This window comes from Molothrus ater, chromosome 32, assembly GCF_012460135.2.
Source record: "Molothrus ater isolate BHLD 08-10-18 breed brown headed cowbird chromosome 32, BPBGC_Mater_1.1, whole genome shotgun sequence".
NCBI classification, from domain to species: Eukaryota; Metazoa; Chordata; class Aves; order Passeriformes; family Icteridae; genus Molothrus; species Molothrus ater.
In genome coordinates, this window is record NC_071659.1 from 1,097,439 (window position 1) to 1,365,066 (window position 267,628).

The 267,628-nt window shown below is 53.0% G+C and overlaps 5 protein-coding genes across 11 annotated transcripts; 3 read left to right on the forward strand and 2 right to left on the reverse strand.

The window, feature by feature from the left end:
- Positions 1–5,760: 5,760 nt before the first annotated feature.
- On the reverse strand, positions 5,761–15,545 carry LOC118700647 (interferon-induced very large GTPase 1-like). Its single transcript, XM_036405235.2, has 2 exons — positions 15,462–15,545; positions 5,761–13,154 (listed from the first exon to the last, which is right to left on the reverse strand). Exon 2 carries the CDS (start codon positions 13,150–13,152, stop codon positions 5,761–5,763), a length of 7,392 nt encoding a protein of 2,463 aa, XP_036261128.1. The 5' UTR covers positions 13,153–13,154; positions 15,462–15,545.
- A 14,689-nt stretch (positions 15,546–30,234) lies between these two features.
- On the reverse strand, positions 30,235–146,999 carry LOC118700605 (otoferlin-like). 2 transcript variants are annotated; one of them, XM_036405157.2, is made up of 52 exons: positions 146,543–146,999; positions 140,071–140,129; positions 135,508–135,596; positions 127,595–127,694; positions 120,750–120,961; positions 115,983–116,069; positions 112,552–112,587; positions 110,679–110,714; positions 110,079–110,099; positions 109,106–109,153; positions 103,818–103,847; positions 96,875–96,948; positions 95,138–95,264; positions 94,551–94,605; positions 92,889–93,020; positions 91,547–91,609; positions 90,627–90,711; positions 88,952–89,111; positions 87,574–87,760; positions 84,717–84,903; positions 82,898–83,121; positions 80,919–81,027; positions 80,252–80,435; positions 75,624–75,744; positions 74,561–74,661; positions 73,381–73,471; positions 72,057–72,173; positions 69,534–69,686; positions 68,152–68,341; positions 65,576–65,700; positions 64,921–65,055; positions 63,526–63,687; positions 62,455–62,574; positions 60,335–60,496; positions 58,985–59,147; positions 56,494–56,624; positions 55,783–55,812; positions 54,885–55,037; positions 53,866–53,932; positions 50,965–51,113; positions 49,407–49,541; positions 49,153–49,290; positions 46,751–46,878; positions 45,406–45,576; positions 44,592–44,752; positions 42,946–43,088; positions 42,097–42,185; positions 39,069–39,167; positions 35,585–35,826; positions 34,311–34,489; positions 34,073–34,173; positions 30,235–33,513 (listed from the first exon to the last, which is right to left on the reverse strand). In XM_036405157.2, exons 1-52 carry the CDS (start codon positions 146,619–146,621, stop codon positions 33,333–33,335), a joined length of 6,321 nt encoding a protein of 2,106 aa, XP_036261050.1. In that variant the 5' UTR covers positions 146,622–146,999; the 3' UTR covers positions 30,235–33,332. The 2 variants fall into 2 exon arrangements, with proteins under 2 accessions (XP_036261050.1, XP_054374063.1); XM_054518088.1 differs by lacking the exons at positions 103,818–103,847; positions 109,106–109,153; positions 110,079–110,099; ... (1 more) ...; positions 112,552–112,587; positions 115,983–116,069.
- A 6,640-nt stretch (positions 147,000–153,639) lies between these two features.
- On the forward strand, positions 153,640–183,555 carry SCARA5 (scavenger receptor class A member 5). Its single transcript, XM_036405267.2, has 9 exons — positions 153,640–153,684; positions 155,557–155,669; positions 159,749–159,877; positions 163,803–164,480; positions 170,010–170,090; positions 174,591–174,689; positions 179,977–180,039; positions 181,019–181,210; positions 182,859–183,555. The coding sequence occupies exons 2-9, from the start codon at positions 155,558–155,560 to the stop codon at positions 182,993–182,995; spliced, it is 1,491 nt and encodes a 496-aa protein (XP_036261160.1). The 5' UTR covers positions 153,640–153,684; position 155,557; the 3' UTR covers positions 182,996–183,555.
- A 2,517-nt stretch (positions 183,556–186,072) lies between these two features.
- On the forward strand, positions 186,073–198,103 carry PBK (PDZ binding kinase). The gene is made up of 8 exons (XM_036405154.1): positions 186,073–186,258; positions 186,992–187,068; positions 189,313–189,403; positions 190,525–190,667; positions 192,906–193,075; positions 193,837–193,966; positions 196,696–196,869; positions 197,859–198,103. The coding sequence occupies exons 2-8, from the start codon at positions 187,020–187,022 to the stop codon at positions 198,101–198,103; spliced, it is 1,002 nt and encodes a 333-aa protein (XP_036261047.1). The 5' UTR covers positions 186,073–186,258; positions 186,992–187,019.
- Positions 198,104–218,613: 20,510 nt separating this feature from the next.
- On the forward strand, positions 218,614–237,693 carry CCDC25 (coiled-coil domain containing 25). 6 transcript variants are annotated; one of them, XM_036405260.2, is made up of 9 exons: positions 218,614–218,825; positions 222,127–222,174; positions 223,215–223,254; positions 226,026–226,077; positions 228,049–228,124; positions 229,915–230,018; positions 233,787–233,989; positions 235,577–235,622; positions 237,502–237,693. In XM_036405260.2, the coding sequence occupies exons 1-9, from the start codon at positions 218,801–218,803 to the stop codon at positions 237,529–237,531; spliced, it is 624 nt and encodes a 207-aa protein (XP_036261153.1). In that variant the 5' UTR covers positions 218,614–218,800; the 3' UTR covers positions 237,532–237,693. The 6 variants fall into 6 exon arrangements, with proteins under 6 accessions (XP_036261153.1, XP_036261156.1, XP_036261159.1 ...); XM_036405263.1 differs by lacking the exons at positions 233,787–233,989; positions 235,577–235,622; positions 237,502–237,693 and adding an exon at positions 233,635–233,712; XM_036405266.1 differs by lacking the exons at positions 233,787–233,989; positions 235,577–235,622; positions 237,502–237,693 and adding an exon at positions 233,139–233,216.
- The last annotated feature ends 29,935 nt before the right edge of the window (positions 237,694–267,628 follow it).

A 267,628-nucleotide genomic window follows, 5' to 3' on the forward strand; every position in this document is an offset into this window, starting at 1 on the left:
AAAATAAGCCCCAAAAAGGACACACATTAACAGAGGATTAACCCTTAAAAGCAATAGCTTGTTGCATACTTATACATCTTATACACGATGAATAAATTCTATTCAAACAAAGGATTCTGTCTGGTCAGTGTCAGCTTCTTCCTCTTAATCTTGATGGCATCTTCAGAACTGAGCGAGGCAGGAAGAAGTTCGTTTCTTCTGATAAGGGAGCAATAAATTCTTTTTCTCTGAAAGATTTGGGTGTCCTGTGGCTGCTATCTCAGTGAGAGTACCTCATTTCTCTCTTTTAAAAAATTATCTTACATAGCATAGTTTCTAGTCTAACATTATAACTTAAAACTAGATTTAACACACTACTTAAGAAAATTGATACAGCATAACTTTCTACCATAACACATATAATATTCACTTTAATATTTGCGAAAAGCCAATCATAAAATACGCATTTTTCACACTGGGCACGGTGACCACGAATTGACTGAAATTTTCAATTCTCCGTGAAATAAGGAGAGGCTTCAACAAAACCTTGAACTTCAACAAAACCTTCAACTTCCAGGGGATGGGCTTTGTCTTGTGTAGGATACTGATTCAGAGAGTCCCTTGAGGAAATAATCTTTAATTGAGGAGTGTGGAGGCTCAAAAGTCCGGCACTGAGGCTACAGGACCTCAATCGTTCAGGGGCAGAAAAGAGCTCGGAAAAACCTCCCTCTAAGGTTGGGGTGAGAGCAGCCTCCCTCCGAGGGGCCTCTGCAGGGACGTGTTAATATTTCAAGTTTCGTTGGTTCTCCGAGTTGTTCCAGCCCAGCCCAGCCCCCTGTTCACCATATATGTAGATCCCCTAGAATGTTCTCCCCTTTCTCGGTCCCTATTGGCTCCAGCTTGCTGCAGTGCTCAGCCCCATCATCCCATTGGTTCTTCTGGTTTGCTGCCCCTCCCCTGCACCACTTTTCCCTGTTCCCATTGGCCCTTCTCCCTCAGATCCACCCCCTTTCCCCCATGTTTAAGAGCACCCTCCACTCTTCTGAGTCTTTTCTGGGCCCTCTTTGAAGTGGTCGACAGCCCTTGGATCTCCAAACAAAGACTCGTCCTTCACGTTTCTTTCTTAGCTGCTTTTAACAAGTGTGCTCCGGACCCCGAAAACACAGGTCACTCTCAGGGACTTGTTGAAGTGTGACACTTCAGAGGGGTTCAGGAGGGCTGCACGTGCTTTAAGAAGGAAAACTTCAAGGCACAGGAGCTGCCCATCAAAAGAGGAGCCAGAGGGGGAGGAGGAGACCAGCCTGGCTGAACATGGAGCTTGGAACTCAGGAGAACTCTTTCAGAAGAAGCGACGGGGAGCTTGGGAAGAGTGCAAGGATCTCGTTAGGTCATGCAGAGAGAAAATTGAAAAGGTGAAAGCTCAGCCTGGGCACTGCCAAGAAAGGTAATGTGAAAAGTGCATATTAAATAGTTTGCTCTTTGCAGTTGTTATGTTGTATTAATTAGTGTTACTGTATTGACCTTTTTTAAGTAGTGTGGTAAATATCGTTTTAGGTTATAACATAATGTTAAAACAGAAATTAGACATTGTGAGGTTTTTTTTAACTAGCTATGAGATAATAAAGGAATTCTTTGCACAGAGATAACAGCAACAAAACACCTAAATCCCCAAGAAAAGAATTATTGGCTTTTTATTGGAAAAGACAAACTCTCTTCCACCTCCTTCTCATTTTTGAGGCACCAACAGGATTAAGGAGGAGAAGTTGACAATAACCAGGGAACACCCTTTGTTTGAAAATAATTTATGCATCATGTATGAGATGTATGAATATGCAACAGGTTATTGCTTTTAAGGGTTAATCCTTTGTTAACGTGTGTGCTTTTGGGGCTTAATTGCCCAGGAAGCATCCAGATGTCTGTATTTGCTTTTTATTGTCCTTTATTGTCCTGACTCTGATTGTCCAAATTCTTATTGCTCTAATTTTTATTACTATTTTTGTACCCATTTTATTTCTGTCAAACTTTTACAATTTTAAAGCAAGTGATTAGCGTTTTTCACAGTAACAAAAAGCATTTTTATAAATATATCAACAACTAAATGAGAGCCAAGGAAAATTTCCATCCTTTTTTAGGCTGCAGAGGGGATCATTGTCACCAAAGAGGAGAAAAAGGGTGAAGTACTTAATGCCTTTTTTTGCCTCAGTCTTTATTATGAAGACCGAAAATCGTGGGGGCAAACAGGTCCCTGAGCAGGCAGCCAGGGATGGGGAGCAGATCAGATCCCTGTAATCCAGGAGGAGGCAATTGGTGACCTGCTGAGACGCTTAAAAATCTACAGGGCTGGATCAAATTCATCCCAGGGAGCTGAGGGAGCTGATGGAAAGGCTCCCCAAGCCTCGCTCCATCATTTATTTTCCATCCTGGCTCACCAGTGAGGTCCCAGAAAACCGGAGGTGGGGCAGTGCAACACCCGTCTACAAGAAGGGCTGAAAGGAGGATCCAGGGAAGTACAGACTCATCACCCTGATGCTGGTGCCCAGGAAGGCCATGGAATAGATTAACTTGAGTGAAATCACACTGCATATACAGCAAATTACAGAATTATTTAGGTTGGAAAAGATCTCTGAGACCAAGTCCTACCCATGACCAATGCACACCTTGTCACCAGCCCAGAGCACTGGTCCTTCCTAGGACACCTCCAGGGATGGACACTCACTCCAAACCTCCCTGGGCAACCCCTTCCAAGGCCTGACCACCCTTTCCAGGAAGAATTTCCTCCTGATGTCCAGCCTTATTGTGTATCACTTATGCAGAAGTCAGGGCCAATGGAAAGTTATGTAACAGTGGTGGAATGCTGAGAGCTCTGGAACAAGTGAAATCACCCCAACCCATTTGGATCATAAACACCTTTGGCAGCTTTACATAACCTGGGCAAAAAAACCACCATATATGGAACATCACCAAGGAACCCCAAGGACCCCCCAAGAAGGCACCAAGGCAAAATAAAAAAAAAAAAACCCAAACGTATAAGGAAGATCCTGGAATCTTCTGTAACCACCTGTGTAATGAGTATGGATATTTCAGGTTAATGAGCCCCTGAAACCCCTTGAGCCAGGCAGGCGCTTTAGGTGGGGTTATCCCCCTGCACCCATTGCTGCAATAAAGTGATGCTGCTTCTTAATGCACACTGGGGTTTAGAGGGTTTATTTTGGTGACAGTTCCTGGTGAATCAGATGGGACAGTGCTTCTGACACTCTGTGGTCTCACAGGATTGAAAGGACTCCAGCCCTCACTGAAGACTTTTTTGGGGAGATCCTCCATTCTCTGGATCTGGTGAGATCAGGGCAAGGCCCCTGGGATTTTACAGAGTTACTGAATGGGATTAAGGGTGCACTTGTCCAAAATCATGGTGGAAAATCCTCACAGGATTGGATTGAAAGGAAAGGTAAAGGGAAGGCACATTATGAGTTGTCGTCGTCTCCCTCCCAAGGTGCTGAAAGCTGTGCTGGCTGTTGGGTAGGGAGCTTACACAGGTGCCTTGTTTCAAGCTCTGGAGTGTGTGAGTGGTAAATTTTATATTGTTGTAGTTTTGTATCATGGGATTGGGTCAATCCGCTGAAGGGGGAATTCTGAAGAACTTCCCTTTGGGCTGTATATTGAAACACTGGGGAAATGGGTGGGTGGAGATTCCTTGGCAGGAAAACAATTGGTTGAATACTGTAAGCATTGGTAGCCAATTTATGCATTAGACAATGAAGAAAAAAACCCAAAGAATGGTACTTTCATATATAACACCTTGTTATAATTAATGTTTTTTTGTTACTGGGAAGGAAAATGGGATGAAGTATTGTGGGTTGATTTATTTCTCACAGCACCATCATCCAGTACAGCAGGAGGATGGTGGTGTAATGCCTAAAGATGTCATGGGGTTATCAGGGAAAAAAAAGCCTGAAAGATTTTATTCAGCCTGAGCTACAGGAGAGTGTTGTCTTGAAGGTGGAAAGATAGAGTGTCCTGGTTTAGCAGAGAGATATGTGCCAAGGAAGGTGAGAACATTCCTGGAATGGAAAGATGAACCCCTCCCTCCAAATTATTATAATTTTGAAATTACTAGGCTTCTAGGCAAAGATATGGGGAAAGGAATACATGTTCTTTACTAGGAAAGATATAGATAGCCATAGATATAGCCATAGATATAGCCATAGATATAGATATAACAAGACAAGCAACAACAGCTGTAGGAAATGGAAAGATAGAAACTGCCACAGACACTGAAGGGTTTGATTTGCAGCCTTGGAAGAAGCTTGGATTGATGTAAAAATAAAAGTACACAGGCATTAAGCAGAAAAATTATAAACGTATGTTTCTGTAGTTGTAAGTAAGAATATGCCTTAAGTAAGTGAGAAACTGCATTGGGTAAGATGGTGAAGGGTTTTATAGTGTAGTAATGTCATTGTATATATATATATATATGATGCAAAAATTATTTTCAAACAAAGGGTCTTTTCTGGTGAATGTCAACTCCCCCCCCACATCTTGTAAATCAATTGTCTTGATCCCTCAAAGTCTGGTTCTTCCCGATAAGGGGGCAATAATTCTTCTCTTGTGATTTTTGGTGTCTTGTTGCTGTTATCTCTATGGGAAGAATTTATTGATTCTCTTATCCATTCCTTGAGCTACTTAGAAAAGTATCTTTCATCACATAGTTTCTATTTTATATTGTGCTGTAGCCTAAAATTTATACTTACCACACTACTTCAAAGAGATTAATACAGCATAACTTTCCAACCTAACACATGTAACGTTGATTTTAATATCTGCAAAGAGCCAAGCGTACAATATGCATTTTTCACAGAGAGCCTGCAGGGGATGAGGCTGAAGCAGCCCTTCAGCAGCTCTCCAGAAGGGCCTGGCCCTCGCTTGGCCCAGCGGGGTTGCAGCACCTGCACAGCAAAAGCCCCCACGGCTCCCTGGGGCAGAGGCAGCGGGTGCCACCTTCTGCAGAGCACAGCTCTGGTGCCACCAGCCTGCCTGGGCAGCACAGCCCTGCCCCGAGGGCTGCTGCGGAAGGTGCTGGCTGACAGGATTCTCCACATGGGGCACTCCAAAGGCTTTTGCTCAGCAGAGAGGCCAAGGGCAGGAGCAGCTCCTGCTGGGGCTGAGGGCTGGAGGAAAGGGCAGCAGCCCCAGGCAGCTGAGCAGGAGCGGCTGCCCCGGACAGAGACACAGCACCCCTGAGACAGGGAGTGAAAGCACTGCCTGAGCCCCAGGGCAGTGGTGTCGCTGCTTTCCTGAGCCCGCAGGCACAACGGCTCCTGCTGGGAGAACGGCCTCAGCTGATCCAGGAGGCTGCAATGAGGGAGGGAAGGATGACACCCAGAAGCCAAGCAGCCCAGCTTGCAGCCAGCATGGAGCTGGCCTCAGGCCCTGCAGCCCTTTCTCCCAGCAGGGCAGCTCCTTGCTGCAGGAAAACTGCCCCTGGGGCACTGTCCCTTCTTGTCTCACAGCAGCTGATCCAAGGGGTGCTTTGAGTGCTGCCTTTGCCTGTCCCTGCCCTCGGGCTCAGGATGGCCACAAGGCTGATGGCCCCAAGGATGGGTTTGGTTTGGCTCTAGGACAAAGCTGAGGGGAATGCTTATGGCAAACAGGCAAGAGGATTCTGGCTTTACCACAAAGGAATGAGTTAATGAGCAAAGGCTGCAGTAATGTACCTTATTTAATGAAATTTGGGAAGGATTGGGAACTATAGTTTCTACGTGGCATGAGAGGTATGAGAGGGTCCTAATGTGATTTTACTTTGTGAAGAATGTCATAAAAAGCTGTTTGAATTGTCAAATACCTCTTGCTCCTTCTTTTCTGTGGACATGGGCTATACTTGTCAAGATCAGACAGTACATCCTGCTTGGTAAAACTCCCCCATGCCTCAGGGATTTCTCCTTTGCCCTGAAATTTCCCATTATACAAAGCTTCCAGCTGTGTCCTGAAATGAGACACAAACCACTTCCAGTACACCTGCATGGATAGATTAGGGAGAATGTTCCAATTGGAAAAAGGAGGTCCTGCATCCCGGTATTTCTTGTAGGGGATCAATTTGGTGCTATCAAACGTGAATTTGAGTTTAGTTGTAACAAGGCTGGAACAAATATCAATGACGAGCTGGTCTGTCCCAGGCCACGTCGCTCCCATCAAAGCTCGTGGGCGATGGAAGACCAGATGATGGTCTCCATCATGATTCTGCATTGTGTTTGTGCAGACAGCGCCACAAAAGGGACACTGCTCCCAGCACCCTGCAAAATGCTCCACCAGGATGCTGTGAGGCTGCCTTGGAAATGAGCTCAGGTCAGCAGCAGCCAATTCTGTCTTGAGCCTTTCCCTCAGGTCATACAGAGCTTCTGCCATGGCACTGCTCAGGAACTCAATGTCTGTGACCTCCTGGTGCTCGATGCCCTTCAGGTCACTTCTGGGCAAGCTGAGCACCTCTGACAGTTCCCTGCAAAACTCATCCAGCCAGAGAGAGGCTTTGTCTTCTCTGTCTTCTCTGTCTTTGACAATTTGGGTTGATAAAGAAACAGCTGACAAGATGTTTCGATAGAGAATATCAAGGGAGGAATCTAAAAACATCCCCAACATCCTGCTCCCATCTAAACAGTGACTCCTAACCTGTGTCTCAATGTAACTCTGAAAAAACTTTTTTGGAGACGAAAGGTACTCCTTGAAATACTCAAAATTTTCCTGTTCTGCCAGGTATCTCAGGATGCAAACTTCCAGATTGGCTCTGCTGCCCTGGAAATCTGGGAATTTACCCTGCATGTCCTCAGCGATGGCTTTAGCTGACCACTCATAGACTGCACGGCAAAGAGCTGGTGCAATCTTGTCACAAAGGAAAACAGCAAATGTTGTGATCGAAGTGGCTCCTTGGCAGGAAATCTGGAAACATTGGAAGAAATCTTCTCTCTTGCTGCTCAGGTACACAGCTGGGTCATTTGCCTTTTGGAATGCTTCGTGCATGGCTTTAAACCTTTCTGCTGCTATTTTGCACAGATAGATCGACAAATCTATGCTGTAATCTCTGTTAAAACTACATTTCCCATTGCTGGGGACAGAGTTGACACCTTTCTGTACTTCATTGAGTATTTCATGAATAAAATTTCGACTGTAATCGCGTTTCTCCTCCTCCTTCTTAGCAATGTTTGCCATCACACATGCTATAATCTTGTCTGTGATGTGTTGAAAGTTGATCACATCAGCATTGGAAAGGCTCCTGGGATCTGTGAAAAAGACGAAATACTTTTTCTTCATGATATATTTCTCTGGATCAAAAGAAAATCCTCCGCCTTTGGAAACAGACGTGATCTGTCCAAGGACATCTGGCTCCTTAAAGTGCTCTACAAGGACACCTTCGATTTCTTCATCGATATCCACCTGTTCTGGAGGACGAGCAGCACGGGAGACTTTGGCAATCCACTCATTCCAGACAAGAGTAAAGTTGTCCTTCAGTTCTCTCTCACTGAGGCTCTTCCCCTTCAGAGTCACAGCCAGCTCCCGACTCCTTTTCAGGAGCTCATCTTCATATTCCAACTTCCTTGCATCCAGTTTCTTCTGCTCCTTCTGTAGCTCAATGAGATTCTCACATTTCTTTTTTGTTTCATGAAGAAGAGTCTCTTTGAGTTCTTTCAGCTTCAGCTCTGTGCTTGATTTCCACTGGACCAGTATCTCCCGGTCTTTGTCTTCCCTGAAATACTCTTCCACTTTTTTCTCAATGGCATCACTTGTCTCTTTCACCAGCCCTTCAAGGTATTCTCTGGTGACATTCTGCAAGTCCCCATTCCGAATTTTGTTGTCCAGTCTCATTTGTACATCTAAGATGTGACTCCTCAGCATCCAGGTCCACTGACTAAAGGCATTTTCCAGTTTCCTGTACACAGCAATCTCCAGGGAATTCTTGAAGCTGAAAACAAAGTTTTCATTCAGCAAAGCATTCCAGAGGTCACTAACACGATCTTTCAGGCCTGAGAGCCTCAAAATGCTGCGCTGTGACTGCTTCTTGGCAGCCTGGAGGATTTTGCTCTTGAGTTGCTGGACGTTCTGGCTGTAGTTGGGGTTGGGTGGTGCCATTGGGGGGTTTCCTTCCCACAGGTGAGCAAAGTAGTGAATGTGGGTGTTCACATCAAAGCCAATGACATCGCTGAAGGAGGAGATGTCACAGAATTCCTGCTGAGCAGCTACCATGGTCATTTCATCCAGCTTTTCCTGCAAGCGCCTTTGTCCTTCCATGTTCTGCTCCTTGGCAGTTGCTTCTCCCACGTTTTGGTGGACAAAGAGGCAGCTTGGGGAAAGATTGACTTTCTTCATCCTCAGGAAAGCCTGCACAGCGATCTGGAGAACATCTTGCATTTCTGATGGATTTTCTCCAAAGATATTGATCACAGTCAAGTTGCCGACACCAATGACAAAGGTGGCCAGCTCGTTGTCATGGTTCAGGGACTGTTTATTGGCCATCTCGATGGCACAGAGTCCCTCTGTGTCAACCACCAGCACAAAATCAAAGCCCAAGTCTTGCTGCAGCTCCTCGCCCACTGGGATGAGCTGCATGAAGGCTCCGCGAGTGCATCTCCCTGCGCTGACGTTGAACTGCAGACCAAACATGGCATTCAGCAGGGTGGACTTGCCTGTGCTCTGGATGCCGAGCACGGAGAGCACAAACACTCGTTTGTCCCCCAGCCTCTCAATTAAGCTGTCAAAGATTGCTCCCACCCAGCGCAAGGGCAGGTAAGAAGCGTCCCCATCCATCAGCTCCACGGGGTACCCTGAAACCATCAGCTCTACTGCAATTTCCGGAAATTTGACAAAATCGTCATTCTTGGAGTTCAATAATTCCAGAGCTTCGTAAATCTGCCCTACCTCCCTCAGAAGGTGCTCCAGGCCGATGGATGAATCGTTGATTTCATCAGAGAGGGCATCCAAGCAACTCTGCATCTCATCATTGCCACTGGTTTTCTTCTTGTCTTTCTTTCTTGACAGGATTTTAGACCATAACTCGTGATAGTCCCTCCTCAGTTCTCCAAGGCGACCACAAGACAGCTCGTCCATAAAGACCTTCATCCACTGCAGGAAGTAGTTCTTGGTATCTGCCGGCTGGGCCTGGAGAAAGCCAAGGAATGATTTCATCAGTGGTTTGAGAGGGAAAGCATGCTCAAGTTGCTTTCTTCTTATTGCTTTCTTCTCATTTTCAATTTGGCTCCGATGATGCTCAACGCTCTTGTTCCTCTTCTCCTGCAAGCGAGTGAGTTCTTTGTCCTTTTGGCACCACTGGTACCACAGTTTTCCTTGAAGTGGAAGCAGCTTGGATTTGATCTCAGACAGCTTCTCTTTCTTCAGAAGCTCCACCAGCTCCTTTGCCTTTGCTTTGGCTGTCACACATGCGGGTTGATCTGCATCCACTACAAATCCGTGCTGGCGAGCTTTGTCCACGCAGGCCTCCAGGCTGAAACATGGATTAGAACCTTCCAGGAGATCCCCAATTGTCTTGGTGAGCTCATCCATCAGTTCTGCTTCGTTTCTGTTCTTGATCGCTATTGTTATGGTTTTGCTGTCTTTTCCAGCTGCAGTGTTCTCTTTTTCTGTGAGAAGACAAACCAAAGGCCTTTGTGACTGCCACAGGCCCTGCAGAAGCTTTTTCCCCCTGTTGTCCATGTGCTCCCAATCGGACACAAGAGCCACGTTGACAGCAGATATCTCCTGCAGGAACTGCAGCTGTGCTCCGTGATCCCTGGCGTCTCCACGCAGGTTACAGAAAGCCACGCAGCGCTCAAAGGTGTCATTGGGGCTTCCACCGGGGCAGTACCAGGCGATCTCCACCAGCCCTTCCATCAGCAAACACTCTCTGGTGCTGCCTCTGCAGTGGCGGTGGAAGAAAGTGTCGTGTTTGCGTTTGCTGAGCAGAGCGTTCAGGAGCTGGGACTTGGAAGAGGAGGCCGAGCTGCCAATGCGGATGAAGGACACGATGGGTGTCTGTGCCTGAAAGATGAGTTTGTTGCTGAAACTCTTTGCTTGGGCCTGCTTTCCTGACTTGTCCACCTCTTTCCAGCTCCTTTGGATTTGGCTGAGGGTGTAGAGCGGGAACTCGATGCATGAAGTGCTCGGGTTGGGCACCAGGAGAGGCAGCGCCAGTTGGCAGAACGCCAGCTTGGTTGCCAGGGACTGTCTCAGGAAGTCATCAGCACAATGGAAAACGGCCATCTGCAGGTCCATGGGGTGCACATGGCTGTCCCTGCTTGCACATTTAGGAGCTGCTTCCATCAGCTTATCAAGAAAGTTTTCAAAGGAATCTGATTGTTGGTTCTCTTGCTCGCTGCTTTGTGGCATGGGTGCAAGGCCTGGATTGCTCCTTTCCCAGCAAGTCAGGTATCTCACCTGGTAATCCACAGTTAACAGCTTTTGCAAGAAGTACAATGGCAGTTCCTTGTCCTGGCTGGGCTGGCCGTCCTGCAGCGATGTCTTGCAGATGGTGCGGAAATCTCCCATCCCCATTTTCCTTGGATAGTGACTTTCCAGTCCAAGGCGCTTGAGCAACTGGAGGAACTCCTGGTTTGCAATGGCTTCACTTTCTTTGGATTCACTGCTGTCTGACTTGGACTGGGACTGACTGGGGGGCTCTGGTTTTGGAAAAGTGTCTTCCAGATCTCTGAGTATGTTCTGCATCCTCTGTTCATCCCATTTGTCATCCAAGCACCCACTGATCAAGGAGTCCAAGTCACGTTCCAGCCTCTCCCAGTCTTCGTCTCCACTGTGCTTTTGGAGGAGATTCTTTATCCGTGGGGACGACAAGCCTTTCATGTGATCTTCCATGAAAACTAAACGCTCCCTTTTCTGCTCAGGGGACAGCTTTTGACATTCTGGTGTCACAGTCAGACTCGTCAGCAGGAGGGATGCCTCAGCTCTGTCCGCATCTTGCTCCTTCAGGTTCATGTACTCCTCATGTGCTGCTTCCATTTCCTTGGCCATGTACTGAATTTCTGGGTGTCCAAGGAGGTGCTGAAAATTGCTGCTTTCCACCTGGTAGCCTGTGCTGGTCACAATCAAGAGCACCAACAGTTCCATGTCCTTCTGAGCCTGTTCCTGGAGAGACTGGAGTAAGGAATAAATGGCCAGGCTGCTGGTCAGGGTGGCTTCTATCTTTGCTTCATGAACGTCAGAAGCAGAGCTTCCTGGTGCGTAGGTGACAGCATGGATGTGCTCCTTCATTTGCTGCAGTGTTTTGATGAGCTCTTGAAGCTCAGAGACTTTGGGAGATCTGGGAAGCGGGTGCTCAGTCTGGAAGACCCATTGCATAATGAAGGAAGCCTCAGGGAAGTCCTTGACAGAGTAGATATGAGGATTCAGGAGGCTCCTCAACATTACCTTGATAGTGGTGGTGTTTTCTGGAGCTGACTCCTGGCAGCTCCGCACGGTGTTCACCAGGAAGTCCTGCAGGGCTTTGTCTGACAGGCACACGTTGATCCACACACTGGGGTTCCTGGTTTTTGCACTCAAATAATCTTTTAGCTCCATCAGCATGAACAGCTTCTCTTCATCCACTGTCACCTCCCAGGCCTTCACAGTCCCCATGAAATCTCTGGCCTCTTGCACTGCACTGCCCAGTTCCTCTCCAAAAGTCATGCCAAGGCTCTGATTCGTCAGCACTTTGTACCCAGCCCTGAGGGCTCTGCTCATCTGACCAACAGACTTAAAATCCCCACAGTGATTGCACAGGATAATGTCCCACACTGGGATCAGCTCAAAGCCACGGTCGATAACGCACCACGTTGTGTTATCAGACATGAGCCCTGTTTTCCACTGAGGAAGGGAAGCTGTGTCTGCTGGGCCGCCTGTGTTGACCACGTAGAGCTGAATTGCTGTATGAGAACTCTCTCCGGCTCTCCCCAGGACAGAAGCCTGTGAGCTGGATTTGGAAACATCCAGGGTCCCTTCTACACTGGCCCCGAAGCCACCCCAGCTGGCCCCAACAAAGCTGTTCAGTGCTTCAGACGTTTGTCGCTTCACCTCTTCGCGCTGCTCAGCCCGGAATCCTTCTGTAGACGCCTTCCACCAGAATATCCCCCCAAAGTGGAGGGGACCCTGGTTTATGTGGGACCCAAACCTGCTGAAGAAGCTCTCACATATCTTCACCAAGGTGGGGCTGTCTTCTTCCTGACTGAAGCTCAAAAGCTGCTCCATGTCTTGCAGCTCCCGCAGAGCGGCATCCGAGAGGCGAAGCTGATGCCTTTGGAAGTAGCAGGAGGCCAGAGGGATGTACTGGTACTTGGTGGTGCAAAAGTAGCTCTGCTCAGAGCGGGACTGGTGGGTGTCCTGTGACTGCAAGGAGCCGCTGTGATCTACACTCCCTCCCAGATTAATCCCCCAGAATGAGGATTTGGCAGAAACGCTCATGCTGAACCCCAGCTGCTCCATGGACTTGGTGAAAGTGGATTCTGCTGCAGAGGAGGAGAACTCCTTCCTCTCAAGCAGCGATCCTTGCTCGGGACCGGCGAGCTGGAATCCCTCAGGAACCCTGAGGAGCTGCTCTCGCTTTGCCAGCACATCTTCAGGTCTGCTGGTTCTGTAGATGCCCTGCAGGGCCAGTCCCGCTGACGCCCGCCTCAGCACCTCCGTGTCAGGGATGTTCTCCCTCCTGCCTGCTGACAGCTCCTGCCGCTCCAGCTGCTTCTGGATGCTCTCCAGCATATCTGCCAAGGGTTTCTTTGGCGGTGGCCAGAACTCTTTGGGAATCTCCATGGCTTGCCACAGAGTCTCTGCTTTCTCCCTCAGAGCATCCTGGCTGTGGCTGCGGCTGTTGAGCATTTCTGTCAGATCCTTCAGAGCTTGTTTGGCCTCTTCCTGTCTTTGCTTTGCCTTCTCCAAGTGCTCCTTCTGCACCTCTTTAATGGTCGTTTTGTCATCTTTTATTTTCAGGAGTTTCTGGAGTGCCTTTTTCTCCCAGGGGTGCTGTACCTCACACTCCAGCCTGAGGTAGTCTTTATATTCCAGATGTTGCAGGGCTTCTCTGCACTCGATTCCCAGGATCTGTGAAGCTTTGGGCAGCCAGTATCCAGCATCCAGCCCTTCCTTCTGGAATGCCTCTGCCAGGAGCTGTGTCTTTGCATCCCCCCCCTGTGTGTCCTCCTGTGAAGCCATGGCTGTGGAGGAAGAAGAGACTTTCCCTTGAAATGGAGGTCTTGGGAGTTCACTTATGTGAGCAATATGAATTAAGCCTTTAAGTTTTAGCTTGTAGAATTTTAACCTTTCACTTAAGTAACCTCTACCATGGTACAATGGGCAGAGGAAAACGCAAATTTTTGAAGCTTCTTGTGATAAAGAACAATACTGGGAGAAGACCAAGGAATGGAAGAAAACTAGCTAAAAGAGCTCCTCTGTCTCCAAGCTGATCAAAATCTACAGACATACTCAGATGAGCAGCAGGGGACCACAGTGGGCACGCAGAGGGGAAAAGTTCAACAGGTCAGTCATGAGGAAGACCACGGCCTTCAGACTCAGAGACCACAAACAGAACCCCGTGCGACCACCACCATGAACAACGCATGCCCAGAAGGGAGTGGATCTAATTACCATGCGTGGCGAGGACAGGCAGGGCCAGGGGTGAACATGCATGGAAAGGTTGTGTCGTGTATTGCATATGGAACACCTTTGTGAATGACAAGGTAGCTCAGAGCTCAGGGCACTGGTTTTCATGAGAGCTATCTCGCTTGTGCCAGGCACTGACAATACCCACTTCACAACTACATCAGGCTGTGGAATCTATTTATTCTGTGTATTGCTTCACCCTAAGGTGAAGGTGTTGTCAGGGGCCCCAGGCACCTGGCAGAGGCTCTGCAGCAGCTGTGGCCCTGGGGAGTGCTCCCACCCGGCTGCTGGAGTCAGGGATGGCACCAGAGCCATGGTCTCCTTCCCAGCACCCTGGATGTGCCTGTTGCTTTCCTGTTAGCAGGATCAACCCTGAAGCTGACTGTGTATCCCAGATACTGCAGAGACACAAAGAGACCCAAACACAGACACATAGACACACAGACACACAAAAACAGACACAGAAATGTCGCAGACATCTTTCATGAAAAATCCTTTCTTAGGATTTTTCCTTGTGACAAGCTGCAGTTCAGCAACCAAAGTAAACAATGGTTATCTGCTGCTGTGGAATGCAACAGGTGATTGGTCTCCTGTGGGTGTTTGGATTTCTTGACCACTCATGGCAGAGCTGGCTCTTGCTCTCTGTCTGAGACACAGATCTTTGTTATTCATTCTTTTCTATCCTTAGATTACCTAGCTGCTGAAGAAACTTTTCCTTTCTATTGCTTTTTAGTATAGTCTTAATGTAACATATATCATAAAATAATAAATCAAGCCTTCTGATCATGGAGTCAATATTCTCATCTCTTCTTCATCCTGAAAACCCTTGTGACCACGGTCACACAGAAACACACAAACACAGACACACAAACACAGACACACAAACACAAACACAGACACACAGACACACAGTGACTCAGCCACACAACCTGTCCTGGACAAGGTGCTGCCTTCAGCATCGCCCACATCCTCCCAGCAGAACTCCTCCATCCACAAGTGCAGACAGCCAGGGGCAATCCTGGCTCCCTGGCCCAGCCCCTCTGCCCATCCAACAGCCCTGCCTGCATCCTGCACCCTCTGCCCAGCCCGGGGCTGCCCTGCTGGCTGCCTGGCCCAGCCTGCTGCTCCCAGCACCCGGAGGCAGCGCTCACACACTCCCCCCATGGGCACCCCACACTCCCCAGACACGCTCCCCCCACGCCCCCCAGGGGCTCTGAGCTGTGCTCCTGCTCCAGCTGCCAGCACAGCCCCTCCCTCGCCCCTCTCTGGCCCCTTCCCAGGAGCTGCTGCTTCCTGGCACCCTCAGGGGCCCACCCCAGTGCAGGGGAAAAATCCACCTTGTCCCTGCCCTCAGCTGTGCCTGGGACATCCTGGTGACCCATCAGAAGTGACTGGAAATGCTGGGACTCAACTCAGAGAGGTGCCCTCTGTGATCTGCTGCTCGTTAGCACAGATGGTCTCATCAGGCAGGTGCCCTTTGGTGGCAGTCTTGGCTTCAGCCACCACAGAGCCCCTGAGTTCAAAATCTCTGGTGACAGGTGGAAAAGTGCCTGCAAACCTTTAACTGGGCACCTGCCTTTAAACCTCTGGGTGTTTGACTCTTTCACACAACTCCGAGAATTGTCCCAGTCTCAGTTCACTTGGATACTGGAGAGATTTATTCCTTACAAAAATCCCATCTGAGCAATCAGCTTCTGTCCCACCAAGGCTACAGCCCTGTCACCAGCTCAGGAACTGATCCCAGGGGCTTGGGCTGGGCTCCGGCACCCTTCCAGAGCCTTCAGGGGCAGCTTTCCCTCTGGAATCCCTGCAGATCTGGGCAATGTGTGCAAGGGCTGTGGGCTCTGATTCTCCTCACCCACCTCACAGCAGATGCTCCCGTTGCTCCCAGCCTTGGCTTCCCAGCAGACACGGGCAGCCGAGGGCCCCAGCTCAGGGGACACAGCACAGGGGCAGTGGCAGGCCTGGGGTACACGGTGGGTGTGGAGAAGAAGGTGGGAACCCCTTGGGGACTCAGGAGGAAGAGCAGCAGGAAGGAAAGGCCCCAAAACCTAAAGGAGAAGAGCAGAGAGTCAGCAGAAGGCAACCCATGAGCACGGCAGATTCATTCCAGGGAGCACTGGAGGCCAACCCTTCTCCTCCACTGAGAAATGCCCAGGCAGCAAAGACTCCTCAGGGCTCTTCTGGGGAGGTGAGCAGAGCAGGGTTTCCCCTGGCACCTCCATCCACGTTCCCCCACCAGAAGGAAGCTGGACATGCTGGAGAGGTGGGACAGAGCAAAGCCCCTGAGGGTCACCAGGGCCAAGTGCAGGCGCTGCCCCTGGGCTGGGGCAATTCCAGGCACAGACACTGCTGGGAAGGGAATGGACCGAGAGCAGCCCTGGGGAGAAGGACCTGGGGCCGCCGATGGGTGGGAGGCTGTGCAGGGAGCATCTGTGCTCTGGGGGCAGCAGAGAAGGCGAGCAGGGGGCAGAGCCGGGGGGGCAGCGCTGCCAGGGGGGCAGCAGGGCCCTGTCCCAGCACTGCCCCATCGCGCAGCTGCTGCTGGGGGGAAGCTCAGGGCCCCGCAGAGCGGGGAGAGGCAGCGCTGGGCTCGGATCCCAGCAGGCACCGAGCCCCCCCAGCAGCTCGTGGGCCGTAGCTTTGCAGTTAAAATGTAAGTTTTGTAGTTAAAATAGAAACTGTGTATGTGGGATGTTTTTTTCAAGAAAGGAATGAGATATTCGCACCAGATAGCAGCCACAGGACACCTGAATCTTTCAGAGAAAATTAATTTATTGCTCCCTTATCAGAAGAAACGAACTTCTTCCTGCCTCGCTCAGGCATGAAGACGCTATCAGGATTCAGAGGAAGAAGCTGACACTGCCCAGCCAGAATCCTGTGTTTGAATGGAATTTATGCATCATGAACCAGGTCTATGAATATGCAACGTGCTATTACTTTTAAGGGTTAATCCTCTGTTAATGTGTGTCCTTTTCTGGGCTTATTTTGCCCAGAAAAAGGTACCCGGACCATCTGTAACTCTTTGGTTTTATTGTCTCCTATTGTCCTAATCCCAATTGTTCAAATTTTTATTACTCTAATTCTATTACTATTTTTATAACCATTTTATCACGATTAAATGTTTAAAATGCTAGAAACAAGTGATTGACATTTTTCACAGGCACATGTCCAGCTGCTCCCTGGGCAGCAGAGCCTCAGTGCAGGGCGGCTGCTCAGGATGGGAACTGCTGGCTCAGGGTCACTGCTGGAGCTCGTGCACTTGAGCCACTTGTCCCAGCCCTGTTCCCTCCCAAATTCTGTCCCCCTGGAGCACTGTGAGGACTGGTTCAGTCTCAGGAGCCAGAGGCTGCCCTGAATAACATTAACTCCAGCCCAGCCACACCCTGAACCTGCCCCCAGGCACCCTTGGCACTCCCTGCGCGGCTTCCCAGTGCTGCAGGAATAGGGAAAAAGCCCCATGTGAGGGTGTCAGTGCCCGCAGAGAGGCACTGAGCACATTCAGGGCATAACTGGGATCCAGTTCCTCCTTGGAAGCAAGGGAGGGAAGCAGCAAGGCTGGCAGCAGGACCTGCCATGGGAATGCCCGCAGCCCGTTTCACAGGAACAGCCCCCCGAGAGTGTTTTGCGCAGCCCTGCCCCAGGGAAAGGGGCTCTGGGAACACCTGGCTGCCTCTGTGGGGCTGTCCCAGGGACCAGAGCGCTCTGGGGGGCGATGCTTAGACTGTAAGGGAGCAGAACGCCACCCTCCCTGCATGGGCAGGAGCAGGAACGATGCCCCGGCTCCTGCCCTCAGGGGAGCGCAGCCATCGGCCCCACCGCGGGGCTGGAGGTGCCCGGGCCGGGCAGGGTCGGCGCCGCCTGCGGGCAGCGTTTCCCGGCCGGGCACGGGCTGGCGGCGGGGCAGGGGCTCCGCTCGGCTCCTGTGCCCGGCCGGCCCCGCTGCCGGCTCTCGGGACAGCCTTTGCGGCTCTGCAGCCTTCCCTGTGCCCCCGCATGCCCCGCATCCCTCCCCGCCTTCCCCCGCCGCTCCTTGCCCGGCCCCGTCCCGGCTCAGCCCCCGCAGCGCACACGGCTCCCCCGAGCTCCCCAAAGCGGTGCCAGCAAAGGCGGCTTCCTGCAGCCCACGCGGGGAGCGCACAGCGCCCGCCCGCTGCCCTCAGCCCCCTCTTCCCCTGCCCTGGCACCTCCCCTGCCCTGGCAAAGCACAGGGAAGAACAGGAGGCAGGAGAGCAACAAGATCCCGGTCCCGGCTGCTCCCGGCTCCCAGCCCCGCAGCCCATCCCCATCCCCAATCCCGTCCTCATCCCCATCCCCAATCCCGTCCTCATCCTCATCCCCATCCCCATCCCCATCCCCATCCCCATCCCCATCCCCATCCCCATCCTCATCCCCATCCCCATCCCCATCCCCATCCCCATCCCCATCCCTGTTCCCTACCTTCCCCCTCCGGGCCCCACAGCTCCCGTGCTTGGAGAAGTCCAGCACAGCCCAAACAGCTCTGGTTCTTTTGGGGGAAGCTGTACCCCCTTTTATGGGGGCTGTGGGAGAGCTGCTACTGCTTTCCTGTAAATCATGTGGTTTTCTGCAGTAGTGTGAAACTGAAACAGCTGCTGCCTGGTTTCGGGTGAAAATGTTTCTTGTGAGAGGTGGACTTGAGGATGTTGGAGGTCTTTTCCAACCATGATGATTCTATGATTCCATGGAAGGCAGCAGGAGCCGGGCAGAGCTCGGGGCTCCTGGCTGGAAACCACCCACCCTGCTCCACATGGCCTGGATCATGGCATCCCAGAACTGGACATCCTGTGCCGAGGCCTGTCCACCTTTACAGGGAGGAATTCCTAATTCCCACTATCCCATCCTGGAAGCCCATGAGGCCCTGGAAGTGGTTCTAAGCTCTCCCTGAAGCCTTCTCCTCTCCAGGTGAACACCCCAAGCTCTGAGGAGAGGAGGGATGGGGGGAGATGTTTGTATGTGCCATCACATCAGCTCTGTGCTCTGAACAACTGAGGGACACCAGAGGCAACCTCCAAAGCCATCAGTCCCTGAGCTTGTGTGGGAATTCTTCCCTGGGAGACTTGTGAGGGGCTGGGATGTTATTCCCAGAGAAGCGGCGGCTGCCCCATTCCAAGACAGGCACACCTTCCACTGTCCCAGCTTGCTCCAGGCACCGTCCAACCTGGCCTTCCTTGGACACCTCTCCAGCAGAGGAAGCAAAGCAGGAACAGGGCCTGGCTGCAGCTGTCCTGGCAGGGGACACCCCACACCTGACAGTAACAGAGGGTTGGGGTTTGGCAGAGGACATTCAACACCCAACCAGAGCAGAGTGCCTGGATTGCTTCTCCCTTGGCATGTGGACACACAAATCCAGCTCCATGGCCTCAAAACAAGCACTGGAGATTGGATATTGAGACCTCCAGCCTGCCAGGACCAGCCATCACCTGGGCCAGGCTGACAAGTCCCAAGAGCTGGAGCAGACACAGCTGGCATCTGTGCGGCCTCAGGGGAAGCCTCAGCAGCTGCCAGCCAGGGCTGGGACACATCACCCACAGAGCAGGATTTGGTCCCTCTGTTCCCAGTTTAGGGATATTTCCTCCAGCCAAAGAATTCCCTGCTGCAGGAGTGTTACAGGCACAGAATCCCAGGATCACTGAGGCTGGAAAAGAGCTCCCAGACCCTCGAGTGCAGCCTGGGCCTGATCCCCACCTTGTCCCCAGCCCAGGGCACTCAGTGCCACATCCAGGCCTTCCTTAGACACCTGCAGGGATGGGCACCCCAAACCTCCCTGGGCAGCCCCTGCCAAGGCCTGAGCCCCCTTTCCATGCAGAAATTCCTGCTGGTGTCCACCCTGAGCCTGCCCTGGCCCAGCCTGAGGCCATTTCCCCTTGTCCTGTCCCTGTTCCCTGGGAGCAGAGCCCGACCCCCACCCCTGGCTGTGCCCTCCTGGCAGGGACTTGTGCAGAGCCACAAGGGCCCCCTGAGCCTCCTTTGCTCCAGGCTGAGCCCCTGCCCAGCTCCCTCAGCCCCTCCTGGGGCTCCATTCCCTGCCCAGCTCCCTCAGCCCCTCCTGGGGCTCCATTCCCTGCCCAGCTCCCTCAGCCCCTGCTGGGGCTCCATTCCCTGCCCAGCTCCCTCAGCCCCTGCTGGGGCTCCATTCCCTGCCCAGCTCCCTCAGCCCCTGCTGGGGCTCCATTCCCTGCCCAGCTCCAGCCCCTGCAGGTCTCTCGTGTCAGGAGGGGCCCAGAGCTGCCCCAGCCCTGGAGGTGCCCCAGCAGTGCCAGCACAGGGGACAGGCACTGCCCTGGCCCTGCTGCCACCCCAGAGCTGGCACAGCCCAGGGGCCAGTGGCCTCTGGCACATCTGGGCACACCTGGGCTCGTGTCCAGCTCCTGGCACAGCACCCCCAGGAAATCCTCTCTGGCACCATTAAACTGTGACCCCCTCTCTGCCAGCGCTGCGCCTTGTGCTGCACGGCTTCCTCGGGCTCAGGAGCTCCTCAGTGTCCCTCCAGCAGCAGCCAGAGAACCCTTCCCTCTCTGCCCCTGCCAGCCTGGCACAGCACCAGCACACTCCTGCCTCGCCCCCAGCCAGCAGGAACGTGCACACTGCAAACTGAAACCATCTGCACTCCTGACTCCACGGCAGGAGAGACCCAGCCAGGGCTGGAGAGGGCTGGGGATCATCCTGCACGAAGCTCCTGTGCTCCTGCTCTGTCAGCTCCAGGGACACCAGCTCCTCTCCAAGGACAGGCTCCTTCCCTGTTGGGGACATGCTGCCCCCTCCACATTCCCTCAAATCCACTGGCTCTTCTCCAAACCGATGGTGTGTGGCCAGAGAGCTTCTGCCAGGCACAGCTCAGAGGCTGAGGCACAGCCAGGCCCTGGCACAGGGTGCCCAGAGGTGCTGGGGCTGCCCCTGGATCCCTGGAAGTGTTCCAGACCAGGCTGGTCCGGGCTTGGAGCAGCCTGGGACAGTGGAAGGTGTCCCTGCTGTAAGGGAGGGAGCTTTAAGGTCCCTTCCAGCCCCATTTGTGAGCCTGACAAGGTAACCCAGCTTTGGAAGCTGCAAAGGGCACAGAGCATGCCAAGCCTCAATGCCTAAGTCAAAGCTGGAATAGGTGACCCAGTACTGAGATTTCTGCTGGATCAGCCACTTTCCCAAGGCTAAAGTAGCCAAAAACAAGACACAGCTTGGCATGAGGAGAATGACATTGGTTCCACGGGTGTGACTGCAGGGAGCATCCACGGGGCAGGAGCTCCCTGGGGGCACTTCCTGGGCTGGCCCTGCTCCAGGGAAACCCACAGCCCCCTCTGCAGTCCCTTCACTGGGGGGCACAGCCCCAGAGCTCGCTGTGTGCAGGGACAGGTCACCACTGCCTCCCTGGACCCCAGCCCAGGAGGAGGAGAAGCTCCCAGTCACAGCCTGATCATTCCAGCAAAGAGGGGGTCCCATGTCACACACGGTCCCACCTTTACCACACTGGTCCTCACTGCACCCACAGCCCCCCCAAATCCCGGCTCTCACTCACTGCAATTCCTCTGCCACACAGCCCCGGGTCTCTCTGCAGCCTCCCAGCCCACAAACCTCAGGTTTCACTGCAGCCATCCCCCCAAGCCCTGTGTTTCTCTGCAGCCACCCCCAAACTGGGGTTCCACTGCAGAGCTCTCCAAACCCTGAAACATCTCACTGAAGCCTCACCCCAAAACCCAGGTTTCCTGCAATGCCCCGTCCCCAAACTCCAGGTTCCCCTGCAGCCCCCTGCCACCACCCCAGGTCTCACTGCAGCACAAACTCTCTGTCCCCAAGCCCCTGGGTGTCACTGCAAAGCCACCAAACCCTGGGGCTCACTGCACCTCCTACACGGGTTTTGGTTCTCACTGCAGTCCCCCAAAACCCCAGACAGTGCATTGTCAGAAAAATCCACAAATGCCAGAGGTGAGAAGTGGACAGAAGCAGCCCCAAGGGTGGTAGGCCAGAGCTAGGGGTGAAATCCGCAGCGCAGCAGAAGTGCACGTACACAAATGCACACAGCACAGGTAACAGGAAGAGTGGAAACCATTGTGCAACATCAAGGCTGTGATGTGGTCACCATCACAGAAACATGGTGTGGGAAATTATTCTGTAGAGAATTCCCAAACCTGACAGAAGGTTCACATAGTGTGCATCTGCATGCAAACCTTGAGACAAAAAATGATGACTTGGAAATGTTGTGCAATAGAACAGACATTGCTGAGAGAGAAATGGAACTAAAAACAAGATTCAAAAGATGGCCTTGCAAATAAGACTGGATACTTTGGAGAAATAGAGCTATGAGAGATGCATTGTAGTAGGACCCACGAGGGGTAATTTTAGATTTTTGGATTTAAGGCATCTACAGCATGGTGTGACAAAAGATGATAGGCCAAGAAACACTTACAGTGTATTGTAATTAGGGAATAGCTGGCTTCTGATTGTAACAGCGTGAATTATAACATCTGTATTGCCTCACCCTTCACATGAGACTGAAAATGGAATAAAAGTTTTGAAAACGCCTCTCAGTTGTCCCATCTCTGGGTCAGAAAAGGGCACAATCCGACACTGTGGAATGGCTCCCATAGCTGGAGAGCTGCGCTGGACGGCTACAAGCTCTTCAGAAGAGACAGGAGACGGAGAAGAGGTGAGTCTCTGTGGGTAAGAATTAAGGGGAAGGCCAGCAAGGCTGTCATCCCACTGGGATTCTGTTATCATCCACCCAACCAGGAAGAAGAGGTGGACAACTTGTTCTACAAGCAGCTGGAGGATGTTTTGGGATCACCAGCCTTTGATCTGGTAGGTGACTTCAACCTTCCAAACATCTGCTGGGATATATACAGCAGAAAAGAGGCAGTCCAGGAAGTTCTTAGAGGGTGTGGAGGACAACTTTTTGTTAGGATTATGGGTTTATGGAATTATGAGATAATGGGATTATGAGATAATGGGATAATGGGTTTATGGGGTTATGGGATTATGAGATAATGGGATTATGGAATTATGGGTTAATGAGTTTATTGGATTACATCATTATGGGATTAAAAGATTATGGGATTATGGGATTATGGGATTATTGGATTATGGCATTATGGGATTAAAATATTATGGGATTATGGGATTATTGGATTATGGCATTATGGGATTACAGGGTGGGATAAAGGGATAATGGGTTCATGGGATTATGGGATAATGGGATTATGGGATTATGGGATGGGATAACTGGATTATGGGATTATGGGATAATGGGATTATGTTATAACGGAATTTGGTGTGAGAACATCTGAAAGGTGGGAACAGGGACGGAAGCATCTATAAAACATTCACAGTAGACATCCGGAGGGCAGACTTTGGCTTATTTAGACTTTTTCAGAGAGTTCGTTGGGAAGCAGCCCTTAAAAACAAAGGAGTCCAGGAAAGGTGGGCGTGCTTCAAAATAGAGATCTTGGGGGCACAGGAACAGACTGTCCCTGTGTGCCCAAAGAGGAGCTGACAAGGCAAACGTCCTGCCTGGATGGGCAATGAGGTTTTGGAGGAATTTAGGCATTAAAAAGAGGATCTTTAGGAAGAGGATCTATCATCTTTGGAAGGAGGGATGATGGATGATGGGATGATGGGATTATGGGATCATAGTATTATGGGATGATGGGATGATGTGTTGATGGCATTCTGGGTTTATGGGATAATGAGATAATTGGATTATTGTTTATGGGATTGTGGAATTATGGGATGGGATAATGAGATAATCAGATTATGAGATAATGGGATTAAGGGGTTATGTGATGATGGGTTGGAGTAATGGGATAATCAGATTATGGGATAATGGGATTAAGAGATTATGGTATAATGGAAGTATGGTATTATAATGGAATCATGGTAATATCATAATGGAATTATGGTATTAATTAATAATTATGGGACTATGGGACTATGGGATTAAAGAATTATGGTATTATGGGATTGGTGCATTATGACATTGTGGGATGGGATTATTGGATTATGGGATTACGGCATTGTGGGATTATGGGATTATGGGATTACGGCATTATGGGATTACGGCATTATGGGATTATGGGATTAAGGGATTATGGGATTACAGAATTATGGGGTGGTTTTCCAGGCAGAAAGGGACCTCGGGGTTAGCAGAGTCAGCAGAGACATGAGGACCCATTTCAAAGACATTAACACCCATACCTTCACCCACCAAATTATTTGTAAAGACATTAGCACACATCTTTCCTTTCAATCCTCCTTTTGCTTATTTCTCAATTTGTCTTTACAAACTGTGGTAGTGCACTCCCCCATAATTGTACCACAGTTTGTTCAGGACACAAACCCTAGTTCTTATTAACCCTTTTCAACAACCTAGAACGTTTGTAATACCCCCTCCGCACTTTTCTACACCAGGTGTGGCAAATTCTGTTCATTTTGCACGGCCCGGTTTTTGGTAGCTGGAGGCCACATGGGTGTCTTCTGTGAGAAGCTGCTGGAAGCTTCCACCATGTCCAGCAGAGCAAATCCTGGATGGCTCTGAAGATGGACATGCTGCTGGCCAAAGCTGGGCCCATTAGAGAGGCTGGTAACGCCTCTGTGATAACAGATTTAAGAAGAAAACCAAAACAGAGTGGGGTACTTGCAGTTTTCTCTAGCCAGAGAGGAGGAGAGAGTATGTGAGGGAAACAACAACAAGGTCAGTAACAACAAGGTCAGTGGAGAAGGAGGGGAGAAGGTGCTCCAGGCACCAGAGCCAGGATTCCTCTGCAGGCTGTGGTGATGACCATGGTCAAGCAGATTGTCCCCCTGCAGCCCATGGATCCATGGGAGATGCAGAGATCCACCCACAGCACATGGAGGAGGTGCCCAAGCCAGAGCAGGTGGATGCCTGGAGGCTGTGGTCCAGTGGAAGATCTGGTGGAGAGAGGAGGCCCCTGCTTCTGAATCCTAAGTGGTTTTGTCCTCGTTTAGGGCAAATTTGGGAGAAAACTTCCAAAATGGGGCCCCTCCAGTAAGCAAACCTGCACGGCTCCTCTCCCCAACCAGTTCAGGAAGGACTCCTCAGAGAGAAGTGGAAAGAACCTGTTTATTTACCAGGCACAGCACCCCCAGCACACAGAATGAACAATACCAGATGGCAACACTCTGTCACCACTCTGAAAATAATGACAAATTCAGAAAGTCTCTCTTGGGGGTGCTTGCTCTGTTCTCAGTCCCTCCTGTGCTGGGGCAGCTGCTGCAGCCACAAGGTGCAAACTCTCGGTGTTTCCCACGTCCCAGTCCGGAGCAGGTTTGAGTAGGTCCAAAAAAAGGCAAAGGAGAAACAGTCCAGGGAAAATTTGGGCTGCTTAGCTAAACTAACTAATGAGCAGGAGCAAAAAGCAGGAGCAAAGTAGGAGCAAAGCAGAAGCAAGAGCAAGAGCAAAGGGAAAAGCAAAGCAAAAAGCAGAAGCAGCACCATGCACTGCCCTGTCTGTGTGTCCTGCCAGCCGTGGGGGAGTGGCTGATAGCAAAACCAAAACAAAACTTTCACTCTTCAGAGCCAGTCTTGAAGGCACAGAACACGATATCCAGCATGAACAGAACACATGGGTGGGGATACAAGCACCATAACGTCACCCTAGGACAGGTATGTTGTAGGAAAGGCATTCTGTGCTGTTCTTGTGAGCCAGCCAAGGCCTCCTGAAGATAAAGGGAAGCCCCGGATCTCTCCTGAGGAAGACACCAAGGTTGTCTCCATGGATGAAGGAGAGAAAGTTAAGATATACTGACTCTAGATGGCTCACAGAATGACGTGGCTCCTTGGTCACCCACTGAGAACTTTGTTTCTTTCCTATAACCAATGGGCACTGAGTGTGTATGTTGAGTGAATGTAAATATCTTGAAAAAGTATAAAAGCAACATGTTGCTATAAGAAATCTCTCTTGCACCCTTCTGATGGAGTTGTGGTGCTTTGTGCTGTGTTGTGCTCTGTAACGACAGTATGTGTAGGGGTTCTGGATGCTGAGAGTTTCAGACTTTCTGTGCTGACACACTCTGAGCCCCAGGAGAGCACTGCATTTGCCCTGAGGCCGTGGAGAAGCTTCCAGAATTGATTGAGAGCACTGGGATTGTGGGTGTGGAGTTGGGTAGAAGTGTGTGATAGCACAGGGTGGAAAACTTCGAGTTTGGGGTTTTAGAGTATAGTAATATATATAGAGCTAAGATGGAAGGTTTAGGGCAGTGGCTGGTCCTTCTTCTTCATCACCTTCTTCATGGGTTTTGGGTGGTGTTTTGTAATTGGACAGAAAAGTCCACGTGGTGGACTTCGAGTGATTGGTCATTGGGTTAAAAGTGAAAATAATTTAGGTGTCATTTCTTAATTGGATAGTTTAGTCTTAAAAGACCTTGTAGGGAAAGATAATTATCCATTTTGTAGCTTGTTAGTAAAATGCTGTAGAACTCATGATCTGTAATAGAGATAAAAAATAATAAACACTTGAGTCCGAACGCGAATGATCGTCTCAAGTGCCTTCAATCCTAATCTCGACAAAGAATAAAGGAAGCTGAAAACCAGCAGTATGTAACAAAAGGTTAACCACAAGTAACATTTGTAACAAAAAGTGCAGGTAAAGCAAACAACATAGCAGAGCAAACGAGATAGCAGAGCAAACGAGATAGCAAAGGAAGCAAGATAGCTGGGCATGGGAGATTATAAATGCCATCAAGAGCAAGATAGAAAGTTTTAATGGGACTTGAAAACTGCAAAATTAGCTAAAAACAAGTTAGACTGAGAAAAAAGAAGCACCAGGCAGGCACTGAAGATAGTGGTAAAAAGATCAAACGTGAGGAAAACTACAGAAGCCTACATCAAAAGACCACGAGAAGACTCAAAACCACCACAGAAGGAACTGATGCATGTGCGAAAGCAACAAACTTGTAAAACCATGACACAGCTTTATGCAATGATGAGTATGCTAATGGTAAAATTGTGACATTGAGTGGAAGGACTTTTAAAATGTAACTGTAGGCTAAAGAAGATTGAGTGAGTTTTTGGCGGAGAGATCCCCCTCAGGGCTAAATAAACCAATACCTGCTCTGAAGCTGTCTGACTACAGAGTTTTATTTTCTTGCCCAGTTTCGTGCTTCATGAGCAATGATAGAAAATCCAGGTACCTGTTTTCTCCAGGATGGACGCTCCTAAAGTGTTCATTAATTGTTGTAATTCTTTCCAAGCTAATCACGATTCCACGTGCATGGTTCCACCATTCAGCCCAGACTGAAGACGCTGGTGTGGAGGAGCACTGGGGCCAGACTGGGAGGGCTGTGGGGAGCAGGGAACTGAGGTGCCATAGTGGGGGAGCAGCTGCTGCTTTCCCAGCTGTGCCGTGATGGGGACACGCTCCTCCACACCCTGGAAGAGCTCTGGGAGCTCTGAGAATTCTCTGAGAATCCCTGAGAATTCTCCTCATCTCCTCCCTCTCTGTGACAGACACCGGAGAGCCCTGACTCAGGAGTCCCTGCCCAGCTGCCCCCCCTGGCCTAGGGCAAAGGGAGAGGCAGCAGGAATTCCAAAAGGACATGCCCAGGAAGCAGTGGGACAGAGCAGAGAAAGACAAAAGGCCTGGAAAATTGGCCATTGCCAAGGGGGTTCCCCAGCATATTGGGTTTTACATGGCCTATTTTTGGTAGCGAGAGGGCCACAGGGGTAGTTTCTGTGAAAAGCTGCTGGAAACTTGTGATAATCACATATCCTCTAAACAGAGAGACATAGCTCTGTCCCAGGATTTTCCTGGGAAGCTGTGAGAAGCTGTGAGAAAGCACAGAGAAAAGAATGAGAAACAATTCTTACCTCCGCTTGCTGCACCTGTTGCTGTGCACATGCAGAGTGTGTTATGGAGATTATTTACCAAAGGGTGGTTTCTTAATTGGGCACTGGCTGGTGTTTGGATGCATTGACCAGTTAGGTCAAAGCTGTATCGGACTGTCTGTAAGCGTTACGAGCTTCTTAATAAGTATATAAGATATAGTATGATAGAATGAAGCAATGGATCAGCCTTCTGCAGCCAATGTTAATTATTACCTGTCCGGGGGCCTGCAGTGACAGAAGCTCCCACCATGTCCAGCAGAGCCAATCTCTTCTGGCTCTGAAGATGCAGCTGGGCCAGTTAGACAGGTTGCTAATGCCTCTGTGATGCCATGTTCAAGGAGAAAATCAAACAGCGCTCACACAGTTTTTCCCAGGGGCGGAAGCTGTAATCCAGTGGGAGACCTAAAGAAAGAGAGAGAGGGCCCTCGATTCCAAACTAGAACAGCCTCTCCTTAAAAGACTACACCCTTGGACTAGGGAGCAGCAGGCACAACTTTCCCAGGTGATTTTCTGGGGAAGGCTGTGAGAAGATCAGAGAAAAAAAATGAGAAAGAATTCTTATCTCCACTTGCTGCACCTGTTATTGTGCACATGTGGAATGCGTTATGGAGATTTGTTTACCAAAGGGTGATTTCTTCATTGGGCACTGGCTGGTGTTTGGATTGATTGATCAGTTAGGTCAAAGCTGTATCGGGCTGTCGGTAAGGGTTACGAGCTTCTTAATAGGTATAATATGATATAGTATATATCATATATAGTATGATATAGTATAATAAAGCAATTGATCAGCTTTCTGCAATCATGGAATCAATGCTGATTATTACCCGGCTGGGGGCCTGCATCGACAGTGACCCACGCCATAGCAGTTCTGGGAAAACTGCTTTGCCCGTGGGAAGGACCCCATGGCATAGCAGAGAAAAGCCTCCTCTCCCTAAGCAAACGGAGTAAGATCTCGAGTAACAGACTGATCAAAACCCCCCACGCCCTGCCTCCCTGTGCTGTTGGTGGGAAAATGTAGAGAGAGAGGATGGAACTGAGCTAAGGGCAGTGGGACGCCGTAAGAGAGGTTTTCTTCGGTCTGAAGTTTTCCTCATTTGCCTCCCGATCATTGCAAAGACAGAGACTAAGACCCTGAAGACCCTGACGACCCTGACTGGAGTTCGGGGTCTGGTTGAGGTGGATGCTCACCAAGTGCTTGTTTGGTACACTGCTTGGGGCAGGGCCTGCAAGGGGTGGCTTGCTCTGTACGGTTACACCTGCTTCATGACCCACACTCATCACAACAGCCCGTGAATTTTCCCACCTCTTGGCCAAATGAACTTTCTGGGGTAACTTTGGTGATCCCCCATGGAAAATCCCTCATCTGGCTCACGACCACTGTGACGGACAGAGGTTGAAGCCCCCTCCCAAGGACTGAGACGCCTGTAATTTTGGCACTGGGGCGCTGGCTGGACTGAAGCAGGATGTTTGCCAAGTGTTGCCTGCGGGTGTGTTCGCTGGACCAAAACTGGTTTCCCACAGAAACCAATCCTGAAAACAATGGTTCCTGCTCACTGCTGAGATTGACTTGTCCTATTTTTGGAACGTGGACTGTCGTACTTGTTTTTAATAGAGGCTCATTCTCCATTGTCTTTTATCTGTTCCCCTTTGGTGGATGACTATAATAGACCCCTGAGTTAATCAAGACTTCGATATTCTCCTCAACGTGACAAGACAGATCTATTGGCCAGACCACAAGGATTTCGTCTCTCCGTTGGTAGCTATATTCCCCACCCCGTCTTTTTCTCTCTCTCTCTATCACTTTATCTCCTTTCTAATCATTCTATCGCATTTGCTGTGGGCACTCAATAAAAGGTGCATTCGTTTTGATTAATACTGAAATCCCCTTCTGTGCTGTTTTTTGCACTCTGAGGTCAGTTAATGAACAATCACGACCCCTGCTTGTAGCAGTGCCTGCAGAACGCCGTGGCAGCACAGAGAATCTTGTCTCCACCCTGTCTTGGGGGGAAGAAATGCGATGTGGCAGGCGCCCTGTGGATGGTGCCTTGAGTATAAAAAAGTACAAACAACAGTGAGTTGAGGAGAGAAATCTGGGAGAATGGGACTGCATAACCTGGAGCTGTAATTGGACAATTAATCCCAATATGGAAATGGACCAAAAACTTATAAAAGGGAGAAAACTCGTGACCCGGCATTCATCTTGGGTATAGCCACAGCCAGGCTCTTGTACTGCCCAAGGTGTGTCCTTTAAAGGCCTTTTAATAAATACCTACTTTTTTATTCCTTTAACTCTGTGTAGCCTCTGTTCTAGGTGGCCTCTCAAGACGTCACGGAGAGGAGCCTGCTGGATGAGTGAACAGCACGTGTAAGGACATTAAATTGTGTTGCTGATGTGGCAATGTGTGATAGGTTGCTTAGTGAAGAAATACCTTATAAGGAAATACTGTGTCCTGAAGAAGTGTGTAAAACCAGCTTTTTTCTTGCAATAAACATCTCAGTATCCCCACTGATCTGAGCCCGTGCATTAGTGGTTCACAGGAAAGAGGGAGAGGCTGAGGGGGAAAAAGAGTGTTTTAAAACCTTTTTTTATTTCTCATTATCCTCTTATGACTCTGTTAATAATAAATTTAGTTTATACCTTTAAATTGGAACCTGGTTTGCCCTTAGACTGTTTTTCTCTGAATCCTCATCTCAGCTCATGAACCCTTTGTCAATTTTTTTTTTTTCTGAAGGAACAGCTTTCATAGGTGCCTGGCATTTGGTCAAAATCAAACCACAAGAGCCTGGACGTGAAACTGGTTTTTATTGACTGATTGGAACAGTAACATCCTCATTAAAACATGTCTGAGGTGTCCTCAGTTCTTCAGTGGGGGTCTTGCGCACCGGGAGCTGGGAAAGGCGGCTCTGCAGCAGCTGGATATCGCGGAGAGCCGAGGACAGAGCCCTTCCCGAGGACACACGGCCGGAAGGACTCCAGCCACAAAATTACCCAGCCAAACAAAATACACGGAGAATCCAGAAGGACGCCGGGAGCTCACACTGTGCCCGAGGAGCTGTGAGCCCTGGGGATGTCCAGCCACAGCCAACTCTGGGTGGGCGATGTTGGGAAGATGTTTGAGCTGTGGGACATGTCCCAGTCTCTGCTGGAGCTGAGGGGGCACAGGGCAGGGTCTGCCCCCCTGGCCCACTCCAGGGCTCTCTGCAGGACCTGCTGGGCACCATATCCAGCATTCCTGAGGTGGGAAAGACCCCTGTGCCAGGGAATGTGACCTCCAGAGCTCCAAGAGGAGCAGGGATGGTGCCGGCAGTGGGGACAGGCCCTGGGGATTCTCTGTGCCCTCTCACTCTGCTGAGCACCATGTCCAGCATTTCTGAGGTGGGACAGATCCCTGTGCCAGGGAATGTGACCTCCAGAGCCCTGACAGGAGCAGGGATGGTGCTGGGGATTCTCTGTGCCCTCTCACTCTGCTGGGCACCATGTCCAGCATTCCCAAGGTGGGACAGATCCCTGTGCCAGGGAATGTGACCTCCAGAGCCCCAAGAGGAGCAGGGATGGTGCTGGGGATTCTCTGTGCCCTCTCACTCTGCTGGGCACCATGTCCAGCATTTCTGAGGTGGGACAGATCCCTGTGCCAGGGTATGTGACCTCCAGAGCTCCAAGAGGAGCAGGGATGGTGCTGGCAGTGGGGACAGGCCCTGGGGATGCTCTGTGCCCTCACTGCTGGGCACCATGTCCAGCATTTCTGAGGTGGGACAGATCCCTGTGCCAGGGAATGTGACCTCCAGAGCTCCAAGAGGAGCAGGGATGGTGCTGGCAGTGGGGACAGGCCCTGGGGATGCTCTGTGCCCTCACTGCTGGGCACCATGTCCAGCATTTCTGAGGTGGGACAGATCCCTCTGCCAGGGTATGTGACCTCCAGGGCTCTGAAAGAAGCAGGGATGGTGCTGGGGATGCTCTGTGCCCTCTCACTCTGCTGGGCACCATGTCCAGCATTCCCAAGGTGGGACAGATCCCTGTGCCAGGGAATGTGACCTCCAGAGCCCTGACAGGAGCAGGGATGGTGCTGGGGATTCTCTGTGCCCTCTCACTCTGCTGGGCGCCATGTCCAGCATTTCTGAGGTGGGACAGATCCCTGTGCCAGGGAATGTGACCTCCAGGGCTCTGAAAGAAGCAGGGATGGTGCTGGCAGTGGGGACAGGCACTGGGGATGCTCTGTGCCCTCTCACTCTGCTGGGCACCATGTCCAGCATTCCCGAGGTGGGACAGATCCCTGTGCCAGGGAATGTGACATCCAGAGCTCTGAGTGGAGCAGGGACAGGCACTGGCAGCGAGGACAGATGTGGATGTGACAGCCTGGTCAGAGAGCAAGAAAACCAGGTCAGTTTTCTCAGGGCAGACTTGCGGGACCTTTGGAAGCTGTAGAGAAACTATGATAGCTTGTTCTTATAAAGAACCTGCAGGTAGTGTTTTCCTACTCTCTGCCTTCTGGTTTTTCTCAAAGATTGCTTATAAGAAAGGTGTTTTTGTTAATTAGCCAATCAGGAGAAATGTATTGATTGATTGACCAACCTGGTCTGAATGTATTGGAACAGTCCATAAAAAGAGGGAATATTCGTATTAAAGCAGCTGCTGTGCAAACCAACCTCCAGAGCTCTGACAGGAGCAGGGACATAGTTCTACCCCAGGATTTTCCTGGGAAGCTGTGAGACAGCTCAGAAAAAGGAATGGGAAACAATTCTTGTCTCCATTTGCTGCACCTGTTGTTGTTACACATGCAGAATGTGTTATGGAGATTGTTTACCAAGGAGTAGTTTGTTAATTAAACACTGGTGATGGTGTTTAGATTGATTGACCAATTAGGTCAAAACTGTATCAGACTGTCTGTAAGGGTTATGAGTTTCATAGAATAGTATAGTATAATATAGCATAGAAGAATAAAGCAATTAATCAAACTTCTACAATCACGAAGTCAATGCTCATTATTACCCGGCTGGGGGTCTGCAACGTCAGGGACGGGAACTGGGGATGCTCTGTGCCCTCTCACTCTGCTGGGCACCATGTCCAGCATTCCCGAGGTGGGACAGATCCCTGTGCCAGGGAATGGTGACCTCCAGAGCTCCGAGTGGAGCAGGGGCAGGCACTGGGGATGCTCTGTGCCCTCACTGCTGGGCGCCATGTCCAGCATTCCCGAGGTGGGACAGATCCCTGTGCCAGGGAATGGTGACCTACAGAGCCCCAAGAGGAGCAGGGATGGTGCTGGCAGTGGGGACAGGCCCTGGGGATGCTCTGTGCCCTCTCACTCTGCTGAGCACCATGTCCACCATTCCCAAGGTGGGACAGATCCCTGTGCCGGTGAATGGAGACCTCCAGAGCTCTGAGTGGAGCAGGGATGGTGCTGGCAGTGGGGACAGGCCCTGGGGATGCTCTGTGCACTCACTCTGCTGGGGCTGGCACATCCCCAGCTGCTCCATCCCAGCTCCCTGCTCCATCCTGGATCCTGAACATCCCTCCAAGGAGCCTGTCCAGAGCACTCCCACAGCTCCGGTGACACAGCCCCAGCTCCCCTCTCCTTCTCCTGATTCCCAGGAAGGCACCAGCCACAACCCCAATGGCCAGAGGCCTCGGGGACTCCCACAGGAGCCAGCTGGGCACCTCTCCCAGCCCTGGTGCGGGATGTAGGGGGATCTTTGCCATGCTCCCGCGGCATTTCCCTGGCCCTAAAACCTGAGTGGGACCCACAGAGAAGGAATGCACAGAGGAGACCCAGCAGCAGCAGCAGGGAGGAGACGCCCCCAGGGCTGCCCAGAGGTCACGGGGAGGAGAAGGACATGGAGCTGGGAAGGTTATGCAGCGGGCTGGGGACACAGGAGAGGCTCCAGCCCTTCATGCTCCCAGCAGCTTCTTGACCATGTATCCGGGCATGCTGTAGAGGAACAGGGCCACCATGATGAGGAGCAGCAGGGCCAGCACGATCTTGATGATGAGCCACTTGTAGCGGGTGCAGATGAGGTATTTGATGGACTTGAGCGGGTTCAGGAACCAGATGAACGACGTGTCCGGGCGGCTGCAGGGGAACCAAACACCCATCGTTAATCCATCGCCGTGGGAAAGGGATTCATGGACCTTAAAGCTCATCTTTTTTTTTTTTGTTTCACTCCCTGCCATGGGTAGGGACTCCTTCCACTATCCCAGGTTCCTCCAAGCCCTGTCCAGCCTGGCCTTGGGCACTGCCAGGGATCCAGGCTGGGCACCCTGTGCCAGGGCCTGCCCACCCTGCCAGGGCACAATTCCCCGTTCCCAAGATCCCACCCATCCCTGCCCTCTGGCACTGGGAGCCATTCCCTGGCTCCTGTCCCTCCAGACCTTGTCCCCAGTCCCTCTGCAGCTCTCCTGGAGCCCCTTCAGGCCCTGCCAGGGGCTCTGAGCTCTCCCTGGATCCTTCTCCTCTCCAGCTCTCCCAGCCTGGCTCCATGGCAGAGGAGCTCCATACTCAGAACACCTCCGTGGCCTTCTCTAGCCCCTTTCCAGCAGGTTTTGGGGCTTGGAGCTGGATGAAGCACTCCAGGAGGGAGCAGAATCCCATAATCCCAGGTCCCTGCTGCAGAGAGGCTTCTCCCACTCACTTGGGTTTCTCCAGGGGATCAGGCTCATTCCGAGCCAGCCCAGCAGGGGATTTCTCGGCCTCCTCCGCTGTCAGAAGGTGCAGCTCAGCCTCAACCTTGCCCTGCAGGGAGCAGAGAGCTGTGCTGAGGCCTGGGACGTGATCCCAGGCCAGAAGGATCAAAGCCACGAGGGGGATGCAGGGTGTCCACCAAGAGTGCAGCGCCCAGGAGGCAAATCCTCCCTTTTCCCCTTCCTTACAGTGATCTCCAGCTCGTCGTTCTCATCTCTGGCCACAAATGGCCACCAGCCCTTGACCCGCTTCTGCTTGAAGATGGAGATCATGGGCAGCTCAGCCTCGTTGGTCACCATCTCCAGGCTGCACTGCTTGGATGTCTTGGCTCCTCGGGGGAAGCGGTTCAGGTCCAGCTCGATGGCCCCTGGCAGGACAGAGGGGAGGACAGAGGTTGGCATGCCAAAAAGGCCAAGTCCTTGGCTGGAGATGGGCTGGGCCAGCATCTCCTGCCCTGGGAGCAGCTCTAAACCAGGTCTGGGGAGGAGAAACGGGGTGTCTGGGCTACAGGAGCAGTGGAGAAAAGGGATCTCAGAATCATGGAGACATGAATGTTGGAAAAGAGCTCCCAGACCCTCGAGTCCAGCCTGTGCCTGATCCCCACCTTGTCCCCAGCCCAGGGCACTCAGTGCCACATCCAGGTGACACCTGCAGGGATGGGCACCCTAAACCTCCCTGGGCAGCCCCTGCCAAGGCCTGAGCCCCCTTTCCATGCAGAAATTCCTCCTGGTGTCCACCCTGAGCCTGCCCTGGCCCAGCCTGAGGCCATTTCCCCTTGTCCTGTCCCTGTTCCCTGGGAGCAGAGCCCGACCCCCCCTGGCTGTGCCCTCCTGGCAGGGACTTGTGCAGAGCCACAAGGGCCCCCTGAGCCTCCTTTGCTCCAGGCTGAGCCCCTGCCCAGCTCCCTCAGCCCCTGCTGGGGCTCCATTCCCTGCCCAGCTCCCTCAGCCCCTGCTGGGGCTCCATTCCCTGCCCAGCTCCCTCAGCCCCTCCTGGGGCTCCATTCCCTGCCCAGCTCCCTCAGCCCCTCCTGGGGCTCCATTCCCTGCCCAGCTCCAGCCCCTCCAGGTCCCTCGTGTCAGGAGGGGCCCAGAGCTGCCCCAGCACTGGAGGTGCCCCAGCAGTGCCAGCACAGGGGACGGGCACTGCCCTGGCCCTGCTGCCACCCCAGAGCTGGCACAGCCCAGGGGCCAGTGGCATCCTGCCCACCTTGGCACACCTGTACTCATATCCAGCCACCAGCACAGCACCCCCAGAGTCTTTCCCACCACTCTTTCCCAGCCTGGAGTGCTCAGTGGTGTTGGTGAGACCCCAGTTCAGGACCTGGCCCTTGTCCTTAGCCCATGGATCCAACCTGTCCAGAACCAGAACCCTCTGCAGACCCCTCCTGCCCTCTCACCCCACCTGCTCCATCCTGCAGCATCTCAGGGGGCGCGCGGGGTGCTCTGGACCCTGCACGTACCCAGGAAATCATCGGCCGAGAAGTGGTCGGCGTCCCAGACCTGCAGGGTGAGGCGGGCCGGGATCTTGTACTCGGTCTCATCCCAGGAGAACATGGACTCCTTCTTGGAGATGACAATCTTCTCCTCGGCCATCAGGTAGTCGAAGGGGAAGATGTAGCGCCAGTTGAAGTTGCCTTCACCAGTGAGGGAGTGGTAATGGACATCCGTGTCCTGCTTGTCCTCCTGCTGCCCCTTCAGCCACCTGCAGGGCCCGGGGGGGGTGAGAGGGGGCACGGGTTTACATGGGGCAGGAGAGGGGACAGGACCACCCCGTCCAGGCAGCCAGGGTGTCTCCAGGACTAAAAAAACCTGAAAGTTATGAACAAGGGGATGGGGCTGTGTGGATGCCACGGGACAGAGAGGGAAACGGCAGGCGTTTCTCACAGAGGCTCGTGAGAAATTTTAGGGAGCTGCAAAGATGTGATAAGTTGTTGACTATAAACAATTTTCGGGTGGTGTTTTTCTACCTTGTTTTTCTGTTCCTCTCAAGGACGGCGCGTGAGAAAGATGTTTCTGTTAGTTAGCCAGTAGAACAGAATCTGTTGCACCACTCTATAAAAACCGCGCGGTTCTTTTGGATAAAACCTTCTTTGCCTTTGCTGCGATCCTGCCTCTCGCCTCTTCCTGCCCTGACCTCGGCGCAAGAGTGACAGGGCTGCTCCAGACACTGCAGCAGCAAATCCAAGGGGCAGGAGGATGCCAGAGAACTTCAGGAGAAGGAGATTCAAGGGGGCTGTCTGAGGGTTTACCCTGGGCGAGGAGATGTGAAGGAGTTGTACAGGAGCTGGGAGCTGCCACGGACATATTTTATGAAAAATCATTTTTTCTCCTCAGAAACTGAAATGTAAACAGTAATTATCTGCTCCTGTGGAATGCAACAGGTGCATCTTTGATTGGTCTCGTGTGGTTGTTTTTAATTAATGGCCAATCACAGTCTGGCTGTCTCGGACTCTCTGGTCAGTCACAAGATTCCCTTTCCTTTCCTTTCCTTTCCTTTCCTTTCCTTTCCTTTCCTTTCCTTTCCTTTCCTTTCCTTTCCTTTCCTTTCCTTTCCTTTCCTTTCCTTTCCTTTCCTTTCCTTTCCTTTCCTTTCCTTTCCTTTCCTTTCCTTTCCTTTCCTTTCCTTTCCTTTCCTTTCCTTTCCTTTCCTTTCCTTCTGATGAAATCCTTTCTTCTATTCTTTTAGCATAGTTTTAATATATCATTTTCTTTTAATATAATATATATCATAAAATAATAAATCAGCCTTCTGAAACATGGAGTCAAGATTCTCATCTCTTCCCTCATCCTGAGATCCCTGCGAACACAACCACATTTGGCGACCCCGAGTGAAGAAAAACTCCACATTTGTCGAGCCCCGAGTGAGGAACACAACCACAGATCACTCTGACTGCTCTGATGAGAGGAGATGTAACAAGGACATTGCTGGTGCAAGAGGATGTAACAGGGGCTGCATAACCAAAAAGATTTTGTTGCTGAGGGAACAGGGGCAAGGGGGTCAGAGTGGGAAAGTTTGTGTGGAAGTTAAGGAACTGTAAATATTGGTAATTAGTGTAATAAACTGGCTTTGTTTGCGTACAGCATGGTCTGCGTCTCTCGGCCTCTGCAATGCCAGGCATCTCCTCTCCCGCCAGGAAATTGTCACCATCCAAAGCCACCCCAGTGGAGCTCCAGACAAGCACCCACAGCTCCAAGCAGGGCCCGCTGGATGGGCGGCCAAGGAGAGGGGGGAGAGGCAGGAAACAGCGCAGGAGATGCCAGCAGAATCTTTGGAATCTCATCAGAGGCAAGAAAAGAGACTCTCAGGAAACACCCCCAGCAAAAACCTGGCCAAAATGCCGAGACATCCATCCCCTTCCCCTCGTGTCCTCTCCATGCTGGATTCTCCCCAGAGAGGGGTGAGGACCCCCAGACTCTCCAGTCCCAGCTCCAAGCATGGCAGAGCAGCAGACAGGAACACATCCACCCAGTCCTGGCTGGTTTGAGTCTCTCAGCACCGCCCGTGTCCCACCCCAGTGGGAACTGGGGCCCACCCCAGGAGAGGCAGAGGGGGAACCGGTGGAATTCCAGGTTGTACCCACCCCACGACAAAAATGTCACTGGATTTCTCCCTGATGAAATTCCAGGTTGTACCCACCCCATGACAAAAATGTCACTGGATTTCTTGCCATTAGAATTCCAGGTTGTACCCACCCCACGACAAAAATGTCACTGGATTTCTCCTGGGTGAAATTCCAGGTTGTACCCACCCCACGACAAAAATGTCACTGGATTTCTTCTGGGTGAAATTCCAGGTTGTACCCACCCCACGACAAAAATGTCACTGGATTTCTCCCGGGTGAAATTCCAGGTTGTACCCACCCCACGACAAAAATGTCACTGGATTTCTTCTGGGTGAAATTCCAGGTTGTACCCACCCCACGACAAAAATGTCACTGGATTTCTCCCGGGTGAAATTCCAGGTTGTACCCACCCCACGACAAAAATGTCACTGGATTTCTCCCGGGTGAAATTCCAGGTTGTACCCACCCCACGACAAAAATGTCACTGGATTTCTCCCGGGTGAAATTCCAGGTTGTACCCACCCCACGACAAAAATGTCACTGGATTTCTCCCGGGTGAAATTCCAGGTTGTACCCACCCCACGACAAAAACGTCACTGGATTTCTCCCTGGTGAAGGAGGTGCTGGTGGAATTCCAGGCTGTACCTACCCCCTAACAAAATGTCACTGGATTTCTCCCCAGTGGAATTCTTTACCTACCCCCTGACAAAAATGTCACTGGATTTCTCCCTGGTGGAATTCCAGGCTCTACCTACCCCATGACAAAAATGTCACTGGATTTCTCCCTGGTGGAATTCTGCACATATTCCCTGACAAAAATGTCACTGGATTTCTCCCTGGTGAAGGAGGTGCCGGTGGAATTCCAGGCTGTACCTACCCCCTAACAAAATGTCACTGGATTTCTCCCCAGTGGAATTCCAGGTTGTACCCACCCCATGACAAAAATGTCACTGGATTTCTCCCGGGTGAAATTCTGCACATATTCCCTGACAAAAATGTCACTGGATTTCTCACCAGTGGAATTCCAGGCTGTACCTAACCCCTGACTGAAATGTCACTGGATTTCTCCCTAGTGGAATTCCAGGCTGTACCTACCCCCTGACAAAATGTCACTGGATTTCTCACCAGTGGAATTCCAGGCTGTACCTACCCCCTAACAAAATGTCACTGGATTTCTCCCTGGTGGAATTCCAGGCTGTACATACCTCCTGACAAAAATGTCACTGGATTTCTCCCCAGTAGAATTCCAAGCTGTACCTACCCCCTGACAAAATATCTCTGGATTTCTCCCCGGTGAAGGACATCCCAGTGGAATTCCAAGCTGTACCTACCCCCTAACAAAATGTCACTGGATTTCTCCCCAATTGAACTCTTTACCTACCCCCTGACAAAAATGTCACTGGATTTCTCCCCGGTGAAGTAGTCGTCGTCCTCCAGGATGACCTCGTCCGTGTTCCACACGATCACCCTGAGCTCGTACCTGCCCGAGGGAGGGAAAGGGAGGTGAGGCACGGGAGCAGGGAATGGGAGCGGGGAATGGGATAGGAGGGGACGGGGTGGTGCTGCCAGAAAGCAGAGCCAGCTGCCAGGAACAGGGAATTGCTCACAGGGATCTCTCCCAGGGATCTGGAGGGCAGGATCAGGGATCAGGGACAGGAGGGATCTCAACCATGGAGATGATTACAGGGATGGGACTCTTCCTATGGGGACAGGCTGGCAGAGCTGGGAATGTTCACCTGGAGAAAGGTGCAGGGAGACCCCAGAGCCCCTTGCAGGGCCTGAAGGGGCTCCAGGAGAGCTGGAGTGGGACTGGGGACAAGGCCTGGAGGGACAGGAGCCAGGGAATGGCTCCCAGTGCCAGAGGGCAGGGCTGGATGGGATCTTGGGAATTAGGGATTGTTCCCTGGCAGGGTGAGGAGGGGCTGGGCTGGAATTCCCAGCACAGCTGTGGCTGCCCCTGGATCCCTGGGAACGTCCAAGTCTTGGATGGGGCTGGGAGCACCCTGGGATAGTGGAAGGAGTCCCTTCCATGGCAGGGAGTTGAACAAGTTGAGTTTTAAAGTCTTTTCCGACCCAAACCATTCCATGATTCCATGATCTCCACATGATCTTGGATCGGCCTCACCAGGGTGAGCCAAGCTCCAAGGGGAGCTTTCCCTCCTCTGCTCCCACCCTCTGCAAAGAACCCGCCAAAGACTCAACGGGGCAGCCCAGGATTGGATTTTGGGGGATTTCTGACCAAAATTGTCTGTCTGCAAAACAACCAGAGCCCAACTCTGTTCCTGCTCTCCCCCCCTTGACTCAACAGGGCTGTGATTCCCCCCAAAACAGGCTATGAGTCCTCCTGAGGGCTCCAGGAGTTTCAGGGCCTCCAGGAATTCCCAGCAGCCTGGGGAGGTTCCCATCACCTCTGCTTGGCCGGGAATTTCTTGATGGTGAAACATAAACCATAAAAATAACCCATAAATGAGCTGTGGGAGGGCTTGTGGAAAATAAGGAGAACTTCATGATAGCAGATTTCCCCCGGGCAGCTGCAATTTGTGACCAAATTAAGAACCAAATTAAGAAGGAGAAAACTGCTTTTCCTCTTCTAAAGAAGTCTCCATAACATTAACTAGAAGGACTTCTCTTCCTGAGTAAACTTAAAAAAGGGACTATTTTAGAGGCAGTAAACTGACTATAAATTTAAAGTTTTGTTTCTTTACATTATCAGTAGGAAAAAAAAAAAGTTTTAGGGAGAGTAAAAGTGTTTAAAAAAAGCTTGTCTTAATTCTTACTGCTTTTTTTTTCTTTTAATCACCATGAATAAAATTTTCTTTATACCCTTTGAAAGTTTTAAGCCCGCTTTACCTTTCTCCTAATCCTACCTCACAACAAGAAATAAATACACCAGCAATTAACCAATACCAAAACCTACCACACTCTTCAGTACTTTGAAATCTTAAAAGAAGAAACTTTGAAACCTTGGAATCTTAAAATTAAGAAACTCTCAAATTAACAAAAAAAATCTTAAAATTAAGAAACTCTCAAATTAGCAAAAAAATCTTAAAACTCTCAAATTAGCAAAATGGGCAGACTACACAAAATCAGTGTTTCTACCCAGTTTCAAATTAAAACTTCCACACAGAGGAAGTGGGAGTGGGTGGAGGAAGAGCAGGATCCCGGCTCCTGCAGCGAGGGGAGGCTCAGGACACGTGGCCACAGCACCTCATGGACGTGCCAGGAGGTCTCCAGGTGAGAAAAGTGGATTTACATCTTCCCGAACCCCCTTCCTTTGGGATCTCCCTCTGGCAGTGCCCTGGCCGAGCCCATCTGTGGGATTCCTTCACCTTTTCCTTTTCTCCCGCCTTGTCCCGTGCTGTGCCTCTCCCAGCTGGGATCCAGGGATGTTCTCTCCACCCAAGGCGTCGGCTGCCTGGGATGCACAAGAGATTGTGCACAATCCCATCGGGATTCCCAGTGCCATCCCTGTATCCCAGCCCTGGGGGCAGGAAAAAGAGCCCAAAGACCCAGGCCAGGAGAGTGAGAAAGGTCTAGAAGGGATATTGAGGGAAGAAATGTCCTTCTTCCCCCACCGTGCGCCGTCTGTCCCTGCTCTTTCCTGCTTGGAATGCTGCCCCAGGGGCCTCCACCACCCATCCTTCTGTCCACCATGTCCTGGAAAAGCCCAATCCAAACTGCCCTGGGAATCACCCTGCCCTGCCCAGGAGAGGCTCAGGGCTGGGCACTCTGCTCTGCCCAGGGAACGATGGAATTTCCTGTCGCAGACATCTTTCATGAAAAATCCTTTCTTAGGGTTTTTCCTTTTTGAGAAGCTGCAGTTTCAGCAACCAAAAGGAAACAATGGTTATCTGCTGCTGTGGAATGCAACAGGTAAACCCGTGATTGGTCTCCTGTGGATGTTTGGATTTCCTGACCACTCATGGCAGAGCTGGCTCTTGCTCTCTGTCTGAGACACAGATCTTTGTTATTCATTCTTGTCTATTCTTAGCTTAGCTAGCTTCTGAAGAAACCTTTTCCTTTCTATTTCTTTTTAGTATAGTCTTAATGTAACATATATCATAAAATAATAAATCAAGCCTTCTGATCATGGAGTCAACTTTCTCGTCTCTTCTTCATCCTGAAAACCCTTGTGACCACGGTCACAATTTCCCAGTTCAAGAAGATCGGGATCCGCAGGGAATGGGAGATGTGAGATCCCACCCTCAGGAGCAGCTCTGGACCTGCCTCCAGTGTTGGGATCTCTGGGAATGGCAGCATGGATGAGGAATGCAAGCAGAGGGCTGGGCTGGCCATGGAGCAGCAGCAGGAGATGGGGGAAGCCGGGCTCCATCCCCGACCTCTCCATTCCCCACTTTTTGGCTGGGCTGCCAACTGATCCCAGTAATTCCCTTAATTAAGTTCCTTACTTCTTTGGTTTCCTGGGAGAAATATCGATGGCAGGGCCGGGCGCTGGCATGTCCATGGGGAACATGTCCACCCACATCTCCAGGCGGCCCTGTGGGGTGGGAGAGGCACAGTCAGCTCCCCTTGTCCCTCCTGTCCCCTCCCCGCCAGTGTCCCCCTCTTCCCACAGCCATCACCCCGGCCAGGCCAGATGTGGAGTGGGATGAGCTTCTCCCATGCCACGAATCCTTCTCCACCCCTGCAGAAACGTCTCATGGAGAGGGTGAAACTGGGTGGGTTTTAAGGCACTTCCAGCCCAAACCATTCCATGATCTCCATGTGAGCTTGGATCAGCCTCACCAGGGTGAGCCAAGCTCCAGGGGGAGCTTTCCCTCCTCTGCTCCCACCCTCTGCAAGGAACTTGCCAAAGGCTCAACGGGGCAGCCCAAGAGTGGATTTTGGGTGATTTCTGACCAAAATTTGGTCTGCAAAACGACCAGAACCTAACTCTGCTCCCACTCTCCCCCCTTGACTCAACAGGGATGTGATTCTCCCCCCAACACAGGCTATGAGTCCTCCTGGGGGCTCCAGGAGTTTCAGGGTCTCCAGGGAATTCCCAGCACTGCCTTTTGTGCACGGCAGCCTGCGGGTTTCCAGTCCCTTCTGCCTGGGAATCCATTGGGAATTTTGCTCCCAGGTGCCCAGATGTGGGGAATCAGGAGGCACCGTGGAATGCGAAATGGATGAGGATGGATCGGGAGGCGCTGGAGATTTTCTCTGCTGGCACCCCAGGGTGACCTGCCCGCCCTGAGCTGGGTTAGGGCCGTGCTGGCCCCCGTGGGCTGCCCCCCGTTCCCGCTGGAATGCCAGACCTGCTCGATGCCCGGCTTGTCGGGGTTGAGCAGCGGCCGCGTCTCCACGTGCTCGGGGACGAGGCGGCAGCCGGCCCGCGGGATGTCCTCCCAGTGCCGCAGCACCGCCAGCGCCAGGTGCTCGTCCGTCGGCTTCTTCTGGCCTGGAGGACAAAGGAGAGCGTGGACAGCTGGGACAGGGACACAGGGACAGCAAAGCACCCTGTGCTCCAAGGTGCAGAGCTGCCTCATCTTCTCCACCCCTTGGGAACGCTTTGTCCCAAGGGTCTCAGAACTGTCCCAAGGTGCAGAACTGCCTCATCCTCTCCATCCCTTGGGAACACTTTGTCCCAAAGATTGCAGAACTGTCCCAAGGTGCAGAACTGCCTCATCCTCTCCATCCCTTGGGAACACTTTGTCCCAAAGATTGCTGAACTGTCCCAAGGTGCAGAACTGCCTCATCCTCTCCATCCTTTGGGACAAGGTGTTCCCAAGGGTGCAGAACTGTTCCAAGGTGCAGAACTGCTTCATCCTCTCCATCCTTTGGGAACACTTTGTCCCAAGGGTGCAGAACTGTTCCAAGGTGCAGAACTGCCTCATCCTCTCCATCCTTTGGGAACACCTTGTCCCAAGGATTGCAAAACTGTCCCAAAGTGCAGAACTGCTTCTTCCTCTCCATCCCTTGGAAACATTTTGTCCCAAGGGTGCAGAGCTGTCCCAAGGTGCAGAACTGCTTCTTCCTCTCCATCCCTTGGGAACGCTTTGTCCCAAAGTGCAGAACTGCCTCATCCTCTCATTCCCTTGGGACAAAGTGTTCCCAAGGGTGCAGAACTGTCCCAAGGTGCAGAACTGCCTCATCCTCTCCATCCCTTGGGAACACTTTGTCCCAGGGGTCTCAGAACTGTCCCAAGGGTGCAGAACTGCCTCATCCTCCCCATCCCTTGTGACAAAGTGTTCCCGAGGGTGCAGAACTGTTCCCCAAGAAGTAGAACTGCCTTATCCTCTCCATCCTTTGGGAACACTTTCTCCCAAGGGTGCAGAACTGCCTCATGCTCTCCATCCCTTGGGAACACTTTGTCCCTCAGCCAGCACTTCCTAACTCCTCTTGCCTCTCTCCAATCCCTGTAGAAGGTTCAGATCCCCATTCATTTTTCCCTGTCTGAACCAATCCTATGTCCACTGACCGCATTTTCCTTCTTTCCTTCACCCCTCCTGGACTATTTCCCTCTTTCTTGGGCACACTGAGTGTGCTGGGACACAACCCCCATCTCCCATTTTTTGGGAATGCATTCCCATGGATAACAATTCCCTAAATGCTGGAGGTGTCTCCATGGCTCTTGGGACATGACTGCTTGGAGGGCATTTCCAGAGGCAGCTTTGGGTGTCCGTGGACGTCCTTGAGTGATTCCAAGAGGAGCCCTCTGGTCTGGAGGGTCTGTAGGACTCCGTGACTGGTCTGTACTGGGATGGTGCCTGCAGGGCTGGGTGATGTGCCCATCTCACCTGTCTGGGGGGGAGTTGGACTGGGCGACCTTCAAAGGTCCTCTTCAAACCACTCCATGATTCAAACTACTCTGAGATTCCAACCCTGGGTGATGAGGAGACCCCCCAGACCCCTGCTCTGCTCCAGAACCTCCATCCCACGGGATGATCCCACAGGGCCATACCATTTTCATCCTCGATCTCCGTGGGGCCGGTGAAGACCCTGTTGGCAACTTTCACTCTTCCCCCCGGCCCGAAGTGCGGCCCATCCACTTTTCCCTCTTTGCACAGCTTGGACAGGATTTGGGAGGGCTTCATGGGGTCACGCCAGGTGTTGTACCCATGACTGGGAACAGGAGGGCAAGATCAGACAAAAAAAAGTTGTGAGGACAAAGAAATTTTTTTTCCCTTTTGCCAGGAAAAAAACCCCCACTGCACCACGAAGCACCCAGAATTCCCAGGGAAAGAATTTGAGGCAGCAAAGGAGAAACTTCAGAGCGGACTTGATCCCCTCTGTGCCCCTTTTGCAAACACCTTCCACCCAACTTTGGCTCAGGCCTGGAATTCCCAGTGCATCCCGCTGGATTCCTGATGCTCGGCATCGCCCTGTTTGCTCTGCTCCCATTTCAGCCCTGACCTCACCCCTCTCCCACCAGCCCCTCCAGTCCCTCCCTCCTGCCCTGGGCTCCTGACGACACATTCCACCACTCCCCAACCCTGGTGACAAAACCAGGCATAGCACAGGCTCCTCCATTCATCCCTGCCCCCCTTGCAGAACTGGGCAGCCTGAGGTTTTTCCCAAAACAAATCCTTCCAGGATCAGCAGGCAGCCAAGGGGGGAGATTCCTGTGGGATCCCTGGGTGGGAGGTGACACAGAGGAGGGTCCCGGTGTGAGGTGGGGCAGGAAAGGCTTTTTCCTCTTGCCTCTCTCCAATCCCTGTAGAAGGTTCACATCCCTGAACCTTCCCTAAAAAAAGCAGGAAAGGCTTTTTCCATACATGGAGTAGGTCTGGGACACGCCGCAGGTCGCCCGGTGCTTGCTGTAGAAGCGATTCTCCAGGTCGATCTTGGTCTCCCCAATGAGGTCATCAGTGCCCACCAAGTCCCAGTCGTACACAGCCACGGTCAGCATGGACTCCATGGGGAAGGTGGCCTCGATGTCGAAGGATCTGGGATTGGGGGAAGCAGAGAAAAGCTGCTGCGGGCTCTGGCTGCCACTCAGGACAGAGGTGTGTCTGCTCCAGTCCATGGACGGCGTTCCGTCCGCATCCATCACTGCAGGACGTCTGAGGTGGGGTTAAACTCAACCACCAGCCCTCGACAGGAGGGAAAATCCTTGACCTGGATGCCCCAACACCCCTGAGACTGAGTTTGCAAGGCAAGATGTGTTCTATCACCATCTGTCTGCAGCTGTCTTTTGTCAAGTGAGCAGTTTGCCTTATCTCTCTCTCTGAGTGACCACAATCACTCCTCCCTCGGGAGGGGACACCTGCTGATAACAGCCATTGAACGTCACTGCATGGCTGATAAGAACTGCAGCATCCCACTGGGAGATGTGAGCCCAGGGGGAGGAGCCAAGCATTCCTACCTGGATATAATCTGAGATTCTGGAACACCAGCACGGCTTCTGCACTGGATTCCCCAGAGGAACAGCAGCTGCCTCTTCTTCCACTGGATTTTCGAAAGAAGACTATACCCTTTTTTACAGGATTCCTGGTCCAGCAGAGCCACCCCTGGCACTGCAGGAGGGCTGAGCCTCATTTCCAATGGTTCTGCTGCCAGCACCCTGACCCACAGAGTGTCAGGTTGGGTTTTGACTCTGGCAGTGTTGTTTTGGTTCACTGCATTGTTTATTTTATCCTTTTATTTTCTTCCCTATTAAAGAACTGTTATTTCCTGCTCCCAAATTTTTTTGCCTGAGAGCCCCTTAATTTAAAATTTATAGCAATTTGGAAAGGTGGGGAGGGTTCACATTTTCCATTTCAGGGGAGGCTCCTGCCTTCCTTAGCAGACTCCTGTCTTTCCACACCAAGACACTGAGTTTGTGTCTTATTCTCACTCAAATTTAGGTCTAAAGATTCCTAAGCAGGTGTTTCACCTTGATAAGATCAATTTCAGGTTCATCTCCTAAACACCTGGTGCTGTGCTGACCACACACTGGCAAAGGAGGACATCCTGGAAGGACACCCGCACTGTGGGATAAATCCCATAAACGAAGCTAAATAATAAAGCTAAATAAATAAAGATAAACCCGGCTCGAGGAGCAGCCATGGGACACCTCAGCTGCAGGTCTGAGGGCTGGCAAGCTCGGGCTCAGCTTGGCAGCTCCAGGCGCAGACTTACTTCCCAAAAACAGGGTTCAGCTGCTTGGAGATGTAGTTCTCCTTGTCCTTGATGTCCGTCTTCCCCAGCTTGATGGCGATGTAGGGATCGGCCTTCCCGTTGATGTCAGCCGGGTGGAGGTCCGTGGCCTGCAGGGAACAGATGGGACGGGTCAGCGCTGTCCACAGCAGCCAAGGATTCAGGGATGGACCCGTTCTCCACCCCTGAGGATGGGTTTCTCTTTGAGCCAGGTCTTATGAGCTCTCAGAGAAGCCATCGCACCCGAGATAGCTCAGCTACCTAGAACGGCATAAAATCGGCGGGATGGCTTCCGAGGCAGTGTTGGAACAGAAAAAGTGTTAATAAAAGGCAAAATAACAACGTTCTTTCAGAGAAAAGCCCAAGCCAGGGGCAAGAGGTTCTTGCTCCTGCTAAAATACCCCACAAAAGCGATTATTTCCTTTGTTCTCTTCTTTTCCTAGTGAATTACCTAGGTGGGACCTCTTGGCCTCTGTGCAATTGGCAACCCAAGGTTTGAGGTGAAGTCCCAAAGGTCCTATGAGGTGTCTTTTGTACCAAAGTGGGAGAGAAATTTCTGGGCTTTTTTCCTTTTTCAGCAGACAAAGGATAATTCGGTCGCTCCATCACATTCCTACACCGTGAGAGCACCCGGCTGCTTCAGTCCCTAAACAGAGAGTCTTGGACTGAAATGGGGACGAAACGGTGTCTTGGATTAAAATGGGAATATTCCCGACTCATGTAAATCTCTGTCCTAGTTCAGGGAGAGTTTGGAACTGGCTTTGTCCTGAGATGTCACCACAGTGACCTTTGGAATCTCACCCGAGGCAAGAAAGATGACGAGGAGGAGACTCTAAGGAAACACCCCCAGCAAAAACCTGGCCAAAATGCCGAGACATCCACTGCCTTCCTCTCGTGTCCTCTCCATGGTGGATTCTGCCAGAGAGGGGTGAGGACCCCCAGACTCTCCAGTCCCAGCTCCAAGCATGGCACAGCAGCAGATGGGAACACATCCACCCAGTCCTGGCTGGTTTTGGGCTTGGTTGACCAAGCTGGTGTCTGCTGTTCCAGCCTGGTGATGGGTGGGAGACTCCACATCCCAGCGGGAAGCAGCTCTGGATGGAGAACCAGGCTGGTGGGAAACGGAGCCCAAAGTAGGTTCTGCTTGTAACACACTGGGACAAGGTGGTGGCAAAGGGCAGCCCAGGTGCTTCCAGCAGGACAGAGATCCCTCCCAAGTGCCTGGCTGCAGAATTCCATGCTTAGGGACAGCGGGATGGCCAGTTCAGGGGTCAGGAAGTGATTCTTCCCAGAGCACATTCCACATATAGAGGGAAAATGTGCGTTGGCTGGATCGCGTCACCGATCATGGAATGGGTGTTCAAGGAGGTGTCATGTCCTTCACAAGGATCTCCTCCATCCTACCAGATCCCATTCCACCTTTTTTCTCCCATTCTCTCCCATCCTGAACCATCGCCAGGGTGGTGACGTGGCTGTGGAACGGACCAACACCTCACACTGCAGGCTGATCCAAACCATCCGTGGGAACTGAGCACCAGGACACGCCGGTCCATCCCACCCGCTGGAGAGAGGTCTCTGGATCTGGCAGGAGCTTGGATCTGTCCTGCTCCCAGAGCTGGGAGCACACAGCCCCGGAGACAGCGTTGGGTCTGGATATCCTGGGATGTCCCTGAACAGCTTGGGACAGTGGGAGATGTCCCTGACCACAGCAGTGGGTGGAGCAGGACGGACTTTTAGGTCCCTTCCCACCCAAACCATTCCATTCTCAACCCTTCCTTCCCACCCAAACCAAGGAGCTGCTTCAGTCCTCAAGCTGCATCCAGGGTCCTGAAGCACTGGTGATGCCTTAGGTTTTGGCTTTTCTATTTTTCAGATTCTGTGCTGCTTTGGTGTGTGGTTCTGGGCTTCATATCAGGGCATGGTGAGCTCTGTGCACAGAGCAGGGAGACAAAACAATTCCTGCTCCAACTGGGCACCAAGGACAAATGATCCAAATCTCAGCCCAGGAGCACAAAGAATGTGGAATGAAGAGAGAAAAACAAGCAGGGTGGGACTGCAGGGGCTAAAGCTGGAATGGGACAATGAACTGCAAGATGCAAATGGAGCAGAACTGATCCCAGTGACAGACCCCGTGAGCAGTTCTGCATTCTGGGACCATTTTGGTTCATCTTGTGCTGCCCAAGGTGGATCCATGGAGGAGATCCTTTCAATAAATCCTTGTTTTATTCCTTAGCTCTTGTCCAGCCTCTGTTCCAGGTCAGCCTTCCCAAGGCATCAGTCCTGGAGTGCTGGAACTGAATCCCACCATCCCTACGGCACCAGGACCAGCTCCGGGTGGAAGGGAGTGCCAGATCCCGCCTGCCACACCCCAAATTCCCACTCACCCGCACGATGTAGACTCGGACCAGCACGTTGATGGGGTCGTTGCTGGGGATCCCCTGGAACATCCCGAAAGTGGGGTCATACCCTGCCTCCTTGCTGATGTCGTCGGGGAGCGGCACTTTGTAGACACACATGGAGCCCTGGTGCGAGGGAGGGTATGGACCAACTGAGTCCTGCTGCCCAGGGCCTCCGTGGAGGCGAACCCATCCCAAAACGCCCTCCCCAAAAATCCTGGCCAGAATTCCTAACCACTCACCTTGAACCTCCCCACTATCCGCTCCTCCTCCGTGGCGTTGTCGTCGTTGTCCCCAATCTTCCCCCGGAGCAGGTTGAAGGTGTGCAGCCAATCCTCAAAGTTGTCAAACTCTGATTCCAGCTCTTTGTTGAAGACCTGAGATGAAAAAAAAAATGTTTAAAGGAGGGAATTTGGGATAAAAACAAAAGTGAGCAAAAGATGTGGGGAGTACTCGATCAGCTCAGAACGAGGGGTGGGACAAGAGGAAACGGCCTCAAGCTGTGCCAGGGAGGTTCAGATGGGATATTGGGAATAATTTCTTCATGGAAAGGGGGCTCAGGCCTTGGCAGGGGCTGCCCAGGGAGGTTTGGGGTGCCCATCCCTGCAGGTGTCCAAGGAAGGCCTGGATGTGGCACTGAGTGCTCTGGGCTGGGGACAAGGTGGGGAATCAGACACAGGCTGGACTGGATGGCCTGGGAGGGCTTTTCCAGCCTCAGTGATCCTGGGAATCTGTGAACACCTCAGCTCCCAGTGGTAAATTTTTCAAGGAAGGAGAAAGATCTCCAGCATTACTGGGTTGGAAAAAGGGAATCTTGGAGCAATGGGTGGGGCCATTGCTCCCTGTCCTAGGGTGACGTTATGATGCTTGTACCCCCATTCATGTGTTCTGTTAATGTTGGATATTCTGTTCTGTGCCTTTAAAACTGGCTCTGAAGAGGGAAAGTTTTGTTTGGGTTTTCTTATCAGCCTGGCGGGACACAGAGACTGCAGCTTTTGCTTTTTCTGCTTTTGCTTTTCGCTTTGCTCTCTCTCGCTCTTGCTTGCTTCGCTTCTGCTTGCTTTTGCTCATTAGCTAGTTTAGCTAAACTGTCCAAATTTCTTCCTGGACCGTTTCTCCTTTCCTTTTTGTGACCATTTCGAACCTGCTCCGCACTGGAACCTGGGAAACACCAAGATCCTGCACCTTGTGGCCTGCAGCAGCTGCCCCAGCGCCGGAGGGACTGAGAACAGAGCGACCACCCCCCAAGAGAGACTTTCTGAATTTGTCATCTCTTTTCAGAGTGGTGTCATCTGGAATTGTTCACTTTGTGTGCTGGGGGGTGCTGTGCCTGTTAAATAAACAGGTTCTTTCCACTTCTCTCTGAGGAATCCTTCCCGAACCAGTTGTGGGGAGGGGCCGTGGGGGTTTGCTTACTGGAGGGGCCCTAATTTGGAAATTCTCCTCCAAATTTGCCCTAAACCAGGACACTCCCCCTCTGTGCAAGATCCAGGTCTAAACCCCATCTGAACCCCAGAAGCACAGGTGACATGAATCCTGAGAAATCCTTGGGATCACTGAACCAGAGCCCACGGCTATCCCGAATCCTGGCTGGGCCAGCAGGAAAACACTCCCTTGGAGCTGGGACACCTCCAGGCTGCCCCAGGGATGAGCCTATCCCAGGACAACCCCTTTGCTCATGACCTCCAGCTATGGAGAGAGGCTGGGAAGCCTCATCCCAAGATAAATCCCTAGGGAGAGGTGTCCCAAGGCACATAATCCCCACAATTAGGTACTTCCTCAGAAGCACCCCCCCAGTACCTTGAGTTCATCAATCTTCTGCTTGTTCTTCTTCTCGGGGAGCTCAGGGACTGGCTGCTGCTTCTTTTTCTTGTCATCTTTGGGTGCCTTGGACTTGTCTTTGTCCTTGTCCTTGTCCTTGTCCTTGTTCTTCACCTGGGCCTTAGAGCCTTTCATGGGAGAGTCACCAAGTTTGTCATCACTCTGAGTCCGGGGGGGAACAGTGCAGAGGGAGGAGATGGAAAGGAGGGAGGGAAGGGAAGGATGGAAATGAGGGTCAGGAGAGGTGGGGGAGATGTGGTAGGGCTTGGATAAGGCACTTCAAAGAAGAGGAGCGTGAAAGCTGCCAGCAAATCCCATCCCAGCCCTGCCCTGTCTTTCCTTGGTTCTGGATCGCAGCGTCTCCAGCAGCCCGGAGATCTCTGTGCAGGGAATTCCAGGGCTGACCTGAGCAGGAATCACTTGGAGGACTACAAAACATCACTTGGAGAACTACAGAACATGGACAGAGCCCTCTGACAGCAGTGAGAAAACCCGGTCCTGCCCGCAGCAGGAATGGTGTGGCCAGCAGGAGCAGGGTGGGGAATCCTTCCCCTGTACCTGGCACTGGTGAGGGCAGACCTCGAGTGCTGCATCCAGCTCTGGCCCCTCAGTTTGGGAAGGACGTTCCCAAGAGATCCTTGAGATCCTTGAATGTGTCCAGAGGGGGAAACGAGGCTGGAGAGGGGCTGGGAACACAAACCCTGAGAGGAAGCCCTGAGGGAGCTGGGGGTGCCATGGAGAGAAGGAGACTCAGGGGTGCCCCCATCGCCCCCACACCCCCTGAAAGGTGCCTGTGCTCAGCTGGGGCTGGGCTCTTTCTCCAGCAGCACTGACACAACCAGAGCACACAGCCTCGAGCTGCACCAAGGGCAATTTAGGCTGGATATCAGGAAAAAGTTCTGTACAGAAAGGGTGATAAAGTTCTGGAATGTTCTGCCCGGGGAGGTGGTGGAGTCCCCATGCCTGGGTGTGTTTAACAAAGCCTGGATGTGGCACTGGGGGCCAGGGCTGAGTTGAGGAATTAGGACATGGGTTGGACTCGATCATCTTGAAGGTCTCTTCCAACCCAGTGATTCCGTGAATTCTCTGAATTGTGGGGATTTTGGGAATTCCCAGGGACCAGGGACGTGGTGGGGCCACCATCCCTGGATGTGTTTAGAAGCCTGGATGTGGCACTGGGTGCCAGGGTTTAGCTGAGGTGTTTGGGCTGGATTGGACTCGATCTTTAAGGTCTCTTCCAACCTGATCATTCTGTGAATTTTGGGAATTTTCTTCCTCCTACCAGAGACTTCTCCTGCTTTATGGAGCCTGGGGAGCCTTTGTAACCCCAGCCTGGGAATGCTGAGGGGGCAATGCTTGATGCTGCTGCCCTCAGATTGTCCAGGACCCCACAGGTCACCAGAGTCTCATTTGGAGCAACCACCAGCCACAGAGAGCTCTAAAGAGGCTGCTGGAAAAGGTGGATTCAAAGGAAACTGCTTCCCACCTCTGCAATCCCTGTCCTTTGGTGCCTCTGCCGGCTTTCATGAGGGCTGGACATTATCCAGTGGTGGGGACAGACAGACAGACGGAAAAACACGGATGAGGAAAGGGGGAAGGAGTGGGAGAGCCAAGGGAAATGGATCATTCTAAAAAGAAATAAAACCCCAGAGGACACCAGTGCCAGCCCAGAAGGACCTGCTCAGAGCTGTCTCCAAGCTCAGCAAGACCAGACCTCGGGATACAAAATTCTGGGCTCTTTCTCCAGGCAGCACTGGCAGAACCCAGAGGACACAGCCTTGAGCTGCACCAAGGGAAATTTAGGCTGGATATTAGGCTGGATTTTTCCTGGGATACAAAAATTGATCATCCAAAAGAAACCACGCTCAGAATTTTACTCAGCCAAAGGGTTTTGCATCACCTGGGCACAACAACAACAACCTCCTGTGACGGGGACATGGAGCACATGGAGAGCAAGGGTGGAATTCCTCAGGGATATCCCTCCCAGCCCTGCTGGTGGCATGGCCAGATGGACAAAGTCGCCCTTGACCAGCCACTCCCAGGATTCTTGGCTGGCAAAATTTTTGGGACAAAATGAGTATCCCCCAAATTTAGGCAAGGTCAGAAGCCCACCTGACCTAGAGACCCGACTTCCTTCAAAGAAAAACACATTTAGGGCATCATTAATCTTGTGCTTTGATAAAATAATAATAAGTGAAAAATAATATATAATGTATAAAATTATATAAATTGATAAGTTAGGTGAGAGAACTTGCCCTAAATCGTGTATTTGTCTTCACTGCCCACATTAGGACAGCAGACAAAGTGTTCAACATGCAGGGAAAAACCCTGCAAAAACCCACAAAAATCGACCAGTTTTGGGGAAACATGACACGCTGGGAGTGTCTGGTTTGCCTGGAGAGCTGAGGCAGGTTCCCAAAGGGATGTGCAAGCACCAAGAGGAATTCTGGTCCCACCTTTCCCTGCCGTGTTCCTGTGATTTTATAAAACGATAATAGGTGAAAAATAATATATAATGTATAAAATTATATAAATTGATAAATTAGGTGAGAGAACTTGCCCTAAATTGTGTATTTGTCTTCACTGCCCGCATTAGGATTCAGGCAAAGAGCTCAACATGGAGGGAAAAACCCTGCAAAAACCCACAAAAATCGACCATTTTTGGGAAAACACGACACGCTGGGAGTGTCTGGTTTGTCTGGAGAGCTGAGGCAGGTTCCCAAAGGGATGTGCAAGCACCAAGAGGAATTCTGGTCCCACCTTTCCCTGCCGTGTTCCTGTGATTTTATAAAACGATAATAAGTAAAATATAATATATAATGTATAAAATTCTGGTCCCACCTTTCCCTGCCGTGTTCCCTCTCTCCCTCCCAGCCTTACCCTCTCCAACCTCCATCTCCTCCTTCTCCTCTGCTTCTGCCGCGGCCGCTTCCTGCTGCCGGAGTTGCTGGGGGAGACAGGAAACCACTGGATATTAGGAACAATCTTTTCCTGGAAAAGCTGCCCGGGGCAGTGGTGGGGTTCCCATCCCTAGGGGGGGATTTGAAGCCACGTGGATGTGGCACTTGGGGACAGAGTGGTGGCCTCGGCAGCGCCGGGGAATGGTTGGACTCGATGGTCTCCAAGGGCTTTTCCAGCATGAACAATTTTGGGATTCTGTAATTGCTGGAACCCAGGGCACAGGGGATGTTTCCCTGCCTGTCCTGAGAAGTCCTGATCCCCAGGAGACCACTGGTTTTAACCTTCGTCCGTGGAAAAAGCTTCCGGGACTGTGGGGTGGATCGGAATCTACGAGTGTGTGAAATAGATAATAGCGCAGTTTATCACAGGGCGAAAAATTTCAGAGTTTTGGGTTTTTACTGTGGAGGTGGGTAGGAGACAAGATGGAGGATTTTGGGCATTGTCTGATCTCCTTCTTGCTCTTCATCTACTCCTTTTTCTGCAGTGCTGGTGGCACAGAGCGATTGGTTAGAAAGAGCCGCAATGCAGGTGTTGCATGAACAAATAACTAATTATTGGTAGAAAGGTAGGAATAAAATACGTCCTGAGAGTTAATTGGACAAAATAGCCTTAAAAGACCTTGAACCTGTGTGTCTTGTGACTTTTGGTGCCTTTCTCTTTGTATGCTAAGTCTGAGATGTAGATGACGTGCTGAACTTTTGACAAGAGAAAAATAAACAACGACCTGAAGACCGAAAAAAACCAAAAGTCCTGTTCATCTCTCCATCCTGGCACTGAAATTTTTGGGGTATCCCCATCAGGAGGATCCCCAGGAAGGGGGGGTTTCCACACGCAATGAAGCGCAGCCCCAAGGATTTGGAAGGAGCTGGAATTAGGGGAGACCTCTCAGGAAGGGAACCATCTCCCCTGGGTGCCCCTCCCCGCTGGTCCTCACGCACCTCCTTCATCGTCTCGATGGAAGCGAAGTACTTGGACCACCAGTCCAACATGCTCTCGTCCGGCTCCTCCTCCTCCACTTCCTCCCCGCCTCCTCCTCCTCCTCCTCCTCCTCCTTTCTTCTTCTTCTTCTTTTTCTCCTTCTCTTCCTCGGTCTGAAGGGACAAGGGAAGCACAGACAGGGAAGGGGAGGGATCCGGTGAGAGGGAATTGTTTCTGGAAGGACAAAAGCGAAGCACCTGAGGAGGGAGAACCCCCCCAGGCTTTGGGGGCCTCGTGAACTTTCTCCCTTTTACAGCCACAGAACACCCAAGGGTGACCAAGGTTTTGGAGAAAGTGCCAGAATCACAGAATGGTTTGGGTGGGAAGGGACCTTAAAGCTCGTCCAGTTCCAATCCTGACACCTTCCACCATTCCAGGTCGTTCCAAGCCCCATCTAACCTGGCCTTGGACGCTTCCAGAGATGGGTCAGTCCCACAACACCTCCCCATTCCCATCATCCTATTTATCCGTGCATTTCCCGGGCTACATCTCCGGAATCTTCCATGGCAAGAGTCAAACTGTGCCCAGCAGAGCGCCTTGGGTGCCCTTGGTGGAGCAAAGGAACCTTCCCCAGCTGGTACCTGGTTGTGGTGGGAATATCCAGCATCCCTCCCGCTGTCCTGGGACAGCTGGGATGAGAAGCCCTGGCCCAAAAGAGCTCCCCAAACTGCAGGAATGAGGCCACTGCCGCATCCCTCGAGGGGACAGCGCTGCTGTGTCTCTGTTGTGGGACAGAGGGGCGATGTCCCTGCCTGGCTCGGGCTGGGGAGGGTGCCTGGTCCGTCAGAGGTGGCATGGAAGGGCTGGAGAGGGAGCAGGGAGTTGGGAGCAGGGATGCAGAGGAGATCCATCACTTACCACATCCACCTTCACCACTGCGTCGGAATTCTGCGGCCCCGGGATGGAAGGGAACAGGGAGAGGGAGAGCAGGTTAGGGACGCACCCTCAGCTGAATGCAAATCATCGTTCCCAGGGTGGTTTGGGTGGGAAGGGACCTCAAAGCTCATCTCATCCCACCCCCTGCCGTGGGCAGGGACACCTCCCACTGTCCCAGCTTGCTCCAAGCCCCACCCAATCTGGCTTTGGACACTTTCAGGGATCCAGGGGAAGCCCCAGCTGCTCTGGGAATTCCATCCCAGCCCCTCTACACCCTGCCAGGGAACAATTCCCCATTCCCAATATCCCATCCATCCCTGCCCTCTGGCACTGGGAGCCATTCCCTGGCTCCTGTCCCTCCAGGCCTTGTCCCCAGTCCCTCTGCAGCTCTCCTGGAGCCCCTTCAGGCCCTGCCAGGGGCTCTGAGCTCTCCCTGGATCCTTCTCCTCTCCAGCTCTGCCAGCCTGGCTCCAGAGCAGAGGGGCTCCAGCCCACCTGGTCAAGAATCTGTTTTTGTGGAAGAACCTCTGGAGCAGCAGGGTGGGAAAAGGAGTTGAAATTCCCATTCTGGGCACAAAAACGGGCCCATTGAGTGTGACACCCCTGGGACACGCTGCCCCCCCAGTTCTGGCTGAAATCCCTCAGAAATCGGCAATTCCATGAGGAAAGAGGTGCTGCCACACGGATACTCACAGCCTCCAGCTTCACCATCGTGTCCATCTTCTTGATGGGGACCTCGGGTTCCATGTTGACCACGATCTCCCCTGTGGGGCGAGAGCGGTGGGCCCTGCTGGTCATGGCCAGGTAGCCGTTGAGGTGTTTGGCTGGACAGAGGACAGAAAAGGAGAAAGAACAAGGGAGAGGGGACAGTGGAGAGGGGAAACCGACAGTTCAGGTGAGAGCCTACAGGATTCAGGCCAGAAATTTAGAGCTGAGTTGGGATCCTACAGAATTCGGGCTAGGAACTGAGTGTTTAGTTGAGATTCTGCAGGATTCGGGCCAGAAAGTGAGAATTCAGGTGAGATCCTACAGGATTGAGGCTGGGAACCTGATTTCAGGTGAGATCCCACAGGATTCAGGCTAGGAACCAAGAGTTTAGTTGAGATCCTATAGGATTCAGGCCAGAAATTGAGAGCTCAGAAGAGATCCTACAGGATTCAGGCTGGGAACTGAGAGTTCACTTGAGATCCTATAGGATTCAGTCTGGAAACCAAGATTTCAAGTGAGATCCTACAGGATTCAGGCCAGAAACTGAGATTTCAAGTGAGATCCTACAGGATTCAGGCCAGAAACTGAGTTCAAGTGAGATCCTACAGGATTCAGGCCAGAAACTGAGTTCAGGTGAGATCCCATAGGATTTAGGCCAGAGCACAGTGGGACCACCTTGTTTAGAGCAGTGGAAATGAGCACGGAGCCTTCAGCAGGACTGAAATCCCACCAAAGAGCAAAGGAAGGGGGAGGATAAGCAGGAAATGTCCCGAGGAGAAGAGGCAGAGGAGATTGTCCTGAAAGCCTCTGCTGGCTCGGACACAACCCCTGGTCCGGGTTTAGGAATTAGGAATGGGATCGTGCTGGGAAGGGCAGTAGGGATTAGGAACGGGATAAAACTGAAAAGGCAGGTAGGGATTAGGAATGGGATCGTGCTGGGAAGGGCAGTAGGGATTAGGAATGGGATTTTACTGGGAAGGGCAGTAAGGATTAGGAATGGGATCCTGGTGGGAAGGGCAGTAGGGATTGGGAATGGGATTGTGCTGGGAAGGGCAGTAGGGATTAGGAAAGGGACCATAGTAGGAAGGGTCAGTATGGATTAGGAATGGGATCCTGCTGGGCAGTAGGGATTAGGAATGGGATCATGCTGGGAAGGGCAGTAAGGATTAGGAATGGGATCATGCTGGGAAGGGCAGTAGGGATTAGGAATGGGATTTTACTGGGAAGGGCAGTAAGGATTAGGAATGGGATCCTGCTGGGAAGGGCAGTAAGGATTAGGAATGGGATCATACTGGGGAGTAGGGATTAGGAATGGGATCCTGCTGGGAAGGGCAGTATGAACCAGACATCTCTATGGGGATCTCGCCCAGCCTCCAACCCCAAAACTGGGAGGAGAGGACTAATTCCCAAGGTTCCCAAGCCCTCAGCTGCTGGGATGGGTGGGAGGTGGGTCTGGGATGGGTTTTCCTGCAAGTGCTGATGGATTGGGGTGGTTGGGGTCGGGAGGGGCCTGGACCTCTGCTCTTTACAGCCACCACGGGGACTGAGTGTGGCCAAATCCTGCCCCAGTCCTGAGGAACATCCGGGGACTCGAAGCTACAGAGATGTTGGAGGTGAACCTTGTTGGAGCTTAGGATATAGGGAATATTTTTTGTTTGTTTTGATTTTATGAGAACGCTGGTTTTAATCTTTGTTTATGGAGAAAGTTTCTAAGACTTTGGGATTAATTGGAATTTATGAGAGAGTAAAATAGATAGTAGGAATTTATAGGTGTGTAAAAATAGATAGTTTATTATAGGGTGAAAAACTTAGAGTTTTGGGGTTTTAGTATGGACGTGGGCAGGAGAAAAGATGAAGGATTTGGGGTGTTGTTTGATCTCTTTTTTGTTTTTAATTTATTCTATTTTTTATAGTATTGGAAGTATGAGGTGATTGGTTAGAAAGAATCACAATGTAGATGTTGTGTAGGTAAACAAATAATTAGTTATTTGTAGAAATAAAGTACGCTTTAAGAATTAATTAAATAAAATAGTCCTAAAAGACTTTAAATTTGTGTGTTTTGTAACTTTTAGTGGTTTTTTTAATATACTAAGTTGTAAATAGTGCATATAAATATATAGTGTATAGATAAATAGATATATGCAGTATATATATATATATATAAGTAGATATATAATATATAGTGTACATATAAACAGTGTATAGAATTTTTAGTAAGAGAAAAATAAAAAATAATTTGAAGATCAAAAGACTAAAAGTCGTATTTGCTTTTCACTTTTACAAAAATTTTTTAGGGCCATCCGCACACCACTTGGAACCACCAAAGTGCTGAACTTGGGGTTTTCCTTGGAGTTCTGCACCCCAAACCGTAATTTCTGTGTGCTAGCCAACCATCTCACGGTCCCACAGCCCATCCCACCTCCCTCTTCTCCCCGCGGCTGTCCCAGACCGGATCCCCGTGTCCCAGTCCTGGTACCTGCCATGTTCCACTGCTGGGCTTTCTTGTCGGGCGGGCGGTAGATGAACTTGCGGAGGGAGCTGACGGTGTGGGAGCCCACCAGGGTGTAGCGGCCGAAGGCGCGGCAGTCGACCACGCGGATGTTCAGGGGCGGGTGCAGCAGCTCGTTCTCGGGGAGGTCCTGGGGAGCAGGGCACGGGGTGCTCACCGGGGAGTGGGAGTGGCTGGGTTTGGGTTTGGGAAGGGCAGGGGGGATTGGGAATGGGATTGTGCTGGGAAAAACAGTAAGGGTTAGGGATGGGATCATGCTGGGAAGGGCAGGGGGGATTAGGAATGGGATTGTGCTGGGAAGGGCAGTAGGGATTAGGAATAGAATCATGATGGGGAGAAGGGATTAGGAATGGGATTGTGCTCGGAAGGACAGTAGGGATTAGGAATGGGATCATGCTGGGAAGGGAAGTAGGGATTAGGAATGGGATCATGATGGGGAGAAGGGATTAGGAATGGGATCGTGCTGGGAAGGACAGTAGGGATTAGGAATAGGATCCGACTGAGAAAACTGGAAGGGATTAGGAATAGAATCAGACTGAGAAAACTGGAAGGGATTAGGAATGGGATCGTGCTGGGGAGTAGGGATTAGGAATGGGATCATACTGGGAAAACCAGAAGGGACCAGAACTGGAATCATACTGGGAAGGGCAGTAGGGATTAGGAATGGGATCATGCTGGGAAAACCCGTAAGGATTAGGAATAGGATCAGACTGTGAAGGGCAGTAGGGATTAGGAATGGGATCATGCTGGGAAAGAAAATAGGGATTCGGAATGGGATCAGACTGAGAAGGCTGGTAGGGATTAGGAATGGGATCACACCGGGAAGAGCAGTAGGGATTAGGAATGGGATCATGCTGGGCAGGGCAGTAGGGATTAGGAATGGGATCGTGTTGGGAAGGAAAGTAGGGATTAGGAATGGGATCATACTGGGAAGGATGGTCGGGATTAGGAAGGAGATCATGCTGGGAAAAACAGTAGAGATTAGGAATGGGATTGTACTGGGGAGTAGGGATTAGGAATGGGATCATGCTGGGAAGGGCGGTAGGGATTAGGAATGGGATTGTGCTGGGAATAACAGTAGGGATTAGGAATGGGATCATGCTAGGGAAGGCCAGTAGGGACTAGAACTGGAATCATGCTGGAGAAAGAAGTCCAAAGCTGCTCCAGCAAAATGTGGCTTGGGAGCCCTGAGGTGAAGGAATGGTGTCCGTGTGCTCCATTGTTTTGGGAAAAGTGGAGAAAAGGGCTTGGAGCCATGGGGGGCTCCAGAAATTCCAGATTCCAGCTGAGGGATCAGAGGGAAGGGGCCACACTCACCACCTCGAACCACTTGACCAAAGTGCTGAAGTTGGGGTTTTTCTTGTAGTTCTGGATCAGGGCAGACTGGACGCCCTTCCCAGCGCACTCGATGTCCACACGGGGTCTGTCCACCTGGGCCAGGTTCACTCTCTTCAGGTCCCTGAGCCCCCAGAACAAGATCTAGGGCAGGAGGAGGAGGAGGGAGCTCCATGAGAGGGATGATCCCTCTCACATGGAGCTGGTTCTCTGTGGAGAGGGATCTCACTGCCGATGTCATCACAGGGCAGTGGTGGGTCCCTGAGGTATCTCCTCCCGACACCCTGCAGCCCAAGGTCTCCAGCCCTCTGCCCTCGGCATTTTCCTGCCTTTCTCCTTTCCTGGCCTTTTCCTGCCCTGGGAGTCCAGCTCTGTCCGTCTGTGGTGGCTCTGGATCCACCCCAATGGGATCAGTGTCACTGGGGAAACTTCCCTGTTCCTACCTGGGATAACAGACTGCCACCATCCAAAATTCCCCAAAACGGAGATTTTTCCCACGGCTGTGTTAAAATTGTGAGGAATGTTTATTGTGATGCAAATGTGTGGAAAGCCAGGAGCCGAAGTCCCTGTGGAGACCTGGTCAGTCTCACCTGAGCAAAGACACTTTCACCCAGGGCTGAGATGTGCCCTGAACATCCCTGTGGGCATTGCCTGGGCCACGACTGACCCCCAGGACCTCCAGGGGACACATCACAAAACCATGGAATCATTTGGAAAAGCCCTCCAGGATCACTGAGTCCCACCTGTGACCAGTCCCCACCTTGTCCCCAGACCAGAGCACTCAGTGCCACATCCAGGTGACACCTGCAGGGATGGGCACCCCAAACCTCCCTGGGCAGCCCCTGCCAAGGCCTGAGCCCCCTTTCCATGCAGAAATTCCTGCTGGTGTCCACCCTGAGCCTGCCCTGGCCCAGCCTGAGGCCATTTCCCCTTGTCCTGTCCCTGTTCCCTGGCTGTCCCCTCCTGGCAGGGACTTGTGCAGAGCCACAAGGGCCCCCCTGTGTCACAGACACATTTTATGAAAAATCCTTTCCTTAGGATTTTTCCTCCTGAGAAGCTGAGAGGCCTCAGGAACAAAATGTAACCAATGGTTCTCTGCTGCTGTGGAATGCAACAGGTGCATCTGGGATTGGTCTCATGTGATTGTTTCTAATTAATGGCCAGTCACAGTCAGCTGGCTCAGAGTCTCTGTCCGAGACAGAAGCCTTTCTTATCATTCTATTCCTTTTCTATTCTTAGCCAGCCTTCTGATGAAATCCTTTCTTCTATTCTTTAAGTATTATTTTAATGTAGTATATATCATAAAATAATAAATCAAGCCTTCCTGAAACATGGAGTCAGATCCTCATCTCTTCCCTCATCCTGGGACCCCTGTGAACACGGTCACACCCCTGAGCCTCCTTTGCTCCAGGCTGAGCCCCTGCCCAGCTCCCTCAGCCCCTGCTGGGGCTCCATTCCCTGCCCAGCTCCCTCAGCCCCTGCTGGGGCTCCATTCCCTGCCCAGCTCCCTCAGCCCCTGCTGGGGCTCCATTCCCTGCCCAGCTCCCTCAGCCCCTGCTGGGGCTCCATTCCCTGCCCAGCTCCCTCAGCCCCTCCTGGGGCTCCATTCCCTGCCCAGCTCCAGCCCCTGCAGGTCTCTCGTGTCAGGAGGGGCCCAGAGCTGCCCCCAGCCCCGGAGGTGCCCCAGCAGTGCCAGCACAGGGGACGGGCACTGCCCTGGGTTGTCCCCACACTGTTTTGGATGCAAAATTCCCCTTTAGATATCCATGGATACTTGAGAGGCATCCCATCCTCATTGCCTGAGGTTGATGGGATACCGAACACCTGAGCTATGGGATTGCTTTGGGAGCAGATGATCCAGCTCCGTGTCCATCTCTAACATTCCCTGAGCTGCATCTCAGCCCAGGTGCTGCTCACTTGCTGTCCTGCCCGGGTTTGACAGCAAGGAATGATCCAATTCCCTCGTTTTTTTAGGGATATTGCAGTCTGGTTCCCAGTCTGGTCACCACGGACAGATCCTTGGCTCCCGACTCGCTCCTGCCCTTCCAACACCCTTGGAGATGTTCTCCTGCCCCACAACGCTCCACGTGGACACTGGTTACCTCCACTCTGTATCTGCTCAGCACCGGCCGAATTCCCAGAGGCACCGGCAGGATGGGACCTCGGTCCATGTCCGTGGGGCCGTCGATGGGGGGCAGGTCTGATTTACCCCCAGGGCCGATCTGGAAGAGGTGGAGCACGGGTTAGGATCTGCTCCTCTGAGCTGCTGGGAAGCAGTTTTTGGTCCTTCTCACAGAACTGTGGAACCGCAGATTGGCTTGGGTTGGAAGGGACCTCAAAGATCGGCTCATTCCCACCCCTGCCATGGGCAGGGACAAATTCCAGAGGGAGCTGGGCTGTGTCTCAGCTGGATCTGGTCCCAGTTGTTGGAGCTGGGGTGTCTCAGAGGGCTGAGAGCCCAGGGCAGGTTCTTTGGGAAGAGGAAAATGCAGGAGCAGAAGGGGCTGGGAATTCCACACGGAACAGTCCCCAGAGCAATCCAAACTTCTCAGCCCACCAATGCAGCCCATCCCAGGGCTGTTCCACCCTGGAATTGCATCTGCTGGCCTGTCTGTGAGGAAATGGAGATGTGGTCCCAGAGCTCAGCCCAGGAGCAGGTTTAAGGTCCTGTTTCCAGCCCAGGGGTCAGTAAAGATCAAATATCCCATGTGAGCCATTCCCCCAGTCCAAGGAAAATTGGGAGAAAAGGGGCTTGGATGAGCACCTGCCCTGGCAGATAAATGAGGTGGGAGAAGCATTTCAGTGGGTGGAGCACGAGGCACAAAAGTGGAAGAATTTAACTCTGGTACTGCCCCAGACTATGAATCATGGTTTGTGCTGGGAGGGACTTTAAAGATCATTGAATCTCAACCCCTGCCATGGCCAGGGACACCTTCCACCTTTCCAGGCTGCTCCAAGCCCCATCCCACCTGGCCTTGGACCCTTCCGGGTGTCTTTGATGAACAGCTAGTGGTTGATCCATCCAAGAGAAACTACAAGGGTTCAGCAGACCAACGACCAGGTGAGGAAGCCACTATTCCCGGTTATTCCCAGCTCCCCAGTTCTCCATAAATTAGTCCCCTCTCCCTTCCAACCTCGCATCCATTCTTTCCCTCCCTTTGTCCAGCTGGCACCTGGAGCAGCTCGAAGGCGGCCAGCAGGTCCCCGGCCGTGGCGTTGCCGCGGTAGATCTGGTAATATTCCAGCTGCGGCGGGAAGCGGGGCGGGCAGTACTCCTCGTCCGACATCTTCACCACCGGCTTGGCGAACGTCCGGCCCATGAAGTCGGCTTTTCCCTAGGGAAAGAGCCCTTGGGGTTGGGGATCCAACATGAGAATTCCAAGACTAACCCTGTGATTTTCCTCAGGAGCACTTGGGGTTGGGGATCCAACACGGGAATTCCAAATTTAGCCCTGTGGTTCTCCCCAGGAGCACTTGGAAGTAGGGGGTCCAACGTGGGAATTCCCAATTTAGCCCTGTGGTTCTCCTCAATAGCACTTGGAGTTGGGGATCTGACATGGGAATTCCAAATTCAGCCCCATGGTTCTCTCCAGGAGCACTTAGGGTTGGGGATCCAACATGGGAATGCCAAATTTAGTCCCGTGGTTCTCCTCAAGAACACTTGGAGGTGGGGATATGACGTGGGAATTCCAAAATTAGCCCCATGGTTCTCCTCAAGAACACTTGGGGTTGGGGATCCAACATAAGAATTCCAAATTCAGCCCCGTGGTTCTCTCCAGGAGCACTTGGTGTTGGGGATCCAACATGGGAATTCCAAATTTAGCCCCATGGTTCTCCCCGAGAGCACTTAGGGCTGGGGATCCAACATGAGAATTCCAAATTTAACTCCATGGTTCTCTCCAGGAGCACTTGGGGTTGGGGATCCAATATCAGAATCCCGAGAATAATCCTGTGATTTTCCCCAGGAGCACTTGGTATTAGGGGTTTCCAACGTGGGAATTCCAAATTTAGCCCTGTGATTTTCCACAAGAGCACTTGGGGCTGGGGATCCAACGTGAGAATTCCGAATTTAACCCTGTGGTTTTCCACAAGAGCACTTGGGGCTGGGGATCCAACGTGAGAATTCCGAATTTAACCCTGTGGTTTCCCACAAGAGCACTTGGGGCTGGGGATCCAACACGGAAATTCCAAAATTAGCCCTGCAATTCTCCCCGTCGTGGTCGGAACAGGAACGGGATCAATGCTCTGGCCTTGGGATGCCAAAGCTCAGGGAAAACTCAGTCATGACTTCCTGAAGGAGGTTTGGGACAGCTGAAGGCTGGGACAGCAAGGAGGCCAGGGATGAGAATTTTTCCCAAATGGAAACTCTCCTTGGCTACAGCCTCTTTCTTCCCTCTCCAAAAACAAGATACATCTGAGATTTATGAGCGGCAGAGGCCCCGCTCTGGGAGATTTGGAAGGACCATTCTCCAAGGATCAGGGAAAAAAAAGCTCCCCAAATCCTCTGCCTCCATATCTGGAGAGATCCCGGCATCCAAACCACGCACAATCCCCTGGGATTTTCTCACCACGGTGTCCTGGTCGTAGATCTCGATGACGATGATGGGGGGGTCATCCCGCATCTCATGAGCTTCCCCGTACAGCTCCACGTTGTCGAACACCAGGAGCTGGTCCCAGGTTGGACACAGGGTCTCGTTGAGAACCTGGGGGAATGGGAGAGATTCCTACTGCTCCAGGAATGGACCAGGGTCCGGGGAAAGGGTGGCAGGTGGGGCTGCTGTGCGTTTTTTGGATCGGGGAGGCGTTGGGAATCGCCCAGGGATTCCTCTGAGGAAAACAATCCAATAGCAGATGAGCAGAGCTGGGTTATTCCCAGTGTCCAGGCTTCCCAAAGCTTGGCAACCCTCAGACTGGGAGGGGAAGGCTGAAAAATCACTTTAACATGACCCAATTCTGCCAAAACCAGCAGGAAATCACCAGGAATCACAAGGAATCATGGAGAATTGTGGGGAATTGCAGCCACTGGGACGTGGGACACATACTGGGAATGGGCTCCTGGGAGAGATCTCCTGGAAACAGTCAATGCCCAGCTCCAGAGCTGCTCTCCCACCGCAGGAGCCCAGGACCAGCCTGATCCTCATTTATGGGATCTGTGCCACGGGAACTTGCAGAGCCAGCCATCCCAGCCATCCCCACACCCCCAGGAATCCCAGGAGTGTTCACCTCGGTGCACTGGCTCTGGGAGATGAAGAAGACCCGAGCAAAGGGGTCCGAGAGGCCGCTGCTGTCGGCTGCAAACAAACTCCTGGCTTGGTACATGTGGGCTCGCAGCTGGAACACCTGTTTCTCTGGAAGAGAGAGGGAGTGGGATGGGATGGGATGGCTTGGGATGGCCTCTGGGATCCTGTCCATACGATGCTTGTGTTGAATCATGATTTTAAAGGGTTAAGATTTTAGCTGAGGGTTAGAACCAGTTCATGTTGAAATTAGATGCACCAACGATAGGTTAATGATTATTGGATGCTTTAGCTAAAGGTAATTGTTATATTATGAGCTTATTTGTAGAAGGAAGTGGAGCAGGTGAACCATTTTAGGAACATACTGTGTTGGGAAGGGTGAAAGTTTGACAAGAAAGTTTCACAGATATGGGTGCTTGGCAGAAAGATTTTTGAATGCATAATCTGAAGAAGGAATAGAAATTAAAGCAAGTTTTGATATAGAAGAAAAGAATTGCTGAGCCAGTCTGACTGGATAACCAAGGAGGCAAAGGGTCTGTGAGTTAGAAGGGGTTTTTATGGCTTAGAGCAAAGGATAAACCCACCCCAGACAAGAAGATGCTTTTACCAAGCAGAAAGAGACCACAGGCAAACAAGGCAGCAAATGTGGCAGGTAGAAAAAAGGTCTCAGAATTTTCCACTGCATGAAAACTGAGAAACAACTTCTAGCTTAAACTGTAATGTGCTAACTTGGAGTGATTGGAGAATAGTGACATGAATATGGTAATTATAGCAGTTATGATAGGCTATAGGTAATAGTTAAGGTGCAGATTGGTTCTACTGTGTGAAGATGCTCTGCAAAGAAAAATATATAATAATGCATTTGTAGCCAAAATTAAAGGGTCTCCAGGCCTGCCTGGAGCTGGAGCTGACAGCTGTGGGCACAGCTCTGTCACCCACAGCCCTGGACTGCTGGGACATCCTGGATGCAATAAACTGCATTTTGGAGAGCTGCCTGCAGTCCCACATCCCTCATTTAAGCTTTAACAGTGGCACCCAACATGTGGCACCATTAGTAAGAGCCTGAACGAGGGATGCGGGACTCCAGGTTTGTCTGCAGCTGGAGCTGACAGCTGTAGGCACAGCTCTGCCACCCATGACCCTGGACTGCTGGGACATCTTGGATACAATAAACTGCATTTGGAAGGGCTGCCTGCAGTCCCTCATTTCTCATTTTGGCTCTTACTATATTGAAACTTGTAGAAAATGCCCAGCACCTGGACTCTGTGTCAAGCCGTCATGAAGCAGGGGGCCTTGGATCGTGCCAGAGGGTCACAGAGACCTGAAAAAGACCTTCCTGACTTCATCCCTGGGACCACTGACCCAATTCGAGACCACTGACCGAATTCAAGAGAAGAATTGCGCACGCATGAAGGACTAAAAACCTCATTTTAGTAGAAAGCGGGGATGGGAGGTGCTGGGGTTGTGCATATGCATTAATTTGGGAAATAAATAGAAGGCAAAAATCTTTGTGGGGTGTGGTCACACATTTCAGGGACGACCCCCTTGCTGCCTGCTGTTGTAATAAACACACCACTTTCTAACTTCGACTAGTTAGAGAGTCTTTGTCCACGATTTTTGGTTTCAACGATTCAGTATCCCCATTCATCTGCTTGGCCCAGAAATAATTTTTGCACCTTTAAGATTGGTTCTGAGAGTGAAGCAGGGGGAGAAGAAGCTCATAGTTTGTTTTCAGACACCGCACTCACTCCTCCACATTCCTGCTCCTGGACTGTGTTGTCTGCGGATGGACAGACAGCGGGACAGAGCTCTCCTTCGCTTTCAGTTAGTTTTAGCTGGCTGAGGCAAAGAAGTTCTCTGGACCATGTTTTTTTTCTCCTTTTCTTTGGACCTGTTTAAACCTGGACTGAACACCAGAAGAGCACCAGCGGCTCCACCTGTGGCCCACCGGGCCGGGTCTAGGCCGCGGCATTTCCAGCGCTGGAGGGACTGATAAGGGACTGATAAGAGACTGATAAGAGACTGAGTGAGCCAAGCTACAGCCCACGGAGGGACTTTCTGAGTCTGTCATCTCTTCAGAGCAGTGAGAGGTTTTATTGTTTGATATTGTTCATTTTTGGTGTGCTGGTGCATGCTTTGCCTGTTAAATAAAGGGGTTTTTTTCCCACTTTTCTCCAAGGAAATATTTTCCTGAACTGACAGGGGGAGGGCCTGCTTAAAGCTGCTTTCTAGAGAAAACCACTTTGGAGGTTCCCAAATTTGCCCTAAACCAGGACAGAGCCCATCCAAGGCACATCTCAGGAGCCTGGATTTGCTCGTGGCTGAAGGATTTCAACTCAAAGCACGAATCCCAAATGGATATGGAATTTCCTTGGCATCCCGCTTGTGTTGTGCGCACCACAAAAAACTCCGAACAGGATCGGGATGAAGGGACACAATTCCCACCCCCATCTCTCATGGGACAACTGGAACAACGTTCCCCTTAGCTCCTGGAAGCCCTTGGAGCAGGAGGTGTCCAGCCAGGCTCCCTCCCACCCCCTCCACCCCATGGGAACTCCTTACTGGTGTACAGGAGGCTGATGGGTGGGAAGGAGGGCAGGTTTTGTCCTCGGGGCGTTTTCTTCTCCTCGAACCCACAGGGGAGGCCGCTGAGGAAGTCCTTGCGCTGCTTGTTGAGGCCCAGCCACAGGTAGATCTCCATCTTGGCCTGGACTGTCCAGCCAGCAGGGCCAAAGCCCCTCTTCCCGGGAAGCTGAGCACAAGGGAAGGAAGAGTTCACACGGATATCAGGAACATGGACAGACAGACAGAGCTGTCTGGGAGCGCCCAGCCTCTTTGGGGCATTGTGCTGCTGTTCCTTAAACCCAAGGATCCTTCGGGATCGTGACACTGCTCTGGCTCAGGCATTGTCCTCTTCTCACTGTGGTTTCCATTTTCAAAGTGTCTTAGGTTGGAAATGCAAGGTGTGGCTGGGGGTGTGTATTCTATTTTCCATCCGCCTGAGGTGGGGCAGTTATCCTCTGTTCGTCGGGCAGTTTTCTTTATCTCTTCCACAACCAACCCTCCCTCCGGGAGATATCTTCTGTTCATGGGCCATTAATTATTAATTATCTTCTGTTAATGAGCCAGTGGGTGTCACTGCATGGCTGATAAAATTCCACCATCCCAATGAGGGGTGTTCTGCCCAGGGGAGGAGCCAAGCATTCCTACCTGGATACAATCTGAGATTTTGGGATACCACGGCAGCCTTTGCCCGCTGCATTCCCAGAGGAGCAGCTTCTGCTGCCCTGCATGGCCAGAGGGAGCCCAGGCCCATCTGCAGCAGCCCTGGAGCTGCAGAGGAAAACTCCCCCCTTGTGCAGGATCCCTGCTCCAGCAGAGCCACAGCTGGCACTGCAGGAGGGCTGAGCCCCCATGGGATGGGGCTGTGCCACCCCCTGACACACAGGGGGACAGAGCATGGTCTGACCCTGGCAGTGTTGTTTTGTATTATTGTGATTTTATTTTATTTTATTTTGTTTTATTTTAATTTCTTCCTTAATAAAGAATTGTTACTCCTGCTCCCATATCTTTGCCTGAGAGCCCTTTAATTTCAAAATTACAGTAATTCAGAGGGAGGGGGTTTGCATTCTCTATTTTCAAGGGAGGCTCCTGCCTTCCTTAGCAGACACCCGTCTTTTCACACCACGACACTAAGCCAGAAATTCTCTGGATTTCCTGCTGGATCAAACACCTCTGTCTTCCCAAACATTTCCCACTTACCAGGACCGGGTAAGTTCAGTGCCTCACCCTCCCTAGGAGCCGATTTCCACCCCTACCAGCAGAGCATGGATCACATTTCTCCAATATTCAAACCCCAGAAAAAATGGATGCAAAACCCTCATCCTCATCTCCCAGATTCCCTCCTCTTGGCCGCAGCTCCCCTGGGCCGGAGGGATCCTCACCTTGAGGAAAACTGTCTTCACTTTGGCACAGTCCTTGCCCATCTCCTCGTCCACGATGGAGTACAGGATGTCCTTGGAAGGGATGCGGGCGTAGGCGATGCGCTTGTTGTTGCTCATCATCCAGATGAAAACGTCGGGAATCGTGTGCTGGGGCTGGGAATGCCACAGGAGAGCACCGTCAGCGCCCCAGCTCCGACCACTGAGGCAGTGGTGGGGCTGGAGAGCTGCTGGAGGCAAATCCAACAGAATTCCATGGAAGGTGGATGCGTCTGCGGCCACAATGGGGGCACTGGAATTGTCTGGAGATTCCCACTCCCCAAAAAGCTGCTCAGAGCTGAGGCCCTCAGGAAAGAAACTGGGATTTATTGTTGCTGTAAGGTAGAAAAATAATTAAAGGAAGGCCTCATAAAATCAGGGCCTGCTCTGTTAAATAGACGGCACGTGAAAACAATCCTGGTGTGAGCAGTTCATTAACACAACAATCTATTCCTGCGTGAAAAACAACTGGCAGCTGCATAAACATTAAATCTATCCCGTGAGAATCAGTGAGGAAAATATGTAAATAATTTAAGAATAATAATTTAAGAATAATAATTTAAGAATAATAATTTAAATAAATTAAGAGATTTGATGGACAAGTAAAATGCCTTTTGCTAACCAATAAAATAATTGGCAAAAAAAAGCTCCTAAACAACTGGAGTCACACATGAGGTCTGTAAAACTGTAGGAAAACGAGTTATGTGAATAAAGAATTGGATTTTTCTGATTTTTTTGGCATGAAGAAAATGGAGTCTTGTGGCGGGGATTGAAGGTATTTGAGATGACAGTTTGTGTTTAGATTTAGGTGTTTATTTTTTTAAATTAATGTTATAGTTTCACAGCTGTGAGTTCTGTAGTTTTTTATTAGAAAGGTATAAAATGGTTAACTATTTTTTGTTATAAGGTCTTTTAAGGTTAAACTATTTAATTAAGAAATGATACCTAAATTATTTTCTCTTTTAATCTAATAACTGATCACTCAAAGTCTGTAATGTGGACTTTTCTGTTTAATTACAAAATACCATTTAAACTCATGAAGAAGGAAGAAAAAGGTAAAGAGCAATTTGTTTTTGTCTCAAAACCTCCATTTTGCTTTACAATTATTACTATATTCTAAAACCCCAAACTCTAAGTTTTCCACCTTGTGACATCACAGACTTCTAACCAACTCCACACCCACAATCCCACTGCTATAATTTTATTTTGGAAGCCTTCTTTACAGCCTCAGGTGAAATGCAGTGTTCTCTTGTGGGTCTGTGCCTTCCAGCACAGAAAGTTTAAAATTCTATTTAGGGTTTCAACAGTGTCTTGTGTGATTTAGGCCAATAATTTATGTCGGTTACAAGTTTAAAAATCTGGGCATAGAAGACTGAAGGTTTTTGTTCTCTCCTCCTTCAGGGGACCTGGGGAGGGGAGGGCAGCAGCCGTTCCTCATCCCTGTGTAGAGAAGAGGTTCCCAGTCTGGACTGGGCCCGTCGCTCTTCACATCTGGGCTGGGTCAGGACCAAGGAAAGCCTGGCTGAAACCAGAGATGGAGCTGGGAGCCTTCCATGGGAAAGGGAAGCGGGAGGTGGAACAGCTTCAGCTTCAGGGAGGGACAAGAACCGCCTGTGAGCCAGTCCTAAATTGGAAAAATGTCATGGAAACATTCCGTAGCCTGAAGGGGCTCCAGGAGAGCTGCAGAGGGACTGAGGACAAGGCCTGGAGGGACAGGAGCCAGGGAATGGCTCCCAGTGCCAGAGGACAGGGATGGATGGGATCTTGGGAATGAGGAATTGTGCCCTGGCAGGGTGGGCAGAGGCTGGGCTGGAATTCCCAGAGCAGCTGGGGCTGCCCCTGGATCCCTGGGAGTGTCCAAGGCCAGGCTGGACATTGGGGCTTGGAGGAACTTGGGACAGTGGAAGGTGCTGGGGTTGGAACTGGATGGGATTTCAAATCCCTTCCTACCCAAACCAGTCTGGGATTTATTTAATGTGTCACCTTACAATTCCTGATTTCCCAGGGATTCAGAGGGTCCCTTCACAGCTGGGACTGGCTGAAACATCTCCAGCTCTGCTGAGGGAGGACCCAGCTCTGTCCCTGCCTGAGAAACTCTTAAATTTTTTTTATGTCTGCTCATTCCCACCCAGGAGTGCCCTGGGATCATGGGGCGACTCATGGACTTGGAACGGCTCCTTGCAGAGGGACCTCTCCTGCCCTTGGAGGTCTCCATCCATCCATCCATCCATCCATCCATCCATCCATCCATCCATCCATCCATCCATCCATCCATCCCATCCCATCCCATCCCATCCATCCCATCCCGTCCATCCCATCCCGTCCATCCCATCCCGTCCATCCATCCATCCATCCATCCATCCATCCATCCATCCATCCATCCATCCATCCATCCCATCCATCCATCCATCCCATCCCATCCCATCCCACCTTTCTGTCCCCACAAGCTGCCCCAGCCAGAGCCGCCTCTACCCGTGAGGGACCCACCTCGTCCGCCAGGAACCGCAGCTTCTGCAGGAAGTTCTGCACCAGCTTCAGCTTGTCCTTCATGGTGTTCCTCTTGATCTGGGAGCGCAGGGCCGTGGCCTGCTGGGCCATGTTCTCCTGTGGACACAGCCGGGACATGAGGACACAGCTCGGACCGAGGAAAGGCACCTCAATCCCACCACGTCAGGATGGACACCTTCAGAAACCCACAGAGGTGTCACCTGAGCTGGGAGAATTTTGGGGTGGCTTAAGGAAGGTGTCGCCCTGTTCTTCTAAAGTTCTTCTAAGCCTTGTGATGTTTACATTTTTGTAATGGAGTTTCTCACGCACTGTTCATGTAAATAATGATTGTTTTGCATTCCTTTCTGGAGGAGGAGAGAACTGATGGACCGTTGGTTTGACCAGTGTGGTTGGAGAGGTGGCAATTTCATCCTCCAATCCACGATCACTTTTGAAATTCTATAAATATTGGAGTTCAGAAATAAAAACTGCCCCTTTTTTGCCTTGGACATCTCAGGGTGTGAGTGTCGTTCATTTTGTGTCGTATTGTGTGACACAAGGTGTCACACAAGGTGACACAATTGTGATGAGGAAGGTGCCTCACCCGCTGTCACCCAGCCCCTGACCCTTGGAGCTTCCACGTGAACGTGAAGAATTTAACATTCCTGTCTCTTGACTGGAGTTGGTGGCCACTGGAGTTGGTGACCTTGGCCATGCCAGCTGGAGAAGCCACCAGCTCCTTGTCAAGCTCTCCTGAACATCCTTGGCAAGGAGCAGGGCCACCAACCCCAGCCCTCTGTCCCTGGAGCAGCTCTGCCTTGTGTGGTTCCCAAAATCACCCCAAATCTCAGTCCCTGGGGCAGCTCTGCTCTGAAAGTGTTCCCAAAATCACCCCAACTCTCGGTACCTGGGGCAGCTCTGCTCTGTGGGGTTCCCAAATTTCCCTTTCGAGCTCTGTGATCCCAAATTTCTTTCCAGAGTCTGTTGGAGGAGAGCCAGCAGAGGCAGAAGTGACACCTGGGACTTTGCTAGACCCAAGTGGGCCTTGGGGTCAGAATTGAACCCCAAATCCCCAACACGCAGGCACTGGAAACCAACATGTCTACGGACCAAATTCCTGCCCCTTCTCCGGAATCGTCCTCCACTCTTCCCAAAACTTCTCTGAACAACCCATACCAGGGCCTGACACTCTCCCAGGGAACAATTCCTAATTCCCAATATCCTTCTGGCACTGGGAGCCATTCCCTGTGTCCTGTCCCTCCATGCCGTGTCCCCAGTCCCTCCCAGCTCTCCTGGAGCCCTTTAGGGGTCGGATCCCACTCACCAGCTCCCTCATGCAGGATTTGAGCCTCTCCCGGTCCAGCCTGGTGCGGGACGAGTGGTGCTGGTCCTTGTCAGCCAGGGTCAGGAAGCGCCTGCAGGAAAAGGGAATTCCCATGGGAATCCTTCACGGGGTTCCTTTCCTACCCCACCAGCCTGACCATGTCCCTGGAAAATGCTCGAATTCCCACCAATCTCCAACAAAATTGTGGATGAGAGGCCGGTTCGCACCTTGGATCAGGAAGGGACAGTCGGTGTCATCAGGTGTCACCAGGTGCGACCCAGAATTCCCAAAATTCACAGAATCGCAAGGTTGGAAGAGACCTCTGAGATCATCGAGTCCAACCCAGCCCCAAGACCTCAACCAAACCCTGGCGTCCAGGCTTCTCCTAAACACATCGAGGGATGGTGACTCCACCACCTTCCCGATGAATCCCAAAATTCACAGAATTCACAGAATCACTGGGTTCGAAGAGACCTTAAAGGTCATCGAGTCCAACCCCGCCCCAACACCTCAACTCAGGCCTGGCACCCAGCGCCACATCCAGGGTTCTCCTGAACACATCCAGGGATGGTGACTCCACCACTTCCCAGGTCTCGGGGAATTCCCAAAATTCCCAGAATTCACAGAACTCACAGAATTCACAAGGTTGGAAGAGACCTCCAAGACCATCGAGTCCAAGCTGTGGGAACTCAGCACATCGCTCACAACCGAACCAGACACAACCCATCCCCAACACCTCAACTCAGCCCTGGCCCCCAGTGCCACATCCAGGCTTTGTTAAACACACCCAGGCATGGGGACTCCACCACCTCCCCGGGCAGAACATTCCAGAACTTTATCACCCTTTCTGTACAGAACTTTTTCCTGATATCCAGCCTAAATTGCCCTTGGTGCAGCTCGAGGCTGTGTGCTCTGGTTGTGTCAGTGCTGCTGGAGAAAGAGCCCAGCCCCAGCTGAGCACAGGCACCTTCCAGGCCACCAGCCTGTGGGGGCCGCAGGACTGAGGTGTCCCCCCCCGGCTTTGGGGTGTTTGGGGTGCAAGATGGAAGCACCAAAAGATCCAGCACGGTGCCAGTGTCGTGGAACGTTGTCCCGCCATCCCCAGGACAGGGCACGGTGAGGTGACATTCCCCTGGGAGCAGGGACCTGGACAGGGCCACCTTTCCCACGTGTCACTCACAGGCAGCCGCTGCTGAGCTCCTCCAGGACCCCTCGGAGCCGGCGCTCCGGGTGCGGCTTCTCCGTCTTGATCATCTCCTGCACGTCGTTGAGGCCCTCCTCCTGCGGCACCAACGGGGACGGCGTGAGGGACGGGGCGCTGGGAACGGCCTGGGATCACCTGGGTGGGCTGGGAATCACCTGGGGTCATCTGGGATCACCTGGGATCATCTGGGTGGGCTGGGAACTGCCTGGGATCATCTGGGCTGGACTGGGAACCGCCTGGGATCACCTGGGATCACCTGCGTGGGCTGGGAATCACCTGGGATCACCTGGGATCATCTGGGCTGGAAATCACCTGGGATCACCTAGTCTGGGAACTACCTGGGATCACCTGGGATCACCTGGGTGGGCTGGCATCACCTGGGATCACCTGGAATGAGCATCACCTGGGCATCACCTGGGATCACCTGGGAATCATCAGATCTAGGCTGGGAATCACCTGGGGATTATCTGGGGTCACCTAGGTGGGCTGGGAACAACCTGGGAATCACCTGGGAATCACCTGGGCTGGGAATCACCAGGGATTACCTGGGACCATCTGGGCTGGGAGCCGCCTGGCCTCCCCACCCTCACAGGGAAGAATTCCATCCCAATATCCTTCCCAAATCTCCCCTTTCCCAATTTTTTTTCCCATTCCCCTTTCTCCTGCCCCTCCAGGTTTGTCCCCACTCCTTCTCCAGCTCTCCTGGAGCTCCTTCAGGCTCTGGAAGGGGCTCTGAGCTCTCTGTGGAGCTTTCCCTTCTCTGGCCCTGCCACATGAGGGCTTCACCCCTCCAGCCCAGGTGACACAGCCTCCCCACCCCTGTCCCCTTTCGTGGGGACACCTGGATCTGACCCTCTGAATTCTCAAGGAGCTGCTGGAATTTTGGCGATTCCTCGCTGGAAATGTTCCCCTTTTCAGGCACTCTCCATCCCTGCTTTGCTTTTCCCCCGGCTGTGGCTGTGCCCGGTGCCAGCCCCATGTCCCAGCAGTGTCCCCCTGTCCCTCCACCCCTCCCTGTCCACCCTTGTCCACCCCTGACCAGCTTGTCCGCGATCTTGTCCATGATGTTGGCGTTGTAGAGCCGGCGCCGCTGGTCCTGCCACCAGCTCCGGATGTAGATGCAGGGCTTCTTCTCCAGGTAGGGCAGGTGGAAGTAATTCCTGCAAAAAGAGGCAGGAGAGACACTCCATGAGGGTGACAATCCTGGCCTGGAGCAGCCCCCATCCCACCCCTCTCCCGGGAGGCAATGCCGTGGTGGGAGGAGGGATATGGGGGAGCAAGAGTGGGAAGGAGGCGGCCTCAGCTGCATCCTGGAGAGCAGAGGCTCCGTTTTTCCCGAGGCCATTCCCAATTCCAGGCCCAGGGTGGATGGGTGCAGTGCCCAGGGGCTGCCCCATCCATCCCGGGAGTGTCCAAGGCTGGGCTGGATGGGGTTTGGAGCAGTCTGGGATGTGGCAGCAGCTCTCTGGCCACAGAGAGGAACAAACGGCTTTCCCAGGCATGGTTCTGTGAGGAAACATGAGGAAAGGCTGTGAGAAGATCAGAGAAAAGAATGAGAAACAATCCTTATCTTAACTGCACCTGCTGCACCTGGTGTTTGTGAGCATGTGGAATGTGGTATGGAGATTTGTTTACCAAAGGATGGTTTCTTAATTAGCCAGTGGTGATGGTGTTTTAATTAAAGGACCAATCAGGTCCCGGTTTGGACTAGGAATCACCTGGGATCACCTGAGTGTATCATCACTGTCTATAAAAACAATGAATTTCTTAATAAAGATTAATGGAACGGAGGCTCCGTTTTTCCCGAGGCCATTCCCAATTCCAGGCCCAGGGTGGATGGGTGCAGTGCCCAGGGGCTGCCCCATCCATCCTGGGAGTGTCCAAGGCTGGGCTGGATGGGGTTTGGAGCAATCTGGGATGTGGCAGCAGCTCTCTGGCCACAGAGAGCAACAGATGCCTTTCCCAGGCATTGTTCTGGAAAAAGTCTGTGAGAAGATCAGAGAAAAGAATGAGAAACAATCCTTATCTTAACCTGCTGCACGTGGTGTTTGTGAACACATGGAATGTGTTATGGAGATTCATTTACCAAAGGACGGTTTCTTAATTAGCCAATGGTGATGGTGTTTTGATTGAATGACCAATCAAGTCCTGGTTTGGACTAGGAATGACCTGGGATCACCTGGGTGCATCATCATTGTCTATAAAAGCAATGAGTTTCGTAATAAAGATTAATGGAACAGAGGCTCCGTTTTTCCCGAGGCCATTCCCAATTCCAGGCCCAGGATGGATGGGGGCAGAGCCCAGGGAATTGCACCCATCCATCCTGGGAGTGTCCAAGGCTGGGCTGGACGGGGTTTGGAGCAATCTGGGATGTGGCAGCAGCTCTCTGGCCACAGAGAGGAACAAACGGCTTTCCCAGGCATGGTTCTGTGAGGAAACATGAGGAAAGGCTGTGAGAAGATCAGAGAAAAGAATGAGAAACAATCCTTATCTTAACCTGCTGCACCTGGTGTTTGTGAACATGTGGAATGTGGTATGGAGATTTGTTTACCAAAGGATGGTTTCTTAATTAGCCAGTGGTGATGGTGTTTAGATTGAAGGACCAATCAAGTCCAGCTGTATCACAGCTGTCCATAAAAGCAGTGAGTTTCTTAATAAAGATTAATCTGCAATCATGGAGTCTATGCTAATTATTACCCAGCCGGGTAATACTGGGACAGTGGGATGTGTCAGGAACTGCGATGATCTTTAAGATCCCTTCCCACCCAAGCCATCCTGGGATTCTGGAACCTCCCAGTTGCTCCAAGCCCTGCCCAACCCGTCCTTGGAACAGCCAAAGGAAGGGTGATCCACACTTTGGGAACACTGGCTGTGAGCCAGGATCCAGCACCTGGAAAGGGGAATCCCACTGCACCTGGAAAGGGGAATCCTGCTGTGCTGCACCTGGGAAAGGGGAACCCTGCTGCACCTGGAAAGGGGAATCCTTCTGTGCTGCACCTGGAAAGGGGAATCCAGTTCTGCTGCACCTGGAAAGGGGAATCCTTCTGTGCTGCACCTGGAAAGGGGAATCCCATTTCACCTGGAAAGGGGAATCCTGCTGTGCTGCACCTGGGAAAGGGGAATCCAGTTCTGCTGCACCTGGAAAGGGGAATCCTGCTCCTCCTGGAAAGGGAACCCTGCTGCACCTGGAAAGGGGAATCCTGGTGCTCCTGGAAAGGGGAATCCTGCTGCACCTGGAAAGGGGAATCCTCCTGGTGCTCCTGGAAAGGGAATCCTGGTGCTCCTGGAAAGGGGAATCCTGCTGTGCTGCACCTGGGAAAGGGGAATCCTGCTCGGTGCACCTGGAAAGGGGAATCCTGCTGTGCTGCACCTGGGAAAGGGGAATCCTGCCCTGCTGTGCCTGGAAAGGGGAATCCTGCTCTGGTGCACCTAGAAAGGGGAATCCTGCTGCAACTGGAAAAGGAATCCTGCTGCTCCTGGAAAGGGGAATCCTGCCCTGCTGCACCTGGAAAGGGGAATCCTGCCCTGCTGCACCTGGAAAGGGGAATCCTGGTGCTCATGGAAAGGGGAATCCTGCCCTGCTGCACCTGGAAAGGGGAGCCCTGCCCTGCTGCACCTGGAAAGGGGAATCCTGCTCTGCTGCTCCTGGAAAGGGGAATCCTGCTGCTCCTGGAAAGGGGAATCCTGGTGCACCTGGAAAGGGGAATCCTGGTGCTCATGGAAAGGGGAATCCTGCTCTGCTGCTCCTGGAAAGGGGAATCCTACTCGATGCACCTGGAAAGGGGAGCCCTGCCCTGCTGCACCTGGAAAAGGAATCCTGCTCCTCCTGGAAAGGGAACCCTGCTGCACCTGGAAAGGCAAATCCTGCTCTGCTGCTCCTGGAAAGGGGAACCCGGCTGCTCCTGGTATCACCAGGAGTCAAATCCAGCTCCAGCCCTTCCCGGGAGTTCCCACCAGGAGATGTCAGCAGAGCCCCATCGTTGAGTTTCCCAGCTGCCAGAGGATGGAGATGTTTTGGATAAACAGGGTGGGAGAGGCCCCAGAATATCAGAACTCCTCATCTCCCCTTGGGATTCAGCTGGAGAAGGAGGTGAGGAACAGAGGAGGGAATTCCAAGGGAATTTATCTGTGCTGGATATTGATAAAAGCAAGGGAAGGAATTCCAGTGGATTTATCTGTGCTGGATATTGATGGAAACAGGGAGGGAATTCCAGGGGATTTATCTGTGCTGGATATTGATAAAAGCAAGGGAAGGAATTCCAGGGGGATTTGTCTGTGTTGGATATTGATGGAAACAAAGGAGGGAATTCCAGGGGGATTTGTCTTTGCTGGATATTCATGGAAACAAGGGAGGGAACCCCACGGAGACTTTTCTGTGATGGATATTCAGGGAAACGTGAAAGGGAGGGAATTCCAGGGGATTTAACTGTGCTGGACATTGATTGAAACAGGGAGGGAATTCCAGGGGGATTTGTCTGTGCTGGATATTCATGGAAACAGCGAGGGAATTCTAGGGGGATTTATCTGTGCTGGATATTGATTGAAGCGAAGGAGGGAATTCCAGGGGGATTTTTCCATGCTGGATATTCATGGAAACAAGAGAAGGAATTCCAGGGAGATCTGTGCTGGATTTTGATGGAAACAAGGGAAGGAATTCCAGGGAGACACCTATCTTCACTGGATATTTTTTTTTTCCAATTGATTAAATCAGACAGTGAATTCAATTAGCACCAATCTGCTGCTAAAAGTTGATTAAAATCCACTTTAAGTGAATCTCATAATCTTAAATCCAATTATGTTTCTTGGTATGCAAATCCAGACCTCCCCGGGCACATCTCACCAGGCAGAGGATTTGAGCCTTTTCATCCCAATTTCCTGCATTTGTAGGATGCATTTGCAGATTTTTTTCCTGCAGTTTTTCCATCTGGGATCTCAACACTGCTGAGGCCACCACTGACCCATGTCCCTAAACCAGGACAGTCCCAAGGTGCCACACAAGGTGGACACACTGACCTCTCTGTGCCCAGGGGGACACACTGACCACGCAAATCCACAGGGACACACTGACCAGTGCCCAGGTGGACACACTGACCACACAAATCCACAGGGACACACTGACCAGTGCCCAGGTGGACACACTGACCACACAAATCCACAGGGACACACTGACCAGTGCCCAGGTGGACACACTGACCAGTCTGTGACCAGGTGGACACACTGACCACACAAATCCACAGGGACAAACTGACCTAGTGCCCAGGTGGACACACTGACCACACAAATCCACAGGGACAAACTGACCAGTGCCCAGGTGGACACACTGACCACACAAATCCACAGGGACAAACTGACCAGTGCCCAGGTGGACACACTGACCACATAAATCCAGGTGGACACACTGACTTGTCAATGCCCAGGTGGACAAACTGACCTGTCCGTGCTCAGGTGGACAGACTGACCAGTGCCCAGGTGGACACACTGACCTGCCTGTGAACAGGTGGACACACTGACCACACAAATCCAGCTGGACACGCTGAATCAGTGCCCAGGTGGACACACTGACCTGTCCATGCCCAGGTGGACACACTGACCAGTGCCCAGGTGGACACACTGACCTGTCCATGCCCAGGTGGACACACTGACCAGTGACCAGGTGGACACACTGACCTGTCCGTGACCAGGGGCTTCATGGGCTGGGATGAAGAAACAGAAACCAGCTCTCCATCCTCGCCAACTTCATCATCGCTGGAATTCTGGAGCAGCTCTGACTCCTCCTCGTCCCCATCCCCTCCCTCTTTCTTCCTCCTCAGGAGGGGTTTGCTGGAGCCATCCACCTGGTTGCCATAGTTACCTCAAAAAGGAAAACAACAAAAAAATATGGAATCGATTCCCAGGGTTATAACTCCCAACTCTGGGATTGAATCCGGGCTGGCAAAAGTTTTCTCTGCTGGAATCACAGAGAATGCTGGAGATTGACTTCCTGGAATCACATCCAGGAGCTGGAAATTAAGGAGAGGTGTCCATGCCCTGCTCCTGCCCCCTCTCGATCCCCTGGGAATTCCCTGGCATCTGCAGAGCATGAAACCAGGATGGGAGAGAGGGATCAGCCCCACTGGGTGGAGCCCAGCAGGCACAAAATGGGATCCCACATCCCTCATGCCCATGGAGGAGCCATTCCCTGCTCCCCAAACCTGCTCTAGCAGGGGCTGGAATGGGAAATCAGGAATAAACCCCACCCCAAAGTTTGGATTCTGATTTCCACCACCATCACAACTCCCCAAAAAACCAACCAACCAACCAACCAACCAACCAACCAACCAACCAACCAACCAACCTATGGTGACCTCGAAGTTAATGGGTTTGTCCCCAATCTTCCTGTCGATCATGGTGGCCTCCAGGAAGGCTCCGAAGAGGAAGAATTCCTCCATCTTCCCGCTGCAGTTCTGCCGGAGAAAAGAGATCCCAGGGCTGAGGGCCGGGGCCAGAGGGAGACACAGGTCCATCCCTCGGGATGCCATTTCCAAAGGCACCGGGAGGGTTTTGTCTCCCATGTCTTGGCTTGTTGTAGAGAGTGTTTAATTAAAGATTTAATTTTAATATTTTTTAATTAAAGATAACTTTGAGCTGTGTTGGGATCCATCGCCCCTTGCCCCAGGAGGGGCTCTCAGGGATATTCAGGAGTAAAGGCCTGGGTTCGCTAAACTGGTCAAACCACCCGAATCCAGGTGCCTGGGTGCCCCGGTGGAATTGGAATGGTTCTGTTTCCAGGTGGTTTCATTGCCTATGTATGGCTGGGAAATAAAGGAGACTGGTTTCTTGGTTTCTGATTGAAACCTTGTTTTCCAATTGAAACCCATCAGAATAAGAGTGGGATAACTGGAATTAGGGGATGAGTCACTGTCCATGAGTAATTCCCACTTGGAGAAACATCCCTGCGTTGAGGAGATGATGGAAACTGCGGAATGGTTTGGGTGGGAAGGGACCTTAAAGATCATCCAGATTAATAGGCTGGGACACCTTCCTCTATGCCAGGGTACTCCAAGCCCTGTCCACCCCGGCCTGGGACACTTCCAGGGATGGATCAGCCACAGCTCCTCTGGGAAAGCTGTGCCAGTGGCAAGCAACGTCCCAATGCTCCTAAGGGAAGTGAGCACTGGAATGATCCTAAAACCTGGAATCCTGCAAGGTTTACTTCCACTGCTCTGTGAGATCCAGAACAGCTGGGACAACACTTGAAATCACAAAATTCGCAGAATTCACAGAATCACCGGGTTGGAAGAGACCTTCAAGATTATTGAGTCCAACCCATCCCAAAGACCTCAGCTCAAGCCTGGCACCCAGTGACACATCCAGGCTTCTCCTAAAAACATCCAGGGATGGGGACTCCACCACCTCCCCAGTCCCCGGGGAATTTGGGAACTCTGGGGTTCTGGAAATCCCAAAATTCACAGAATTCACAGAATCACCAGGTTGGAAGAGACCTCCAAGACCATCGAGTCCAACCCATCCCAAACACCTCAACTCAACCCTGGCAGCCAGTGCCACATCCAGGCTTTGTTAAACACACCCAGGGATGGGGACTCCACCACCTCACCGGTCCCCAGGGATTCCCAAAATTCCCAAAATTCCCAGAATTCCCAGAATTCCCAGAATCACTGGGTTGGAAGACACCTCCAAGGCCATCAAGTCCAACCCAGCCCCAACACCTCAACTCAACCCTGGCCCCCAGTGCCACATCCAGGCTTTGTTAAACACACCCAGGCACGGGGACTCCACCACCTCCCCGGGCAGAACATTCCAGAACTTTATCACCCTTTCTGTACAGAACTTTTTCCTGATATCCAGCCTAAATTGCCCTTGGTGCAGCTCGAGGCTGTGTGCTCTGGCTGTGTCAGTGCTGCTGGAGAAAGAGCCCAGCCCCAGCTGAGCACAGGCACCTTTCAGGGGGTGATGGGGGCACCCCTGAGTCTCCTTCTCTCCATGGCACCCCCAGCTCCCTCAGGGCTTCCTCTCAGGGTTTGTGTTCCCAGCCCCTCTCCAGCCTCGTTTCCCCCTCTGGACACATTCAAGGATCTCAAGGATCTCTTGGGAACGTCCTTCCCAAACTGAGGGGCCAGAGCTGGACGCAGCACTCGAGGTGTGCCCTCAGCAGTGCTGAGCACAGGGGCACAGTGACCTCCCTCCTCCTGCTGGCCACCCCATTCCTGATCCAGGAAAATCCTCGATTTATGAGACCAAAGGTAACAATCCAATATTCCCAAGACCCCAAACTGCCCCCTGGATGCTGTGGGGTCACGGGAGGGGGGGACTTACAGCAGCCACCGCCGTGGCCTGCTCCACTTGCACCTCAGTGGAGCTGTTGATCTCAGGGTTGGTGGTGTCCAGGATCTCCACGGCCAGGCCCAGCAGGAGCCGGGCGCGGAAGGAGACGCCCTCGCCCAGGCCCTCGTTGAGCTCCTGGTGCTCGTCCATGAGGGTGTAGTTCCGCGTGGAGCCGTACATGTTCACCCAGGCGGGGCCGAAGGTGGGCAGGAAACCTGCGGGGGAGGAAGGGGCAGGTGGGAAGGGGATGGAGAGGGAAAAGGGAACGTCTTGGTGCCCGTGGGTGGCGTCACTTTCCTGCTCGCTCTGTGGTGACACAGACGTGTTCTTGTGCGTCCGTGGAAGCGTGGCTGCCGCCATCCATGGGGACAGTTTTCAGGGAATCCCAGGATGATTTGGGTTGGGAAAGAGCTCCTGGACCATCGAGTCCAGCCTGATCCCCACCTTGTCCCCAGCCCAGAGCACTCAGTGCCACATCCAGGAATTCCGTGGACGCCTCCAGGGATGGGCACCCCAAACCTCCCTGGGCAGCCCCTGCCGAGGCCTGAGCCCCCTTTCCATGCGGAAATTCCTCCTGGTGTCCAACCAGAGTGAGTGGAAGGATTTAAGTCTTTCACCTCAATCTCCTGCCAAATGCATTTGCAGGAGATTTTTCTGGCAGTTTTTCCACCCGATCCCAGCACTGCCAAGGCCTCCACTAACCCATGTCCCCCAAATGGATGTTGCCGCATCCAAATGGCTTTTAAATCCCTCCAGGGATGGAAACTCCACCCGTTCCAGGGATCAACAGCCATTTCCAGGAAGGAATTTTCCAGATATCCACCCTGAGCCTGCCCTGGCCCAGCCTGAGGCCATTTCCCCTTGTCCTGTCCCTGTTCCCTGGGAGCAGAGCCCAACCCCACCGTGTCTTTGCAAGTTGCTCTTCAAAATATCAGCCGTGATATTTTCTGAAAAATCTTTTTGCTGGGATTTTTCTCCTGTGAAGCTGAGAGGCCTCAAGAACAAAATGTAACCAATGGTTATCTGTTGCTGTGGAATGCAACAGGTGGATCTGTGATTGGCCTCATGTGATTGTTTCTAATTAATGGCCAATCACAGCACAGCTGTCTCGGACTCTCAGTCAGACACAAGCTTTTGTTATTCGTTCTATTCCTTCTTTTCTTAGCTGGCCTTCTGATGGAATCTTTTCTTCTATTCTTTGAGTATAGTTTTAACGTAGTTTTAATATAATACATATCATAAAATAATAAATCAAGCCTTCTGAAACATGGAGTCAGATCCTCGTCTCTTCCCTCATCCTGGGACCCCTGTGAACACCGTCACACCCCCTGGCTGTCCCCTCCTGTCAGGGACTTGTGCAGAGCCACAGGGTCCCCCCTGAGCCTCCTGAAGTTTTTTGCGGGGAAATTTGCAGGCAAAGCAGTGGCGGGAACTGGGCAGGTCTTTGGCAACTCCCCATTTTGAGGTTTGAGGAAGGAGGAATGTGCCAGGTGACACCACGCTCCGTTAGTCCCTTTCCAGTCCCGCGGCTTGTTTCCCATCTTTGCCCGCAAACGCTCATCCATCCACGGAAATTTTTGGAAGAGCAAATTGTTCTGGGGTGTCTTTGCTTCCAGGCATTGGCTGAAGGTTTGTGGCGAATCCTGGTTTTCAGGGCGTTGGCCCAGGAACCTCTCACATTTCAGGACATCAAGGTCCCTCCTGATGAGCACCCAGGAATTCCAGGGGCGTGAACGAACCCGGACAACTTCGGGAGCTCTGCCAAGGGAATGCCCCTGTAGTTTTTATGCCGCCCCCACCTCAACGTTACCTTTGTCCCCCTCGTTGGAGACCTTCCTCAGGTCGATGAAATGGGTCCCGATGGCCACGTCGTTGACCTTGTCCGAGTCCCGGATCTGGATCTTGATCCGCTTGCACAGCGGGGGAAACATCTCCGTGAAGATGATTTGCTCGTTCCAGAGGGGCTCGTAGCTGCTCTTCTGTATGGATGTCTTTCCCTGGGAACCCGGAGGAGACGGGTATCAGACAAGGGTTGAGTAAGAGATGAGAGATGTGGGACTCCAGGCGCAGTCAAAATGCAGTTTATTGTACCCAGGGTGTTACAGCAGTCCAGGGTTGTGGGATGTTGGAGCCCGGGATGCTGAGAATTTTAAACTTTCTGTGCTGACAGACTCTGACCCAGAGGAGAGCACTGCATTTGACCTGGGGCCGTGGAGAAGGCTTCCAAAACTGATTAATAGCACTGGGATTACGGGTGCGGAGTTGGTCAGAAGTCTGATATCACAGGGTGAAAAAACTTAGATTTGGGGTTTTAGTGTGTGGTGATATATGGGAGTCAAGATGGAGAATTTTGGGCCTGGGTTAGATGTCTTTTTTGCACCTTCTTCTTCATGGATCTGGGTGGTTTTCTCTAATTGGGTGAAAAATGTCCTGATACATTGATGGAGAATTTTGGGTGTGGGTTAGAGCCAATATGAAGAATTTTGGGCATGGGTTAGATGTCTTTTTTACACCTTCTTCTTCATGGATCTGAGTGGTTTTCTCTAATTGCGTGAAAGATGTCCGCATTGTGGGTTTTGGGTGGTCATAATTGGGTCAGAAGCATAAATAATATAGATGTCAAATGTTTATTGGGTAACTGGGGCTTAAATAGCCTTGAATAAACACCATTTTAGCTCATTTTTTTTAGGGAGAGCTCACATCTGGTGAGTTTGTAATAGATAAGGATAATAAGCTTCAGAGTGAGACCTTCAAAAACAGCATCTCCCGAGTTTTATTCGCCCTGACCTTGGAGCAAGAAAGAACCTGAATTTCCAATATGGGTGACAGAGCCACGCCTACAGCTGTCAGTTCCAGCTGCAGGCAAGCCTGAAGACCTTTTAGCTTTGGTTACATTGCATTATATATTTTAAATTAAATAAATTTAATTTATTTTAATTATATATTAAATCTTAATATATAATCAGCCAATCAATGCCTTTGCTATTACCTATAGCCTATCACAACTAATCTCATTACCATAGCATGGTCAGTACTATCCAACCACACGATTTGGAATGTTACAGCTTGAGCTTAAAGTTGTTTTTCTTGCAGTGGAAAATTCTTAGATCTTTTTTACGCTTGCCACACCAGTATGTCTTGTTTGCCTGTGGAATCTTTCTGCTTGGTAAAAACATCTTTTCATTTGCAGTCAGCTTATCCTTTGCTCTAAGTCAAAAAATCTCTTTCCAACTCGACACAACCTTTGCTTTCTTAGTTGTCCAGCAAGACTGGCTCAGCAATCCTCAATTTACACATCTATTATTATTCTTCTATATCAAAACTTGCTTCCATCTCTATTTCGTTCTCGGGTTCTACATTCAGAGATCTTTCTGCCAAGCATACGTATCTGTGAAAGTTTCTTGTCAAACTTCCATCTTTCCCAGCAGGTTGGATCTCCCAAACCATCCCTCACCACCTGAGCTGCTCCCTTCCACCCGCCCCGCCCTCTCCTGAGCAAGGAATTCTCCTCCTCGACTGGAAAGGCCTCAAACTCACCCCAGAGAGTGAAAATAAAGTGACACCATGCCCATCTCAATGTGCCAGGTGACATCACGCCCATTTAGATGTGCCAGGTGACACCACGCCCATCTCGATGTGCCAGGTGACACCACGCCCATCTTGACCAAGGTGACACCACGCCCATCTCAATGTGCCAGGTGACATCACGCCCATTTAGATGTGCCAGGTGACACCACGCCCACCTTGATGTGCCAGGTGACACCACGCCCATCTCAATGTGCCAGGTGACACCACGCCCATCTCGACATGCCAGGTGACACCACGCCCATCTCGATGTGCCAGGTGACACCACACCCATCTTGACCAAGGTGACACCACGCCCATCTTGACATGCCAGGTGACACCACGCCCATCTCAATGTGCCAGGTGACACCACGCCCATCTCGACATGCCAGGTGACACCACGCCCATCTCGATGTGCCAGGTGACACCATGCCCATCTTGACATGCCAGGTGACACCACGCCCATCTCGATGTGCCAGGTGACATCACGCCCATTTAGATGTGCCAGGTGACATCACGCCCATTTAGATGTGCCAGGTGACACCACACCCATCTCAATGTACCAGGTGACATCACGCCCATTTAGATGTGCCAGGTGACATCATGCCCACCTCGATGTGCCAGGTGACACCACACCCATCTCAATGTACCAGGTGACATCACGCCCATTTAGATGTGCCAGGTGACACCACGCCCATCTCGATGTGCCAGGTGACACCATGCCCATTTAGATGTGCCAGATGACACCATGCCCATCTTGACCAAGGTGACACCACGCCCATCTCAATGTGCCAGGTGACATCACGCCCATTTAGATGTGCCAGGTGGCATCACGCCCACCTCGATGTGCCAGGTGACACCACGCCCCTCTTGATGTGCCAGGTGACACCACGCCCATCTTGACCAAGGTGACACCACGCCCATCTCGATGTGCCAGGTGACACCACGCCCATCTCAATGTGCCAGGTGACACCACACCCATCTCAGCATGCCAGGCGAGACCACGCCCATCTCAATGCACCAGGTATCACCACGCCCATCCTGACCTGCAAGGACCACCGAGACCGTCTATGGCCACCTGCTGGCGTCACCTCCGCGCTCACCTTCTGCCCCGCGAAGGCCACCTGCACGTAGGGGTCCACCAGGTCCTTGTTCTCGCCGATGAGCGCCTTCTTGACGTTGGCCATGATGCTGGTGTTCATGCGCGGCAGCCCCTCGGCGCGGTAGATCTTGACGTAGAACCGAGCCCACTGCCGCTCCGGGGGGACCCCGTCGGGGAGCAGGAGGTTCCTGGAATGTCAGGGTGGAGTTGGGAACAGCTGCTGGGGTGGGGTGGGGGTGGCCAGTGAATCCCATCTCTGTTGGATGGGACGACCTCCATCCAACCTTTGTGGTCCCACAAACGACCAGAGAGGAGCTGCTCCATTTTCCGAGCACCTGATTCCTTCCACTTCCACTCCATTCCGTGGAAATGGAACGAATGGGATTTTGGAAGAGTTGCTTTCTCCTTATCAAGGGGACCTTGGAGGATTATTTTGAGGATGAAATTAACTCCATCTGTTTGGGTTTTTTTTTTTGGCTTTCCTCCTCTGCAGGAATAAACGGGAATGCTGTGAACAAAATATTTCTAGGGAAATTCTAGGAATTGCTGGAGCCGTCCATGATTGGTGGAAGGTGTCCCTGCCCATGGCAGGAGGGTTGGAACAAGGTGATCTTGAAGACCCCTTCCAAAACAAACCTTTCCAGGATTTTAGGAATAAGTAGGAGAACATCACCACTGCAGCATGGGATGAAGCCCAAAGTTCTGGAGGTGGTTCCTCAAAGCCCAGCAAGTCAGGAGAGCTGTGCTGCTGGTTTCTGGCTGTTAATGGGCTGGACTCAATCCCAGAGGCCTTTCCCAACCTAAACCATCCCATGATTCCACATGGGGAGAACCTCAGAGGCAGATTTGAAATGGAGATATTAATTTAAAATATTCATTCAGGTTTGAAATGGAGATACAACGGGAAAAGTTTTGGGGCCGGAATCAAGCCTGAAAGCTCCTGATTTTTGTTCCACGACCCTTGAGATGTTCTGGACAGTCCAAGATCCCTGTCCACACACACAGCCTGGGAAATCTCATGCAGACTTCCCTGCTTTGCCTTGGGGTGTGAAATCCCATCCCATTATCCCATCATCCCATTTTCCCGCCCAGGGCCCATCAGGAGCATCAGGGGGCATCAGGCTGGGTGACACCAGCCTGGCGTTGCTGTTGAGTTCAACCACCAGCAGATGGTCTGACCCTACAGGAAGGACAACTCTGTGCTGGACACCACCTGGAATTGCACCAGAAAACCCAGAAAACCACCAGATTGGTCCCTGTGCCTTTCACAGCTCAGGGTTTGCCGCCAGGTTTGGATCCTGTGATCCCACCCAAGGGAAAGAAAGGCGGAAAGGATTCCCAGGGGAGCCGGGAAGAAGCGGATCCCAGCAGATCCCTACCCTTCGATGTCGTCCTCCTCCGTCTCGTTGGCCTTGTGCGGGGTCTTGATGTTGTCCCCTTTGCCCACCACGGCGATGTCACACTTGAGGTAGCCCTTGAGGCCGGCTGTGAGGTCCTCGGGGTCGGACAGGATGGCCCATTTGTGGTAGAACTGGTGCTCTGCAACCCGGGGGACAAGAGAGACCTTCCAGACAGAGCCAATGCCACCCGGACACGGCGTTCCATGGGGTAGGACCTGCCCTGTGCGCGAGGAATCCCAAAAAACCCCTGGAAAATCCACTGGGAAGGGGTGTCTGGTGTTGGAGATGGAGAAACAATGGGATAAGCTGGAGGGGGCTGGAGTCTCAAGTCCCCACCCTGGAGGGGTTTAAAGCCGTGTGGATGCGGCCCTTGGGGACATGGGGCAGTGGTGGTGGCCCTGGTGGCGCTGGGGAGGGCTGGACCCGATGGTCAGCAGCTCTGATCAGCCTCTCCCTCTTTTCCAGGCTTGGGTGAAACGCGGGGCAGGGTCCAGCCCTGGACATTCCTGCCTGGAATGTTCACGGCCTGCCTGGGAATGTCACCTGGGGCTCCTTCCTGGGCAGGGCAGGGATGGACACCAGCACAGCCAGGAGGGATCTCAGGGACACCTGGGACAGCTGGAGAAGGGAAGGATCCAGGGAGAGCTCAGAGTCCCTTCCAGGGCCTCAAGGGGCTCCAGGAGAGCTGGGATTGGGGCAAGGGCTGGAGGAGCAGGAGCCAGGGAATGGCTTCCAGTGGGAAAGGGGAGCTTGGGATGGTGGGATCCTGGGAAGGGATTCCTGTCTGGGCTGGAATTCCCAGAGAATCCCTGGCATTGTCCAAGGAAAGCTTGGATGACTTGGACGACTTGGGGCTTGGAGCAGCCTGGGATAGTGGGAGGTGTTGGAGATCAAGGGACACTCAGGATCCATCCCGAGGGATTTTTATGGGATTCGGGGATTGAAAAAGGAAGGGAGACCCTCCCTGGAGTCCCAAATTCCCAGTGAAGGCCCTGGATCCCGAAATTCCTTCCCAGAGAGGAGTCGGGATGGGGCTGGATCCAATGGCAGGCTGGGAGAGCAGCTGGGAATGTGCAGCTGGATCAGGGGAGGATCCAGGGAATCCTTGGAGCCGCTTCCCCATCCCAAAGGGGCTCCGGGAGAGCTGGGATTGGGGCAAGGGCTGGAGGGGCAGGAGCCAGGGAATGGCTTCCAGTGGGAAAGGGGAGCTTGGGATGGTGGGATCTTGGGAAGGGATTCCTGGCTGGGCTGCAATTCCCAGAGAATCCCTGGATCCCTGGCAGTGCCCAAGGCCAGGCTGGACATTGGGGCTTGGAGCCACCTGGGACAGTGGAAGGTGTCCCTGCCCATGGCAGGGGTGGAATTAAATTATCTTTAAAGTCCCATCACACCCAAACCATCCTGTGATTCCACGATTCCAGGATGGGATACAGACCCTTCTCCAGAGGTGCCAAGTGCTCTTCCCTGACCTACAAGTGACTCCAGGTGACTCTTTTATATCTTGGATATTTACACTTAATAATTTCCAATCATTTAATGCTCGGAAAGCATTTTCCAAGGAATCCAGCCCCTGCCTGACTCTTTTGCCAAGAATTTTTCCTCCTCTGGGCAGGTGCAGGTGCCGGGGAATTTTTAACAAACGACATTCACGTACCAGGCTGGGTATAAACGGTCCCAACATCCATCTTGAAGGACCCCACCAATGTCCCGCTCCTCAGGAGGTTTTTGGAGTGGATCACCTGGAAATCAAGAGGGGAAAACCACTCAGGAATTCCCCCAGGACCTGGGAGCCACAGAGTCGTTGCAGAGGTCTCCAGGATGGGATGGGAAAGGAGCTGAGGAGTTTTCCCCTGGTCCGGGGAGGATTCAAGGACACCAAAAGGCCCAGTGGGGTTGGCAGGTCCTGATTAATGGGATTGCCGGGAAGTTTGTGTTTGGAATGAACAAAAAAATGCAAAGAAATTAACCTTTGGAGCAAGATCCCTTTTCCAGCCACTACAGCAGGAAACACTGGGATATTTGACTGAGAGAAGAGCCTTTAAAATGCTCAGAATTTGAGGAAAATTGGGAGAAATTGCGCACCCAGTCTGTGCACCGGGATGGATATGAATGATCCTAATTAGTGTGCCCTAATTGGACAGGGAATCTGGAAGTCTTGTCCATCGCCTTCCTGGGTTTGGGCGGGCTGAAAACTCAGTTTTGCTCTCAGCATTCCCAATCCTGGATTTCCACAACAGCTCTGATGCCCCAGGAATCTCCCCGGCAGACTCTGGAAGGTCTTTCTTCTCCACAAGAATGAATAAATAAATAAATTCCAAGGTTTGGTTCTAATAAATAAATTCCAAGGTTTGGACCTCTGGAATGCCAGAGATCTGCCCATGAAGGGACACAGGGGATGCAGGAGCTGTGTGGAGCCAGGAACGAGGGTCAGAACAGAAAAACGGACTGGGGGTCTGCAGAAAGAATTCCTGCTGGGAATCTCACATCAAGGACCTTAACTCCATCCCAAAAATGGGTGGTTTGCTTCCAAAGCCCCCCAGAACGGAGAAGGACAAGGATATCGGGGTCACTTACGGAGAGCTTGATGATCTTGTCGAACATGACGTCGGGGGGGACGTGGAAATCGAAGACGAAATACTGGAAGGGAAAGAGGAGTGGTGAGGGGTGGGATCCGTCAGGATTGAGAACCCCCCGGAGAAGCTGTGGCTGCCCAGGGGTGCCCACGGCCCAGCAGGGATGGATCCGTGTGATCCCAACACCGAGCGTGGCACCACACGGATCACCAATGGGAATGTGGGGAGCCAACAGAAGAGGAGATTTCTCAGAAAACCTGGGAATCATTGGTCACAAAATTCCAGAGGGCAAGGGCTTTGTTTCTCCCGTGTGATTTGAGATTTCTCCTTATTCCGGCAGGAATTTAACCCAAAAAAACCCCACGGATAAAAAAAGGATCGAGGGCAGAGTAGCCCAGAGGGATTGAAAACCCCCGGAGGCCTGGGGGAGTTCCTGCAGCCCATGGCCCAGCAGGGATGGATCCGTGTGATCCCAACACCGAGCGTGGCACCACATGGATCACCAATGGGGGATGTGGGGAGCCAATAGAAGCAGAGATTTCTTTGAAAACCTGGGAATCCTTGATCACAAAATTCCAGAGGGCAAGGGCTTTCTCCTGTGTGGTTTGAGATTTCTCCTTATTCCAGCAGCAATTTAACCCCCAAAAAAACCCATGGATAAAAAAAGAAATCACAGGACCAAGGGCAGAGTAGCCCAGAAGGATTGAGAACCCCCCGGAGAAGCTGTGGCTGCCCAGGGGTGCCCACGGCCCAGCAGGGATGGATCCACATGATCCCAACACTGACCGTGGGACCACATGGATCACCGATCCCTCACTGAGTGTGGGGAGCCAATGGAAGCACAGATTTCTCAGAAATTCTGGGAATCGTTAGTCACAAAATTCCAGAGGGCACAGGATTCGTTTCTGCTGTGTGGTTTGAGGTTTCACCTTATTCCAGCAGGACTTTAACCCAAGAAACCCCACAGATAAGAAAGAAATCACTGGATCAAGGGTGGAATAGCCTGAAGGGGTTGAGAACCCCTTGGATGCCTGGGGGAGCTCCTGCAGCCCATGGCCCAGCAGGGATGGATCCACGTGATCCCAACACTGACCGTGGCACCACATGGATCACCAATGGGGGATGTGGGGAGCCAATGGAAGCGGAGATTTCTTGGAAAACCTGGGAATCATTGGTCACAAAATTCCAGAGGGCAAGGGCTTTGTTTCTCCTGTGTTGTTTGAGATTTCTCCTTATTCCAGCAGCAATTTAACCCCAAAAAAACCCCACGGATAAAAAAGGAATCAGAGGATCAAGGGTGGAGTAACCCGGTGGGGTTGGAGCAGCCCCAGGGCCAGACCCACCTCATTGTAGTAAGGACAATTGGTGGATTCCTTCATGGATGTGTATTTCTTCTCCTCCCCCACCTCCACGCACACCACGGGGTCCATGTTGAGCCCCACCAGCTGCCGGGCCTCGATGATGGTGATGCTGACCTGGGGAGAGGAATTCCCGAATTTCCACATCCCGGGAGCAGCTCCAGGCTGCCTTCACCCGCTCCCCTCACCTCTGACCGAGGGGAGTTCCCAGTGCAATGGGGTCTGCTGGTCCCACTGGGACATGGATGAGGAGGGGCTGGCAAGGGTGTGGGATGCAGGAGATCCCAGGAATCCCGGTTGATCCAGCCCCATGGTGAGGGTGCTCCACCCAACATGGAAAATCCAATGGATTCAACCCGAGCTGTGGGATCGGAGAGACCAATCCCATTGGCTTCACTTCTGCTGGAAAATCCACTGGGATTTAACCCAAGCTGTGGGATCAGAGACTGATCCCATTGGCTTCACTTCTGCTGGAAAACACAACGGGATTCAACCTGAGCTGTGGGATCAGATCCTATTGGTTCACTTCTGCTGGAAAATCCCATTTTTCTGCTGGAAAATCCAATGGATTCAACCCAAGCTGTGGGATCAGAGAGACCAATCCCACTGACTTCACTTCTGCTGGAAAATCCAATGGGATTTAACCCAAGCTGTGGGATCAGAGACTGATCCCATTGGCTTCACTTCTGCTGGAAAATCCAACGGATTTAACCCAAGATCTGGGATCAGAGAGGCTGATCCCATTGGCTTCACTTCTGCTGAAAATTCCAATGGATTTAACCCAAGCTGTGGGATCAGAGAGACCAATCCCATTGGCTTCACTTCTGCTGGAAAATCCAATGGGATTTAACCCAAGCTGTGGGATCAGACAAACCGATCCCATTGGTTCACTTCTGCTGGAAAATCCCATTTTTCTGCTGGAAAATCCAGTGGATTTAGCCCAAGCTGTGGGATCAGAGAGGCCAATCCCACTGGCTTCACTTCTGCTGGAAAATCCACTGGGATTTAATCTGAGCTGTGGGATCAGAGACTGATCCCATTGGCTTCACTTCTTCTGGAAAATCCAATGGATTTAACCCAAGCTGTGGGATCAGAGAGACTGATCCCATTGGCTTCACTTCTGCTGAAAATTCCAATGGATTTAACCCGAGCTGTGGGATCAGAGAGGCCAATCCCATTGGCTTCACTTCTGCTGGAAAATCCCATTTTCTGCTGGAAAATCCAATGGATTCAACCCAAGCTGTGGGAGAGGCCAATCCCATTGGCTTCACTTCTCCTGGAAAACACAATGGGATCATGGAGTGGTTGGAATTGGGAGGGACCTTAAAGCTCCATCAATTCCACTCCCTGCCAGGGGCAGGGACACGTTCTGCTACGCCAGGTTGCTCCAAGGAGGAACACCACGGAGACAACCTCAAAAAGACCCTGATTTGGGCTTAATTTGGGCCCTCTGTGTTTCACGTGCTGGACAACAAACCCAGTCCATTATTTAATCCCGAGTTTATGGCTCCACCAGTGAAATTCCAGCTCCTGGGATGCCCTGGTTCCAAGCCCAGTGAGCGGAGACCCACCAGGAACTCGGTCCCTGCAAATGGTGTCCCCAAGCCCAGGCTGTGACCCCGAGGGCCGCACCCAGGTGTCACCTACCTGGTAATCCATGGGCCTCCCGGCACTCGGCTCCATCCTGATGTCGGGCTTGGACCTTGGGAGAGGCAGAAGAAACCCTTGGTCGGACCATGGGTGGAATTCATGGAATCACGGAATGGTTCGGGTCGGGAAGGCACCTTGAAGACCATCCAGAGCCTGATACCACCAATCCAGGTTCTCCAAGCCCCATCCAACCTGTCCTGGGACACTTCCAGAGATGGGGCAGCCGCAGCTTCTCTGGGAATTCCATCCCAGCCCCTCTCAGGGAACAATTCCCAATTCCCAATATCCCATCCATCCCTGCCCTCTGGCAGCGGGGAGCCATTCCCTGTGTCCTGTCCCTCCATCCCTTGTCCCAGGTCCCTCTCAATACAAGAGCAGGGTCACCCTCAATGCTCCTTCAGCCCCGGGAGCTGGGAGGATCCACAGGACTTTGGTGATCGCTGCTGCAGGTCAGATATTCCCAAAAAAACATCCCACTGGCTCCGTGGGACGATGATTTCCAGCATTCCCTGTGTCAGGGATCACTCATTTTTGGGATGTCCATCCTCACCTCCTGCTGGCACAGCCCCAGCCCCGGATCTCACCTTTTGTTGGAGACATTGGTGGTGACAGCGGTGACAGAGGCCAGGGAGATGGTGTCTGGCTCCAGGCCTGCCCCGTATCTCATGGCCTTTCTATCCAGGTCTTCCGTTTCCAGAACGGCCGGATCATCTGCGGGAAGGGGACAAAGGAATGGCTCCGGTTTTAATTTCCATCAGTGAATAATTAAAGGCTGGGAGAAGGGAAACCAATCCATCCCCTCGGCTGGGAGCACAAAAACAATGGGGACCGGGTCGGGTCTCGGGCAACCTGCTCGGAAAGGGGGGTTATCAAAGAGGTGACATGGAATTCCATCCGGGCAGAATTCCTGCGGAGGGTCTTGGGGAGGAAAAATAAGGAATAATGACAGCACCCCGGATTTGGGGGGTGAAAGAGCGTTTGAGGAAGAGCTGGAGATCTGAGGAGCACAAGAGGTGTTGCAAAGACAACCAATTCCCTGGTTTTGAGGAGAGAGGGGTGAAAAAAATGGGAGAAACGGGTCATTCCCAAGAGGGAAAACTGCTGCAGATCCCACCGGCATGCGCCCATGCCTGGGTTTCTATTTGAAGAAGTTGCTGGAATGTTCCTTTCCTGAGGGAAAGGGGGTCCTCGACTCAGCCAGGAGATTAAGACTGAGCCAGAGTCACAGGAGCTGGGAATTGCTGTCCCCATTTCTGGGATCCTCGGCATGGGACGATCATGGAGCTGCTGGAGTCGCTCCAGAGGAGACCACGGAGCTGTTCCAAGGGCTGGAGCGCCTCGGTCATGGAACCAGGCTGGGAGAGCTGGGAATGTCCAACTGGAGAAGAGAGGGATCCAAAGAGACCCCAGAGCCCCTTCCAGGGCCTAGAGGGGCTCCAGGAGAGCTGGAGAGGGACTGGGGACAAGGCCTGGAGGGACAGGAGCCAGGGAATGGCTCCCACTGGGAAAGGGGAGATTGGAGCGGGATCTTGGGAAGGAATTCCTGGCTGGAAGGGTGGGGAGGGGCCGGGCTGGAATTCTCAGAGAAGCTGCGGCTGCTCCAGGATCCCTGGAAGTGTCCAAGGTCAGGCTGGAGCTGATCTAAGCTGGACAGGAGTCTGGATGGAAGGAAAGCACCCACGGAACGTTGGGAATGCCGGCTTGGCCGGCAGGCAGTGGGTCCAGGACTTCCACCCATCCCTTCTCCAGTGGCCAAGGGCCAGAGTCACCATCCCAGCCCAGGAACAGCTGGAGGTTCCTGGGAAAGGTGGGATCGGGAGCCTCCCGGGCCACTCCGCACTGTGAGCATTCCATGAGCACGGATAAATCCGCCCTGCGGAGAGGCTCCTATGGGACCAGCCGCTCTGCTCCTTTGCGTCCTGGGTGTTTTCCCATGGTCCTGCTGGAAGCTTTCACCACCAGAGGAACACCCAGGTCCTGGGAGGAGCACGCAGGTTCCCACACCCGCATCCCAGGCAAAATTCCCTTTACCCTATCCTCAAACCCGGCTGGAAAACAGGGTAAGTTTTCCCAGAACCACGACCCAAACTTTTCCCAAGGCTTTTCCCCGCCTGTAAGTGCACATTCCTGCTTTTCTTCACTGTGGAAAACTGATCCTCGGCTCTGAATGGAAACAGCCATGAATTTCCAATCGCTGCCCTCTCCTGCCTTTCCAGAGGTGTCCAATTCCAGCCCCGCCTCTTGCAGAGCCCAGGGAAGAGGCAGCCCTTCCTCTCCCACCAGTGCAATTCCAGGAATCCACTGTCATTCCATGACCATACCTTGTTTCCGGTGCTCATCCTTGGACGGACGCGTCTTTCCAAGCTTCATGGCTGAAAAAACTCCTTTGCCAGCTCTGGGTGAAGAGAGGGAGAATAAAAATTCCACGTTAATTTCTGTATTTTTTGGTGTTTTCCGGGGCGTGGGTACAGAAGAAGGTTTTTTTTCCAAGAGGAAAAGAGGAAATGTCAGCTGAAAAATAGAGCAGGAAATATTCCAGAGAGTCGGAATAGAGAGTGGAATTCACAGCCCTGGAATCTTGGATCCTATTTTTTATCTGGGAATGCCTCAGATAATTGGGATAACTCTGCCTCCCCATGAGCAGAGCCCCTGCTAGGGGCCCGGGTCGTGTTCCTACTCCTCATCTCTCCCAACCAGTTCATGGAATTTCTTTCCAAGACACTGGAAAATGAAACTACTAAAAATGAAACACCCAAAAATTCAAACACCCCAAAATTCTGACACCCCAAAAATTCAGACACCCCAAAATTCAAACACCCCAAAAATTCAAATACCCAAAAATTCAGACACCCCAAAAATTCAAATACACCAAAATTCTGACACCCCAAAAATTCAAACACCCCAAAAATTCAGACACCCCAAAAATTCAAATACACCAAAATTCTGACACCCCAAAATACTGACACCCCAAAATTCCAACACCCCAACACTTCCCCGACCCATGAAAGGGAAACTTCATTAATTGGAGAATTCCCATCACTGGAAGTGGAGGAACCTTTGCAGGTTTGCTGGAGATGTTCTCGGAAGTAACAGGGGACCTCCAGCCAGGATCAATCACACCTCACCTGCAGCCTGGACCTCCAGCCAGGACCTCACCTCCAACCAGGACCTCACCTCCAACCAGGACCTCACCTCCAGCCAGGAGCTCACCTCCAACCAGGACCTCACCTCCAGCCAGGACCTCACCTCCAGCCAGGACCTCACCTCCAGCCAGAACCTCACCTCCAGCCTGGGACCTCACCTCCAGCCAGGACCTCACCTCCAGCCTGGGACCTCACCTCCAACCAGGAGCTCACCTCCAGCCAGAACCTCACCTCCAGCCAGAACCTCACCTCCAGCCAGAACCTCACCTCCAGCCAGGAGCTCACCTCCAACCAGGAGCTCACCTCCAGCCAGGACCTCACCTCCAGCCTGGGACCTCACCTCCAACCAGGAGCTCACCTCCAGCCTGGGACCTCACCTCCAACCAGGAGCTCACCTCCAGCCTGGGACCTCACCTCCAGCCTGGAGCTCACCTCCAACTGGGACCTCACCTCAAAACTCAACCTCACTCCCAAACTGGGTCTTCACCTCCAGCCTGGACCTCACCACCAGTCTGGACCTCACCTCCAAGTGGAACCTCACCTCCAGGATGGACCTTTCATCACCTCCTGCTTGGACCTCACCTCCAAAATGAACCATTTTCAGTTGGGACCTCACCTCCGGCCAGGACCTCACCTCCAAACTGGGACCTCACCTCCAAACTGGGACCTCACCTCCAGCCCGGATCTAACTTCCAGTCTGGACCTCACCCCACCTCCAGCCCTAATCTCACCTCCAGGATGGGCCTTTCCCTACCTCCCCTGCCTGGAGCTCACCCCCAGCCCAGATCTTAGCTCCAAGGTGACCCTTGCCTCCAGGCTGGGACTCACCTCCAAACTAGGAACTCAGATCCAGGCTGGACCTTTCCTGCAGGCCAGGTCTAACCTCCAAGATGATCCTCACCTCCAGCTGGAACCCACCTCCCACTAGGACCTCACCTCCAGCCGGGACCTCACCTCCAAATTGGACCTTTCATCACCTCCTGCTTGGACCTCACCTCCAAAATGAACCATTTTCAGTAGGGACCTCACCTCCAGCCAGGACCACACTTCCAGTCAGGACCACACCTTGCCTCCAACCATGACCTCACCTCCAACCAGGACCTCACCTTGCCTCCAACCATGACCTCACCTCATCTCCAGCCAGGACCTCACCTCCAGCCAGGACCTCACCTCCAGCCAGGACCTCACCTCCAGCCAGGACCTCACCTGGCTTCCAGGCCAGAGGATCCAGGGGATCCAGAGCTCCTGGATTCTGCAGGATTGGGATGTCATTTCACAAGGAAACCACACGGACCCTGTGGGATTTCCCAGTCCCACCTCTGGATGGGGCCAAAGGGTCACATTTTACCCTTGGGAATTTTTTCACAAGGCAAAAAACCCGGGAATTGCATCCTCGTTGGAAGTCATCCCCAGAAGTCTCCAGGACACAGAGAGAGCTGGAGCAAGCAGGAAGAAAATTAAGGAGAATGGGAAAATAAAGTATCTGAGGGGGGGATAAGACTGGGATAAGATCCAGGAACTATTTAAACCTGGGACTAAAGCAGAACTCCGGCCTATGGAAGCTGTGATTTATTCCCAGGATGCTCCATTTTTTCCCTGGATCAGAGGAGAAAAGTTAAGGATGAGGATTCCATATCTCTAATCCCACCAGGGAACACCCAGGGGATGGGACCCTTTTGGAGCCGTTTTCAAATTAATTTATTTAATGAGGAAATGTTGGAATCACAGCTCAGGCTCTGGAATTCTGCCTTTCCAGCCACACCTCCTGGTTGGTTGGATTACATTTCTTTCTTTTCCATGAAATTCTCAAAAAATGGAGAGGAAAAAAAAAAAAAAAAAAGAAAAGAAAACAAATCCCTCCAGTCCCAGAGCTTGCATTTGTTAAGTGGATTGGATAAAAATTAATAAAATTTTTATCAAATCCATTTAACAAATGGATCTGATAAAATCACTGTCCCGGGAGTTTCTGAGGTTTCTTGGGAAGGGAAACCAAAGCGAGGAGCAGCTGGTGATGGACTCAGCGTGGAAAATTCCATCAGGGTCCTCTCCCAGCTGCCAAATCCACAGACAACAAGGATTTGGATCCCTCAGCTGTTCCTGACAGTAAAAGGATGATGGTGGATTTGGGGCAATGCGTGGGAAAAAAAACTGGGATTAAGCACCTGATCCAAGGTGTGGAAAAACCATACCTGGGAATGGGGAAAATCTGGGACATCCACAGGGTGAGGTGGATCGGAGGGAAAAATCCAGAAATTAAAAATAGGGAATAGAGGTTCAGGTGCTGTGTCCATGCCCGGCTGGGAATGAAGCCTTGGGAAGGGGAATGGGAAGGGAATAACGGGGTTTGGAGGGTGATGGGGGAAGGGAAAAAAGGAAAGGAAAATGAGGGAAAAAAGGGAAAAAGAAAAGGGGGGAGAAAGGGTTAAAAGGAAAACAGGGAAAATTGGGAAAAGTAACAAAAAAGAAAAAAGGGAAAAAGGGGAAGGAAAGAAAAGAGAGGGAAAGGAAAAAGGGCAAAAAAGGTAAAATGAGAAATGAGAAAAGGAAAAAGAAAGGAGGAAAATTTAAAAATGGAGGGGAAAATAGGGAAGAAAAGAAACAGGGAAAAAAGGGGAGGAACTGCGAAGGAAAAACAGGGAGGGAAAAATGGAGGGGAAAAAACAGGGGGAAAATTGGGGTGGGGGAATGAGGGGGGTAAATAGAAAAGAAAAAGGAAATAAAAACAGAAAAATTTAGGACAAAACCCTAGGAGGAATAAGCAGGGGGAAAAAAAGAAAAAGATGCAGAAAAAAAATAGAGGGAAAATCAAATGGGAGGGAGAGGGGGAAAACCTGAGGGAAGAGCAGGGAGAAAGTAAAAAAAAAAAAGAAAAGGAAAAATACTCAGAAAAATTTGGGAAAGAAACCCCAGGAGGAATCAGCGGGGAGAAAAAAATGGGAAAAATTGAGGAAAGAAAAAACTTTGGGAAAGAAAACTGTTGGGATTAAAAAAAAATACCAAGGATAAAGCAGGCAAAAAACTCCAGGCAAACAGGAGAAAGCACCAAGAAAAATAAGGGGAGGAAAAAGGAAAAAAATAGAACACAGGAAAAATGGAGGGAAAAAGGAATAAGAGTTAAAAAAGAGACAAAGAAATAAATTCTGCAGGCGCAGGTTTTGGAGGGTTTTGGAGGGTTTTGGTGGGTTTCGGCAGCACTCAGCAGGTGCTGGGAAGAAGGGAAGGAGCAGGATGAGGATGAAGACAGAGCGGTCCCAAAAATTCCGGAGCAGCTTCCCAGTGGCTCATCCCAATCCCCAACCCTTTCCCGGTCCCCACCCGTCCCTTTCCCAAGCCAGGCGAGCCCTGCCCAATCCCAAACACCTCCCCCTTCCCATCCCGGCCTCTACCTTCACCCGGCCCTGCAGGAGAAGGTTCTGGAAGGTCCGAGGCGGGAATGGCGGAGCCTCTATGGTGGGACACCCATCCCAGCGCCGGAGGGGACGGAGCAGGGATGGGGGGATCCCTCCGAGTCTCCTCCGTGGGCACAGCGGGGGTTTTTTTTGTGGGATCTTCCCGATGCTCCCGCCACGCTCCCAACGGCGCCGGTGGGACGCCGGGGCTGGCGGAGAGCTGACACCGTCTCCACATGAATATTCCATGAGGATCCGCACACCTGCGGAACCTGAGCTGCCACCAGGGCACCGAGAGCCCTCCTGAGCCACCTCCCAACCCTTCTCCCGCTTTCCTGAAGAGAAGCCAGGCTCTGGAGAAGCCGCTGGTTCTTCAGCGCATCACAGCCCACCTGGGTTCCAGCAAGTTTGGAGCGGGAAGAGCTTCCAAGGAAGTTTAAATCCATTTTAGACACCAGAGATTCCAGCCAGCCTCTTCCCGTGGATATTCTGGGGTCTAATATGGCATGGAGCATGGATCATCTCCACTTCCACAAACCCACCTCCTGCTCCTTTTGTCCTTCAGGATTTCACCTTGTGGGGATCTCCAGAATCCACAGGGATTCTGGAATCACAGCAGGGATTTGGGAGCAGCCTCTGTCCTGGGCAGCTTCCAGCTGAAGATCCCGTTACTGGTGAATTATCCATGGATAAAAGGACATTTTAATCACTGCCCTTCACTGGGAACTGGGAGCAGGGAAAAGCATTCCCATGGCTCATTTCCTTGCGGGAATTCCACCTGCCAGGAGTTCTTTCAGAGGACAAACCCCACTGCTGGGTCCATCCTACACCCTTGGGGAGATCCCAACCCTCAATCCCTTTGTGCCTCCTCCCAGAGGAAGGACCAGAGCTGGGAGATCCCTTTCCCGTTTTTCCTGACCCTGCCCTCTCCTTGAGGACGTTTTCCTCCTTCTCCACCTCATCTCCAGAGCTGGGAGATCCCTTTCCCGTTTTTCCTGACCCTGCCCTCTCCTTGAGGACGTTTTCCTCCTTCTCCACCTCATCTCCAGAGCTGGGAGATCTCTTTCCCGTTTTTCCTGACCCTGCCCTCTCCTTGAGGACGTTTTCCTCCTTCTCCACCTCATCTCCGCCTCCTGCTTCATCTCATTATTTGGGAGGATCCATCCATGGGATGTGCCCTGAATTGATCCTTAAACCACAAAACAAGGAACAGGAGCCAGGAGAGGCCTCTTGGATGGGGAAGTCCCCAGGGATGATTCCAGGATCATTCCCCGGAGCCGAGTTCAAATTTGAGCTGGAGGATCTGGGTTTTTGGGGGAACATCCCGGTCTGGTATCCATAAAAATCATTGGGAATGAAAGGAAGGCAGGAGCTGGAGAAACTTGGCAGCCTAATGTGGGCACAGGAGCTGTCGGGCCATGGAATTCCCAAGCGGGAAGGGATGCACCGGGATCATGGATCCAACTCCTGCCCAGGACACCCCACCAATCCCACCCTGTCCCTGTCCCATCGCTCCTGGAGCTCTGGGAATGTCACCATTCCCTGGGGAGCTGTTCCAGTGCCCAGCCAGCTCTGGGGGAAGAACCTTTTCCCGAAATCCAAGGAAAAGCTGGATCTCAAGTCCTGTCTGCACCCAGACTTCTCCTGTCCTGTCCATGTCCAGCCTGGGAATCTCCCTCCATCCAATCCCTGCAGATCCCTCAAGGCCTCTCAGTTTCCTTCAGGCACTGCCATACCCCATAGATTTCTCTGGATAAATATTCCTTGGTGGGTTTTTTTGAGAAATATTCCCTGCAGACTCCAAAACCTGAAGCCACACATCCAAAAGAACCAAGTTTTTCCAGGGTGGACGGGTCTGGCTTTAGAGGGAAGGAGAGCACAGAAACTGGATCAGCTGGGAAAAGTGGGAATGAGGAGGAGGAGGAGAGAGAGCAAACCAACTGGATTAGCTGGAAAAGAGGGAATGAGGAGGAGGAGGAGGAGCAGGGAGAGCAATCTGATGGGAAAAGTGGGAATGAAGAAGAGGAGCAGGGAGAGCAAACCAACTGGATTAGCTGGGAAAAGTGGGAATGAAGAGGTGGAGAAGGAGGAGGAGCAGGGAGAGCAAACCAACTGGATCAGCTGGGAAAAGTGGGAATGAAGAGGAGGAGCAGGGAGAGCAAACCAACTGGATCAGCTGGGAAAAGTGGGAATGAAGAAGAGGAGGAAGAGCAGGGAGAATGCAGCAACTGGATCAGCTGGGAAAAGCGGGAATGAAGAGGAGGAGGAAGAGCAGGGAGAGCAATCTGATGGGAAAAGTGGGAATGAAGAGGAGGAGGAGCAGGGAGAGCAAACCAACTGGATTAGCTGGAAAAGAGGGAATGAGAAGGAGGAGGAGCAGGGAGAGCAATCTGATGGGAAAAGTGGAAATGAAAAGGAGGAGAAGGAGTAGGGAGAGAAAAATCAACTGGATGAGCTGGGAAAAGTGGGAATGACGAGGAGAAGGAAGAGCAGGGAGACCAGTCTGATGGGAAAAGCGGGAATGAAGAGGAAGAGGAGGGAGAGCAAACCAACTGGATCAGCTGGGAAAAGTGGGAATGAGGAGGAGGAGGAGGAGCAGGGAGAGCAATCTGATAGGAAAAGTGGGAATGAAGAGGAGGAGGAGGGAGAGCAAACCACCCGGATCAGCTGGGAAAAGTGGGAACGAAGAGGGAGAGAAGGAGGAGGAGGAGGGGCAGGGAGATCAAACCTACTTTTGCTCCTTGGTCTTCTCCTTGCCCTTGCTGGAGCCGAGGGTGGAATATCGAGGGAATAAAAGGCAAACAAACTTCAGTGCACTGAGGAATCGGGGAATCATGGAACGCTTTGGGTGGGAAGGGACCTTCAAGATCCATAATCCCACCCCTGCCATGGCGGGGACACCTCCCACTGTCCCAAAGTGCTCCAAACCCCAGTGTCCAGCCTGGCCTTGGATTCTTCCAGGAATCCAGGGGCAGCCCCAGCTGCTCTGGGAATTCCATCCCAGCCCCTGCCCACCCTCACAGGGAAGAATTCCTTCCCAATATCCCGTCCAAACTCCCTCTCACTCAGCTTAAAACTTGGGTGCAAAACATCCCTGCACGGCTTAGGACACCCCAACTCCCAGCCCTGGAGATGGAAGTGAGGGAAATTCCCGGGATTTGTGTTTGGGGCCATTAATGCAGGACTCCTGGATTTTATTCCCAGGTTTGGGAAGCTGCTAGGCAGGGGACAAGGCTTCTCCTTTATCCCTATTTTCCTCCCTGGACCTGCCTCCCTATTTTTCTCTCTGTTTTCCACCCTGGTCCTGGTTCTCTTTTTCCTCCCAGTTTTCCTCCCCAGGCCCTGTTTCCTGTTTTCCTTTTTGATCCTGCTTCTCTCCATTTTCCTCCCTGGACCTCCCTCCCTATTTCCCCTCTCTGTTTTCCACCATGGCCCTGCTTCTCTCTTTTCCTCCCTGTTTTCTGTTCTGTTTTCCTCACAGTTTTCCTCCTGGATCCTGCTTCCCTGTTTTCCTCTCTATTTTCCTCCCTATTTTTCTCCCCATTTTCCTCCCCGTTCCTTCATCCCTATTTATTTTCTTTCCTATTTTCCTCCCTGTTTTCCTCCCCAGGTCCTGTTCCCGGTTTTCCTTCTCTTTTTCCTCCCCAGTCCTGTTCCCTGTTTTCCTCTCCAATCCTGCTTCTCTCCATTTTCCTCCCTGGACCTGCCTCCCTATTTCCCTCTCTGTTTTCCACCCTGGCCCTGCTTCCCTCTTTTCCTCCCCATTTTCCTCCCCAGTCCTTCTTCCCTATTTATTTTCCTCCCTGATTTCCTCCCCAGTCCTATTCCCTGTTTTCCTTCTTTTTTTTCCTCCCCAGTCCTGTCCCATTTTCCTCCTCCTTTTCCTTCCCATCCTATTCCCTGTTTTCCTCTCTGATCCTGCTTCTCTCTATTTCCTTCTCTGTTTTTCTCCCTGCTCCTTCTTCTCTCTTTTTCTCCCTGTTTTCCTTTCTGCTTTCCTTCCTGGTCCTGCTTCCCTGTTTTCCTCCCAGTTTTCCTCCTGGGTTCTGCTTCTTGCTTTTCCTCCCAGTTTTCCTCCCTATTTTTCCTTCCCATTTTCCTCCTCGGTCCTTCATCCCTACTTATTTTCCTTCCTATTTTTCTCCCTGGTCCTTCTTCCCTATTTTCCTCCCTATTTTCCTCCCTGTTTTCCTCCTGGATCCTGCTTCCCTGTTTTCCTCCCCAGTCCTTCTTCTCTATTTATTTTCCTCGCTGCTTTCCTCACAGTTTTCCTCCCGGGTCCTTCTTCCCTATTTATTTTCTTCCCTATTTATTTTCCTCCCCAGGTCCTTCTTCCCTGTTTTCCTTCTCTTTTTCCTCCCCAGTCCTGTTCCCTGTTTTCCTCTCCAATCCTGCTTCTCTCCCTTTTCCTCCCTATTTCCCTCTCTATTTTCCACCCTGGCCCTGCTTCTCTCTTTTCCTCCCTGTTTTTCTTTCTGTTTTCCTACCGGATCCTGTTCCCTGTTTTCCTCCCCAGTCCTTCTTCCCTATTTATTTTCCTCCCTGTTTTCCTTCTCGGTCCTTCATCCCTATTTATTTTCCTCCCCGTTTTCCTCCCCAGTCCTTCTTCCCTATTTATTTTCCTCCTCGTTTTCCTCCCCAGTCCTTCTTCCCTATTTATTTTCCTCCTCGTTTTCCTCCCCAGTCCTTCTTCCCTATTTATTTTCCTCCCTGATTTCCTCCCCGCTCCTGCTTCTCTCCCCTCCTTATCTCTCCCCCGTTAATGGCCCTCATTGTCCTGCAGCAATTAGGGAGGAGAAAGCAATTAAGCAGCTCGGGAAGTAATTAAGGAGGCTGGAGTTAATTGCACCGGCTCCTCCGCCGGGCTGGGGACAAGGGACAGATTTCGGAGCCTGAAATTCCAGCTCCTTGTGCCCGAGCTGCTGGAAAACCATCCAGGAAAAAAAAAATTAAATAGTGAAGTGTTGCTGGATTTTGGGTTTTGGGAGAATTCCAAAGGAATTCAAAATAAAATGGGACACGGGAGGGAAACTGGGAAGAGCAGCACGGGCAGGGGTCAGCCTGCTCTGATCTCTAATCCAAGAATTCCTGGGGTTTTTTTTCCTGTCTCAACTCCTGCTGTGGGAGCAGAGCAGGGAAAAATGATTCCCCTGCCAGCCGAGCTCCTCCTGGGAGCGCCAAACTCCAGCTCAGCATCGGAAAAGCTGCCAGGGGAGGAATTAAATCGTTCCAGGCTTTCTCCTGGAGCTCAGGGATCTGGTCCAGGTTCTGCTGGGCAGCCACTGGACATGGAACGGCCGGGATTCAAGGCAGGATGGCTGTGGGATCACATCCCGCTGATCTCACTGGGCGGGATCCTTCCCTCCTTCCCTTCCCCGTCCAAACTGCCCTGGGTGGGCAGAGGGGCTGGAATGTTCCCTGGAGTCAGGATGGGATCCATCCCGGGGTGGGCAGAGGGGCTGGAATATTCCATCCCTGAGGAGCCATCCTGGGTGGGAAGAGGGGCTGGAATGTTCCCCGCAGTCAGGATGGGATCCATCCCGGGGTGGGAAGAGGGGCTGGAATCGCATCCCTGAGGATCCATCCCTGGGTGGGCAGAGAGTCAGGAATGTCCCATCCCTGGGTGGGAAGAGGGTCTGGAATGTTCCCTGGAGTCAGGATGGGATCCATCCTGGGGTGGGAAGAGGGGCTGGAATCGCATCCCTGAGGATCCATCCCTGGGTGGGAAGAGGGGCTGGAATGTTCCCTGGAGTTAGGATGGGATCCATCCCTGGGTGGGAAGAGTTGGGAATGTCCAATCCTTGGGTGGGCAGAGGATCTGGGATATCCCATCCCTGGGTGGGAAGAGGTTCTGAGATGTTCCATCCATGAGGATCCATCCCTGGGTGGGCAGAGAGTCAGGAATGTCCCATCCCTGGGTGGGAAGAGGGTCTGGAATGTTCCCTGGAGTCAGGACGGGATCCATCCCTGGGTGGACAAAGGGGCTGGGATATTCCATCCCTGAGGAGCCATCCCTGGGTGGGAAGAGGGTCCAGAATGTCCCTCCCTGGGTGGGCAAAGGGTCTGGAATGTTCTCTGGAGTCAGGATGGGATCCATCCCGGGGTGGAAAGAGGGGTTGGAATCGCATCCCTGAGGATCCATCCCTGGGTGGGCAGAGAGCCAGGAATGTCCCATCCCTGGGTGGGAAGAGGGTCTGGAATGTTCCCTGGAGTCAGGATGGGATCCATCCCTGGGTGGGCAGAGGGGCTGGAATATTCCATCCCTGAGGAGCCATCCCTGGGTGGGAAGAGGGGCTGGAATGTTCCCCGCAGTCAGGATGGGATCCATCCCTGGGTAGGAAGAGTTGGGAATGTCCAATCCTTGGGTGGGCAGAGGATCTGGGATATCCCATCCCTGGGTGGGAAGAGGTTCTGAGATGTTCCATCCATGAGGATCCATCCCTGGGTGGGCAGAGAGTCAGGAATGTCCCATCCTTGGGTGGGAAGAGGGTCTGGAATGTTCCCTGGAGTCGGGATGGGATCCATCCCTGGGTGGACAAAGGGGCTGGGATATTCCATCCCTGAGGAGCCATCCCTGGGTGGGAAGAGGGTCCAGAATGTCCCTCCCTGGGTGGGCAAAGGGTCTGGAATGTTCTCTGGAGTCGGGACGGGATCCATCCTGGGGTGGAAAGAGGGGCTGGAATCGCATCCCTGAGGATCCATCCCTGGGTGGGCAGAGAGCCAGGAATGTCCCATCCCTGGGTGGGAAGAGGGTCTGGAATGTTCCCTGGAGTCAGGATGGGATCCATCCCTGGGTGGGCAGAGAGGCTGGAATGTCGCACCCCTGGTTGGGAAGAGGGGCTGGAATGTTCCATCCCTGGGATCCATCCCTGGGGTGGACAGAGGGTCTGGAATGTCCCATCCCTGGGTGGGCAGAGGGGCTGGGATATTCCACCCCTGAGGATCCATCCATGGGTGGGCAGCAGGGCTGGAATGTTCCCCTGGAATCAGGATGGGATCCATCCCTGGGTGGGAAGAGGGTCTGGAATGTCCCATTCCTGAGGATCCATCCCTGCGTGGGAAGAGGGGCAGGGATCTCCTATCCCTGAGGATCCATCCCTGGGTGGGAAGAGGGTCTGGAATGTCCCATTCCCGAGGATCCATCCCTGGGTGGGAAGAGGGGCTGGAATGTTCCCTGGAGTCAGGAAGGGATCTATCCCTGGGTGGGAAGAGGGGCTGGAATGTTCCATCCCTGAGGATCCATCCCGGGGTGGGAAGAGAGTCAGGAATGTCCCATCCTTGGGTGGGAAGAGGGTCTGGAATATTCCCTGGAGTCAGGATGGGATCCATCCCTGAGTGGGCAGAGGGGCAGGGATCTCCTATCCCTGAGGATCCATCCCTGCGTGGGAAGAGGGGCAGGGATCTCCTATCCCTGAGGATCCATCCCTGGGTGGGAAGAGGTGCTGCTGGAATGTTCCATCCCTGGGTGGGCAGAGGGGCAGGGATATCCCATCCCTGGGGTCCATCCTTGGGAGAGGGCCCAGGAAAGTGCAGATCCTGTGTCCTTTCCCCCTTCCTGGAGGGAAATCGTGCCCTGGGTGAGGGATGCAAGAACATGGCCCCTCTTCTTCTTCTGTTTCCCTCCTCCTCCTCCTCCTCCTCCCAGTGTTTCCTGCATCTCTTTCCTCTCCTGATTCCTGCATCCACCACATTCCTGGCACTTGGATCACCACTTCCTGAGGGATCCAGGATCCTTTCCCAAGGTCCTGGTGGAGCAGCCAATGCCAAATTCCTCTCTCTCCCTCCTTTCCTTCTCCCAGAGCCCTTCCAGTCCGGCTCTCCTGTCAAAGGTGACCACGGACAGTCCCAGCCTGGGCACAGATGGAGAATTCCCATTTTATCCCTCAATTTGGAGCACTTTCCCTGGAAAAATGGACTCAGAGTCCTGCCCTGCTGCTGTTCCCAGGGGATTCTGCTGCCAGGGGCTGGAGCCTGGAGCCGGAGGGTGCCCTGGGAATCAGGGAATTGGGAATTGGGATACCTGAACGGCAACGCCAGGTGTTTTTTCTCTTTCCCTTTGGCCTTGGCTCTGCAATCCAAAGGAGAAATTCCATGAGTTGTGATCCAGGGATGGGCTTGGATCCACCTTCTGCCCTCAAAGTCATCCACATGCACGGAGCAACCCAACAAAGACAATCCAGGAGGGTCCCGGAGGGAGAGATCCCCGCGCCCAGGATTCCTAAGGATCCCAGGGAACGGGAACAGGGGTAGGACAGCGCTGGTAGGGATGGGATCAGGGATAGATGGATGGATGGACATGGAATGGATGGAGGGATGGATGGATGGATGGATGGATGGATGGATGGATGGATGGATGGATGGATGGATGGACGGACCAATGGACAGGTCTGTGCATGGATGGATGGAATGGGTGAAGGGAGGGATGGAGCCATTGATGGATTCATGGAATAGGGGGAGGGAGGAAGGGAGGAAGGGAGGAAGGGAGGAAGGGAGGAAGGGAGGAAGGGAGGAAGGGAGGAAGGGAGGAAGGGAGGAAGGGAGGAAGGGAGGAAGGGAGGAAGGGAGGAAGGGAGGAAGGAAGGAAGGAAGGAAGGAAGGAAGGAAGGAAGGAAGGAAGGAAGGAAGGAAGGAAGGAAGGAAGGAAGGAAGGAAGGAAGGAAGGAAGGAAGGAAGGAAGGAAGGAAGGAAGGAAGGAAGGAAGGAAGGAAGGAAGGAAGGAAGGAAGGAAGGAAGGAAGGAAGGAAGGAAGGAAGGAAGGAAGGAAGGATCCATGGATTGCTTGGAATACAGACAAACACAACTCTGGGAGCCCCGTCAGAAGTGCCTGACTGGAAGGAGATTTGTCCCTGCCGGGATTAGGGAGGACAGAGGGAATCCCAGGGGTGGGTGATCCCAGCAAAGGCCCTTTCCCTGGATCCAAACACCATGCAGGGACTGCTCCCATCCATGCACACACCATTCCCAAAGGGAAGCAGGGACACCACGTCCCGTACCTGGGATCTTCTGGGTCTTCGCTGTTGGGAGGAGACGGAGCCAGGAGGAGGAGGAGGAAGGTGAGGAATTAACGAACATTCCCAACTGGACACAGCCCATGGGAGTGGGAGCAGGGCAGGGGGAGGGGCTGATCCTCAAATCCCAGGAATGGTTTGGGTGGGAAGAGACCTTAAGGATCATCCCCTTCCAAACCTAACACCTTCCACCATCCCAGGGGGCTCCAAGCCCCATCCAGCCTGGCCTTGGACACTCCCAGGGATCCAGGGGCAGCCACAGCTGCTCTGGGAATTCCTGCCCAGCCCCTCCCCACCCTCACAGCCAGGAATTCCTTCCCAATATCCCACCCCAAGCTTCCCCTTCCCAGTGGGAGGCCTTTCCCTGCGTCCTGGCACTGTGATTCCCGGTATCACCATGTGGGATACGCTGCAGAGGGAGCACAGGATGAGGCTGACCCGGATCCCAAATCCTGGATTTATGCTGGGGCCAGCACCTGTTTGTAGAATGTGGGTGCCTGGGAGGGGCTGGAATGGAAGCAAATCCCCAGAATCCCGGATCCCACCCCAAAATCTGGGATGCCTCCCACCAGGACATTCTGGTACCTTGCCACTGCCTTGTATCCATCGTTAAACTTAATCCTGGGTGAGGCACCGGAGAGAAAGAGAGGGGGGAAAAAAAACCAAATCCAATCAAATCCCAGAATTCCTGAGGGAGCAGGGACAGCCCTTCCCAGGAGGGTGGGGCTGTGTCCAAGCTCCGGGCGCTCCAGGGAGGGAATTCCAGCTCTGCATCCAGCCCAGGGTGTTCCACTCCCCCCATTCCCAGGAAAAACCCGGCTGGAGGCCGGATCTGCACTTCCAGCATTATCCATTGCTCCTGCTCCATCCGGGAATCTCCTCCACCAGGACAGGCTGGGGGCAATTTACATTCCCAGAATCCAGGGAAAATTCTCCAGGTTCTGAAAGCTCTGTCCTGGGAGCCACAGCGGAACCTGCTCCGTTCGTTTGAACATTTTCCTGATTTTCAGGATCCTCAGGATGCATTTTTTCCCCCCCACAAGGAATTTAAGGTCACGCTAAATGATTAACGTAATTTAATTAAATTTAATGGAGAGGTTGGGAAAAAAATTGGAAAACCTTGACTGGGACTTTTTTTTCCCCCAGGATGGAAAAGTTCCCAAACTTCCTGTTCACCCCGGTGGTGGCACTGCGACATCCCAAAGATCTGAATTTCCCATGGATTTGGGAATTTTGGACCCTTCTTACCCCTTTGGACACGGATGAATTCCCCCCTATCCCAAACTCCAGCCGTTCCCAGCCATTCCATGTCCCCGGGTGCCACGTCCACACGGGAACGGGAATGGGAACGGGAACGGGGAGCCTGTGGGGGGATTTTCATCCCGAGTCCTCCCAGGCCTGGCGCAGATCCCGGCTTTGGAGCAGGTGCCAGAGGGACAATTAGCGACAGGCGGTCGGACAAGGCTCGGACCCGCCGGGGACACGGAAGAAAAGCTTCCATCAATAATTCACCGGGAGCAGATTCCTTTCGGCTCCCAGCCCTGTCCCGGCCATGAATATTTCAAGGACAGCCCCTATCGGGTGGTGCTTCCCGGGATCTCACTTTCCAGGGGGGGCGGGAGCTGGGCTCAGACAGGTTCTGGCGATTCCTGAGCCGCCTCTGGAAGTGCCCACCCCTCCTGATTTTTCCTGGGAATCCAAGGGTGAGCCTACGCCGGTGAATAAACCGTGGGATTGTAAAATTTCAGAACGGTTTGGGTAGGAAAGGGCTTTAAAGCTCATCCCATTCCATGGGCAGGGACAATTCCCACTGTCCCAGGTTCTCCAATCTCTTGGACATTCCCAGGATTCCAGGGGCTGCCACAGCTTCTCTGGGAATTCCATCCCAGCCCCTCCCCACCCTCACAGGGAGGAGTTCCTTCCTAGTATCCAATTTTTCCTGTTGTTTTCTGCTTTCCTCATTGGAAACTCAAGTCCAGCTTTTGGAAGGATCCTGGCCTGGTTCCAACATCCTCCCAAATCCCATATCCTGGATTCTTTTTTTTTTAAATCCAGGTTGGATTTTTTTTTAGCTCTTTATTTCCCCATTCTGGATCCTTCCCTGTGATTTTTTTTTTCGTGGATTTGTTTGGTCAAAGTTCCCTTGGTGGATCAAGGATCCAAAGCCATTCCAGGGACCTGGCACATGGGAAGGCTCCACCTCCCGCTCCTGGCTCCTTCATCCCTGGATTCTGTGTGGGATGAGCGGATTCCAAGCTTGGGATCCCCAGGGAAAGACAAAAATGGAATTTAACAGATCCAATCTGGATCTGTTAAATTCCATTTAACAGATGGATTTGGATTTAAGGAATCCAAATTCTGGATCCTGGATTTAAGGAATTTTCTTTGAAAAGCGGAACTTTGGGGGTGGATCAGCCCTGGAAGGGGGCGGGGAGGGGGATCTGCTGTGGGAATTTACCTGGAATGCTGATCTTCCTCCGCTTCGTCTCCAAGGCTTGGGAATTTACAGGGAGAGAGGGAAAATTCCGGCTGTGACGCGAGGGCAAAGGGCTCTCCCATTCTTTTCTAAACCAGGAAAAACTCGGGAACACTCCGGCACAGCAAACCACTCCATGCACGGCTGGAATCCCGGGATCCCCTTCCCGTTGTGCCCACAGCATCCAGGTTTCTCCCGGACTGGATTTTGGGGGGATATTTAGCCAATATTCCTCCTTTTCCGAGCGGTTCCCTCCTGCCTGACCTCCTTTTCCCACTCCTCCCTTTTCTTTGGGATGGATTTTCCCAAATCCCAAAGGAAAAGTGGGAATGGGCGGGTGCTGTACCCTGCGCCAGGATTTCCGGAAGGAGGAAAAGGAATTCCCAGCCCTTGGAAAACCTTGGGAAGCCCGGCCATCATCCCAGGGATGGAAAGCTCTTCCCATCCCTCGGAAAGCTGTAGGATTGCTTCATGGGGGGGGGGGGGTTCTGATTGCACGGAAATTCCCCAATTTTGGGAAAATTCCCAAGCAGAGGAGTCCACGTGGATCTGCGGACACGGGAGGGTTGCACACTCCCTGGGAAAGAAGGAATGAAGGTGGAAAATTCCCTGTGTTCCCAAGGGATCAGCCTGGATCCAGCAGCGGCCAAGGAAAAGCTGGACCTGCTTTCCCTGGAATCGGCAGCTCCACGGGAGAATTCCCAAAATCCTTGATGTGGATGCTCTGATCCATAGGAATGGGACAAGGCTGTCCTGGATCTGCCGGAGAGGGATTTTTTTTGCTTCCAGAGCTGCCAAAGTCCGGGATCTCCAGGATATCTGTGGGATATCCATGCCCAAATCCCAGGGGATTTTTCAGGTGGAAAAGGGGCTCCGAGCTGGGAGTGGGGGTGGGAGAAAGGCAGAACAGGGAAGGGAAAGCCTGGGATCCTGAGATCAGTCACTGGAAAAGACGGAAGTGGAAGCAGGTCCCCGTGCCCAGGAAAAGATTCTGGATGAGGGATGGAATGCCGGGAAAAGGGGGAAAGGGTTTAAGCCGCACAGGGATGGATTCAGATGGGATCGTGGGAAGGAATTCGTCCCTGGGAGGGTGGGGAGGAGCTGGGATGGAATTCCCAGAAAATCCGTGGCTGCCCCTGGATCCCTGGGAGTGTCCAAGGCCAGGCTGGAGCAGCCTGGGATAGTGGGAAGCGTCGGGATTGGAAAGGGATGAGCTTTAAGGTCCCTTCCCCGCCCAGAATATTCCATGGTTCCACAATTCCCGGTCTCCAGGGCTGTGGCCCACGGTCCCTGAGGCTGCTCCTGTGACATTCCAGGCACAGGGAATTCCGTGTCCTCTGTATCCCACTTTTCCTTGAGTATCCCACCGCCCTTTTCCTCCCCGTCCCTGCCCACAGACCTTCCATCCGTGTGGAAATCAGGGAATCCACGGGGATTCCTGGGCTGGAGGGAGGACAGTGGGAATGGGATTGGGAATGGCAATGAGGATGAGCAAGGCCAAGTCAGGGCCCAACAGGAGCCCTCCCCATCCCGCTGAATTGGAAAACTCTGGAAACACCAGAATTCCTATTTTTATTCTTCCCATCCAAGTTTTTCCCAGATCTGGGATCTATAGGTGATGCAGAAGGAAAGGCCTTCCAAAGGAGCCGGGACATTTCTGTTCCCAAAGGAATTTTAACCAAAGCCCTTCCTTGGATTCCAAAGGATGCCTCACATCCCAGCGCCTTTGGATCCTTCCCAAAAGCCGGAGTATGGAACTTTTACTTTCTTTTATTCCCAGGTTTTTGGTTTTTTTTTTTTATTCTTGGTGAATCCCAGCACGTGTTTGCTACAGCCCGAGCCAGGCATTCCTTGGAGCAAAATCCTCCAGGAATTCTCAGTGAAAACAGGGATAAAACCCCGTGGACGATCCCCAGAGGTGCAGAGACCTGGGAATTGTTTGGGATGGGGGACAAACCTTTCCCATCCCAGGGAATTCCCTGCATTTCTGGTATTCCCTGCGTCATCCCCTTCCCGCTGCTTGTATGGATGCCTCTTTTCCTAAAAAGAGAGGTTTTATCCCTAAAAACCTCATTTAAACGGCTCGGCTTTGGGAATCTCCCTCTCCCAACTTCATCCTCGCTCATCCCTGGCTTCCATGAGGAAGGGCCGGGGGAATTCCTGCCCCTCCCAGCCAGCATCGATCCAAGGACATCGGAACCAGAATTCCATCTGGGAATGCTGGGATGGATGATCCAGGATGATCCTGGACTCAGCCCTGAGATCCAACGGAATCCATGGGCCAGACGGGGAAAAGGCGGGATGGGATAATGGGATAATGGGATGGAGATGGGATGGGGTTGGGATGATGGGATGGGATCCATGGAATGGGATGGGAAATTGGGATAGGATAGGATAGGATGGGATAGGATAGGATAGGATAGGATAGGATAGGATAGGATAGGATAGGATAGGATAGGATAGGATAGGATGGAGGTGGGATGGGGGTGGGATGGGGTGGAATGGGATGATGGGATAAAGGGATAATGGGATGGGAAAATGGGATCCATGGAGTGGGATCCGTGGGATGGGATGGGATAATGCAATGGGATGGGAAATTGGGATGGGATGGGATCCATTGGATGGGATAGCATAATGGGATAGTAGGATAATGGGATAGGATAATGGGATGGGATAATGGGATGGGATAATGGAATGGGGATGGGGATGGGATGGGATGGGATGGGATGGGATGGGATGGGATGGGATCCATGGGCTGGGATGGGATAATGGGATAACAGGATAATGGGATGGGCTGGGGCTGGAGATGGGATGGGATGGGATGGGATGGGATGGGATGGGGTGTGATCCATGGGATGGGATGGGCTAGGGTGGGATATTTTCCATGGGAAGGGGCCCACAGGGATCACCTGCTCCAACTCCGCCCTCTCCAAGGCAGAGCCAGTGCTAAATCCTGTTACTATGAGCCCCTCCACGTCCTTCCAGCCATCCCTGATCCCACAGGAATCCAGGAGCTTTTCCCAAAATGATCCTTCCTGTGGCTGAACTCCTCCTGGGACGATCCTTGGGATTTTACCTGAAATTCCCTTTCTTTGGCTCCTTCCCAAACTCTTTTGTCACGCTGAGAAAAGCCACAGCAAACAAACTTCCATGCACACGCAGGGAGCTCATTCCCATGGGAATGGCTGATCCCGGGATCTGGGGACAGGACATGGAGACAGAAGGGCACAGCAATGTCCCAGCCCGTATCCCGATCTCCACCTGGAATCCCGTTCCAAGGCTGCTTTTCTGGCTGTTCCACCACTTCTCCTGCCCACCAGCAGCCCAGGAATGGGAATTCAGGGACGATTCCCGTGGGAGATCCATCGGGAAAAGGCGCGGAGCAGCCACAGCACTGCAGAGCCTCTCCCTACCTGGTGTCCAGGGACCCCTGGCTCAGGGAATCCCCCTCTCCCAGGAGCTCATCCTCGCTGTGGAAATACAGCTCGTCCTCTTCCATCCTGGTGGGAACACCCCAAACGTCAGCCCTGCCCTTCCCAGGGTTCGGGATCCCAAAATCACGGAATCGCTGAGCCCTTTGGGTTGGAAAAGCTCTCCGAGTCCTGCCATCCCCAGCACTGCCCGGGCCACCCCTGATCCATGTCCCAGGATCCGCATCCACAGGGATTTGGAACCCCACCAGGGATGGGGGCTCCAGCCCTTCCCTGTGCCAGGGGTGGGCAGCCTTTTCCAGGAAGGAATTGCTCCCAAAATCCAACTTGGAGCCCCCGCCCAGGACACGGCTCTGCACATCCCATGCTCGGCAAACGCCACAACTCTTCCTAAAATGGGGCAGCCACAGCTCCTCGGGGAATTCCAGCCCCTCCCCACCCTCCCAGCTGGGAATTCCTTCCCAAGATCCCACCCCAAACTCCCCTTCCCCACTGGAAGCCATTCCCTGTGTCCTGTCCCTCCATCCTTTTTCCCAAATTCCAGCTCTCCTGGAGCTCCTTGAGGCTTGGGAAGGTGCTCCGAGCTCTCCCTGGATCCTTAATTTTCCTGCTTTAATCCCATGGAGCTGCATCCCACAGGATTCCTCTGATGAGAAACCGGAAAACCCATCCTGGGAGCCATCCCAGCAGCATCCTCCAATTCCCTGGAATCCTCCAATTCCCTGGAATCCTCCAATTCCCTGGAATCCTCGAATCCCAGGCTGGTTTGGGTGGGAAGCGACCTTAAATCCCATCCAGTCCCACCCCTGCCAGGGGCAGGGACACCTCCCGCTATCCCAGGTTGCTCCAAACCTCATCCAGCCTTTCCTTGGACCCTTCCATGAGGGATGGAGCACCCATCCAAAATTCCAGCGGCACAGGCAAGACTCGGATATCCCATCCCAGCCGGCCTGGCCCCCTGTCCTGGCTTGTGAGGTTTGCGTGTGGGTTCAGTTTCCATTTTCCGTCTGTCAGAGCTGGGGCAGTCCTCTGCTGTTCATGGGGCAGTTTCCTTTATCTCTCCCACAGCCAACCCTCCCTCCGGGAGATCTCTGCTGTTAATGGGCCATTAATTAATAATTATCTCCTGTTCATGGCTGATAAAATTCCATCATCCCGCTGGGAGATGCTCCGCCCAGGAGGGGGAGGAGCCAAGCATTCCTACCTGGGTACAATCCGACGCTGGGTGCACCACTGTCACAGACGTATTTTTTAATGTAAAAATTCCTTTTTGCCAGGATTTTTTTTTTTCTCCTGAGAAGCTGAGAGGGCTCAGGAAAACAAATGTAAACATTGAATTACCTGCTGCTGTGGAATGCAACGGGTGCGTCTGTGATTGGTCCCATGTGTTTGGTTTTAATTAATGACCAATCACAGCCCAGCTGTATCAGGACCCTGAGCAGTCAGAAGATTTTATTATTAATTCCTTTCCTTGCTGGCCTTCTGATGAAATCTTTTCTCTATTCTTTTAGCGTAGTTTTAACATAACATTTTATCCTAAACGTATATATATATATCCTTATATATATATTTTATATATAATATTAAAAATATATATATTTTTATATATATTTATATATTTTATATATTTATATATATTTATATATATATAAAATATATAAATATATAAAAATATATAAATATATATTTATATATATAAAATAAATATATATTATATATTATAATATATATATAATATACATAAATATATATATTTATGTATATATATATATACAAATAGATTTATATATATATATATTTATATATATATAAATATATATATATATATTATCCTTAACCTATATATCCTAAAATAATAAATCAACCTTCTGAAACACAGAGTCGAGGTTCTCATCTCTTCCCTCGTCCTGGGAAGGGATATCACCACACACCACAGCAGCCTTTGCCCAGTGCATTGCCAGAGGAGCAGCTTCTGCTGCCCTGCATGGCCAGAGGGAGCCCAGGCCCATCTCCAGCAGCCCTGGAGCTGCAGAGGAAAACTCCCCCCTTGTGCAGGATCCCTGCTCCAGCAGAGCCACAGCTGGCACTGCAGGAGGGCTGAGCCCCCATGGGATGGGGCTGTGCCACCCCCTGACCCACAGGGGGACAGGGCCTGCTCTCACTCTGTCAGTGTTGTTTTTATTTGTTTGTGCTGTTAAATTTCTATTTTTAATTTTCCCTAATAAAGAACTGTCATTCCTGCTCCCGTATCTTTTCCTGAGAGCCTCTTGATTTCAAAATTACAACAATTCAGAGGGAGGGGGTTTTACATTTTTCCATTTCAGGGGAGGCTCCTGCCTCCCTTAGCACTCTTTTCAAACCAAGACCCCTCCTCTTCCAGCTGTGCCGTTCCCGGCTCCCTGCCCAACATCCACCCATTCAATCCATCACCACATTCCCGCTCAGCCTCGTCCCGGCTCGCTGAGCCGGGAAACAAAACCACGCCGAGCTTCCAATTTGCTTTAAAATTCCCTGGATTCAGCCCAGTTCCCACAGTTAATGAACTGCCTTGGCAGGATGCGAGCAATTAGAGAGATATTCCCTCTGTCTCCCATTTTTTCCTTATTTTTGGCCGCAATAGAGTGCTAATCCCAGATGGAACGTGGTCCAAAATGGGATAACCCTGAGGGGGGCTGAAATGGGATGGAAAGAGCAGCTGATTCACAGGGCTCTGCTTGGATTCAGAGCTCCAGGCTGGGATCTCCGTGTGGATTTAGGGATTTGGCAGCGCTGGGGGAATGTTTGGGGTCGGCGCTCTCAGAGGGATTTTCCAGCCGGAAGTGTTCTGATATTCCATGATTTGGGAATGCAGGAATTGTCCTCTTTTGTCCATCACCGTGGAAGTGGTGGATCCGTGAGGAGCAGACAGGGAATGTGGTGTTCCCGAGGGAGCCGTGGGTGACACCAGGACCCAGCTCTGCCTTCACCGTCCCCCTCTCCCACTTCCAGAGCCTCCCTTCCACCTCCATCTCATTCCTGAAGAATTCCAGCAACTTGAGGGCTTTGATGTCTCCCCTATTCCAAATGCTCCCATTTTCCAATGGATTCAAGAGCTCCCAGAGTGGGGACCCATGAACAAAGCCACCCTGGACAGCACAACTCCAAGAACTGTGGAAAGCTGCCTGAAAATCCACCTTAGTGTTCCATGAATCCCCTCGTGGCTGCAAATCCTGGATTTACAGAATCCCAGAAGTTGGGAAACACCTCCAGGCTCATCGAGCCCGAGCTGTGCCCGATCCCCACCTTGTCCCCAGCCCAGAGCACTGAGCGCCACATCCAGGAATTCCTTGGACACCCCCCAGAGGTGGGGACTGCACCACCATCCAAGGATTGTGCCCTGAGTATCCACAGGCTGGTGGAGAACTGGTCCCAGCTGGTCCCTCCATCCCAATGGAGTCACCTGCAGCATTCCCAGTCAATCCCACTGGGCTGGGATTGCAGCTGGTTCCTGCAGCTTTGTGTCAAGGAATGTCTCTCCCTCCATGCGCTACAGTCTTGGAACTCATGCCTTCAGGTGTGGAGCATCAGATCCTGGAGCACCAGGAGCGGCCAGGGCCACCTGGATCCCGTCCTCACCTGGAGCTGTTCCATGGATTCACCAGTGAGCCCTGACCCCCATCCAGACCCTTCATCCCCTTGGGATCAGGATGGAATGACATTTTCCCTCCCTGTGCTACAATCCTGGAAGTTCAGCTCTCTCCAGGTGTGGTGGAGCACCAGGACCTGCTGGAGGCCACCCTCACCTGGAGCTGTTCCATGGATTCACCAGTGAGCCCTGACCCCCACCCAGACCTTTGTTCCCTCGAGATCTGCATGGAATGACGCTTCTTGTCCGTGTGCTACAATCCTGGAAGTTCAGCTCTGTCCTGTAGCACCAGGACCTGATGGAGGTCACCTGGATCCCACCCTCACTGGAGCTGTTCCATGGATCCACCAGTGAGCCCTGACCACCATCCAGACCTTTCATCCTGTCTGGTTTAGGATGGAATGACATTTTCCCTCCCTGTGCTACAATCCTGGAAGTTCAGCTCTCTCCAGGTGTGGTGGAGCACCAGGACCTGCTGGAGGCCACCCTCACCTGGAGCTGTTCCATGGATCCACCAGTGAGCCCTGACCCCCATCCAGACCTTTGTTCCCTCGAGATCTGCATGGAATGACACTTCTTGTCCGTGTGCTACAGTCCTGGAATTTTGGCTCTATCCTGAAGCACCAAGAGCTGCTGGTGGCTCACCTGGACTTGTTCCATGGATCCACCAGTGAGCCCTGACCCCATCCAGACCTTTCATCTCGAGATCTGCATGGAATGACACTTCTTGTCCAAGTGCTACAATCCTGGAAGTTCAGCTCTGTCCTGGAGCACCAGGACCTGCTGGAGGCCACCTGGATCCCACCCTCACCCGGGGCTGTTCCATGGATCCACCAGTGAGCCCTGACCCCCATCCAGACCCTTCATCCCCTCAAGACCTTCATGGAATTGCACCTTCTGTCCGTGTGCTACAGTCCTGGAAGTTCAGCTCTGTCCAGGAGCACCAGGACCTGCTGGAGGCCACCTGGAGCTCTCCCACCCTCACCTGGAGCTGTTCCGTGGACCCTCCAAGGGCAGGAGATGCCCCTCGGAGCAGCGCTGCGGTGACGCCGCCCTTTCCCAGCAATCCAAGCCCTCCCAATCCCCCCCACAATCCCACATCCAGGATCCCCGTGTCCCGTTACCTCCTGAAGCTCCTCTCCGTGGATTGCTGGTTGGATTTCCCGGGAGGGACATCGGAGCCGTGCCGGTGGCCGGACAGGAGGCTGTCGGTCTCCAGGGAATACCTCCCGTCCCCCTCCGAGTGCACGCTGGGCGTCTCCAGGAATTCCTTGTCATTCCAGGTGCCCACCGTCCCATCCAGAGCCTGGTAGCGGATCTCTATGGAGATGCTGGTCTGGAAGAGAAGGAGACACCATCAGCGCTTGTGGAACATCCCAGGAAATCCAAAAAGCGGGAAGAGCATCGGCCGTTGGGTGTTTTAGCCTTGTGCTGATCCCAAAGTTTCTGTGTTCCTGGATGTGGATTCTTTGCTTCTTTTCTTCCGCCAAGGTTGGGATTAAATCGTGAGTTGGAATTTCTTGTTGGGACTCAGATGTTTATCTTATCTATGTTCTTATCAGCTCTTATCTATCTTATCTCACAAACCCCGTGTTCTGCAGCACTTCAGTCCCACAAACCAAAAATGGAGCCCCAGTCTCTCTGTCTCTGCAAGGCCTTTTAAGGATAAACTGTCCAGTTAAAAAATTACAGCTAAATTATTTTTACTTTTTAACCAATAACCAACCACCTGTGCCTGCAATGCAGTTTTTAATCCAATTACACAAAACCACCCAAACCCATGGAGAAGAAGGTGAAGAAGGTGAAGAAGGTAAAGAAGAAGAGGGTGAAGAAGGTGAAGAAGAAGAAGAAGAAGAAGAAAAAAAAAATGAAGAAGATGAAGAAGAAGAAGAAGAAGAAGAAGAAAAATGAAGAAGATGAAGAAGAAGAAGAAGAAGAAGAAGAAGAAGAAGAAGAAGAAGAAGAAGAAGAAGGAAGATGGTGAAGTAGGTGAAGAAGAAGAAGGTGAAGCAGAAGAAGAAGAAAAAGAAGGAGAAGAAGAAGGTAAAGAAGAAGGAGAAGAAGGTGGTGAAGAAAGACCACCCTAAAACCTCCATCCTGCCCCATATTTATTACCATATTCTAAAACCCCAAACTCCAAGTTTTCCACCCTGTGCTATCACACACTTCTACCCCACTCCACACCCACAATCCCAGTGCTCTCAATCAATTCTGGAAGCTTCTCCACGGCCTCAGGGCAAATGCAGTGCTCTCCTGGGGCTCAGAGTGTGTCAGCACAGAAAGTCTGGAATTCCCAGCAGCCAGGGTTCCAACATCTGGACACCTGGAGAGCAGCTTTGGGCTGGGGAGGGATCTGACCATGGTCCTGGTTCACCAGGAATTCCTGGTGCATCCCAGACCAGCGGCAGCAGGGAGAAGGAAAAGCCCGGAAGAGCTGCAAACCCTGGGAGCAGCTGAAGGCACCAGGAGCAGGTGGAGCTGGTTCCTGGTGGAGCTGTGTTCCCTGATCCACCACTTTGTTGGGAATTTTACCCTGGGATGCTGCTAATCCATGGATCTGTGGGGCTTCACTCCAGCCTGGTCCTGTCTCCAGGTAGGGCAGGGTTTTTTTAGGAATGGGCATCCCTGGGGAATCTTGAGGAGCAGCTGGAGGCTGCTGGAGGAGCAGATGGAGCCAGTTCCTGGTGGAGCTGATCCACCACTTTGTTGGGAATTTTACCCTGGGATACTGCTAATCCATGGATTTGTGGGGCTTCACTACAACCTATGTCCATGCAGGACAGGTTTTTTTTAGGAATGAGCATCCCTGGGGAGCCTTGGGGAGCAGCTGAAGGCACCAGGAGCAGGTGGAGCCGGTTCCTGGTGGAGCTGTGTTCCCTGATCCACCACTTTGTTGGGAATTTTACCCTGGGATGCTGCTAATCCATGGATTTGTGGGGCTTCACTCCAGCCTGGTCCTGTCTCCAGGCTGGGCAGGGTTTTTTAAGGAATTGTCACCCCTGGGGAGCCTTGGAGCTGCTGGAGGCACCAGGAGCAGGTGGAGCCGGTTCCTGGTGGAGCTGTGTTCCCTGATCCACCACTTTGTTGGGAATTCTACCCTGGGATGCTGCTAATCCATGGATCTGTGGGGCTTCCCTCCAGCCTGGTCCTGTCTCCAGGCTGGGCAGGAATTTTTTTAGGATTGGGCATCCCAGTCTCGGATTGGCTCTGGTTTGGATCTCCCAGTCTGGTGGGAAGGGGACCTGGCGCTGGCCGTGTCCAAGCTTCATCTCAAGCTTCTCATGGATCACGGAATCCTGGAATGCTTTGGGTGGGAAAGGACCTTCAAACCCCTCCCATTCCCAATTTCACCTTCCAGGGTGCTCCGACCCCAACGTGCAGCCTTGGCCTTGGACACTCCCAAGGATCCAGGGGCAGCCACAGCTTCTCTGGGAATTCCAGCCCCGCCAGGAATTCCTTCCCAAAATCCCACATCCAATCTTTGATCCAAACCTCCTTGGACGAACCAACTCCGAGGAAGTTCCTCTCCCTTTTCCATGTGGCCATCCCCAACTTGCTCCAGGTTGCAGCAAATTCACGTTTGGAGCTTTAAAGTATTTTTCTCCCTAAAATATTTCTCTTTTTTTTCCCTAAAATCTTTCCCTTTTTTCTCTCTAAAATCTTTCTTTTTTTTCTCCCTAAGATATTTCGCTTTTTTCTCCCTAAAATTGTTCCTTTTTTTCTCCCTATTTCCCTTTTTATCCCAAAAATATTTCCCTTTTTTCTCCCTGAAATATTTCCTTTTTTCTCCCTAAAATATTGCCCTCTTTTCTCCCTAAAATCTTTCCCTTTTTCTCCCTAAAATCTTCCCTTTTTTTCTCCCTAAAATATTTCCTTTTTTTCTCCCTAAAATCTTTCCATTTTTTCTCCCTAAAATATTTCCTTTTTTCTCCCTAAAATCTTTCCATTTTTTCTCCCTAAAATATTTCCCTTTTTCTCCCTAAAATCTTTCATTTTTTTTCTCCCTAAAAGCTTTGCCTGCATTCCAAACGGAATAAAATCCATGAGATTTCATCCCGCTGGCTTTGCTCTCGTGGCCAAAATCCTTCTAAAAGCTCAGATTTGGACAAAGCAATTTGGGGAGGGGAAAAAAAAAAAAAAAAGGCAAAAAGCAATTCCCAGTTCATTCTCCTGGAAAATGCCTCTTTTAAAAACCCATCAGCCGCTGACAAGATTAAAGCCCAAGGAAAAAAAGCACTTTTCCACCTCCACTCTGCTTCCATGGAGAAATTATCTGTTATTTTGGGTTCAAAACCAACTGATTTGAGGTAAAAAAAAAAAAAAAAAAGGGGAGTGGGGAAATTTATTTGTTACAGAAACCTTCCTTTTTCCATGTTTATGTTTGAGAGGAGGTGCAGCATCCCCTCCAAACAAGGGGGTGCTGGAAGGGCTGGAAAATCCAAGATTTGGGAAGAGAGCAACAATTCCAGAGGGATTCCGTGCATCCCGCGCGTGACAGCCGAAGGGTGACTCAGTCCCAGCTGGGAATGGAGCTCTGGGCGAAGGTTTTGACTGATTTATCTTCTTTTTTTCTTTTTTTCTTTTTTTTTTTTTGGAAAAATCCAAATTCGAGTCAATCGCACCTAATTTCCCCCCCCCCCCCCCCCAAAACTATTGGAGAATGTGAAAAAAAAACAAAAACAGAAAACGAGGAGGGAAAAACAGGGATCAAAGTTGGAATATTCATTTTTTTTTTTTCACATTTTCAGACATTTTGGGGTTAAAATCTCCTTTTCCAGCTGGATTTAGGAGTTTAAAAAAGACCCTTTCAAGGCAGGAAAAATTAAGGATATAACAAAGAGAGAGATCTGTGGGATGAGTGGGATCGCGCCTTGGAAGGGCAATTAGGAGGTGTGGGTTGGAATCTGGAGAAATTCCCGTTGGGAACAATGGGATGGGAAAGAAAATCATGGGGGAGAAAAATCCCTGCAGAGCTGGGAGGGGTTGATCTTTCCCAGGGGATTTTAAATTGATTTTTTTTTTTTATGGACGTCTTTTTCCTGCTGCCTGAGGGAAAAAAAAAAAAAATTAATTCTGAACCATTCTGGCTTTTCTGTTGCAGGAGAATGGACACAGCCGGAATTTTGCTCCCGGCTCCAGCGTTCCGGGAGTTTTTAATCTCCTGGACAAGGCCATAGAGGCAGGAAGGAGGGCGGGAGCTGCCAGGGATGGTTCTCAGAAAAAAAAAAAAAGTAAAATTGTTTCCAACCATTTCTTTGGGTTCCATCACGGAAAAATGAGGCGGTTCCCAGAAACTGCCTCGGGATGGGTAGGAAAGAATCTTGAATCCCATCCCATTCCAACCCCAACAGCTCCCACCATCCCAAGGTGTTCCAGCCTTTCCTGGGATGCTCCCAGGGATTCTCTGGGAATCCCAGCCCAGCCAGGAATCCCTTCCCAGGATCCCACCATCCCAAGCTCCCCTTTCCCACTGGAAGCCATTCCCTGGCTCCCTCCAGCCCTTGCCCCAATCCCAGCTCTCCTGGAGCCCCTTTGGGATGGGGAAGCGGCTCCAAGGATTCCCTGGATCCTTCCCTGATCCAGCTGCACATTCCCAGCTGCTCTCCCAGCTTGGTGTTGGATCCAGCCCCATCCCAACTCCTCTCTGGGAGGAATTACAGGAACAAGGGGCTTCACTGGGAATCTCAGGACTCCAGGAAGGGTCTCCCTTCCCTTTTCCATCCCCGGACTCCATAAAAATCCCTCAGGATGGATCCTGTGGATCCTGAGTGTCCCTGATCCCAGAGTCCCAGAATGGTTTGGGATGGGATCCATGGACCTTCAATCCCATCCCAGGGACACTTCCCACAATCCCAGGGTGCTCCAAATCCACCCTTGGACGCTGCCAGGGATTCTCTGGGAATCCCAGCCCAGTCAGGAATCCCTTCCCAAGATCCCACCATCCCAAGCTCCCCTTTCCCACTGGAAGCCATTCCCTGGCTCCCTCCAGCCCTTGCCCCAATCCAAGCTCTCCTTTCCCTCTGGAAAAGGCTCCAAGGATTCCCTGGATCCTCCCCTGATCCAGCTGCACATTCCCAGCTGCTCTCCCAGCCCCGTGCTCTCCTCTGGACTCTGACTCTGTTTTCCCAAACCCTTGGATCACACGGACAATCCCTGAGGCAGCTCCTCGCCTGGAATCCCGCAATTTCCGCACCCCTGTGGGAAAATCAGGATGAGAACACCCCCCTCATCCCGAACCCCCATCCCGAGGGGAAAACCTTCCCCTTTCTGGAAAAATCTCCCCCTTTCCGGAGCAGCCGCCGCTTCCCTCGCTGCCTCCCCATCTCCCGGGAGCCGTTTCCCATGGAAACGGAGTTTGGGAACCGGCTTGGAAACGCGGCTATTTCTGCTCCCGATAATCCAGCCCCGGGGGTTCCATTAAAAATCAGCCTCCCCTCTCTTTTTCCCGGGAAGCCGCTGCCTCATCCAGCACCAAGGACAGGGGCGGAGGGGAGGAATTCCCGGAATTGTCAGGGAGGAGAGCAGGATTTCATTAAGCGGCTTCTCCTGGGGGGGGGGATGGATGGAGCGGGACCAATAAAAGCCAGGAATGCAGTCCCGAGGAGGGAGGGGAAGTGCAAGGAACGCAGGTGTGCTTGGCGAAAAAATAATTCCAGCTGCTGGCTGGGTTATTGGGGATTCGCCTGATGAAAATCGCTCTCCAGGGGAGGAAAATCCCGTATTTTTTGGGATCTTTCGGCATCACAAAGGGCAGAGAGGGAAATGGATGGGTGGAAGTCGAATCCCCCCCCAAATTTCTGGTGGAAAAGTAATTCCTGATGGCCTCCTGGCCTGGCCGGGGCTTGGGATGGGATCCTGGAATCCCAGACTGGTTTGGGTGGGAAGGGACCTGAAATCCCAACTCATTCCAGCCCTGAAAGTTCCCACTGTCCCAGGCCGCTCCAAGCCACATCCAGCCTGGCCTTGGACATTCCCAGGGATCCAGGGGTGGCCTCAGCTTCTCTGGGAATTCCTGCCCAGCTCCTTCCCGCCCTCCCAGCCAGGAATTCCTTCCCAATATCCCACCTGCCCCTGCCCCTTGGAAGGGGATGGAACTGGATGAGCTTTAAGGTCCCTTTCAACCCCAACCATTCCATGATTCCATGATGAAGGACACTCAGAATCCATCCCGAGGGATTTTTATGGAGCTTGGGGATGGAAAAGGGAGGGAGGAGGAAGGGACACCCTTCCTGGAGTCCTGAGATTCCCAGTGAAGCCCCTTGTTCCCAGAATTCCTCCCGGAGAGGAGCTGGGATGGGGATGGATCCAATCCCAGACTGGGAATGTGCAGCTGGATCAGGAAAGGATCCAAGGAATCCTTGGAGCCGCTTCCCCATCCCAAAGGGGCTCCAGGAGAGCTGGGATTGGGGCAAGGGCTGGAGGGAGCCAGGGAATGGCTTCCAGTGGGAAAGGGGAGCTTGGGATGGTGGGATCTTGGGAAGGGATTCCCGGCTGGGCTGGAATTCCCAGAGAATCCCTGGATCCCTGGCAGTGTCCAAGGCCAGGTTGGATCCCCCTGGGATGGTGGGAGCTGTTGGGGTTGGAATGGGATGGGATTCAAAATCCCTTCCCACCCAAACCCGTCTGGAATTCCGTGATTCCATCCTGCGCTCTGCCTCTCCCTGTCCATGCTCGGATCAAACCAGCTCCACCCCTGCTTTTTCCCCATCCCAAACTTCCCGCGCTTTTCCAATCCGAGCTTCTCTTTGCGCCCTCTGGACATTCCCAGCCGCCTCATCCCTTTCGGAGCAGGGGTAACGGGATCAAGGCAAGGAACACCGATATCCCCGTTCCCACAGGGAAGCATTCCCGGATTCCCAACATTCCCGGATCATTCCCGGATCCGTGTGCCCGTGTGTCTCCAGGTTCAGCGGGGACACGGACGCACGGATCCGGGAACGATCCGGGAACGTTGGCCTCGGTGACGCACCTGGATGGCGGAATTGTTGTCATCGATGAGCGTGTCCGTCACCTCCAGCTGCCCTTCCACCACCACCTTCTGCAGGACCATCCGGAACGTCCCGATGAGCCTGCGGAGCAAAGGACGGGAAATCCCGGGAGTTCTCACCCACCGGGGCCGGGTTTTCACGGGAAAAGGGATTTGCTTCCCGTTTTCCTGGGGAAGAGGGAGAGGTGAGGTCCCGGCTCGAGGCTCAGTGGGGGTGATGGGAAAAGGAGAAGCCGAGAGAGGAACCATTCCAAGGGAATGCTGCCGGGATAAGGGAAGAAGGAGATTTGGGAGCCACCGCTCCTGAATTCCTGGGGTGCCGCCGAGAGATCCCAAAGTGGCCTTTTCCGTACGGAATGTCCACAGTGGACGCCTTTAACTTTGTTATGTCCCTGATTTTCCATGCTGGTGACTCAAATAAGGAGCAGAGACTGCCCCTCATCCCTCGGCACCAGGTCATGGAAATCATGGAATGCTTTGGGTGGGAATGGACCTTGGAGCTCATCCCGATTCCTTCCACCATCCCAGGTGGTTCCAAGCTCCAATGATACAAAGGGATTCTTCCCAAAATCCAACCTGAACCTCCCCGTGGCCATTTCCTTCATCCTATCCCTGTTCCCTGGGAGCAGATCCCGATCCCCTCTGGATCCTCCCAGGGAATTGTGGAGAGAGAAAAGGTCCCCCCTGAGCCTCCTTTTCTCCAGGCTGAGCCCCTGCCCAGCTCCCTCAGCCCCTCCTGGGGCTCCATTCCCTGCCCAGCTCCCTCAGCCCCTCCTGGGGCTCCATTCCCTGCCCAGCTCCCCCAGCCCCTCCCGGGGCTCCATTCCTTTCCCAGCTCCGTTCCCTTCCCTGGAAACGCTCCAGCCCCTCCAGGTCCCTGCAGGATTTCCACCTCCATCCCTCATTTTCCCCATTCCAAGCTCGGATCCATCCCTGCAGGGCTCTGTCTCCAAGGTGCCCCGCGGGACATGGAACGGGAAAACCTTTCCTCCGTTTGCTCCATAATTCCCATTCCAGAAGTAATAATGCATCCCATGGAAACATCCTTCTTCCTCTCCAAGGAAGAGGATGTATCCGCTGTATCCACCTGGATTTCAGGATTTGGAAAACAGCGTTATTCCCCGTCTGCCAGAGCAGCAGTACTTTTGTTTTGGAAAGCATTCCTCGGGTTTATTCCATGGAATATCCCGAGCTGGAAGGCTCCCACGAGGATCATCCAGGCCAATTCCAGCTATTCCTCAGGGGTGGAGCCTGCGGGACTCCAGATTCCTGCAGCTCTCCCTGTGTTTTTTTTTAACCTGTTTGGAATCTAGAACATTCCCAGGTGCGGTGGTGGCTTTGCTGCTCCTCTTGGATCCAGGTGGATCCGGGGGCTTTTGGCTCCCAGGTGCTCCATGCCTGGAGAGGGCTGAGGAAGGAACAGGAAATTCCTCCTGGAATATCCCCCTGCAGAGCTGCTCCAGCTCCGGGATCCAACATCGGGATCTGGAGCCGCTGGAGTGAGTCCAGAGGAGGCCCTGGAGCTGCTCCAAGAACTGGGAAGAGCTGGGAATGCCCAGCTGGAGAAGGGAGGGATCCAGGGAGACCCCAGAGCGCCTTCCAGGAGAGCTGGAGAGGGACTGCGGACAAGGGATGGAGGCACAGGACACAGGGAACGGCTCCCGCTGGGAAAAGGGAGCTTGGGATTGTGGGATCTTGGGAAGGAATTCCTGGCTGGGAGGGTGGGGAGGGGCTGGACTGGAATTCCCAGAGAAGCTGTGGCTGCTCCAGGATCCCTGGGAATGTCCCAGGCCAGGCTGGATGGGGCTTGGAGCCACCTGGGATAGCGGAAGGCGTCAAAGTTGGAACGGGACAATCCTTAGGTTCCCTTCCCACCCAAAGCATTCCATGAATCCCTGACAAAACCAGAGCCATCCCAAGCCCTGCAGCAGAGGGCAGGGATTTGGGAAGGAATTCCCGGCTGTGGAGGTGGCGAGCCCTGGCACAGGTTCCCCGGAGAGTCTCCTGTCCTTCCCGGGATCCTTCCTGGGATCCTTCCTGGGATCCTTCCCGGGATCCTTCCCGGGATCCTTCCTGGGATCCTTCCCAAGCCGCCTCCCCTGGCAGGATCCGGGCAGGACGGGATTAAAAATTCAGGACCCGTCTGTGCCGCCGTTCAATTCCGGCTGTTCCATAATTCATCGGGGCCCTGCTCCCTCCCTTCCCCGCCGTTTCTGCTGATGGAAAAAAGGGAAATTTTCTGGGTCATCCGTAATTTTATCAGCCCTGAGGGGCAGCTCCGGTTTCCAACCCCAGCCAGGCTGGTTCTGTGCCTGGAGCTCACTCGAATCCCAGGATCGGCGAGTCTGGGATGCTCCAAATCCCGGGACCCGCCAGGCTTTGCCCTTGTGGCGCATCCCAACTTCCAGGGATGCCTCCTGTTTCCCCGAGGCGATTCCAGGGACACGGGGGGAATAGTGAATCCCACGAATCCGGTCAGGCTTTGCCAGCACTGGAGTTTTCCAAGGGCCAGAATTCCAGGTGTCTGTGCCAAGAGCATCCTCCAGCAGCAGGAAATCCCGTTTTCCCTCCCCTGCTCCCTCAGCCTTTGGATGCTGCTTGATCCATGGGCAAGGTCTGCTTCTGAAGCCAGGGAGAGGCTCTTTTTGGGAATGGCATCTCCATCCATGGATCCATCCATCCATCCATGGATCCATCCATCCATTCATGGATCCATCTCTCCGTCCATTCATCCATCCATGGATCCATCTATGCATCCAGGGATCCATCCATGGATCCATCCATGGATCCATCCATGGATCCATCCATCCATCCATCCATCCATCCATCCATCCATCCATCCATCCATCCGTCCGTCCGTCCGTCCGTCCGTCCGTCCGTCCATCCACGGATCCATCCCTCATTCCATCCATCCATCCCCTGGAACTGACAAGAGCCAAATCCTGGGACCTCCCCCCCCAGTTTGTTCCCCACTTCCAGAAGCCCCTGGAAAGGTGGGATAAGGGAAGCAGGGGGATTCCACACCTTTTGGCCCCTTTTTCCAGGGAATTATCCTGCTGAACCCTCATGGAAGTGCCCAAGGCCGGGTTGGATGGGGCTTGGAGCACCCTGGGACGGTGGAAGGTGCCCATTCCAATTTGGAACCTGCAGCTTTTCCACGGATTTCCAAATCCCCGCTTGGGCAATCCTGGTTAATTCCAGCTCCTTCCTCTTGCAGCTCCTGCCTGGAGCTGTCTCTGGAGCCGATTTTTTTCCCCTCTCCAGCCAAATTGCAGTTTCATCTGGCATCGTCTCAGGCCGTGGAATTAGAGCTTCCAAAATCATTTCCCGTCTAATTATCCCCTTCCTGCCACTTTGCAGGAGCCTGTAATTATTCCAGGTTCATTTTTTCCCTGGAATACCTGGAGAAATGTGGGACGCTCCAGCTGCTCCAGCTCAGCAGCCTCCAGGCACTAAAAGTTGCTCCAGCCAAGTTTTTTCCCCCCTTTTTCTTTGGGAAACGCTTGCAGAAATTCCCAATAAACTGGAATTATTTTTTTCTTTGGAAGGCGAGTGGACAATGACTGAAGTCAGCCCTGGGTATGGAAATATCCTGAAATTTACGGAAATTTAATTTGGGATGAGTTTTTCAGTTTGGGTGTGCTCAGGCTCTCGCTCCGTGTTTGGATCGGTGTCGCTCCAAGTTTGGATCCGGAAATGAAAAATTCCACAAAAATCCCACCCGGCCGGAGCTGAAGGGGTCACACCCGGGGGGCTGCAGGCAGGGATTGGGCACCGAGAATTCCACCCTGGAATCCTGGAATGGTTCGGATGGGAAGGACCTGAAAGCTGAATCCCACTCCAACCCCGACCTTCTACAGTCCCGGATCGCTCCAAGCCCCATCCAACATTTTTTGGGGGCACTTCCAGGGGTGGGACAGCCACAGCTTCCCTGGGAATTCCATCCCAGACCCTCAGAGCCAGGAATTCCATCCCAAAATCCCACGCTCCATGCGGGGAGGGCAGTCAGACAACAGCTGGAACCCTCCAGCTCCGGAGTTAATTTTTTCCATTCTCCTGCTCCAGCAGGAGATAATTTTCCACGGATTATTTTCTGGATAATTTTCCACTGATGATAATTTTTCCAGATAATTTTCCACTGATGATTCTTTTCTGGATAATTTTTCTGGATAATTTTCTGCAGATTATTTTCTGGAGAATTTTCCGGAGAATTTTCCATGGATTATTTTTCCAGATAATTTTCCACTGATTATTTTTCCAGAAAAATTTCCACAGATTATTTTTTCCAGAAAAATTTCCGTGGATGATTTTTCCAGATAATTTTCCACAGATTATTTTCCAGATAATTTTCCACAGATTATTTTTCTGGATAATTTTCTGCAGGTGATTTTTTCCGGATAATTTTCCACGTATTATTTTTCCAGATAATTTTCTGCAGATTGTTTTCCAGATAATTTTCCACATATTATTTTTCCAGATAATTTTCCACAGACGATTTTCCAGAAAATTTTCTGCAGATGATTTTTTTCCAGATAATTTTCCCACAGATTATTTTCCGGAAAATTTTCTGCTGATTATTTTTTTCAGATAATTTTCCCACAGATTATTTTTCCCCGGATAATTTTCCACAGATTATTTCCCCGGATAATTTTCCATGGACGAAACAAGGATTCCTCCGGAGACACAAAGGACTCGAGCCGGGCCAGGATCTGCACGGCTGGAGAGGAACAAAGGATGGGACCAAGCTCTGTTTCCATCCCGGAGGCTCCAGGGATGGATTTAACCCTTCAGAATCCGGATTTTGTGTCCCTCCCTGTCAGGTAGCGGAGCAGCTCCCGCCTCTTTTTCGTGGGATGAGTTTTCCATAGGGAAATTATCTCTGCTCCATCCAAACATCTCCGGGTTTGGAATGCGGCCTTGGGCCTTTGGCCAGATCCCGTTGCTGCTCCAGAGGAAAAGAGGGACGAGGAGGAGGTGGAACGCCCCCGGAGCAAAAGCTCCTGGGTTTTGTGCGCATTCCTTAAGGATTGGGATCTCTGCCCGGTGTTATCCCTGTTTTCTGCACAAGGAAAACCTGCTCGGAAAGGCCCCAAAGTCCCAAAAATCCCAAAAGTCCCAAAAGTCCCCAAAGTCCCGAAAGTTTGGGAATGGGAGCACAGGGATGATTGTCCATAGCCTCTGGATCCCAGCTGCCTCTTGGATTCATCCCTGGTCGTGCCTCTGCTTTTTCCCCTGGATCTTCCCCTCTCCTGGGTGTGATTCCCATTCCCACATCCCTCAGAATGTGGGAAAAGCCCTGCGGTGGCTTTCCCTGCTCGAATCCCCCCCAAAAAATTTGGGATCTCAAATTTTCCCCATCCAGACTCCCCCAGGGCATGGAATCGTGGGAAAACATTCCAGGGGTTTTCTCCCACCCTGGAGGGGTCCTGAAGGTCTCACAGGGGAACAGGAGACCATGGAGAACACCTGAATTCCAGCAGGATCCCGGTATCCCCAGCCAGCTCATCCCACCTCACACCAGGATTTTCCAGGATGGGATCGGATGGATTATTCCGTGCCATGGGAATCTCCCGGGTTTTTTTCAGGATGTGGAGGCCCCGCAATTTTTCATCCTTCCCTCTTGTGGGGCTTTCCCAGTGGGAATTTCCACCTGGGAATGACCCACGGGCAGGATGTGGTGGCTCCTGGATGCTTTGGATGTGTCCTGGAGAGATTCCCAGCCAGGGAATTCCCAATCCAGGAGCTGGGCACAGGATTTTTGGGATGCCGCGGCCTGTCTCTGGGGGGTTAGGAGGCTTCTCCCTCATCCCTTTTCCTTGGATACTCAGCACCCTGGGAACACTCCCGGGGACCCTCCGGAGCCGGGATGAACCCACCGGGATCCAGAGGCGCCTGGATGAGGCCAAACAGGGATCACATTCCCGGGAATTGTCAGCTGGTGACAGCCACAGGCACAGGGAACAAAGGGAGCCGCCGGGACGTGACTCCCCGGTCATTCCGGAGGCTCTGGATCAGGCCCTGGATCAGGTATCCCGCCTTTTTCCAGGCCTCTGATCAATGGCCTTCATCAGCTGCTGGTGAATTATTCATGCAGCGCCCGGATCAGCTTTCCCAAGCCTCTCCCTCCTCCTCCTCCTCCTCCTCCTCCTCCTCCTCCTCCTCCTCCTCCTCCAGCGGATTTGGAGTTCCAGCTCTGCCTCTGTTTCATGGGAATTCCTATCCCAGACATTCCCTGCCTTCCCGGAGGGCTGTTCCCAGTCCTCTCTCTCCTCCCTCTTCCTCCTCATTTCTGGACGGGGAGGATGGGCTGGAATTACGGACCACGGGGATTCCCAGAGGGGTATTCCCAAAATTCTCCCTCCTCCTCCCCTCTCCTCCAACTGATTCGGAGGACGGGCCGGAGCTCCAGCACTGCCCCGTTTTAATGGAATTTCTTTTTTCCATTTATTCCTCGTACTCCTGGAGGGTTGCTCCCAAAAATATCATGACCTCATCCTGGACTTAATCCTGGATGAGGAAAACGGGCTGGGATTCCGACACTCCCTCAGTTTTGTGGGATTTCCTGTCCCAGATACACCCAGCATTCCTGAAGGGATATTCCCAGCTCTCTCCTTCCTCTCCACTCTCCTTCTCCTCCAGCTTATCCCTGGACAAGGGGGATTTGCTGGAGTTCCAGCACTGCCTCATTTTAATGGGAATTCCTATTTCCCTTTTATATTCCCAGCGTTCCTAGAGGGACATTCCCAGCACCAGCTCCTCCCTTCTCCTCCCAGCCGGGAATCCCTTCCCAGGATCCCACCATCCCAAGCTCCCCTTTCCCACTGGAAGCCATTCCCTGGCTCCTGCCCCTCCAGCCCTTGCCCCAATCCCAGCTCTCCTTTCCCTCTGGAAAAGGCTCCAAGGATTCCCTGGATCCTTCCCTGATCCTTCCCTGATCCAGCTGCACATTCCCAGCTCTCCCAGCTGGCATTGGATCCAGCCCCATCCCGATTCCTCCTTGAGAAGGAATTTCAGGATCTAGGGGCTTCATTGGGAATTCAGGACTCCAGGAAGGGTCTCCCTTCCCTTTTCCATCCCTGAATCCCATAAAAATCCCTCGGGATGGATCCTGAGTGTCCCTGATCCCAGAGTACCGGGGTGGTTTGGGATGGGATCCATGGACCTTCAATCCCATCCCAGGGACACCTCCCATGATCCCAGGGTGCTCCAGCCTTTCCTTGGACGTTCCCAGGGATTCTCTGGGAATCCCGGCCCAGCCGGGAATCCCTTCCCAAGATCCCACCATCCCAAGCCCCCCTTTCCCACTGGAAGCCATTCCCTGGCTCCTGCCCCTCCAGCCCTTGCCCCAATCCCAGCTCTCCCGGAGCCCCTTTGGGATGGGGAAGCGGCTCCAAGGATTCCCTGGATCCTCCCCTGATCCAGGTGTCCACATGGATCTGTGTGGGAAGGGCCCTTCAATCCCATCCTCTTCCAAGCCCAATCCTTCCCACTACCCCAGGTGGCTCCAAGCCTCATCCAATCTTTCCTTGGACACTTCCAGGGATGGGGCAGCCCCAATTTCCCTAGACGGATTCCACCCAACGCCTGTAGCATTTGGAAAATCTGGGAAAACACATTCCCGGCATCGACTTCCCACCTGGACAATCCACCCAAAAAAAATTCCAATTTCCTTCAAAACATGGAAATTTTACGGAAACAAACGGCACGACTTGGGAAAAACTCAGTGCCAAGCACCGCGGAATTCCTGGGGTGGATTCCTCACCCCCTGAGCCGCTCACACGGCCCCGAAAATTCCCAGGAAATTCCCGGGAATTCCCTCCCGCCTCCAAAGGGAGGCGGAGCTGCCTCTTCCCGCGGGATGAGATCCGTGTGGGCGGCGGGAAGGAGGCACTCACCTGTTGGTGAAGACTTTGCTGTAGTTGAACACCTGGATCTCCAGGATCTCATTCCCGTCGATGTTGGTCGCCACCGGCCAGCGGAAAGTCTGGGAAAAGGAGGAGAGGGATGAGCCAGGAATGCTTTGGGAAAATGGGAGGAAAGAGCCAAAAACATTTTGGGAAAAGGGAAAGATGGAATGAGCCGGGAATGCTTTGGGAAAATGGGTGGAAAGAGCCAAAAACGTCTTGGGAAAAGGGAAAGATGGAATGAGCCAGGATTGTTTTGGGAAAAGGAGGAGATGGATGAGCCAGGATTGGTTGTGAAAAGAAGAGGGAAGAGCCAGGAGTGTTTTTGGAAAATGAGGAGATGGATGAGCCGGGATAATTTTGGGAAAAGGAGGAGAGGGATTGGTTGGAATTGGTTGGGAAAAGGGGAGGGAAGAGCCAGGAGGATTTTTTGGGAAAGGAAGAGATGGATGACCAAAGATCAGCTGGGAAAAGGAGGAGAGGGATGAGCCAGGATCTGTTGGGAAATGGAGGAGAGGGATGAGCCAGGATTTGTTGGGAAAAGAAGAGGGAAGTGCCAGGAGAGTTTTGGGAAAAGGAGGAGAGGGATGAGTCAGGATTGGTTGGGAAAAGGAGGAGAGGAACCAGGAGCGTTCAGGAAAAGAAGGACAAGGATGATCCAGGATTTTTTTGGGGGAAAAGGAGGAGAGGGATGAGCCAGGAGCGTTCCGGGGATCGGCGGTGGAAGGGATGGAGAAAGGCCGCATTTCCCAGGAAAAAGGGAGCAGCGCTGCTTCACAGGAATGTCACCAAGGGTGTGCCCAGGGCCAACTATTCCATGGATTCACCCGTGGAAAATATGGATACAAGCATTGGAGGAGGATGGGAATATGGAGCCAGGCTGGGAGAGCAGCTGGGAATGTGCAGCAGGATCGGGGGAGGATCCAGGGAATCCTTGGAGCCGCTTCCCCATCCCAAAGGGGCTCCAGGAGAGCTGGGATTGGGGCAAGGGCTGGAGGGAGCCAGGGAATGGCTTCCAGTGGGAAAGGGGAGCTTGGGATGGTGGGATCTTGGGAAGGGATTCCTGGCTGGGCTGCAATTCCCAGAGAATCCCTGGCAGTGTCCCGGGAAAGGCTGGAGCACCCTGGGATAGCGGGAGGTGTCAAGGTTGGAATGGCTCGATCCTTAAATTCCCTCCCCTCCCAAACCATTCCACGATTCCATGAAATACGATCCCTTTCCTTTGTTTTGGTTTGGTTTGGGTTTTTTTTTGGGTTTTGCTTCCCAAGGCAAATCCCTCTGTCAGCCCAACCCCCTTTGGATTCCCGGTTTTCCAAGCCCCCCAGGACCTCCCAAACCCCCCCACCCTTCCCAAGCCACTCCTGGGTCGGGAATGTGCCAGAGGCAGCGGATCCGGGATCCAGGATCCCTCCCAGGAGCAGCAGAGCGGGATTGAAAACCACGGGAAGAGAATTTGCCCATCCAGCAAATCCCCGGGAAGGAAACGGTGCCTCCTCAGCACTTCCCGAGCTATTTATTCCCGGGTTTTAATTGGTCTGCAGAGCCAAGGAAGCAAAGGGAAAATTACTGGAATATAAAGGGAAATGGCACCATTGGATCCGGCAGTAGGATTTATCCCGGGCTTTCCGCGTGGGGGATGGAATTTAATCCTTCCCCTGCTTTTCCCTTGGTTTTTTCCCAAATGTTTTGACGCTCCAGGGATTGGATCCGGTGGTCAAATCACCCAGAGAAATCCCAAGGTTATGGAATCAAGGCGTTGGAAAAATCCTTGGAGATCGCCAAACCCAAGAATTCCCAGTGCTGCAGGGGCCGCCCTTGGTCCATCTCCCACATCCATGTGGATTGAAATCCCTCCGGGAATTCTACCGCTGGACAGCCCTTTCCAGGAGGGAATTCTGCAGGAATGTCCCTCTGGCCTGAGGAATTGTCCTGTTCCCGCTTTTCAGGGCTCTGCACCAGCAGCCCTCAGCTCCTTTTCCCAGAGAGAAAGAGGGGAAAAACGGGAATTTTCCCAGCCAGGTTCCCTTGTCCCTGTCCAACCTCCATCCAAAAGGTGCTGGATGTGCTTTGGGATCCACCAAATCCCAGGAAATCCACTCCAAACCCAAGGAAAGGCAGAGGAAGTGGCAGCAGTTGTGGGGGATGACATCCAGGGATTCACTAAATTCTGGGATGGCGTTTGCCAAAGGAAAAGGGGGAAAAACAACCCTGGAAAAGTCGTGGCTGGAGCCACAGCTTGATCCAAGGGGTTTTCCAAGTGCTGGGGAAAAAAAAAAAAAAAAACCAATGGGAAACTGGGAGGGTCCTGGCACAGAATTCCCAGAGAAGCCGTGGCTGCCCCTGGATTTCTGGAAGTGTCCAAGGCCAGGCTGGACAGGGCTTGGAATACCCTGGGATCAGGAAAGGTTTCCCTGTCCCCGGAATGGGATGAGTTTTCAGGTCTCTTCCCGCCCAAAATTCCATGGTTTGTGCTCCCTGGAATTGGCAGGAGCAGCTCCTGCCTCTGGGCCCGCTCGAAATTTATCCCAGGAAACTTCAGCTCCCAGGAATTTGGGCTCCTTCATTCCCAGAGATTCCCTTCCCCTCCCAGGCTGTGGGGGGATCTCCGGGAAAAGCCTCTCCAAGATGAAATCCTTCGGGATCTCAGCACGGAACGCAAACATTCCCGATTAACTGGGGAGCTGCGCACGGCCTCCGGAATATTCCGGGATCCGGAGCGGCAGGGGCTCTGCGGAATTCTTTAAGGAGCGAAGGAGAAAATAATTGGAAAAGAAACGGAGCGGAACCGAACAAGCGGAAACCGCTGGGGTTTGAAATCCAAATCCTGCCTGGGGGCGGATCCTGATGCACGGGAAAAGGGAAAAGAGGGAATTAACACGGGAAAGAGGGGGCAGGAAACGAGGGGGCAGGAAAAGAGGGAATTAACATGGAAAAGAGGGGGCAGGAAAAGAGGGGGCAGGAAAAGAGGGGGCAGGAAAAGAGGGAATTAACATGGAAAAGAGGGGGCAGGAAATGAGGGAATTAACATGGAAAAGAGGGGGCAGGAAATGTGGGAATTACCATGGAAAAGAGGGGGCAGGAAACGAGGGAATTACCATGGAAAAGAGGGGGCAGGAAATGAGGGAATTAACACGGGAAAGAGGGGGCAGGAAAAGAGGGGGCAGGAAAAGAGGGGGCAGGAAAGAGGGAATTAACGCAGAAAAGAGGGGGCAGGAAAAGAGGGAATTAACATGGAAAAGAGGGGGCAGGAAATGAGGGAATTAACATGGAAAAGAGGGGGCAGGAAATGAGGGAATTAACACGGAAAAGAGGGGGCAGGAAATGAGGGAATTACCATGGAAAAGAGGGGGCAGGAAAAGAGGGAATTAACACGGATTTCCTCAGCTCTGAGATCACAGAATCCAGGGATTACCCAGGAGGTTGGGAAAACCCTCCGGGATCATCGAATCCAAGGTGTGGGAATAGGAGAATTCCTGGAGAGCCACATCCAGGAATTCCTTGGAAACCTCCAGGGATGGGGACTCCAAACCTCCCTTCCAAGGCCTGGCCACCCTTTCCATGAGGAATTATTCCCAAAATCCGACCTCAGATTCCAGGGCACGGCCTGAGGCCGTTTCCCCTTCCTTGTCCCTGTTCCCAGGAAGCAAAGCCCGATCCCCCCTCTCCTGCTCCAGGATTCGGGATCTGCCAGGGATAACCCGCGTGGTTTGAACCCCAATTATCCCCAGGGATTCCCTGTGCCCACGGGAGGGCGGAGACTCCCTGGATATTCCCTCGGCAGGAAGGATTTGATCCGGGAATGCCCCCGTGGCATCGTCGCAGAGCCTGCGGCTGCTCCAGGAGGGATTCGTTTCCCTGAAAGTTCTGGAATTCCAGGCTGGGCACAGCTCCTGATCCCCAAACACGATCCCAACCATTCCCAGAGTTTTCCAACAGCACGCGGTGAATGGGGGGGGAAAATAATCCCACGGGGCTGGTGGGAGATGGAGTTGGATGGGGCTTGGAGGGGGGGGGGGAAAATTCCCAAAAAATTTGGGATATTCCAGCCCCGGAAGTGTTCACAGGATGGTTTGGGTGGGAAGGGAAATTAAACCCCATCCCATTCCATGGGCAGGGAAATTTCCCTATCCCTGTTTGCTCCAAGGCTTTTCCCTGGACGCTTCCAGGGGCAGCCACAGACCCCCTGGGAATTCCGTGCCTGAAGGAAAAGGAAGGAATTTCAGGGGGGGAAAAAAATCCCAACTTTTTCCTCCTGAGGCAAAGGAAAACGGAGCCAAAATCCCAGCGGGATTTTCCCAGCTTGGGTGAAAAATTTTTTCCTGAAATTCGGTGCAGAAATTGTTTTTAATTTATCCTCTTCCTCAGAAAATTCCATAGGGATTTTCCCACCTGTGTCCAGCCGGGAATCCCGTTTGGCCCCTGCCAGGAGAAACCTTGCAGCAGACAACGAAGACGCCAAGGAAAATTTGGGAACAGGGATTTCACCCGGACAGGGAATCCTGGGAAAACAAGTGGGATTTTTGGGATAAAGAACAATGGAAAAACTTCTCGTACCTCGTCAAACTTGGCCTCATCCTCGCAGTTTTCCAGCACTCGGGTGTAGAAGGAAAGTCCTGGAAAGGAAAAAAAGAGGGAAAAGAGGTGGATAAAGGGCTGGGAGACCCTGGGAGACCCTGGAATTCTGGGATCTGGGAACAGCCGGATGGAAATGCCCCGCCGGAATTCCACCCCCCTTGATCCTGCGGCCTCTCCCTGCTCCAACCCTTCCCAATCCGGGAGCATCCCGACCTTTCCCGACGGCGGAATCGCTGTCCGCCGGTTCTCCAGGGGGTATCCATGAGGGATATCCCTCATTTCCCGGCCCCATTCCCGGTGGGAAGCCTCTCCTGGCGGCTCTTGGTGATCCATTAACTCCCGGCTCCCTAATTAGCCCCGGGCACAGACGCAATTAAGCCGGGATGAAGCGGGAATTCCCGTGGGAATGCGACCCTGGAGCAGAGCTCAGATCCTGCTGGAGCTTCCCAAAAAATGGGCTGGGTGGTGAAAATTCCCCGTTTTCCTGCCTTTTCCCCAAAGCCAGGCTAAAAACACGGAATTATCAGAAAATCCTGGAGTCATCCCTGGTTTTTTCCATGTGCGGATGGATCCGGGAGCCCTTTGGAGCCACCAGGATTCGATCCCATTCCCAAATCCCTGATGGGAAAACTGGGAGAATCCTAAAGGCAAAGCTGAAAGCTCTGGATCCTCACAGGATCCCTTGGGAATGTGGGAGAGCCAAATCCAAAGCTGTGGATGGAGAGGAATCCCTGATATTCCAGGATTTTGGGAGCAGGTTTCGGCTATTAGAATCCATCCATCCAAAGCAAGGCTGAACCGCCGGAATTCCTGGAAAATCCTGGAGTCATCCCTGGGGTTTTTTTTCCGTGTGTTAAACAAGGAGGGGGAGAAACGGAACCACGGCAGATCCAGGAGCCCTTTGGAGCCACCGGGATTTGATCCCATTCCCAAATCCCTGACGGAAAACCGGGACAATCCTGAAGGCAAAGCTGAAAGTTCTGGATCCTCACAGGATCCCTTGGGAATCCTGTGGGATTCCCCTGGGAATGTGGGAGGCAAATCCCAACCTGTGGATGGAGAGGGATCCCTGATATTCCAGGATTTCGGGAGCGGGTTTTGGCCACGGAATCCAAATTTTCCGCCCCTCCACCGGCTGCTCCCGTGGATCCGGAATTCCGTCCGTGCCTCAGTTTCCCCAGTTTGGAAAACGCTGCGGCTCCCGGGATTCCCAGGAGAGGAGGAGGAGCAGCCTCGCTTCCCACGCCAGCCTCGGGAACGCTTCATCCCGGATTTCTCTCCCTTCTCTCCCACCCGGGAGCTCCAGCGGATCCCTGGGGATGGGGAAGGGAATTCCCGTCCAGGGAAACCAGAGGAACGAGGAATATCCACCCGGGAGCCGGGATCCTGAGCTCCTCATTCCATGCTCAGGGCTCCAAAGCTTTTCCAGAGGGGCTGGAAAAGCTTTTCCCAACGGGTTTTGGGACTGAGCTCCGACCGGGCACATTCCAGGCCTGGAATTCCAGGTCAGTGTGCCTGGAATCCACCCCCATCCCAACCCAGGGTGGGACAGGGCCCGGACGAGGGAAGGAACCATGGAAAAATGGAATTATTTTGGTTGGAAAACCCCTCTTGGACTGAGTCCGGCATTCCCTGATCCGTGTCCCCAAGGGGCCACATCCACGGGGATTCCGATCCCTCCGGGAATGCGGATCCCGCGGCCCTGGGCTGCCCCTTCCTTCCAGGCAGGAATTTTTCCCCAGGAATGATGATTCCCGTGGGGCTCGGGGCAGCGTGGGTTCAATCCAAGGCCCAAAATTCCACCAGGGATTTAAGGAATCGCTCGGAGAGGACCAGGACACTTCCCAGGAAGCATTCCCGAATTTTCATGGAGCGAGGGGGCAGCGGAGCATTCCCGGGAAAACCGAGCAGGGGGAGGAGCTCTCGGGGAGGGTGGATTGGGATGAGCCTCAGGATCCCTTTCATCCCAAATCATTCCACGATTCCAAGAGCACGGAAAACTCCTGGGTTTTTTTTTTGTTCTGGCACCCATGGCACGCCGGGAAGATCCCGAAGGATTTTTCCCATCCTCCTCATCCCTAGCCAGCTCCTGCATCCCACGGGATATTCCAGCCCGGATTCCAGCCCGGATTCCGGCCCCCAGAGCTCTCCCACATCCCAAAACGTTCCGGCTGCGCGTCCAGGAGCTTCCCAGGGATCATCCCCGGAATTCCCAGTCCGCATGGAGCTGCTCCCTCTGTTTCCCGCTGGATGCAGGGAATTTGGGAAAGACGCCGGGAGCCTTTGGAGCGGGATTTTTCTATCCCTGCGGATCCGAGCTTTGCTGCGGCTTTTGGGAATGAGGGAATGAGCCCAAATCCCTCTCCAGGCACATCCAAGGGATGGATCCACCCGGATCCGCTTCCCCGATCCAACCACACCTGGAATCGCTTCCCGAGCTGCTTCCAGCCCCTTTGAGCAGCTGGATTTCCCTGGCCAGGGCCCGGGTGAGCCTGGGAAAGGGAATTCCCGCCTGGAAGCATCAGGCATTGGCTGCACCCCGGCGTGACCCTAAAATCCCCTTTTCCACGGGAATTCCGGGATGGAAAAGAGCAGGAAAAACCCTCAGGACCCTGATCCAACCATCCAGGAAATTCCTTCCTTTGGAATTCCTTCCCAGAATGGGTTGGGTGGGAAGGGACCTTCAATCCCATCCTGTTCCAATCCCACAATCTCAGGGTGCTCCAGCCTTTCCTGGGACACTGCCAGGGATCCAGGGATTCTCTGGGAATCCCAGCCCAGCCAGGAATTCCTTCCCAAGATCCCACAATCCCAAGCTCCCCTTTCCCAGTGGGAAGCCATTCCCTGTTTTCCAGTCTGGACCCAAAGCATTTTGGGACAGATCCCAAAATTCCCAAAGTCCCACTGGGAATTTGGGCCGGATTCAGGACTGGGAATGCCCAGAACTGTAAATTTGGGATCTCCCAGGGCTCCACAGTGGATTTCCCAGGAATTCTGCCTCTTCCCAGGGATTTTCTTGGAGCTGGAAGCGCGACAGGGAGCTGAGGGTTAATTATCCCTGGTCAATGATCCCGAGCTCGTTAGGAGCAGGGAAAGCTGATCCAGGCTGGCAACGGAATTCCTGGAATTCCCCTGCAGAGCTGGGATCGCTGTTCCCGCCTTTTTTTCTCTCACTGATGGAATTCCTGGAATTCCCCTGGGATCGCTGTTCCCGCCCCCATCCCGCTCTCCTTCCATGGATTCCCGGCCTCTGGAACAGCTGGGATCCCATCCCGAGCCTTTCCCAAGCCTTGGAAAAGCTCCGGCAGCTCCCGGAACTTCCACAGCCCCGGGGGAATTTTTCCTCCTATCCCAAGGAAATCTTTGGAGCTGCTGCGGATCCCGGTGGGAATTCCACCTTGGGAATTCACCCCCCCCCCCCTTTTCCCTTGATAAATCTGAGGGGAGGGGATCCCAAAAAGAGCAGGTCTGGGGTCGCGCATGGGGAAACTGAGGCAGGGATGGACGCTGCGATCCCAAATTCCACTCCCACAAATCCTGACCCCAAATCCCGTCCCTCAAATTCCACCCGCAAATCCACCCCCAATTCCCAATTCCCAAATCCTGTCCCTCAAATTCCACCCTCAAATCCTGCCCCTCCAATTCCCAATTCCCAAATCCTGTCCCTCAAATTCCCAATTCCCAAATCCTGTTCCTCAAATTCCACTCCCAAATCCTGACCCCAATTCCCAAATCCTGTCCCTCAAATTCCCAATTCCCAAATCCTGTCCCTCAAATTCCCAAATCCCAAATCCTGTTCCTCAAATTCCACCCCCAAATCCTGACCCCAATTCCCAATTCCCAAATCCTGTCCCTCAAATTCCACCCCCACATCCTGACCCCAAATCCTGCACCCCCACAATCCCGCTCCTCCAAACCTTGACCCCAAATCCCGTCCCTCAAACCTTGCTCCCCCAAAATCCCAATCCCTCCAAATCCCACCCCAAACCCCCAAATTCCACTCCCCAAAATCCCACTCCCCCAAATCCTGCACCTCCAAACTCTGCCCTCAAAATCGTGTCCCAAATTTCTGTCCCCCAATTCCTGCCCCTCAAATCCCTCTCCCCAAATCCCACTGCCCCCCAAATCCTGTCCCCAAATTCCACTCCCCAAATCCTTTCCCTCAATTCCTTCTCCCCAATTCCTGCACCCCAAATCCTGCACCTCCCCAAAACCCTGACCCCCAAATCCTGCTCCACAATCCTCATCCCAAAATCCTGCCCCCAAAATCCCGCTTCCAAATTCCCATCCCCAAAATCCTGTCCCCAAATCCCACCTCCCAAATCCTGATCCTCCAAATCCTGTCCCCAAATCCCACCTCCCAAATCCTGTCCCTCAAATTCCATCCCCAAATCCTTCTCCCCAATTCCTGCCCCTCAAATCCTGCATCTCCCCAAAATCCTTTCCCCCAAATCCTGCACCTCAAACCCTCCTCCCCAAATCCTCCTTCCACAATCCAGTCCCCCAATTCCTGCCCCTCAAATCCCATCTCCCCAAAATCCTGTCCCTCAAACCCCGATCCTCCAAATCCTTTCCCTCAAATCTGTCTCCCCAATTCCAGCCCCCAAAATCCTGTCCCCCAATTCCTGCCCCTCAAATCCCTCTCCCCAAATCCTTCTTCCCCAATTCCTGTTCCCCAATTCCTGCCCCTCAATTCCCGCTTCCCAAATCCTGCTCCACCAATCCTGTCCCTCAAACCCTGTCCTCAAATCCTGTCCTCAAATCCTGATCCTCCAAATCCTTTCCCTCAATTCCTTCTCCCCAATTCCTGCACCCCAAATCCTGCACCTCCCCAAAACCCTGACCCCCAAATCCTGCTCCACAATCCTCTCACAAAATCCTGCCCCCAAAATCCCGCTTCCAAATTCCCATCCCCAAATCCCACTCCCCAAAATCCCACTCCCCAAAACCTGCTCCTCCAAATCCCTTCCCTCAAATCCTTCTCCCCAATTCCAGCCCCCCAATTCCTGTTCCCCAATTCCTGCCCCTCAATTCCCGCTTCCCAAATCCTGCTCCACCAATCCTGTCCCTCAAACCCTGTCCTCAAATCCCACCTCCCAAATCCTGATCCTCCAAATCCTTTCCCTCAAATCCTTCTCCCCATTTCCAGCCCCCAAAATCCTGTCTCCCCATTTCCTGCCCCTCAAATCCCGCTCCCCAAATGCTTCTTCTCCAATCCACTCCCCCAACTCCTGTCCCCCCAAGTCCTGTCCCCAAATCCCGCTCCCTGAAATCCTGCCCCACAAATCCTGCACCTCCAAACTTCACCCTCTAAATCCTGTCCCCAATTCCTGTCCCCCAATTCCCACTCCCCAAAATCCTGTACCTCCAAACCCTGCCCTCAAAATCCTGATCCCAAATCCCTCTCCCCCAGTTCTTGTCCCTCAACTCCCGCTTCCCAAATCCTGCCCCACCAATCCTGTCCCTCAAACCCTGTCCCCAAAATCCTCTCCCCCAGATCCCGATCCCCCAATTCCTGCTCCCTCAATCCTTCTCCCCCAAATCCCTCATCCCCAATTCCTGCCTCCCAGTCCCTCTCCCTCAATTCCCAAATCCTGATCCCCCAAACCCCTCTCCCCCAAATCCTGACCCCAATACCCTCTCCCCAATTCCCTCTCCCCAAATCCCTCTCCCCAAATCCCTCTCCCCCAATTCCTGCCTCCCAGTCCCTTTCCCCTAAATCCCGACCTCCCAATCCTTCTCCCCCAAATCCTGATCCCCCAAATCCCGATCCCCAATTCCCGATTCCCAATTCCCAATCCCCCAAATTCCCTCTCCCCCAAATCCTGACCTCAAATCCCACTCCCCAATTCCCGATCCCCCAATTCCTCTCCCCCAGATCCCTCATCCCCATTTCCCGCTCCCCAAATCTCCCTACCCCAAATCCTGATCCCAATTCCCGCTCCCCAATTCCCGCTCCCCAATTCCCGACCCCCCAATCCCTCTCCCCCAAATCCTGATCCCCCAATTCCTGCTCCCCAATTCCCGCTCCCCAAATCCTGATCCCAATTCCTGCTCTCCAGTTCCCGACCCCCCAATTCCCTCTCCCCCAATTCCCTCTCCCCCAAATCCTGATCCCAATTCCCTCTCCCCCAATTCCCTCTCCCCCAATTCCCTCTCCCACAAATCCTGATCCCAATTCCCTCTCCCCCAATTCCCTCTCCCCCAATTCCCTCTCCCCCAAATCCTGATCCCAATTCCCTCTCCCCCAATTCCCTCTCCCCCAATTCCCTCTCCCACAAATCCTGATCCCAATTCCCTCTCCCCCAATTCCCTGTCCCCCAATCCCTCTCCCCCAGTTCCCGCTCCCCCAATTCCCTCTCCCCCAGTTCCCGCTCCCCAATTCCCTCTCCCCCAATTCCCGCTCCCCAATTCCCGCTCCCCCAATTCCCCGTCCCCCAGTTCCCGGTACCCCGGAACGCCGCCTTGGCGATGCGGTCGCCTTTGCCGCGGAGGCCGGAGACGGAGCGGAGCTGCAGCACCAGAGCCATGGCGGGACCGCGCGGGGCTCGGGATGGAGCCGCGGCCCCCGGGCCGGGCTCGGGGAGGATCCAGGCGCTCGGGGCGGTCCCGGGGCGGGCTCGGAGCAGAGCCCGGGGCGGTTCGGGGCGGTCCCGGTGCGGTCCCGGTGCTCGGTGCGGAGCTCGGTCTGGCCCCGAGCTGGTCCCGATGCGGTCCCGGAGCGGAGCCCGAGGCGGTCCCGGTGCCCGGTGCGGTCCCGGGGCAGGCTCGGTGCGGAGCCCGGTGCGGACCGAGGGGTTCGGTGCGGTCGGGTGCAGTGTCCGTGACCTGGTGCGGTCCCGGTGCGGAGCCCGGGGCGGTCCCGGTGCTCGATGCGGTCCCGGTGCTCGGTGCTGAGCCCGGGGCGGTCCCGGTGCGGAGCCCGAGGTTCTCCGGTGCTCGGTGCGGTCCCGGTGCAGAGCCCGAGGTTCTCCGGTGCTCGATGCGGTCCCGGTGCGGAGCCCGACGCGCTCCCGGTGCTCGGTGCGGTCCCGGTGCTCGGTGCGGAGCCCGGAGCCTGACGCGGTCCCGGTGCCGCGCTCCGGAGCTCGGCTCGGGGCGGTCTCGGTGCGGAGCTTCCCCCGCTCCCGGCGCTGAATTATTCAGCAGCGGGGCCGCCCCTCCCTCTCTCCCTCCCCTTTCTTCTCCTCCCCTTTTCCTTTCCTTTCCTTTCCTTTCCTTTCCTTTCCTTTCCTTTCCTTTCCTTTCCTTTCCTTTCCTTTCCTTTCCTTTCCTTTCCTTTCCTTTCCTTTCCTTTCCTTTCCTTTCCTTTCCTTTCCTTTCCTTTCCTTTCCTTTCCTTTCCTTTCCTTTCCTTTCCTTTCCTTTCCTTTCCTTTCCTTTCCTTTCCTTTCCTTCCCCTTCCCCTTCCCCTTCCCCTTCCCTTCCCTGCCCTTTCCCTTCCCTTCCCTTCCCTTCCCTTTCCCTTCCCTTCCCTTTCCCCTCCATTTTCCACCCTTTTCCCCCCCTTTTCCCCCTTTTTCCTTTTCCCCTTTTCCCTTTTCCCTCATTTTCCCCTTTTGCCTTTTCCTCCTTTTCCCCTTTTCCATTCCCAGCTGCAGGAAGTTGGGAAAGGGGAAACTGAGGCACAGCTCCATGGCATCCGCAGCCCCCGCCCTTCCCAAAAAAAAAAAAATCCCGGGAGAAGCCGAAGCCGGACCCAGCCCCGGTTCGGGGAGAGGAGTGAGAGGGAAGGAAACCTCCGGGAATCCTGGAATTCTTGGGGCAGGAAAAGCCCTCGGAGCCTGGACCTGATCCAGGTCCCCCCCCCCGTATCCACAGGGATTGGAAATCTCCCCGGGAACGGGGATTTAATCCCATTCCGGGCAGGAATTGTTCCCGAAATCCCAGGGATCTCCCCTGGCACAGCCGGAGGCCGTTCCCTCATCCCATCCCTCGTTCCCTGGGAGCAGATCCCGACCCCGCCCGGCTCCAGCCTGCCCGGATTCCCGCCGGGAATTCCCTCGGGAATTCACAGTCCCGGGGCGGGGCGGGGCAGAATTCCCCCCCCAAAAAAACCCCAAATCCCAGGGATTCACAGCTGAGAATGCCCAGGTGTGTCCCGGGATTGCCAAAAAATCCCAAACCTCATGGATTCAGAGATGGAATGCTCAGGTGTGTCCTGGGACGGGGCAGAATTCCCCCAAAATGTCCCATGGATTGACAGCTGGGAATGTGGGATGGGGCAGAATTCCCAAAAAACCCACAAATTTCGTGGATTCACAGGGGCAAATGCCCAGGTGTGTCCTGGGTGTGTCAGAATTCCCAAAAAAAAAATCCCAAATCCCAGGGATTCGCAGCTGGGAATGCTGGAAGGGGCAGAATTCCCCAAAAATTGGGCAAAAAGCACAAATCCCATGGATTCATAGCTGGGAATGTGCAGGTGAGTCCTGGGGTGGGGCAGAATACCCAAAAAAACACAAATCCCGTGGATTCACAGCTGGGAATGCCCAGGTGCGTCCCGGGTGGGGAGAGATTCCCCAAAAATTCCCAAATCCCATGGATTCACAGGTGGGAATGTGGGATGGGGCAGAATTCCCAAAAAAATCCCAAATCCCATGGATTCACAGGTGGGAATACCCAGGTGTGTCCCGGGATGGGCAGGATTCCCAAAAATCCCAAATCCAAATCCCAAATGGGGCAGGATAAATCCGGCCCCGTTGCCTGGGATTGGGCTGGAAAATCCATCAAAGGCTCAGGGAGAGGGAAAGGGAATCCTGGGAATCCTGGGAATCCTGGGAATCCTGGGAACCTGGGAATCCTGGAATCTGGAAATCCTGGGAATCTGGGATTCCTGGAATCTGGGAATCTGGGAATCTGGGAATTCTGGGAATCCTGGAATCCAGGAATCTGGGATTCTGGGAATCTGGGATCCTGGGAATCTGGGAATCCTGGAATCTGGGAATCCTGGGAATCCTGGCAATCCTGGGAATCTGGGAATCTGGGAATCCTGGCAATCCTGGGAATCCGGGAATCCGGGAATCTGCTCTTGTGCCTGGCAGGTTTTACTGGGAAAGAGGCAAATCCCTCGGGAATTCTAACGCTGCTCTGGCTTTCCTTGGAAACTCCCTGGGAAATTATAATTTATGGTAATTAGAGCTCATTGCATATTCACGAGCTTTTATGGGAATCCCGCCCCGTTCTGGGGATGGGCATTCCCCGCCTGTGAATCCATGGGATTTGGGATTTTTTGGGAATTCCGAAACACTGGAATTCCAGGACACTGCCCACCTGGGCATTCCTAGCTGTGAATCCATGGGATTTTTCAGGAATTCCTCCCCATCCTGCATTCCCACATGTAAATCCATGGGATTTGGGATTTTTTGGGAATTCTGCCCCATCCAAGGACACACCTGGGCATTCGCACCTGTGAATCCATGGAATCTGGGATTGTTTGGGAATCCCACCCCATCCTGCATTCCCACCTGTGCATCCATGGGATTTGGGATTTTTTGGGAATTTCTCCCCACCCCACATTCCCACCTGTGCATCCATGGGATTTGGGATTTTTTGGGAATTTCTCCCCACCCCACATTCCCACCTGTGCATCCATGGGATTTGTGCCTTTTTTTGGGAATCCCCGCCCAGGGATTTTCCCCTCTCCAGCCCCATTCCCGTTCCTTTCCCCTCCCTCTCTCCCACATTCCCATTTCCACAAAATCCGAATTTTTCCCTCTTGGCTTCGCTGGCTCCCGAATTCCAGCGATTTTTTTGGGATCGTTTTAAGGACCAGGGCGGGCCCCCCCCCCCAAAATGAAGTCAAATGCCCCCCAAAAAAAGCCCCAAAATCAGGGTAATTCACCCCAAAATCGCCCCCAGTTTGGGGTCCAGCCAAAGCCCCCCGGATATTCTGGGAAACACCGGGGAAAAATGAGGAAAAAAGGGAAAATTGAGGGAAAAGACGGAAAATGGGGGGGGGGGGGAAGGAGGAAAATTGGGAAGAGAGAGGGAGAAGAGGGAGAAAAGAAGGGAAAGGTTGGGGAAAAAAAGGCCAGAAAATGGGGAAAAAAATGGAAAATGAAAATTAAAAAAAAAATGGGGGAAAAGCGGGAGGGAGGAGAAAAATGAAGGAAAACCCAGGATGGATCCGGGAATTCTTTGGGATCTTTAATGGGAAGGGCAGAACCTCAGGGCCCTCCCTGGACCGGGATCTGATCCCGGAGTTCCTTTCCGGATGTTCCCACCTGGATCGGGCGATCCCGAATCTCCCTTTGGCTCTGGAGCCGCTCCCAGCTCAAACCCGAGATTCCAAGGGGAGGAATTTTCCGGCTTTTCCATGGATTTTTTCCCCGCCTGCCGGGATCGCTCGGCCGCTCCTCCCGATCCGGCCCTTTAGAGGGCAGCAAGAGCTCGGGAATTGCATCCCTGGGAGCTCCCGAGGGAGGAATTCCTGCCCTAAATCCCAATGGCACCGGGGCGGGGGGGGGGGTCCATTCCCGGTGTCCCGGCATCCCAGGATTCCCTGTCCGGGTGGGATTGGAGATCCCGGGAAACGGGCAGGGCTGGAATGTCGGGATGGAGCGGGGATGGTGGGGGAAATAATGGAAAGGAAGCGTTTTAAACGGAAAAGTTCGGGATTTTGGGAAGGAATTCCTGGCTGGGCTGGAATTCCCAGAGGATCCCTGGGGGTGTCCATGGAAAGCTTGGAGCACCCTGGGATGGTGGAAGCGTCGGGGTTGGAATAGGGTGCAATTGAAGGTCCCTTCCCACCCAACCCATTCCAGAATTCCACGAAATTTGCAAATCCCAGCTTTTGGCCCTCCAGGATGGAACCTTCCTCTTGAGGATGCACATTCCCGGTGTCCCGGCATTCCAGGATTCCCTGTCCGGGTGGGATTGGCGATCCCGGGAAAAGGGCAGGGCTGGAATGTCGGGATGGAGCGGGGATGGTGGGGGGGAAATCATGGAAAGGAAGCGTTTTAAACTGAAAAGTTCGGGATTTTTGGGAAGGAATTCCTGGCTGGGCTGGAATTCCCAGAGAATCCCTGGGGGTGTCCATGGAAAACTTGGAGCACCCTGGGATGGTGGGCGGTGTCCCCAGGGCTGGGAATGGGGGTGGAACACCCTGGAATCCTCTCCCTACTGAAACCACCCCAGAATCCAAAGATCCCCCCGGGATCATCCCGGAAGGAACCGGGAAGTTCCCCCCATTCCTGTTCCCTGGATCCTCCCGTTCCTGGGAAAGCAGCGCCAGCTGGGAGAGTCCCGTTGTCCGTAAAATCATGGAACTGCGGAGCCTGGAAAAGCCCTCAGAGCCCTCGGATCCAACCATTCCCAGCCCCGATCCCCGCTCCCCCAAATCCAAGGGATCCCAATCCCTCCAGGAACGGGAGCTCCACCCTGCCCGGGGCGAGGGGAAGGGCTGGAAAACCTTTCCAGGCGGGAATTGTTCCCAAAATCCAACCAGACCTCCCTCAGCGCAACAGCCAGGGTCCAGATTCCACCCGGAAATCCCTGGGAATGCCGGGGCAGCGCCCGCCCTGGAGGTTTTCCATAAAAAATTCCAGCTCGGAGCCAGGATGGACCTCAGGGAGAGAGAGAGAGAGAGATTCCTGAGGGAAAACATCACCGGGAAAAACCTTGGGAAGGGAAATTCCTCCCGGAAATTCCTCATGGGACGGTGTCCATGGGTGGGGAGGAGGAAACCCAACCCCATTCCATGGGCTGGGATCCTTCCCCGATCCCGGGGTGACCCAGCCCACGGCGCGTCCCAGGGATTTTGGGATTTTCCTCCCGGGTCAGATCCGGCTGCTCCCAGCCGGGATCCGGAGGTTTGGGATCAGCTTTGGGGCTCCGGGTGTCTTTTCCCACCCCACATTCCCAAATAAAGGGCTCGGATCCACCGCTGCTCCCACCCGGATTTCCTCACCTCCCAGGGCTTTTCCCGCCTCGGCAATTCCAGAACATTCCATGGAATGGGTTTGAGCTGCAGTGACAAAAGTCATTCCTGGCTCCGGAGCACTTTTTATTCCCTTTTAATCATTTTAAATCCCTTTTTTTTCCCCCCCTCCCTTTTCCCGCTTTCCCAGTAGAATCCAGAGGAGCCAGGCTGGAATCCAGCCCGGACCCACCACAGAACAAATCCACGGATGGAAACCGAGGAGGAGGAAAAGCAACAAAATTCCGCCGGAACCTCCCGAAATCCAGGAAAATATTCCCAGATTCGGCCTTTCCTGGAGAAAAGACAACTCCAGGCCCTTTCCGTCCCTCCATCCCGGATTGCCATTCCCTGCTCCCGCAGAGCCAGGGCCGAGGGGCTTGGGATCATCCCAGGCATTCCCCTCTGGCGCTCCGTGCCTCAGTTTCCCCGCGGGTGCGGCGGGGTTTGGGTTCTCCCGCTGGCCGGGAATCGGGAGGGGAACTGGGATGGAAACCCCCTGGAGCTGGGACGCGCATCCGCCTCCTTCCCTCCGGGCGGGAATTCCAGGGAAAACTCCGCCCTTTTCCAACTTGGGGGGATGCTCCGGGGGATGTTCCAGCCCCGGCTTCCCTCGGGAATGTTCCAGCCCCGATTTCTCCTGTCCCGGTTCCATTTCCCGGGAATATTCCAGCCCCGATTCCCCCTCTCTCCATTTCCCGGGAATATTCCAGCCCCGATTTCCCATTTCCATTTCCCGGGAATATTCCAGCCCCGATCCCACCTTTCCATGACCGGATTTCCCGGGGGTTGCTCCTATCCCGGTTCCCCCTGTCCCGTTTTCCCGGGAGATGCTCCAGTCCCGTTTTCCCTTATCCCGTTTTCCCCGGGAGATTTTCCCGCCCCCGTTTTTCCCGGGAGATGCTCCCAATCCGGTTCCCCCTGTCCCGGTCCCACCGGGAGACTCTCTTGTCCCGGTCCCTCCTGCCCGGGTATTCCCGGGAGATTCTCCTGTCCCGGTTTCCCCTGTCCCGGTCCCACCGGGGGTTGTTCCAGCCCCGTTTTTCCCGGAGGACGCTCCATTCCCGGTTCCCCCTGTCCCGGTTCCCCCTCTCCCGGTCCCCCTGTCCCGTTCCCCCTATCCCGGTCCCACCGGGAGTTTCTCCTGTCCCGTTCTCCCTGTCCCGGTCCCACCGGGGGTTGTCCCAGCCCCGTGTTTCCCGGAGGACGCTCCATTCCCGGTTCTCCATTCCCGGTTCCCCCCTATCCCGGTCCCACCGGGACTCGTCCCAGCCCCGTGTTTCCCGGAGGACGCTCCATTCCCGGTTCCCCCCTATCCCGGTCCCACCGGGAATCGTCCCAGCCCCGTGTTTCCCGGAGGACGCTCCGTTCCCGGTCCCCCCTATCCCGGTCCCCCTCTCCCGGCCCGGGGCGGGCTCGCAGCGGCGGGGGCGGCCCCGGTGGGCGGGAGGGGGCGCGGGGAGCCCGGCCCCGCTCCGGTTCCGCCTACAAAGGGCTCCGGCCGGGCGGGCCCCGCTCACAGCCCCGGGACCCCGCGCCCATGGGCGGCTGCCGGGCCCCGCCGCGGCCCGGGGCGGCTCCTCGCCGTCCTCGGCCCCCGGTTCCGGCCGGGGCGCAGCCCGGGGACTGAGGGGAATCCCGGGAAGAGGCCACGGGAAGCTCGGGAAATCCCGCAGGGTGAGCGGGGACGGGGGGGACGCGGAGCGCCGGGAGCGGAGCGGGGTGGGCGGAGAGGGAGAGGCTCCGGTTCTCCCGGGATGCTCCTGTCCCGAATTCCTGTCGCGGTTCTCCCGGGATGCTCCTGTCCCGAATTCCTCTGTCCTGGTTCTCTCGGGATGCTCCTGTCCCGAATTCCTGTCCCGGTTCTCCCGGGGATGCTCCTGTCCCGAATTCCTCTGTCCCGGTTCTTCCGGGATGCTCCAGTCCCGAATTCCTGTGTCCCGGTTCTCCTGGGGGATGCTCCAGTCCCGAATTCCTGTCCCGGTTCTCCCGGGATGCTCCTGTCCCGAATTCCTCTGTCCCGGTTCTCCCGGGGATGCTCCTGTCCCGAATTCCTGTCCCGGTTCTCCCAGGATGCTCCTGTCCCAAATTCCTGTCCCGGTTCTCCCGGGGATGCTCCAGTCCCGAATTCCTGTCCCGGTTCTCCCAGGATGCTCCTGTCCCAAATTCCTGTCCCGGTTCCCCCTCTCCCAGTGGCCCCGGCTCCTGTCCCGGTTCCTATCCCGGTTCTCCCCATCCCCGTTTCCCCGGGGGAAGTTCCTGCCCCAAATCCCTGAGGGGGATTTTTGTGCCAGCACTCCCAGGGGATGCTCCTGTCTCAGTTCACCCTATCCCAGTTCCTGTCCCAGATCCCCTATCCCAGTTCCTATCCCAGTTCCTATCCTGGTTCCTGTCCTGGATCCCCCTGTCCCGGTTCCTGTCCTGGTTCCTGTCCTGGATCCCCTGTCCCGGTTCTCCCTATCCTGGTTCCTATCCCAGTTCCTATCCTGGTTCCTGTCCTGGATCCCCTGTCCCAGTTCTCCCTATCCTGGTTCCTATCCCCATTCCTGTCCCAGTTCCTACTCCAGTTCCTGTCCCAGTTCTCCCAATCCCAGTTCCTATCCCAGATCCCCTATCCCAGATCCCCTATCCCAGATCCCTTATCCCAGTTCCCCTATCCCAGATCCCCTATCCCAGATCCCCTATCCCAGATCCTATCCCAGTCCCTATCCCAGTTCCTATCCCAGTTCCTATCCCAGATCCCCTATCCTAGATCCCCTATCCCAGTTCCTATCCCGGTTCCTGTCCCAGTTCCCCCTATCCCAGATCCCCTATCTCGGTTCCTGTCCCAGATCCCCTGTCCCGGTGTCCCGGGTCAATCTCCACCCAGAGTTTCTCCCTGTCCCGCTTCCCCCGGGATGCTCCTGCCCCCATTCCCCATCCCCATTCCTGCGGGGGATTTCAGAGACCCCTCTGGAATTCCCGGATGATTTTCCCTCTTGGAAGTGGGACCAGAGCTGGGAGTGCTGCTGGTGTAACTGGGGTGGGGCTGACAAAATTCCAGCGGCACCAAATTCCCAGGGAAAACAGAATCCATGGATCTGTGCCTGCCCCTAATCCTGTCCAGCCTTTCCTGGGACACTGCCAGGGATCCAGGGATTCTCTGGGAATCCCAGCCCAGCCAGGAATCCCTTCCCAAGATCCCACCATCCCAAGCTCCCCTTTCCCACTGGAAGCCATTCCCTGGCTCCTGCCCCTCCAGCCCTTGCCCCAATCCCAGCTCTCCTGGAGCCCCTTTGGGATGGGGAAGCGGCTCCAAGGATTCCCTGGATCCTCCCCTGATCCAGCTGCACATTCCCAGCTGCTCTCCCAGCCCCGGAGCAGCTCCCTGCTCTCCTCTCCACTCCGTGTCCCGCTGATTTCGGGAACCCAATTCCAGGTGGGCTCTCAGCTGCCCCATCCTGATGCCAGAGCCAGGATTGGGATTGGGATTCAGGATTTGGGATTGGGGTTGGGGTTGGGATGTGCCGAGGCCCAGCCCCGTGGGACATTCCCGTTTTTCTCCAGCAGGATGGAGAACAAGGCCGTGGATCTCCACACCCTCTCCGAGCGGGAGAACGGATCCGTCCTGGAGGAGCCCTTCGAGGGTCGGAGCCTTTCCAAGCTGAACCTCTGCGAGCACGGTGAGGGCGGATCCGCCCCCGGACCCACCCGGGATCCACTCGGGATCTGCCCCCAGATCCACCCCTGGATCCACTTCTGGATCCACCCCTGGGTCCACCCCTGGGTCCACCTCTGGATCCACCTCTGGATCCACTTGGGATCTGCCTTGGGATCTGCCTTGGCATCCACCTCCGGATCTACTTCCAGATCCACCTCTGGATCCACCCCAGGATCTACCTCCAGATCCACCCCTGGTTCCGCCTTGGAATCCATCCCTGCATCCACTTCAGGATCCACCTCTGGGTCCACCTATGGATCTGCTTTGGGATCCAACCCAGGATCCATCCCTGGATCCACCTCTGGATCTGCCTCCAGATCCTCCCCCTCCCACCAGATCTACCCCAGGATCCACCTCCGGATCCACCTCCGGAACCACCCCATATCCACCCAAGGGTCCACCCTTGGATCCACCTTGGGATCCACTTCCAGATCCACCTCCAGATCCCTCCTGGATCTCCCCTCAGATCCACCCTGGGATCCACCCTGGGATCCATCCCTGGGATCCACCCCTGGATCCATGGCAGGGGTGGGAGCACACAGATCTCCCAGGAAGGAGCTCCGGATGTGGCTCCTCTCGTGCAGGGATGATCTCCGCGCTCAGCTCCGCGTTCCAGCCGGGATTCCCGGCCCTGGGAATGGTGGATTCCATGGAGGGAGCAGCACCGGGAGGTGTCTTGGCCCTGGCCCGGGTTTTCCAGGGATTCTGTGGCTCCCTGGATCCCTGGCAGTGTCCAGGGAAAGGTTGGACAGGGCTTGGAGCACCCTGGGATGGTGGGAAGTGTCCCTGGGATGGGATTGAAAGTCCATGGATCCCATCCAAACCATTCTGGGATTCTGGGATCAGGGACACTCAGGATCCATCCCGAGGGATTTTTATGGAATCTGGGGATGGAAAAGGGAAGGGAGAACCTTCCTGGAGTCGCAAATTCCCAGTGAAAGCCCTGGATCCCGAAATTCCTTCTCAAGGAGGAGTCGGGATGGGGCTGGATCCAACGCCAGGCTGGGAGAGCAGCTGGGAATGTGCAGCTGGATCAGGGGAGGATCCAGGGAATCCTTGGAGCCGCTTCCCCATCCCAAAGGGGCTCCAGGAGAGCTGGGATTGGGGCAAGGGCTGGAGGGGCAGGAGCCAGGGAATGGCTTCCAGTGGGAAAGGGGAGCTTGGGATGGTGGGAGCTTGGGAAGGGATTCCTGGCTGGAAGGGTGGGGAGGGGCTGGCTGAGCTGGGAACATCCAGCTCCGCATAAATTCCCCCTGGGAATGCTGCAAGGGGCTCATGGAGGTGACTCCAAGGGGACTCGTGGGGGTAGGGACAGCTCTGGATCCGGAGGGAGAATTCCCCATCCAGGAGACCCCTGAGTGTTGATCCCATTCCCAAAATCCCTGCTCCTGCCTCTTCCCAGCTTCCCGATCCGGCTGTTCCCATCCCTTCCCACTGGGAAACCTCTGGAAAAGCCGGGAGGGAAGAGCCGGAGCCCCCCGGGACCGATCCCAGAATTCCCAGCAAATCCCTGGGAAAGGCTGGAGGTGCCTCCCTGGCTTTGGGGTGGTTTCGATGGAACCCCGCCTGGAATTCTCGGGGCCCATCCCAAGGCGGGGCTGACCCTCCAGGGAACCCCATTCCCACGGGAGCGGGATTTCTGGGAAGGGGCTGGAGCGAGGTCACCCCTGAGGGTGGCACCACCCGGATCCCGCCGAGGATCCATCGGGAGCGCGACCCAAACCTTCTGCTGGCCCGGGAACGCCGTTCCCGGACCTTTTCCAGGCTTTCAGGGACCCCAGATCCCCGAATCCCGGTTGTTTTCCTCCTCCCGCTCCCTGGAGCCTGGGCAGGGGCAGGAAATGCTCGCTTTTCCTTGGATCCCGGCCCTTTGCGCGGGCAAACGCTTCCAAGGGCCGGGAATGGGAGTGGGTGGATCGGGGCGCGCCGCCAGCTCCTCCCGGGGTGTCCCAGGAGCCGCTGGAAGTGCGAAATGTCAGGAAAACATCGGCGCCCTCCCCATCCCGCGGCTCCATCCCAGGAATCGTGGGCCGGGAGCGGGGGGACGAGATCCAGCTGGAGCATCCCGGATCCCACCTGAGCCGCATTCCCGCGGGATCGGCCCCCGGGTCCAGCCCGGAGCTCAGCGCCGGGCTCCCAAAGCCGGGCTGGGTTTCGGGATCCACCCACCGTAACCCCTTCCCGGCTGGAGCCTTTTCCAGCCATCCCCATTCTCCCGGGATGGACACGCGGGGACAAGGACAGGGATGGCGTGGGAGAGGGTCCCTGGAATTCTGGGATCCCCCCCCCCCCCCATCCAGGGGTTCCATCGCCGGAATTCCAGGGAGCGGTGAGATCCCACCTGGGCATTGCCCGGCAGGGATGGGCCAGGCTGGAGCTGGGAGTTGCCGTGGGATGGAATCCCAAATCCCAGCGGGAATGCTCGAGGCTGGAGCTGGGAATTGCCGTGGGAGGTGATCCCAAATCCCAGCGGGAATGCTCGAGGCTGGAGCTGGGAATTGCTGTGGGATGGGATCCCAGATCCCAGCGGGAATGGGCCAGGCTGGAGCTGGGAATTGCCGTGGGATGGGATCCCAAATCCCAGTGGGAATGCTCGAGGCTGGAGCTGGGAATTGCTGTGGGATGGGATCCCAAATCCCAGCGGGAATGGGCCAGGCTGGAGCTGGGAATTGGTCCCGGCCATGGGATGTGATGAGATTCTCAAATCCCAGTGGGAATTGGCCAGGCTGGAAGTGGGAACTGCTCCTGGACAGGGAATGAGATCCCAAATCCCAGCGGGAATGAGATCCCAAATCCCAGCAGGGATGGGCCAGCCTGGATCCGGCCATGGATCAGCGCTGTCTCCATCCGGGAGGTTTGGATTTGGGATTCCCCTCTCCTGTGGGATGAGGGGCTCTGGATCGGAGCCTTGGAGCTCTGAGGGGCACAAAACACCCGGATGGAGGCTCCAGGTGGGAATCCTGGGCTTTTCCTCCATCTTCCGTTGGTGCCTCCTCGGGGAAACTCAGATCTGGGCAAGGATGGATCCAGGTGGTGCTGCCGGAGCTGGAATGGGACTGCTGGGAAAATCCCAGAATTCCGGTGTTCCTGCCGGGATCCAACAGGGAATGCTTTGGGTGGGAAGAGACCTTCAGACTCATCCCATTCCATGGGCAGGGACACTTCCCACGATCCCAGGGGTGCTCCGAGCCCATCCAACCTTTCCTTGGATACCCCCAGGGATTCTCTGGGAATCCCAGCCCAGCCGGGAATCCCTTCCCAAGCTCCCACCATCCCAAGCTCCCCTTTCCCACTGGAAGCCATTCCCTGGCTCCTGCCCCTCCAGCCCTTGCCCCAATCCCAGCTCTCCCGGAGCCCCTTTGGGATGGGCAAGCGGCTCCAAGGATTCCCTGGATCCTCCCCTGATCCAGCTGCACATTCCCAGCTGCTCTCCCAGCCTGGCGTTGGATCCAGCCCCATCCCGACTCCTCCTTGAGAAGGAATTTCAGGATCCAGGGGCTTCACTGGGAATTCGGGACTCCAGGAAGGGTCTCCCTTCCCTTTTCCATCCCTGGATTCCATAAAAATCCCTCAGGATGGATCCTGAGTGTCCTTGATCCCGGAATGGTTTGGGATGGGATCCATGGACCCTCAATCCCATCCCGTGGACAATTCCCACCATCCCAGGGTGATCCAAATCCACCCTGGGACACTGCCAGGGATCCAGGGATTCTCTGGGAATCCCAGCCCAGCCAGGAATCCCTTCCCAAGGTCCCACCATCCCAAGCTCCCCTTTCCCACTGGAAGCCATTCCCTGGCTCCCTCCAGCCTGGACCCACCCCAGCAGCTCCAGAGGATCCCGGAGTGGTTTGGGTGGGAAGGCAGCTCCAACCCCACCCCAACACCTCCCAGCATCCCGGGCGGCTCCAATCCCATCCCACCTTTCCTTGGCCATTCCAAGGGCGGAGCCCCTCGCTGCTCCCCGGGGACGATCCCAGCCGTTCCCTCGGCATTCCGAGGCCTCCGCGATCCCGTGTCCCGCTCCCTCCCTCCCTCCCGCAGATCCCGGCCGGAGGATGAGGCCCTGGGGATGCCGTGGCCGGATGGGCTCCGTGGCGGTGCTGAAGTATTCCGTGGTGGGACTTTACCTCCTGGTGCTCCTCATCCTGGTGGGAATCTTCATCCTGGCAGGTGAGCCTGCGCCTGGGATGCTCCCAGGACTTCCAGGAGTTTCCATGGGATCCCTGCCCGGGAGGGTTTTCCGGGTCATTCAGGGGAGGGAAAGTCGGGATCCAGCAGGAAAAAAAAACCAACCAACCAACCAAACAAAAAACCCTCCAAAACCTATAAAAAAACCCATAAAAAAACCCCAAAGAACTCCAAAAAAATCCCCCCCAAAAATCCCAAAACCCTATAAAAACCCCCAAAGAATTCTAAAAAAAAATCCCCCCAAAAACCCCAAAAATCCATAAAAACCCATGAAAAGCCCTAAAGAATTCTACAAAAAAAAAAAAAAATCCCCCCAAACCCTCAAAAAAACCCCAAAAAACCGTAGCAAAACCCCAAAGAAATTTTTAAAAATCCCCAAAAAATCCTCCAAAAAACCTCCAAAAACCCATTTTCAAACCCCAAAAATTTGAAAAAAAAAAATCCCCCAAAAAAACCCCAAAAACCAAAAAAACTCCCCAAAACCCCATCGCTCCCGCCCAGCTGTGTTTTCCTGGGATAAGGACGATGGGATGCAGGCAGGGCCTTGTCCTGGCACATTCCAGAGGCCCTGCCTCCCCTTTCCCAAATTTTGGTGAGCTCAGGGATGGCAAAGCCCCTCGGCACACGAATTCCATGGGATCCCAGGCCTCTTTCCCCCTTGTCCTCCCGGAAGAAATTTGGGAATTTCCCGCTTTGATCCCGGATCCCGGGATCTCCCTCGATGGGCCGGAAACACCGCCTCCGTGGATCCATCCCTCCTTCCCGGAGTTTATCCCGTTTTTTATGGTGTGAGCCCCCCCATTTTCCATCCCCCAATCCCTCCAAGGGCTGGGAAAGGCCGGAGGAGATTTTCCCTGGAATTTTCCTGGGCCTCTCCCGCCGGGCATTGTTTGGATGTTGTTGTTGGCCGGCGGATCCCGGAGCGAGGGTCGCGACGGATCCGGGATAAGCTCCGCTCCAGGAACAGCAACAACAACATCAGCATCAACCTCTGGCACTGGGAATCTCCCAGTTCCCACCTCCCGGAGCGGCGGGACTGGCAGAATTCCGGGAAAACCCCGAGAAAACCATTCCAGGTTGTCACCCGGAATCCTGGAAAAGGGGAGCGGGGGAGGAAATCAGGGAAATCATCTCCGTGGATGTGGCTTTCCAATTCCAGTTTCAAATTTCTTTCAGAATTTTAGGATTTTGGGATTTTAAGCCAAGCCTCTGGATTTGGATGCGGCCAAGTGCTGGAATTTTGAGCTGGGGGTGTCCAGAGGGATTTATCCCAGCTGGAAAACCACAGGGATGGGGTGGGACACAGGGGGTCAGGTCCAGCCGTGGGGAGACAGCCCCAGCTCCGGGGCCTGGAGCCGCTGGTCCTTGGAAAACCGGGAATGTTCACGGACACCTCTCACGGCGGAAGGCTCGGATTTCCCATGGGAAAATCCCCGCTGGAAGGCTCCTGGAGACAGGAATTCCTCTCCAGCTCCATCTCCCGCCTGAGGGGAGAGGGAGCGGGAGAGATGCGTGGAATCATGGAATGGTTCCGGTGGGAAGGGACGGGGAAGGGTCCCGAATTCCACAGGGACAATTCCCGCTGTCCCAGGCTGCTCCGAGCCCTGTCCAAACTGTCCTGGAATGTTTTGGGGCGGGTGAGACCGGGAATGGTTTGGGATCCAGCTGGGCCACGTGATTTTCCTTGGAAAAGAGGTTGGGAAAACGGGTCAGCGGCACGAATCCTGGGAAACACCTTGGGATCCAGCAGGAAAAAAATCAAACGGAAACGAAACAAAAAACACAAAAAACCCATTAAAAACCCATAAAAAAACCCCAAAGAATTCGAAAAAAATCCCCCCAAAAATCCCCAAAACACCCCAAAACCCATAAAAAACCCCCAAAGAATTTTAAAAAAAATCCCTAGAAAACCTCCAAAAAAATCCCCCAAATAATCCCCAAAAAAAACCAAAAACCCATAAAAAAACCACCAAAGAACTAAAAAAAAACCCCAAAAAAATCTAAGAAATCCCCCCCAAAACCCATAAAAACCCCATTAAAAAACCCCAAAGAATTACAAAAACATCCCCTCAATAATCCTAAAACATCCCAAAAATACCTAAAAAACCCCAAAGAATTCTTAAAAGAATCCCCCCAAAAAACCACAAAAGACCCCAAAACCTCATAAAAAACTCCAAGGAATTGAATTACAATAAAATCCCCCCAAAACCCAAAAAAAACCTTAAAAACCCATAAGAAACCCCAAAGAATTTAAAAAAAAATCCCCTCAGAAAAACCCCAAAACCCCATTAAAAAAAAAACCTTAAAACCCATTAAAAAAAATTGAAATCCCTCCAGGAATTATCCTGGCACATTCCAGGGCTCCTGCCTCCCCTTTCCCAAGTTTTGCTGAGTGCAGGGATGGCAAAGCCCCTTGGGAATGCCCGGAATTCCCACCCAGCCCCTGAGGGAATTGTTCTGAATTCCGACCTGAACTTTCCCTGCCGGCGAAACTTGGGGCTGTTCCCTCTGGCGGTTCCGTGAATCACAACAAAATCCCAAATATCCCGACGTTTCCCCCCCCCCCCCGGGAATGCTTTTCCCTGTAGTTTCCCATCCTTCCCCCGGGATCTGCTCCACCTGAGCCCCCTCCAACCCCTCAGATCCCTCCCAGGGATCCCGGGGATGAGCAGAGGGAACCGGACCCTGCGCCGCCCCAGGAGGAGAATCCCGGCCGGAATTCCGGGACAAACTGTGGGATTCGGGAGCAGGGACTGGGAAGGTGCCTGGAGGAACCTGATTCCAGCTTGGACAGGGCTTGGAGGGACAGGGAGAGGTGTCGGGGTTGGGATGGGGTGGGACTGAAGGGCCCTTCCCACCCAAACCATTCCAGGATCCTCTGGAGCTGCCGGGATGGATCCAGGCTGGGGTTCTGTGTCCTGGCAGATAAATCCCGTGGGATGCAGCTCTGAGGGATCCAAGGAAAACTCTGAGCTCCAGGGAATCCTTGGAGCCGCTTCCCAAGCCTCAAGGGGCTCCAGGAGAGCTGGGATTTGGGAAAGGGCTGGAGGGAGCCAGGGAATGGCTTCCAGTGGGAAAGGGGAGCTTGGGATGGTGGGATCTTGGGAAGGGATTCCTGGCTGGGCTGGGATTCCCAGAGAATCCCTGGATCCCTGGCAGTGCCCAAGGGTGGTTTTGGATCACCCTGGGATGGTGGGAAGTGTCCCTGGGATGGGATTGAAGGTCCATGGATCCCATCCCAAACCATTCCGGGATTCTGGGATCAAGGACACTCAGGATCCATCCCGAGGGATTTTTATGGAATTCAGGGATGGAAAAGGGAAGGGAGACCCTTCCTGGAGTCCCGAATTCCCAGTGAAGCCCCTGGATCCCGAAATTCCTTCTCAAGGAGGAATTGGGATGAGGCTGGATGCAATGGCAGGCTGGGAGAGCAGCTGGGAATGTGCAGCTGGATCAGGGGAGGATCCAGGGAATCCTTGGAGCCGCTTCCCCATCCCAAAGGGGCTCCAGGAGAGCTGGGATTGGGGCAAGGGCTGGAGGGAGCCAGGGAATGGCTTCCAGTGGGAAAGGGGAGCTTGGGATGGTGGGATCTTGGGAAGGGATTCCTGGCCGGGCTGGGATTCCCAGAGAATCCCTGGATCCCTGGGGGTTCTCAGGAAAGGTTGGAGCACCCTGGGATCATAGGATGAGGTGGAGCAGGATGAGCTTCACGGTTCCTCCCCACCCAACCCCTCCCAGGGCCCTCCAGCCCTTCTCCAGCACCCGCCCTCCTTCTCCAGCCTTGGATTCCTCGCATGGGGGGAACCTTCCGGGCCGGGAACTTCCCCTGCAGGCACCGAGGAGCCGGGAACGTCCTCGGGAGGACGCCCCGGGGCTCCTCCTGACCTCCCTCCCTGCTCCACCGCAGCGTCCCGGCCCCAGGCGTCCCCCGAGGAGCTGAGGGCGCTGCTGGGCGACGTCCAGCGCCTCAACGGGACCTTCCGGGACCTGCAGCTGCGGCTGCTGCCGCGGCCCCCGCCCCAGGCCGACCTCCTGGAGCACGTCTGGAGGCTCCAGGACCTCCTGCAGAACCACTCGGACTCGCTGCTCCTGCTCTCGGGCTCGCTCCAGCGGCTGCAGGGGCTCCTGTGGGCGCTGCAGAGCCAGGCCGGACAGACGGACAGCTCGCTGCAGAGGCTGCGGGACTCGCTGGGCCAGCAGAGCGACGCGGCCCAGCTGGAGCTGTCGCGGCTCTCGGTGGAGGCCAACGGCAGCCGGCTGCTCCTGGAGCACCACCAGCACCTCCTGGCGCACCTGGGCGGGCGGCTGGAGGCGCTGGGCGAGCAGGCGGCGGCGCTGGGCGCGGCGGTGGAGGCCATGAACCGCAGCTTCTCCTACGACCTCCGCCTGCAGCGCTCCCGGCTCCGCGACCTGCAGGCGCTCCTGGGCAACGCCAGCGCGGACGGGCGCAGGATGCGGGCGGCGCACGGGGCCATGGAGAGGCAGCTGAGGCTGGAGCTGGCCCTGCTCAACAACGTCACCGAGGAGCTGCGCATGAAGGACTGGGAGCACTCCGTGGCGCTGAGGAACATCTCCGTCATCCGGGGTGAGTGGTGGGAATGCTCTGGAACGTCTCCGTGGTCCGGGGTGAGTGGTGGGAATGTTCTGGAACGTCTCCGTCATCCGGGGTGAGTGGTGGGAATGCTCCGGAACGTCTCCGTGATCCGGGGTGAGTGGTGGGAACGTTCCAGAACATCTCCATGATCCGGGGTGAGTGGTGGGATGGGGAACGTCTCTGTGATCCGGGGTGAGCGGTGGGAACGTTCCAGAACATCTCCATGATCCGGGGTGAGTGTTGGGAACGTTCCGGAACATCTCCGTGATCCGGGGTGAGTGGTGGGAATGTTCCAGAACATCTCCATGATCCGGGGTGAGTGTTGGGATGGGGAACATCTCTGTGATCCGGGGTGAGCGGTGGGAACGTTCCAGAACATCTCCGTGATCCGGGATGAGTGGTGGGAATGCTCCAGAACATCTCCATGATCCAGGGCGAGTGGTGGGAATGCTCTGGAACCCCACCATGATCCAGGGTGAGTGGTGGGAATGCTCTGGAACCCCACCGTGATCCAGGGCGAGTGGTGGGAATGTTCTGGAACGTCTCCGTGATCCGGGGCGAGCGGTGGGATGGGGAATGGTCCCCGCGCACTCCTGTGGGATGGGTCTGTGGCGGGTCAGGCCATCGGGGGTTGGAGAATCCCTGGATTCTCCAGTTGGAGAACAACTCCAGAGGAGTTGTTGAGGTTGGAAAAGCTCTCCAAGGTGGTGGAGTCCGGCTGGTCACCAGCACTGATCCATGTCCCCCCAAATCCATGTGGATTTTAACCCCGCCAAGGATGGGGACCGCTCCCCAAACCGCCCTGGGCCTGTTCCAACCCTTCACAGCCCTTTCCATCAAGGAACTGTTCCCAATATCCAACGAAACCTTCCCTGGCGCAGCCTCAGGACCTTTCCTCATCCTGTTTCGTGTTTCTCGGGAGCAGGGCCCAATTCCCAACCGGCTCCAACTGCTCATGGAATTGTGGGGAGGGAAAAGGTCCCCCCTGAGCCTCCTTTGCTCCAGGCTGAGCCCCTGCCCAGCTCCCTCAGCCCCTGCTGGGGCTCCATTCCCTGCCCAGCTCCCTCAGCCCCTCCTGGGGCTCCATTCCCTGCCCAGCTCCCTCAGCCCCTCCTGGGGCTCCATTCCCTGCCCAGCTCCCTCAGCCCCTGCTGGGGCTCCATTCCCCTTCCCAGCTCCGTTCCCTGCCCTGGACACGCTCCAGCCCCTCCAGGTCTCTCTGGTCGGATCTGCTCCCATCCGTCCTCGCTCAGGTGTCTCCATCCCCTTGGATTCTGCAAATATTCCCCATCCACGGTTTGGAAGGAAGCTCCCAAGCTTCCCTCAAAGCTGCCAGGAAAAACCAACCTCCCCCATCCCATCTTCTCCTCCTTTCCCACCCTCAGCCCTTCCCAAATCCCGGAATTGTTTGGGTGGGAAGGGCCCTGAAATCCCATCCTGTTCCAACTCCAACCCCTCCCAGTGTCCCAGGCTGCTCCCAGCCCTGTCCAGCCTGGCCTTGGGCACTGCCAGGGATCCAGGGGCAGCCCCAGCTGCCCTGGGAATGCTGTGCCAGGGAGGAGGAAATCCATGGAGAAACCCAGGAGGTCCCAGTGGGAGCTCCAGGGCGGAGCAGGAGGCTGGGAGCAGCTCCTGCCCCTTTTTCCACCGGCTGCACCTGCGGAGACCCCAGGGGCTGTCGCTCACTCCTGGTGCTTCCAGCTGGAATTCCAGGATCCCCCTCCGGATCCCTCTCTGGATCCCACTGCAGATCCCTCTCTGGATCCCTCTCTGGATCCCACAGATTTCCTACAGAGCATTCCCAGATCCCGATTCCCGATCCGTTAAAACACATCCCTGCTCTTCCTGCCCCTTTTCCAGCTCCCAGAGCCCGGCCTGGATCTCAGCTTCCCGAGTTCCTGGCTTTTAGGATTCCTCAGAAAACAGTTCCCAAACTTCCCCCTGGATGGGTGGGAATGACCCTCCCCAGCCTCTCCCTGCCCTGTTTTCTCTCATCCCAGGAATATTTTTTTTCTTCCCTGTTGTTTTTCTCTTCCAACTCCTTCTTCCCAGTGTTTTGTCTCCCGATTATTCTCAGCTTTTGGGATTTGAGCCTTTGCAGGATGAGGGATGTATTTTGCTGGAATTCCAGCTGGAATTCCAAGGCCAGGGCTGGTGCCAAGGCACTTGTTCCCCATGTTCCAGCTGCTGATCCAGAGGGGATGGATGTGGTGGATCCCCAGGAGATCCAGGAGATCCATCCCCCTGGAATACCAACAGCTCCTGGGGTGTGCTCTCCCTCATCCCTGGGGGACCTTGGCTCCCGATCCCGGTTCTTGGGACGTTTTTGGGATGCTGGGATCACCCTGCCCCAGTCGCTTTGATATTTCCCTATTTCCCCACTCCTCGGATCCCGCTTTTCCCTCCCCATCCATGGGAATGACGTCACCTGCTCTGGGATGAAGCCACCGAGGGTGGGACCCGTCCCGGAGCCCTGGAATCCCGAAACCAACCCCTCCCCAAGAGCTGGCACCGGATTCATCAGCCCTGACACATTCCTGGCATCCCAAACTTCCCTCTCCTCCCATCCCATGGACAATTCCTGGGGCCCCGTGCCCAGCTGGATCCATCCCAGCTCCAGATGTCCTTGGGTGAGTCCGTCCTGTTCCCGGCTGGATTTGGCCGAGCCATTCCCTGCCTGCCTGCCTGGGGGGGCCTTTTCCTTCTCCCCAAATCCTCGGCTGTCCCCAGCTCCGCATCCTGGATCCTGGAATTGGGCGGTGGCGGCTTGGGAAGGTCCCCAGGCTCCTCTCCAGCACCCAGGGATCGCTCCGAGCACCTCCCGGAGCAGTTTTGGGAGTTTTGGGAGCCGCCACGAGGGAGAATTCCCGGGATCTGCTCCGTGGATCCCTGGGTGGGATCAGATCCCAAAGGTGACAGGACGGTCCCATCCCTCAGGAAGCGCCTCATCCCGCTGGGATTGGCGGGTGGGAAGCAGGAATGGGGTTTCCCAGGTGTGACCCTCAGGAGCTGTGGGGCGGGAAGAGCTGGGAATGCTCCGGAGCCTCTCCCAGCCGCCATTCCCGGTTTTCCTCCAGCCCAGCTGCTCCCTGGGTCCCAGGAGCTGTTCCTGGGATGGGACCGGCCCCGGCAGCATTCCAGAAAATCTGCGGCTGCCCCATCCCTGGAAGTGCCCATCCCAAGGATCTGGGATCCATCCCAAGGATCTGGGATCCATCCCAAGGGTCTGGGGTCTATCCCTGGGATCCGGAGTCCATTCCCAGGATCCAGGGTCCATCCCAGGGATCTGGGGTCCATTCCCAGGACCCAGGGTCCATCCCAAGGTCTGGGGTCCATCCCTGGGATCTGGGGTTCATTCCCAGGATCTGGAGTCCATCCCAAGGGTCTGGGGTCCATCCCTGGGAGCCGGGGTCCATCCCTGGGATCTGGAGTCCATCCCTGAGATCTGGTGTCCATCCCTGGGATCTGGGGTCCATTCTCAGGATCCAGGGTCCATCCCTGGGATCCGGGGTCCATCCCTGGGATCTGGGGTCCATTCTCAGGATCCAGGGTCCATCCCTGAGATCTGGTGTCCATCCCTGGGATCCAGGGTCCATCCCTTATCCCCTCGGCCCCTGGAGCTGCTCATTCCCTGGGGAAGAGACAGCCAGGGCCAGTAATTCCATGTTTCCCATCATCCTTTCCTATCCCAAACCGTCTCCAGCTTGGGATGTTTCCCAGCCTTCGCGTGGGTCAGGATCCCACTCCGGATCCCACTCCGGATCCCACAGATTCCTACTGAGCATTCCCAAATCTCAGTTCCTGATCCGTTAAAACACATCCCTGCTCTTCCCGCCCCTTTTCCAGCTCCCAGAGCCCGGCCTGGATCTCAGCTTCCCGAGTTCCTGGCTTTTAGGATTTCTTGGAGAACAGTTCCCAAACTTCCCCCTGGATGGGTGGGAATGACCCTTCCCGGCCTCTCCCTGCCCTGTTTTCTCTCATCCCAGGAATATTTTTTTCTTCCCTGTTGTTTTTCTCTTCCAACTCCTTCTTCCCAGTGTTTTGTCTCCCGATTATTCTCAGCTTTCGGGATTTGAGCCTTTGCAGGATGAGGGATAAAACCCGGGATTGGGATTTTCTGCTTGTTCCTGGGATTTTACCAAAATCCTGCTGTCGATCCTCTCCTCGAGGATCATCTCCAGAAGTCCCTGCCCCTGGATGATCCTTAAAATCCTTTCCAACCCCCAAAATTCCCGGATCCTATGAACATTCCCAAAACGCCTATTTTCCCTGATTTCTTGCAATGATTTCATTGGGAATGTCCCGGCTTCTGGTCCAAAGGAAGATTCCCGGAGTCGCCCTCAAGGTGGAGCTTCCAGGTGAATTTTCCTGGCACTTGGAGCAGGTTGGTGGGATCCAGCTTGGAATTTCAGATCCACAAATCCCGGAGGCTTAAAATCATGGAAAACTGCTTTGTCCCGGCTTTGTTCCCACGTTTCTTGGTGATCCTGGAGCTCCTGGAGCTCCCGACTCCGGGATGTGATCCTGGATCTCCTGGAGCACATTCCCGACTCTGGGATGTGATCCTGGATCCCCTGGAGCTCCCGCTGCTCATTCCCGACTCCAGGATGTGATCCTGGATCTCCTGGAGCTCCTGCTGCTCATTCCCGACTCTGGGATGTGATCCTGGATCTCATGGAACTCCCGCTGCTCATTCCCGACTCCGGGATGTGATCCTGGATCTCCTGAAGCTCCCGCTGCACATTCCCAACCCTGGGATGTGATCCTGGATCCCCTGGATCTCCTGGAGCACATTCCCAGCTCCGGGATGTTATCCTGGATCCCCTGGAGCTCCCGCTGCACATTCCCAACCCTGGGATGTGATCCTGGATCTTCTGGAGCTCCCGCTGCTCATTCCCAGCTCCGGGATGTGATCCTGGATCTCCTGGATCTCCTGGAGCACATTCCCAGCTCCGGGATGTGATCCTGGATCTCCTGGATCTCCTGGAGCACATTCCCGACTCTGGGATGTGATCCTGGATCCCCTGGAGCTCCCGCTGCACATTCCCAGCTCCGGGATGTGATCCTGGATCCCCTGGAGCTCCCGCTGCTCATTCCTGACTCTGGGATGTGATCCTGGATCCTCTGGATCTCCTGGAGCACATTCCCTACTCCAGGATGTGATCCTGGATCTCCTGGAGCACATTCCCGACTCTGGGATGTGATCCTGGATCCCCTGGAGCTCCCGCTGCACATTCCCAGCTCCGGGATGTGATCCTGGATCCCCTGGAGCTCCCGCTGCACATTCCCAACCCTGGGATGTGATCCTGGATCTCCTGGAGCACATTCCCGACTCTGGGATGTGATCCTGGATCCCCTGGAGCTCCCGCTGCACATTCCCAGCTCCGGGATGTGATCCTGGATCTCCTGGAGCTCCTGCTGCTCATTCCCGACCCCGGGATGTGATCCTGGATCCCCTGGAGCTCCCGCTGCACATTCCCAGCTCCGGGATGTGATTCCCGCCCTCCCGTTGTGTTCCAGGGCCGCCGGGACCCAAAGGAGACCGAGGCACGGAAGGGATGGAGGGAGAGCCCGGCCTGCCCGGCCTGCCCGGGCTCCGAGGTAAGGAAAACATTCCCGGTGTCCATGAAACCCCTCCCAGATCCCATCCTGAAATGTCCCGGCTGATCCCAACCCAACGGGACAACCCCCGTGCTTCCCCACCCATCCCTGGGGATGTCCCGGCTCCCGAGGGACACGGGGATGGATCTGCTCTCCCGGCTCCTGGAGCACCCATCCTGGAGGGAAAAGCCTCCTGGCCCGCCCGGCTCCGGGAAATCCACGCTGATATTCCCAGATTTCCAGGGTGTCCCAGCCGGGCTGGAGCAGGAGTTGGCCACCCCATTCCCAGACAGAGCCTTCCCAGGCACCAGGGCTGGAATTGCTGCTGGATCCCTGGATCCGGCAGATCCCAGGAACCCGACAGAGGGGACTTGGCTCTGGAATTTTTCCAGAATTTTCTTTTTCCAATGCCAATAATGCCAATTTTCCCACCCCGTCTTCTTAATTCCATTGTTTCGGGGAGGAATTCCATGGGAAGCCACCAGAGGACATTCCCACCCTGAGGAAGACTTGGCTCCAGCTGTTTCTGATCTGAAGGAAACCTGGGAATGCCGGCTCAGCTTCCAAGGGCTGGGAATGGCGCGGAGCCGGGGGCAGGATCCCCCTGGGGACAGCTTTGTCCCGTGGAGGTGACGGGATCCATCCTGCCGGGAGCAGGGATCCGCTGGGATCCCGCAGCATGGAGCCCCAGGGCCAGGACCAGAGCCAGGCCTGGATCCAGATCCAGGTCCAGATCCAGGTCCAGATCCGGATCCAGATCCAGATCCAGATCCAGATCCAGATCCAGATCCAGATCCAGGTTTGGACTCATATCCAGGTCAAAGTTCGGGTCCAGGTCCAGGTTCAGGTCCAGGTTCAGGTCCAGGTCCAAGTCCAGGCCCACATGTGGATCCAGATCCAGGTCAAGGCCCAGGACCAGATCCAGATCCAGGTCAAGGCCCAGGACCAGATCCAGATCCAGATCCAGATCCAGATCCAGATCCAGCTTTGGACTCATATCCAGGTCAAAGTTTGGGTCCAGGTCCAGGTCCAGGCCCAGATGTTGACCCAGATCCGTGTCCAGTTCAATGTCCAAGGCCTGGTCAAGGTCCAGCACCAGCTCCAGGACCAGATTCAGGTCCCAATTCAGATCCGGATCCACATCCAGATTCAAGACCAGGTCCAGATCCAGGACCAGGACCAGATTCAGGATCAGCTCCAGATTCAGGTCCAGGTCAAGGCCCAGGACCAGGTCCAGACCAATCCCTGTTATCCCCTGCTCCAAACTCACCTCACAGGACTCTGGATGTCAGAGGCAGGTCCAGGTCCGGACTCAGACCCAGACCCAAACTCAAATCCAGACCTAGACCCAGACCCATAATGAGATCTAGACCCAGATCCAGGTCTAGGTCCAGACCCAGACCCAGACCCAGACCCAGACCCAGACCCAGATCCAGATCCAGATCCAGATCCAGACCCAGATCCAGATCCAGACACAGACTCAGACCCAAATCCAGACCTAGACCCAGACCCAGACCCATAATGAGATCTAGACCCAGATCCAGGTCTAGGTCCAGACCCACATCCACATCCAGACTCAGACCCAGACCCAGACCCAGACGCACACTCAGACCCAGATTCAGATCCAGACCCACACTCAGATCCAGATCCAGATCCAGACCCAGACTGAGATCCAGATCCAGACCCAGACCCAGACCCAGACCCAGACGCACATCCACATCCACATCTAGACCAAGAACCACATCCAGACCCAGACCCTGACCCAGATCCAGACCCAGATCCATATCCAGATCCAGACCCAGACCCAGCTCCAGCCCCAGCTCCAGCCCCAGCTCCAGATCCATGCCTGGAATCCTCTGCTCCAAGGATTCCGAGGCACCACGACCTTGCTGGGGCTGCTTTGGGCTCAAACCCTGGGATTTTGGGATCGCTGCCTCCCCGGCCCAGCCCATCAAGGCAGAGCCAGCCTGGAAATCCGATCTCCCTCGGCCAGGCCCTCCAGCTGCCCGTGTTCCTTCTCCCTCCAGCTGGAGTTTCTGGCACTGACGGACTCGTGGCTGTTTTTCTTGGGTGTAACAACCCTCAGAATTATATTGGCTGTTTTCCTCGGTTTTCCTTTTTTTCCCCCTTTTTTTTTTCTTGTTCAAACAGAAAAACAAAGCAATCCCAGGAGGGTTCACCTTCAGGAAGAGCCACGATTTTTAAGTCTTTTCCTGGAGATTTTTGGGATGCAGGCACCACCCTTTGGATCTGAGAAGGTCGGGTTCAGGTGTATCCCTGGAAAATCCCCTTTCCTAAGGAAAATTCCCTTTTCCATGGAAAATCCACCCTCCTGCCCCCAGCCTGCAGAAATCCAGGCCTTGATCCCTCCTGGGGATGGACACAGCAGGGAAAGATTGGAGCTGGGGCTGGAATTCCTCCCGGAGGATTTTTTTCCTCGTAAACCGGAGGAAAATCGGGGCTCAGTTTGGAAAAGCCCGGCCCAGGAAGGGCGGGGGCAGCGGTGCCTGGGGAGTCCAGGGCTCCCTCCACAGGGACAGAGCCGGGCTTAAACCCTGGCGGAGCTTTGGACCCGAGCCCGGCTCAGGCTTGGGCTGAGCCCCACCTGGATCGATCCCGTGGGACCATCCCAAGGTCCCAGCAGATCCCGTCTCCAGCACAGGGTCCCTCCCTCCACCCCGGAGCCAGACCTGGATCCCGGTCCAGGACCAAGCTGGGGGCCAGGACCAGATGCAGATCCAGGTCCAGACCCAAGTTTAGATTTCAGATCCAGACCCAGATCCAGGTCCAGATCCAAGTTTAGATTTCAGATCCAGACCCAGATCCAGGTCCAGACCCACATTCAGGACCAGGATCAGGTCCAGTTTCAGGACCAGAATCAGGTCCAGGATCAGATCCACAACTGGATCCAGGTCCAGATCCAAGTCCAGATGCAGACCCAGATCCAGGTCCAGTTTCAGGACCAGGATCGAGTCCAGGACCAGATTCACAGCTGGATCCAGGTCCAGGTCCAGGTCCAAGATCAGGAGCAGATCCAGATCCAGGACCAGATCCAGGTCCAGGTCAAAATCCAGTTCCAGAGCCAGGACCAGATCTGGGTCCAGGACCAGGTCCAGGACCAGGAGCAGATCCAGATCTGGGTCCAGGACCAGGATCAGGAGCAGATCCAGAACCAGGACTAGGACCAGGAGCAGGCCCAGGTCCAGGTCCAGGAGCAGATCCAGATCCAGGTCCAGGTTCCACACGGACGGAGGTCACCTCCAAGGTTGGGATGTGTCTCCTGTGAAGGAATTCCCAAACTCCAGCCCAATTCCCACCTCCCGGAGGCGGGGAATGCCCACACCAGGGGGTTCCATCCCCCTCCTTCTCCAGCAAACCTCCAACCCCTTGGACAGCGTGGATCCTGGAGACCTGGGGCTCGGGGGGACACATCCCAACTCCTCAGGACAGATCCTGGTTCTCCTTCCTTGATCCCCAGCTTTGGAACCCAATCTAGGCCGGCTCCATCCCAGCCTGAGGGCGCTCAGGAATTCCTCAGCACCCGGGTAAATCCATCCTGGATCCCAGGGAAGCACAGGAGAAGGATGGGGCTGTAAGGGCCGAAATGAGAGATGCAGGCCTCCAGGCATTTCCCCCCCATTATTTTTCTACTCAAATTCCTTGTTCCCATTGTTTTGGCTCCTGATTATTTTCAGCTTTTGGGATTTGAGCCTCTGCAGGATGAGGGATAAAACCTGGGATTGGTTACATTGCATTCTATACTTTTCTTTTGGTTGCAATGCATTCTATTATTTTCTTTTGGTCACAATGCATTATATTATTTTCTTTTGGTTACATTGAATTCTATACTTTCCTTTTGGTTACAAATGCATTCTATACTTTTCTTTTGGTTACAAATGCATTATATTCTTTTCTTTTGGTTACACTGCATTCTAGACTTTTCTTTGCTGAGCATCTTCACACAGTAGAACCAATCTACACCTTAACTATTATCTATAGCCTATCATAACTGCTGTAATTACCATATTCATGTCACTGTTCTCCAATCACTAAAAGTCAGTACATTGCAGTTTAAGCCAGAAGTTGTTTCTCAGTTTTCTTGCAGTGGAAAATTCTGAGACCTTTTATTTACTTGTTTGCCTGTGCTCTGTTTCTGCTTGGTAAAAACATCTTCTTGTTTGGGGTGGGTTTATCCTTTGCTCTAAGCCATAAAAACCCCTTCTAACTCACAGACCCTTTGCCTCCTTGGTTATCCAGCCAGACTGGCTCAGCAATTCTTTTCTTCTACATCAAAACTTGCTTCCATCTCTATTCCTTCATCAGACTCCACATTCACAAATCTTTCTGCCAGGCACCCACATCTGTGACCCTTCCTTGTCAAATTTTCACCCTCCCCAGCACGGGACGGACTCTCCGGGCTCTCCCGGCGTTCCCAGGTGCATCGGGGTTGTGGAATTCTGCTGGAGCCGCCTCATTTTGTGTCCCTGCTCCTCATTCCAGGCCTTCCCGGGGAGCGGGGCCCGCCCGGCCCGCGGGGGCTGAAGGGGGACCAGGGGGAGCTGGGCCCGCGCGGCCCCGCGGGAACGCGGGGGCTCAAAGGTAGGGAGGCGGATCCCGGCGGGAATCCGGGATCACACGGGCTCCGGAGATCCCGGGATGAGGGGGGCCGGGGGATCCTCTGGCTCGGGGACCGCCCGGACCTCCTGGAGGAACGGGAATCCCAACAATTCCTTCACCGTCCACCGAGGGAAAGGATGGATTTGGGATGTCCTCCCACTCCACGGGGCTCTGGCAGGGATTTGGGAATGATCTCCTGGTGTTTTCTGGGGTGTTCCCGGCTGGCTGCGGTTTCCCATCTTCCCAGGAAAGCTGTGGGAGTAGGGAGTCGGGATTTAGCGGGACACGGCTGCCCCCGGACACCTGGGATGGGAAATTCCCAGCTGCAACCAAAAACGGGATTGAAAACCCCAAAAAATGCCCTTTGTGCCTCAAAATTCCTGCTGGGGAGGCTGGAAGGGAAAACATCCCAGGAAGAGCTGGGAATTGTAGGGAATAGAAACCTGGAGGTGATTGGGATTAGGATTGGGACTGGGATTGGGATTGGGATTGGGACTGAGTGGGAAGCAACCTTAAAGATCCTTGAATTCCATGCCCTTCCACATCTTCCAGTATCCCAGGTTGCTCCAGGAGGTTGGAAAACCCCTGGATACATCCCTGGAGCACCAGGAATGTCGGGGTTTCCTCACTGGCTCTTGTCAAGATCCCCTTAAATCCAGAAAATGATCCCAAAAATCCCCGGCTGGTCGGGTTGGGATTTGCCGGCCCCGATGCTGGATCTGCTCGCCGAGGAATCGTGGAATTGTTGAGGCTGGAAAAGCTCTCCGAGCCCAACCATTCCCACCCCAGTCCGCATCTCCATGAGCCACATTCCCACGGATTCGGATCCCTTGGGAATGGGAGCTCCACCTCTGCTCTCGATGGTCTCTCAGGGCTTTGCCAACCTCAGCAATTCCATGAAAACCCCAAAGCCATTCCCGGATCCCGTCCCCATCCCAGGGATCCCTGCTGTCCCCGCTCCAATGTGTGTCCCCCCCACCCCGGAGATCGGGAATGTCGGATCCAGGGGTTCATCCGACCCCTTTTCCAATGGAATTCCAGCCCCTCTGGCAGCGCCCGGGCAGTTTTATGGGATTCTCTGGAATTTACGGGAAACAGACCCAGGCCTGGGCACGGATCCAGAGCCAGGCTTTGCCTTAAATCCCAGATTTCTGCAGGATCCTTCTCCAAGGACTCCCTGCCGAGCACAGGAGCCCTCGGTTCCTCGGGAATCGCATCCCAGGAATCCTGGGATGGGGTTTTAGGTGTGGAGGAGCCTCCTCGTGGAAATTTCCAGGTTTAAACCTCTCCTGGAGGGGCTCCGGCCTGGCAGAGGAACAGCAGATTCCCAAGTCCTTTTCCTCGTTGGTATTTTCCCGTTCTCGATGGGTTTTTCCTCAAAATGACCCCAGTGGGGAATTTTTTTCCTCATTTCCAAATGGGAAAAATTATCCTGGGAAGTGAGGACAGATCCACCCTCCCCACTTTTCCATGGAAAAGGTCGTGCAGGGAATACGCTCAGGAGGAAAGAGCAGGAAAAATCCAACCTGGGATCGGAATTCGGGGATAAATTCAGGGGGAAAAGAGAAGATTCCTTCAGGAACATCCCCAGGGTGGAGTTTTTTGGGAATGTTCCTGGAGGCAGAACCTGATTCCACCCGGAAAGATGGGTTCGGTGGATTCTCCTGGGGCTTTTCCCAGGGTTTTGGGATCCACCCATCCCTGCAGATCCGTGGGAGGAGCTGAGGGTCTCTGTCACTGTGCCTGGGCCTGCATTCTGTGCCCAATCCCAAAAAACAAAAAAAATAATATCTGAGAAGGGCCTGGAATGCTCTGGTGGTGTCTGGGGGAAGGCGCCGGGCAGGATGGAGCAGGAGAAGCTTCTCCCAAATTCCCGGGCTCTGTCCCAGCCCCGAGGCTCCCTCCGGGAATTGGATCCCATTTTTGGGACCTTCTCCAGCCCGAACTCCTCAGGAGCTGCAGTCACCGAGTTATTCCCACCAGAGAATTCCAGGGAAGAGAGGAGAGATGGGAAAAGGGGGGAGAAGAGGGAAAAACGGAGAAGCTGCGGCTGCCCCTGGATCCCCAGGAGCGTCCCAGGAAAGGCTGGAACAGCCCGGGAATAGCGGGAGGTGCCGGGGTTGGAATGGGATGGGATTGAGGGTCCCTTCCCACCCACCCCATCCCGGGATTCCCGGGCTCCCGCTGCTGCTGCTGCTGCTGCTCTCGGGGCGGCGGCGGAAACCGGGACAAGTTGGGGATTTGGGATTTCAGGATGGGAATCCTGCTCCACGTTCCACGGCCCCAGGGTGATCCAGCCTTTCCCTGGACACTGCCAGGGATCCAGGGATTCTCTGGGAATTCCAGCCCAGCCAGGAATTCTTTTCCGAGATCCCACCTCAAGCTCCCCTTTCCCAAGGAATTCCCTCCATTCCCAGCTCTCCCAGGCTGGGGTTGGATCCGTCCCCATCCCGACTCCTCCTCCACAAGGAATTTTGGGAATTCACTGGGAACTGGGGACTCCAGGAAGGGTCTCCCTTCCCTTTTCCATCCCTGAATTCCATAAAAATCCCTCGGGATGGATCCTGAGTGTCCCTGATCCCAGAATCTTGGAATGATTTGGGATGGGATCCATGGACCTTCAAATCCCTGATCCCAGAGACACCTCCCACGATCCCAGGGTGATCCCAATCCACCCTTGGACACTGCCAGGGATCCAGGGATTCTCTGGGAATCCCAGCCCAGCCAGGAATCCCTTCCCAAGATCCCACCATCCCAAGCTCCCCTTTCCCACTGGAAGCCATTCCCTGGCTCCCTCCAGCCCTTGCCCCAGTCCCAGCTCTCCTGGAGCCCCTTTGGGATGGGGAAGCGGCTCCAAGGATTCCCTGGATCCTCCCCTGATCCAGCTGCACATTCCCAGCTGCTCTCCCAGCCTGGCGTTGGATCCAGCCCCATCCCGACCCCTCCTTGAGAAGGAATTTTGGGATTCAGGGGCTTCACTGTGAGTCCCGAATTCCATAAAAATCCCTCGGGATGGATCCTGCGCACCCTTGATCCCAGAATTCCCGGCACCGCTCCACCCTCTCCCCCACCCCATTTTGGGGACGAACCCCCCGAACCAGGCACTGTCTCTTCCCAATCCCTGGGGATTTCTGGATGTGAGGAGCCGGGGCCGCTCCAGGATCCCGACCCCATCCCGAGGCGGGAGCCGCATCCCTGGCCCCGTTCCCGGGATTTTCCATCTGGATCCCATCAGCTCCATCCCTTTCCCCCGTCCCACGCAGCCCGCGGGAGCAATCCCGCTCTCCCAGGGAAAGGGCAGGAATTTCCTGCCCGGCTCGGCATTTTTGGGATCGTTTCCCATCCCGCGTTTTCCTTTCTCCCGGGTTTTCGGGTGTTGTTTGTTGTTCCTGGAGCATCCCTGGGCCTTTCCTTGGGATCGGGCCAGGCTTGGCCAAGCTGGGATCGGCAAATCAGGGCCTGGAAAAGCTGGGAATGAGGGAGGAGGAGGCGCCGGGAGAGCCAAGGAATGTCCGAGCTCGTTAGTGAGGTCATTAACGGGATATTGAACCATGACTGGGATATGGAATCATTCCTGGAATATGGAATCATTCCCGGGATATCAAACCATGATTGGGATATTGAATAATTCCCAGGATATTAAACAATGATTGGGATATGGAATCATTCCCAGGATATTAAACCATGATTTTGATACTGAATAATTCCCGGGATATGGAATCATTCCCAGGATATCAAACCATGATTGGGATATGGAATAATGCCCAGGATATTAAACCATGATTGGGATATGGAATCATTCCCGGGATATCAAACCATGATTCACATATTGAATAATTCCCGGGATATTAAACCATGACTGGGATATTGAATAATGCCCAGGATATTAAACCATGATTTTGATACTGAATAATTCCCGGGATATGGAATCATTCCCAGGATATAAAACCATTATTGGGATATGGAATCATTCCCAGGATATCAAACCATGATTGGGATATGGAATCATTCCTGGGATATCAAACCATGGCTGGGATATGGAATCATTCCCGGGATATTAAACCATGATGGGGATACTGAATAATTCCTGGGATATTAAGCCATGATTGGGATATGGAATCATTCCCGGGATATTAAACCATGATTTCGGTACTGAATAATTCCCAGGATATGGAATAATTCCCGGGATATCAAACCATGATTGGGGTATGGAATCATTCCCGGGATATGGAATCATTCCCAGGATACTAAGCCAATATTGGGATATGCAATCATTCCCATGATATTAAACCATGATTGGGATATGGAATCATTCCTGGGATGTCAAACCATGATTGGGATATGGAATCATTCCCGGGATATGGAATCATTCCCAGGATATAAAATCATGATTGGGATATGGAATCATTCCCAGGATATCAAACCATGGCTGGGATATGGAATCATTCCCGGGATATGGAATCATTCCTGGGATATAGAACCATGAGAGAGATACGGAATCATTGCTGGGATATTGAATCATTCCTGGGATATTAAAACCATTATTGGGATACTGAATAATTCCCGGGATATTGAACCATGACTGGGATATAGAATCATTCCCGGGATATGGAATCATTCCCGGGATATGGAATCATTCCCGGGATATCAAACAGGCAGGAATGTTTATCCAGCTGCTCCCGACCCCCTGGCATTGCCCTTTCCCATGGATACCATTCCATGATTTCCTGGTGCTCCCTCAGGGATTTGGGAATCCCCACCCCTGGCCCCCAAATGAGGCGTTTTTAGCCCCAAACGGGCTTTTCCACCTCCACGGGGGGAATTTCATCCCCAAATCCCGGGGTTTGCTGCCCTTTTTGGGATCTGCAGTCAGGAATTCCAGGAGCGCCGGGCCTTTGTCTTCCCTCCGCCGCAGGCGCCTTCCCAGAGGATTTTTGGGAATTGCCATTTTTGGGAGTAGGGATGGGAAATGGGATATTGGGAGTGATGGGGGTTTGGCGGGATTTATGGGATCTGGGGGGGGTCACAGAGGGATGGGAATTTATGGGACTTTATGGGAATTCCTGAGGATTTCTGGGGGTCCAGGGGCATCAAAGAGGGATGGGAATTTCTGTGGATTTCTGGGGATTTGTGGGAATTTCTGGGGATTTCTGTGAATTTCTGGGGATTTCTGGGGATTTCTGTGGATTCCTGTGAATTTCTGGGAATTTCTGTGGATTTCTGTGGGGGTGTCAGTGCACCCCCAGGATTCCGTCTCCTCTCTTCCCAGGCGAGCGCGGCCCCAAGGGGGACAAGGGGGACCGGGGGGACCGAGGAGCCGCTGCTGGCACCGGTGAGTTCCGGGCGCTCCCCACGGAGATCCCGGCGCGGAGCCCGGGGAGAGTTTTGGGAATTGGGAGCCCGGGGAGGGGAAATTCCTGAGGGAAAGAGGAATTCCTGACACTGGGAAAACCGTCCCGGGGTTCTCCTGCGATCCCAGGGACGTCCCGGCCTGGGGACATTGTCCATGGAATCCCAGGGACGTCCCGGCCTGGGGACACTGTCCATGGAATCCCAGGGATATCCCGGCCTGGGGACATTGTCCATGGAATCCCAGGGACGTCCCGGCCTGGGGACATTGTCCATGGAATCCCAGGGACATCCCGGCCTGGGGACATTGTCCATGGAATCCCAGGGACATCCCGGCCTGGGGACATTGTCCATGGAATCCCAGGGACGTCCCGGCCTGGGGACACTGTCCATGGAATCCCAGGGACGTCCCGGCCTGGGGACAGCATCCCTGGAGATTCCACCATGGATGGTGTCAGCTTGGATGATGTCACCATGTGGGAGGTCCCCATCCCTTTGAGATGCCACAATCCCTGGGGATGTCACCCTGGATTATTCCACCGTGGATGACGTCACCGTGGATGATGTCACCGTGGATGACGTCACCGTGGATGACGTCACCACGGGTCATGCCACCATGGCTGCTGCCCCCACGGCTGCTGTCCCCATCCCCATGGCTGCTGCCCCCATGTCCCTCCTGGTGTCCCCATGTCCCTCCTGGTGTCTTCATGTCCCCCCTGCTGTCCCCATGTTTACTGTCCCCCCCCTGGTGTCCCCATGTCCCCCCTGGTGTCCCCATGTCCATCCCGGTGTCCCCCCAGCTCCCTCGGAGGGCTCGGTGCGGCTGGTGAATGGCTCCTGTCCCCACGTTTACTGTCCCCATGTCCCCCCTGGTGTCCCCATGTCCATCATGTCCATCCTGCTGTCCCCATGTCCCTCCTGGTGTCCCCATGTCCATCCTGGTGTCCCCATGTCCCTCCCAGCTCCCTCGGAGGGCTCGGTGCGGCTGGTGAACGGCTCCGGGGCCCACGAGGGGCGCCTGGAGATTTTCCACGAGCGGCGCTGGGGCTCGGTGTGCGACGACGGCTGGGACGGGCGGGACGGGGACGTGGCGTGCCGCATGCTGGGCTACCCCGGCGCCGCCGACGTCTTCCGCATGGCGCGCTTCGGACAAGGTGCGCCAAACAGCGGGAACGGCGGCGGGAACGGGATTCGGGATCGGCAGCGGGAACGGCTCCGCGGGATCGGGAATGGCTCCGCGGGAACGGGATTCGGGAACAGGAATGGCGGCGGGAACGGGATTCGGGAACAGGATTCGGGATTGGGAACGGGATTCGGGATGGGGAACGGCTCCTGTGGGACTCAGAAACAGGATTTGGGATTGGGAACGGGATTCGGGATTGAAAACGGGATTCAGGATGGGGAACGGCTCCTGTGGGATTTGGGAACGGGATTCGGGATGGGGAACGGCTCCTGTGGGATTCAGGAACGGGATTTGGGACGAGGAACGGGATTCAGGATGGGGAATGGCTCCTGTGGGATTTGGGAACGGGATTCAGGATGGGGAACAGCTCCTGTGGGATTTGGGAATGGGATTTGGGACGAGGAACGGGATTCAGGATGGGGAATGGCTCCTGTGGGATTCAGGAATGGGATTTGGTATCGGGAATGGGATTCAGGAGTGGGAACAGGATTCAGGATAGGGAACAGCTCCTGTGGGACTCGGAAACAGGATTTGGGATTGGGAACGGGATTTGGGATGGGGAGCGGCTCCTCGGGATTTGGGAACAGCTCCTTGGGATCCCGGGGAAAGGCTCCTTGGGATTGGAGGATGGGATTTCGGATTGGGAACGGGATTCGGGAATGGCTCCTTGGGATTGGGAACAGGATTCGGGATCAGGAACAGCTCCTGTGGGATTTGGGAGTGGAATTCGGGAATAGGAATGGGATTTGGGATGGGGAACAGCTTCTGTGGGATTTGGGAACGGGATTTGGGATTGGGAATGGCTCCTCGGGATTGGGAACGGGATTCGGGATGGGGAACAGCTCCTGTGGGATTCGGAAACGGCTCCTCGGGATTGGGAATGGCTTCCTGGGATTTGGGAATGGCTCCTGTGGCACCAGGAATGGGAAACGGGATTAGGAACGAGATTTGGGATTGGGAACAGCTCCTGTGGGATTGGGGTACAGGTCCTCAGGATGCCAGGGAATGCTCCTCAGGATTCAGGAACGGCTCCTGTGGGATTTGGGATTGGGAATGGCTCCTCAGGATCAGGAACTGGATTCGGGATCAGAAACGCCTCCTGTGGGATTCGGGAACAGCTCCTTGGGATTGGGAATGGGATTTGGGATTTGGAACAGCTCCTCAGGATCAGGAACGGGATTTGGGATTGGCTCCTGGGGATTGGGAATGGCTCCTGTGGGATTCGGGATTGGGAATGGCTCCTCGGGATCAGGAATGGGATTTGAGATCGGCTCCTTGGGATTAGGAATGGCTCCTGTGGGATTCAGGAACAGGATTTGGGATTGGGAACGGCTCCTCAGGATTAGGAACGGCTCCTCAGGATCCCAGGGAATGGTTCCTGTGGGATTCGGGAATGGCTCCTGTGGGATTCGGGACCGGCTCCTGTGGGATTGGGAATGGCTCCCGTGGGATTCGGGAACAGCTCCTGTGGGATTCGGGAACGGCTCCTGTGGGATTGGGAATGGCTCCTGTGGGATTCAGGAATGGGTCATCGGGATCCCGGGGATCGGTTCCTCGGGTTTCGGGAATGGCTCCTGTGGGATCCCCGGTAATTCCGGTGTCCGTGTGTCCGTCCGCAGGCTCCGGGAAGATCTGGATGGACGACGTCTCCTGCACGGGCACCGAGGAGTCCCTGGAGCTCTGCAGCTTCTCGGGCTGGGGCCGCACCAACTGCGGCCACGCCGAGGACGCCGGAGTGCGCTGCCGGACAGACTGACCCCGAACGGACAGACAGACTGACACCGAAACACACCCCGTAACAGACTGACCCCGAACGGACAGACAGACTGACACCGAACGGACAGACAGACTGACACCGAAACACACCCCGTAACAGACTGACACCGAACGGACAGACAGACAGCGAAACACACCCCGTAACAGACTGACCCCGAACGGACAGACAGACTGACACCGAACGGACAGACAGACTGACACCGAAACACACCCCGTAACAGACTGACACCGAACGGACAGACAGACTGACACCGAAACACACCCATAACAGACTGACACCGAACGGACAGACAGAATGACCCCGAACGGACAGACAGACTGACACCGAAACACACCCCGTAACAGACTGACACCGAACGGACAGACTGACCCCGAACGGACAGACTGACACCGAACGGACAGACTGACCCCAAAATACACCCCGTAACAGACTGACACCCAACGGACAGACTGACCCCGAACGGACAGACAGACACCGAAACACACCCATAACAGACTGACACCGAACGGACAGACAGACTGACACCGAACGGACAGACTGACACCAGCCAGACAGACTGACCCCAAAATACACCCCGTAACAGACTGACACCGGCCGGACAGACAGACACCGAAACACACCCATAACAGACTGACACCGGCCGGACAGACTGACCCCAAAATACACCCCGTAACAGACTGACACCGGCCGGACAGACAGACTCCAAAATCCACCCCATCCCATAGGGACTGACCCCAAATCCACCCCAAGGGACTGACCCCAAACCCGCCCCATAATGGAATGACCCCAAACCCATCCCAAAGGGCCAAGGAATGATCCCAATCCCACCCCAAAAGGGACTGACCCCAAATCTGTCCCAGAGGGAATGACCCCAAAATCCATCCCATAAGGGAATGACCCCAAACCTGCCCCAAAGGGAAACCCAAAACCCACCCCAAGGGACTGACCCCAAATCCACCCCAAAGGAGAAATCCCAAACCTGCCTCAAGGGACTGACCCCAAACCCATCCCAAAAGGGAATGACCCCAAATCCACCCCATAACGGACGGACCCCAAAATCCACCCCATGAGGGACTGACCCCAAATCCATCCCATAACAGAATGACCCCAAACCAGCTGCAAAAGGGACTGACCCCAAACCCATCCCATAACGGACTGACCCCAAAATCCACCCCAAAAGGGAATGACCCCAAATCTGCCACAAGGGACTGACCCCAAATCCATCTTAAAGGGCTACGGAATGACCCCAAACCCGCCCCATAAGGGAATGACCCCAAACCCGCCCCAAAAGGAAACCCCAAACCTGCCCCAAAGGGAAACCACAAATCTGCCCCCAAGGGACTGACCCCAAATCCATCCCATTACAGAATGACCCCAAACCCGCCCCAAAGGGGAAAACCCCAAACCCATCCCAAAGGGGAAAACCCCAAACCCCTCCCAAAGGGGCGGGCAAGATCCCAAATGGATGATCCCAAACCCATCCCAAAGGGGCCGGGCGAGTTCCCAAAAAGGACGACCCCAAATCCATCCCAAATCCCCATCCCCAGCCTGGATCCCAGGGAATGGGATCGCTCCCAGAGAAATAAAGGATTTGTGCTTCCCCCAGTGGGGTTTGTGGGATTTATGGGGTTTTATAGGGTTTTTGGGGCTTATGGGGTTTTATGGGGTTTATGGGGTTTATGAGGTTTAATGGGATTTTTGGGGTTTTGTGGGGTTGATGAGGTTCATGGGGTTTTTACAGGGTTCATGGGAGTTTATGGGGTTTATAGGGTTTTATGGGGTTTTGGGGGTTATGGGGTTATGGGGTTTTTATGTGGTTTATGGGAGTTTATGGGGTTTTATGAGGTTTATATGGGTTTATGGGGCTCTTGGGGGTTTATGGGGTTTTATAGGTTTTTTGGGGGTTTATGGGGTTTTGAGGTTTATGGCAATTTCTGGGTTTTATGGGGTTTATTGGGGTTTATAGGGTTTAATGGGGTTTTATGGAGTTTATGGGGTTTTATGGGGTTTATGGGGTTTAATGGGGCGTTTATGGGGTTTTTATAGGGTTTACGGGGTTTATGGCATTTATGGGGGCTTATGGGGATTTATGGAAATTTAGGGGGAGTTGTGGGGTTTTATGGGGGGTGGTTGAGGGATTTATGGCGTTTGGGGGGATTTTATGGGGTTTAGTGAGGTTTCATGGGGGTTTAGGGGATTTATGGGGTTTTATGGGGTTATGGGGTTCACAGGGTTTATGGGGCTTTATAGGGTTTTATGGGGTTTGGGGGATTTTTGGGGTTTTAGGGCGGTTTATGGGGATTTATGGGGTTTTATTGGGGTTTAGGGGATTTATGGGGTTTTATGGGGTTATGGGGGAATTTTATGGGGTTTAAAGCGGTTTATGGGATTTAGGGCATTTACATTTACGGGGTCTATGGCGTTTAGAGGTTTTTTGGGGGGGTTTATGGGGTTTTATGGGGTTTGAGGGATTTATGGGGTTGCATGGGGGTTTTATGGGGGTTTATGGGGTTTCAGGGATTTATGGGGGTTTAGGGGGATTTTTGGGGTTTTATGGGAGCTTGAGGGATTTATGGGGTTGTATGGGGGTTTTATGTGGTTTTATGGACATTTTTGGGGGTTTTATGGGGTTTTAGGGCATTTATGTAGTTTTATGGACATTTTTGGGGTTTTTATGGGGTTTTAGGGCCTTTATTTGTTTCCACGGACCCCCCCCTCCTCTTTGATCCTTCCCAGCCCCACAGAGCCCCCGGAGCGCCCCCAATCCCCCCGCGCTGCTTTTGGGGCCGCCCCAAAACCCCTCGGCACCGCCCGAGCCACGCCCACTCCGCGCTGGCCACGCCCCCGCACTGCGCGCTCCCTTTTGCGTCACCCCGCCAGCTCGGCTCGGCCACGCCCCCTCACTCTGACCCCGCCCCGCGCCTGCCCGCGCGCGGCTTTGGCCGCGCCCATAGCCCCGCCCCTCTCACCATATTTGGTGTTTGGCCACGCCCCAGGAAGGGGCGGGGCCGGCGCCAGCGCGCGCGCGGGATTCGAACGCGGCGCCCCGAAAACGGCCGGAAAAGGCGGGAAAAGGACCTCGGAATTCCTTGTGATCAGCACCGGGAAAAGGATCCCGGAATTCCCGGGGATCGGCACCGGGAGCGGGAAGAGGATCCCGGAATTCCCGGGGATCGGCCCCTGGAAAAGGCTCCCGGAGCTCCCCGGGACCGGCGGCCGCAGCCAGCGAACCCCGGACCGAGGTGGGACCGGCGGCTCTTGCTGGGAACCCGCGGAGCTGGGATCGGCCCCAAAATCTTGGGATCCCCCCCCCCAGTTCCCGATCCCAACCCTGGATCCCCATCCCTGGGCTGGGATCCTCCCCCGCTCCACAATTCCCCAATCTGGGATCCCCCAGCCTGGCACCATCCCAGTTCCCGGGGCCGGGATTTCGGGGACCCCTCATTTCCTGGTTTGGGATTTTCTCTTCCCCCCCCCCCCCCCACCCCGCGCTGGAATCCCTTGGGATCTCCTCCATCCTCCACTTTGGGATCTTTCCAGCCTGGAACCCCCAAATTCCCGAATCTGGGACATCCCAAATCATGGGACTCCCCAAATTCCCAAATGTGGGATCCCCCAGTTCCCAAATCCAGGATTTCTCCAATTCCCAAATCCAGCTCTCCCCAGTTCCCAAATCCAGGCCTCCCCAGTCCCCCCAAATTTCCTCCAATTCCCAAATCCAGGATTTCCCAATTCCCAAATCCAGGCCCCAACAATTCCCAAATCCAGGATTTCCCCAATTCCCAAAATTCCCCCCAATTCCCAAATCTGCCCTCCCAATTCCCAAATCCAGGATTCCCCAAATCCAGGATTCCCCAAATCCAGGCCCCAACAATTCCCAAATCCAGGATTTCCCCAATTCCCAAAATTCCCCCCAGTTCCCAACCCGCCCCCCAGTGCCCTTGGGGTCCCTCCACGTCCCCTCGTGCCCCGCAGGATCGGGATTGGGATCGGGATCGGCTCCATGGACACCTTCCAGTCCCCCACGCCCTCAGCGCGCCGGGACAAAGCGGGTGAGGAACAGCGGGATGGGCCTGGAACGATCCCAAAAGGATCGGGGTGGTCCCGAGGGGATGAGAGTGTTCCCAAAGGGATGGGGATGGTCCCAAAGGGATCCGGATGTTTGATCCCGGAATGATCCCAAAGGGATGGGAATATTCCCAAAGGGATCAGGACGTTCCCAAGGGGATTGGGATGGTCCCAAAGGGGTCGGGATGTTCCCAGAGGGATCGAGATGGTCCCAAAGGGATTGGGATGTTTGATCCCGGAATGTTCCCAAAAGGGTGGGGATAGTCCCAAAGGGATTGGGATGGTCCCGAGGGGATGAGAGTGTTCCCAAAAGGACGGGGATGTTCCCAAAAGGGATTGGGATGTTTCCAAAGAGATCAGGATGTTTGGTCCCAGAATGCTCTCAAAGGGATGGGAATATTCCCAAAGGGTTTGGGATGCTCCCAAAGGGATCGGGATGGTCCCGAGGGGATGAGAGTGTTCCCAAAAGGATTGGTACGTTCCCAAAGGGGTCGGGATGTTCCCAGAGGGATCGAGATGGTCCCAAAGGGATCGGGATGTTTGATCCCGGAATGTTCCCGAAAGGGTGGGGATAGTCCCAAAGGGATCGGGATGGTCCCGAGGGGATGAGAGTGTTCCCAAAAGGATGGGGATGTTCCCAAAGGGGTTGGGATGTTCGATCCCGGAACACTCCCAAAGATGTTCCCAAAGGGATGGGGATGCTCCCAAAAGGATGGGAATATTCCCAAAGGGATCGGGATATTCCCAAAGGGTTTGGGATGTTTCCAAAGGGATCGGGATGGTCCCAGAGGGATGGGATATTTCCAAAGGTATTGGGATGTTTGATCCCAGGATGATCCTAAAGGGATCAGGATGTTCCCAAAAGGGTCGGGGTGTTCCCAAAAGGGGGTGGGAATATTCCCAAAGGGGTGGGAGCGTTCCCAAAGGGGTTGCCAGACCCCAGAGGCTGCTCCAGGGGAACGCCCTCATCCCAAATCCGGGATCACGAACGGGAAAGGCCTTGGAAGGATCCCCGGGATGAATTCCAGAGGCTGCTCCGAGCCCTGCCCAACCTTTCCTGGGACAATCCCACAGATTCCCAGGAAAACTCTGCCAGTCCCTCCCCCTTCCTCCTCTTCCTCCCAGTTTTATCCTGGAGCACATCCGGGTGGGAAATCCCTGGGATCAGCTGGGATCGGTTTTCCATCCCCATTCCCAATCCCCATCCCCATTCCCGTTTCCATCTCCATTTCCCATCCCTGTTTTCCCATCCCCCTTCCCACCCCTGTTTCCCATTGTTTCCCATTTCCCATTCTCTCTCCCAATCCCCCTTTCCCATCCCCATTTCCCGCCCCTGTTTTCCCATTCCCATTTCCCATGCCAGCTCCTTGTGCCGCCCAGAATTCCCCTCTGGAATTAGGGCTGGATCTGCGGGGTCTCCGTTTTTTAGGGAACAAACCCCTCCAGGGAACGGAGCCGGAATTTGGGAAAACATTGGGGGGAGTTGGAAGGAGCTTCCCTAAAAATCCGGGTCAGGAATGGGCTCGGAGCATCCCATGGGAATTGGGGAATATTTCGGGCCAGGAATTCCGGCCGTTCCCGGCTCTGCCGAGGATCCGTGACCTCGAAATCCCCCGGGATTTAAATCCCATTGGGAATGGGGACTCCAGGGCTGGGAATTCCAGGCAGGAACTGTTCCCAAAATCCAACTGAACTTCCCCTGGAAGCTCGAGGCCGTTCCCTCCCATCCCGTGGGTGATTCCTGAGGAGCAGATCCGGGATTTCCCATGGGATGAGCATGAAATCCCAGCAGGATTTCCATGGGATCAGCAGATCCCGATCCCAGCAGGGATTTCCTGTGGGATCAGCAGATCCTGATTCCAATTGGATTTCCGTGGGATCAGCAGATCCCAATCCCAGCAGGATTTCCATGGGATCAGCAGATCCCAATCCCAGTGGGATTTCCTGTGGGATCAGCAGATCCCGATCCCAGCTGGATTCCCATGGGATCAGCAGATCCCAATCCCAGTGGGATTTCCCATGGAATCAGCAGATCCCGATCCCAGCAGGATTTCCCTGAGATCAGCAGATCCCGATCCCAGCTGGATTCCCATGGGATCAGCAGATCCCAATCCCAGTGGGATTTCCCATGGAATCAGCAGATCCCGATCCCAGCAGGATTTCCCTGAGATCAGCAGATCCCGATCCCAGCGGGATTTCCATGGGATTACCGGGAATTCCCCCCGCAGAGCCCGGCCCCGTGTCCGTGACCATCCCGGCCTCTCCCTTCATGCAGAAGTTGGGATTCGGCACCGGAGTCAGCGTCTACCTGATGAAAAGGTTGGGAATGGCCCCAGGAATCATCCCGGGAAACCCCGGAGTTGATCCCGGTTTTCCTCCCCATGGACACGGGGCCGAGGGAGGGATTTGGGAATTGTGGAGGCAGGAAGGAGCGCAGTGCTGTGGGATAACCCTGTCCTGGCTGGAATTCTGGGATTTGGGCTCCATTCTTGCAAATTCCGGGACTCGGGCTCCATTATTCTGGGATAACCTTGTCCCAGCTGCAATCCAGGGATTTGGGCTCCGTCATTTTGGGACAACCTTTTCCCAGATGGAATTCCAGGATTTTGGGCTCCATCATTTTGGGATAACCCTTTCCTATCTGGAATTCCAAGATTTTGGGCTCCATCAGTTTGGGAGTACCCCACTGGTCTTTCCTTGGATGGAATTCAGGGATTTGGGGCCATTCCTGGGATAAAACCTGGCTGGAATTCCAGGAATTTGGGGCTCCATCATTCTGGGATAACCCTGTCCCAGCTGGAGTTCCAGGATTTGGGCTCCAGTCCTGGGAATTCCAAGATTTTGGGCCCCATTATTTTGGGATAACCCTTTCCCAGCTGGAATTCTGGGATTTTGGGTTTCATTATTTCGGGATCACCCATTCCCAGCTGGAATTCCAGGCAGTTTGGGCTCCATTATTCTGGGATAACCCTTTCCCAACTGGAATTCTGGGATTTGGGCTCCCTTCCCAGGAATCCAGGATTTTGGGCTCTATTATTTTGGGATAACCCTTCCCTGGCTGGGATTCTGGGATTCTGGGTTTCATTATTTTGGGATAACTTTGTCCCAGCCGGAATTCTGGGATTCGGGCTCCATTCTTGGGAATCCCAAGGTTTTGGGCTCCATTATTTTGGGATAACCCTTTCCCAGCTGGAATTCCAGGGATTTTGGGCTTCATTATTTCGGGATAACCCTATCCCAGCTGGAATTCCAGGGATTTTGGGTCCCGTCCCTTCCCTCCACCACCTCCATCGGGGAATGGGGTCGGATAAAAATTCCCTTTCCCTGGAAATTCCCCCGGAGGAATTCGCAGCATCCCCGTCCTGCGGCGGCGGGCGGGGGGTGTGGGATCCTTTCCCCGTGGGAATTCCGTGGGAATTCCGGCGTTTTTCCCGGGCCAGGTCCCCGCGGGGGCTGCCCCGCTCCCCCTGGGCCGTGAAGAAAATCAACCCCGGCTGCTCCCAGAGCCAGCGCAGCCTCTTCCAGAGGAGGCTCCGGGAGGAGGCCCGGACCCTGCGGAACCTGCGGCACCCCAACATCGTCGGTGCGGATCCGACGGGAACGGGCGGGGCTGGATCCCACGGGAACGGAGGGGGCGGATCCAGTGGGAAACAGAGGGGTTGGAACCATTGGGAATGGGGGTGGATCCAGTGGGAATGGAGGGGTTGGATGTGATGGGAATGGGGGTGGATCCAGTGGGAATGGAGGGGGTGGAACCATTGGGAATGGGGGTGGATCCAGTGGGAATGGAGGGGTTGGATGTGATGGGAATGGGGTTGGATCCTCGGGAATGGAGGGGTTGGAACCATTGGGAATGGAGGGGTTGGATGTGACGGGAATGGGGTTGGATCCTCGGGAATGGAGGGGTTGGATCCGACAGGAATGGGGATGGATCAATGGGAATGGAGGGGTTGGAACCATTGGGAAGGGGGGTGGATCCATTGGGAATGGGGTTGGATGTGATGGGAATGGGGATGGATCAATGGGAATGGGGTTGGATCCATTGGAATGGGGTTGGATCCTCGGGAATGGAGGGGTTGGATCCGACAGGAATGGGGATGGATCAATGGGAATGGAGGGGTTGGAACCATTGGGAAGGGGGGTGGATCCATTGGGAATGGGGTTGGATGTGATGGGAATGGGGATGGATCAATGGGAATGGGGTTGGATCCATTGGAATGGGGTTGGATCCTCGGGAATGGAGGGGTTGGATCCGACAGGAATGGGGATGGATCAATGGGAATGGAGGGGTTGGAACCATTGGGAAGGGGGGTGGATCCATTGGGAATGGGGTTGGATGTGATGGGAATGGGGATGGATCAATGGGAATGGGGTTGGATCCATTGGAATGGAGTTGGATCCTCGGGAATGGAGGGGTTGGATCCGACAGGAATGGGGATGGATCAGTGGGAATGGAGGGGTTGGAACCATTGGGAATTGGGTTGGATGTGATGGTAATGGAGAGTTTGGATCTGTGGGAATGGAGGGTTGGATCCATTGGGAATGGAGGGTTGGATTTGTTGGGAATGGAAGGGATAGATCCGTGGGAATGGAGGGGTTGGATTTTTTGGGAATGGAGGAGTTGGATCCATTGGGAATGGAGAGTTTGGATCTGTGGGAATGGAGGGTTGGATCCGTGGGAATGGAGGGATGGATCCATTGGGAATGGGGTTGGATTTGCTGGGAATTGGGTTGGATTTGTTGGGAACGGAAGGGATGGATCCATGGGAATGGAGGGGGTGGAGCCAGTTCCAGAGAGAGATGAGGGGGATCTGGGATTGGGGAATTCCAGACCTCCCAGTGCCTCTGGAGTTCCCAGGGAAGCCCCCGGATCCCTGGGAGTATCCAAGGATGGATTTGGAGCTCCCTGGGATGGTGGGAGGGGTCAGGGTTGGATTGGGATGGGATTGGAATCCATGAATCCCATCCAGAACATTCCATGATTGTTGCTGCTGTCCCATTCCCATCCCACGGATCCCATTCCTATGGACCCATTCCCATTGATCCCATCCCATTCCCACATTCCCGTCCCGCAGATCCCATCCCATGGATGCCATTCCTGTCCCATTCCCATCGATCCCATCCCAATCCCAGGGATCCCATTCCCATTGTCAGGGATTCAATTCCCATAGATCCCATCCGAATGGATCCCATCCCCTTCCCACAGTTCTCATTCCCACAGATCCTGTTCCCATGGATCCCATGGTTCCCATTCCTGCGGATCCTATTCCCATGGATCCTATTCCCATCCCATGGATCTCATTCACATGGATCCCATTCCCATTTCCATGGATCCCATGGATCCCATTCCCATGCATCCCATCCCATTCCCATCCCACGGGTCCCATTCCCATGGGTTCCATTCCCATTCCTGTGGATCCCATTCCCGTGGATTCCATTCCCATCCCATGGCTGCCATTCCCATTCCTGTGGATCCCATTCCTACGGATCCCATTCCCACAGATCCAATGGATCCCATTCCTATTCCCATGGCTCCCATTCCCACAGATCCCATTCTCATGGATGCCATGGCTCCCATTCCCACAGATCCCATTCCCATCCCATTCCAATTCTCACGGATCCCATGGATCCCATTCTCACAGCTCCCATTCCCCCTGATCCTCTGGACCCCATTCCCATGGTTCCCATTCCCATGGCTCCCATCCCATTCCCATTCCCACGCATCTCACAGATCCCATTCCCACAGATCCCATGGATCCCGTTCCCATTGATCCCACGGCTCCCGTTCCCATTGATCCCATGGCTCCCGTTCCCATTCCAGGGTACCGGGCGCTGACGAAGGCTCCGGACGGGAGCCTCTGCCTGGCCATGGAATTCGGGGGGGAGAAATCCCTGAACGACCTCATCGAGGAGCGCCGGGAGCAGGGCCTGGGAATGTTCCCGGCTGCCACCATCCTGCACGTGGCCCTCAGCATGGCCAGGGGCCTCCAGGTACCGGGGAAATCCCGGGAATTCCGGGAAAAAACCCTGGGATTCTGGGGGAAAAAAACCCTGGGATTCGGGGGAAAAAAACCCCTGGGATTCCGGGAAAATCCCAGGATTCTGGGATAAAGGGGAGCCAAGGGAGCTTTCCAGCTGCTGGGCGGGTTGGGATAGGGATGGGGATGGGTGGGAGCTTGGGAAGGTCAATTCCCAGTCAGGCTGGAATTCCCAGAGAATCCCAGGGAGAGTCCCAGGAAAGGCTGGAGCGGCCTGGGATCCGGGATTGGGATGGGATGGGATGGGATGGGATTGAAGGTCCCATCCCAAATCATTCTGGGATTCTAGGATCAAGGGCAATCAGGATCCATCCCGAGAGATTTTTATGGAATTCAGGGATGGAAAAGGGAAGGGAGACCCTTCCTGGAGTCTCGAATTCCCAGGGAAGCCCCTGGATCCCGAAATTCCTTCTCAAGGAGGGATTGGGATGGATGCAATGCCAGGCTGGGAGAGCTGGGAATGTAGGGAATACCTGGCAAAGGGGGAGCTTGGGGTGGGATTTGGGAAGGAATTCCCGGCTGGGCTGGAGTTCCCAGAGGATCCCTGGCAGTGCCCAAGGAGCGGCCGCAGCATTGGGCTGATCCATGGGATCCCTCCGTCCGTGGATTCCGAGCCACGCCTGGAGGTTTCCTGGCTGGATCTGGGGTTTCCCCTCGGTTCCCCTCCCCGATCCGACGGCTCTCCATTCCCGGCATTCCCGGCATTCCCCGCAGTACCTGCACACGGAGCAGCGGCTGCTCCACGGCGACATCAAATCCCCCAACGTCGTCGTCCGCGGCGCCTTCGAGGCCGTCAAGATCTGCGACGTCGGCGTCTCCCTGCCCCTGGATGAGAACCTGACAGGTGGGATACCGGGAACCGTCCCGTGGGAATGGGGGGCTCCCATCCCGTGGATCCCATTCCCACTATCCCTTTGATCCCACCATCCCACTGCAGTGAGTGATCCCATTCCCAATTAATTCCAATTCCCAGTCCCGATATCCCTTGGTCCCGTTGAAGTGAGTGATCCCATTCCCATGGATCCCACTCCCATTCCCACTGTCATGGATCCCATTCCTATTCCAATGGATCCCATCCTGATTCCCATTCCAATAATGTGGGGTTACTGGAAATGTGGGATTCCCAGAAATAGGGGATCTCATCCTATTCCCATGGGTTACAGTGAGCGATCCCATTCCCGATATCCCTTTGATCCCGTTGATCCTGTTGCAGTGAGCGATCCCATTCCTGATCCCATTCCCATTCCCTCTGATCCTGTTATCCCGCTGCAGTGAGTGATCCCATTCCTGATCCCATTCCCAATATCCCTCTGGTCCCGTTGCTCCCGCTGCAGTGAGCAATCCCGTTCCCAGTATCCCGATCCCATTCCCGTTGCTCTTGTTGCTCTCGTTGCAGTGAGTGATCCCATTCCTGATTCCATTCTCAATCCCATTCCCGATATCCCTCTGATCCCTTCGATTGCACTGCAGTGAGCCATCCCATTCCCGATCCGTTCCCATTGCCATTCCTGATCCCATTCCCGATCCCTCTGCACCTTCTGCAGTGAGCGATCCCACTCCCATTCCCAATCCCAATCCTGATCCCATTCCTGATATCCTTTTGATCCCATTGCAGTGAGTGATCCCACTCCCAATCCCATTCCCGATCCCATTCCTGATTTGCCCCCCCGCCCCGCTTCCGCTGCAGTGAGCGATCCCAATCCTGATCCTGATCCCATTGCAGTGAGCGATCTCAATCCCAATCCCGATCCCATTCCCAATATCACTGTGCTCCCACTGCAGTGAGCGCTCCCATTCCCAATCCCAATCTTCCTTTGATCCCATGGATCCCGCTATCCCTGTGCTCCCGCTGCAGTGAGCGATCCCATTCCTGATCCCATTCCCACTATCCCTCCGCTCCCGCTGCAGTGAGCGATCCCATTCCCGATCCCATTCCCGCTATCCCTGTGCTCCCGCTGCAGTGAGCGATCCCATTCCCACTCCCGATCCCACTATCCCATTGAGCCCATTGATCCCGCTTTGTCCCGTTATCCCATGGCAGTGAGTGACCCGTCCCTGTGCCACGTGAGATTAATCCCAATCCCAATATCCCATTATTCCCAATTTTTCCCCGTTATCCCATGGCAGTGAGCGACCCGTCCCTGCGCTACGTGGGCACGGAGCCCTATATTCCATTCATCCCATTGATCCCATTGATCCCATTATTCCCCCCACAGTGAGCGACCTGTCCCTGTGCTACGTGGGCACGGAGCCCTATATTCCATTCATCCCATTGATCCCATTGATCCCGTTATTCCCCCCACAGTGAGCGACCTGTCCCTGTGCTACGTGGGCACGGAGCCCCATATCCCATTGATCCCATTGATCCCATTATTCCCAATTTATTCCTGTTATTCCCCCCACAGTGAGCGACCCATCCCTGTGCTACGTGGGCACGGAGCCCCATTGATCCCATTGATCCCGTTATTCCCAATTTATTCCCGTTATTCCCCCCACAGTGAGCGACCCGTCCCTGTGCTACGTGGGCACGGAGTCCCATATCCCATTAATCCCGTTGATCCCATTGATCCCATTATTCCTGATTTGTTCCCTGTGCAGTGAGTGACCACTCTCTGTGCTACATGGGCACGGAGCCCCATATCCCATTGATCCCATTGATCCCGTTGTTATCCCATGGCAGTGAGCAATCTGTCCCTGTGCTACGTGGGCACGGAGCCCCATTGATCCCGTTATCCCGTTGTTATCCCATGGCAGTGAGCGATCTGTCCCTGTGCTACGTGGGCACGGAGTCCCATTGATCCCATTGATCTCGTTATTCCCAATTTATTCCCGTTATTCCCCCCACAGTGAGCGACCCGTCCCTGTGCTACGTGGGCATGGAGCCCCATATCCCGTTGATCCCGTTATCCCGTTGTTATCCCATGGCAGTGAGCGACCCGTCCCTGTGCTACGTGGGCACGGAGTCCCATATCCCATTAATCCCGTTGATCCCATTGATCCCATTATTCCTGATTTGTTCCCTGTGCAGTGAGTGACCATTCTCTGTGCTACATGGGCACGGAGCCCCATATCCCATTGATCCCATTGATCCCGTTATCCCGTTGTTATCCCATGGCAGTGAGCGACCCGTCCCTGTGCTACATGGGCACGGAGCCCCATATCCCATTGATCCCGTTATCCCGTTGTTATCCCATGGCAGTGAGTGACCCGTCCCTGTGCTACGTAGGCACGGAGCCCCATATCCCGTTGATCCCGCTGATCCCGTTATCCCGTTGTTATCCCATGGCAGTGAGTGATCCATCCCTGTGCTACGTGGGCATGGAGCCCCATATCCCATTGAACCCGTTGATCCCGTTATCCCGTTGTTATCCCATGGCAGTGAGCGATCCGTCCCTGTGCTACGTGGGCACGGAGCCCCATTGATCCCATTGATCCCGTTGAACCCGTTGATCCCGTTATCCCATTGTTATCCCATGGCAGTGAGCGATCCGTCCCTGTGCTACGTGGGCACGGAGCCCCATTGATCCCATTGATCCCGTTATTCCCGATTTATTCCCGTTATTCCCCCCACAGTGAGCGACCCGTCCCTGTGCTACGTGGGCACGGAGCCGTGGTCGCCGCCCGAGGCGCTGGAGCCGGGCGAGGCCATCTCGGACCGCGCCGACATCTTCGCCTTCGGCCTCACGCTCTGGGAGATGCTGGCGCTGAGCGTGCCCCACCTGCCCCCGCCCCGCGACGGATCCGACGGTACCGGGAAAACAACGGGAATGCCGGGAATTCCGAGAACTACGGGAGTTCCTGACGGGGAACGGGTGCCGGGAAGGGATCCGGGGAGTGCTCGGGTGGGAAAGGGGATCCGGGATTTGGGGAACAGGGGCAGAGGGACAGGGGAGTGGAATGGGATTCCTGCTGGGAAAGGGGAGCTTGGGATTGTGGGGTTTTGGGAAGGAATTCCTGGCTGGGCTGGAATTCCCGGAGAATCCGTGGCAGTGTCGGGATCACCCTGGGAGGATGAGGAAGCGCCGGGCTGGGATCAGGGTGGGATTCCTGGGATCCACTCCTGACAGCTGCTCCCTGCTGCCATTCCAGAGGGTTGGGATTTTGGGATATCGGGGTTTTGGGATTTCAGGATTTCGGGATTTTGGGAAGGAATTCCCAGCCGGGAGGGTGTGGAGGGGCTGGGCTGGAATTCCCAGAGGATCCCTGGGAAGATCAGGAAGCACTGGGCTGGAATGTGGCTGGGATTCCTGGGATCCGCTGCCAACGGCCACACTCCTCTGCCATTCCAGAGGGTCGGGATCTTGGGGTTTTGGGATTTTGGGGTTTTGCAATTTTGGGAAGGAATTCCCGGCTGGGAAGGTGAGGAGGGGCTGGGCTGGAATTTCCAGAGAATTGCTGAGAGTGCCCAAGGAAAGGCTGGGATCACCCTGGGAAGATCAGGAAGCGCCGGGCTGGGATCAGGGCAGAATTCCCAGGATCCGCTCCCAACGGCCACACTCTCCTGTCGTTCCAGAGGGTTGGGATATTGGGGTTTCGGGATTTTGGGATCTTGGGAAGGAATTCCTGTCTGTGAGGGCGTGGAGGGCTGGAATTCCCAGAGGATCCCTGGCAGTGTCGGGATCACCCTGGGCACATCGGGAAGCGCCAGGCTGCTATCGGGGCCGGGATTCCCGGGACCCGCTCCCAACGGCCGCACTCTCTCTCTGTCCCCCCCTCCCTCCCTGCCGTTATTCCAGAGGATTCGTGCTCGGAGGATTCCCTGGACGAGGCCGCGTACCAGGCCGCGCTCGGGTCGCGGCCGCCGCTGCCCCCGGAGGCGGCGCGGGAGCCCTCACAGGGGCCCGTGCGGGAGCTCTTCTGCGCATGCACCGCCCGCGAGGCCCCGCGGCGCCCCCCGGCGGCCACCATCGTCACTGCCCTGCTGCAGCTGCCGGAATGCCGGGAACTGCGGGAACAACAGCCGGGGGGAGAGCGGGAATGAGGCGGGATAGCGGGAATAATGGCGGGATAACACAGCCCTGAGGGACGGCGGGAATGAGGGGTGGGAATGGTGAGGGATAACAGGGCGGGAATGCCCTCGCAGGGGCCCGTGCTCTTCTGCGCATGCGCCGCCCGCCAGCCCCGCGGCGGCCACCATGGTCACTGCCCTGCTGCAGCTGGAGCCGGGAATAATGCCGGGAACAACAGCCGGGGGGAGAGCGGGAATGAGGCGGGATAACGGGAATAATGACGGGATAACACAACCCTGAGGGACAGCGGGAATGAGGGATGGGGGACGGCGGGAATGGTGAGGGATGACAGGGCGGGAATGCCCTCGCAGGGGCCCGTGCGGGAGCTCCTGTGCGCACGCGCCGCCCGCCAGCCCCGCGGCGCCCCCTGGCGGCCGCCATGGTCACTGCCCTGCTGCAGCTGGAGCCGGGAACAACAGCCGGGGGGAGAGCGGGAATGAAGCGGGATAACGGGAATAATGACGGGATAACGGAGCGGGAATGAGGGACAGAGGAATGCCGGGATAGGACAGCCCAAAGGGGACAGCGGGAATAGCTGGGATAACAGGGCGGGAATGCCCTCACAGGGGCCCGTGCGGGAGCTCTTCTGCGCATGCGCCGCCACCAGCCCCGCAGCGGCGCCCCCTGGCGGCCGCCATGGTCACTGCAGCGCTGCACCTGCGGGAATGAGGGATGGGATATCGGGAATAACGGCGGGATAACCACGGGGCGGGAATGAGGGATGGGATATCGGGAATAACGGCGGGATAACCACGGAGTGGGAATGAGGGATGGGATAACCACAGAGCCGGAATGAGGGATGGGATAACGGGAATGATGGCGGGATAACCACGGAGCAGGAATGAGGGACAGCGGGAATGCCGGGATAACACAGCCCTGAGAGACAGCGGGAATGATGGATGGGGGACAGGACAGCTCGGGAATTCCGGGATAATGGAGTGGGAATTCTGGGATGGAGCTGGGATTCCTGGAATTCCAAAGCCCTGAGAACCCGGGATAACGGAGCTGGCATTCCCAGGGTTACAGGGCTGGGATTCCTGCGATTCCAGAGCCCAAAATTCCTGGGATTATGGAGATGGGATTCCTGGGATAACAGCCCTGAAAGCCCCGGATTACAGAGCTGGGATTCCAGAGCTTGGAATTCCCAGGATTCTGGAGCTGGAATTCCTCAGATTCTGGGATTATGTAGCCCAGCATTCCTGGGATTCCAGAATTTTGGCCCTCCTGGAGTCCCGGTGGGATGTGGTTGTGGAGCCCGGCATTCCCGGGATTCCAGAGCTTAACATTCCCAGATCCATGCCATTCCCACATTTCCAGAGCCTGAAACTCCTGGAATTCCAGATCCCCGCCCATTCCCAGCTTTCCTTGGGCTGTGCTCCGGAGCCGGGCTCGGAGCATCCCATTCCCGGGATTTTAGGGTGGATTTCCCAAATTTGGGGTCGGATTTTCCCTCATTTTAGGCTGCATTTCCCTCTGTTTTCCCCCACTCTTTTCTGGGCTTTGGATTTTCCCTGTTTTTTGGGTCGGATTCTCTCTTTGAGGTTGGATTTTCCCAAATTTTCAGGGCTGGGTTTTCCCTCTGGGGTTGGGATTATCCCAACTTTTTTTTGCTGGAGTTTCCCTCTTCCAGGTCTGCTTTTCCCTCCTTCTCCAGTTGCATTTCCGCTCTTCATTAGGTTGGATTTTCCCTCATTTTCCCTCATTTTCAGATCAGATTTTCCCAATTTTTCAGGTTGAATCCTCTCAGGTTGGAGGTTGGATTTTCCCTCTTTTTTTGGGCTGGAATTCCCCAAGTTTTCCCATTGGATTTTCCCACTTTTCAGGTCACATTTTCCCTCATTTTCCCTCTTTTGGGGGTTGGATTTTCCCCCTTTTCAGGCTGGACTTTCCCTCTTTTAGGTTGGATTTTCCCTCTTTTTTTTCAGTTGGATTTTTCCTCATTTTTGGGCCAGAATTCCCAAATTTAGGTTGGATTTTCCCTCATTTTTGGGCTGGAATTTCCCTAATTTTCCCTCTTTTTGGGGTTTGGATTTTCCCAAGCTTTTTGCTGGATTTTTTCCCTCTTTTAGGTCAGTTTTTCCCTCTTTTTTTTTCAGTTGGATTTTCCCTCATTTTTGGTTGGAGTTCCCAATTTTCCCCCTCTTTGGGGTTGGGATTTTCCCTTTTAGGTTGGAATTTCCCTCATTTTAGGTTGGATTCTCCCTTTTTTTGGTCAGATTTTCCCTCTTTTTCTGGGCTGGAATTCCCTGAGTTTTCCCATTGGATTTCCCCCCTCTTGTAATTGGATTTTCCCACTTTTTAGGTTGGATTTCCCTCATTTTCCCACTCTTTGGAGTTTGGATTTTCCCTCCATTTTAGGCCAGATTTTCCCAAGTTTTCAGGTTGGATTCTCCCAAATTTGGGGTCGGATTTTCCCAAGTTTTTAGGGTTGGATTTTCCCTCCTTTTTAGGCTGGAATTTCCCTCATTTTCCCTCTTTTTGGGGTTTGGATTTTCCCAAGTTTTTTCCTGGATTTGCCCTTTTTTTGGGCTGGATTTTCCTTCTTTTAGGTCAGATTTTCCCTCCTTTTTCTTTGGATTTTCCCTCATTTTTGAGGCTGGAATTTCCTGAGTTTTCCCATTGGATTTTCCCAAGTTTTGGAGTTGGATTTTCCCAAGTTTTCCCTCAGAAATGTTCCCAATAAATAAATCTGTTCCTCTTGCTGGGATTGCTGGATTTTTCCTTGGGATCTGGGTTTTCCAGAGGCGCCAGAGCTTGGATGGGATTTGGGTTCTCTAAAGGGGGGAAAATTCCCAAAAAAACCCCCGGAATATTCCCCAAAAAAACCCCAAATATCTCCATAAAAATCCAGAATATCCCCCAAAAAACCCTGGAATATTCCCATAAAACCTTGGAGTTCCATAAAACCCTGGAATATTTCCATAAGTTTATGGAATCTCGTCATAAAACCTTAGAATATTCCCATTAAAAAAAATGAACAGAAAACTTTGGAGTATTTTCAGAAATTTATGGAATAACATCAGAAAACCTTGGAACAGCATCACAAAACCTTGGGATATTGACAGAAATTTATGGAATATCTTCATAGAAACTTGGGATATTGTCAGGAATTTATGGAATATCTTCACAGAAAACCTTGGGATATTGGCAGAAATTTATGGAATATCCACAGAAAACTTTGGGATATTCCCACAAAGCCCTGGAATTCCCTGCCTGGGAGGCTCCAGGTGGGAAAACCCTCGGGCAGAATTCCCAGAATTCCAAGGGAATGGGGAAAAACCGATTCCCATTAACGAAGCCCCGACCCCAATTAACTTAAATCCCAAAAAACGCCCGGGAAAAAGCAGGAATTGTGGGGGATCCTGGAGAATTCCAGGATTTCCAGTGGAATTCAGCAGCAGCTGGGCAGGAAGGGAGAGGGGAGGGGCTGCCAGGGACATTCCCAAGGGAAAGGAGAATTCCTAAGGGAATGAGGGATTCCGAAGGGAAGGGAAGGGAAGGGAAGGGAAGGGAAGGGAAGGGAAGGGAAGGGAAGGGAAGGGAAGGGAAGGGAAGGGAAGGGAAGGGAAGGGAAGGGAAGGGAAGGGAAGGGAAGGGAAGGGAAGGGAAGGGAAGGGAAGGGAGGGATTCCCAAGGAAATGAAGGATTTAGGGAAGGGATTTAGGGAGGGATTCCCAAGGGAAAAGAAGGGAAAGATTCCCCAGAAATGGTGGATTTGGAAGGGATGGGATTTGGGGAAGGATTCCCAAGGGAAGGGGATGGAAGGATTCTGGGAAGGGAAGAATTCCCGAGGGAAAGAAGGGAACAATTCCCAAAGAAAGGAAGGGAACGAGGGATTCCAAAGGGAATGAAGGATTTGGAAAGACTGGGAAGGGATCCGGGGAAGGATTCCCAAGGGAGCTCAAGATTTCCAAGGAAGGGAAACTTTCCCAAGGGAATGAAGGATTTGGGAGGGGTTTAGGGAAGGATTCCCATGGGAAGAGAAGGGAAAGATTCCCAAAGGAAGGAAGGGAATGAGAGATTCCCAAGAGAAGGAAGGGTGGGTGAGGGGAGGGATTCAGGGAAGGATTCCCAAGGGGATGAGAGATTCCAGAGGGAGGAGAAGGGAAGGATTCCCAAGGGAAGGAGGGAGGGAATGAAGGATTCCCAAGGGAGCTCAGCATTCCCAGGGAAAGGAAGGGAAGGACGCCAGGAAAAGATGGAATCCCAAAGGGAAGGGAAGGGAAGGATTCCCAAGGGAAGGAAGGGATTTCGGGAAGGGATTTCAGGAAGAGTTCCTAAAGGAAGGAAAGAATTCCCGAGGAAAAGAAGGGAACGAGGGATTCCAGAGGGGAGGGATTGAGGGAAGTTTTCCACGAAAGGAAGAATTCCCAAGGGAGAGAGGGAAAAATTCCCAGACGGGAAGGGAAGAATTGCCAAGGGAATGAAGGACTTGGGAAGGAAGGGATTTAGGGAAGGATTCCTGATCCTGCTCATCCCAATCCTGCTGATCCCAGTGATCCCGATGCTGATCCCGATCCCGATGATGCCAATGATCCCGATCCCGGTGATCCCAGTGTGGATCCCGCTGCAGATCCCGGTGATCCCGGTGCCGATCCTGGTGATCCCAGTGCTGATCCTGGTGCGGATCCCAGTGCAGATCCTGCAGGTCCCCGTGCTGATCCCAGTCCGGATCCTGCTGTAGATCCCAGTGTGGATCCTGCTGATCCTGGTGCCGATCCCAGTCCGGATCCTGCTGCAGATCCCGGTGCAGATCCCGGTGTTGATCCCGGTTTCCATCCCGGTTTGGATCCCAGTGCCAATCCCGTTGCAGCTCCCGGTGCTGCTGATCCCGTTGCTGCGGCTCCCGGTGCTGCTGATCCCGGTGCTGCAGCTCCCAGTGCAGATCCCAGTGTTGATCCCGGTTTCCATCCCGGTTTGGATCCCGGTGCTGTGGATCCCGGCGCCGATCCCGTTGCGGCTCCCGGCGTTGATCCCGGTGCTGCGGCTCCCAGTGCAGATCCCGGTGCAGATCCCGGTGCTGCGGCTCCCGGTGCTGCGGGTCGCGGTTTCCACCCCGCCGGTGCGAGGGGGCTGTAGACGAGGAAGTCGTGGCGGCCGCAGTAGCGGGCGGCGAAGCCTCTGCCGTCGGCGGTGGGGTCGGAAAAGGCCAAATCCCGGGAACTCAGCACCGCCCCGAACACGAACGTGCGCCTGGAACGGCACCGCAGCAACCGCGGCGGGGGGAATCAGCACCGGGGGAAATAATAAACGGGGAAAATAATAAACAACGGGGAAAATAATAAACAACGGGGAAATCAGCACCGGGGAAAATAAACAACGGGGAAAATCAACAACGGGAAAATAAACAATGGGGAAAATAATAAACAACAGGGAAAATAATGAACAACGGGGAAAATCAACAACGGGAAAATAAACAATGGGGAAAATAATAAACAACAGGGAAAATAATGAACAACGGGGAAAATAAACAGCAGGGAAAATAAACAGCGGGGAAAATCAACAACGGGAAAATAAACAACGGGGAAAATAATAAACAGCGGGGAAAATAAACAACGGGGAAAATAATAAACAATGGGGAAATCAGCACCGGGGAAAATAAACAATGGGGAAAATCAACAACGGGAAAATAAACAATGGGGAAAATAATAAACAACGGGGAAAATAAACAGCAGGGAAAATAAACAGCGGGGAAAATCAACAACGGGAAAATAAACAACGGGGAAAATAATAAACAACGGGGAAAATAAACAACGGGGAAAAATAAACAACGGGGAAAAATAAACAACGGGGAAAATAATAAACAACGGGGGAAAATAATAAACAACGGGGAAAATAAACAACGGGGAAAATAAACAACAGGAAATCAACAGCGGGAAACAATGGGGAACAACGGGGGAACAACAGGAGAACAACGGGGAACACCGGGAAATGGGAAACACCGGGAAAAATAAACACCGGGAAATGGGAAACACCAGGGAAAAACACTGGGAACACACCAGGAAAAACCACAGGAAATGGAAAACCCTGGAAAACCATTCCTCCCTGAATCCCAGTTTTCCTGGTATCCCATCCCCAATCCCAGTTCCCCCATCCCCAATCCCAGTTCCCCATTCCCCATTTTCCCCCAGCATTCCCGGTTTCCCACCTGAGCCCATCCAGCATTCCCACACCTGGCAATCCCAGTTTTCCATCATTTCCCAAACCGAATCCCAGTTTTCCTGGTATCCCATCCCAAACCCCATTTCCCCATCCCCAATCCCGTTTCCCCCCCATCCCCAATCCCTTTTTCCCCCATCCCCAATCCCAGTTTCCCCGTGTCCCCAATCCCCGTTTCCCCCCTTTCCCCAATCCCGTTTCCCCCCCCTTTTCCCGATCCCGTTTTCCCCCTGTTCCCATTCCCGGTTTCCCACCTGAGCGCGTCCAGCATCCTGCGGGCGATGCCGCGGCGCCGGCGCGACCCCAGCACCCAGAGCCGGCTGATCCCGCACGCCGCCGGCTCCGGCTCCAGGGAACAGCGCCAGGCACGCAGCGACGGATCACCGGGATCAACAGGAACGACGGGATCAGCGGGATCGGCGGGATCAACGGGATCGAAGGGGTCAACGGGGTCTCGGGAATGCCGGGGGTCCCGGGGCTCTGGTAACGGTGCCAAGCCCGGCTCCGGCAGCACCCGGAATGCCTGTGGGAATGGGGAACTGGGAATGTGGGAATGGGGGACTGGGAATGGGGGATGGAATGGAAACTGGGAACTGGGAATGGGAAACTGGGAATAGGGATGGGAATGGGAAACTGGGAATGGGAACAGGAAACTGGGACTGGGGAACTGGGACTGGGGAACTGGGAATGGGGAACTGGGAATGGGGAACTGGGAATGTGGGAATGGGAACTGGGAATGGGAATGTGAACTGGGATGGGAACAGGGAATGGGGAACTGGGAACAGGGAATGGGAACTGGGAGTGGGGATGGGAATGTGGGAATGGGAACTGGGATGGGAATGGGGAACTGGGAATGGGGAACTGGGAATGGGGAACTGGGAATGGGGAACTGGGAATAGGGAACTGGGAATGGGGACTGGGGATGATGGGAACTGGGAATGGGGAACTCGAAATTGGGAATGGGAAATGGGAAACTGGGAATTGGGAATGGGGTTGGGAAGTGGGAATGGGAATCTGGGAATTGAGAATGGGGAACTGGGAATTGGAACTGGGAATGGGAAACTGGGAATGGGAACTGGGAATGGGGATGGAAATGTGGGAATTGGAACTGGGAATGGAAACTGGGATGGGAACAGGGATGGGGATGGGAAACTGGGAATGGGGACTGCAAATGGGGACTGGGGATGAGAACTGGGAATGGGGAACTGGGAATTGGGAATGGGGATCGGAACTGGGAACTGGGAATGGGATTAGGAATGGGGATGGGAACAGGAATTGGAAACTGTGAACTGGGAATGGGGATGAGAACTGGGAATGGGAACTGGGAATGAGGAAGGGGAACTGGGAATGGGGAATGAGAATCAGGAACTGGGAATGGGGATGGGAACAGAAATTGGGAACTGAGAATGGGAACTGGGATGGGAATGGCGATGGAAACGTGGGAACGGGAAACTGGGAATGGAAAACTGGGATTGGGAACTGGGAACTGGGATGGGGAACTGGGAATGGGGGATGGGAATGGGAAATGGGGATGGGAATGGAGAACTGGGAATGGGGAACTGGGAATGGGGATGGGAAACCTGGGATGGGGGATAGGAGTGGGAAATGGGGATGGGAATGGGGAACTGGGAATTTGGGGATGGGGAAAGGGGATGGGAACTGGGAATGGGAAACTGGGGATGGGGATGGGAAAATGGGGATGGGAATGGGGAACTGGGAAATTGGGATGGGAATGGGGAACTGGGAACGGGGAACTGGGAATTTGGTGATGGGGAATGGGAAACGGGAGTGGGAAAATGGGGAACTGGGGATGGAAAAGTGGGAGCTGGAAAAGTGGGAATGCGCCCCAATCCCCGAGGGTCGCCCACCTGGCTGATGGGCTGCGCCACCAGGCAGCCGAGCACGCCCTGCCCGGGGCTGACAAACAGGTACACCCGGGAATGCGCCGGGAAAATCCGGGAACGCTGCTCCGGGGAACTGCGGGAATGCTCCGGGAAACCCAGCTCGGAATCCACGACGGCCAAAACCTCCTCGGCCTGCGGGGGAAACGGGGTGGGAATTCCGGGGAAATGGGGTGGGAATGGGAATTCCTGGGAAAAATGGGGTGGGAGTTGCTGGGGAAATGAGGTGGGAATTGCTGGGAGAAACAGGGTGGGAATTGCTGGGGAAAAATGGGGTGGGAATTCCAGGAGAAACAGGGGGGAATTGCTGGGAAAAACGGGGTGGGAATTGCTGGGGAAATGGGGTGGGAATTCTCAGAGAAATGGGATGGGAATTCCCAGGAAAAGAGGATTTGTTCCCAAGAAAGGGTGGGTTTGCACAGGGAATCGGGATTTAGGGACCGGGGTGGGAATCAGGGATCGGATCCTGCTGGGATTCAGGATCAGATCCCATTGGGATTTGGGATTTCAGGATCAGATCCCATTGGGATTTGGGATTTAGGGATTGGCTCCCAGTGGGATTTGGGATTTCAGGATCAGATCCCGCTGGGGTTTGGGGGTCCGATCCCATTGGGATTTGGGATTTTGGGGTCAGATCCCATTGGGATGTGGGATTCCAGCTCCCATTCCCGCAGGAAACCCCAGGAACTGCCGGTACCTTCCTGAGGGCGTATTTGGGATCCTGGGGGAGGATCAGGAGGATTTTCCCATCCCAGAATTCCGCCACCACGCGCTCCTGCTTCCAGCCCTGCCGAGGGAATCCTGGGAATCACCGCAGGATTGGGGGAGCCGGGATTGGGGGAGCCGGGGCTGGGGAATCGGGAGATCCCGGGACTGGGGGAATTGTGGGATTCCAGGAGTGGGGGAATTGTGGGATTCCAGGATTGGGGAATTATGGGATTCCAGGAGTGGGGGAATTGTGGGATTCCAGGAGTGGGGGAATTATGGGATTCCAGGACTGGGGGATCTGGGACTGGGGGGGAGCTCGGGATCCTGGGATTCCAGGATTGGGATCCTGGATTTCGGTATTGGAGGATCCAGGATTGGGGATCCCAGGATTCTGGGATTGGGGGATTCCAGGATTAGGAGATCCCAGGAATGAGGGATTTGGGATCCCAGGATTTGGGGAATCTCAGGGCTCCGGGTCTGGGGACTGGGATCAATCCCAGCTCTTCCCAGAGAGCCCGGCCAGGGCTGGAATTCCAGGTGGGAATCCCAGAAACGAGTCCAGGGCAGGAATTTATCCGGCAATTCCCAGCATTCCCACATTCCCAGCATTCCTGCCATTCCCAGCATTCCCACATTTCCATTCCCTTATTCCTGAATTCCCATTCCCACATTCCTGCCATTCCCATTCTGAATTCCCAATTCCCCCATTCCCCATTCCCCATCTGCATTCCCGCATTCCCCATTTCCACTTTTCCATCCCAATTTCCTGTTCCCATTCCCATACTCCCATTCCCGCTCTTCCCATCATTCCCCCATTTCCCCATTCCCAGAATTCCCACACCCTCCATTCCCTGGTTCCCAGATTCCCCCATTCCCAGAATTCCTGCAATTCCCCCATTCCCATATTCCCATAATTCCCTGGAATTCCCTCTCTCCCTTCCCTGGGTGCTGCAGTCCCATTCCCACCATTCCCATTCCCCTGGAATCCCCGCTCCCATTCCCATCATTCCCATTCCCATTTCCCTGGAATTCCCACTCCCATTCCCACCATTCCCATGGAATTTCCCATGGAATTCCTTCTCCCATTCCCACCATTCCCACCATTCCCATTCCCCTGGAATTCCCGCTCCCATTCCCATCATTCCCATGGAATTTTCCCATGGAATCCCCACTCCCATTCCCACCATTCCCATGAAATTTTCCCATGGAATTCCAGCCTCCATTCCCACCATTCCCACGGAATATTCCCATGGAATCCCTGCTCCCATTCCCACCATTCCCATTCCCCTGGAATTCCCACTCCCATCATTCCCATGGAATATTCCTATGGAATCCCTGCTCCCATTCCCATCATTCCCATCTCCCATGGAATTCCCACTCTCATTTCCACCATTCCCATGGAATGCCCACTTCCATTCCCACTACTGCCATGGAACTTTCCCCTGGAATTCCTGCTTCCATTCCCATCCTTCCCATTCCCATTCCCATCATTCCCATTCCCACTTCTCTGGAATCCCTGCTCCCATTCCCATCATTCCCATTTCCCCTGGAATTCTCACTCCCATTCCCACTCCCATTCCCACCATTCCCACGCAATTTTCCCCTGGAATTCCCGCTCCCATTCCCACCATTCCCATGGAATATTCCCATGAAATTCCAGCTTCCATTCCCATGGAATAGCCCCCTGGAATTCCCGCTCCCAATCCCACCATTCCCATTCCCACTTCTCTGGAATCCCTGCTCCCATTCCCACCACTTCCATTCCCATTCCCCTGGAATTCCAGCTCCCATTCCCATCATTCCCATTCCCATCGTTCCCATTCCCATCATTCCCATTCCCACCATTCCCCTGGACCATTCCCGGTTTTCCCGCTCACCGCGTGTCTCAGGCTCTGCCGCATTCTCCGGTGGTGCCGCAGGTGCTGGAGCCGATCCTCGGGAACGCCGGGAGCGAAGAGCATCCCGCAGGATCCGCACTGACGGGGAAACAGGGAATGCTGCCCCGCGTCCTGAGAGGGGGGAGAAAACGGGAAAAATGGGAAAAATGGGAATTCTGGGAATGCTGGGAAGAGCATCCCGCAGGATCCGCACTGACAGGGGAAACAGGGAGTGCTGCCCCGCGTCCTGAGAGGGGGGGAAAAACGGGAAAAATGGGAATGGGGGAATCCTGGGATAACTGGGAATGAACACAGGGAATGCCAGGAATGCGAGAAGCCAAGAGCCCATGGAATGTTCTGGAACGCCCCCGTTTCCCATCCCGTTTCCCATTCCCAGCCCATGGAATGTTCCGGAACTCCCCCATTTCCCATTCCCCATGGAATGTTCCGGAGAGGCCCCCATTCCCCGTTTCCCATGGAATGTTCCAGAACGCCCCCTTTTCCCGTCCCCATTTCCCATGGAATGTTCCAGAATTCCCCCATTTCCCATCCCATCTCCCACTCCCAGCCCATGGAATGTTCTGGAATTCCCCCATTTCCCATGGAATGTTCCAGAAGGCCCCCATTTCCCATCCCAGGTTTCATTCCCAGCCCATGGAATGTTCTGGAACTCCCCCGTTTCCCATTCCCGTTCCCCATGGAATGTTCTGGAACACCCCCGTTTCCCATTCCCAGCCCCCGGAATGTTCTGGAATTCCCCCATTTCCCATGGAATGTTCTGGAATTCTCCCGTTTCCCTTTCCCATTCCCATTTCCCATGGAATGTTCCAGAATTCCCCCATGCCCCGTTCCCCATGGAACGTTCCGGAGAACTCCCCCGTATCCCATTCCCCCGTTTCCCATTCCCCGTTCCCCACGGAATGTTCCGGAGCTCCCCCGTTCCCCGTATCCCATTCCCCCGTATCCCATTCCCCCATTTCCCATGGACTGTTCTGGAACTCCCCCGTATCCCATTCCCCCATTTCCCATGGAATGTTCTGGAACTCCCCCGTATCCCATTCCCCCGTTTCCCACGGAACGTTCCGGAGCTCCCCCATTCCCCTGTTCCCCATGGAATGTTCCGGAGCTCCCCTGTTCCCTGTTCCCCATGGAATGTTCCGGAGCGCCCCCGTTTCCCGTTCCCCATGGAACGTTCCGGAGCTCCCCTGTTCCCTGTTCCCCATGGAATGTTCCGGAGCTCCCCCGTTTCCCGTTCCCCATGGAACGTTCCGGAGCTCCCCCATTTCCCGTTCCCCATGGAACGTTCCGGAGCTCCCCTGTTCCCTGTTCCCCATGGAATGTTCCGGAGCTCCCCCATTCCCCGTTCCCCATGGAATGTTCCGGAGCTCCCCCGTTTCCCATTCCCCGTTTCCCATGGAACGTTCCGGAGCTCCCCCGTTTCCCGTTCCCCATGGAACGTTCCGGAGCTCCCCTGTTCCCCGTTCCCCATGGAACGTTCCGGAGCTCCCCCGTATCCCATTCCCCCGTTTCCCATTCCCCGTTTCCCACGGAACGTTCCGGAATCCCCCCCGTTCCCGCTCACAATGATCAGTTGTTGTTGTTGTTGTTGTTGCTGCTGCTGCTGCTGCTCCCGGCAGCCCCTGGGGGCTTTTCCAGAGGGGCCAAAGGGACCTGGGAGCTGCTCCAGGGGCCTGGAATGGGGGAAAATAATGGGGGAGAAAATCAGGGGGAAAAATGGGAACAAACTGGGAAAAAATCAGTGGAAAATCAGAGAAAAAAAACTGGGAAAGAACTGGGAAAATCAGGGGAAAAATAGGAAAAATCAGGGAAAAAACTGGGGAAAAATGGGGAAAAATCAGGGAAAATGGAAAAAATCAGGGGAAAAATTGGGAAAAATCAGGGGGAAAATCAGGGCAAAAACTGGGAAAAAATGGGGAAAATCAGGGGAAAATCAGGGGAAAAACATGGGGAAAAATGAGGAAAAAGTGGGACAAAAATGGAGAAAAAACTGGGAAAAATCAGGGAAGATGGAAAAAATCAGGGGAGAAAATGGAAAAAATAGGAAGAATAAGGGAAAATCAGGGAGAAACGGGGGAAAAATGGGAAACAAAGAGGGAAATTGAAAAAATGGGGGGAAAAGGGAAAAATTGGGAAAAATTGCTGAAAAATGGGGCACAAAGGGAAAAAATGGGGCAAAATGGGAAAAAGTGGGGGAAAATGGGGAAAAATAGGGGAAATGTGGGAAAAAGAGGATAAAAAAGTAAAAAAGTGGGGGGAAAATGGGAAAAAAAGGCAAAAAATAGGGAGAAAAAGGGGGAAAATGGGAAAATGGGGAAAAAGTGGAGGAAAATGGAGAAAAAAAGGGAAAAAATGGGGCAAAAAAGGGAAAAAATGGGGAAAATGGGGGAAAATGGGAAAAAAGGGGGAAAATGGGAAAGTGTCAGGAAAAGGGAAAAATTGGGGAAAAAATGGGAAAAAGATGGGAAAAATGGGGGAAAAGTGGGAAAAAAAACGGGAGAAAAAAAGGGGAAAATTGAAAAAATGGGGGAAAATGGGGGGAAAATGGAAAAATTGAAAAATTGAAAAAATGGGGGAAAAAAGGGGGAAAATGGGAAAAAGTGGGGAAAGATGGAAAGAAAAAAGGGGGAAAAGGGAAAAAATGGGGGAAAAGATTGGGAAAAAAATGGGGAAAACAAGGGGGAAAAAAAGGGGAAAAATGGGGAAAAATGGGAAAAAAATGGGGAAAAAAAAGGGAAAAAGTAGGGAAAAAATCGGGAAAAATGGGGGAAAAAGGGGAAAAAAAGTGGGGAAAAGGGGGAAGAGCAGCACTGGGACCTCACCTCCTCCTGCTGGGCAGGAAAATGGGGAAGAGCCCGGCCGGGCACGGAGAGCCTGGAAAACAATGGGAAAATCCCGGAAAATCCCGGAAAAATCCCAAAATTGGGAGCTCAGGGATTCCCAGCAGGAAAATTCCAGGAATTCCAGGGGAATTCCCGAGGTTTTCCCAACTCACCCAAGTCCTGCTGGGCCGGGGCATCCGGGGAATGCGGGCACGGAGCAGAGGGGGCCTGGGGAACAGGGAATGGGAACAATTGTGGGGTTTTCTGGGAATTCCCAGAAATTCCCAAAGAAATTCCCAGAAATCCCCAGGAATTCCCAAATTCCCCTGATATTTTCCCAGAAATCCATTGAAATTCTCCACAATTTCCTGAAATCCCCAGGGAAATTCCCAAGAAAATTCCCTGAAGTTCCTAGAAATTCCCCAGGAAATTCTCTGAAATTCCAATGGAAATTCCCAAGAAACATTCCCAAGGAAATTCCCCAAAGTTCCCCAATATTCCCAAAGAAGTTCCCAGCAATTCCTCAAAATCCCTGGAAATTCCCAGAAATTCTCAGAAAATCCCCAGAAGTTCCCTGGAATCCCAAGGGAAATTCCCAAGGACATTCCTGGGGAAATTCCCTAAGGAATTCCCTGAAAATCCCAGAAAATCCCCGGAAATTCCTGGGGAAATTCCCAGAAATTCCCCAAAGTCCCTGGAAATTCCAAAGAAATTCCAAGGAAATTCCCAAAGAAATTCCTCAAAATCCCCTGGAAATCCCCAGAAATTCCCCAAAATTCCTCCAAGAAATTCCAAAAAAAAAAACCAAAATTCCCAAGAAAATTTCTCAGAAATTCCCAAAAAAATTCCCAAAGAAAATCCCCAAAATTTCCAAAGAAATTCCCTGAAAATCCCTGGAAATTCCGGGGGAAATTCCCAGAAATCCCCCAAAATTCCCAAAGGAATTCCCAAAGAAATTCCCCAAAATCCCTCAGGAAATTCCCCCAAATCCCATGAATCCCCCATTTCCTCACCTCATTCCCATTGCATTCCTGGGTTTTTTTCCCATTTTTTCCCTGTTCCCAATCCTTGGAGCATTCCCGGTTTTCCTTCCCCTCTTCATTTCTCGCCATTTCCGGAAGTTTCCTCTCCATTTCCGGAAGTTTCCTCTTCATTTCCGGAAGTTTCCTCTCCATTTCCGGAAGTTTCCGCTCCATTTCCGCCATTTCCGGGAGTTTCCTCGCCATTTCCGGAAGTTCCGTCTCCATTTCCGGAAGTTTCCTCTCCATTTCCGGAAGTTTCCGTTCCATTTCCGGAAGCTTCCTCTCCATTTCCGGAAGTTTCCTCTCCCTTCCCGCCGTTTCCTGGGGCTCCTCCCCGGGGATTTTTTGGGATTTTCCCGGTTTTTTCCGGGCTCTGCTGAAGAAGGCGCAGCCCTGGGGGAGGCGCAGGCGCGGCCGAACCCCGGCCAGGAGCACCCGGAACGGGCCCGGCCGGGAATTCCCGCAATTCCCAACACTCCCGGAAATCTGGGAATTCCCATTCCTAGAAATCCCAAGCTTGAAGTCCCTGGAAATCTGGGAATTCCCAGCGTTGGAAATCCGGGAACTGACGCCAATCTTGGCATTCTGGGAATTCTCAACCTTGGAAATCTGGGAATTTCCATGCTCAGAAATTTGGGAATTCCCATTCCCGGAAATCCCAGAATTCTGGGAAATCCCAATGGTGGAAATCTGGGAATTCTCCAACTTGGAAATCGGGGAATTCTTGAGCTCAGAATTCCCAACTTCAGAAATCAGGGAATTCCTGAGCTTGGAATCCTGGGAATTCCCACCATTGAAAATCTGGGAATTCCTGAGCTCAGATTTCTGGGAATTCCCAACCTTGGAATTCCAGAAATTCCCGCTGCTTTTCCCCTTGGCATTGCCTTTGGGATTCTTCTTGGAATTCCCGGATTTCCCCCCAGAATTCCCAGATTTTTTGTTGGATTTCCCACCAAACCTCCCAGATCCCAAATTCCTGGAATTCCCAGATCCAGAATTCCCGGAATTCCCGGATTTTTCCGGGATTTTCCCCTCCCCCCCCAGCAGCTCCCGCAGCCGTTTCCTCTCCAGGGGATCCAGGTAATTCCTCTGCCCATAGAAAACCCCCACGGAAAAGTGGGAATTCCTGGGAATTCCCGAATTTCCTGCTGGAATTCCCGAATTTCCCTCTGGGAGCCGCAGTTTCCGGGATGGCGCCGCTTTCTCCCGGATTTCCAGCTCGGGACTGTGAGAATTCCGGGAATTTTGGGAATTCTGGGATGCAGATCCCGGAGCAGCTCGGGGCCATTTGCGCTTCGGGGTCCGGAATTCCGAGCAGGAGCTGGAAAAATAAAACCGGGAATGAGGAGGGGGTGGAATTCCGGACTTGGGGCTTTGGAGATTTTTGGGGATTTTTGGAAATTTCAAGGATTTTTTTGGGGCATTTTCCTGAGTTTTTGGGATTTTGATCCTATTGGAATTTGTGGGGGGTTTTGGGGATTTTGGGGTTTTTTTTAAGGATTTCTTTGGGGAGTTTTTGGACTTTTGGGGGGGGGGATTTTTGTGATTTTTTTGGGGTTTTTTTGTTGGAATTTTGGATTTTTTGGGGGGATTTTTGGAGGTTTTTTGAGGTTTCGGGGGAAATTTTGGGAGTTTTTGGATTTTGGGGGGGATTTTTGGGATTAGGGGGGATTTGTTGGGGATTTGGGAATTTCGGGGTTTTTGGGTTTCAGGTCGTTGAGATTTTTGGGATATTTGGGATTCTGGGTGGATTTTTAGGGGATTTTTTGGGCTCTCACCTGTCGGGCTCCCGGCTCCGTTTCCGGGGCGTTCCGGGACTGCTGCAAATCCAGGAGGGAGTTCAGGGCTTGGGAGGGAATTCCAGGGGACCCAAACCCCCAAAAATCCCCCCAAAAAAAACCCAAACCCCAAACACCCCCAAAAAAAACCCGAACCCCAAACCCCAAAAAACCCCAAACATCCCAAATCCCCAGCTGGGGGTTCCGGTTCCCCACAGAGCCCCAAACCCCAGCCTGGAGCCCTCGGAGCTCCACCAGAGCCCCCCTCGGAGCTCCTCCATCAGAGCCCCCCTCGGAGCTCCTCCACCAGAGCCCCCCTCGGAGCTCCTCCACCAGAGCCCCCTCGGAGCTCCATCAGAGCCCCAAATCCCAGCTCAGAGCCCTTGGAGCTCCATCAGAGCCCCCCTCAGAGCTCCTCCATCAGAGCCCCCTCGGAGCTCCACCAGAGCCCCCTCGGAGCTCCATCACAGACCCAAATCCAAGCTCAGAGCCCTCTGAGCTCCATCAAAGCCCCAAATCCCAGTCCGGAGCCCTCAGAGCTCCATCAGAGCCCCCTCGGAGCTCCACCAGAGCCCCCCTTGGAGCTCCATCACAGACCCAAATCCAAGCTCAGAGCCCTTGGAGCTCCATCAGAGCCCCCCTCGGAGCTCCACCAGAGCCCCCCTCGGAGCTCCACCAGACCCCCACTCGGAGCTCCATCAGAGCCCCAAATCTCAGCTCAGAGCCCTTGGAGCTCCATCAGAGCCCCCTCGGAGCTCCTCCATCAGAGCCCCCTCAGAGCTCCACCAGAGCCCCCTCGGAGCTCCACCAGAGCCCCCCTCGGAGCTCCATCACAGACCCAAATCCAAGCTCAGAGCCCTCGGAGCTTCATCAAAGCCCCAAATCCCAGCCCGGAGCCCTTGGAGCTCCATCAGAGCCTCCCTCAGAGCTCCACCAGAGGCCCCCTCGGAGCTCCATCAGAGCCCCAAATCCCAGCTCAGAGCCCTTGGAGCTCCATCAGAGCCCCCTCGGAGCTCCTCCATCAGAGTCCCCCTCAGAGCTCCACCAGACCCCCACTCGGAGCTCCATCAGAGCCCCAAATCCCAGCTCAGAGCCCTTGGAGCTCCATCAGAGCCCCCCTCGGAGCTCCACCAGACCCCCACTCGGAGCTCCATCAGAGCCCCAAATCCCAGCTCAGAGCCCTTGGAGCTCCATCAGAGCCCCCCTCGGAGCTCCTCCATCAGAGCCCCCTCAGAGCTCCACCAGAGCCCCCTCGGAGCTCCACCAGAGCCCCCCTCGGAGCTCCATCACAGACCCAAATCCCAGCTCAGAGCCCTTGGAGCTCCATCAGAGCCCCCCTCAGAGCTCCTCCATCAGAGCCCCCTCAGAGCTCCACCAGAGACCCCTCGGAGCTCCTCCATCAGAGCCCCCCTCGGAGCTCCATCACAGACCCAAATCCAAGCTCAGAGCCCCCCTCGGAGCTCCTCCATCAGAGCCCCCCTCGGAGCTCCCTCAGAGCCCCTTGGAACCTACTCAGATCCCCTCAGAGCTTCCTCGAAGCTCCCTCGGAGCCCCTCAGAGCTCCCTCGAAGCCCCCTCAGAGCCCCTTGGAGCTCTCTAGGAGCCCCTCTGATCCTCCTCAGAGCCTCCTCGGAGTTCCCGTAAAGCCCCCTCAGAGCTCCCTCAGAGCCCGCTGGAGCCCACTCAGATCCTCCTCAGAGCCTCCTCGGAGCTCCCTGGAAGCTCCCTCGGAGCTTCCTCAGAGCCCCTTGGAGCCCACTCCGATCCCCTCAGAGCTTCCTCGGAGCCGCCCCAGAGCCCCTCAGAGTTCCCTCGGAGTTCCCTCCCAGTGAGACAGAGCAGAAATCCCTTTGGATTCAGGTGAAATGTAGGTGAATTCAGGTGAAATCTTTGAGCGAAGGCTGTAGTTTGAACACAGCCTGAGTCTGTTTTCAGTCTGTCTTTAGTCTGACTGCCTGTTCTCGTCAAAAGCCCAGGCTCGGAGGAACTGCCTCAGCCGAAGGCCAGAGATCAGGGGGGGAATCAGAGAGAGACAGAGAAACTGCAGTGAGAGCAGGCCAGCCTGAGCTAGGAATTGTTTCTGATAAAGAAGAGCGAGCGCGGCAAATGTCATGCGAAATTTGCAAAAATGAATATGCATGAACCTATTGGGAAATTGCATGCATAAGTATTTAAGAGGGGGATAAAAAAGGATCTGGAGTTCCCAGAGGTACGCGTGTCTTTTAAGGAGAGTAATCTCCGCATGCGCCCAGCGCTGTAATAATAAACATCCCGGCTTTACAAATAATAATAAACACCCCGGCTTTACGACTTTCACAAAAGTTGTGGAATTTTGTTTGTCCCCGCAAAACAAAAGCTCCGTCAGAGCCCCCTCGGAGCTCCTCAGGGCTCCAGCAGAGCCCCTTGGAGCTCACTCGGGGCTCTCGCAAGCTGCCTCGGATCCTCCTCCAAGTCCCTATCAGAGCTGCTCGAAGTTCCCGCAAAGCCCGCTCGGAGTTCCCTTTGAGCCCCTCAAAGTCCCTTGGAGCTCCCTCAGAGTCCCCTCAAAGCCTCCTCGGAGCCCCCCTCAGAGCTCCATCGGAGCCTCCTCAGAGCTCCATCAGAGCCCCCTTGGAGCTCCCTCAGAGTCCCCACAGAGCTCCACTAGATCTCCTTCAGAGCCTCCACATAGCTCCCGCCTCAGAGCTCCTTCGCAGCCTCCTCAGAGCTCCCGCAGAGAGGCCCCTTGGAGGTCCCTCGGAGCCCCCTCAGAGCTCCACCACAATCCCCTCAGAGCCTCCTCTGTGCCCCCTTGGAACCCCATCAGAGCCCCCTCGGAGCCGCTTCCTCACCTCAGCGCCGCCTCCGCCATGGCTGCTTCCCGCCTTCAGCCTCGCGCCTTCGAACCGCCCGCCCTGCGCTCCCATTGGCTGAGCGCCGCGTCATCCAGCTGTGCTCCCTTGCCATTGGTTGAACAGCGCGCGGCTCCGGGTTGTACCCGCCTCCGCTGCTTTGCAGCCAATCAGAGAGCGCGCCTTTCCGCGCGGGCCCGCCATTAAACTACGACTCCCAGCGTGCTGTGCGAGAACACAGAGGCAGTTATGAGCTCTGCGGCGCGCGGGGGCTGATGGGAGTTGTAGTCTCGCCTCCGCGCGTCCCGGGCGGGCGCGGGAGATTCTGAGGGAAGGGGAGTGCGGAGGGGTTGGGAGTTAATGGGCGGGTAACGAGGTGCTAATTAAGGATTCTTGTGTTAATTAGGGCACCGGGGAGCTGCTGTGGGCGGGGATGTCTTCCACTGCCCCAGGGTGCTCCAAGCACCAATGGCCAGCCTGGGAAAAGGGGAAAAAAACGGGTAAAAGGAGAAAAGGAGGCTCTTGAGTGGATCTTTCACATTTTATCCACCAAAAACCAAAGCAAATTCTCCTTTATTGCTCTGAAATGGCCCAGCTGGGACGGTTTGGTTGCCTGTTGGTGATCGATCCCTTGCCTGGGATGTTCATTCGGTTCTAACCGTTCCTCTGGTTTTCCTGCAGTTTTGGGGCTAAAAAGAGGGGGAAAAGGGGAGGGGGAGGTGGAAAGGGAAGGGGTGAAAAAGGAAAAGGAAAAAGGGAAAGAGATGAGAGAAAGGGAAAGAGGGAAAGGGAAGGAGGCGAAAAAAGAGGGAAGGAGAAAGAAAAGGGGAAAGGGAAAAAAAGCAAAAGGAATAGGGGGAAAAAGGGGAAGAGGAAAAGGTAAGGGAAAAAAGGGGACACAGTGAAGGAAAGAGGGGAAAAGCCAAGGGGAGAAAAAAAAGGAAAGAAAAGGAAAAACCAGAAAATTAGACATCCCCCCACGACACTGCGCATGCGCAATTCACTTTACCGTGGTGTCATAGCAAGACTGCGCATGCGCAGTACGATTTCCGTACGCTATCATGGCCGCCCTCTCATACGCAGTTTTATTTTCCGTACGCCGTCATGGCCGCTCCGCGCACGCGCAGTTCAATTTTCCGTACGATATCATGGCCGCCCTCTCATACGCAGTCCTATGATCCGTACGCTGTCATGGCGGCTCTGAGCATGCGCAGTCACGTTTATGCGCAGCATGACGGCCATCGCGCATGCGCACTAAGATTTACGTACAGTGTCATGGCCGCCCGCACACGCGCCGCAGCCGTAATCCACCGCTCCATAGCTGCTCTGCGCATGCGCATTCTTCGCACGCAGCCCTGACGTCATTACGCACGGCCCCTTCCCGGCCGGGCCTTCCCTGCGGAAGAGGCGGCGGAGCCCCGGGACGGGCCCGGGAAAAAGCGGGATAAAAACGGGAAAAAAAGGGGAAAACGGGATAAACCCGGGATAAACCCCGGCTAACCGGGAGCGCCGGGAGCAGCGGGATCAGCGCAGCGCCCCGCGCCGCCGCAGCCATGGTGTTCTACTTCACCTCCAACGGTGAGAGAGGGAATTCCCGGGAATTCTCGGGGAATTCCCGCCCAAATCCCCTTTTCCCGCGAATTCCCGCTGCAATTCCCGCCCTTCTCCCAAGTTCCCGCCCTTTTCCCGCATCCCCCCCTGGAATCTCCGAATTCCCGGGATTTCTCCTTTTCCCGAGGTTTTCCCTCGGGATTTTTCCCGCGAGTCTTCGGAATTCCCGCGGGAAAACAACTGCAGGGAATGTTCCCGGCAAAAAGCGGGAATGGCTCCACAAAATCCGGGAATTCTCCTTGAATTCCCAATTTGGGGCCGAATTTCAGGAGCCGACTTTTCCTGGAATTTTCCAGGACTTTTCCTTCATTTTTCCTGGACTTTTCCTGCATTTTCTCACCCAATCCGGGACTATTTACAATTCCCACTTTCCCATGAGGATTTTTTTTTTGGATTTTGGGCATTTTATGATGCAAACATTCCAAATTAAAAGGCAGGAGCAGGGTAGAATTTCGGAATTTTGGGAGGAATTTGGGAATTTTGGGAATTCCAGATGGAATGTGCCAGAATTCCTGGGAATCCAACCCCCCGTGAATTCCCAGATTTCCCTTGAAAAGCCCAGGAGAGATTTCTGGGAATATCGGCCTGAGAATTCTGGAAATTCTGTGGGTTTTTGGGCTTTTTCCCGGGTTTTCCATGGATCCATTCCCAGATTTTCCATGGATCCATTCCTGAGGTGTTTGCATGGATCCATTCTGGGGTTTCCATGAATCCATTCCCAGGTTTTTCCCGGGTTTCCCATGGATCCATTCCCAGGTTTCCCATGGATCCATTCCCAGGTTTTCCATGGATCCATTCCCGGGTTTTTCATGGATCCATTCCAGATTTCTCATTGATCCATTCTGGGTTTTCATGGATCCTTTCTTGGTTCTCCATGCATCCAGTCTGGGTTTTCCATGGATCCATTCCTGGGGTTTCCCTGGATCCATTCCCGGGTTTTCCACTCTGGGTTTCCACCCTGGATCCATTCCCAGATCCACTCTGGGTTTTCCATGGATCCTATCCCAGTTTCCCATGGATCCATTCTGGATTTTCCATGGATCTGTTCCCAGGTTTCCCATGGATCCATTCCTGGATTTCCATGGATCCATTCCTGAGTTTTCCCCGGGTTTTCCATGGATCCATTCCCGGCTTTTGCATGGATCCATAACTGGGTTTTCCATACATCCATTCCTGGGGTGTTTCCATACATCCATTCCTGGGTTTTCCATGGATCCAATCACAGTTTCTCATGGATCCGTTCCCAGGTTTCCCATGGATCCGTTCCTGGGTTTTCCCTGGGTTTCCCATGGATCCAGTCCTGGCTTTTCCATGGATCCAATCCCGGGTTTCACATGGATCCATTTTCATGTTTTTCCCGGGTTTTCCATGGATCCACTCCCAGTTCTCCTGGCTCTATTCCAGGTTTTGCGTGGATCCAGTCCTGAGTTTTTCATGGATCCATTCCTGGGGTTTGCATGGATCCATTCCCAAGTTTTCCCCGGATTTTCCATGGATCCATTCCTGGGTTTCCATGGATCCATTCCTGGGTTTCCGTGGATCCATTCCCAAGGTGTTTGCATGGATCCATTCCCGGGTTTTTCCCAGGTTTTCCATGGATCCATTCCCAGGTTTTCTGTGGATCCATTTCTGGTTTTTCCATGGATCCAATCCCAGTTTCTCATGGATCCATTCTGGATTTTCCATGGATCTGTTCCCAGGTTTTCCCTGGGTTTCCCATGGATCCAGTCCTGGCTTTTCCATGGATCCAATCCCGGGTTTCCCATGGATCCATTTTTGTGTTTTTCCTGGGTTTTCCATGGCTCCACTCCCAATTCTCCTGGCTCTATTCCAGGTTTTGCGTGGATCCAGTCCTGAGTTTTGCATGGATCCATTCCTGGGGTTTGCATGGATCCATTCCCAAGTTTTCCCCGGATTTTCCATGGATCCATTCCTGGGTTTTCCCCAGGTTTTCCATGGATCCGTTCCTGGGTTTCCATGGATCCGTTCCTGGGTTTCCGTGGATCCATTCCCGGGTTTTCCATGGATCCAATCCCAGTTTCTCATGGATCCATTCTGGATTTTCCATGGATCTGTTCCCAGGTTTTCCCTGGGTTTCCCATGGATCCATTCCTGGCTTTTCCATGGATCCATTCCTGGGTTTTCCATGGATCCATTTCCAGGTATTTCCTGGGTTTTCCATGGATCCATTCCCAGTTCTCCTGGCTCTATTCCGGGTTTTGCATGGATCCAGTCCTGAGTTTTGCATGGATCCGTTCCCGGATTTTCCCTGGGTTTTCCATGGATCCACTCTCAGTTTTCCATGGATCCATTCCTGGGTTTTCCCCGAGTTTTCCATGGATCCATTCCCAGGTTTTTCCCCGGGTTTTCCATGGATCCACTCCCAGTTTTCCATGGACCCATTCCTGGGTTTTCCCTGGGTTTTCCGTGGATCCATTCCCGAGGTGTTTGCATGGATCCATTCCCGGGTTTTCCCCAGGTTTTCCATGGATCTATTCCCGGGTTTTCTGTGGATCCATTCCTGGTTTTTCCATGGATCCATTCCTGGGTTTCCATGGATCCATTCCCGGGTTTTCCATGGATCCAATCCCAGGTTTCCCATGGATCCGTTCTTGGGTTTTCCCTGGGTTTCCCATGGATCCAGTCCTGGCTTTTCCATGGATCCGTTCTTGGGTTTTCCCTGGGTTTCCCATGGATCCAGTCCTGGCTTTTCCATGGATCCAATCCCGGGTATTTCCCGGGTTTTCCATGGATCCAGTCCCAGTTCTCCTGGCTCTATTCCGGTTTTTGCATGAATCCAGTCCTGAGTTTTTCATGGATCCATTCCCAAGTTTTCCCTGGGTTTTCCCTGTGTTTTCCATGGATCCATTCCTAGCTTTCCATGGATCCATTCCTGGGTTTTCCCCGGGTTTTCCATGGATCCACTCTCAGTTTTCCATGGATCCAATCCTGGGTTTTCCCCGGGTTTTCCATGGATCCATTCCCGGGTTTTCCCCGGGTTTTCCATGGATCCATTCCTGGGTTTCCATGGATCCATTCCTGGGTTTTCCCCGGGTTTTCCATGGATCCATTCCTGGGTTTTCCCCAGGTTTTCCATGGATCCATTCCTGGGTTTTCCATGGATCCATTCCTGGTTTTCCCCGGGTTTTCCATGGATCCATTCCTGGGTTTCCATGGATCCATTCCCGGGTTTTTCCCGGTTTTCCATGGATCCATTCCTGGGTTTTTCCCGGGTTTTCCATGGATCCATTCCTGGTTTTCCCTGCAGCCGCTGCCGCTGTCTACACCATCTACATGGGCAAGGACAAGTACGAGAGTGAGTGACCACTGGGAATTCTGGGAATATTTTGGGGAATTTTGGGAATATTTTGGGAAGTTTGGAAATTATTTTGGTAATTTCAGGAATTTGGGGAAGTGTTTTTTCTTAATTTTGGGGATTTTAGGGGAAATTCTTTTGGGGGAACTATGGAGATGTTTTGAGAATTTTGGGATTTATTTTGGGAATTGTTTGGGAGGGTTTTTTTTGGAATTTCTGGGTTTTTTTGGGAATTCTGGGAATTATTATGGGAATTTCAAGGACTCTTTTCAGAATTTCAGGGATTTTTTTGGGGGAATTTTGTGCCTGGGTTTGAGGTGGAAATTCCGGGATTTGGGGTGGGAATTCTGGGATTTGGGGCTGGATTTGGGGTGGGAATTGTGGGATTTGGGGTGGGAATTCTGGGATTCGAGGCAGGAATTTTGGGCTGTATTTGGCGTGGGATTTCTGGGATTTGGGGCTGGATTTGGGGTGGGAATTCTGGGATTCGAGGCGGGAATTGTGGGATTTGGGGTTGGATTTGGGGTGGGAATTCTGGGATTTGGTGTTGGAATCCCAGGATTTGGGGTGGGAATTCCAGGATTTTGGGGCTGGAATCTGGGATTTAGAGGATGGATTTGGGGCGGGAATTCTGGGATTTGGGGCTGGATTTGGGGTGGGAATTGTGGGATTTAGGCTTGGATTTGGGGCGGGAATTCTGGGATTTTGGGCTGGATTTGGGGTGGGAATTCCAGGATTTTGGGGCTGGATTTGGGGCTGGATTTGAGGTGGGAATTGTGGGGTTTGGGGCTGGATTTGGGGTGGGAATTGTGGGGTTTGGGGCTGGATTTGAGGTGGGAATTCTGGGATTTGGGGCGGGAATTCTGGGATTTGAGGTTGGATTTGGGGTGGGAATTGTGGGATTCAGGGCTGGATTTGGGGTGGGATTTCTGGGATTTGGGGCTGGATTTGGGGTGGGAATTGTGGGATTTGGGGTGGGAATTGTGGGCTTTGGGTTGGATTCCTGGGATTCGGGGCTGAGCCCGTGGCCGTTCCCGCAGACGAGGACCTGATCAAGTACGGGTGGCCCGAGGACGTCTGGTGAGCGCCGGGATCCCGGAATTCCAGCGGGAAACGGGAATGAGGACCCGGGGGGGGGCTGCAGGGGCTGCGTGGGGTGGGGTCAGGGATCCTGGATCCCCCTGGGATCCCCCTGGATCCCCCTGGATCCCATTTGGATCCCATTGGCTTCCCCTGGATCCCGTTTTCCCTGATTCCTTTTGGATCCCCTGGATCCCGTTTGTTCCCCTTGATCCCATTTCCCTGGGTCTCATTTTTTCCTGATCCCATTTGAATCCCATTTTTCCCTGGATTCTGCCTGTTCCCTGGATCTTTGGGTTTCCCTGATCCCTTTTGTTTTCCCTGGATCCCATTTGGGTCCTGTTTGTTTTCCCAGATCCCCTTTGTTCCCCTGATCCCATTTGAGTTCCGTTTGTTCCCCTGATCCCGTTTGCATTTCCCTGGATCCCATTTCCCCCTGATCCCAGTTGTCCCTTGGATCCTCTTTGTTCCCCTGGATCCCATTTGGATCCCATTGGATTCCCCTGGATCCCCTTTGTTCCTCCGATCCCATTTGGATCCTGTCGGTCCCCCTGGATCCCATTGGATTCCCCTGGATCCCATTTTTTCCTGATCCCCTTTGTTCCCGCGGATCCCAGATTTCTCTGGATCCCGTTTGTTCCCTGGATCCTCTTTGGGTCCTGTTTGTTTCCCATTTGGATCCCATTTCCCCCTGGATCCCAGATTGCCCTGGATCCCGTTTGTTTTCCCTGATCCCATTGGGTCCCCCTGGATCCTGTTTGTTTCCCTGGATCCCATTTTTCCCTCATCCCATTGGATTCCCTGGATCCCCTTTGTTCCCCTGATCCCGTTTGGATCCCGTTTGTCCCTGTGGATCCCATTGGATTCCCCTGGAACCCGTTTGTTTCCCCCCATCCCATTTTTCCCTGGATCCCATTTGTTTTCCCTGATCCTCTTTGTTCCCTGGATCCCACTGGATTCCCCTGGATCCCATTTGGATCCCATTGGTTTCCCTGCTCCTGTTTGGATCCCATTTTTCCTTGGATCCCCTTTGTTCCCCTGATCCCATTTTTTGTGGTTTTTTTGTTTTCCCTGATCCCGTTTTCCCCTGGATCCCGTTTGGATCCCATTTCTTCCCCTGGATTCCTCTGGATCCCATTTCCCCCTTGACTCCATTCCTTTCCCTGGATCCCATTTCCCCCTGGATCCCGTTTAGTTTCCCTGATCCCATCTGGATCCCATTTTTCCCTGGATCGTGTTTGTCCCCCTGGATCCCGTTTGTTCCTCTGGATCCCATTGGATTCCCCTGGATCCCATTTGTCCCTGTGGATCCCATTTCCCTCTGCATCCCATTGGATTCCCCTGGATCCCGTTTGTTCCCTGGATCCCGTTTGGGTCCTGTTTGTTTCCCTGGATCCCAGATTCCCCTGGATCCCCTTTGTTTCCCCACATCCCATTTGTTCCCATGGGTCCCATTTGTTTTCCCTGATCCCATTTGGATCCCATTGGGTCCCCCTGATCATTGGGTCCCCCTGATCCCATTTGGATCCCATTGGATTCCCCTGGATCCCATTTGTTTCCCCTGGATCCTGTTTGTCCCCCTGGATCCCATTGGATTCCCCTGGATCCCCTTTGTTTCCCTGATCCTGTTTGGATCCCATTGGATTCCTCTGGATCCCGTTTGTTCCCCTGGATCCCATTGGATTCCCCTGGATCCCCTTTGTTTCCCTGATCCTGTTTGGATCCCGTTTTTCCCCCTGGATCCCGTTTTCCCCCTGGATCCCATTTGGATCCTGTTGGTCCCCCTGGATCCCGTTTGTTTTCCCTGGTCCCATTTCCCCCTGATCCTCTTTGTTCCCCGGATCCCATTGGATTCCCCTGGATCCCGTTGGATCCCATTTTGTTTCCCTGCTCCTGTTTGGATCCCATTTTTCCCTGGATCCCCTCTGTTCCCCTGATCCCATTTGGTTTTTCTTTCCCTGATCCCGTTTTCCCCTGGATCCCGTTTGGATCCCATTTCTTCCCCTGGATCCCTCTGGATCCCATTTCCCCCTTGCCTCCATTCCTTTCCCTGGATCCCGTTTGTTTCCCTGATCCCATCTGGATCCCATTTTTCCCTGGATCGTGTTTGTCCCCCTGGATCCCATTGGGTTTCCCTGGATCCCATTTCTTCCCTTGATCCCATCTGGATCCCATTTACCCCCTGGGTCCCATTTGGATCCCGTTTGTCCTTGTGGATCCCATTGGATTCCCCTGGATCCCGTTGGATTCCCTGCTCCTGTTTGGATCCCATTGGATTTCCCTGGATCCCCTTTGTTCCCCTGATCCCATTTTTGGGGTTTTTTTTTGTTTGTTTGTTTACCCTGATCCCATTTTCCCCTGGATCCCGTTTGGATCCCATTTCTTCCCCTGGATCCCTCTGGATCCCATTTGGATCCCATTTCTTTCCCTGGATCCCGTTTGGATCCCATTTCTTCCCCTGGATCCCTCTGGATCCCATTTCCCCCCTGACTCCTCCGTTCCTTCCCCTGGATCCCGCTTTTCCCCCGTTTCCCGCTTTATTCCCAACTTTTTTCCCATTTTCCCCAATCCCCCCCCTCCTCTCCTGAGGATTCCCAGGAATTCTCCCCGCTGTGGGAAAGGGTCGGGGATTATCCTGGATTCCCATGGATTCGGGATCGGGAATTCCCAGGGCTGCTTTTCCCGGGATTCCCGGGCTGGGCTCTGGGTCGGAATTCCCGGAATTCCCGGAATTCCCGGAATTCCCAGCGCCATTCCCGCCGTCCCCGCAGGTTCCACGTGGATAAACTCTCCTCAGCCCACGTCTACCTGCGGCTGCACCAGGTAATCCCAAGGGAAAACAGCGGGGGAAAATTCGGGAAAATCCCGGGAAAAAATTCAGGAAAATCTTGGGAAAAACCTCAGGGAAACTTCAGGAAAAACCTTGGGAGAAATCTCGGGAAAAACCCCAGGAAATCCTCGGGATAATCTTGGGAAAACGTTGGGAAAATGCTCAGGATATGCCCTGGGAAACCACAGGAAAAACCTTGGGAAAATCTTGGGAAAAATCTCTGGAAAAACGCCAGGAAAATTTGGATGTGCCCTGGGAAATTCTGGGGAAAACCTTGGGAAAAACGCAGGGAAAAAACTCAAGAAAATTAGGAAAAACCTTGGGAAAAACTCAGGAAAAACCTTGGGAAAATGGGGGGAAAACCCTTGGGAAAAGCAGCAGGAAAAAGTTGGGAAAAGTGGAAAAACCTTGGGAAAAAATTCAGGAAAAACCTCGGGAAAGAGTTGGGAAAATCAAGAAAAATTTGGGAAAAACCTCAGGAAAAAAAACTTTGGGAAAATTGGGAAATCCCCCGGGAAAGCACAGGAAAAACCTGAGGGAAAAATGTCAGGAAAATCAGGAAAAATCTTGGGAAAAAGAGCAGGAAAATCTCAGGATATCCCCTGGGAAAATGCAGGAAAACCTTGGGGGAAACTTGGGAAAAATCCTGGGAAAAAATGTGGGGAAATGTCTGGAAAAACTTGGGAAAAACCTCGGGAAAACCTGAGGAAAATTGGGAAAAACCTTGGGAAAATTGGGGATTTCCTCAGGAAAAGTGGGATAGCCCCTGGAAACCTTGGGAAAAGCAGGGAAATTGGGATAATCATGAGGAAAAGTTGGGATTTTCATGAGGGAAAATTGGGAAAATCAGGAAAAATTGGGATTTTCCTGAGGAAAAATTGGGATAATCATGAGGAAAAGTTGAGAAAATCAGGAAAAATTGGGATTTTCATGAGGAAAATTTGGGATTTTCATGAGGGAAAATTGGGACTATCAGGAAAAATTGAGATTTTCATGAGGAAAAATTGGGATTCCCAATTTACCATGAGGAAAAATTGGGAAAATCAGGAAAAATTGGGATTTTCATGAGGAAGAGTTGGAAAATTGGGATTTTCATGAGGAAAATTTGGGATTTATCATGAGGAAAAATTGGGAAAATCAGGAAAAATCAGGATATTCATGAGAAAAAATCAGGATTTTCATGAGGAAAAATTGGGATAATCATGAGGAAAGGTTGGGAAAATCAGGAAAAATTGGGACTTTCATGAGGAAAAATCAGGATTTTCATGAGGGAAAATTGGGAAAATCAGGAAAAATTGGGATTTCCATGAGGAAAAATTGGGATATTCATGAGGAAAAGTTGGAAAAATTGGCATTTTCATGAGGAAAAATTGGGATATTCATGAGGAAAAATCGGGATTTTCATGAGGAAAAGTTGGGAAAATCAGGAAAAAATTGGGACTTTCATGAGGGAAAATTGGGTAAATCTGGAGAAATCAGGATTTTCATGAGTAAAAATTGGGATTTTCATGAGGAAAAATTGGGATAATCATGAGGAAAAATTGGGATAATCATGAGGAAAAATTGGGAAAATCAGGAAAAATTGGGATTTTCATGAGGTAAAAATTGGGATTTTCATAAGGGAAAATTGGGAAAATCTGGGAAAATTGAGATTTCCATGAGGAAAAATTGGGAAAATCAGGAAAAATTGGGATATTCACGAGGAAAAGTTGGGAAATCAGGAAAAATTGGGATTTTCATGAGGGAAAATTGGGAAAATAAGGAAAAATTGGGATATTCATGAGGAAAAAATGGGATTTACCATGAGGAAAAATTGGGAAAATCAGGAAAAATTTGGGATATTCATGAGGAAAAATCGGGATTTACCATGAGGAAAAGTTGGGAAATTCAGGAAAAAGCTCGGGAAAGTTGGGAAAAGGGGGTGTGAATGTGGGCTGAGGTGGGAATTTGGGAATTCCCTGCAGGGCCAGAGCATGGATGACATCCCCAAGGAGGTGCTGAGCGACTGCGCCCACCTGGTGAAGGCCAACAGCATCCAAGGTACCCGGGAAAAATGGGGAAAAATGGGAAAAAATGGGAAAAAATGGGGAAAAATGGGAAATACAAAAAAAAAAAAAAAAAAAAGCCAAAAAAAAACCCCAAAAAAACCACGGAAAATTCTGGGAAATCCTGGGAAAAAAAAGGGGAAATCCCAGAAGAAAATGGGAAATTCTAGAAGAAGAAAAATGGGAGATTCTGGGAAATCCAGGAAAACCTGGGGAATTTCCTGGGAAATCCTGGGGAAAAAAAAAAAAACCTGGGAATTCTTGGGGAAAAGCCTGAGGAATTCTGGGGGGAAAAAGGGAAATTTTGGGAAATCTCAGGAAAAAAAAAAAAAAGGGAAATTTTGGGAAATCTCAGGAAAAAAAAAAAGGGGGAAATCTTGGAAAAAGGAAAAAAAAAATTCTGGGAAATCCCAGGGGAAAAAAATGGGAAATCCAAGAAATCAAATGGGAAATTCTGGGAAAACCCCAGGAAATTCTGAGGAAAAAAAAATTATTGGGAAACACCTGAAAATAAACCAGGAAAAACCACAGGAAATGCCCAGGAAAAAGGTTGGGATCTGCTCCAGAAAATCCTGGAAAATGTTGGGAATTTTCTGGGAAATCCCCCGGAAATGCCAGAAAATCCTGGGAAAACCCCAGAAAAACCCAGGTTTTTTCCTGTTTTCCCCTACTTTTCCCTTATTTTCTCCCCATTTTTCCTCTTTCCTCCATTTATTTTCTCTGTTTTTTCCATTTATTTTCCCCGTTTTTTCCTATTTTTGCCCAGTTTTCCCCCATTCCCAGGCTGCAAGCTGAGCTCAGTGATGGTGCTTTACCCCATTTTTACCATTTTTAGCTGTTTTGATGCATTTTTTCCCATTTTTCCCTGTTTTTCCCCCATTCCCAGGCTGCAAACTGAGCTCAGTTATGGTGCTTTACCCCATTTCATCCATTTTTTCCCATTTTCTCCCATTTTCACCCCATTTCCTGCAGGCTGCGAGCTGAGCTCAGTGACTGCTGTTTACCCCATTTGATCCCATTTGATCCCATTTAATGCCATTTTTCCCCATTTTTCCCCATTTTCCCCCATTTTTCCCCCATTTCCAGGCTGCAAGCTGAGCTCGCTGAAGGTGGTTACCCCATTTTATCCCATTTTATCCCATTTTATCCCATTTTATCCCATTTTTCCCATTTTTCCCTGGTTTCACCCCGTTTCCTGCAGGCTGCAAGCTGAGCTCGGTGACCCTGCTTTACCCCATTTTACCCCATTTTTCCCATTTTTCCCATTTTCCCCTGTTTTCACCCCATTCTTATGCTGCAAGCTGAGCTTGGGGACCACACTTTACTCCATTTTTTTCCCATTTTTTGCCATTTTCCCCTGTTTTCACCCCATTTTCACCCCATTTCCTGCAGGCTGTGAGCTGAGCTCGGTGACCGTGCTTTACCTGATTTTACCCCATTTTACCCATTTTTTCCCATTTTTCCCATTTTTTCCCATTTTCCCCTGTTTTCACCCCATTCTTAGGCTGCAAGCTGAGCTCAGTGACCGTGGTTTCCCCCCCATTTTTTCCCATTTTCCCCTGGTTTTACCCCATTTTTCCCCATTCCCTGCAGGCTGCAAGCTGACCTCAATGACCGTGGTTTCCCCCCCATTTTTTCCCATTTTTAGCTGTTTTTACCCAATTTTCACCCCGTTTCCTTCAGGCTGCAAGCTGAGCTCAGTGACCGTGACCGTGCTTTACCTGATTTTACCCCATTTTGTCAATTTTTTCCCATTTTTTCCTGTTTTTGCCCCATTTCCTGCAGGCTGCAAGCTGAGCTCGGTCACCGTGGTTTACACGCCCTGGAGCAACCTGCGCAAAACGCCCGACATGGACGTGGGGCAGATCGGCTTCCACCGCAGCAAGGACGTGAGTGGGAATGGGAATGAAATCTGGGAATGTGGGAATAAAATCTGGGAATGTGGGAACGAAATCTGGGAATTTGGGAATGAATCTGGGAATGTGGGAATGGGGGCAGATCGGCTTCCACCGCAGCAAGGATGTGAGTGGGGGAATGTGGGAATGAAATCTGGGAATGTGGGAATGAAATCTGGGAATGTGGGAATGAATCTGGGAATGTGGGAATGAAATCTGGGAATGAATCTGGGAATTTGGGAATGAGTCTGGAAATGGGAACAGATTGGCTTCCACCACAGCAAGGATGTAAGGGGATGGGGATAAATCTGGGAATGTGGGAATGAAATCTGGGAATGTGGGAATGAAATCTGGGAATTTGGGAATGAATCTGGGAATGTGGGAATGGGGGCAGATCGGCTTCCACCGCAGCAAGGACGTGAGTGGGGGAATGTGGGAATGAATCTGGGAATTTGGGAATGAATCTGGGAATGTGGGAATGAAATCTGGGAATTTGGGAAGGGGGGGGCAGATCGGCTTCCACCGCAGCAAGGATGTAAGGGATGGGAATGGGAATAAAATCTGGGAATGAATCTGGGAATTTGGGAATGAGTCTGGAAATGGAAACAGATTGGCTTCCACCACAGCAAGGATGTAAGGGGATGGGGATAAATCTGGGAATGTGGGAATAAAATCTGGGAATTTGGGAATGGGATCAGATCGGCTCCCACCGCAGCAAGGACATGAGTGAGGGGATTTGGGAATGGGAAATCTGGGAATAATATCTGGGAATGAATCTGGGAATAATCTGGGAATTTGGGAACAGATCGGCTTCCACCGCAGCAAGGATGTAAGGGAATGGGAATGGGAATAAAATCTGGGAATGTGGGAATGAATCTGGGAATGTGGGAATAAAATCTGGGAATTTGGGAATGAATCTGGGAATTTGGGAATGGGATCAGATCGGCTTCCACCGCAGCAAGGACGTGAGTGAGGGAATGGATAATCTGGGAATTTGGGAATAAACCTGGGAATTTGGCTTCCACCGCAGCAAGGACGTGAGTGAGGGAATAAATCTGGGAATTTGGAGATAAATCTGAGAATAATATCTGGGAATTAGGGAATGAATCTGGGAATTTGGGAATGGCAGCAGATCGGCTTCCACCGCAACAAGGATGTGAGTGAGGAGGGAACCTGGGAATAATATCTGAGAATGAATCTGGGAATAATCTGGGAATAAATCTGGGGATTTGGGAATGGGATCAGATGGGCTGCCAGCACAGCAAGGACGCGAGTGAGAGACATGGGAATGGATATGGGAATGTGGGAATGTGGGAATGGGAATGGGAGCAGATCGGCTTCCACCAGCACAAGGACGTGAGGGACATGGGAATGGGAATAAATCTGGGAATTTGGGAACAGAGGAATGTGGGAGTGGGAATGGGAACGGGAACAGCAGGAATTGGGAAGGGGGAGCCTTGGGAATCAATTCGGGAATAGGAACCTCAGGAATTTGGGAATGGTCATTGGGAATGTGGCAGTGGAAACAATGGGAACAGCGGGAATGTGGGAATGGGAACAGCGGGAATGTGGGAATGGGAACAGCAGGAATGTGGGAATGTGAGAATGGGAACAGTGAGAATCCATCCGGGAATGGGAACAGTGGGAATGTGAGAATGGGAACAGTGGGAATCCATCCGGGAATGGGAACAGCGGGAATGTGGGAATGGGAACCTTGGGAATGTGGGAATGGGAACAGTGGGAATGTGAGAATGGGAACAGTGGGAATGTGGGAATGGGAACAGTGGGAATGTGGGAACAGTGGAAATCTGGGAATGGGAACACCAGGAACATTCCGCATTCCCGGTCTCCCCACAATTCCCAACACAAACCAGGACTGGGACGTTTTTCCCGTTGGGAGCAGCCCCCATTCCCGCTTTTCCCGCAATTCCCGCTTTTCCCGCAATTCCCGCCACCGCCAGCAGAGAGCAGCGCCGGGACGCGTCTCCCGCTGGGAGCAGCCCCATTCCCGCGTTAATTCCTGGTTCAATCCCCACTTTAATTCCCGGTTCAATTCCCGGTTCCACTCCTGGTTCAATCCCTGTTTTCCAGGTGCTCCCGGTCATAGGGGGGGCGGTGGAGCAGCGCGCTCCCGTTAATCCCAGTTTAATCCCTGTTATTCCCTGCGTCATTCCCAGTTTAACGCCGGTCTAATCCCCAGTTTAAGCCCAGTTTGATCCCGGTTTAACCCCGGTTCAATCCCAGTTTAACCCCCGATTTAGCCCCAGTCTAAGCCCTGTTTTAAACCCAGTCTAACCCCATATTCCAGGTGCGCTCGGTGACGGCGGAGCGGCGCGGGGCGGGGCAGCGCACTCCCGTTATCCCAGTTTAACTCCTCCGTTATCCCAGTTTAACTCCTGTTAACCCCTGGTTCAATCCCCAGTTCAACCCCGCTTCAATCCCCAGTTTAAGCCCAGTTTAAGCCCAGTCTAACCCCATATTCCAGGTCCATTCTGCAACGATGGAGTGCCGCAGGGCGGAGCAGCGCACTCCCATTATCCCAGTTTAACCCCGGTTCAATCCCCAGTTCAAGCCCGGTTTAACCCCAGTCTAAGCCCAGCCTAACCCTCCATTAGGTCCGTTCTGTGACGGTGGAGCGGCGTGGGGTGGAGCAGCGCACTCCCGCTATCCCAGTTTAACCTCAGTTCAATCCCATTTTAAGCCCAGTTTAACCCCGGTTCAATCCCAGGTCAATCCCCAGTTCAAGCCCGGTTTAACCCCAGTTTAAGCCCAGCCTAACCCCCTATGTCGCAGGTCTGTTCTGTGACAGTGGAGCGGCGCGGGGTGGAGCAGCGCATTCCCGTTATCCCAGTTTATTCCCAGTTCAATCCCAGTTTAACCACGGTTCAATCCCCGGTTTAACCCCAGTTTGAACCCAGCCTAACCCCGCCGTGTTCCAGGTGCGCTCGGTGACGGTGGAGCGGCGCGGGGTGGAGCAGCGCACTCGCGTTATCCCAGTTTAACCCCGGTTCAATCCCAGTTTAACCCCGGTTCAATCCCCGGTTTAACCCCGGTTCAATCCCCAGTTCAAGCCCGGTTTAACCCCAGTCTAAGCCCAGCCTAACCCTCCATTAGGTCCGTTCGGTGACGGTGGAGCGGCGCGGGGCGGAGCAGCGCACTCGCGTTATCCCAGTTTAACCCCGGTTCAGTCCCAGTTTAACCCTGGTTCAATCCCAGTTTAACCCCGGTTCAATCCCCGGTTTAACCCCGGTTCAATCCCCGGTTCAAGCCCGGTTTAACCCCAGTCTAAGCCCAGCCTAACCCTCCATTAGGTGCGCTCGGTGATGGTGGAGCGGCGCGGGGTGGAGCAGCACATTCCCGTTATCCCAGTTTATTCCCAGTTCAATCCCAGTTTAACCACGGTTCAATCCCCGGTTTAACCCCAGTTTAAGCCCAGCCTAACCCCGCCGTGTTCCAGGTGCGCTCGGTGACGGTGGAGCGGCGCGGGGCGGAGCAGCGCACTCGCGTTATCCCAGTTTAAGCCCGGTTCAATCCCCGGTTTAACCCCGGTTCAATCCCCAGTTCAAGCCCGGTTTAACCCCAGTCTAGGCCCAGCCTAACCCTCCATTAGGTGCGTTCGGTGACGGTGGAGCGGCGCGGGGCGGAGCAGCGCACTCGCGTTATCCCAGTTTAAGCCCGGTTCAATCCCAGTTTAACCCCGGTTCAATCCCCAGTTTAACCCCGGTTTAACCCCAGTCTAAGCCCAGCCTAACCCTCCATTAGGTGCGTTCGGTGACAGTGGAGCGGCGCGGGGCGGAGCAGCTGCGGCGGCTGGAGCGGACGCGCGTGGAGCGGTTCCCGGACCTGGCGGCCGAGCGGGAATGCCGGGACCGGGAGGAGCGGGGGCGGCGCCGGATGGAGCTGCAGGAGCAGCGCCGGGAGCAGCGCGAGGAGCAGCGCCGGAAAAAGGAGATGGAGGAGCTCAGGTGGGAACGGAGCCGGGAATGCCGGGAGCGTTCCGTTGGGAATGCCGGGAATGTTTAATTGGGGACGTTCTTCGGTGAGAGTTCCGGGAATGTTCGGTGACGACGTTGGGAATGGTTGGCGGGAATGCTGGGAATGGCTGGTGGGAATGTTCGGTGAGAGTTCTGGGAACGTTCGGTGACAACGTTGGGAACGTTCGGTGGGAATGCTGGGAATGGTTCGTGGGAATGTTGGGAATGTTTGGTGGGAACGCTTGGTGGGAATGTTGGGAATGTTTGGTGGGAATTCCAGGAACGTTTGTTGGCAATTCTGGGAACGTCTGGTGAGAATTCCAGGAATGTTTGGCGACAACGCTGAGAGGGTCCGGTGGGAATGTTGGGAATGCTTGGTGGGAACGTTTGGTGAAAATTCTGGGAACATTTGGTGGGAACGTTGGGAATGGTTGGTGGGAATGTTTGGCGAGATTTCTGGGAATATTGGGAATTCCAGGAATGTTTGGTGGGAGGAATGCTTGGTGGCAACGTTGGGAATGTTTGTTGGGAATGCCGGGAATGTTTAACTGGGGACGTTCTTCAGTGAGAGTTCTGGGAATGTTTGGTGACGACGTTGGGAATGGTTGGCGGGAATGCTGGGAATGCTTGGTGGGAATGCTTGGTGGGGATGTTTGGCGGGGATGTTTGGCGGGGATGTTTGGTGAGAATTCTGGGAATATTTGGTTGGAATGTTGGGAATGCTTGGTGGGAATGTTTGATGGGGATGTTTGGTGGGAATGTCGGGAATATTGGGAATTCCAGGAACATTTGGGTGAATGTTTGGTCGGAATGCTTGGTGGGAATGTTTGCTGGGAATGTTTGTTTGGAATGCCGGGAATGTCTGGTGGGAATGTTGGGAATGTTTGGTGGGAATTCCTGGAATGTTTGGGATTTCCGGGATCTGAACTCCTGAGGGTTTTCCAAGGAGAATCCCGGCCTCGGGCAGGGAGTGGGGACTGGGAATGCTGGGGGAGAGAGCCTGGAACTGCCCCTGGAATTGCCCCAATTCCCTCTGGAATTCCCTTTGGAATTGCCCTAATTCCTTTTGGAATTCCCTCTGGAATTGCCTTTGGAATCGATCCTGGAATTTTCTCTGGAATTCCCTTTAGAATTGTCTCTGGAATTGCCCCAGTTACCTCTGGAATTCCCTTTGGAATTTCCCTGGAATTCCCTCTGGAATTCCCTTTGGAGTTGCCCCAGTTGCCTCTGGAATCACCCCTGGAATTCCCTCTGGAATTGCCCAAGGAATTTGGGATTCCCAGGATTCCCTTGGGAGCCTCTCTGAGCTGCACAAAATCTGGGATCGAAGGAAATCTGGGAATTTCCTGGGATCCAGGCTGGGGAATCTGGGATCGGGATCCCAAATCTGGGATTTTCCAGCTGGGAGATCCCAGAGAAAAACCTCGGGGGGGGAAAAAAAAAAGGAATTCCGGGATAATCGACGAGGGGCGGAATTCCGGAGGGGGAAAATCCTCGGGGGAATTCTGGGATCCGCTCCCGGTTTTCCGTGGGAATTCCCTCGAAATTCCGGGATGATTCCGGGAATTGTCCCTGCAGGAGCTACTCGTCCCTGATGAAGGCCGAGAACATGTCCTCCAACCAGGTGAGCGGGAACCCGGAATTCCGGGAATTCCTCGGGAATAACGGGAATAATGGGGATAATGGGATTGGGAATGATTGGAATGGGAATGATGGGAATGATGGGATTGGGACTAACAGGAATGGGGATAATGGGGATAACGGTAAATATGAGAGTGGGAATATTGGGAATGGTGGGATTGACGGGATTGGGAATAATTGGAATGGTAAAAAATGGGATTGGGAATAATGGGAATGGGACTGGAATGGGAATAATGGGGATGGGAATAACAGGAATGGGATGGAAATGATGGGATTAATGGGAATGATGGGCATGGGAATAATGGGATTGAAAATGATGGGAATGATTGGAATGGGAACGATGGGATTGGGACTAACAGGAATGGGAATAATGGGGATAATGGGGATAACGGTAAATATGGGAGTGGGAATATTGGGAATGGTGGGATTGACGGGATTGGGAATAATTGGAACGGTAATAATGGGAATGGGACTGGGACTGGGAATGGAATGGGAATAATGAGATTCGGAATGATGGGAATGATGGGAATGGGATTGGGAATAACGGGATTGGGAATGATGGGAATGCAATTGGAATAATGGGAATAACAGGAATGGGATGGAAATGATGGGATTAATGGGAATGATGGGATTGAAAATGATGGGAATAATTGGAATGGGAATAATTGGAATGGGAATAAGGGGAATAACGAGATTCATGGGAATAATGGGATAAATGGGATTGGGAATAATTGGAATGGGAATTATGAGAATTATGCCATTGATGGGAATAATGAGATTGGGGATGATGGGAATGGGATTGGGAATGGGGACGGAATGGGAATGGTGGGAGTGATTGGAATGGGATTGGGAGTGATGGGAATGATGGGATTGGGAATGGGGACGGAATGGGAATGGGAATGATGGGAGTGATTGGAATGGGATTGGGAGTGATGGGAATGATGGGATTGGGAATGATGGGATTGGGAGTGATGGGAATGATGGGATTGGCAGTGATGGGAATGATGGGATTGGGAGTGGTGGGAATGATGGGATTGGGAATGATGGGATTGGCAGTGATGGGAATGATGGGATTGGGAATGATGGGATTGGGAGTGATGGGAATGATGGGATTGGGAATGATGGGAATGATGGGATTGGGAATGATGGGATTGGGAGTGATGGGAATGATGGGATTGGCAGTGATGGGAATGATGGGATTGGGAGTGATGGGAATGATGGGATTGGGAGTGATGGGAATTCCCGGAGCTGCAGACCCCGAGGTGTCCAGGGAAAGGCCGGGGCGGAGCCCCCCGGGATCCCGGGAAATGTTGGGATTGGAACGGGAACGTCCCGAAATCCCCACAACCCCCCCCCCAAACCACCCCGGCATCCCCCATCCCCGCGGCTCCGATTTCCCGGGAATTGCCGCAATTCCCAGGAAACCCCGGCCCGCAGGAATTCCCAGCAATGCCCATTCCATTCTCATATTCCTATTCCCAAATTCCCCCAAATCCCACATTCCCAAAATCCCCAATTCCCACATTCCCAGTTCCCGTTCCCAGTTCCTGTTCCCATTCCCAGATTTCCACATTCCCATTCCCACGTTCCCAAATTCCCACCTCCCATTCCCAGTTCCTGTTCCCAAATCCCACATTCCCAGATTTCACATTCCTATTCCCAAATTCCCCCGTTCCCAAAATCCCCAATTCCCCAATTCCCAAATTCCCACATTCCCAAATCCCCCAATTCCCACATTCCCAATTCCCATTCCCAGTTCCTGTTCCCACATTCCCAAATTCCCATTCCCCCATTCCCAGCATTCCCAATTCCCCCCAATTCCCGGCGTTCCCACATTCCCGAATTCCCGCTGTTCCCTGCAGGACGGGAACGACTCCGACGATTTCATGTGAGGATCCCTCCCGGAAGATCCTCCCGGAATTCCCAGGAAAACGGAATTCCCGGGAAGAGGAACTCGGGCTCCGGCCCCGCAGGAACCTCGGGAACGCTCCCGTACTTTGGGGGGGGGGAATTCCCGGGAATGTCGGAGCCAACAAAGGCTGGGATTGGCCGGGGCCGCCTCTGGAATTCTTCCAATGGGAAAATTCGGGAACGGAGCCGGCCGGGGTTTGGGATTTCTGGGATTTTCCTTCGGGATCGCGCGGAATTCCCGAAGGCGGGGTGGGGGGGGAAAATCCCCGGAGCGGGAGGGGATTGGGGGAAAAAATGGGGAAATTGGGAAAAACCTGGAAAAATGAAGGGGAGGGGAAGAACAGAGAAAAACTGGGAAAAAACGGGAAAAACCTGGGAAAATGGGGAAGAAATGGGGAAAAAGGGGGGAAAACAGGGAATAACTCGGAAGAACTGGGAAAAACCAGGAAAAAGTGGGGGAAATGGGAGGAACGGGGAAAAAGCTGGGAAAAACGGGGAAAAACCAGGAAAACAGGGGGCAAACCTGGGAAAAGTGGGAAAACTGGGAAAAACTGGAAAAAAAAAACCAGGAAAAACTGGGAAAAACGGGAAAACTGGAAAAAAAAAGAGGGAAAAAGAGGGAAAAAGCCTGGGAAAGGGGAAGAGTTCTCTCCAGGGCTGGGATCCTGGCGGGCTTGGCGGAAATCCAGGAATATTCCTGGGAAAAGAGGATTCCCAGAGATCCCAGGGCAGATTCCCTCGGTTCCCACATCCCAGGGATCGGGAATGGGGCCGGGAATGGGGCCGGGAATGGGATTCAGGAGCTGTCCTGGATCCCTGGGAAGCAGCAGCAGCGGCTCCGGAGCCTGGGATGGCTCCGAATTTTTGGGATTTGGGAAAGGCGGGAAAACCGGGGCTGCTTCCCCACGGGAATGGGAGGAGGTTTGGGAATGTGGGAATATTTTGGGATTTTGTGGGAATATCTGGGAATGTGGGCAAGAGCCCTCCCAGCGCTCCGTCCATGGCTCCGACCGACCGGGAGCATTCCCGGAGCTTTTCCCGGCCTTTCCTGGGATCCTTGGGGTGTCCCAAGCTCCCCCCATTCCCAAAGATCCGGGAGATTCGGGGTCTCCTTTTCCCCCATTCCCAAACTCAGGAAGGTTTTGGGGTCCCCAGCCCAGCCCAGGGGGGGATTTTGGGGTGTTCCCCTCCCCCCCCCACGTCCCCTTTTGGGATCACCCAAATCCCATTGGGATGATCCCGGCACTTCCCGGGGCTCAGCCCCCACCCCCAGTTCCCCAAAATCTCCCCCAAATCCTCCCCAAATTCCCAAAAATCCCATTGGGATGGTCCCAACCCTTCCCAGGGCTCAGCCCCCACCCCCAGTTCCCCAAAATCTCCCCCAAATCCTCCCCAAATTCCCAAAAATCCCATTGGGATGGTCCCAACCCTTCCCAGGGCTCAGCCCCCCCAAAATTCCCCCGAAATTCCCCCAAATCCTCCCCAAATTCCCAAAAATCGCATTGGGATGGTCCCGGCACTTCCCGGGGCTCAGCCCCCCCCAAAATCCCCCGAAATTCCCCCCCAAATCCCGGGACTGGGATGATCCCAACCCGGTCCCATCCCTGCAATGAGTTCCCGGTCTGAGCCCCCCTCAAATCCCCACCCTCCCCAAATTCCCAAAAATCCCCCCCCCGGAAAATGCCCCCAACCCCCTTCAATTCCCAAAAATCCCCCAAAAATCTTCAAAAATCTCCCCAAATTCCCAAAAATCTCCCCAAATTCCTGAAAATTCCCAAACCGCTCCCCAGGTTCCCCAAAAAATCCCCCCAAGAAAATTCTCCCAATACCCCCGAAAATCCCGGCCCCCAAATCCTCAAAAATCCCCCAAATCTTTCCCCCAAAATTCCCAAATTTCCCCCCCCCCCATCGCTGTTTTCCCAGTGACTGGGATTGGGGATCCCCTGAAATCTGGGATTTGGGATCCAGGGTTGGGATGAGGGAAAGGGGAACGGGAATCCCGAAATTCAGGATTTGGGAATCCCCTAAGTCCGGGATTTGGGGCCTTGTTGTGCTCCTTCCATTGGAATTTTGGGATTTGGGAATCCCTGCCCAAGTTTGGGATAAGGGAACGGGGGGGGATGGGATTCCCCCAAAGCCGGGATTTGGGATTCTGGATGAGGGGAGGGGAGCGAGAACCCCAAAGCTGGGATCAGGGAGCCGCCAATATCGGGATTCGGGATCCCCTCAAAAATCCGAGATTTGGGAGCCCCTAAATTTGGGATTTGGGATCCTGCATGAGGGAAGGGGAGTGGGAATCCAAAGCTGGGATTTGGGATCCCCTAAAACCGGGATTTGGGAGCCCCTAAAACCGGGACTGGGGGGTCCCCTAAAGCTGGGGTTCGGGATCCCCTAAAACCAGGGTGTGGGATTTGGGATTCAGGATGGGATCCCCCAAAGCCGGGATTTCAGATTCCCTAAAACTGGGATTCGGGAAAGGGGATGGGATCCCCCAAAGCCGGGATTTGGGATCCGGGGCTCGGAGTGTTCCCACCCAGTTCCCGCTGGGCTGTCTCGGTATTCCCGGAATTCCCAGAATTCCCAGAATTCCCAGTTCAGGAGGCACAGGGGCCTTTATTGAGCTGCAACACCCCGGGGACACCTCGGGGACACCTCGGGGACACCTCGGGGACATCTTGGGGACACCTCGGGGACACCCCAAGGCCCACCCGGGACCCCCCGGCCCGCGGGGACCCCCTCGGATTCCCGAAAAATTCCCCCAAAAAATTCCCAAGGAATTCCCGGGGGCGGGGAGCGGCCCCTGGCCCCGAGCCGGGAGGGGACGGGGACACGGCAGGGGTGGCACTGGGACCCTGCTGTCCCTCTGTCCCTGTCCCTCTGTCCCTGTCCCTGCCACCCCGTGTGACACACGGCCCTGTCCCTCTGTCCCTCTGTCCCTCTGTCCCTGTCCTTGTCCCTCTGTCCCTCTGTCCCTGCCACCCCGTGTGACACACGGCCCTGTCCCTCTGTCCCTCTGTCCCTCTGTCCCTGTCCTTGTCCCTCTGTCCCTCTGTCCCTGCCACCCCGTGTGACACACGGCCCTGTCCCTCTGTCCCTCTGTCCCTCTGTCCCTCTGTCCCTGTCCCGGGGGTGGCACTGCTGTCCCCCTGTCCCCATCACGGTCCCGGAGGTGGCGCTGCTGTCCCTTGTTCCTGTCCCCCCTGTCCGTGTCGCTGTCCCTCTGTCCGTGTCCCCCTCTCCGTGTCCCTGTCCCCTGCCACTGTCCCGCTCAGGGTCCCCGCGGTGGCGCTGCTGTCCCCCTGTCCCCGTCGCTGTCCCGGGGGTCCGGGTGGCCCCGGGGGTCCCCTCCCTCCGGGCTCTCCCCCTGTCCCTGTCCCCGTCCCCCTGTCCCTGTCCCCGGTGTCCCCGGCGGTCCTGGTGTCCCCGGTGTCCCCTCTCTCTCTCCGGGCTGTCCCCTGTCCCCGTCCCCCTGTCCCTGTCCCAGTCGCGGTCCCGGTGTCCCCGGTGTCCCCTCTCTCTCTCCGGGCTGTCCCCGCTGTCCCTGTCCCGGTCAGAGTCCCGGGGGTCCCCTCTCTCCGGGCTGTCCCTGTCCCTGTCCCCCTGTCCCCAGTCAGAGTCCCGGTGGCCCGGGCGGTCCCGCTGTCCCCGCTGTCCCTGTCACTGTCCCCTGTCCCGGTCAGAGTCCCGGTGTCCCGGGCGCTCCCCTCTCTCCGGGCTCCCCCGCTGTCCCCTTGTCCCTGTCCCCTTGTCCCTGTCCCCGCTGTCCCTGTCCCCGCTGTCCCTTTCCCGGTCAGAGTCCCGGCGTTCCCGGTGGCCCGGGCGGTCCCGGTGTCCCCGCTGTCCACGGTGTCCCCTGTCCCTGTTCCCCTATCCCCAACCAGAGTCCCGGCTGTCCCGCTGTCCCCGTGTCCCCGCTGTCCCCCCTGTCCCCCGGCTGTCCCCGCTGTCCCCAATGTCCCCAATGTCCCCGCTGTCCCCCCGCTGTCCCCGCTGTCCCCCCGCCTGTCCCACTGTCCCCGTGTCCCCGCTGTCCCCAATGTCCCCCGGCTGTCCCCACTGTGTCCCCGCTGTCCCCGCTGTCCCCGGTGTCCCCCGGGCTCCCCGCGTGCTCGGGATTCCCACCCCAGCCCCAGCGGGATTTTGGGATCCCTTCCCGGTGGGATTTTGGGATTCCCCCCAGGTGGGATTTTGGGATTCTCCCCGGGTGTGTTTTTTGGGATTCCCGAGCGGGATTTTGGGATTCCCTCCTGGAAGTTTTTGGGATCCCCTTTGATGGGATTTTGGGATTCTCCCCAAGTGCGTTTTTGGGATCCCCTCCCAGCAGAATTTTGGGATTCTCCCGGCTAGGTTTTGGGATTCTCGGGTGGGATTTTAGGATTCTCCCCCGGTGGGTTTTTGGGACTCCCCCCGGTGGGATTTTGGGATTCTCCCCCCGCAATGGGATTTTGGGATCCCCTCCCAGTGGAATTTTGGGATACTCCCAGCTAGGTTTTGGGATTCCCAAGTGAGATTTTGGGATTTCCCAAGTGGGATTTTGGGATTCCCGAGTGGGATTTTGGGATTCCCTCCTGTAAGTTTTTGGGTTTTGGGTTCCCCTTCCTTGGCATTTTGGGATTCTCCCCCGGTGGGATTTTGGGATTCTCCCCCCACTCCGCCTGGGGGTTTTTGGGATCTCCTCCAAATGGGATTTTGGGATTCTCCCCAGGTGGGTTTTGGGGATCCCCTCCCAGTGGGATTTTGGGATTCTCCTTGCTAGGTTTTGGGATTCCCGAGTGGGATTTTTGGGATCCCCTCCCAGTGGGATTTTTGGGATCCCCTCCCAGTGGGATTTTGGGATTCCCGGCCCGGGTGGGATTTTGGGATTGTCCCGCAGTGGATATTTGGGATTCTCCCGGCTCGGTTTTGGGATTCCCGAGTGGGATTTTTGGGATCCGCTCCGGCTGGGATTTCGGGTGCTCACCTCTCATGGCCCCCGGGCCGGGCTCAGCGCCCCCAATTCCCGGAATTCCCCGCCCGGAGCAGCTCCGGGAGCGGCGGCCCCGAAACCCGCGGAATTCCCGGCGGGATCGAGCGGGAAAAACCGGGAAAAACTGGGAATAGCGAGAAAATCCGGGAAAAAAGGGAACGGGGGAAAAACGGGGAAAAAAACCGGGAATAGCGGGAAAGAAAAACGGGAATAGCAGGAATAACGGGGAAAGTGGAAAAAGGGGGGAAAGTGGGAATAGCGGGAAAACGGGGAAAGCTGGAAAAGAGGGAAAAGAAGGAAAAAAGGAGAAAGTGGGAAAAGCCGGAGGAGCGCGCCCCGGCCGGGCTGGACAGCGGCCACCAAAAACCGGGATTTGGGATCGGGGCTGGAAAAGGAGCGGCGGAGCCCGAGCCCGCCCCCAAGGAGGGGAAATGGGCGGGATCGGGAATGGGATTGGGAACGGGGCTGGGATTGGGGGCGGGATCGGGAATGGGATTGGGAACGGGGCTGGGATTGGGGGCGGGATCGGGAATGGGATTGGGGGCGGGACCGGGAATGGGATTGGGGTCTGATCGCTGGATTTGGGGCCAGGAGGGGTTTGGGATGTGATCCCTGGATTTGGGGTGGGAATGGGGAATGGGTTTGGGGTCTGATCCCTGGATTTGGGGCAGGAATGGGTTTGGGGTCTGATCCCTGGATTTGGGGCGGGAATGGGGAATGGGTTTGGGGTCTGATCCCTGGATTTGGGGCGGGAATGGGGAATGGGTTTGGGGTCTGATCCCTGGATTTGGGGCGGGAATGGGGAATGGGTTTGGGATCTGATCCCTGGATTCGCGCTCTGATCTCTGGGTTTGGGGCAGGCATTGGAAAATGGGGATGCTGAGAATGAACCCCTGGATTTGGGAATGTGGATCTGGGGATCCCATGTGGGAAACAGATCTGGGGTGGGATTCCTGGACCTGGGATGGGATTCCTGGGTTTGGGATGGGATTCCTGGGTTTGGGATCTGGGAGAGGGATTCCTGATCGGATGAGATTCCTAGGTTTGGGATGGGATTCCTGATCTGGGATGGGATTCCTGGGTTTGGGATGGGATTCCTGAACTGGGATGGGATTCCTGGATCTGGGATGGGATTCCTGGATCTGGGATGGGATTCCTGGGTTTGGGATGGGATTCCTGGGTTTGGGATTGGGATTCCTGGATCTGGGATGGGATTCCTGGGTTTGGGATTGGGATTCCTGGGTTTGGGATGGGATTCCTGAACTGGGATGGGATTCCTGGATCTGGGATGGGATTCCTGGGTTTGGGATTGGGATTCCTGGGTTTGGGATGGGATTCCTGGATCTGGGATGGGATTCCTGGGTTTGGGATTGGGATTCCTGGATCTGGGACAGGGATCTGGGCCTTGGATCAGGGATCCTGGGATCACTCCCTGGATCTGGGGCCGGGTCCCTCCCGGATCCCGGGGCGGTTCCGGTGATCCCAGGGCAGGGATGGGATTCCCACGGGATCGGGGCCATCCCGGGGTCCCTCAGCCCCCCCATCCCACCCAGGGAATTTAAAATTCCCGGGAATCTGAAGGAGCAGAGCCCCCCTCGGGCTGTGTCCCCAGCTCATTCCCGCATTTTGGGGATCCCGGGATCTTCCTCCTCATCATCCCCATCCCTGGGAATTCCCAGCCCCTGGAGCTGATCCCAAATCCCCGCTCCGGGATTTCCCAGCCGGTGGATCCCGGTTTGGGATTCCTGGGATTTTGACCCCTCAGGGCTCTTTTCCCGCCCCAGTTTTTTCCAGAATTCCGGGGTCTCAGGGGTCAGAGGGGCTCGGGAGCCTGAAGTGGGAAAAATGGGAAAGGAGGATCCGGAACCTTCGGAAGGAGCCTCGGGAAAAGCCCCTGGAAAAATTCAAATCGGGATCTTAATTGGGATTCAAACTGGAATTTTAATTGGGATTCAGATTGGGACTTTAACTGGGATTTTAACTGGAATTCAAATCGGGATTTTAATTGGGATCTTAATTTGAATTCAGACTGGGATTTTAATTGGGATTTTAATTGGAATTATGATTGGGATTTTAATTTGAATTCAGATTGGAATTGTAATCGGAATTCAGATTGGGATTCGTATTGGGACTTTTAATTGGGATTTTAATTGGAATTAAGATTGGGATTTTAATTGGGACTTTATTTGGGATTTTAATTAGAATTCAAATTGGGATTTTAATTGGAATTCAGATTGGGGTTTGGGCCCCAAAATTCCCTGGATCTGGGGATGGATTCACTAAAAACTCCCCCTGGAATGTGAGGAGGAGGAAGGACCTTGGGGCCGTGGAGATACCCCAAAGAATTCCCAAAGAATTCCCGCTCATCTCCAAGGATTTAACCCCATCCTGCCCGGAGCCAACGGGAACGGGACGGGAGAAGCAGGAAAAGTCAAGGCTGGAGTTTAAACTCGGTTTTAATGAAAGCAACGAGAGGTAGAAAAAGGAGGAAAAACATTCCATAAAAAACATTCCATAAAAAACACATTCTGTGGGAAAAATTCCAGTGAAAACATTCCATAAAAAACATTCCGGGGGAAAAAATTCCATTAAAAAAAAACATTCCATGGGAAAAATTCCAGTGAAAACATTCCATAAAAAACATTCCGGGGGAAAAACATTCCATTAAAAAAAAAAACATTCCATGGGAAAAATTCCAGTGAAAACATTCCATAAAAAACATTCCGGCGGAAAAACACTTCCCTGCCGGCGGAGCAGGAGGCTGAGCCAGGCTTAGTCCAGCCTGAAATCTCTCCCGGGCCTAAGTGTGCCCCAGTCCTGGCTTAAAGCTTCAGCAGTCCTAAAAGGTCCCAAATCCAGCCTAAAACCTGTCCCAGTCCAGCCTAAAAGCCCCCAAGTCCAGCCTAAAAGCTTCATCAGTCCTAAAAGGTCCCAAATGCAGCCTAAAACCTGTCCCAGTCCAGCCTAAAAGCTTCAGCAGTTCGAAAAGCTCCTCAGTCCAGCCTAAAGCCTCTCCCAGGCCCAAAACCTCGCTCAGTCCCACCTAAAATCTCTCCCTGGCCTAAAAGTCCCTCAGTCCTGACTTAAATCTTCACCAGTTCTAAAAGGTCCCAAACCCCACCTAAAAACCCCACCCAGTCCGGTTTAAAAGAGCCCCGGTCCTGCCTAAAACCTCTCCCAGGCCCAAAGCTCTGCTCAGCCCTGCCCAAAAGGCCCCAGCCCCACGCAAAAGCCTCTGGGTCCCGCCTAAAAGCTTCACCAGCCCTAAAACCTCTCCCAGTCCCCCCTAAACCCCTCCCAGCCCTGCTTAAACCCAGCCCCCGTCCCACCAAAATCCCCCGGCACAGCCCAACCTCCCCCAGCCCCTCGCAGTGGGGCCCCGATCCGGCGCATCCCAATCCCGGATCCCAGATCCCAATCCCGGATCCCAGATCCCAATCCTGGATCCCAGATCCCAATCCCACCTCTGGACACCAGATCCCAATCCCGGATCCCAAATCCCAATCTCAGTCCCAGATCCCACTCCTGATCCCAGCTCCCCGATCTTGGTTCCTGATCCCAATCCTGGGTCCCAGATCCCAATCCAGAATCCAGGATCTCAATCCCAGATCGCGATCCCAGCTCCTAATCCCAGATCCCAGCTCCCAGTTCTGGCTTTGGATCCCAATCCAAGCTCCCTAGTCCCAGCTCTCAGATCCTGATCCCAATCCCAGCTCCCAGATCCCAGCTCCCTGATCTTGGTTCCTGATCCCAATCCCAGCTCCCAGATCCCAGCTCCCAATCCCTGCTCCCTGATCTTGGTTCCTGATCACAGATCCCAGATCCCGATCCTAACCCCCAGATCCTGATCCCGATGCCAGCTCCCAGATCTTGGTTCCCGGTCCCAGCTCCTGCCGGAGCGCGTTCTGCACCCATTCTGGCTGGAACAGAGGAGCAGCGGGCGGCAGCTCCGGGGCTGCTCCTGCAGCACCTCCGGTGCCGCCTCCTCCTCTTCCTCAGGGCCCCGCCACAGCTGCAGCCGCCACCGCTCCTCCAGCCTGACGGCAGCCAAGGCCAGGGACTGTTTTCCAGAGGATCCCTTCTCCATGGCCAGGAACCAAACCTTGGCTTTGGGAATTTTGGCAGGCAGCTGCCAGAGCGCTGAGGCCAGCAGGATGGACACGGTTTGGGATTCCTGCAGCTCCGGGGCCATTGGGATGGACACGGTTTGGGATTCCTGCAGCCAGCGGGATGGACACGGTTTGGGATTCCTGCTGCTCCGGGGCCAGCGGGATGGACACGGTTTGGGATTCCTGCAGCGCCGGGGCCATTGGGATGGACACGGTTTGGGATTCCTGCAGCCCTGGAGCCATTGGGATGGACACGGTTTGGGATTCCTGCAGCTCTGGGGCCAGCGGGATGGACACGGTTTGGGATTCCTGCAGCCCTGGAGCCAGCGGGATGGACACAGTTTGGGATTCCTGCAGCCCTGGAGCCAATGGGATGGACACGGTTTGGGATTCCTGCAGCCAGCGGGATGGACACGGTTTGGGATTCCTGCAGCCAGCGGGATGGACACCGCTTGGGATTCCTGAAGCGCCAGGGCCAGCGGGATGGACACGGTTTGGGATTCCTGCAGCCCTGGAGCCAGCGGGATGGACACAGTTTGGGATTCCTGCAGCCCTGGAGCCATTGGGATGGACACGGTTTGGGATTCCTGCAGCTCCGGGGCCATTGGGATGGACACGGTTTGGGATTCCTGCAGCCCTGGAGCCATTGGGATGGACACGGTTTGGGATTCCTGCAGCTCTGGGGCCAGCGGGATGGACACGGTTTGGGATTCCTGCAGCCCTGGAGCCAGCGGGATGGACACAGTTTGGGATTCCTGCAGCCCTGGAGCCAATGGGATGGACACGGTTTGGGATTCCTGCAGCCAGCGGGATGGACACGGTTTGGGATTCCTGCAGCCAGCGGGATGGACACCGCTTGGGATTCCTGAAGCGCCAGGGCCAGCGGGATGGACACGGTTTGGGATTCCTGCAGCCCTGGAGCCAGCGGGATGGACACAGTTTGGGATTCCTGCAGCCCTGGAGCCAATGGGATGGACACAGTTTGGGATTCCTGCTGCGCCGGGCCCTTGGTGGTCACCATCGCTCCGGGAGCTCGGAGTTGCCGGTGTAGCCATCGAGCCCCTGCTCGCCCCGGAGCAGGTAACGCCCGGCGGGGCCCTGGATGAAGATGGGAGCCGGCCCCGTGAGTTTCTTGAAGGCCTGGATAGCCCGGACGGCCGCCAGGCACGAGGCGTCCTGCAGGGTCCCGCTCTGGCCGCTGAGCCTGAAGGAGCCGTGCCGCACCGGGAGCAGCGCTCCCGCCTTCTCCTGCAGCAGCACGGCTCCCACCGAGCGCTCGTGCACCGACAGCTGGATCACGAAGGGCCGGGATTTGAAAGGGAGGAGCAGGGTGGGCGCCGTCCTCAGAGCCTCCTTCAGCTGCTGCAGTCGCTCCCGGCCTTCCCGATCCCATTCCTGCTGCCACTCCCGTCCCCGCTGCCCTTCCCACTTCTCCGGCACCGCCAGGCTCTGCAGCGGCAGCGCCAGCTCCAAGTAGTCGGCGATGAATTCCCTCAAATCGTTGAACTTGCCGAGGACGGAGCGGAGCCGGGCGGGACCCCAGGGCCCGGCAGGGTCGCACTCCTGGCAGATCTGCCGCAGCTTCTCGTGGGGCACGCGGCGCCCCGCGGCGCTCAGGGTCAGGCCCAGGTAATTCACCTTGGGCTGCACCAGCTGCGCCTTGTGCCGGTTCACTTTGAAGCCGGTGCTTTGGATCAGCCGCAGCACGCGGCGGGTCCGGAACCGCAGCTGCCGCCGGCGCTTCCCGGTGACCAGGATGTCGTCGTAGTAGTGGAAGACGCCGCGGGCGACGCCGGGGTCCAGCTGGGCCAGCATGGCGGCCACGCGGCGGTGCAGGATGGAGTTGGCGCCGCGGAACGTCGGCGGCAGCCGCGTGAACAGGAACTGCCGGCCCTGGAAGGTGAAGGCGAAGCGGTGCCAGCAGCTGGGGGCCAGCGGGATGGCGAGGCAGGCGTTGGACAGATCCAGCACGGAGAAGAAGCGGCTCCGGGGGTTGATGGAGGTCAGGAGCCCGTCCCGGTCCAGCGACTCCTGCGGCACCGCGGGGGTGGCGTCGTTGAGGGCGGCGCAGTCCAGGCTCAGGTAGACGCCGCGCCCGTGCGGTTTCCGGTGGAGAATCAAGGGATTGTTGGATTCGGAGGTGCCCTCCACCACGATTCCCTGCTGCAGGTACTCCTGCAGCAGCTCCGCCATCTGCCTCTCCTCGCGCGGGTGCAGCCGGCGCTGCCGCTGGAAGGGCACCGGGTCCCCGTCCAGATCCTCCTCCTGGGCCACCCGCCCGCAGTCCGTGCGGGAGTTTGCCCACACCTCCGGGAACCGCAGCTCCAGGCGGCTGCGAGGCTGCTCCTGCTCCTGCTCCTGCTCCTGCTCCTGCTCCTGCTCCAAGCCAGAGTCCTCCTCCGCGCTCTCGGCGTTCCCGCTGGCCCTCAGCATTCCGACGAAGCTCCCGTAATTCCCGCTGGGAATGTCGCCATCTGCGCTGGCCCCAGAGCCCTGCTCCTGGTCCGAGCCCGAGTCCTCCTCCATGTTCTCAGTGCTCTGACTGGCCCTCGGCATTCCGAGGAGACTCCCGTAAATCCTGCTGGGAATGTCGCCATCTCCGCTGGCCCCAGAGCCCTGCTCCCGGTCTGAGCCTGAGCTGGAGCCTGAGCTTGAGCCTGAGTCCTCCTCCACGTTCTCAGTGCTCTGACTGGCCCTCAGCATTCTGAGCAGGTTCCAGTAATTCCCGCCGAGAACGCTGCAGTCTGGGCTGGCCCCAGAGCCCTGCTCCTGCTCCGAGCCTGAGCTGGAGCTTGAGTCTGAGCTGGAGCCTGAGTCCTCCTCCACATTAGTGCTCTGATTGGCCCTCAGCATTCTGAGGAGGCTCCCGTAATTCCCGCTGGGAATGTCGCCATCTGGGATGGCCCCAGAGCCCTGCTCCTGCTCCGAGCTTGAGCCTGAGCTGGAGCTGGAGCCTGAGTCCTCCTCCACGTTCTCAGTGCTCCCGCTGGCCCTCAGCATTCCGAGCAGGTTCCGGTAATTCCCGCCGGGAATGCCGCGGTCCGGGCTGGCTCCGGAGCCCCGCTCCCGCTGCCGGGCGCTGCAGAGGGGCCGGGTCCCCGCGATGCGCCGCGCCAGCCCGGCCGCCAGCTCCGCCGTGGGCCTCCCCTGCCAGCTCTGCATGTCCTCTCCCAGCTGGAGCAGCCTCTGCCAGAGCCACTCCCTGCGCTCCGCTCCCGACGGAGGCTCCGTCCGTCTGTCCCTTCTGGGAGCGGTGGTGGCGGCAGCGGTGGCCGTGTCCCTCCCCCGGCTCCGGGAATTGCTGCTGGGCTTTCCCTCCTCATCCTCCCTGCTCCCAGCCCAGGGCGGGAGCGGGGGTGGGACCCGACACCGAGGCCGATCCATCCCTTCCCTGGGCACATTCCCATTCCAGGTGGCACTGTCCTTGTCCTGGCTCCGGGAATAGCCTCTGGCCTCTCCCTCCTCATCCTTCCCGCTGACAACCCTGACCGTGGGCAGCCGCACCTGCCGATCCATCACTTCCCTGGGCACATTCCCATTCCGGAGGGCAGTGTTCTTGTCCTTGTCCTTGTCCGTGTCCCTCCCCCGGCTCTGGGAATTGCTGCTGGGCTTTCCCTCCTCATCCTCCCTTTTGACAACCCAGACCGAGGGCAGGCGCACGGGCCCATCCATCCCTTCCCTGGGCACATTCCCATTCCAGGTGGCAGTGGCACTGTCCTTGTCCTTGTCCCTCTCCTGCCTCTGGGAATTGCTGCTGGGCTTTCCCTCCTCATCCTCCCCACTGCAAACCCAGACTGTGGGAATGCGCACGGGCCCATCCGTCCCTTCCCTGGGCACATTCCCATTCCAGGTGGCACTCTCCGTGTCCTTGTCCTTGTCCGTGTCCCTCCCCCGGCTCTGGGAATTGCTGCTGGGCTTTCCCTCCTCATCCTCCCTTTTGACAACCCAGACCGAGGGCAGGCGCACGGGCCCATCCATCCCTTCCCTGGGCACATTCCCATTCCGGGTGGCAGTGTCCTTGTCCTTGTCCCTCTCCTGCCTCTGGGAATTGCTGCTGGGCTCTCCTTCCTCATCCTCCCTGCGCCCAGCCCGGGGTGGGAGCGGGGGTGGGAGCGGAGCCCGACGCCGAGGCCGATCCATCCCTTCCCTGGGCACATTCCCATTCCGGGTGGCAGTGCCAGTGTCCCGGCTCTGGGAATTGCTCTGGGAATCGCCTCTGGCCTCTCCCTCCTCATCCTCCCTGCTGCAAACCCAGACTGTGGGAATGCACACGGGCCGATCTGTCCCTTCCCTGGGCACATTCCCATTCCAGGTGGCACTATCCTTGTCCTTGTCCATGTCCCTCCACCGGCTCTGGGAATTGCTGCTGGGCTCTCCTTCCTCATCCTTCCTGCGCCCAGCCCGGGGTGGGAGCGGGGGTGGGAGCGGAGCCGGATGCCGAGGCCGATCCATCCCCTCCCTGGGCACATTCCCATTCCGGGTGGCAGTGTCCATGTCCTTGTCCTTGTCCCTCTCCTGCCTCTGGGAATGGCTGCTGGGCTTTCCCTCCTCATCCTCCCTTTTGACAACCCAGACCGAGGGCAGGCGCACGGGCCCATCCGTCCCTTCCCTGGGCACATTCCCATTCCGGGTGGCAGTGGCAGTGTCCTTGTCCTTGTCCCTCTCCTGCCTCTGGGAATTGCTGCTGGGCTTTCCCTCCTCATCCTCCCCACTGCAAACCCAGACCGAGGGCAGGCGCACGGGCCCATCCGTCCCTTCCCTGGGCACATTCCCATTCCGGGTGGCAGTGTCCTTGTCCTTGTCCCTCTCCTGCCTCTGGGAATTGCTGCTGGGCTCTCCTTCCTCATCCTCCCTGCGCCCAGCCCGGGGTGGGAGCGGGGGTGGGAGCGGAGCCCGACGCCGAGGCCGATCCGTCCCTTCCCTGGGCACATTCCCATTCCGGGTGGCAGTGCCAGTGTCCCGGCTCTGGGAATTGCTCCGGGAATCGCCTCTGGCCTTTCCCTCCTCATCCTCCCTGTGCCCAGCCCGGGGTGGGAGCGGGGCCCGACGCCGAGGCCGATCCGTCCCTTCCCTGGGCACATTCCCATTGCTGGCTTGCCGTGGGACACCAGCCTTGTCCCCAAACTCCTTCCCGAGGGCTTGGATTCCTCTGGGGCTGTTCCCCACCTCCGTTTGCTCCCGCCGGGCCCCCCCGTTCTGGTGGACCCCCGGCTCTTTCCCATTCACCTGCGCACACCCGGGCCCGTCTCCCGCCTCTCCCGGTATCCCGGCGTTTCTCCCGGTGTGCCCGGCTCCTGGGGAATGCCGCGTCCCGTCCTGACCCCACAGCCAGGCCTGGCCCTGCCCGGGCTGCCGGTGCCAGGACTGGGTGGAAAACTCCTCCGGGAGAGCTCCGCGATCCGCAGCTCCGCGGGGACCCTCCGGGAGAGCTCCGCGATCCCCGGCTCCGCGGGGACCCTCCGGGAGAGCTCCGCGATCCCCGGCTCCGGGAGGACCCTCCGGGAGAGCTCCGCGATCCGCGGCTCCGCGGGGACCCTCCGGGAGAGCTCCGCGATCCGCAGCTCCGGGAGGACCCTCCGGGAGAGCTCCGCGATCCGCGGCTCCGCGGGGACCCTCCGGGAGAGCTCCGCGATCCGCGGCTCCGGGGGCATCCTCAGGGCGCCTCCTCCTGCGGGACAGGAAGCGGAACATGGCCCCGGAAAGCGGGACAGGAACGGGGCCTCCTCACCTCGCTGGGGCTGCCCCGGCAGTGCCGAAGCTGCCCCGGAAATTCCAAAAGCGGCCCGGGAATTCCGGCAGTGCCGGGGGTGTCCAGGGAATTTTCTCAGTCCCAAGAGTGTCCCAAGGGTGTCCCAGGAATTTTCTCAGTCCCAAGAGTGTCCCGGGATGTCCCAAGAGTGTCCCAGGAATTTTCTCAGTCCCAAGAGCATCCCAGGAGTTCCAGTAGTCCCGGGGAGGTCCCAGAAGTGTCCCAGGGGTGTCCCGGGGGTGTCCCGGGAATCTTCTCAGTCCCAAAGGTGTCCAGGGGATTTTCTCAGTCCCAGGAGTGTCCCGGGAATTCCGTGAGCGCCGGGATGTCCCAGGAATTCTGTGTCGGTGCCGGGATGTCCCTGCGGTGTCGCAGCAGCGCGGGCCCGACGGTTCCGTGCCTGGGGCAGGAAGAGGAAGTTGGGCACGAGGAGGAGGAGGAGGAGGAGGAGGAGGAGGAGGAGGATGAAGAAGAAGGTGCGCGCCCTTTCTGGGGCCACCGAGGTCACCGCGCCCACCCCGCTGATTCCCGGCCAGGATTCCCGATCCCAGGGAATGTCCGGAGCTGCGGGAGTGAAGCCATTTATTATATTGAACAATAGTTTTTGAGAAATAAAAGAATTAAAAGACACTTAAAAGTATATCAAGGGAATCGCAGAAGTTAATAAATAACCTAAAATACACTATTAGGAAGAACTTTGATCAGATATTTAGATAAGTTAATAAATAGCCTAAAATACACTGTTAGGGAGCCCTAACTTTGATCAGATATCTAGATAAGTTAATACATAATCCAAAAAAAACACTCACAGAAGAAACATTGGAATTAGAATATTTGAAGAGGAAACATTGGAATTAGAATATTTGAAGAGAAAAGCAGAAATGGAAGCCAATAAGTTAAAGTGACCTGCCAAGCCGTCAGAATCAAGCCAACTACAACAGTAACTTCTGCCAAGCCATGGAAAGACATGCCAAGAATAACAGGAAACTGCCCAAATTAGGAAAAGCTTAAAATTTAACTAAGGAAGACCAAGAATTCCCGGAAGACTCCGCCTGTACTCCTGCCTACCTATGAATATGCATGTAATAATGATGTAATCCTTCTTCAAAATTGTATAAAAACCTGCTTTTGCTGTACATAATTCAGAAATCCATTTAGCGATTTCTCCAACGCGTTGCCAATAAATACCTCCTGCCTATAGACCTCAAATCCAGTCTCTGGGCAGCTCATTCTCGCCTTTTGGGGCAAAATTCGGCATCAGGAGCAGCGAGACACAAACTTCAATGAATTTCGAGATTTTAGAGGAGCTTTTAGTCGCAGATAAGCTTTGCTGGAGTTAATTAAAAAAAAAATAAATAAATAAATGGGTAGGCCTTGATGAAGTTAAGAGTTGGTAGTTAACTAATAATTGATTGATTGTTTGTCAGCACGATGTTTGGTCGGCTGGGTTCATAACGAAGGATTTAGAAATTGATAAATAGCTTTTGATTGATAGGTAGGAATTGATAAGTAGAAATTGGTAAATAGAAATTGATAAGTAGAAATTGATAAATAGAAATTGATAAGTAGAAATTGGTAAATAGAAATTGATAAGTAGAAATTGATAAATAGAAATTGATAAGTAGAAATTGATAAATAGAAATTGATAAGTAGAAATTGATAAGTGTAAGACAATTGTAGGAACACAAGACAAATTCTTCTGTCGGGGGGAGGAATGGGAGTCCTGCCGAGGGTTCGTTTGTCACATTTGCATTGAAAAGGCCACAACGAAGAAAACTTCACTCACTTCCTCATTTTGGGACCCCTCCCCATGGAAGGGGTCGCCCGACCCATTTTAAGGAATTAACGGCTTCTGAACTAATTACCGTGCTTAATGGCTTTCGAACTAATTACCAAAGCTATGAATGTTTGTATTTTGGGTATTCGAGACCCAAATACGGATAAAATGATTTTCTAACTCCACACTGTCAGTTTTAGTCCCTCCCCGCTGGATATCGGTACTCGATCCATATCCATATCCATATTTTTATATTTTTAATAAATCGGCAGAGCCGGGAGTGACCCCCCCCCACCCCCGGCACGGCCGCCCCTCCCCCATCCCCGCGCTGCACCCCAAATTTCCCCTCCCCCCCTCCCCCCTTCCTGTGGGGCTGGGACCCCCCACCCCCAAAATGGGGGCAGCGACCCCCGGGATGCGGGGAGGGAAAAGGAACCCCCGGGAGAAGGCGCGAAACGCCGGGGAAACCCGGCCCGACGTGTTCCGACATGTCCGGACATGGCCCCACACACATGTCGCGACATGGCCCCCGCCGAGCGCGACCCGGGATCCCCCCCGCATTCCCGGGATCCCCCCGCATTCCCGGGGTCCCGTTCCTATTCCCGGGGTCCCGTTCCTATTCCCGGGGTCCCGTTCCCATTCCCAGATCCCGTTCCCATTCCCGGGATTCCCCCCCACATTCCCGGAACTCGTTCCCATTCCCGGGGTCCCGTTCCCATTCCCGGCTTCCCCCCCCCACATTCCCAGGGTCCCGCTCCCATTCCCGGAATTCCCCCTCCTATTCCCGGATCCCGCAGGCCCCCGAGGGTCCCGCACGCACTCCCGGGATCCCCCCAAATTCCCGGGATCCCCCCGCACTCTCGGGGTCCCGTTCCCATTCCCGAGTGTCCCGCACGCATTCCCGGCATCCTCCCAAATTCCCGGGATCCCGCTCCCATTTCCAGGGTTCCGCTCCCATTCCAGGATCCCGCTCCCATTCCCGGGGTCCCCCCTCCGCATTCCCAGGATCCCGCCCCGATCCCGGGGTCCCTCCCGCATCCCCGGGGTCCCGCAGCTCCCCGAGGGTCCCGCTCCCATTCCCGGGATCCCCCCCACATTCCCGGAACTCCCGTTCCCATTCCCGGGTCCCGCAGCCCCCCGAGTGTCCCGTACCCGCTCCGGGGTCCGCAGCCGGGCCGGGGGTCCCCGATCCTGATCCTGATCCTGATCCCGATCCCGATCCCGATCCCGATCCCGATCCCGGTCCCGGTCCCGGTCCCGAACCGGGTCCGAGTCCCCGCGGGCCGGGGGCGGTCCCGGAGCCGCCCCGCCCCCGTCCCGCGTTCCCGGTTCCCATCGTTCTCCGGGAATGACGGACGGATCGGGCGGGACCCGGGGGGGGCGGGGGCCGTGCCTCAGTTTCCCCAGGAATACCGCGGGAAGAAGTGGAAATTTGGGGGGCCCAAGGATGGGGGGGGGGGGGGGGGGTAAATTGTGGAGTTGTGCCTCAGTTTCCCCGGGAATGTGCGGCTCCAGGAAGGAGCGGGAATCTGGGGAGAGGTCCCAGGATGTTGGCGTGGCTGTGCCTCAGTTTCCCCCTGGAATCCCGCAGGAACCAGGAGGAATTTGGGGGATCTCAGGATGAGGAGGGGAGGGGGGGGGGATTTTGTGCCTCAGTTTCCCCCAGGAATGTGCAACCCCAGGAATTTGGGGGATCCCAGTGTAATACGTGATGTACAGTAACCCATGCTTAGGCGGGAAACGTATAAAATAAAAAATTGTAAAATAAAAAATTGTAAAATAAATTAAACACCCAGCGGGCCTCTGAGCGCGGACAGGCCGCGGACAGATTGCCGCGGTGGAATTCCCGAATTCCCGGGGGCGGCGGGAGAACAATTCCTCATTTAATAACGAAAGGACGGGCTCGGAGCGTCAGGGAACACCCGAGGGCGATCAACGCTTGATAAACGCCATCGGTCGGCACGAGAGAAGTGGAGAGGAGCACAAATCCGAATATTCCACTTGCCCCGACCCCATCGGAGTTTGCCACACCGGAGCTGCTGGGATGTGTAATGTGAAATAATTCATGCTCAGAGGTGGGATATGTGATGTAAAATAATTCATACTCAGAGGTGGAATGTATCATGTAAAATAATTCATGTTTAGAGATGTAATATGTGATGTAAAATAATTGATGCTTAGAGATGTAATATGTGATGTAAAATAATTCATGTTTAGAGGTGTAATATGTGATGTAAAATAATTCATATAATGTAAAATAATTCATACTCAGAGGTGGAATATATAATGTAAAATAATTCATGCTTAGAGGTGTAATATATAATGTAAAGTAATTCATGCTTAGAGGTATAATATATAATGTAAAGTAATTCATGCTTAAGTGAAAAATAAAAAATATAAACACATCTATATATATATTATATTATATTATATTATATTATATTATATTATATTATATTATATTATATTATATTATATTATATTATATTATATTATATTATATTATATTATATTAAAATATAAATATATATAATATATATTTTTTATTTTATGACAAATATATATAATAGATTTATACATATATAATATAAAATAAAAGTTATAGAGTAAATTAAGCATGTAATGAAAATCCAATGGGCCTCTGACCACAGACAGCCCAGAGACAGATTGACAGATTGACTGGAGCTGCTGAAATATATAATGTAAAATAATTCATGCTTAGAGATGTAATATGTAATGTAAAATAATTAATGCTAAGTGATGTAATAAATAATGTAAAACGATTCATACTTAGAGGTGTAATATATAATGTAAAATAATTCATGCTTAGGGGAAAAATAAAAAATATAAACATATATATATAATATATTATATTATATTAAAATATAAAATATAAATATATATAATATATATTTTATATTTTATAATATCTATATAATAGATTTTTATATATATATAATATAAAAATAAAAGTTGTAAAATAAATTAAGCATGTAACAAAAATCCAGTGGGCCTCTGACCACAGACAGCCCAGAGGCAGATTGCCACACTGGAGCTGCTGTAATATATCATGTAAAATAAATCATGCTTAGAGATGTAATATGTAATGTAAAATAATTAATGCTTAGTGATGTAATAAATAATGTAAAACGATTCATACTTAGAGGTGTAATATATAATGTAAAATAATTCATGCTTAGGCGAAAAATAAAAAATATAAACATATATATATAATATATTATATTATATTAAAATATAAAATATAAATATATATAATATATATTTTATATTTTATAATATATATATAATAGATTTATATATATATATATATATATATATAATATAAAAATAAAAGTTATAAAATAAATTAATCATGTAATGAAAATCCAATGGGCCTCTGACCACAGACAGCCCAGAGACAGATTGCCACACTGGAGCTCCTGTAATATATCATGTAAAATAATTCATACTCAGGTGTGTAATATATAATGTAAAGTAATTCATGCTTAGGCGAAAAATAAAAAATATAAATATATAGAATATATATTTTATTATATAAAATAGAAATATATATAATATATAATATATATTTTATATTTTATAATATCTATATAATAGATTTATATATATATATAATATAAAAATAAAAGTTGTAAAATAAATTAAGCATGTAATGAAAATCCAGTGGGCCTCTGACCACAGATAGCCCAGAGGCAGATTGCCACACTGGAGCTGCTGTAATATATCATGTAAAATAATTCATGCTTAGAGATGTAATATATAATGTAAAGTAATTCATGCTTAGAGGTGTAATATATAATGTAAAGTAATTCGTGCTTAGGCGAAAAATAAAAAATATAAACATATATAATATAATATAATATAATATAATATAATATAATATAATATAATATAATAGGAAAAATAAAAAGGAAATCCACGATCGTGTGCGGGGTGACCAAAGAACCCGGGGCACCCCTGGCCCAGGCAGGAGAAACGGAACCAAAGAGCCCTGGGGGAAACGGCGCGGGTGAGCAGAGCGGGCGCCGCGGCGATTGAGGCCGGAGCTGGGTTCACCCAGCGCCGATCCCGGCCTCGGTGCTGCCCCTTGGGCTGTGACTTCTGAGAAATGAATTTTTAGTCACAAAAATAAAATCTCTCGCATTTATTAATTTGGATTTCTCGTTGGTCATTTATAACATGAACAGAGGGGGATCCTGTTTGATAGAGGTCACATCCGGGTTCACCCAGCGCCCATCCCGGCCTCCATGCTGCCTCTTTGGCTGTGGGTTTTGAGAACCGAATTTGGGTTTTGAGAACAGAATTTGGGTTTTGAGAAATGAATTTGGGTTTTGAGAACCGAATTTTTAGTCACAAAAATAAAATCTTTCACATTTATTAATTTGGATTTCTCGTTGATCATTTATGACATGAACAGAGGGGGATCCGATGTGATAGAGGTTGGATCTGGGTTCATGCAGGGCCCATCCCGGGCTCCACGCTGCCTCTTTGGCTGTGGGTTTGAGAACCGAATTTGGGTTTTGAGAAATGAATTTGGGTTTTGAGAACCGAATTTTTAGTCACAAAAATAAAATCTTTCACATTTATTATTTTGGCTTTCTGGTTGATAATTTATAACATGAACAGAGGGGGATCCAATGCGATCGAGGTCAGATCTGGGTTCACCCAGCGCCGATCCCAGCCTCAACTCTGTTCCTTTGGCTGCCACTTTTGGGAACCAAATTTTTAGTCACAAAAATAAAATCATTTGCATTTATTAAATTGGATTTCCGACTGATCATTTATAACATGAACAGAGGGGGATCCTGTTTGATAGAGGTCAGATCCGGGTTCACCCAGCGCCCATCCCGGGCTCCACGCTGCCTCTTTGGCTGTGGGTTTTGAGAACGGAATTTTTAGTCACAAAAATGAAAATATTTCGCATTAATTAAATTGGATTTCTGACTGATAATTTATGACATGAACAGAGGGAGGTTCAATGTGATAGAGGTCGGATCTGGGTTCATGCAGGGCCCATCCCGGGCTCCACGCTGTCTCTTTGGCTGTGGGTTTTGAGAACCGAATTTGGGGTTTGAGAACCGTATTTTTAGTCACAAAAATAAAATCTTTCACGTTTATTAATTTGGATTTCTGGTTGATAATTTATAACATGAACAGAGGGGGATCCGATGCGATCGAGGTCGGATCTGGGTTCACCCAGCACCGATCCCGGCCTCAACTCTGTTCCTTTGGCGGCGACTTTTGGGAACCAAATTTTTAGTCACAAAAATAAAATCTTTTGCATTTATTAATTTGGATTTCTCGTTGGTCATTTATAACATGAACTGGGGGGGATTCAATGCAATAGAGGTTTTATAACATAAAAATAATATGTTTATATATAGAGGTCAGATCCGGGTTCACCCGGCGCCCATCCCGGGCTCCACGCTGCCCCTTTGGCTGTGGGTTTTGAGAACTGAAATTTTAATCACAAAAATCAAATCCTTTGCATTTATTAATTTGGATTTCTTGTTTGTGACAGCGTTCGCAGGGGTCCGAGGAAGAGGGCGGAGACGAGAATGCTGACTCCATGTTCCACAAGGCTGATTTATTATTTTATGATATATATATTACATTAAAACTATAGTAAAAGAATAGAAGAAAGGATTTCACCAGAAGGCCGGCTGAGAATAGAAAAAGAAAGAGTGAATAACAAAGGCTTGTGGCTGTGGCTGGCTGTGATTGGCCATTGATTAGAAACAACCACACGGGACCAATCCCAGATGCGCCTGTTGCATCCCACAGCAGCAGAAAATCAATGTTCAATTTCTGTTCCTGTTGCATCCCACAGCAGCAGAAAATCAATGTTCAATTTCTGTTCCTGTTGCATCCCACAGCAGCAGAAAATCAATGTTCACGTTCTGTTCCTGAGGCCTCGCAGCTTCTCAGGAGGAAAAATCCTAAGGAAAGGGATTTTTCATAAAAAATCTCATGGCTACACTTGTTGGTCATTTATAACAGCCAGGAATGCGGCAGCTCCAGGAAGGAGCGGGAATTTGGGGTGGGAATTTGGGGTGGGAATTTGGGGTGGGAATTTGGGGTGGGAATTTGGAGGGAGGGGGCAGGGGTGATAAATGGATGTGATTCGTGCTAAATTGAAATTATATCAATATTTTAGAATATAAAAAATATATCTATTTTATATGTATATTATATACATATTAATAGAAATATTTTTAATATATTTTATATATATATAAATATATAAAATATATATTTATATATATAATATATAGATATATAATAATATATATTTTATTATATTTATATATAATATATATTATATATATAAAATATATATATTTTATATATATAATATATATATAAAATATTCTATATATTTTTATATATATTATCTATATTATAGCTAGATAAAATATATCTATATTATATATAACATATAATTTATTTTATAATTTTGTAAATATAATTTATAATATTAATATTAATAATTATAATATTAATAATTTATATATTAAAATATATTTTAATATTTTAAAATACATTCTAATATAATATTTATAAAATACATTTTGTTATTACTTGTTATAAAGTAGAAAAGGAAAAGTATATGTAATTAGTGTGATAAATGGATATGATTCATGCTGACTAATTTATAACTACATCAGTATTTTAGAAAATAAATATATATTTTATATGTATTATTATATTCATATTAATAGAAATATTTTTATCTATATTATCTATATTATAGCTAGATAAAATATATTTATATTATATATAATATATATAATATATTAAAATATATATTATAATATTTTAAAATACATTCTAATATAATATATATAAATGCTTTTTTGTTATTACTTGTTATAAAGTAGAAAAGGAAAAGTATATGTAATTAGTGTGATAAATGGATATGATTCGTGCTGACTAAATTGTAACTACATCAGTATTTTAGAAAATAAAAAGATATATAAAAATATGTATTCTAAGATGTATATATTATATACATATATAATATATTATATTTATTTTATATATGGATTAAAATATACATTATGTAAAATATAATTATATAGATATTAGATAAAAAATTATATAATGTAATGTAATAAAATGCAATGTAATGTAATAATGTAATATAATGTAATATAATGTAATATAATGTAATATAATGTAATGTGATATAATATAATATAATGTAATGTGATATAATATAATATAATATAATATAATATAATATAATATAATATAATATAATATAATATAATATAATATAATATAATATAATATAATATAATATAATATAATATAATATAATATAATATAATATAATATAATATAAATAAAAACCACTTTTCCTTTATTACTTATGATAAAATCACAGATGTTCCGTGTGAAAATCAGGACACAGGATGGAATATTGGGAAAAACAAGATCCCAGTTCTGATCCTGACCTTGGGACGGACAAAGTCGGGACAATTCCAGGTTTGGAATGCAAGCTGTGATTTTATCTCTGAAATAATGAGGCTTGATTGGGGCATAATTGCTTAATTACGTAACTCAGAGCTCAGTGCGCATGCGCAGCCCGGAAAGGTTATCCAGGGGGCAGCGAGGGAGAGAAACACCCCAAAATCCAGCATCCCCCCCAAATCCGGGATCCTCAAAATCCCAGAGCCCCAAAATCCAGGATCCCCAAAATCCAGGAGTTCCAAAATCCAGCACCCCCTAAAATCCAGGAGCTCCAAAATCGAGGAACCCCAAAATCCAGGACTCCCCAAAATCCGGGATCCTCAAAATCCCAGAGCCCCAAAATCCAGAGCTCCAAAAATCCAGGAGCCCCAAAAATCAAGAGCCCCAAAAATCCAGGAACCACAAAATCCAGAGCCCCAAAATCCAGAGCCCCCAAAATCCAGGAGCCCCAAAAATCCAGGAGCCCTAAAATCCAGAGCCCTAAAATCCAGCAGTTCCAAAATTGAGAAACCCCAAAATCCAGGAGCTCCAAAATCGAGGAGCCCCAAAATCCATGACTCCCCAAAATCCGGGATCCCCAAAATCCAGAGCTCCAAAAATCCAGGAGCCCCAAAAATCCTGGAGCCCCAAAATCCAGGAGCCCAAAAATCCAGGAGCCCAAAATTCCAGGAGCCCAAAATTCAGAGCCCCAAAATTCAGAGCCCCAAAAATCCAGACCCCCAAAATCCAGGACTCCCCAAAATCCGGCATCCCCAAAATCCAGAGCCCCAAAATCCAGGATCCCCAAAATCCAGAGCCCCCAAAATCCAGAGCCCCAAAATCCAGGATCCCCAAAATCCAGGAGTTCCAAAATCCAGCACCCCCTAAAATCCAGGAGCTCCAAAATCGAGGAACCCCAAAATCCAGGACTCCCCAAAATCCGGGATCCCCAAAATCCAGAGCCCCAAAATCCGGGATCCCCAAAATCCAGAGCTCCAAAAATCCAGGAGCCCCAAAAATCCAGAGCCCAAAAATCCAGGAGCTCCAAAAATCCTGGAGCCCCAAAATCCAGAGCTCCAAAAATCCTGGAGCCCCAAAATCCAGGAGTTCCAAAATCCAGAGCCCCCTAAAATCCTGGAGTTCCAAAATTGAGGAACCCCAAAATCCAGGAGCTCCAAAATCCAGGAGCCCCAAAATCCAGGACTCCCCAAAATCCAAGGTCCCCAAAATCCAGAGCCCCAAAATCCAGGATCCCCAAAATCCAGAGCCCCCAAAATCCGGGATCCCCAAAATCCAGAGCCCCCAAAATCCAGAGCCCCAAAATCCAGAGCTCCAAAAATCCAGGAGCCCCAAAATTCCAGGGGCCCAAAAATCCAGGAACCACAAAATCCAGAGCCCCCAAAATCCAGGATCCCCAAAATCCAGGGTCCCCAAAATCCGGGATACCCAAAATCCAGAGCCCCAAAATCCGGGATCCCCAAAATCCAGAGCTCCAAAAATCCAGGAGCCCCAAAAATCCAGGAGCCCAAAATTCCAGGAGCCCCAAAAATCCAGGAGCCCCAAAATCCAGAACTCCAAAAATCCCGGAGCCCCAAAATCCAGGAGCCCAAAATTCCGGGGCCCCAAAATTCAGAGCCTCAAAATCCAGGAGTTCCAAAATCCAGGAGTTCCAAAATCCAGCACTCCCTAAAATCCAGGAGCTCCAAAATCGAGGAACCCCAAAATCCAGGAGTTCCAAACTCGAGGAACCCCAAAATCCAGGACTCCCCAAAATCCGGGATCCCCAAAATCCAGAGCCCCAAAATCCGGGATCCCCAAAATCCAGAGCTCCAAAAATCCAGGAGCCCCAAAAATCCAGGAGCCCAAAAATCCAGGAGCCCCAAAAATCCTGGAGCCCCAAAATCCAGAGCTCCAAAAATCCCGGAGCCCCAAAATCCAGGAGCCCCTAAATCCAGAGCCCCAAAATCAAGAGCCCCAAAAATCCAGGATCCCAAAAATCCAGGAGCCCCAAAATCCAGGGTGCAGGATTGGACCCCAAAAATCCAGGACCTCCAAAATCCCGTATCCCCCAAAATCCAGGTGCAGGAATGGACCCCAAACTCCAGGATCCTCAAAAATCCAGGATCACCCAAAATCCAGGTTCCCCAAAAATCCAGGAGCCCCCAAAATCCAGCATGCAGGACCGTGCTCCTTGCAGGCAGTGACTGAATTATTTTCTGTTTGCTCAAAAAGGAAAAAAACTCCGAGGTTTCTTTCTTAAATTTGATTAAAAAAAGACAATTAGTGAGACTTTTACTATTTCACTTGAAATCTGGAGTTGTTAATTCGACAGAGGAGAAAAGGTTTTGCTGAGGCAATTCACGAGGAAAGGAAGAGAACAAAAGGAAAAATCACTTATATATTATATAAGTAACATATTACATATATTATATTGTGTTATGTTGTGTTATGTTGTATATAATATTTATAGTATATTTTATATATAATATATTGTAGATTATGGGGACAGTTTGTTATATATAAAATATTATATATATATATCAGATAGTGTATTATATATAGCACTTTATATATTATATAAGTAGTATATTATATATATATAGCCTATTATATATTATAGATATAGTTTGTTACAGATATAGTATAGTATATATTATAAAAATAATATGTTATATATAGAATAAATCGTAGATTCTATATGTTATAGATAGTACATAATAGATTTTATATAGAGCATATTATATATACAATTAATTATTTAGATAATAAATGATACATAATATATTATAATATTATAATATTATATATTATATATAATCTATTACAGTAGACTATATCTTATATATAGTATATTAGTATTATAATCGTATTTTAATTATGTATTATAATTAGTATATAATATACTTTATTATAGTATAATATATAGTATATATAGTATATATAGTATAGTATTATAATTTATAATATACAATCTATAATATGTAATATATTATATATTATATATTATATATTATATATTATATATTATATATTATATATTATATATATTGTATACTTTATACTATACATTGTATATTATGGGTATAGTGTATTACATATATATTACATATATTATATATCGTGTATTAAATATTTTATATTATACATATTATGTATTATTTATTATATAGTATATATAGTATAGTATTATAATCTATAATATGTAATCTGTAATATAATATATAATATATAATATATAATATATAATATATAATATATAATATATAATATATAATATATAATATATAATGTATATTGTATATTGTATATTGTATATTGTATATTGTATACTATACATTGTATATTATGGATATAGTGTAATACATATATATTACATATATTATATTGTGTATTAAATATTTTACATTATACATATTATATATTATATATTATATATTATATATTATATATATAATGTATATTATATGCTGTATATCACATATATAGCATATTATGCATTACATATGTAGTATATTCCATATTCTACATCATTTATATTTTACAGTACATATTATACGGTACAGTATAGATTATTTCCAGAATCGAAAACGGGAGCAGATTTACAGGACACTATTGATGAATATCTCTTAGCATCCAGCACATGAACAGTGTGGAAAATGCACATGATCTGATTGGCTCTCGGCAAACATCAAATTGATCATTACAATTAATAAAAATCAATTAGCATTGCATAGTAATTAAAACGAATGCTGTCCGTGTTATGTTGGAGCGTTTTGCTGTATTAATCTCTTTCAAGCAGAGTGGTGGGGACAGTTTTTAGCCCATAAAATCACATTAAAATCGGAGCTCTGTGATGTGAGATAATTTCTGTAAGGAGCACAAAAATCTAACGAGATAACCAAGGAATTCTTCACTCTTGGCCAGAGATGTAAAATGTAAAAATCCTTTTTTGGCCGAGTCCCAGGCACCCGGAGAGCCGGAATTCTTTGCTTTTTATTGTTTCCTGTTTTCAAGTCAATTTTAAAATAAAAAACTTCTTATTGTTTCCTATTTTAAAGTAAATTTTTGAGGAAATTCTTTACTTTCTATTGTTTTATTGTTTATTTATATTGTATTATACTTTTAATATTCTTAACATCCTAATTTTTATTACTAATTTATTACTATTTTATTACCATTTTTATTACCATTTTGTTACTAATTTATTACCATTTCTATTACTATTTTATTACAATTTTGTTACAATTTTATTACCATTTTGTTACTAATTTATTACCATTTTTATTACTATTTTATTACCATTTTGTTACTATTTTATTACTGTTTTGTTATTATTTTATTACTATTTTAATACCATTTTGTTACTAATTTATTACCATTTCTATTACTATTTTATTACAATTTTGTTACTATTTTATTACCATTTTATTACTGTTTTATTACTATTTTATTACCATTTTTATTACCATTTTGTTACTAACTTATTACCATTTCTATTACTATTGTATTACAATTTTGTTACTATTTTATTACCATTTTTATTACTATTTTATTACTGTTTTGTTACTATTTTATTACCATTTTTATTACCATTTTGTTACTAACTTATTACCATTTTTATTATTATTTCAATACTGTTTTGTTACTACTTTATTACTATTTCATTACGATTTTTATTACTAATTTATTACTATTTTGTTGCTATTATATCACCATTTTTATTCCTATTTTATTACCATTTCTATTACTATTTTATTACTATTCTGTCACTAATTTTTTACCATTTTTATTACTCTATTATTACTATTTTGTTACTATTTCATTACCATTTTTATTACTTTTTTCATTATTATTTTCATTACTATCAAACGAGGATGAGGAAGGGGGGGATTCGTGCCTCAGTTTCCCCCATGGAATGAGGCAGCTCCAGGAAGGAGCGGGAATTTCGGGCGGGAATTTGGGGTGGGAATACGGGAGATCCCAGGATGGGAGGGGTGGGGTCGGGTCTGTGCCTCAGTTTCCCTCCCTGGAATGAGGCAGCTCCAGGAAGGAGAAGGAATTTGGGGCAGGAATTTGGGGTGGGAATTTTGGGGGTCATAGGATGGGGGGTGTGTGTGAGATGTGCCTCAGTTTCCCCTGGAATGCTGCAGGAAGGAGCGGGAATTTGGGGCGGGAATTTGGGGCGGGAATTTGGGGGCGGGATCCGAGGATGAAGGGGGGGGGGGTTGGGATTGGTGCCTCAGTTTCCCCCGGAATGTTGGAGCTCCAGGAAGGAGCGGGGATTTGGGGGGGTCCCAGGATGGGGAGGGGGAGATTTTGTGCCTCAGTTTCCCCAGGAATGGCAGCTCCAGGAAGGAGCGGGGATGTGGGGGAGGGCGGGGGTCTGAGGACAGCCGGGATTTGTGCCTCAGTTTCCCCCCTGGAACGCTGCAGGAAGGAGCGGGAATCTGGGGCAGGGGGGTGAGGGCTGTGCCTCAGTTTCCCCAGGAATTCTGCAGCTCCGGGAAAGAGCGGGAAATTGGGGGCGGGGATTTGGGGGCGGGGATTTGATTGGGGGCGGGGAGAAATTTCGGGGGTTTCCAGAATGAGGTAGGGGGGGGGCTGTGCCTCAGTTTCCCCTGGAATGCGGCAGTTCCAGGAAGGGGCGGGAATTGAGGGGGGGGGGGGGGGAATTTGGGAGCGGGGATTTGGGGGCGGGGATTTGGGGGGCGGGGATTTGGGGGGCGGGGATTTGGGGGGCGGGGATTTGGGGGGTCCCAGTATAGGGAGGGGGCGGGGTTGTGCCTCAGTTTCCCCCGGGCAATTCGGGGGTCCCGGGTTGGGATCCGGGGCTGTTTTGGGGGCGGGGCGAGGCTCGACCGTGGCCCCGCCCACCTCGGGGGAGGAAGGGGGCGGGGCGAACCCCCCGGGCCGGGGCGGGAATTAATTAATAACTTTATTAATTAATAAATTAATTAATATTTGCAAACTCCTCCCCTCCGGGCCGGCTCGGGAATCCCCG

Excerpts from the sequence above, each read along its gene's own strand:
- PBK (XM_036405154.1), top strand. The coding sequence starts at position 187,020 with ATGGACACCTTCCAGTCCCCCACGCCCTCAGCGCGCCGGGACAAAGCG. Across the intron at positions 193,076-193,836 it reads GCATGGCCAGGGGCCTCCAG|TACCTGCACACGGAGCAGCG; the intron begins GTACCGGGGAAA and ends CATTCCCCGCAG. Across the intron at positions 193,967-196,695 it reads CCTGGATGAGAACCTGACAG|TGAGCGACCCGTCCCTGTGC; the intron begins GTGGGATACCGG and ends TTCCCCCCACAG.
- CCDC25 (XM_036405260.2), top strand. The coding sequence starts at position 218,801 with ATGGTGTTCTACTTCACCTCCAACG. Across the intron at positions 222,175-223,214 it reads GGGCAAGGACAAGTACGAGA|ACGAGGACCTGATCAAGTAC; the intron begins GTGAGTGACCAC and ends CCGTTCCCGCAG. Across the intron at positions 223,255-226,025 it reads GGGTGGCCCGAGGACGTCTG|GTTCCACGTGGATAAACTCT; the intron begins GTGAGCGCCGGG and ends CCGTCCCCGCAG.
- SCARA5 (XM_036405267.2), top strand. The coding sequence starts at position 155,558 with ATGGAGAACAAGGCCGTGGATCTCCACACCCTCTCCGAGCGGGAGAAC. Across the intron at positions 164,481-170,009 it reads GAACATCTCCGTCATCCGGG|GGCCGCCGGGACCCAAAGGA; the intron begins GTGAGTGGTGGG and ends GTTGTGTTCCAG. Across the intron at positions 181,211-182,858 it reads CATGGCGCGCTTCGGACAAG|GCTCCGGGAAGATCTGGATG; the intron begins GTGCGCCAAACA and ends GTCCGTCCGCAG.
- LOC118700605 (XM_036405157.2), bottom strand. The coding sequence starts at position 146,621 with ATGGCTCTGGTGCTGCAGCTCCGCTCCGTCTCCGGCCTCCGCGGCAAA. Across the intron at positions 91,610-92,888 it reads ATTGTCCTTACTACAATGAG|TATTTCGTCTTCGATTTCCA; the intron begins GTGGGTCTGGCC and ends TTTCCCTTCCAG. Across the intron at positions 34,490-35,584 it reads CTCGGCCGATGATTTCCTGG|GGGCCATCGAGCTGGACCTG; the intron begins GTACGTGCAGGG and ends CTGTCCTGCCAG.
- LOC118700647 (XM_036405235.2), bottom strand. The coding sequence starts at position 13,152 with ATGGCTTCACAGGAGGACACACAGGGGGGGGATGCAAAGACACAGCTC.